The following is a 288,358-nucleotide window of genomic DNA, read 5'->3' as shown; positions in this document are numbered from 1 at the left end:
TGGTACCTGTTATTTGCTGAAAATAACAGTGTGCTGTCTGCACGGAGTCTGAACGGAGATCAGACATCGCACATGCAAAACACAGATGCAGCTCCCATCCCTATGTTTACAAACTGATGAGTTATGTCAAAACATTGAATAAAGGTTGCGCACTACTAAATCCCACATTCTCCAATCTACATGCCAGACCTCACCAATCTGCCGATCTGAGTTTGTACCAGGCCTGCGAGAGAGCGTGCACCAAGGTTCTCTGCTGATGCACTAGAGGCCTTGGTGCAAGAGATGGACAGAAGGAGGGGCATCCTATATCCTCGGGGTGGTGGGGTGGGGGGGGAGGGGCAAGAGACCCTCCAGACATATACCCAAAAGACAGTGGGAGGCAGCAGGGGACAAAGTCAATGCCAGGCGCACAGCATCATGAACATGGATGCAGTGCAGGAAGAAGTTCAATGCTTTGACACAAGTGGTCAAGGTGAGTGAGGTCAGCGGTCAAGTGACGTCTCCTACCAACTGCCCTACTAGCTGCATCCATTGCTTCACGCACTACACCCCCCATCACCCACATACCAACAAACTCTTTCCATCAGTACTCAACTCTTCCAATCAGATGCATCCTCTCATCCTTACACATTACCACTGTTGCAAGCCGCCCACCCACAACTCACAGGCCACACACACTGGCAGCTATTCAACCATGACAGGCACATCACCCAGACACACTTCCCGCTTTCTTGCAAGAGAAGGTGGCACGTATCAGGAGGCAGCAAGTGGCAGTGGCATTTAGCCCATCGAGTCTGTTCCACCATTCAATGAGATCATAGTGGATCTGTGACCTAACACCTTATATCCGCCTTAGCCCCATATCCCGTAATACCCTTGGTTCACAGAAATCTATCAATCTCAGATTTAGAATTTAAAATGGAGCTAGCATCAACTGCTGTTTGCAGAAGAGTGTTCCAAACTTCTACTGCCCTTTGCACGTAGCAGTGTTTCCTAACTTCACTCCTGCATGTCCTGGCTCTAAATGTTAGGCTATGCCTCCTAGTATTTAAATATAGGAGGCCTCCAAAAACAGTTACAAATGTCTCGACAGCCAGAAGCAATAATCCAGCCACTAACTTGTAAATTCTGCATGGTCCCTTTAAATCGTGCTGGTGGGGGTCCTCCAGGTACTCAGATGATCATGGTTAAGACTGTGTGTTGAGTTGAGCGTTATGTGCCAAAATGATGTCTATCACTTTGAATCAGCATTGCACACTGATTGTATCCATTTTCTCCTTACTTTACATGCTTCCGGAATTCAGTATTTGCGCATGCGCTAACTCCTATTCCGAGATGGCGTCCGGCGCACGTCACGCTGGAAACGTGCGTGTGCAGCCAAGACGCCATCTTGGATGTTGGAGAGGCCACGTAGCACCGAAACAATGGGTGCTACACGGCCCAATTTAGCGCCCATATTGTGTACTAGAGGCACTGGTGTCTTTATTAGTCATCCAAGTAACAGTCAAAATAAAAGATTGGTCGGTGTAAAATCTCAATTTTCCAGTAGGAAATTAAAGTATTTCCTCGACAACCATATTTCCTGTATAATAGTGTTTTTCTTAATATCTTCACTCTGATATCTGGCATTTAACTCTATAGCTAGGCAAAAAGCTTGAACTGAAAACATTCTGCTACTTTGTTATGCACCATAAATATCATGTGCCACATCTGATTTTCCTTCTTATTGACACTAGGACCTGGATTTTCTGCTCAGATGAAATCCCAAGCGGAAGTATGGCAGAGTGTGATTTGCCTCTGGTTGGGAGTTTGCATCTGAGAATCTATGTCTAGTGCGATGCTGCAGGATGTAAAGGCTTTCAGAAGCTTAATGGGGATAATGCATCCAAAATGTATTTGGCAAATCTAATGATTAACCAGCCAGCTTGGCTCACCAATGGAACCTGGAAGGATGGAATTCTTCCTGCTCAGCTCCAGATAACCCTGCAAGCCAACGTCCCAAAGGGTAAGGTGGTGTTTGCTGAACAAGCAGCAGGAAGCCGCTCTAGTAGATTGTATGATTTCAGCCGGTTAAACTCCAGCAGTACCCCTTGTGGACATTTGGGAGTTTCTAAGCTTTGGTTTTGCCAACCGCTGCTTAAGCTTTCTGGACTGCATCACTAGGGGAGAGAACATGCACTCATATTGGGGAAACAAAAACCCAACAGATATGGATTTTTCAGTAAATCAAAAACAAAATATTGCAGATGCTGAAAATCTGAAATAAAAACACAAAATGCTGGAAAAGCTCAGCAAGTGAGGCAGGATCTGTGGAGAAAGAAACAGAGTTAACAGGGGTGATTTTAAACCCCAAGAACGGGTGGGTTGGGGGTGGGTGGGAGTTGAAAATAGTTGTTTTTTGGGTTGTGACCGCAACCCGGCTTTATTTCCAGGTTTAACGTCGGCACGTAAAAGTACAGGCTTCCCACTGGGAATGTAAAGTCCGAAAATTTTGAGATTGCGACCCAAAAAAAACAATTATTTTCAACTCCCACCCGCCCCCAACTCACCCGTTCTTGGGGTTTAAAATCACCCCCAATGTTTCAGGTCGAAGACCTTTAGTTAGAATGTTCTGACGAAATGTCTCCAACCTGAAACGTTAACTCTGTTTCTTTCTCCACAGATGCTGCCTGACTTGCTGAGCTTCTCCAGCATTTTCTGTGTTTCTGGATTTTCCAGTAGTTGGATTAGAGACTCTTAAATGGGATGGTGGGTTTCCATGCATATCAGACACTCAATTTGATCAAAAAGAAAATACATGTTCCAGGGTGGTCTGCAATGCTGCAAAACCGTTCAGCATAATACTTCATTTGCAATTTATGGCTTCCTCCACCCAACCTGCCATGTGCAGCACACTGCCTGACACATTCCCCATGTCTGCATATACATTTGATGCTCTGCAAACATCCTTTTTTTAAAAAGCAGGACCTATGAAATCTCGATCCCCAGACTCTTCAGTCAAGGAGTGACATAAGCTGACCCTCCAGTAGCAACATCTTCCTCCTCATGTTTTACACCCAACTGCTCTTGCTCACTCATGCTCTGCACATTATCCAATGCACTCCGCTCTGTCTATGTTCTAATTGTGCCAGGTGGATGTCTCTGGGAGGGATCAAGTGAGTGATGGTACATGCTGTGAAGTGCTGGCAGGGCTGGATGCAGTGGGATCTGGTTCTTCTTCTTCAGGCACATGTAGAGGAAGAAAACAGGAAACAATGTTAGTAGGGACTGCTAAGGAGCAGATATCACTTTCAGCATATATCGTTTGCTGACAGATAATGCCCACTACAGTATCATGAGAAGGAAGAGAAGCAGAATGCCATCATGAACCTGCAGCTGGCACTTGCCCTCCTACCTCGCCATCTCTGACACTCTTTATGGCCTCCCTCCCCAGATTTGGGGGAGCTTCCTCTTTATAGGGGATGAGAGGGTTTTGGTTTGGAGTTTACCACCTATCACAATTCTCTGTCTCTCTGCTGTTTTGGACTGTCTTCTTTAAAAAAAATTCAAAAAGTGAGAATCACCTTTCAGCGCCACGAGATGCAGTAAAACCCAGGTGTCGGCATGCAGCTTATAATGAGGGTCATGAGAAGTCCATGCATGATTCAATTAGATTCTGCGTGAGACTTTTAGTAGTTTGATTGCATGTAAGGCTGTGAGTGATGGAATACTGCAAGGTGAAGACTGGTGGTATAAAGAGCATCATGATGCCTCCTCAGTTGATGGTACACAATTCAAACACTTTGAGGAGAGGTCATTGTAGGTGGCTGATATGTTTAGTGCAGTGCATTCTTGAAAGGTATGCCTGACTTCTCTTGCATCCTATAAATTTAGGCTCAGTTGAATCCAGGCAGGCTCCAGAGATGAAAGAAAGATAACCAATTGCTTTCCAAATCTGTTCACGGTCCTTGTCATAGAAGACCTATCAAATGGGACTCTGTTAAACTCTAATATTGCAGAAAAGAAATAAGATTTGAGAGTATGTAGGACTGTGTTTCCTTCTCCCCACCACCCCAGGGACTTACCTAGGGTCTGCTGCTGGTGAGGTAAGCGGCCCAAAATACATCCTTTAGAATTGATCGAGCTGCCTCAGGAAGCACAACAGGAACCAGCAACTCACCCAAATTATTGAAGAGGCCCGAGGCCTCATAAGCATCAGTGGGTGAAACTCCAGACATCTTGTCATGAATTCCCTGCAGCTCACCACATGAAATTTGGTGGCCTTAGTGATGATGTTCCTTGAAATGATTCACCGTTCACTCAATTTGTCCAGTAAACTGTAAATGTACAGTAGAAGTCTGCTGCCTTAACTGCTCCACAGGGAATGTCACTGAAGCTGCAAAATTCACTGTTCAGTGAACTATGCCATTTTAAATTTCAAATCCACTATCATACATTGCAAATCAAATAAATAATAGTTTCTATCCACTTAGGCCAGTTTACAAATAAAATCATCATTATATACATTACTTTGATGGCATTAAAATAGTTTTTAAACAATAACTGATGGAGGTGAAAATATTTGGCTGTTCAAGGAAGAGACAATTTGATTTTGTATGATTTTGCTTCCTTTGAAAATGGATATGGTGGCTTTAATGTATAAAGCAGAAAAAAGGAATGGTACATTGAGCTTTCACTTTAAAAACCAAAATTAAATACACATAGAATGGATAAGAATTTCAATACATTTGTGTTGGGATGGTTTGTAAATGAACCTGTCTGGTTTTCAAGTAGGCAAAAGTAACACTGTTCCATCCCATTTACTCCATCATGCAGAAATTTCATGCATTTAAAATGTGAGCACACCTGCCATTTCTAATGATTCTTTATTTGTGACATGATTTTTTAAATATAAAAATTTCAATTTCAAACTCAAATGCATATAACTAAATGATGCACAAGTTTAATTTCAGCTTTCCCTTTTATATGTATAAAAAATATATTGTATGATTGAATAAGTTGTTTTCAGATAAAAGTACAATGGGCAGCGTTAAAGAAGGTAAACAGACATTGTGAAGGCCCTTTACCTGGAATAGCACTTTACAGAGTTTTAGCCTATTTGATAAAACTACAAGCCCTGAGCCTTCGGGTGGATATTTATAGTACTGACTTTGAACTGATAGCTTCTGATTTTTGAGGTGATTGTAAAACAAAATTACATAGGAATTGTTACTAATATGACAACAAAAGTCTCTTAAATCCTACAGCAGGATATTACCAGTCCTATATATTGTTATATTGTGAATCCATATTCACAGGGATTCCATAATTTATCACAGTTCACAAGATACACCTAAATTGCTGCAGGCTGTCAACCAGTTCATCTCCAGATATTCCAGGCCTGGAGCTCCAATTGCTTTGCTTGTTTTCCTTAGTATTTCTCTACACAAACAGCACATTTCCTAAGATGCACTCTGGGAAACAAAAGATGACTATATCTTAGTGAGCTACACACGGATGAATTCACATTGAAAATCTAATATGGAAAATATTATGCAGAAACCGAAAGCACATTGTAATTAGTAGCTAGTCCTTTGATCTAGCTTTTATTTCCTTCAGAAAGCGTTATAGTTACAAAAAAGAATTAAACATTAAAGAACTGCACAAAGTGATGACAATATGAGTTTCAATTTATCAAAAGCATTACAAAAGCAAAAGCAAAATTTAAACAGATATAGCAAGCTTGGGCATTTAATATAATACATTTTATTCCAAAACAATGATATCTCTTTAAATATTGAATACAAAAATCCAAGATGATCGTATCAATCATTCACTAACGATATGCAATTTAGATGAGTACTGGGTTATTAAGTGACAGTCGGTGGAATCAGATACAACCTAAGGTAATAACGATGCTGATGAGCTTCTCTGCTTTGCTTAAGAAAAAGAGAATCCTATCTCTTTGTGCCTCATGGTAGATTTTCTTTATTCTGTTACTAAACTAGCTGTAAGATCTTAATCAAAAACTGTGGGTGACGTACTGCTGTGGAGATCAATTATTATTATGACACCCGATATTTTCTGGTTTTCTTCCCTTTTTTCCTGAAGCATCTACTAATGCTGCCCGCATTGACTTCAATGGATAGGAAAATTGGGTGTGATTATTGGGCAGCTGATCTGATCTTGCTCATTTTAGATTTCACCAAAGTTGAAAATTCTGGTTGTAGAGACCACAGAAAAACTTAAATCTGTGAAAGCCAAAATTTCTTCCAATTGAACTTCAGGCTACATTTTTGGCCCCCATCAAAAACTGATCACTTGGCACTGACTCTATCCCCTCCTTGGCTGCATGCTTCGGGTGAATCGAGCTTGGTATCCTGTTCTTTCCTGAACTAACTTTCAAACTCCATATGCTATCCATCACCAAGGTCTCTTATTTCCACTGTGATTGACCCATCTACCAAAATTGTTTATACATATTCAGGGGAAAGCCAATTGATACTCTATTTTCTACTAGAAACATTTCGCTGCTTAATTGCTCAAAATGATTGTCCATTTTTTTTCTGTTAAGATAATTCACTATCATTTGGCTGCCTTACACCACATACTATCCCAGTCAAGAAGGTGAGGGATCATTACCTGCTCCCAAACAACTGTCAATGCTACTTTGAAATCAGTAGCCAAAAGTTGTACAAGTGCAGGGTAGGGGAACTTTTCCTCTAGTTTTCACTCGCTCCCTATGGGGAAATACCTAGCTTGCTTTTCCGCACAGTGATTCAATGCGTATTGCAGCTTTAAAAATGCCATTGTGCCAACTGACGGATTTTATCTTTGTTGAGATAATATTTTCATTGGGGAAATTCCATTGATCTTAGCAGAGCACCACTGTAATGCCAACTAATGAGTGGTTTTATGTTGTGGGCTTTCGTCTACTCAGAACTATATTCAGATATTCAAACTAATTCTGGCCTTCACTGATGAGGGAGTGGATTGACTGCCCAAGCTCATTTCATTCAGGACCCTCATGGCCCACAGAGATAAAAGACTTTCATTCATCAGTCACAGTCAGATTGAAACCAGGTATCCTGGTTTCTACAGAGCCATTCAGTTACCAGTGAATTTACTGTTCAATTTCTCTGCTGATTTTCAAGAAATGGAGAGTACTACTTTATATATAATGGAGGATAACACATATGGGAGTATAATAACATCTTGGGGTTCAGATAACATTAATATACTGCTTGAATTTCACTCCAGCATTATCTGAGCTCCTTGATGTGTTAATCTTTGAAAACTATAATTACATGTTATTCTACATGTAATACATAGCTATGTGTTTTCCTGCATTTTGTTATAGTTTGCAAAAATTGCTCAGTCTGAGTTTATAAACTATGGGGAAAATTCAAAACAACTCATACAAATAATAGTCAACAGATTAATGTATGAATTTCATGTCTAGATTAAACAATTCTGAGAGGCCAGTGAAAGGTCAGAAGAATGTGGAGTTTAGCATCAGCAATGGGACATAGTATTGACATTTTCTTTTACATATTTTACTATATTTGAGTTTGAATTTATTTTAATTTTCTTTATTTTAGCTGTTTAATACTGGAGCTGTTTGAAGTTGTTTAATTGTGAACTAGTATAACTATGAGCTGGTTTGAGGGTGTACAACAATAAATACAACTTGCATTTATGTATCATTTTTAATGTAGTAAAATGTCCCAAGGCGCTTCACAAGATCAATTATCAAACATAATTTGACACCGAACCACATAAGAAGATATTAGGACAGGTGACCAAAAGCTTGGTCAAACAGGTAGGTTTTAAGAAGGGCCTTAAAAGAGGAGAGAGAGGTAGAGAGGGTTAGGGAGGGAATTCCAGAGCTTAGGGCCTATGCAGCTAAAGTCACAGGCGCCAATGGTGGAGCGATTAAAATCAGGGATGCGCAAAAAGCAAGAATTGAAGGAGTGCAGAGATCTCGGAGGGTTGTAGGGCTGGAGGAGGTTACAGAGATAGGGAGGGGCGAGGCCATGGAGGGATTTGAAAACAAGGATAAGAATTTTGAAGTTGAGGCTTCTCAGACTATGTAGGTCAGCGAGCACAGGGGTGATGGGAGAATGGGACGTTGCGAGTTAGGATACGGGCAGCAGAGTTTTGGATGAGCTCAAGTTTATGGAGGGTGGAAGATGGGAGGCCGGATAGGAGAGCATTGCAATAGTCAAGACTAGAGGTAACAAAGGCATGGATGAGGGTTTCAGCAGCAGATGAGCTGAGGCAGGGCGGAGACGGACGATCTTACGGGGGTGGAATTAGGCGGTCTGGGTGATGGAGCGGATATGTGATTGGGAGCTCATCTCAGGTCATTAAGACGCCAAGGTTGCGAACGGTCTGGTTCAGCCTCAGACAGTGGCCAGGTAGAGGGAATTCCAGAGCTAAGGGCCTATGCAGCTAAAGCCACAGGCGCCAATGGTGAAGTGATTAAAATCAGGGATGTGCAAAAGGCAAGAATTGAAGGAGCGCAGAGATCTCGGAGGGTTGTAGGAGGTTACAGAGATAAAGAGGGGCGAGGCAATGGAGGGATGGCTAGAGAATGGAGTTTGTGGCGGGGATTGAAGACAATGGCTCCGGTTTTCCCAATATTTAGTTGGAGGAAATTTTTGTTCATCCAGTACTGGATGTTGGATAAGCAGTGCGACAAATCAGAGACAGTGGAGGGATCGAGGGAGATAGAGGTGAGGTAGAGCTGGATGTCGTCAGTGTACATGTGGAACCTGACGTTTTGTTTTTGGATGATGTCACCGAGGAGCAGCATGTAGATCAGAAATATGGGGGGCCAAGGATAGATCCTTGGGGGACTCCAGAGGTGATGGTGCTGGAGCAGGTAGAGAGGCCATTGCAGGTAATTTTCTGGCTACGACTGGATAGATAAGGCTGGAACCAGGTGAGTGCAGTCCCACCCAGCTGGACGACGGAGGCGAGGCTTTGGAGGAGGATGGTGTGGTCAACCGTGTCAAAGGCTGCAGACAGGTCAAGAAGGATGAGGAAAGATAGTTTATCACAGTCACAGTCATATAGGATGGCACATGGCCAGATAATCAGCACTGCAACTTAAATTTAATGGTAAGAGAGGAGGAGGCCTGACCGGTGGAATTCCCGGTAGCTAATCTGAGGTAGTAGCTGCCAGCTCTCCACGGTAAGTGGCTCTTTTAGCATTCCGTGTGGGCCAGAAGGAGCAAGAGTGGTCCCCTCCAGACTCCTCAAGGAATCCTTCGGCCTCCCCAGCCCTGATCTCCAGCCTCATCTCCTAACCCTCCCGATCGCCAGCATCCCCCACCCCCCGAATCGGCAGCCTCCCTTTCCCTCCTGATCGTCAACCTCCCCCATCCCTCCCGATCGCCGAACCCCCCCCATCCCTCCCGATCGCCGAACCTCCCCCATCCCTCCCGATCGCCGAACCTCCCCCATCCCTCCCGATCGCCGAACCTCCCCCATCCCTCCCGATCGCCGAACCTCCCCCATCCCTCCCGATCGCCGAACCTCCCCCATCCCTCCCGATCGCCGAACCTTCCCCATCCCTCCCGATCGCCGAACCTCCCCCATCCCTCCCGATCGCCAAACTTCCCCATCCCTCCCGATCGCCGAACCTTCCCCATCCCTCCCGATCGCCGAACCTCCCCCATCCCTCCCGATCGCCGAACCTCCCCCATCCCTCCCGATCGCCGAACCTCCCCCATCCCTCCCGATCGCCGAACCTCCCCCATCCCTCCCGATCGCCAAACTTCCCCATCCCTCCCGATCGCCGAACCTCCCCCATCCCTCCCGATCGCCAAACTTCCCCATCCCTCCTGATCGTCAACCTCCCCCATCCCTCCCGATCACCGAACCTCCCCCATCCCTCCCGATCGCCGAACCTTCCCCATCCCTCCCGATCGCCGAACCTCCCCCATCCCTCCCGATCGCCGAACCTCCACCATCCCTCCCGATCGCCGAACCTTCCCCATCCCTCCCGATCGCCGAACCTCCCCCATCCCTCCCGATCGCCGAACCTCCCCCATCCCTCCCGATCGCCGAACCTCCCCCATCCCTCCCGATCGCCAGCCTCCCCCATCCCTCCCGATCGCCGAACCTCCCCCATCCCTCCCGATCGCCGAACCTTCCCCATCCCTCCCGATCGCCGAACCTCCCCCATCCCTCCCGATCGCCAAACTTCCCCCATCCCTCCCGATCGCCGAACCTCCACCATCCCTCCCGATCGCCGAACCTCCCCCATCCCTCCCGATCGCCAAACTTCCCCATCCCTCCCGATCGCCGAACCGTCCCCATCCCTCCCGATCGCCAAACTTCCCCATCCCTCCCGATCGCCGAACCTCCCCCATCCCTCCCGATCGCCAAACTTCCCCATCCCTCCCGATCGCCGAACCTCCCCCATCCCTCCCGATCGCCAAACTTCCCCATCCCTCCCGATCGCCGAACCTCCCCCATCCCTCCCGATCGCCAAACTTCCCCATCCCTCCCGATCGCCGAACCTCCCCCATCCCTCCCGATCGCCAGCCTCCCCCATCCCTCCCGATCGCCGAACCTCCCCCATCCCTCCCGATCGCCGAACCTTCCCCATCCCTCCCGATCGCCGAACCTCCCCCATCCCTCCCGATCGCCAAACTTCCCCCATCCCTCCCGATCGCCGAACCTCCCCCATCCCTCCCGATCGCCAAACTTCCCCATCCCTCCCGATCGCCGAACCTCCCCCATCCCTCCCGATCGCCAAACTTCCCCATCCCTCCCGATCGCCGAACCTCCCCCATCCCTCCCGATCGCCAAACTTCCCCATCCCTCCCGATCGCCAAACTTCCCCATCCCTCCCGATCGCCGAACCTCCCCCATCCCTCCCGATCGCCAAACTTCCCCATCCCTCCCGATCGCCGAACCTCCCCCATCCCTCCCGATCGCCAAACTTCCCCATCCCTCCCGATCGCCGAACCTCCCCCATCCCTCCCGATCGCCAAACTTCCCCATCCCTCCCGATCGCCGAACCTCCCCCATCCCTCCCGATCGCCGAACCTCCCCATCCCTCCCGATCGCCAAACTTCCCCATCCCTCCCGATCGCCGAACCTCCCCCATCCCTCCCGATCGCCGAACCTCCCCCATTCCTCCCGATCGCCAAACTTCCCCATCCCTCCCGATCGCCAAACTTCCCCATCCCTCCCGATCGCCAAACTTCCCCATCCCTCCCGATCGCCGAACCTCCCCCATCCCTCCCGATCGCCGAACCTCCCCCATCCCTCCCGATCGCCGAACCTCCCCCATCCCTCCCGATCGCCGAACCTCCCCCATCCCTCCCGATCGCCGAACCTCCCCCATCCCTCCCGATCGCCAAACTTCCCCATCCCTCCCGATCGCCGAACCCCCCCCATCTCTCCCGATCGCCAAACTTCCCCATCCCTCCCGATCGCCGAACCTCCCCCATCCCTCCCGATCGCCAAACTTCCCCATCCCTCCCGATCGCCAAACTTCCCCATCCCTCCCGATCGCCAAACTTCCCCATCCCTCCCGATCGCCGAACCTTCCCCATCCCTCCCGATCGCCAAACTTCCCCATCCCTCCCGATCGCCAAACTTCCCCATCCCTCCCGATCGCCAAACTTCCCCATCCCTCCCGATCGCCGAACCTCCCCCATCCCTCCCGATCGCCGAACCTTCCCCATCCCTCCCGATCGCCAAACTTCCCCATCCCTCCCGATCGCCAAACTTCCCCATCCCTCCCGATCGCCGAACCTCCCCCATCCCTCCCGATCGCCGAACCTCCCCCATCCCTCCCGATCGCCGAACCTCCCCCATCCCTCCCGATCGCCGAACCTCCCCCATCCCTCCCGATCGCCGAACCTCCCCCATCCCTCCCGATCGCCAAACTTCCCCATCCCTCCCGATCGCCGAACCTCCCCCATCCCTCCCGATCGCCAAACTTCCCCAGCCCTCCCGATCGCCGAACCTCCCCCATCCCTCCCGATCGCCAAACTTCCCCCATCCCTCCCGATCGCCGAACCTTCCCCATCCCTCCCGATCGCCGAACCTCCCCCATCCCTCCCGATCGCCGAACCTCCCCCATCCCTCCCGATCGCCAAACTTCCCCCATCCCTCCCGATCGCCGAACCTCCCCCATCCCTCCCGATCGCCGAACCTCCCCCATCCCTCCCGATCGCCGAACCTCCCCCATCCCTCCCGATCGCCAAACTTCCCCATCCCTCCCGATCGCCAAACTTCCCCATCCCTCCCAATCGCCAAACTTCCCCCATCCCTCCCGATCGCCGAACCTTCCCCATCCCTCCCGATCGCCAAACTTCCCCCAGCCCTCCTTATCCCCTGCTGATGCTCCCTTCCCAGTGCCAGGGACTGTCATCCACCCACCAACAAACACTGCCTTTCTGTATGCAATGCTGCATTTGGCATGCTGCATCTCACTGGCACATAATACCACACTTGCAGGCCACACAACCACCACTCACAGGTCATACAAACTGACAGCTATTCAAACATGACAGGCACATCACCCAGACACCTTGCAGGATACTCACTGATATGCTGCCCTCTGTCTTGCAAGAGAAGGTGCGAATAACAGCCGGCCGCAGGAGAGACCTGAGGGAGGACAGGCACGCCTCGTCCCCTTGGAGGAGACTGTGCTTTGGATCATTGGGCTGGCCTTCGCTGCACCCGTGACCACATGCTGTGCTTGAGGTCCCAATGAAGGGATCTTTGCATATCTAATGCTCCTTCTCATTTCCCACATCTCCCTCCTCCCAAAATCTTTTCTGATTCACGTGCTGCACATGCTGTCAGCACGCACCTCTTACTTGCTCCTCTCCCCACTCCACAACTCAACCTGTTTCCCTTTGTCATTGCAGATACCCAAGAACAGGTGGTGTCGTCTTCATAGTCGTTGTCATCATAGGAGGGGAAGGGGAAGGAGGAAGAGGAGGAGGACACTGAAGCCACACTGTCACTCAATATGACACTCACATCCACCAGCTCAGAGACTGACACTGTGCGTCCTTTAGAAGTTAGGTTAGAGGAGGGATCTGCACATGGTGAGACACCGAGCACAAGTGCGCAGGAGCTGGGGCGGGGTGAACAGATACCACAGGTGCCAGCTCACTGGAGGGCGAGGTTGCACACTGGTTCTGCTGCAGAGGGGATGTACCTCGTAGGAGTACTAGGAAAGGTAAAGGCACACGAATGAAGGCACTAAGGGAATAGACAAGGGTGAATAGTCCTGTTTTGTTTGCATAATTTCATTTGTTAATTGATAATTGTGACTTTGAATTTGCATTTGGTGGTGTTTTTTATTTGTGCGCTGAGTGGAAGGGGAAAGCAATGTGTAATCAGGTGGAGGGCGACTTGATGGTCATGCGGGAGTGGACAGGTGAGGAGTGTGGGACTGTTGGTGAGTTGGGGGATGTCGTTCACATTATTGATACTGGGCACGGATCAGGTGAGCACTCACACCCCTTGCAGACAAGGCGTGTGTTCCTTATTGCCCCCTTGTGTCTTCCTCCACTTCCTCCTCTGGCTCCTCCCCCTCCTCAGCCTCTTCCTCCTCCTCCTCCTCACCCTCTGGCTCAGGATCTTGTCCGATCATCAGTGGCGAGGGCTGGTCCCTCATGATGGTGAGGTTGTGCAGTATGCAGCATAATACCACAAATCTTCCCACCTGCTCAGCGGAGTACTGCAGGGCTCCTCCAGACTGGTCCAGGCAGCGGAAGCGTTGCTTCAGGAAGCCTATGGTGTGCTCCACGATGTTGCATGTGGCAGCATGGCTCTCATTATAGGCCTGCTCTGCACGTACGTGTGGGTTCCTGACCGGAGTCGGGAGCCACCGCATGAGGGGATAGCCTTTGTTGTCTTGTAGCCAGCTTTTGACTTGCCGAGTCGGGTGAAAGATAGCTGGCACATTGGACTGCCGCATAACGAAGGTGTCGTGACTGCTCCCAGGGTAACGTGCATCGACCTCCATGATTTGATGCGTGTGGTTGCACACCAGCTGCATGTTCAGGGAGTGGAAGCTCTTTCGGTTCAAGAAGATGGCTGAGTTGATATGCGGAGCACGCAGGCAATATGCGTGCAGTCAATGGCACCCTGCACCATGGGGAAGCCAGCAATGTGAGAAAAACTCTTGTGCTTGCTCGTTCTGCTTGTCTTTCTCAAGGGGGAACGTGATGAACCTGTTCCTCATCTGGTACAGTGCATCTGTGACCTCCCTTATGCAACAGTGCACTGCAAACTGCAAGATGTTGCACATATTGCCAGCAGAGACCTGAAATGATCCTGAGCCATAGAAGTTCAGCGCCACGGTTACCTTCACAGCCACAGACAATGCTGTCCTTGCTCTGCTCTGAGGCTGTAGTTGTGGCTAAAGCAGTTGACAGATCTCCATCACGACCTCCTTGGTGAACCTCAGTCATCAGATACAACGCTCCTTGTTCACGTTGAGGTAAGAGAATTGGTCCCTGAAGGCCCTCATTGGATATGGCCTCCTGCTCAGTGCCTTGCGCCTCCTCCTCTTCCCTCTCCTCACAGCTTGACCTGCTGTGTGTGGCCTCTCTGCATGGTTCCAGTCGTGCTCAATGCTCAGCGGGAGCCCTAGCAGACCACCCATGGTTGCCAGGAATCTTGTTCAACCATGGTTGTAACTTTCCGAATCGTAAGGCAATACGTGCCAAACCCACTCTCAAATGTACGTTAGCAATTCTCAGTAAGTATAGGGAGCTTCAAAAAACACTTCCAGCAGCCAGAAACAATATTCCATCAACTTACCTGCAACATCTGCATGATCCCTTTAAATAGCGCTGGTGGGAGGTCCTCCAGGCACTCTAAGACATGTTCAGGTGTGCGTGGTTAAGACGATGCTTTGAGTTGAGCGTTAGACACCATTTTGGAACTTATCAATTTAAATCAACGTTGCTCACTGATTGTGCACATTTTCTCCCTACTTTACATGCTGCCGGCGTTTGCCCTCTGCGCATGCGCTAATACCTATACCAAGATGGCGTCCGGCGCTCGTCATGCTAGAAATGCGCATGCGTATCCAAGACGCCATCTTGGCACTCTGGCAGGCTGCGTAGTGCTGAAACAACGGGCGATGGTGGCCCAATTCTTAGCTCTCTGTTTTTACTGTCCAGAATGTGGTCACCGAAGAAGCTGTTTGGTACACAGGGTTAGTGCAGAAAGGGAGAAGTGGGTGACCATCCACAAGTGCAGTAGAGGGAGACAGGACTAATAGGTTCAGGGAATGCCTGATTTACTAGAACTGTCCAGTAGATACTTAGTGTTGAACAAGTATGAGGTAGATAGCGACAGTGATACAGAGGAGGGTGATCCAGATGAACACTCGAGCACTGTGGAGCAAGGGATGACTCAGGAGGGTGAGAGATGGGTAGACCACAAGAATAGAAGAATTGTGGTAATGGGAGATTCGAAAGTCACAGGAATAGACTGCCTTTTTCGCAGATGTGACTAGGAGCCCTCAATGGTATGTTGCCTTCCTGATGCCAGGGTGAAGGGCATCACTGAACAGGTGGATAAACTTCTGGAAAGGCAAGGAGAGCAGCCAAAAGCTGTGGTCCACGCTAGAACCAATGACCTAGATGGAAGTATGTTTGAGGTTTTGCAGAGTTGGGCACTAGATTGAAAAACAAGACCTCAAGGGTGGTAATCTCCGGATTACTTCTTGAGCCATGCACTGGACAGATTAACGAGAGGAAGGTCAGGAAGGTCAATGTATGGTTGCAGGGCTAGTGCAGGAGGGAAGAGTTCGCACTCTTGGGGCATTGGGGTGAATTTTGGGAGACACAAAACCGAAGTGCTACAATGTCACCACTGAAGGGAGGGTGTAATTACAGAATGACAAGATTAAACAGGCAGTTTCTATTATAAATGTGGATGTAGAAATTTATAATGGGGAAGAGTTGTCACAAAAATGTGATATCTGGAAGTTAGGTCTTGCAGAGAGGAGGGGGGTTAAATTAGGCCGTGTAGCACCCGTTTTTTAATCACTACGCAGTCAACAAAGACTTAAAATGGGGTCTGAAATGTGCATGCACACTTCTAACACGAAGTGCGCAGGACGCCATCCTGGTAAAGGGGTTTGAGCGTGGGTATTTGAGGACTACTGGCAGCGTACAAAGTAGGGAGATGATGGCGTAAATCAGAGTGCAATGCTGATTTGAAGCCACTGCTGCCATTTTGCAACTACACACTCTATCCAACACCCTGGCTTAACCTCGTCCAGCTGAACACGATGTTAAATAGCATGAAGGACCCCCCCAACCGGCTCTATTTAAAGGGATCATGAAGTACTTCCAGGTTAGTTGCTGGATTATTTTTTTCTGGTTGCTGGTGCAATTGTACGTGTTTTTGGAAGTTTCCTGTACTTGGCTAACGTTTCAGTAAGTACTCTACTGGGAGTGGTCTTGCAGTACTTTTTGTTTCATTTAAAATATTGTGCTGAAAAAAGTTGCTTCCAAACATGGAGGGCCTGGTAAGGCTTCCTCTGGGAATTGAACATGGCTGGGGGAATGAAGAGAGGCCACACAGAGCAGGACAAGGTGCTACAAGAGGGAGGAGGAAGAGATGCAAGAGGAAGTGGAGGAAGAGGCAGAGGAAGGGAGGCTACAATATAGACAGGTCCTTTCTTTATGTGATTAGATTATTCATGAGCGATACCAGTAACCTTAACTACACCTCTCCATTCACCAACAATCCCACACTTCTTACCTTTCCGCTATTACTGACCATCACATCATCCTCTTTCTGACAACACATATTGGTTCCTCCCTCCAGCAATAAAAACCACCAGCAAAAACAAATGTGAATTCAAATCCAAATTTATCAATTCACTCATTAAATAATGCAGACAAAATGAAACTATTCACCCTTGTGCATTCCCTTAGTGCCTGTCTTTCGTGTGCCTTTACCTTTCCTAGTGCTCCAACGAAGTGCTTCCCCAATAGCTGCAGCATCGGTGGTGGAAGGCTGCTGACCTTCAATTGACCTGTTGAAGGTCAATTGAGGAGACTACAGATGGCCTTAGAGGACAACCTCGAACAGCTCTGGGCCTAGAGGGCCCGGATTCAGGCTGCACCATCTCGGCCTGGGCTGCAGCGGTCTGGGCCAGCTGGCTGACAGGCAACAGCAAGGGCACTGGCGGAGTGGCAGATGTGGGAGCAGGAATGCTGTCATCCTGAGAGAGAACAGCAGTTTCCTGTTCCATGGAGCCACTGCGACTCTCCCAGGGCGGTGCCTCAGCACTCCTGGTGATCTGTTGGAGAACAGATTGCTGGACTGCTGTGACGCCCTGGAAGCCCCTTTCAACAGTGGTACCCAGAGCCATGATGGCAGCAGTCTGAGCTCCAAACGCAGCAGTCGACCTTGGATGCCAGATGTTTGAGCTGCAATGGAACTTGTGATATCGGTCATCAGACATTGCATCAAGGTGGGTTCCACAGGTGCTCTGATGGAGGTCACCCCACGTTCCATGTTGGAAAGGATGGGCTCCAAGCTCTATGCAAAGCCATGTGCCATGTTGGAGCTGGACTCTTACATTCTCCCTGATATTGTGTGCAGGCTTTCTGGCAGGCTTTCCAGTGCATCAAGCATTTGGTTGTGTATGCCTAACGGCCTTCATCTGAACCTGGGCCATCGAAGTCCTCATCTGACGACTCTGCAACAGAACTAATGTGCGACCTCGCCTAACAGCGAGCTGGCACCTGTGGTATCCGTTCCTCCCATCCTGGCTCCTGCACACCTGTGCCCGGTGTCTCAAAATGCGCAGATCCCTCCTCTATAGTACACGCAGTGTCAGTCTCTGAGCTGGTGGCTGCGTGTGTAAGATTGAGTGATGGCATCTCTTCATCATCACTGTCTTCTTCCTCTTCGTTCTCTGACTGGGAAGGTTTCAGTTTTTGCGTATCTGAAATGAAAAAGGGACATGGGTTAAGTTGTGGTGAGGGGAGAGGAGAAAGTAAGAAGTGCGTGCTTACACCATCTGCAGCTTGTGAGTCAAAAAAGATTATGGGATGAGAGAGAAGGAGGATTATACAGAGACCCTCGTCATCGATCCCTCCAGCGCTGCCAATGGCCACGGTCTCAGCGATGTCCCTTCCCATGATAGCCAACACTGTCTCCCCCTCCAGTTGTTTGTTGCTGCCTTCTGTTATGTACTACCTTCTACTACAAGAAAGAGGGAAATGTGTCAGTGAGCATCCTACAACATTTTTTGTGATGTGGCTGTCATGGCTGAATAGCTGCTAGCGTGTGTGAGTTGTGAGTTGTGGGTGTGAGGCTTGCGACAGTGCTAGGTGTGTGAGGGTGAGGTAAACCATTTGAATTGAATGGTTGAATGCTGATTGATAGAGATTGTTGGTAGGTGGGTGATAGGGGTGTAGTGAATTGCACAGTGGGTGAGGCTAGTGGTGCAGTTGGTAAGATTATGCCATTTGAAGATTGAACTCGCTCACTTTGACAACTTGTGTCAGATCATTGAATTTCTTCCTCCACTGCATCCATGTTCTTGGAACTAAATTCTTGGCATTGACCTCCATCGCTATTTCCTCCCACTGCCTCCTGAGCATTTGTCTGGAGGGCCTCCTGCCACCCTGCGGATACAGGATGTCCCTCCTTCTCCCCACCTCTTGCATCTCTGAGGAGACAGGACCGAGGTTACCCGCCATTTTTCGTCCTTTACATTCTCTGCAGGTCCGATAAGTTTTTGGGTAGGAGCTGCAAACTCATTTTTATACGAAGCATGGTATGTTGTATATCATTCTACTCAGTTCAGCTCACCTAAAATTGTACATGCAAAATTAAATTGAAATTACTTAGCAAATGCGAAGTAAAACTGTAGAAGGGATCATATTGAACAAAATAATCTATGACCTGGCATAATTTATTGGAAATTGTGCCTGAAAAATGTGGTTAAATATTTCTTAACCAGCACTGACTATTGAATAGCACCTTTTTTGGTATTGATGTCACAGAGTATAATAGTAGGTACAGCACAGAAGGAGGCCATTTGGCCCATCGTGCCTGTGCCAGCTCTTTAAAAGAGCTATCCAATTAGCCCTACATCCCTGCTCTATTCCCCATAACCCTGTAATATTTTTCCCATCAAGTATTTATCCAATTCCCTTTTGAAAGTTACTATTGAATCTGCTTCCACCACCCTTTCAGGCAGTGCATTCCAGACCATTGCAACTCGCTGCGTAAAAAAATGTTTCTTCATGTCGCCTCTGGCTCTTTTGCCAATCACCTTAAATCTGTGTCCTCTGGTTACTGACCCTTCTGCCACTGAAAACAATTTCTCCTTATTTACACTGTCAAAATCGTTCATGATTTTGAACATCTCAATCAAATCTCTCCTTAACCTTCTCTGTCCTAAGGAGAACAACCCCAGCTTCTCCAATCTCTTCACATAACTGAAGTCCCTCATCCCTGGCACCATTCTAGTAAATCTCTTCTGCAGCCTCCCAAAGGCCTTGATATCCTTCCTAATGTGTAGTGCCCAGAATTGAACACAATACTCCAGCTGAGGCCTAACCAGTGTTTTATGAAGGTTTAGCATAAATTCCTTGCTTTTGTACTCTATGCCTCTATTAATAAAACCCATGATCCCTTATGCTTTTTTAACAGTTTTCTCAACTTGTCTTGCCACCTTCAAAGATCTGTTTACATACACCCCCAGGTCTCTCTGTTCCTGCACCTCTTTAAAATTGTACCATTTAGTTAATATTGCCTCTCCTCATTCTTCCTACCAAAATATATCACTTCACACTTCTCTGCTTTAAATTTCATCTGCCATGAGTCTTCCCATTTCACCAGTCCGTCTATGTCCTCCTGAAGTCTGTTACTATCCTCCACATTGTTTACTACATTTCCGAGTTTCATGTCATCTGCAAACTTTGAAATTATACCCAAGACCAGGTCATTAGTATAGAAGGAGGAAATAAAGGGAAGGGGGCAGATTATAGGGGAGTGGTGAGAGGGGAGGGTAGAGTGGGAGGGAAGAAGATAAGGGAGAAGGAGAAGGAACAGGAGAAAAGGGGGTGAGGAGAAGAATGGGGGAAAGGGGACTGAGGAGGAGACAGGGGATGGGAAGGGAGAGGGGAGACAGGAAGGGGGGGGGGAAGAAGAGGGAGATGGGAGTAACTGGCTGAAGTTCGAGCTTTGAGGCTCAAAACACACTTGGGGGAGGGTTGCAAATGTTGGGGATCTGATCGTGTGGAGGGGAAGGGAAGGCTGACTGAGGATCAGACCATGGGGCATGCAATCAGGCCCAGCGAAGGAGCAGCCTGCTGTGAATCGGGTGACCTGGCATGTTGCCTGATTTTGCAACCTGCACTTGCCCATAGCAAGGCTCTGCAATTCCAGCACAATCCTGTAAAATTGGAATTGTAAGTTAATTTACATCCTTGCACTCTTTACAGAGATCCATGGAATATATGGGTAGGGACTGGAATAGAAAACATTTACATCTTAGTTCAGTTTTCCACAGCCTTTGTAAAAATTATTTTTCAAGCTCAGGCTGTAACTAAAGAACCTGACACCGTTCCATGCACTCAGTTCTCTTGGCCATTCAGGAGGACAAAATTCACATCCTGCACGTAGGGACTGAAAATAAACTTACAGCAAGTCTTCTAACAGAATGTTCCATTAATCAATATATATTTTTTGCCAAAGCAATGAGAGCACATACCATACCATCCCAGTCTTTTACTGTGCTGACAACTTCTAGATCGTGTTCGGCAAAATTCCTTTACCAGTGGTCTGTCCTGCTATAAATTAAATCTTTTGCAATCTTTAACTACAGCAATATCATGCACAAATATTGAGCTTCCATCTACTTAAAGCTCATGTCTGTCAGTGGGAGCAAATCGTCCTTGGAAGACAAGTATAGGCACTTAAGTTAACATATTATTGGCATGGAATCATACTTTAGTCTGCTATGTCCCACATGAAAACATAGAGGTTGCACTAACTACATAAAATAATAGGAAACCAAATCCATTACATTAATACCACTGTGATTGCTCCCATTAATTATTATTACATAAAATAGTAAGCATTTTTGATTATAGAGCACAAGCATCAATCACTAAACTACGGACAATAGCTGGCATTAAGTATTATTATTCCAAATGTCCTCTTTATCTAACATAACACTTAATCATCATTTTTTGGGCAAAACATCTAATTTTTCCTAGAAAGTATTTCACTCTTCTTAATGACCTTAAGTGCTGGTACTTAACTTTTCAAAATCTTAATGTGATGCAGGGAGTGGAAGAGGCAGAAAGCACAACAACCCCCACCCGCTTTCATCAAGTATTATGCCTTCCATCCTCTCTAGCTGTCAGATACACACATGTTAAAATATCTTGAGTTATTAGCCCCCTGAAAGGGAGTCCTTTCTTCCTCACGTAGCAGCTTCTGGCTCCATCCCCACGTATTGCTTTGTAGGGTAAAGGGTACAGCAATTTTATCATAGGGCCGATTCCATGGTGATGCACTCAGGGAACAACCGCTCACCAGAAGCGCACGTGGCTCATGGAATTGGGTCATAGGCCTCAAAGCACTTAGCGTTGAACTGCTGATTCAGTGGGAGAAAATGTGTGTGTATGTGCTGCCCTCATTATATACTATGTAATTGAATGTGAATTGCTACTATTCTAGTTTTTCCTTGAAACTTTGCAGCTATTAGTTTGCTAAATGCTTGGATAAAACAAGTGCTTTTGACTTGACCAAATTACTTTTATATATCAGGGCTTTTGTTTTGTTTTGCCTTTTCTCAGTGGGAGGAACAAATGTGGTGTCATGCTCTTAATCCTCTGATTTGCTTGTGGCAAATGGTCTCTTTCTGCTGGATCATGAGGTGGCCCTGCCATTACTTCCAACATCTCGGCATCTACACTGGTTGCATACTCCTGTCCCTATCTATCTTTTCTGTAGGCCTCTGAGGGGGCTGGTTGGTTGGAGTGGATGGGTCCCCGTCCTGCGAGTGAAGTCCTCGTCCATCTCTCTTGTAGGCATACTCAGCTGCTGGCAATCCCTTGCGGATGACCAAGGATTTATGTGGGGACAGACTTTTGGATGGCACTAAAGAACATGAAGCCTGCCAATAACGTGCTCTCAATTTAATCCTCATGTCTCTGTAAACCAGAAGTAACAGCCTCCTGTAAATTGGAACCTCAATAGCAGCAGACATAGTGTTGGTGAGAAAAACTGATCCAGCGCTCGGGCCCCCCCATCCTTGGGGGCTCCCTGCAGGAGGCCCTCGAGTTGCTACTCACTCCATGGTACTCCGCAGGTTCCCTAAATCCTCTCCCATGCTTACACAGATCTCAGAGGAATGTTGCTGTGTGTTCTCCAACATTCCCTGCAGTGAGCTCTGAAGATTTTCAAAGGACTGCGTAAGAGCTTCTGCTGTTTTTTTTTCAAAAAATATACTTTATTCATAAAATTTGCAGCAATACATACAATACAGTTGTCATATCACATTCCAAACATACACAATACAGATTTTACAATTTGCAGGTTACATCAAGTACAGTTCAATGAACACATTGGACATAATTACAGTTCATGACACTGCTCTTTAATAAGTGCAGCACGGTATGCAGCCCCTGTAAGGTACAAATTTGTGGATTCTTCGGTAGCTGGTAGCCTGACCCTAACCCTGCCTTCCTTCTATTGCTGTATGTTTGCTGCCATCTCCACTTGTAATTGTGGAGTCTGGAATACTTGATGGATGCTCATGTGATTGGGCTACTTCCTGCTTCCTCCTCCCACTTGGTGTCAATTCCATCATCTTTTGACACCCCTACAAAAGGAAACATATTACCATAAGGTGAACAACCAATGACCGTGCATGCAGTAGCAAGGCAACTATGCCTGTAGAGGGCGCAGCAATATAAAAGTCATGCAAATGAACGTTACAGGGCTTTGCACTCAGATTTCCTCTAATAGCATCAGGTGCAATTCAAGGGCAAACTACCCCCATAAAAACTGGCTCTACTGATTCCTATTGTTTAGGCTTAAGGGGCTGGCTGGTATTGTCAAGATTGTTTTTTATTTTTGACTTTTTGACTAAAAAGTCATTTTGATGCTTCAGGACTTGTTGCAGAATGCTTTTAATATTTTATACTTAGTGACGGAGGCCATGTTCAGTATTGTTCCATCTCTCTTTTTTGCAGTGTAGCTTATTTGGAGGCAGACAAGGGGAGATAACTACAAGCCCCTTTGACAGCTGCTGAAGTAATTTCCCTGGGCCTCTCCTGAGCTACTGATAACAGTTTCCCGTACCACAGAGGAAAAAGCCCTCCATCCCCCTAATCATACAACTGCTGCATTCCATCTTGAACAAAAAGAGTAACCTCACAGTCAAACCAGTACCCTGCTCCTATTCCTACAGGATCATTCTTCATCATATTTGTTTTCCCTGTTTCTCCATTTTCCAAATGCACAGCTATCAGAATAAAAGACTATCAGCGGTGCTTCAAACAAATATGTCTGTATGTTTATCACATGTCACTTAGGTGCTTCCCTTTTGCCCTCTTCTTCCCAGGCTCACTGCAGGGATGCCAGTTTACAGTGCTGCAGCCATCCTAGCCTGGTGGAGCAGAAGAACACATTCAAAGGAGAAGGGACATTAAAATGTTTGAGAAAATAAAAGCTTCAGAAAGGCAGCAATGGGTTCTACCTGGCTCAAAGGTGCAGGAACACCTGCGCTATCTTTCCTGTTGGAAGAATTGTTTTTCAATGTTTAAGAACAGCTTCTCTCAATATTGATGGAACTACTAGAGACACATTTGATAAGGAAGTCTTCCTGTGCAATTATTGCATATTTAAGCCCACTACCTCAACTGTGAAAACAGTATTTATCAACCAATAGCTTCACCTTACTAACAAGCCACTGTTGAAAAACATTCAAATAGACTACAAGGCCACTTTAAAACATTACTTCACTCCTGCTCCTCCAAGCTCGCAACGAACCTTCAAATTTTTTAAAACAGCACTTACCTGGATCTGGATCCTTGCTGCCGCCAGTTTTGCTGGCATGCCGGAGACCATGCAGGCCTTGGTCAGGCCCACGGTTAAAATGGCGTGCACATCCTCATGACATCATCGGGATGCGACACTGTCATTTAAATTGGGTCCCCTGCTCCTCTGGGGTGTGCAGACTTTCCGTGCCTGAAGTCAGGCAAGTACAAATAGTGTTGGTGGGAACGCATCGGGTTCCAGTGCAAACCCTCCCCCCTCCCACCCTAATCTTACCCCACCCGCTCATACCGTTCCTGCCGGGCAGGGAAGGGTTAAAACTGGCCCTTAAATCTTTTTTATTTCACATTACTTTATTCCGTGCTAAAAAATCATTCATGGTATGTTATAACTTTAGAATTCAGGGCTTTGTAAAATGTTCTGGTTGGATGAACAACAATTTTGTAAGCTTGTGTAAAACTGTCAGACAGTTGAACCCAATGTGCTTGCACTTCTATGTGCCCTAGCAGTTCTGGGATGGTGGACGACCTTTCTAATGACTTAGACTTATGTTCCAGTCACTGGTAATGTGATTCAGAACCAGATTGTGAAGGTAAATATTTCAATGACTTTTATTGTCGTTGAGTTTCAAAAACTGCCAAAAACAAGATACAATAAAATACATTTTCCAATTTAAGAATTTATAAATGAAAGTTATGTTTTTCTGATTTATAAAACATTAACAATTTTCAGTCAGTGAATACACATATGAGGTTACTTACTACTAGTCTTGAATAAAATGCTACCTTCCACTCGTTATATTCATACAGTCCATTATGGAAGTTAACAGATCAAATTGAAATGCAAAACAGTGGTCAGAACATTGATTTTGAATAAGATTTTAATAAAGCCTTGTTCTGTGATTTATATTTAAGACGAAACAATGAATTAATTTAAATACTGGCAGATTTTCTCTCATTATGGTGTTGAAGACTAATCGAAATATATGTTTCTTCTATCTTTAGGCTTATGCATTGATACCTCTTATTACTGTGAAGGCTTTTTAAATATCATGAGTAATCCTCCACATAAAACTGAGTCTAACAATTAAACTTTGCAAGAGATCAATTGGTTATGTGGTGAAATTCCATGAATAACTTTAAAATTATCCTTGTGACGATCTTAGTGATGTATTTGTAAACTGCCGAGTTTTAATGGTTATTAATTCAATTTGTAAAATAAGTGTAATAATTTTTGAAGGTATATACAGCAGGAGCCATTCATATTGAAGGCCAAGCCCTCCAAGTTAAAGGTGTTTTTGAAATGTGGTACAGTAGGTTGATGACTTATATCCATGTGCTGCTGCTTAATGGAAGTTCTACTGTGTAAGTTCTCCTGAGCAGCAAACTGGGATGGTATTGGCTATAAGCTCCTGATACAGTTTCTCTTCGCTCAACCATCCGAATGTGTCACCAAACATGGCTGATTATAATTTATTTAAATTTTTAAATCTGATATTATTTAATCCCTAGAATGATTCATAGAATAAGAATATTCACACCATCAAGATGTCTGAATTGTGAAGGGAGAGAGAAGTGTCAACGACATTTGCTGCGGGAGTTTCCCAGTGTCAAGTTCTTTTGGAGCTGGAGTAATCAATGTTCCAGCTGACCTCTCGCGTTGTACATTCTCCAATCTGTTTCGGGTAATTTGATGTAAAATGTGTTAAAAGAAAGAAATAAAGACTTGCATTGATATAGCCTCTTTCACGACCCCAGGACGTTCCAAAGTTTTACAGCCAATGAAGTACTTTTGAAGTGTAGTCACTGTTGTAATCTAGAAAATGCAGCAGTCAATTTGCACACAGCAAAGTCCCACAAACAGAAATTTGATAATAACCAGATCATCTATTTTTAGGTACTGATTGAGGGATAAAAGTTGGTCAGGACACCGGGGAGAACTCCCCTGCTATTCGAAGAAGAGTGCGATGGGCTCTTTCACGTCCACCTGAGAGGGCAGATGGGGCCTCGGTTTAATGCCTCATCCGAAAGACGGCACTTCCGACAACGTTGAAGATCTCCTGATAGTTGGGAAACTATGCTTTGTTTCTGGAGGAATCTTGCTACTACCCACATGGAGATAGGGTTTAATGAAATGTGGCAGTTTTCACATTTGAGATTATTCTCAGGAGGATGAAAATAAAGGCATTGCATGTTAACGGCCCTACTTAACTAGTTAAAAGACCTTAATCTTGGGAACCAGGTGGTGCAGTGGTTTAGACCAATATCATTCACATCTGCCACTTGATGTCCAAAGCAGAAACATGTGGCATATTTAGCACTGATACCCCTCAGCTTGATGAGCACAAACACCACCAAAAATATGGATAATTTTATAAACTCAAGGAGAAGAAGGAATAATAATAAATATATAGTTGGGAGAAACATAGAAACATAGAAAATAGGAGCAAGAGTAGGCCAGTCGGCCCTGCTCCGCCATTCAAAATGATCATGGCTGATCGTCCAACTCAGTACCCTGTTCCCGCTTTCTCCCCCAATAGAAAAATAGTGCCGTGGGATCGTTTACGTCCACCTGAGAGGGCAGATGGGGCCTTGGTTTAATATCTCATCCAAAAGTCGGCACCTCATACAGTGCAACACTCCCTCAGTACTGCACTGGAGTATCAGCCTAGCTCAAGTCTCTGGATGCGGGAATTGAACCCAAAACCTGCTAACTCGGAGGTGAGAGTGCTACCACTGAGCCACGGCTGACATCTAGGAGAGGGTAGGTAATGTATCTGTGGGTAACTTTCAACTTTGGCAGGGGAGTAAAACAAGTGGTGGCAAATCAGCTGCCCATTATACACCTTGCCCGATATTCATTTGCATTGTTGGAAAGGAAAATTGGGCGGGGTGTACAATTCGTCCCCTCCAAAGTTAGAAGGTACTGCCTGGAGCCACCATTATAGTGTCTCAGATAAAAACCATACTGAGGTAATATTATTACACCTGGTTTATCTTTTATACCTACACTTGTGCATGCACTGTAACATATATTTTATGATATTTACCTCCTCTTTGGATTCAATTTCTTTTGAAATTGAAACAAAATCAATAAAAAAAAGCTAAAGAGAAAGAAAGCTTAGCTTTGAGGACTCAGGAAGATGAAGGGAACTTGGGTCAGCTCTCCTTTAAAATCCTCGTTCTCTACTGCCCACCCAAGTACCATGGTTTCCTCCCTCAGCCTATGCACCGAGTGACTTCTCATCCTTGGTGATTTCACCCTCCATCTTAACTCACCTTGCTCTCCTCTGAGTTCACTGCCCTTCTATCCTCCCTTAATCTCTCCCTCCATATAAACTCCCCTACCCATATTCACGGCTACCCCTCGACCTTGCCTTCTCACGTGGCCTCTCTATTCCCATCATATCAATCACGGATCAGGCCATCTCTGATCACTTCCTTGTATCCCTCTCCACCCACACCCCCCTTCCAACCCCACTTTCTTCTGTATTCGCCCCCGGAAAAAAACTCTTCCCCCAAGTCACTTACAATGACACTTTCAATTTGCCAACTGTCTAGTCTTTGATCTTCCATTTACCGTGACATGTCTGCAGCTACTGATTTGCTCAATCACACCCTCACCTCCACCTTTGATGTCCTTGTCCCAATTAAAACCATTACTCTCTCCCACCTTGGTCATACCCCCGGTACAGTCCTCATCTCTGCTCCCTTAAGTCCAAGGGACGCAGACTTAAATGTTCATGGCGGACAACTGCTTTAGCCATTCATTTCCAGACCTGCTGGACCACACTATTGGGTCCTGCTCTCCTCCGCCGAAACTGCTCACTATTCCAGGATCATCCTGGAACGCAAAGATAACCCCTGGCTTCTCTTCTCCACTACAAACTGTCTTCTTAAACCCCTCTCTCCTGCCCCCTCCACCCTCATCTCCAACAAGTGCGAGGAGCTCCTGGACTTCTTTGTCACTAAGATTGAGACCATCCGTTCAGCTGCCTCTGCTGCTTCCTTCCCTTCCTCTAACCTACCAAGCCAAACTTACACTAAGGTTCCCCCCTGCCATAGCCCTGAACTCACATTTTTCTCTAGTTTCTCTCCTATCTCTCCTCATGCCCCCTCTGAGCTCATATTGACCATGAGACCCTCCTTCTGTTCCCTCGACCCTATTCCCACCAAACTGCTGACCACTCAACTTCCCTCCCTGGTCCCCATTGTTAATGATTCCCTCTCCTCAGGTACTGTCCCCCTTCCCTTCAAATCTGTCATCATCACCCCCCCCTCAGAAAACCGACCCTTGACCTCTCTGACCTTGCAAACTAATGGCCCATCTCCAACCTCCCTTTCCTCTCCAAAGTCCTTGAACATGTTGTCGCCTCCCAAACCCGTGCCCATCTTTCCTGCAACTCCATGTTTAAATTCCTCCAATCAGGTTTCCTCCCCTGCCACAGTACTGAAACAGCCCTTATCAAGGTCACAAATAACATCCTATATGACTGTGAACGGGATAAACTATCCCTCCTCATCATTCATCTCAATCTGTCTGCAGCCGTTGACATGGTTGACCACACCATCCTTCTCCAATGTCTTTCCTTCATTGTCCAGCTGGGTGGGACTGCGCTCGCGTGGTTCCATACTTACCTATCCGCTTGTAGCCAGCGAATCACCTGCAGTGGCTACTCTTCCTGCTCCCACGTTGTTACCACTGGAGTCCCTCAAGGATTTATCCTTGGCCCCCTCCTATTTCTCATCTACATCTTGGCGACATCATCTGAAAACACGACGTCAGGTTCCACATGTACGCTAACGACACCCTGCTCTACGTCACTACCACCTCCCTCGACCCCTCCACTGTCTCTAATTTGTCACACTGCTTGACTGACATCCAGTACAGGATTAGCAAAAGTTTCCTCCAACTAAATATTTGGAAGACCGATGCCAATGTCTTCGGTCCCCATCACAAACTCCGTTCCCTAGCCACCAACTCCATCCCTCTCCCTGGCCAATGTCTGAGCCTGAACCAGATCGTTCGCAACCTTGGCGTCCTAATTGACCCTGAGATGAGGTTCTGACCACATATCCATTCCATCACCAAGACCGCCAACTCTCACCTTCGTAATATCACCCGTCTTGGGCCCCGCCTCAACTAATCTGCTGCTGAAACCCTTATCCATACCTTTATTATCTCTGGACTCGACTATTCCAATGCTCTCATGGCCAGCCTCCCATCTTCCACCCTCCGTAAACTTGAGTTCATCCAAAACTCTGCTGTCCATATCCTAACTTGTACCAAGTCCCAATCACCCACAACCCCTGTGCTCACTGACCAACATTGGCTCCCGGTCCGGGAATGCCTCGATTTTAAAATTCTCATCCTTGTTTTCAAATTCCTCCATGGCCTCACCCCTCCCTATCTCTGTAACCTCCTCCAGCCCTAGAACCCTCCGAGATCTCAGCATTCCTCCAATTCTTGCCTTTTGCGCATCCCTGATTTTAATCGCTCCACCATTGGCGGCCGTGTCTTCAACTGCTTAGGCTGGAATTCCCTCCCTAAACCTCTCCGCCTCTTTACCTCTCTCTCCTCCTTTAAGACGCTCCTTAAAACCTACCTCTTTGACCAAGCTTTTGGTCACTGGTCCTAATATCTCCCTACGTGGCTCGGTGTCAAATTTTATTTGATAACCGGTCCTGTGAAGTGCCTTGGGAGATTTTACTACGTTGTAGGTGCTATATAAGTTGTTGTTGTTGCAGGGTTACCACCAGCATCGAGCTTGAGTGGGATACCTTTATCTGAATCAGGCAGCCTGGGGTCTATTCTAATAGGCCAAAATCATTTGATCGATTCTGATACCAACTGCTGTAGACTACAGAAATGTATAATGTGATTGTTCTTCTAAATGACCTCTTGAAAATTTAATACATGATAAAAATGACATTACATTAAAAATACACTATATGAATAGATAGAAGATCAAGGAGCTTTACAGATTCATCCACGAATCTTGCTATTTCTCATCAGTAATGGAAGATCAGGTTCAGTTGATTGCCTGACAGTGGAGTGTCATTTTACATAATGGAAAAATAATTTGTGTTAAGGAGAGCGGAACAGTCTTGGAATTGCAGAAATGAGCAAAGTCTCATTTCTTTGCACCAACCGTAAGACCGAGTACACGTTCTGTAATATGAAAATGAATAATTTTTGTTCATTTTTATTGTGCGCATCAATGCCAGCCATTTCTGGAGAATGAAACTGTTTCCATTTTGTGAACAAATCTCACCCAAAGCATTTCCAGTCAGGCGTAATCATTGGCAATTTCCTTGGGACTTCTCTCGATTGGCTACCACAATTTCAATGGACGATGGGTAGCAAACCCAGATAAGCTGCACGGACAGGATTTCCGACGATCTTCTGCTGAAGTTATGGTGGCCGATCGGGAGAGCGCCTGAGGAAATTCCCAGAAAGTGCGTCCAGGTGCAGAATAACTGTTTAATGTACCTTAAACCCAACACAATCCCCACAAAATACTTAGGGCCGACTTTCACTTTTGGGTGGCCGACCAGAGCGCCAAGTAAGCGAGGAGGCCTGAGCCATTTTGAGCTTGGGCTTCAATTAAGTCTCACCAACTAGCTGCACGCCCCAAACAAGGTGTTGCACCACAGCTTCGGGTCAGTGAAATATCAGAAGGCTCAGGCACTATGCTGGCCCACAGTAAGTTTGGGGGGCAGGGAAGGAGCTGAACACAGTGGGTGGTGGGGAGGGAACCAGAATCAACAGCAACCGACAATGTTTTTGTGGAGCCATGAGGAGAAGCATTCCTGTTCCTCCTGGCTTCACAAAAATATTACAGAAACTTTTCTGGACCATTTCTGGAGTGGCCAACAACAGTCCCTTTAAAGGACCTCTGGTTAGGCCAGTCAATGCCTGGACACATGGGTGGAGTGTGTGCAGTGCTCACTCATCCACGTGTCACAGAATATTGCAATCGGGGTCCTAACTACGTTATAGGGCGCCAATTTGCTTAATCAACAGGGCTACTGCTTGAAACAGGTGAGTGCTCCAGCCTTCAAGGCAAGGCCACTTTAAAAATGGCAGCGGCTGGGGCGTCAGTGTTAACGGGCCAGTAAGTCTATCGACCCCATTCAGAGGTTTATTACCTTTTATGTTGATTTGGCTAGGTGAAAATCGGCCCTTCAATCTACTATTCCAGAAAATAAACCATTAAACATCTCATACAATGCAACAGCTATATAAACAAAACTTTAACCAATTGCTAGTGTCAGGCCAGGTTAGAATATTTTTTTCATTGGGCTTTGCAAAAATACACTTTTCTCCTTTTTTCTTGTTTTATGATAGCTTTCTGCCCCTCTTTTTCCTTTTATGCTTTTATATTTCTGCCATAAAGGTAGGGTACTGTGGTCCCCATAACTATTGGCAATGTTGTTTCATCTCTACTTACAGGGTGCAACTAATAGTGTACAAGAGCTGTTTCTGTCAATTTTTCCTCCCCCTGAGATAGAATGTGACACTCCTACAAACCATTCCACCTAATGTTAGGGAAAAGCTGTGAAGCTCACTGACACTTGATTATTGAATGTAATTAAGATTGAGGTTTGAATACAGACCCTCTGAATCAGAATTCAATTATCACTGCTCAAGGATGTGCACAGAACTTTAGGAAGGCCTTGCAAAAAAAAAAGTGTTACCCTCATCACCCATAACCAGTGATCATTGAAGGATACAGCACAGAAGGAGGCCACTCAGCCCATCATGCCTGTGCCAGCTCTTTGAAAGAGCGATCCAATTAGTCCCAATCCCCTGCTCTTTCTCCATAGCCCTGCAAATTTTCCCCTTCAAGTATTTATCCAATTCCCTTTTGAAAGTTATTATTGAATTTCAGGCAATGCATTCCTGATCATAACAACTCGCTGCATAAAAAGAATTCTCATCTCACTTCTGGTTCTTTTGCCAATTACCTTAAATCTGTATCCTCTGGTTACTGACCCTTCTGCCACTGGAAACAATTTCTCCTTATTTGCTCTATCAAAACCCTTCATTATTTTGAACACCACTATTAAATCTCCCCTTAACCTTCTTTGCTCTAAGGAGAACAATCCCAGCTTCTCCAGTCTTTCCACATAACTGAAGTCCCTCATCCCTGGCACCATTCTAGTAAATCTCTTCTGCACCATCTCTAAGGCCTTGACATCCTTCCTAAAGTGTGGTGCCCAGAACTGAACACAATACTCCAGCTGGGGCCTAACCAATGATTTACAAAGGTTTAGGATAACTTCCTTGCTTTTGAACTCTATGGGGTCAATTTTAGGATGGCCGAGCGGGTGCGTTCATGGTGGGGGGGGGGGTTCCTAAAATTGGGGAATCCCGGAGCGGGTCCGGAGCCCGGCTCCAACCCACCCACTTCCGGGTTCCACAATGACGCGAATGGGTGCGCGCGCAGCCCCCACATGCAGGACTCCCACCAGCAATTAAAGCCAGCGGGATGACAGTTTAGATAGTTAGGGAAATACTTGAGGTCATTGACAGACCTCATTGGGAAGAGATTTTAGCAGGGATGTGATTTTGGACTCTCCTCAGCGTGTTTCCCATGGGTGGGAAACACTCCCTGTTGTTGCAGACGTGTTTCAGTCAGCAGCCATTGGGAGATGCAGAGGATTCCTTGACAATTGTTGGGGGGCGGGGGGTATACCTCATTCATTGCAGCAGGGCACTCTCACCTCAGACAAAGTTTTGCCCACCACACCTTTGTCTCCACACTCCAAATTATTACATCACACCCTAAACTCTGCTGTCTAAACACATTTACCTACTTTGCAGACCCCCCTCACACTCACACCGTCAGGATGAGGGGTGGGGGGGGTTCCATAGCTGCATTCATCACTCCATTGGAGGACAAGCAACATCACCAGCCTCGCCAGGCATGCCGTTACCTCCGCCACGTGGAGCTACACAACACAGTGCTGCGCAACAGGCACCTGCACAAAGTAGTCGTGCAACTTCACATACACCCACTGTAGGGTGACCCAATGGGTGGCATCAAGGGTGTTCATCGAGAACCTCATGAAAGGGCATTATTGCACAAGCCAGTCAAGAATGGCCAAGACGTGGCAGTAGTGGTGACAATATAATATGTAATGTGAGTTGATCAGAAATCAAATAAGTAAAAACCATGACAAACCCTCAAACACCCTTTGTGCATCCGTTCATGCTCACGACACGTTTGCCTTACGCTTCCTATTACACATACGTGATGCATGCCCTGTGGCTGCAGAACAGGTAGTGGAAGGTTGAGTGAGGCTGACTGTGAAAGAGATGCATGAGAGGGTGAGTATGAGATAGAGCCATGAGATTGTATGAGGATTGGGTTGAGTGGTAGTGGTGGGATGAGTACTGGGGAGGTGAGGAAGTGCATGTAAGATGAGGATGAGGATAAGGGCTCAGTGGGTGTGAGGAGTAATGTGATAGTGTTGGCAGTGTAGAAGGAGATGTGGGGTGGGGTGGGGGCGGGGGCGGTGATGTGGCAGATGGAGTGTAGGGGAATGAGTAAGAGTACTCACTTCGGTTGACCTAGTTAGGTCACTGAAGCGCCTCCTGCACTGTATGCAGGTGCGTGATATGTTGGTGGTGCTGGTGACCTCCTCTGCCACCTCGAGCCAGGCCTTCATGGTGGCAGAGGCAGGCCATTTCCTCCCGTCTGCCAGGTGGAAGATCTTCTTCCTCCTCACCACCCCATCCAGTAAGACCTGGAGTGAGGCATCATTAAACCTGGGATCAGCCTTCCCCCTGGGCTGCTCCATGCTGTCATTTTGTCTATTTTCTGCAGCATCAGTCAGTGGAGGACTGCCCCTTTAAATAGGGCTCCTCCAGCTGACAGCCTATGATGCGGGTGCGCAGTCAGCCCGCTGCGGAGCTTTCCAGCACGAAACCCAGAAGCCAAGGTAAGTGGCTTCAATTTACTTATGATCGCGTGGGGAACCCACCGATTTTACTGGACAGGTTACCCATACGCCCAGTCGACCTCCCCGCTGCCAACCCGCCTCCCTCCTAATATTGGGCCCTATGCCTCTGTTTATAAAGCCATGGATCCCATATCCTATTTTAACAGCCTTCTTGCTACCTTCAAAGATTTGCGTACGTACAGCCCCAGGTCTTTGTTTCTGCACCTCTTTTAAAATGGTACCATTTAGTTTATATTGCCTCTCCTCATTCTTCATACCAAAATGTATCACTTCACACTTCTCTGCATTAAACTGCATCTGCCATGTGTCTGCCCATTTCACCAGTCTGTCTATGTCCTGAAGTCAGACTTCCCCAACCCTCACCGTAACGTTCAACGTGCCCCACCCCCCAGGATGTCCGACTTCCCCACCCACCCACCCACCCATACAAACCTTGAAGACTCCGATCTCTCCCCAGCTGCTTTTCCTGCCCGACAGGCAGCCTGTCAATCTGGCTGCCGGGCACGAAACATGTTGAAAAAACTTAAAGACACCCTAACATCAAAATTGTCACAACGTGAGGGAAATGGTAACTCCCCCCCTCCCTCTTCCCTCCCCCCCTCCCTTCCCTCCCCCCCTCCCTCTTCCTTCCCTCCCTCTTCCTTCCCTCCCCCCCTCCCTCTTCCTTCCCTCCCCCCCTCCCTCTTCCTTCCCTCCTCCCCTCCCTCTTCCTTCCCTCCCTCCCCCCCTCCCCTTTCCCCTTCAGAGACAACTGACTTTCCATCGATGACTGTTGATAGTCATTGTAATGTTTTGATATTTGTTCTTATTTGGCCTGGAAGGAATTTTGAGGTTGATTTATATTATGATGCTGCTATGAGGTTAAACTTGGTTCACAAGGGGTTACCTTCCAGGAACACACATTATCTCGGAGGTTGATTAGGCCTATTAGCTGGGGTATCAGATGAAGTCATTAGAGTATTCACAATTCTGTTATCAGTTTGAGACAATTGGGGTCATTAGCAGATTAGAGAGAAGTTCAAATCTATAATGTTGGAATAACTTCCATTCATTGCCTGTTTAGCTGAACTTCCTGCTGGTGCAATGTCATTGCTATGGTTCTTTCATCAAAGGCAGAAGGTTTTTGATTCAACAGGGTGGCTGAGTACGCCCATTGGTGACACAAAAAGCTAAGAGAGGGATCAGAGGTTAAGCTTTTGGTTTCCTCCCTCTCTGTGGCAGAAAGGCAGTGTGCAGCAGGTTTGAGGCTTACAGGAGTGACCAGTACTGCTGAACCCAAGAAAAACTCTAGTGCAGATGTGAAATTTGTAATAATTCTCTCAACTGAACACACTCACCACAAAAGTTTGCTTGCTCTGTCTGAAAATGCATTGTAGAAATCTCACTTAATGAAAATATCATGTCAGAGTCCAACCATCTCATAACCTTCATACAACAAACAATAGTTCTTGACTAATTTGTACTTCAAAATACTTCTTTTAATTCACTCCACACAAAGTCACTACAGGACCTTTAGCAACATCTAGTACACTTCCCCAGTCCAAGACTCCGTCAGCTGGCCACAGCTCATTAGTTTTTAAAAAAAAACACAGGTCTCAGAGCCCAGGTCAGCCCCAGCTGCCTGTTCAGGGATGGACTTTTACTTCTCTTGACCTCTCCCTTTTGTTCTTACCTGACTGGAGAAGGTCTCCACCCACTCCAGCTTTAATTACTTAAAAGGGCCATAACCTTACTCAGGGCTCAGGGCCCTCGGTTACTCTGCTACACATTCTTGTTTCTCTCTCTTTCTCCTCTCCTCTTTCCCTTCCCTTCCCTTCCCCCCCCCCAGCATAGAGCCATTGGCTCCAGCGGCCTGTGCTGTGAGGCAGTATGCTCTGGAGAGGGCATACATTATTCCCTGGAGCCGGGTCGGCTCCATGTCCAATAATTGCTCTCGCAGTCACTTCACCAAGTTCTTGCCGCCCATGTTCACATGCCCAATGGATAGTCCCTTCGGCTATTTCAAAAGGTCATTGACGCAGTATTCCCACCTTTTCTTTTTGTGTAGACTTCAGCATCGCCCTTTCACACGAGTCTTCAAGCCAGACTTTCCTCGTGGAAATTTCCCACTCATGTCCGTCGTCTTGCATTTCTGGCGTAACCACCTCTTTGCGAAAGGACACGTTTGCTTCACCTTTCCAGCCGCCTTCTCAGTAAAAGGACTCTTCATTCTGGCTCTCTCCAAGCTCATTTGGTCTCTTTTTCCAATGCACTTTCAAAAGACTGCTGGCAGCCTTATCCCCTCATGCTGCATAGTCCTCTCAGCAGGCTCATCCAATGAACCAAAGATAGGCCAGAGGACAGGAGTATCTAATTGAACTGCTTTGTGGTCTGGAGCAAACTTCTTTCCACTGCTTAACAACCTCTGTGGCTGTTATATCTTTGGATGTTTTCCTCAAATCCCTTCCCCATGTACTCCCTTCGACAGCGGGGTCTGTAGATGTGGAACTCCCCACTGTCCCCACCGGCACTCGATCCCATAAGAGTGAGAGCAAACCCTAGTGGTGGCCAAGGATCCCATTCCTTGGTTTCTCAGATTGGAACTTATTTCTTGGGGTTTCTCCTTAACCGCCACAGCTTCAACCATTAGTCCTCGGCCACACCTCATTGGATGACGAGCGACTGTCGCTTTTCCCGACTGAGTGGTTGGCTTGGTCCTCCATTTTGAAGCAACCATCCCTCACTCCACTTGATTCCTGCAGCTTTGCGCCCACCCGATTAATCCATCTGACTCTCCTGCAGATTTTCCCCCCCCTTGCACTTTGTTCCTCTTCCCTAAGAGGAATCCTTCATTCCCAGGTCCTTATTTGACCTCTGGAGTGGTGATTCTACTGGGCACCCTTCAATTGACGATTTAACAGAGGCCCAATCTCCAGGAGATTCCAACTTGATTACAGGGTTATTGGTCGCTCCATTAGCTACCTCCATTTCATCCACTTCTGGTGCCTTTTCAGTGTCTTTACACTGTTGAGGTACCGCCCTCTGTTTCTTGTCTGAGATCCGTTTGGGATGGCAAACTGGAAATCCCGCAGTCAGCACAGCTGGAAGGTACCCAAACGGTCCCAATTATTTCTGTTACCACCTTCTTTACCATTTCAGTTTCCATGGTTTGCACTCTTGGGTCAACTACTTCAACACTTATTCCCAAAAACAAATTTCTGTTCACCAATTTCTTTGGTTTTGCATTCAGCCAACCCACCTTCAAGCTGTTCCACTCTGACGCTGTTGCATATAAAGAGTAGAGCCGTTTTCATGGACTACACTAAGAGTGTCTGACAAGCAGTCAGCCGTTGCTTCTATTGCAGCCTCTAATGGCAGCTGTGGTTTCTATCACCAGTCCTTGTACAACCGCTGCATCAAGCTCAGCAGGTTGTAGAACCTGATCTACAGCACTCAACTCTGGAATCCGTCTCCAGAGGCTACAGTCTCTGCTATAACTTGCTCTTCCACAGCCACTGCAGTCACAAGGAACCCCAGTTCATGGGGCTCCGAACTCCCAACTTCAGAAATATCCACCAACTGTCCCATTTTATACGGCTTGAAATTTGTCAACAGAAGCTTAGTGTAATTTTACTTCATGGTCACCTTCCAAAGTTAGACCCTATGATTCAGGGGCTACTTCACTATGTACGACCGTAGTCACTCCCACAGCTGGAGTGATTCGATGGTCTCTCCGCATTGAGCAACCTCCTCCTTCAATTCATCGTTGGTCCTTTCCCTCTGAACCCCTTTGTTGAGCCTCTTCCGATCACTTCCTCTTGTTTCCCAGCCTTCCAATAGTCCTCTACCGGGAAAAGAGTGGCTCCTAGAGGGTCTCGTTATTCTGAGGACTCAGACCGGCCAACTTGTTCTTGTACTCTTCCAAGTTGCCTATAATCTTCTTGACCATCGTCAGTGCGTTGGAAAGATCACTTTGCCGTTTTGCAGATCTTTCCACCTGTTCATTGGATTGCCTCCTTTGACCTTCAGTCGCCTCTTGCTTCCTTTGAAGAACTACAACCGCCAACATGGGTTTCATAGGCAGACTGGAGGCTCTGGTTTTGAGAGGTCAGCTCTGCAACCTCGGTATCCAACTCTTGCGCCAGCTCGTTCCTGTCTCTCTATGTCTTAGAGGCCCATCCAATTACTTTCCAAAGCCTGAATCTGTTCAGCGAGCATCTCTAGTTCAGCTTTCTGCTCAACCTACAATGTCTCGTACTGCATGACAACAGAAGCCTTCTCACTGCACATCCTTCCCACCTCTTCCTTCAGCGCGGCCACTTGCTCTCTCTTTTGGCTTCCATCTTCCTCTCAAAGCTGAGCATCGCATCCTCTTTGGCCCTCAGGGTTTCCGAGAGTCTCCCACTTCCAGCGGAGATCGAGGACAACTTGCTGAACCGCCCTCTCTACATTGCGAGACTTCTGCCAGCTGGTGCCTTAGTTTCCTCTCTTCCTCCAGCTCCATGTCCTTTTGCATTAAGGAGTTGTGGTCTCTTAATGATCTCTATGTTCAACGCGTCGAGCTGTCCGGTCAGCCTGTCCCCCCAAACCCATGCAGCTTGCTCGAGCAGCTGCTTCTGATCAACCATCTCGTTGACTGACTGCTGGAGGCTGGCAATGGTCACCGTTAGCTGGCTTTTCTCTTCCTTGAGAAGTGCCTTCATGGCCTGTATGTTGGCCTCCAGGCAGAGCTTGGTGTCCTCGATGACCTGCCGCTCATCGGCCCGCCCTTCTCCAGCTTGTGAACGCTCTTGCCCACATAGTACTTGGAGCTCATCAGGTCCTCCATCTTGGCCCAATGCTGCTTGTTGAGACACTCACGCTTCTTGTGGACCTATCAACCAACGTCCGTCTCTTCTCGCTAGTCACCACCAGGGAAACCACCTGCCGTCCCAGATTCAGGCTCTTTTCCTTCTCTTCCTGGAGTAGCTTCTAGTGTTCTTTAGATGGGACTCCAAACTTGACTCCTTCTTGGCCAGTGTGATGGTTTTGGACTCGGTCTACCCCAGGGCTTCGGCGATGTCTTTCAGCTCAGCCTGCAATTTGAGGACCCAATCCATACCATTTTCCTCCTGACTGTTACCAAATAACCACATCACTGCTCTCTCCCTCATCCTGGGGAAGGCCTTCTACAGGACTGTTTTGATTACAAACAGACTTCCTAGAGCTTCCTCTGCAATCCTTTTTGGACTTCTGTACCTCCTCAGAATGGGCAGGTCTCCTGAAAAATTCCAGCAAGCTCCTTTCTCATCTCATTGTAAGCTGCCCATTGCTCCCTATCACTTTACCCCCAAATTCCTCTTGCCAGGCATCAAGGATCAGGGACCAAGCAGCCCTTTCTTCAGCTCAAATATTCCCTCAAGCATTTCCAGCATATTGGATTGATCTCTTTCTTTTCTCTCAGACATGATCCCGCTCCTGGCACCATATGTAACAGAGTCCTACCATCTCATAACCTTCTTCATACAACAAACGCTGCTTTGACCAATTCATACTTCAAAACACTTGTCTTTTAATTCACTCCACACAAAAGTACCTTCACCCTCACCCTCACCCTCATGCCCATGCCCATGCCCATGCCCATGCCCATGCGCTTTCATCAGGGGCAGACTTTTACTTCGCGCGACCTCTCCCTTTTATTCTCACCTGACTTGGGGAAGTCTCCACCCGCTCTAGCCTTAATTACTTCTTAAAGGTGAGGACTCTTATAGGGGCCCTAACCACCCACACCCCCCCTTAAAGGGGAGGTCTCCTTAAAAGGGCCATGCCCTTATTCGGAGATCAGGGCCCTCAGTTACTCTGTTACAGTTGTTTAGATGGGTGTCATGCTTGATGTTAAGAACACTTACTTTATCAGTATCTGGGCAATCTAATGTTACATATAAAAGAACTGATGTAGAGGCAGGGCTGCATCAAGTAACATCATAACCTGTTCTCTCCTGGTTTATGAATTATCTGAACTTTGAAATATGAGTGCAGTCTTTAATACACTCTTCCACATTTGTTATTTGATATGCTCCTAGCCATCATTATTTTATAAGCATGTAACACACTTGAAAGATTCAGATGATATGTGAGATCACAGAGCAAAGCTCAAGTAATTTGCGCTATCATCACAACCCAGCAACTAATTTTTAAATACCTTTCTAAGCTTCCATTGCTGTTTAGTTTCTCAATTTGTATGTTCGATCATACAATGAAAATTTTCCAGTTTGCATTTACCTTTTTTAATTTATGTGGGAGTGGTGGAAGTCTTATTGTCAGTGTTGTCGATAATAACAACCATTTGTGTCAATCAAGACTATGTCATTCCTTTGGTCTGAATGTACTTCATTCTGCCATTTTGTAGATGGAAAATTGAAAATTATATTTTTCCCATCCTATTTTGCAGCTCCACATTCAGTAAGGAACCACTCAAATGGCACGAGCTGTTGAATCTACCAGAACGAGTCTCCATAAGCAAAAGGGGTGATGGATGTACCTCCTAATCCTGGTATAATGTTTGGGAACAGTCTGTGCTGGGTAACCCCTGTACCAACTAAGTATCCAGCAATAGTCAGCTAATTTGGAGATTTCCTTACTTGGGTGTTTCCTCATCAGCATTCTTTTGGATTCCGTACAGACTAAGGAATTTCAGGAACAGGAAAAAGTCATTCGACCAACTATCCTGTCTCTTTTTTTCAGAGATTTAAACCAGTTATGCTCCTTCACACCAGAATCCTTTTCCCTCTAGATATGCATCCCATTGCCCTGAATCCATTTATACAGCTTACTTCAATAGCATTCCCTTTTAATTTATTCAACATCTTTTTTTAATAGTTACTTGTGTCCTTTTTTTTCATCAATTTTCTCCCATTAACTCCTCTCCTGAAGGTACTGAGATTGGATTAGTTTTGCTAACAACAAAGATGAGCTCCAACGGTCCCTTTCAGTCGTGTATATTCTTATGTCAATTCCCTTCATAGTCAATTAGATCACCTCGATGTTACCTCTTTTCCAAAGAAATCAAAATAATTTCCTTAAGCTTTCTCTTAACTTAAATTCCTGATATCTGGAATCATCTTTGTTGCTTACCTTTGTACATTCTCAAAAGCGATAATATCCTTTCTATAAGTAGGTGACCAGAACTACATGCAGTATTTGTGAGGCGTCTGATTATTACACCCCGCCCACTTCTCACTTGTTTTGGGCGAAAGTGCAAAATTGGCTCGAGTTTCTCACAAATGCATATGTTAATTTACAACTAATGGTAAATGAAGCCATCGGAGGCTAAATCATTTTAATTCCCACTTTATTGCCTGTAAATGAGCCACTTGGCTTTGCAAATCACTTAATGGTAAAGGGGCAGATGAAGAAGGGTTACCGTCAGTCACAACAAAACTATGGGCTATAAATTTGGCCACATAGCACCCATTTTGTAGGTACTACTTGGCCTCCTAAGGTCCCAAAATTGCATCCGGAATGCCCGTGCACTCTTCTAGCGTGACATGCGCCGGACGCCATTTTAGTAAAGGCGTTTGCGCACGGGCAGATAATGAATGCCAGTACCATGTGACGTAAGGAGAATATATATATGTGTGTAATGCTGATTTAAATGGATAGATACCATTTTGACACTCAACGCTCCAGCCAATGCACTGTCTTAACCACGACCAGCTGAACATGTCATAGACGGCTTGGAGGACCCCCCACCAGTGCTATTTAAAGGGACCATGCAGGATTTCCAGGTTAGTTGCTGGATTATTGCTTCTGGCTGCTGATGCATCTGTTTTTGGAGGTCTCCTATACTTGAATATTAGGACTAGGGGACATAGGCTAAAATTTAGAGCCAGGACTTGCAGGAGTGAAGTTAGGAAACGCTTCTACATGCAAAGAATGGTAAAATTTTGAAACCCTCTTCTGCAGATGGCAGTTGATGCTAGGTCAATTGTTAATTCTAAAACCGAGATTGATAGATTTTTGTTAACCAAGAGTATTAAGGGATATGGGGCTAAGGCGGATATATGGAGTTAGGTCACAGATCAAACATGATCTCATTAAATGGTGGAACAGGCTCGAGGGGCTAAATGCTTCCTGTTATGTGCCACCTTCTCCTGCAGTGTATTGGTGAGTGTCCTGCAGGATATTTGGGTGATGTGCCTGTCATGGTTGAATAGCTGCCAGTTTGTGTGACCTGTGAGTTGTGGGTGTGCGACTTGCAATACTGATGATGTGTGAGGGTAAAAGGAAGCATCTGATTGAAAGAGTTTGTTGGTAGGTGGGTGATGGGGGGTGTAGAGCGTGGAGCAGTGGATGCGGCTAGTGGTGTAGTTGGTGCGAGATGCCACTTGACACTTGACCTCACTCACCTTGACCATTCGTGTCAAAGCATTGAACTTCTTCCTGCGCTGCATCCATGTTCGTGGTGCTATGCGCCTGGCATTGACTTTGTCCCCTACTGCCTCCCACTGCCTCTTGAGCATGTGTCTGGAGGGCCTCTTGCCCCCCTGCGGATATAGGATGCCCCTCCTTCTGTCCACCTCTTGCACCAAGGCCTCTAGTGCATCAGCAGAGAACCTTGGTGCAGGCTCTCTCGCAGGCCTGGTACAGACTCAGATTGGCAGATTGGTGGGGTCTGGCGTGCAGATTGGAGGATGTGGGATTTAGTAGTGCGTAACCTTCATTCAATGTTTTAACATAACTCATCAGTTTGTACACATGGGGACAGGACCTGTGTTTTACATGTGCGATGTCTGATCTCCGTGTGGACCTGTATCTTTTATTTTGCACATAAGAGGTGCAGGCTGCCTTTAAGAGGTGCGAGGCACTCACGCAATATCGGGCCCCCCTGCTGGTGAGAAATCATTCACCATTGCAGTTAGGCCTGGCTGCTCGCGCCGGAATCAGGTAAATGACCAAGCAGCACGAATCTCACGTGCTGTCTGCATTGGAACAACCAGGCGCGGGTTAATGGCGCACCGCGACCCCTGCTCCCGGATTCGGGGGTTTTCGAATTTAACCCCCCAAATTTCCACAAGTGAGACCTATTCATTTCTAATGTTAATAATTTGAAAAACACAATTCAGGTTTTTAAAAACTGAGATGAACTATGAGCACAGACCTACAGGACATGACTCAAGTGTAACCTTTTATCAAGCAAGAGAGATTGGCAGATGTATTTTCCCGCATGGGAATAATCTGTGGAATAGATGCCCAGATAAACCAACTAATATTGGGGTAGGTTTTGTCTTTACTGCCTGGGCAGTAATCTAGTGGGGCAGACAGCAAGCCTCTTATAGAACCTGTTTGATTTTCATTCAATTGTTCTATAAAGGGCGTGTGATCCACCCTGCCAGATTACTGCCCAGGTGGTAAAGACGGAAAACTACCCCGTCATTTCTAATAACACATTTTAAAAAAATCTTGCTGAGAATGGGGTTGAGGTTAAAAGGATAAGTACAGATAGAGATAATTGAATGCTGTATGAACATAATGGCCGAGAAATTGGTTTAGGCGTATTTTCGGGCCCGGAATAGGCAACATGCTAGGAACATGCACCAGAAGCTGGAAGTCTGAAGCTGGTCTGAAATTGGCATATCGGCATATTTCAAACATCCAGTGGCAGCTCGATGGTTAGCAGAGGACCAATTTGAGTTGGCTGCCATGCCGCAGGGGCCCTCAGATAGGTCCTGGGTGGGGGGGGGGGGAGGGGAACAAGCGAGCATGGGATGGGAGCGGCCAGTTGTAGTGCTGTGGAGCCAGGAGGAGCACTGCTGCTCTTCCTGGCTCCTCATAAAGATAAGTTTAAAAGTTAATATACCTGCATGTAGGCAGCCTCCAGCAGTCCCTTTAAAGACCGCTGGTTAGGGGGCTGAAAAACCCAAAAACCTGAGTGGAGCATGCCCATGAAATATAGCTCTGCAAAATTGGACCTTTCCCCTCCATTTTGCACCAGAAAACTGGTGCAACAAGGTCCTATTTAAACACCCTATAGTTCTTGGGAACCCCACACAATGAAGGGGAAAAAAAAAATCTAAGTTTGGAAGATAATTACATTTTAAATGAATTATCTGTTAGTGGTTTTACAAAGGAGAATGTAAATTCTGTGGAAATAAAAGATCAGTTTAAACAATAGAATAAATACCTAATGGAAATGAAATGTGATCTCAGTTTGCATAATTGGCAAAGGCATTTCCACATATAGATTATCTGTTATTATAACTAGGTCATGTGCATTTGTCTGCTTGCTGCTTATTGACTAAAAGACAATATGATGGAAAATATACAACTGTGAACATTTCTGGTAATGTGTCTTATGAAGAATTTTATATCTCATTGGTAATTGTCAATTTTGACATATTGTAGTGTTTGACAGCACAACCAGTTCCAAAATAAAGACTTGCCCTCAAGAACCTGCTTAGCAAAGAAGAATAAAGTTATTGACGAGGAAAAGGATTTTGTTGATATTGATTAAGTATTTTAATTACAATATGTAGATTGAAAATATAAAGCACCTTTTAAAAATAAACTTCTGGAAGCCTTTATATTCGACATGCAGATAAAATTAATTATTTATATGTTTGACGTGGTCCTTAATCTACCACACGTAAACCATGAATACGAGCCTTCAGTTCTTGCTGTTGATCCTGGTCTGGCTTTACTAGGTCTTGTGTGTGGGCCTAAACCTACTGACTCGGTTTCTTGTAGACACATACCCCAATTATACTGACAAGTTGGAGCCAGAATGAATCCCGCACTAGCAGCCATTTGGCACTTACATATAAACAAAAGTGCAAACCCCGCTGAGCTACACAGGCAGCGACAGTAAATCTATTCTTCATTTTCACAAATGAACCCTTTTACTTTAAACTTCACCACCATTACTTGACTGAAAATCAACTGGTCAAAATAAAAACAAATATCATTTTCTGTGCACAAGTTATTCTGCTAATAGGTACAATAGTGGTAATGAACAGCATCTGAAACAGAAAGAATGATTAATGTTTTGGGCATGACCCTTCATCAATAGTCCACTTAAATAAAGCCAATTACATAGATTTGAGGGGCGAGTTGGCTAAGGTAGATTGGAAAATTAAATTAAAGGGTATGATGGTTGAAAAGCAATGGCAAACATTTAAAGAAATATTTCAATATTCTCAGCAAATATACATTTCATTGAGAAATAAAAACTCCATGGGAAAAGTGATCCACCCGTGGCTAAGTAAAGAAATTAAGGATAGTATTAGATTAAAAGAAGAGGCCTATAATGTTGCCAAGAATAGTAGTAAGCCTGAGGATTGGGCGAGCACAGGTAAGTGGCTCCAATTAGCCTGCGATTCCGTGTGGTGCACACTGATTTCACTGGGCGCGTTACCCACACGCCCAGTCGACTCCCCGACTGAGAACCTGCCACCCTGCTAATATCGAGCCCATGGAGTCTGTAAAGGGATAAAGACAGGTTAGGTGAGTTGCCAAGAAGGTGACAGATGGAGTATAATCTGGGGAAATGTGAGGTTATTCACTCTGGTAGGAAGAATAGAAAAACAGAATATTTTTTAAATGGTGAGAAACTATTAAATGTTGGTGTCCAGAAAGACTTGGGTGTCCTGGTACAAGAAACACAAAAAGTCAGCATGCAGGTACAGCCGGCAGTTAAGAAGGCAAATGGCATGTTGGCCTTTATTGCAAGGGGTTGGAGTACAAGAGTAAGGAAATCTTACTACAATTGTACAGGGCTTTGATGAGACCTCATCTGGAGTACTGCGTACAGTTTTGGTCTCCTTCTGTAACGAAGGATATACTTGCCTTAGAGGCAGTGCAACAAAAGTTCACTAGATTAATTCTTGGGATGAGAGGGTTTTCCTAGGAAGAGAGGTTGAGTAGAATGAGCCTATACTCTCTGGAGTTTAGAAGAATGAGTGGTGATCTTATTGAAACATATAAGATTCTGAAGGGGCTTGACAGGGTAGATGCTGAGAGGTTGTTTCCCCTGGCTGGAGAATCTAGAACTAGAGGGCATAGTCGCAGCATAAGGGGTCGGTCATTTAAGATTGAGATGAGGAGGAATTTCTTCAATCAGAGGGTTGGGAATCTTTGGAATTCCCTATCCCAGAGGGCTGTGGATTGTGTGTCGTTTAGTATATTCAAGGCTGAGATAGATAGATTTTTGGACTCTAGGGGATTCAAAGGATATGGGAATCGGGTGGGAAAGTAGAGTTGAGGTTGAAGATCAGCCATGATCTGATTGAATGGCGGAGCAGGATCGAGGGGCCGTATGGCCTACTCCTGCTCCTATTTCTTTTGTTCTAAGGGCAAAACAGTAAGTGGCACTTGACATTTGATTAATTTGTCAATTTTTCCTTAAATTCTATGATGCTATATTTCTAAAAACTAAAACCTACTTTTTTTTTTAAAAAAGGATTATTTCAGCTGCACTGCTTCAATTACATACTGCCCCACTTAGCATTTAAACAGATTTGGTGAAGCTCACAATCAAATCTGTCATGTATTTTTGGTTCAAAAATTACTCATTCAGCCTATTGGCAAATTTTGCAGCAGGCAGGGAGGGATTAAAATGCCAACTGCCTTCTCGATTGGCTCATTTGCACGATAGTTTATATTGTGGGACAATTTCAAAAGCAGGTAGAAAAAGTCAACAAAAGAAGGGACACGCGCTGTTGTTTCAGATCCTGATGCTGTATACAGAGCCATATGAAATTTGAATTTGTGTTTTGTTAAAGATAAAAAGTAAAACAAATACTGGAGATCTAAAATAAAACCTGTAAATGCACAACAGGTCAGAAATGTACAGCAGGTCGTTCAGTATCCAAAAGAAAAATTTAGATTAAAGTCAGAATGACGTAATGGTTAGGCTGGAAAATGCCCCTTTTATATGGCTGACAAAGACAAATCAGGACATATCGAGGAGGAAAGAAGAACAACAGGCTTATGTCAAGCATTCATGTACAGCTCCCCCACTGATCAAGAGCGATATTAGGCCATGCAGATGAGAAAGTCCTGAGTTTGATTCTCAGATTTGTGCTGCTAGGTGATCTCATCCAAGGGCAAATACCCTACCTAATATTCACAAATAAAGAATGGCCCATGGTTGAGGGTACCAAGCACCTGCTAGCACTCGTGGAGCTGTACCCCAGCAAGTGTTAGTATTTTTAGATGAGCGGAGGAGAGAACTGAAAAATAGTTCAAATATGCTTTCAAAACATATTAATACATTTTAAAATGCTGAAAAGAAATGTAAGTTGCTTAAACGCTGCAAAGTCCATATCAGTTGGGGATTCGATATGCGATATGTAGGAAAGATAATGGAATCTTTACTCAAAGGCGTACTAGAAAAATATCTAGAGAACGAAAATATAATAAAGAATAGTCAGCATGGATTTCAGAAGGGAATGTCATGCCTGACCAACTTTACTGAATTCTTTGAAGAAGTAACAGAAACAGTAGACAAGGGCAATGCAGTAGATGTAATATATTTGGATTTTCAAAAGGCCTTCAATAAGATACTGCATTGTGGACTCATGACTGAGGTCAGAGCATGTGGAGTTGGGGCAAGTTACAGAATCGATAGCAAGTTGGCTACAAAACAGAAAACAGAGAGTAAGGGTTAAGGGTAGCTACTCAGACTATCAGAAGGTGGAAAATGGTGTTCCACGGGGATCGGTGCTGGGACCACTGTTGTTTATAATTTACATAAGCGATTTGGATTTGGGAATCGGAAGTACAATTTCAAAATTTGCGGACGACACCAAATTGTGGGATATAGTTAATACAAAGGAAGAATGCATCAAAATGTAAGAGGACATCAATAAACTAGCAGAATGAGTGTGCAATTAGCAAATGAATTTCAATATAGATAAGTGTGAGGTGGTACATTCTGGCAGGAAGAATAAGGAGGCCACATACTGCTTCGATAATAAGGGTCTAAATGGGATAGAGGAGCAAAGGGATCTTGGGATACAGATACATAAATCACTAAAAGTAGTGACGCAGGTTAATAAGGCCATGAAAAAAAGCAAATCAAGCACTATGGTTCATTTCTAGAGGGATAGAATTGAAAAGCAGAGAAGTTATGTTAAACTTGTGTAAAACCATGGTTAGACCACACTTGGAGTACTGAGCACAGTTCTGGTCTCCATATTATAGAAAGGATATGGAGGCACTGGAGAGGATGCAAAAAAGATTCACAAGGATGATACCAGAACTGAGAGGATATATTTATCAGGAAAGGCTAAACACGCAGGGATTCTTTTCTCTAGAAAAGAGAAGGCTAAGGTGTTACCTGATAGAGGCCTTTAAGATAATAAAGGGTTTGATAGGGTAGACATAGAGAAAATGTTTCCACTTATGGGAGAGTCCAAAACTAGAGATCATAAATATAAAATAGTTGCTAATAAATCCAATAATGAATTCAGGAGAAAGTTCTTTACCCAAAGAGTAGTAAGAATGTGGAACATTCAACCACAAGGAGTAGTTGAGTCAAGTAACTTGGATGCATTTAAGGGGAAGCTAGATAAGCACATGAGAGAGAAAGGAATAGAAGGATATACTGATAGGGTTAGGTGAATTAGGGAGGGAGGAGGCTCGTGTGAAGCATAAACGCCGGCATAGACCAGTTGGGCCAAATGGCCTGTTTCTGTGCTGTAGTTTCGATGTACCTTCCCTATCCTCTCCAAAGTCCTTGAATGTGTTGTTGCCTCCCAATTCCGTGCTCAATTTCCCCGCAAATCCATGTTTGAACCTCTCCAATCAAGTTTTTGCCCTTGCCACAACACTAAAAAGGCCCTAATCAAAGTCACAAATGATATCGTCTGTAGCTGTGGCGCACTGTCCCTCCTCATGCTTCTTGATTGCTCTGCAGTCTTTGATACAATTGACCACACCATCCTCCTCCAACACCTTTCCTCTGTTGTCCAGGTGAGTACGACTGCCCTTACCTGGTTCCACTCTTACCTATTCAGTTGTAGCCAGGGAATCTTCTGCAATGGTTTCTCTTCCCTCTCCCATACTGTTACCTCTGGAGTCCCCCAAGGATCTATCCTTGGCCCACTCTTGTTTCTCATCTACATGCTGACCCTCAGCAATATCATCCAAAGAAATGACGTCAGGTTCCACATATACTCTGACGACACCTCTACCTCACTACCATTCTACCTCTGGCCTCTTACACATTCCCCATTCCCTTCGACCTAACACTGGCGGTCATGTCTTCAGCTGTCTAGCTGTCTAGAATTCCCTCCCTAAACCTCTCTGCATTGCCACCTCTCTCTGCTCCTTAAGATGTTCCTTAAAACCTACCTCTTTGACCAAGCTTTTAGTCACCCTTCCTTCTTTGGCTCAGTGCCAATTTTTGTTGATTGTGTTCCTGTGATTAACCTTGTTTTCCCATGTTAAAGGTGTTGTATTAATGCAAGTTGTTGTTGTTAATTTGTAGATGCTTAATTCAAATTATCTGTTAATTTGAATTTCTGGGGATTATCTTCCCACTTTTCTGTTGTTTATGTTGCTTAATTTAAATTACCGTATAAATCGAATTTTTTAACCCAAAAAATGACTTCAATAAACAGATGAGATCAGAAAAGAAAGGAACAGACTTTCATTCTAGGAATAGAATGGTAATTTCTGGACAAAACAATTAATTCTATCCATAAATTCATGGCAAAGACAATTTATTTTACAACACTATGGTTAATAAACATTATCTGATGGTAAGAGGCATTTCGTATTGATTAATGTGATCAAATTAAAGCCAGCCTGACTGCTGTGTTGGCAAAAAGCCCGGTACCATACTGTGGCCCAAGTTAAATATAGGTTTAGCAATCAAAATTTAACTAGCAGGGTTAAAGGTCTGATGATATTCAGCCTAACAAGATGGTTAAAGCTGCAGAGATGGAAAGGTCTCTAGGTTTTCTCATGCTGAAGTAGATTTACTCAGGTAGGAATGAAAGCAAGAGGAAACAAAGCTAGGGTTCCAAGGATCACTTTCCGGGTATCAGCTTACATTTTCATAGCTCTCTGCGTGTCTAGAAAGATGCCTGAGCATTTTAAAAGGTGGAGGAAAAAGTGAAGACAGAGCAGGAAAGGAGAAAGAAAGAACAGAAAGTTGGGGAAGCACCAAATGCATGGTTAAAATCCAAGGAATTTTAGGAGGATTATGAAAGCGGGGCCCTGGGGGGAGGTGAAAGGACTTAGGCGGGGCAGTTCCAAAGGCAGGATCCAGTGGTTGAAGAGGTGACGGCCGGTGGTGGAACAGTGGGAGCAGGAAACGACATGACGACATGAAAACCAGTAAAGCAAAGAATAAAATATTGTAGATGCAGGAAATCTGAAATAAAACAGAAAATGCTGGAAACATTCAGATTGAGTCTTCATCTATCTTATTTTTAGTTCTGATGAAGGGTCATGTCTGAAATGTTTTTTTTTCTTTACCGATGTCGCCTGGCTGAGTGTTTCCAGCTTATGATCCTCTTCTCACTTGAATTTCCAGGTGGTGGGGCAAGGTTGGGGGGGAGGCTCGCAGAACGGAATGGGAGGAGTCCAGAGTAGGGGAGGCCTAAACTCCTGCTCCTCCTGGCCCCACAAAGGAAAGTAAAAAACTTACCATGAATGGTCTCTTCTGCTTATGGTCCTCTTCTCACTTGACTTTATCTGGCTGGAAAGCTGCAGGTAGGAGTTAAAATCTCAGTCGGGGCCTAGTAATGTCATTGGACCCCAATCGGCATAGTTAAAGACGGACCCCACTAGCTTTAAGCGGGTGCCTTTGCCACCTGCTCAAAAGAGCAGGTTGAAATTGAAGATGTTGGGGTCCAAGTGGCACATCGGCAGGTAAGTCACCTGGTCGATTTTAGTTGCCTATCCGCCCGATTTCTGCTGAGCAGGTATGGTTAGAATCAACCACCTTGTCTAATGATTCATGTGTGAGTCTTAACACTGAGCACTGGTTGGTTACTTTATCATGGGGAGGGCCAAATCCAATCCTGTCCTCATCCAATGTCCACGCACATGCACTTCCAGCAGGGATCACAGGATAATGAGCAGCAGCCAGAACCCTGGTCAATTTTTCCCTCTCGAATCCAGGTTTACTGAGGGAAATTGTAGCACCATTCCCTTTGCCTGCCTGAGATCAGGAAGATTAAATTAGGGATTGAACCTAGGATTTTCCTGATCTATTTTATTCAGCTACTCACTGGATAATCTCACTGATGCACTTCTATGCTAAACTTAGACAATTGTGTTTGAGATGGTGAAGCATTGCTGCGCTTAACCATAACCAGTCAATCAGTAAATGGTGACGGGAGATAATTAATTAACTACTTAAAACACTTTTATTTTACCCTCACGATAGCATCAGGTTGAGGGAAAACTTTAGTAAAATGGGTTATCACTTGTCCTCTTGAGGGATCCATCGACAGATTTAAAGCTGCTGCGCACCCACTAGCATTGGAACGTGTAATACTTATACATAAGTAAGTCCATTTGACAGGTTTTGCCAGTTTGACTTAGTTCCACTAGTAATTGACAAAATATTTAACTTGGCAAAATCCAACATGGCAGGACTGTAGAAGTGAAATGCTATATACATTCTGGATGTGACACTCAATATATACTACAACAAAGCAGTCTAGATTTTTAATCAATAGAAGATTTAGAAGTCTGTTGTCTGCAAGTTTGTTGGTTTAATCAGACTGAGAATTGTGTGCAGTTTAGTTAACTTCAGTTGCTTAAACATCACTCTTGATGTTGCTTTGGCATCTCGATAGAACTGACAGCATCTTTCCATCTCCACCCAGTATGAGACTGAATTTTCCATGCCAGCCACAATCCAACAGCCCAATGATGTGATCCAGGAATAGGCTGTGTCTTCCCAACCATGCTGACTGGTCTGCAATTCTCACAACCTAATCATTGATTTAAATTAGCAATAAGACAGTAGAACTTAGTGGTTGTGTAAGAAACACATATTTCAATTAAAATATTCATTCTGAAATGCAAAATATTTGAAGAGCCCGGTACATAGACCCTAATAGCATCCTAGGACTCATAATGATTCACTCCACTAGGTTATCCCTCAGTCTTATAATTAATAATGTACAGGAATGAATAGTTTTTGTATTTAAACTAATTTCAACTGGGGAAGCATTAATTCACATCGGAAGTAATTAATTGACTGTAAAGCACTTTGGGACATCCTAAGGACATAAAAGGTGCAATATAAATGCAAGTTATTTTTTTCTAGAACTGAGGAAGACAGTGCAGTTGATGGTAGTAACAATTTAATGAATTTCAATTACTGCGGAGCATGGTAGTTTACACAGGGTAAAGCACATAAGGCATGCATGGAATTCCTTGAAATATCTTTATACTAATGCTGGAATTATTTAAAATGAAATGCTGGAATTACATGTTTTTTAAAAATTCATTCTCTAGATGTGGGCATCACTGGCAAGCTGGCATTTATTGCCCATCCCCAGTTGCCCTTGAGAAGGTGGAAATACAACTGAGTAACTTAGGTTGCTAGGCTACTTCAGTGGGAAGTTAAGAGTCAACCACGTTGGTGTAGATATAGGCCAGACCGGATTCCTTCCCATTAGTGAGCCAGTTGAGTTTTTCTGACAATCCGACTGCTTCATGGTCACTTTTACTGATGCCAGTTTTTTTTATTTATAGATACTTCCATAGAGAATTGAAATGTAATTGATATCCCTGAAACCTGGTTGAATAATAGTGATGGGTTGGAAGCACAATTAAAATATATGGGGGGTTAAATTGGATAACCCCCGAAAACGGGCTTTGGGATCGCGGTATGTAAAGAACTCGCGCCCGTTTGTTGCGATGCAGGCAGCACGTAACGTTCATGCTGCCTGCTGTTTTAAATGATTGCTGCTTGCATCACCTACCTACCAACAATCTCTTTCAATTAGCATTCAACCATTCAAGTTATATGCTTTATTTCACCCTCACACGTTACTACTTTTGCAAGCCACACACCCACAGCCATCTGCAGTCTCCTCAATTCAAGGTTAGCAGCCTTCCACCACCCATGCTCCAACCACTTGGGATGCACCTTGTAGGAGCACTAGGAAAGGTAAATGCACATGAACGACAGGCACTAAGGGAATGCACAAGGGTGAATAGTCTGATCTTGTTTGCAAAATTTCATGTATTCATTTATAAATGTGCATTTGAATTTGCATTTGGAGTTGGTTTTTATTTCTGCGATGAGCTGCTGGAGGAACCAATGTGTAATCATAAGGACAATTGGATGGTCAAATGGGAGAGGAAAGGTAAGGGGTGTGGGACTGTCGGTCAATGGGGAAGTGTCGTTGAGGTTACTGGTATCGCTCATTAATAATTTGATCACACAAAGCCCCGGCAGAAAAGGCCTGCTATGTTGTAGCCTCCCTGCCTCTCCTGCCACTTCCTCCGCATCTTCCTCCTCTTCCTCTGCCTCTTCCTCTTGCTCAGGTTCTCGCCTGATAGGCGGTGGCAAGGGCTATCCCCTCATAATGGTGAGGTTCTGCAGCATGCAGCATGCGACGACAAGTCAGGATACCTGCTCAGCTAAGGACTGCAGGACTCCTCCAGAGCAGTCCAGGCAGCGGAAGCATTGCTTGAGGAAGCCTATGGTGTACGCTATGATGTTCCGTGTGGCAGCATGGCTCTAGTTGTAGGTCTGCTGTGAACATGGGTTCCTGACCAGAGTCATGGGCCATTTCATAAGGGGATAACCCTTGTCACCCAATAGCCAACCGTTGACTTGCCGTGCGGGTTGAAATACAGGTGGAACAGAGGATTGCCGCAGGATGAAGGAATCATGACTGCTGTCAGGATAGCGGGCATTCACCTGCATGATGCGCTGCGTGTGGTCGAAGTCCAGCTGCACATTGAGGGAGTGAAATCCCTTTCTGTTCATGAATATGGCCCAGTTCAGATGTGGTGAATGGATAGCAATATACATGCAGTCATTGGCACCCTGCACCGTGGGGAAGCCTGTAATGCGAGCAAAACCTTGTGCTCGCTCCTAGGAACATAGGAACACAGGAGTAGGTCATTTAGCCCCTCGAGCCTGTTCCACCATTCAATGAGATCATGGTTGATCTGTGACCTAACTCTATATACCCGCCTTAGCCCCATATCCCTTAATACCTGTAAGATTCTCAAAATTCGCAGATCCCCCAAAACTCAGAGAAAAACCCTAAAGAAAAGGACTTTGGACTCTTTTCTAACCATTTCAGGGTGATGAAATATTGGGCCTAACAGAGAGTGATTCAAGGTCAAAAACCAAGATTTGGTATTTTAAAAAGGCATGTTTGGGCTTGTAAAGGAAAAAAAAGGCTGCAACAGGAGTTGGGATCAACCTCTGTAATAGATGGTTTGTGTATTGGAGTTAATCAAACTGTCTGGGGAACTGTGTGATCTCACTCAGCCCCTACCAGACATTTACATTCAGACAATAGACCCACGGAAGAGCAGTCCCCACCCAAATTACAGGACCCATCCAAAACATGCATAAAACAAATCCAATCAGCCCACTCCATAGATATCTAAGGCCCAGTCAGGAAACTCAAAACCTGAGCACAATGACTACAATCAAGCAAGAGCTCAACAATTCATGAAACCATCCTGAAACCACTTCACACATTTCAGAAACAAGTTACTCTTAACACGCCAGCCAAAATCTTACAATAAACCGGGTCAGATTTGGCGTGCAGATAAGGAGGCTTCAATTAGTATAATTGAAGGCCCATTTTCTCAAGAAGTTCAGTTCAGCCAGGAGTTCGACAGCTCGGGAGACAACAGTTCAACAAGGCAAGGGGGCAACAGAAAGAAGTTCAACAGAGAAGGTCAGCAGCTCTAGAAGCAGGCCGAAACACAAGAAGAAACCAGAGCAACAGCCCCAGTGACCATCGGACACCTCGCGGCAACAAGGGCCTTACGAAACAACCAACTGAATATTACCACCAACCAACCGGGTAATATTGGGCCACCGCGACCAAAGAAAACCAACTTGGGAGAAAACCGAAGATCCGCCAAGTTTTCACTCTACAATCTATTCCTGACTTAGCCCTGGGTGAGTTTTTCTACTCAAAAGACTCTAAATCCTATCACTTTATGAAGAAAAGTGGGTACTCATCCGATAGATCCAAGACGCATCCTACCATATCAGCGGACTCGCGAAGACTGACCAGCTACGTATTTGAAGTCGTCTGCCGCGTCCGGGGTACAGCAGACACCAACCAACACATACAGCGAACCCCGAAATCGCGAACCAGCTCAACTGTCAAGGATTCGTTTGGTGAGCATTATCTCTGGTCCTTTAGAGCCCAACTTAGCTAGTAAAGTGGGATTGGGAGGGGTGAGGTATCTTTCTACTGTAAAAAAAAATTACAATCATCTTGTCAGCCACAGGAAATGCTGTCCTTGCCCTGCTTTAAGGCTGCAGTTGTGGCTGCAGCAGTAGACACATTTCAGTCACGTCCTCTTTAGTGAACTGTAGATGTCTGATGCACCGGTCATCGCTGAATTTGAGGTAAGAGAATTGCTCCCTGAAGACCCAATGCGGATCTGGCCTCCTGCTGAGTGCCCTGCTCCTCCTCCCTCTTCTAGCAGCTTGTCCTGCGGTTGAGAAAGGCATGGATGTTAGGGAACTTGGGGAAATAAATAGTGATGTCTTGAGGAGTGTACATATTACAGAGAGGGAGGTGCTGGAAGTCTTAACGCGCATCAAGGTAGATAAATCTCCGGGACCTGATGAAATGTATCCCAGGACGTTATGGGAGGTTAGGGAGGAAATTGCGGGTCCCCTAGCAGAGATATTTGAATCATCCACCGCTACAGGTGAGGTGCCTGAAGATTGGAGGGTAGCAAATGTTGTGCCTTTGTTTAAGAAGGGCGGCAGGGAAAAGCCTGGGAACTACAGACCAGTGAGCCTGACATCTGTAGTGGGTAAGTTGTTAGAGGGTATTCTGAGGGACAGAATCTACAGGCATTTGGAGAGGCAGGGACTAATTAGGAACAGTCAGCATGGTTTTGTGAGAGGAAAATCATGTCTCACGAATTTGATTGAGTTTTTTGAAGGGGTAACCAAGAAGATAGATGAGGGCTGTGCAGTAGACGTGGTCTACATGGACTTCAGCAAAGCATTTGACAAGGTACCGCATGGTAGGTTGTTACATAAGGTTAAATCTCATGGGATCCAAGGTGAGGTAGCCAATTGGATACAAAATTGGCTTGACGACAGAAGACAGAGGGTGGTTGTCGAGGGTTGTTTTTCAAACTGGATGCCTGTGTCCAGCGGTGTGCCTCAGGGATCGGTGCTGGGTCCGCTGTTATTTGTTATTTATATTAATGATTTGGATGAGAATTTAGGAGGCATGGTTAGTAAGTTTGCAGATGACACCAAGATTGGTGGCATTGTGGACAGTGAAGAAGGTTATCTAGGATTGCAACGGGATCTTGATAAATTGGGCCAGTGGGCCGATGAATGGCAGATGGAGTTTAATTTAGATAAATGTGAGGTGATGCATTTTGGTAGATCGAATCGGGCCAGGACCTACTCCGTTAATGGTAGGGCGTTGGGGAGAGTTATAGAACAAAGAGATCTAGGAGTACAGATTCATAGCTCCTTGAAAGTGGAGTCACAGGTGGATAGGGTGGTGAAGAAGGCATTCAGCATGCTTGGTTTCATTGGTCAGAACATTGAATGCAGGAGTTGGGATGTCTTGTTGAAGTTGTACAGGGCATTGGTGAGGCCACACTTGGAGTACTGTGTACAGTTCTGGTCACCCTATTATAGAAAGGATATTATTAAACTAGAAAGAGTGCAGAAAAGATTTACTAGGATGCTACCGGGACTTGATGGTTTGACTTACAGGGAGAGGTTAGACAGACTGGGACTTTATTCCCTGGAGAGTAGGAGGTTAAGGGGTGATCTTATAGAAGTCTATAAAATAATGAGGGGCATAGATAAGGTCGATAGTCAAAATCTTTTCCCAAAGGTAGGGGAGTCTATAACGAGGGGGCACAGATTTAAGGTGAGAGGGGAGAGATACAAAAGGATCCAGAGGGGCAATTTTTTCACTCAAAGGGTGGTGAGTGTCTGGAACGAGCTGCCAGAGGCAGTAGTAGAGGCGGGTACAATTTTGTCTTTTAAAAAGCATTTGGACAGTTACATGGGGAAGATGGGTATCGAGGGATATGGGCCAAGTGCAGGCAATTGGGACTAGCTTAGTGGTATAAACTGGGCGACATGGACATGTTGGGCCGAAGGGCCTGTTTCCATGTTGTAACTTCTATGATTCTATTCTATGCATGGCCTATCTTCATTCTCCCAATCATGTTCAATTCCCAGAAGAAGCCTTACCAGGCTACCCATGTCTGGAAGCAATTTTTTTCAGCACTATATTTTAAATGCCACTAAAAGTACTGCAAGATCAGCCAGACCACTGTCTACAGAATATTGCAACTTTAGCCAAGTATAGGAAACTTTCAAAAACGCATACAATTGCACCAGCAGCCAGAAGAAATAATCCAGCAACTAACCTGTAACTCCTGCATGATCCCTTTAAAAAGCACTGATGGGGGGAGGGGTCCTTCATGCCGTTTAAGTCATGTTCAGCTGTGCGAGGTCAAGATGGGACATTGGCTGGAGTGTGGTGTTCAAAATTTCACCAGTTGCTTCAAATCAGCGTTGCACACTGATTCGCGTCATAATCTCCCGACTCTACATGCTGCTGGTGGTCGTTAGGCGTCCGCGCGCAAACCCCTTTACCAAGATGGCGTCCTGTACAATTCCCGCGCACCATTTTTGGGACTTACGTGTCTGAGTAGCGCCTACAAAACGGCCGCTAAATGGCCCAATGGTATTCAGTAAAGATAGTTTGGATCATCAAAGGAGGATGAGTAGCTTTATTTGTAAAAGAGAATATAGTTGCAATTGGGATAGAAGATATTTGTCAGCAGGTGGGAGCTGAACTGGTTTGGGTGAAGCTAGAGCATGGAGTTGGTCCAAATTTGAGCCTTGGCATGTGTTCTATGCCTTGGGGGCAACACGGAGAGCAGGACAGGGAGGAAATTAGAAGAGCAGCAGAACAGATCATGTTATCATGAGGAACTTTAATTATCCTTCCTTTAAGTGGCCTGATATGTGGAACCAAATGCAGAGGGAGGCAAGACTGATTTATTTGGTGATAACATTAATGGTTGTTTCTTTATTCTGCTTGTTAGGGATAGTACCAGAGAGAACAACTTATTAGATTTAGTACTTAGTAGCAATCCGGAGATGATATCTCATCTCTCTCTTTGTGTGGGAGCATCAGGGCAATAGTGATCATTGTATTGTTGGATTTCAGCTGCCAAGGCAACTTAATGTCGTTGATAACTTAATAATAGTACCTGGAAAGATTTAGGAAGGTACATTGTGATATGCTGTTAAAAAATTTAAATGTGCTATTTTTTAATCATTGTTGAAGGACAAGGAAGTCTTGTGTGTCCCTAAGGAAAACTCTGTCACTGTTTTATCTCCTCTGTTTAAGATAAAATAAAACCTAAATGGCTAAAAAGGAATGTCCATTGAGAAATTAACCTTAAAATGGTATTTCAATATGTCTAAATGGTTACCTTGTTGAGAAAATAGGGACAAGTATAAAAAGTCGCTAAGGATAACCAAAGTCAGTATGGCTTTAGAAATAAGACAGTGGGCATTGCAGAAGTGACAGCAAGCTCTCTTTCAGTTAAGTTAGGAGTGAGCGAACAATCGAGGGCCACATTGCTTTTTTTGAGGGCTTTGTCATGGCAGGTTATGTATGAAGGTAAAGACATGGCCATTGAGTTGCATCAGTTTAGGCTTCTGAGGACAATATCACATCCCCAGCATTATAGGAGAGGTATGTAACTAACATTGCTCCATTTAAAGGGACTAAAGAAATGGCCTTAGCTAAGATTAATGTAGTTAAGATTGATAGGATCAAATGCCATTTACCCTAGGTTGGTCAGGGAAATGGAGATTGTGATCTGTTAGCCACTGACTCATATTTGGTAGCTTTTGAAGTCCAGATTTATTTATCATGGTTTGAGCATAATTCTCATGATCCTGTTGTTTAAGAATGGGAAACAAATTGGACCATGGAAATTATAGGCCCATGAGTTTGACTTTGGTAGTAGCAAAGCTTAGAAGGAATATGATTGAATTTTCTAGAATGATGAAGGGATTGGATGCGATCCACTTAAATATATTATTTGAACTGGATAAGATGGTAGGACTAGAGCTCATGCCTATAAAATTTGTAAGCAAAGAGTTAGGCTCGATTCCAGGAAATATTTATTTTTGCAGAGAACCATGGCCTTTGGAACAAACTGTTGAGATGTATGTGGAGATGCTACAAGTGGGAATTTGATAAGTTCTGGAAAGAGTCTCAAAACCATGAAATCCTTATTTCCATCATTTCCATTTGTAGAGGGTTTGCAGAAGTCCTAGTTGTGATCACGACGATTCATCGGCAATTGCAGTTTCCTGGAGCTTGCTTGATTCCCTTATGGAGTTGGAAAAGAAAATTCAGGTTTCCCTGAATTGTCTTAAGTTTTTTTCTTTGTTTTTTTGCCTCTCCCAGGAGATAGCATTGTTAGGGGGTGGATGAATGATATGTGATGTTGCTCTACTGACTGGATGGGGTGGGTTTGGTGGGCCTTTTCTCACCCTTCTTTTCATATGTTCTTATGGTGGTCGCTTCTGAATGAGAGACTAAACAGGTGTACGATGTCAACAAGTAATTTAACTGTCAATTAATTAGTAAAATATTTCCATCTGGCTAAGATAAGTGTCTCAGTCACAGGAACTTCAAATCTGTCTGTTGGTTCTTCTACAATTCTTTCTGCGCTACCAGGGCTAAATTTGTGAATCATCTGTCCTTATTACAGCAGCCTCCAGCTATACCCTGTTATACCGCCTAATAAATATAGATGCAAAAACATATGGCAACCCATGTATATCTCCACCGTCTCTGTACTGATGGTTGCTGAACACAAGTCATAGTTTTGTTTGGACCAAATTATTTCAAATGTGAACAAAAAGCACGTGGAAATGACATGCACCTTAACAGAGCATAGGCTGCAGGAGAAAAGATTTGGCAAACACTGACATGATAATATTGATTTCGTTGAAACGTATGATTGCATTATTTGCATGTAACATTGTGATAACAAAGATGATACATAGCTCCTCTATCTCCCCAATGAAATAAGAATTGGCAAATATTCTTTTATGATGACAATGCACATTTGAGGTTGCAATTTTGAAAGAAAGGAAGAACTTGCATTTATATAGCACCTTTCATGACATCCCAAAGTGCTTCACAGCCAATTAGTTACTTTTGAAGTGTAGTCACTGTTGTAGAATCATAGAATGGTTACATCACAGAAGGAGGCCATTTGGCCCGTTGAGCCTGTGCTGGCTCTCTGCAAGAGCAATCCAGCTAGTCCCACACCCCCGTCCTTTCCCGGTAGCCCTGCAAATTTTTTTCGTTCAAATATCTACCCAATTCCCTTTTGAAAGCCATGATTAAGTTCGCCTCCACCATCCTTTCAGGCAGTGCATTCCAAATCATAATCACTGGCTGCGTAAAAAAAGTTTTTCCTCACGTCGCCTTTTTTTCTTTGGCCAATTACCTTAAATCTGTGTCCTCTGGTTCTCGACCCTTCTGCCAATGGGAACAGTTTCTCTCTATCTACTCTGTCTAGATCCCTCATGATTTTGAACACAGTGTAATATAGGAAACGTGGCAGCCAACCTCAGCAAGGTCTCACAAACAGTAATGAGATAAATTACCAATTAAATTGTTTTAGTGATGTTGGTTGAGGTATAAATGTTGGCCAAGACACCCAGAGAACTCCCCTGCTCTTCTTCGAATAGTGCCTTGGGATCTTTTATGTGCATCTGAGAGGGCAGACGGGGTTTCGATTTAACATCTCACCTGAAAGGTTAGGATTAGGTTTACGCATCCCTAACAAAAGGCAACAAAAATGGTTTCTTCAGGGACCTATTTCTTGAAAGTAATTGGAAATCAAAACACAGTCAACTCATACTTGGCGTTTATCTAATTAGTTGGATTTTAGAAAGAAGGGCATGGATTGTCAGGCCAAAAATAAATATTGTTATTTTGCTCAGCTTCTGCAGTCATTAGCAGTTACTTTCTGTTACACCCTACCAGTAATGAGTGCATTGCTGTCTGAAATACACTTGGAGCTAAGCTGCAATTATTTTATGCTAAATAAGTGACACTGGTTCAGGGGATGTGAGCCAAATTTGCACGGCACACATCTTGGTATTTATTGAGTGGCTAAAACTAGCAGGTAGAGACTGAGGCACACTCTTGAAACAGTCAATAAATCCCAGTGACTAATGTAAGCATCTCACAATAAACTGAAGACAGATAGAATGGATCCTGTAGCATTGATTATTGTTTATTCTTTTTCTAATTTTTCTTTGATTGTTAGTCATATCTAATGGTTCAAGTGGATGCAAGTGCTCCCCATTGAATTCTTATTTATGTGAGAGAGCCTATCCAGGGCAATCATCCCATCACCATCACAACATTAACATTGTTCTTTTATTGAGAAGACCTAGCTGGACACCACCAAGATTGAATAGAGGAAAGGACAAGAAGTAATAGCGAGGCAATGCCAAGTTTTGGTTTTAAAATGTAATAGATTGTAGGGTGACAAGAGGTCTGAAGGAAGGAAGGGGTTCCATAATTTTGAGACTTGAAAAGTAAGAGATGCCATGATGAGTTTTGAGTTCAACAAAGCAAGGATTCAAGGAAGAAGAATATATAGGACGGTTGTTACAAATTCAGGTCTGCTGTAGGTAGCTTCTCAGGTTCAGTGGTGTCATAGAATCATAGAAACATAGAATCATAGAAGTTACAACATGGAAACAGGCCCTTCGGCCCAACATGTCCATGTCGCCCAGTTTATACCACTAAGCTAGTCCCAATTTCCTGCACTTGGCCCATATCCCTCTATACCCATCTTACCCATGTAACTGTCCAAATCCTTTTTAAAAGACAAAATTGTACCCGCCTCTACTAATGCCTCTGGCAGCTCGTATCAGACACTCACCACCCTTTGAGTGAAAAAATTGCCCCTCTGGACCCTTTTGTATCTCTCCCCTATCACCTTAAATCTATGCCCCCTCGTTATAGACTCCCCTACCTTTGGGAAAAGATTTTGACTATCTACCTTATCTATGCCCCTCATTATTTTATAGACTTCTATAAGATCACCCCTTATCCTCCTACTCTCCAGGGAAAAAAGTCCCAGTCTGTCTAACCTCTCCCTATAAGTCAAACCATCAAGTCCCGGTAGCATCCTAGTAAATCGTTTCTGCACTCTTTCTAGTTTAATAATATCCTTTCTATAGTAGGGTGACCAGAACTGTACACAGTATTCCAAGTGTGGCCTCACCAATGCCCTGTACAACTTCAACAAGACATCCCAACTCCTGCATTCAATGTTCTGACCAATGAAACCAAGCATGCCGAATGCCTTCTTCACCACCCTATCCACCTGTGACTCCACTTTCAAGGAGCTATGAACCTGTACTCCTAGATCTCTTTGTTCTATAACTCTCCCCAACGCCCTACCATTAACGGAATAGGTCCTGGCCCGATTCGATCTACCAAAATGCATCACCTCACATTTATCTAAATTAAACTCCATCTGCCACTCATCGGCCCACTGGCCCAGTTTATCAAGATCCCGTTGCAATCCTAGATAACCTTCTTCACTGTCCACAATGCCACCAATCTTGGTGTCATCTGCAAACTTACTAACCATGCCTCCTAAATTCTCATCCAAATCATTAATATAAATAACAAATAACAGCGGACCTAGCACCGATCCCTGAGGCACACCGCTGGACACAGGCATCCAGTTTGAAAAACAACCCTCTACAACCAAGCCAATTTTGTCGTCAAGCCAATTTTGTATCCAATTGGCTAACTCACCTTGGATCCCATGAGATTTAACCTTATGTAACAACCTACCATGCGGTACCTTGTCAAAGGCTTTGCTGAAGTCCATGTAGACCACGTCTACTGCACAGCCCTCATCTATCTTCTTGGTTACCCCTTCAAAAAACTCAATCAAATTCGTGAGACATGATTTTCCTCTCACAAAACCATGCTGACTGTTCCTAATTAGTCCCTGCCTCTCCAAATGCCTGTAGATCCTGTCCCTCAGAATACCCTCTAACAACTTACCCACTACAGATGTCAGGCTCACCGGTCTGTAGTTCCCAGGCTTTTCCCTGCCGCCCTTCTTAAACAAAGGCACAACATTTGCTACCCTCCAATCTTCAGGCACCTCACCTGTAGCGGTGGATGATTCAAATATCTCTGCTAGGGGACCCGCAATTTCCTCCCTAACCTCCCATAACGTCCTGGGATATATTTCATCAGGTCCCGGAGATTTATCTACCTTGATGCGCGTTAAGACTTCCAGCACCTCCCTCTCTGTAATATGTACACTCCTCAAGACATCACTATTTATTTCCCCAAGTTCCCTAACATCCATGCCTTTCTCAACCGTAAATACCGATGTGAAATATTCATTCAGGATCTCACCCATCTCTTGTGGTTCCTCACATAGATGACCTTGTTGATCCTTAAGAGGCCCTACTCTCTCCCTAGTTACTCTTTTGCCCTTTATGTATTTGTAGAAGTCAGCGGTCTGTGTCCTACTTTCATTGTAATTGACTCATAGTATCCTATATCTATCTACTCATATAATAGCGTAGCCCAAGGCTACAACAGTGGTATTCCCTTGTGATCTGAACTGGATATTTGTGGCTTTCGCAGCAGTGCTTTTTGAATCTCTTCAAAGTTGGACCAAGCAAACCCTTGGTGGTACGAGGCTAGATATGAATTGATAACCTGCTTTATTTTACAGTGAAGTAAATATACAGAACAGCAGTCATGATTGGACTTACTTTAATTCATACAGTGCAATTTATCTTTGTGTGATAATACAAAACATAGAACACACCATGCTTACCCACATCAGTGAGTCTTCCTAATGTACTTAAACAAGATTATTTTTGATGATTCTCTCTTGCACTTTAACCATTTCATAGCCTTTGCTACCCTGACTATCTCTCAGCATTGTTTCAAAAACCTGCCTCAATCCCTAATATGCCTGTCGCTGTCCCATCTCGCTTTGTTCATAACCAATGGTGGCAAAGACTTTGTAACACAATGGGTGTGAAATATTTTTCAATTGCTGAAAAAGCCTAATCAATTGTTTATTATTTACGATCTATGGGGAAACATCATCAATGTTAGCTCATTAACATATTAGCTACCTATTGCCTCAGAGCCTTTATTAAACTTGTGTGAATACACTATGATTTTAAGAAACCAAATTAAAAGTAAGGGGGCAATTTTGATCCAACCCGCCTGGTGAATAGTTGACGGGTGAGCAGTTAAAATCTCCCAGGTTACTTACATGCCCTTGAGCCACTTGTATCCCGCTGACGACAATTTTTCCCAAGGCTTTTGGATAGGTGGCTAAGCTGTCTGCTCAAAGCTGGCAGGGTCCTTTAAATATGAAGATTGGGGACCGATAACATCATCAGGTGTTTTAACTCAGGCCTGAATGGGGAAGTCACTGTGGTTTTCCTGTCTGACTGAAGAGAGTTGGGATCTGCCGGGGAGAAGAGATGCAAACACACAAGATTTTTAATTTCCATTGTGGGGCGAGAAGGAAAATTTAGGCCTCCCCAGCCCTGGATTACCCCCCTTTCCTCCCGCGAGACCCTCCCGGAACCCTGGTAGCCACATTTACCTGAGTGCCGGTAGGTGGCCATGGAAGACTGATTTTCCGGAGGTTGACAACCAGTTCCCGCCCATTCTAGGTGGGAAATGGACAGGCAGCATGTTAATAAGATTTGGGAGTTAAAATAGTCCGTCCTGATTTATGGGACATGTATCACATTTGTGTGAGACCAATGTAACCAGCTTGTGACTTCAAAATAAAATGAAAATTCTAAAACTCCTGGGTGAGAAAAAAAACATTCAAAGTTTGATTGGAGCATCAATTGTTAATAACTGGAATCAGCAATTTTATGCGAAAGGTAACTGCAGTTAGATTTCAGAATCTCTAAAACTTTATGTACCTTAAATCTTTCTCAATTTCTTCAGTGACAGCTTTGCTGAGATGTGATTATAATGTTATCAATTGTCCTTTGTTCCAATTATTATCACATATGAGAGTATTTGCACCTTACACTTTGTTTCCATGGAGTTTGTCAGATCTCATTTGAATTCATGTCCTGAGAAATAAGTAGCAAAAATGAATAGTTTGAACATCATTATCTTCAGAGTCTTTAATGGATGAATTCATTTCCCATCTGATACATCACAATATATATTGACTGCGGTTGATGGCTGTAGCAATGAACTACGAACTCATGATTATGAAAGTGATGGAGAATCTGCTGTGCTTTATAAAAAGGAATGCGTTATTGCTCTCTTGAACTCACCCCTGTTACTGGAGGGGTAATAGTTATTCTTAAACATTAGTTTCATTAGTGGTGTACCATTGGAGTATGCTTACATTAAAAACAGGAAATATTTTCATTCCATGTAATATTGGGGTATCAATAACATCAGTGGCAACAGTGTCAGTTCCTTTGCCTCCTTACATTCCCCTCTAAAAACTGTTGGCAGCCAACATAAGAACATAAAAAAACAGAAACTAGCAAAAGCTATTCATCCTATTTGGATCACTCCTTTTTTGGTTCATGTTCAGGACCCAACAATATTTTTATTTCTCTCTGGGGAATCTTGTCTGAGAACCCTTATCTATCTCTCTGATGAATCAGGATTCTGTGCATTGCTCTTTTGAGTGCCTCGACCAAGTTCACATTTGCCCCACAGTTTATTCCATAAAGTAACACAAAAAAATTATAAAGGTAAATTGTTTAAATTAATAGGTGGAAAATTGTGGGGCCCCAAAATCATGTGCACTGACCTGTGCTCTGGTTGCTTGAAGCCCTGTGCCAGGAGTGCTAAATCATAAAATCTACCCCATAGTTTCCTTCTTTCACTAAATTTAGTAAAATGCAAATATGTAGTAACTGTTCCCAACTTCCTACTCATCTAATTTTTGCTAAAATTAATGAGTGGAGGGAAATATATTCCAAGATATGAAATAATTATTTATTTTGTTTATTATGTTTAAGTCATAGCTCTTTTTTTGGTGGGGCATAGAAGCACAGAAAGATTTGTAATGGAGTGCAAATAGACAGTGAAAGGGTTGATTCTCCTGCCTCTCATCCAACTGGGTGTTAGTCAGATGGAGTGCGCCCAAAGTACTAAAGTATTTGTTCTCTGGGTATGGCAACACTGGCAAGGCCACATTTATTACCCATCTCTAGTTCCCCTGAGAAGGTGGAAGTGGACCCTCTCCTCAAACCACTGCAGTCCTTGTGTGATGATGTTCAACAATGGTGCTATGTAGTGAATTCCAGAATATTGATCTATTGACGATGGACGATACATGTTCAAGTCAGGATGGTGTGTGACTTGGAGGTCCTCTTGTCCTTCTTGGTGGTAAAAGTCTCTGGGGAGAGAGGTGCTGTTGAAGTAACCTTGCTGAATTGCTGCAGTGCATCCTGTAGATTGTACATATTGCAGCCACAGCAAGTGGGTGATGAAGACAATGGACATTGAGTTCAGTGACAAGGACACCGATCAAGTGAACTGCTCTGTCCTGAATGGTGTTGAGCTTCTTGAGTGTTGTTGCCGCTGCACCCATCCAGGCGAGTGGTGAGTATTCCTTCACACTCCTATCTTGAGCTTTGTAGATGGTGGGAATGCTTTGAAGGCTCAAGAGATAAGCCACTCATCAGAGCACTGAGCTTCCATCCTACTCTTGTAGCCACGTTGTTGATATGGCTGGTCCAGTTCAGCTTCTGATGAATGGTGACGCTTTAGCTGTTGACAGTGGGGGATTCAGCAGTGCTGGTGCCATTGAAGGTTAAGAGTTTCTGACTGGCCTTCCTATGTTAAATGTTTCCATGTGAATTATATCAATTAGTGTTAATTGTATTCAGGTGGTGAGTATCAATTGGGGCTCTCTTGTATCCACATATAAGAGATCTTATCTAGGGCGTGGTGTGTGTAATGTGGAGCTCTGTAAATAAAGGCTTGGAAGCAACTGAAGACCAGGCTCTAGTATTTTATCCTTCATCACTGGGCTATCCAGTATATAACACTCAATTGCTTGAAATGGTCATTACCTGGCATTATGTGGCATAAATGTTACATGCCGCTTGTCAGTCCAATCCTGGATGTTATCTAAGGCCCTGCTGTAGACTGACATGGCCTGCTTCATTATCGGAGGAGTTCAAGCAGCCCATGTTCTCCTTCGGCAGGACCAGAATCCTCCTGTATTTCTGGGTTGTCATAGGCCAGGTACTCTCCTAGTGCAGGCCCACCTCTTGGCAGGGCCTTGCGCCTGGAAACAGGTGAGGAAAGTTAGCTTAAGGGGCCATCAGCAATGGTGCAAGCAGGTCTCTGTCCTTTTCTCCTGATGTTTGCCACTGGGGAAAGAGCATTCCATGGGGACAAAGGCCAGGAAAATGGGCTGATGTGTGTTCAATTTTATACTTGGGTCTGATTTTGTTGACAACTTTTTTGAGACTGTATTAGCTTTTATTATTGAAGTTGTTGTTCAGCTTTAACTAGTTTTCTAGGTTAGCATGTCTATTTTTGATTGGTTGACTATAAGCTCATGTCTGTTTCTGATAAGTTCAATGTTTCCACTGTGAAAAGATGCCAAGAATCAATTTTTAGCTCTCATTTTTGATTGGTATTTTTCACAGTAGAATTATTGAACGAATCAGGTGCTTATTGGTGAGTAAGTGCCGCTTGATAGCAATGTCGACGACACCTTCCATCACTTTGCTATTGATTGAGAGTAGACTGATAGGACGGTAATTGGCCGGATTGGATTTGTCCTGCTTTTTGTGGACACGACATACCTGGACAATTTTCCACATTGTCAGGTAGATAGCTGAACGGATGATCTCAATCTTAGTAACAAAGAAGTCCGTGAGCTCCTTGCGCTTGTTGTTGGAGGTAAGGATAGATGCGGCAGGGGAGATGGGTTTAACGATATGATTGGTATGGAGAAAAAAAGCCAGGAATTATCTTTGCTCTGCAGGATGATCCTGGAGTAGTGGATAGTTTTGACATACAAGAGTGAAGCCCGATTGAACTGATGTGGTCTGGTGATGAATGGCTAAACCAGATGTTCTCCAGATACACTCAAGTCTCCGCCTCTGGGGCCATTCGCAACTTTTATTCGTGAATCATAAAATTTGCCATCAGTGATGAAGTAATTATTGTTTGGACAATTCTTACAATTTCTAAGCTTTTTTTCATATCATTACATTGGGGAAAGAATCTCTCAGACAATATTTAATTTTTTTGTGATTTCTGTTTCCTTTAAGAAGTATCTCACTGGACAACACTGAGTGAGAAATAATATTGTACCTGTTTATCATTCATAAGTCCACACATCAAAATCAAATTGAGCAAGAGATACAGAACTGACATAGCAGCAGTAGCAGCAGAAGTTCCAATCTGAATGGCTATGAAGTAACTACACTGTCCTCTAATCACTATGCCAGAACATTACCAGATGAGCGATGTTGTCTCACCTTGTTGTCTAGACATGACCCAAGCAGTTTATGCTCTTGAACATCAATGTGACTATGCTTTTTCTAAGTATATAAGGTTAACATGCCCATTCTGAGGCAGAAGATTAGTTTTCTATGATCTCATCAGTGCATCATTGCAAAGTGGGCCTTAACTTGAACAGCATCGACTGCTCTTTGTCCAAGTGACTCACAAGCACAGATAGCCTTCTCTGTTAGGAAACAAAAGCCATCCTTTTGGCAAGATTAGGGCAGAGCACAAAGCAAGAAGAAATTAACACAGAATGGGAAATGATACTGTATCATAACAAAGGTGGTAAAGCAAGATGAAAAAGAAAAAGTAAAGTACATATACTAAGATGGTAAAATTTTCAGAAAGCTGAGAAAAAATAAATTGAGCCTGCGAGCATTTTCCAGTTGAAAACAAGTGTGTGCACAAGTTGGAAAAACCATTGTTTTACACATGCAAATATTACTAATGCTCCCATTCCTTCCAATGGAAATCCGATTACTGATGTAACCCTCCTCCAATTGGATAAAATTGTCTGTTATTCTTATAACACATCCTGTTTATTTTTTCTTCAAGATATGGAAACATTCTACTCTGTATCGAAAAAGTAAACAGGATGTGTTATAAATGTCCTGTAATTCATAAGACTTCAAAGGCACTTCTTAAATGAATTCTGGAAAGCCCCTCACTGCTCCTGGATATTATGCATTATTTCAGACGCATGAATTATAATTTTTAATTCCCAAATACTGCGGATGATGAAATTACAAGCCTGGCTGTAAAATAATTAACTTGTCAAACTATTAAGTCTGAAATGGAATGCACAATTCCTTTTAAAGAGCATTCAAAAGTGGTATAGTTTTAAGCTAACACCCTTTTAGTTAGCTGTTGAAATACAACTTACAATATATGCTTTGATATGTTTTTCTGAATTTTTTTTATTGCTACATGAACTATCATGTAGCATTGTGGATGATTATACCCAAGTTTAAACTTATTGTACAATGATGATTCTCTTTGCATTAAAATAAAAATATTTTCAAACATAGTGCTGTTCAGATGTTCTACTGTATCACTACCAATTTTCCTGTAAGAAAATACTTTTCATGTTACAGTACTATAACAGCTAGCATTTAACATAGAAAAAAACCTGACAAGGCACTTCACAGAGGTGCCAAGCTAAAGAAGATGTTCAGAGGGGCCACCAAAAGCTTGGTCAGAGAGGTGAGTTTTAAGGAGTCTCTTAAGGAAGAGACAGAGGTGGAGAGGCAAAGGAGCTAAGGGAGGGAATTTAAGAGCACGGGGCTTGGACAGCTGAAGGCATGGCTGCCAATGCTGGGGTGGAAGGACCTGTTTCCGAACCCTTTGTGAAACTAGTTTGCGATTGACTGCAACGTACGCTTTGTGCAGCAGCCACAGCAGGAGTGTTCCTCCTGGCTCCACATTAAAAACGCAGGCTACTGCTGGCCACCGCTCGTCCCCTGCAGGACTCTCCTGAGGTCCTCGGCTGGTGTCTGAGCTGGCCAATCCCTGCTCCCCCGTCCTCCCGTGACCGGTGAGCTGCCACTGGGGCTGTGACTGGTGCCCGCAGCTCGCTGGTACTATCCTGGTGAGACCGGATCCTTCGGCTGGCCTCGTTAATCGCATACAACATGTGCTGCACCAGGATCGTGCCCCGATTCAGGCGCAATCCAATTTCTAGGCAATCAAGTCCAGAGGTGACAAAGGCATGGATGAGGGTTTCAGCAGCAGTTGGGCTGTGGTAGGGTTGAAGGTGGGTGATGTTCCAGAGGTGGAAGTAGGCAGCCCTCCTAACATCAGTTAAAAATCAATGGTCCTGAAATTCCGCGGTGGCTCTCCATCTCCTGCTGTAGTTACAATGGGAGACTGGAAGACCCACCCCCACCCCCCCCAACCCGGAATTTCAGGCCCAATCATTACTTATTTTCATTTACATTTTTGTTAGATCAGAATTTTGTTTCATTGAAATGTTTAATTGAATACTAACAAATGGTATTTATGGCAAGTGTCTTTCACTTCTTCATCTGAATAACTGCTTTTTAAAGCATGTAAGTCCTGATCAATTCCCTCCCGAAAAATCCAATCCTGGTCCCACGCAAGTGTCACCTGACAGCTCAGGCCAGTGATTTAATGCAAACCTGATTGACATAGACAGTGGAGCTGACTTAAATCGCTCCCATTCTTCAACGTGGGAAGCACACATTACTGGGTGAGAAAGTCATTGTTTCCCAGAGGAAGCGAGCACAGCTGAAATACATTTTAGATTCTGCTGAGGTAATATTAACCACACTAATGAGGATGTGATTTAGCACAGGAAAAAACAGTCTCACTATGTGACATCTCACAGAATGCACCAGAATCAGTGTACAGAAAAAAAGCTGTTAACAGTCAGGTGCTGCAGAATTCATTTGGTTATGTTCTGCTTTATTTTTCTGAAGGTGTCAGTCTGGTTCAGTGGTCGTATACTCGAATCTGAGTTAGAAGTATATGGGTTCAAACCCCACTCTAGGGTTTGAGCACTTAATCTGAGACAATACTTCAGCGTTGTACTGTCGGAGGTGCTGTCTTTCAGCTGAGATGTTAACCAAATCCCTCTCCACCTATTCAGGCAGATATATGATCTACTTCCCTCCAGTCAACATATTTGAGTTGGATCATGGGAGGGAGAAAGCAAGTGACATGGGTTGACACCAAGGGGGTTGAGTCAGAGGAACATGAGGGTGTGTCTTGTTCCAGGAATTTTTGTGTGGTCTGGTCCTTATCATTCTCCTCCTCTTCATCATCATTGTCATAGTCCATCAGGATAATTTCTCCCCCCTTCCCTCTCATCATCATTTTCCTCCTTTTCATCATTTTCTGGCTCCTCTTCCTATGATGCAAGGGGTGATATCAATATGGTTGGGGTAGAGGAACTTGGAGCAGGATTTGCTCCAGGGACTTCTGCTTAGGCCTTTCCTCAACATCTTGTTCTTCTTCATCGTAATTGTCACTGTTATCATCTGCCCTGCTCCTGCTCCTCCTCCTCCTCCTCCTTATCATCATCATCTTTTTTTCTCCTTTTCATCCTCTATTCGCTGTTGCTGTGATGCAGCAAAGGAAGGCACAAGCTAAGAATGGATGAGCATAACCCCTTCGGATTCGGGAGACTGAAAAAGGGTTGGAAGCTTTTGGCTGTCTACTAACATAGGAAAATAAAATATAGGAACAGTAAACCATTCAGCCCCTCAGCCCGTTCTGCCATTCAATTAGATCATGCTGATCTTTACCTCAAATCCATTTAACCACCTTTGATCCATATCCCTTGATAGTCTTACCTAATAAAAGTCTCGAACTCTGTCTTGAAAATTTGAATTGACCCAGCATCCACAGCCTTTTGGGGGCAGGAATTCCAGATTACCACCACCTTTTGTGTGGAAAAAGTGCTTCCTGATTTCAATTCAAAATAGTCTAGTTCTAATTTTAAGATAGTGTCCCCTTGTTCTGGATACTTCACAGGCTGACTGTTTACCCACCTTCTCCCAGCAGAGTACTTCCCTAGTAGTTCTATGGCCTGCTCCTCATGTAGGATCCATTCTCTAATGTCCAGAATGCCTCCTCCAGTTCCTTGCTTTTCATGATGCTCAAGGAAGAAAAGGGAGAGTGGCCTGTGTGTTACCTTGCCTGCCCTCATCTAGTCATTGATTTCTTTACCTGGTAGTGGTCTGCAGTTCTGGGGGTGGCACACCATGCGAGATCCTTCTGAGGTTTCCTCCCATGAGCAGTGAGCAGTCTTTCTCAGGAGTGTCTGAAGGGTGACCTCATTAAAATTTTGGCCTTGTTTTCCCTGACTCCTTCCAATGCCCGGTTGCTTTCTTGGGTGCCTCTGCCTGCTCCTCCACTTGAAGACATTAAAGTGCTATAAAATCTCACATGTGCCATCTATAACAGCTACCTACCAATCAACTGAATCTTGCAAAAGGTTCACCACTTACCTGTTACTCCCCAGCCATTCCTGGCTATTTAAAGGGTGCACCTCAAATTTCCAACCCTCTCCCCCCCAACCCCCCCCCCCCTCAACTACCTCCCAGCACTGTTCATCCATGTGGTATGGTAGGGTCAGTGCTGAGTGGATTGGCAGGCAGAAGTCCCGTTCTTGCAGTACATCATCGGGGCAGATGACTCTGTGGAAATTTGGAGCCTATGGCCAGAACTTTCCACCCTCTCTCTGCCAATGTTTTGGTGGAATTGGAGTGGGTGGTGAGGGCAATGTGTTGAGGGCATACTCCACTTGCCCACTCATGTTTACATACCCGCATTTTCCTGCAGGCAGGAGCTGGTGGTGTACAATGAACCCACCTATTTATGGGCAGGCGTAATGTAAGCATCTGCAAATGATGGAAATACGTTATGCTGGTTGTAATGTTTAACCATCCGCCTCTGAGGACTGCTGTAGCTACCCTCTGCCCCCATTTCAGATGAACTTCCTAGCAGAGGCCCAAGAGATTGCAAAATTCTGCATATGACCGCGGCCATAAAATTGGTTAGAGCAGTGTTGCATATTTGTGGCAGGTGAAGGTCCCGCCACATTAGAGATGAACACCTCTAAGTGTTAGGTGATGCATTTTGGTAGGAAGAATAAGGAGGCCACATGCTGCTTGGATAGTAAGAGTCTAAATGGGGTAGAGGAGCAAAGGGATCTCAGGGTATACATACACAAATCACTAAAAGTAGCGACACAGGTTAATAAGGCCATAAAAAAGCAAACCAAGCACTGGGATTCATTTCTAGAGAGATAGAATTGAAAAGCAGAGAAGTTATGTTAAACTTGTATAGAGCCTTGGTTAGACCACACTTGGAGTACTGTGCACACTTTTGGTTTCCATATTAGAAAAAGGGATATAGAGGCATTGGAGAAGGTACAAAAAAAACTTCACGAGAATGATACCACAACTGAGAGGTTATACTTATCAGGAAAGGCTGAACAGCTGGAGCTCTTTCCTCTAGAAAAGAGAAGGCTGAGGGGTGACCTGATAGAGGTCTTTAAGGTAATGAAAAGGTTTGATGGGATAGATGTAGAGAAAATGTTTCCACTTGTGGGATAATCCAAAACTAGCGATCATAAATATAAAATAGTCGCTAATAAATCCAATGAGGAATTCAGGAGAAACTTCTTTACACAAAGAGAGTGGTAAGAATGTGCAATGCACTACCACAAGGAGTAGTTAAGGCAAATAGCGTAGCTACATTTAAGGGGAAGCTGGATAAGCACACAAGGGAGAAAGGAATTGAAGGATATCCTGATAGGGTTAGATGAAATAGGGAGGGAGGAGGCTCGTGTGGAGCATAAACACAGGCATAGAATAGTTGGGCCGAATGGCCTGTTTCTGTGCTGTAGACGCGATGTAATTTGATGATGATGTAACCAATTCTGGGCCAATGAATGAAAGAGAGAAAGACATCTATATGAGGAGAAAGATTGAACCTCTATGAGAAGCATACAGAAGAAAGGAGACAGAATCCAGGAGAGGAGGGGGAGTGAGAGCAGGAGTTGGAGATTAATCCAAACAGCATGTTTTTAAATACCCATGGTCTCTCTCTCAACCAGCCTAACATTGAAGTAGTTTTATTATTTATAACAACTGGATGTACTGTTGGCAAGTACTCGTTCACTGACACTGTTTAAAATTAGAGTTTGGTAATCAGAACATGTGCCGACTGTATGAGGAAGTGTCACCATAACCAGCTGTAAATTTCCTTCATTCTTAGGCAGGTTGAGAGAAGCAGGGCACTTGCACTGTAAAACTGCCTACTGATTAAAAATTAAAAGTTCCTGATACAATGCTTCTTTCATTATAAAACAGTGCATCCTCTGACTTAAGGTAAGCAATGTCACGGGAAATTAAAAAAATATTAATATAGTGTATGTTTTATTCACCACACATCAAGCTGCTTATATGCAAATTTATTTCTGTGTCAAACTTATAATTGTTTGGTTCAAATTTCATATTGATAAAATAGCAACATATCACAAATGGCCAGGTACCAATCAGCAAGTAGCAAATAGAAATGAAACCATCAATCGTGAAGTTTCAAAAACTTTTAGTGGCGAACGGGAAGTCCGAAACAGTTACCAATCAGAAAAGGAAAAGGTAAGCCCATCAAATTGCTCAAATTGTTTTTTTGAAAATCCTTTCAACCCCCTATCTTGGACTCCCCACTAAGCCGGGCCCTCACTGCTGGAAATAAAAGTTGGGATTTTCCGATTTTCCGCTTTAGCAGAAACATGGCGTGAAGTTGGTGTGGCAGGCTTTCCACCTGCCCAACTTGGCCACTGCTGACCCCAGCCAATTTTCCAGTGTCAACCTAATTGGAAGAATTTTCGCTGGGCTACTGACAGGATTTCTGTCTGCTCAGGGGAGCCCACCTCAGGCGCAGCTAAAGGTTGCTGCAGACCAATTTAAAAAAAATTAAAAACACAGGTTCGTGAAATACAATTGATCACCCCATTGGGTGGACATATTCAACCGCCACTGTCACTTCTGGTGGTAAATCCTAGAAGTGATGGTGATCATAAGAGAGATGGAAGAATAGAACCATTCCCTCTCCAGATCCACCTGAAATTGGGTGGAAACTCAGCAGAATATCAAGGCTAACATTTATAACAAAATGAACACGTGAAAAAATGGCATTTACAAGAAAATGATCACAAATATTTATACAGTGGCATTTTCTTTTTGCGAAATGCCTGTGACAGTATTTTGCATCAGAGACTTTTGCTTCTGTGAGAAGCTTAAGTGTAGAGTATCCATTACTGTCGGCTAAAGCATGCCATAAACAGATGGACAGTAAAGAGCTGTTCCACCATCTTACACGCAGATGTCATCTATGTAACTGTGAGACTGATTTATTTATCTTTCTGCAGTGAAAAGGGAAACACTTCATTTTCCAAGAACCAATCAAAAAACACTTAGTTAACTATCTGAGAAGATCTCTTACAAACTTCTTTTCGAACTCTTTCACTGCAGATGTACACCTCTGCTCCACTTGCATACCTGCAACAGCACAACCTCTGACTTGCCGAGAGCAATGCCACTGGAGATCTGCTGGTATTTATATAAATTTCATTGATATTTTCATGGCTAAGTAGCATAGAAAAGTGTTCTTTTTATGATTCTATGATTATAGATTTGAGATACAGCTCAGGTTTATGACAATGGAAGATGTTGTGAATATTTGTTTTTTGTTCATTTTCTTCCAAGCTGCTTGTAAATCTGACAGGACTTTGGCTCATCCATAAACACTCACCTTATGTATATACATCTATTCTAATTAATAATTCATAGGGCAACATAAGCATCAACACCCAGGAGGAGTCTGCATTTTCACAAGAAGAAGAATTAAGAGTCAAAGAAAAATACTTATACTAATGATTGCTGTTGCAGTTACTTATTACAGCATCTTTTGCTCTAAATTTTGAAATAATGGTAAATGTTACTGTCACAAAAAAGCAAACAGTGACGGAACCCACGAGGGAGACGGCAACATTGGATTTGCTGCGAACTAATGAGGAGGCAGAAATAAGCCAAATTGAAAAACAGGAACAATTTGGGTCCAGTGATCATAAAGTTCTTAATTTTAAAGTTCAACAAAGCACAATGTAGGAACAGTGAGTTGCCAAATGGTGCTTTGAGGTTCTTGAGGGAAATGCCATAAAATGCGTGTTAAATTTTAGCGATAAAGCTGACCAGACAAAATAGAGTTCAGCTGAACTGAATGCTGGGAAAAGGCTTTCAGCTAACATAAGTTAGTTCAAAGGCTAAAGGCCATAAACTAATTAAAGTCAGAAAACCACAAGTCCAATTACACCAGGAAGATGTGTGTTCATTCTACAGGCATCCCTTACTAGCATGAGAGCCATTATCCCAAATTGAAACCACTTGGGTTTCATCTAATGGAATATAAAGATGTAACCTTTTCCCATTTGTGTGAAAAAAACTATTTAAGAACTGCAAGATCAGTACGGGGATCGTAAAAATTTTAGACACAAAGCCTATCTTGCCGGGGAAAAGGCTTTGCTCCAGCAACTCAATGACAGCCACAGGACTCCACATTTATCAGGTTTGATTGGCAGAGCGGGCCGAGACCTTCTGGCACCAGTGTCATCCTTATTGGTTAAGCGAATGTTGGGAGACCGCCCTTTAAAATTAAGATATGAAAGTAGATGGTTCTGCCCCCCTCAGGTTGATCAGTAGTACACAGGCTGTAGTAATCTTTTTCTGGAGAGAGCAAGCTATCTCTCTTTGTCTTTGTAGGAGTAGCAGCCTCTGTTAGTTCACTTAGGTTCTCTATGTTCTGTAAGAACCTTTACCTCGCAGATGCAGAAAGGTGCCTTTACAAGTACAGTGTATTAGGACAAAGAGTAAAACACCAAGTTAACTAGTAAGGCTGTACCAGCCTATTGCAGGCAAAGAAAAGTGTCACTTAACTTTATAAATGCCTGAGGTCAGAGAGAGGTGAGAGTGAAGCCAGTTCAAATATTGCTGCTTGTGGAATGCAGAGTTCTCAGAGGGTTGTAGAGCTGGTAAACGTTTTAGAGATAGGGACAGGCAAAACCATGAAAGGATTTAAACATGAGGATGAGAACTTTAAATTTGAGATGTTGGGCGACTGGGAGCCAACGTAGGTCAGTGAGCACAGGAGTGATGGATCAGTGGGACTTGGTGTGAATTAGGATATGGGCGGTAGAGTTTTGGATAAGCTGGTTTATGGAGGGTGGAGAATGGGAGGCCAGCCAGGAGAGCATTGGAATAGTCGATTCTGGATTTTGTAAAGACATGGATGAAGGCTTCAGATGGGCTGGGGCAGGGGCGGAGACAGATGATGTTATGGAGACGGAAGTAGGCAGTCTTAGTGATGGTGCGGAAATGGAGGTTAGAAGTTCAACCTTGGGTTAAAGAGGATGGTGAGATTGTAAACAGTCTGGCTCAACCTGCGACAGTAGCCAGGGAGGGAGGTGGAGTTTGCAGCGGGGGTTAAAGCCGATAGCTTCGGTCTTCTGAATTTTTAACTGTTTCAATATGAAATTCTTCTTTCCTTACATTTCCATGCATTCCTGTCTCTTCCCCCTAGTAACATTATTCTGAGCTTAAACCTTTGTTAATACAACAAATAAATTACTGATGTTATTGGATTTTTAGTATTTGACCTCAGGAGGTAAGTAAATAATATTCAGTGTGAACCCCTTTGAAAGTTGATAAATCGCCAGGCCCGGATGAAATATATCCCAAGCTGTTAAAAGAAGCAAGGGAGGAAATAGCAGAGGCTCTGACCATCATTTTCCAATCCTCCCTGGCTACAGGCATGGTGCCAGAGGATTGGAGGACTGCTAACATTGTACCATTGTTTAAAAAGGGAGATAAAGATAGACCGAGTAATTATAGGCCAGTCAGTCTAACCTCAGTGGTGAGCAAATTATTGGAATTAATTCTGAGGGACAGCATAAATCATCATTTAGAAAGGCATGGGTTAATCAAGGACAGTCAGCATGGATTTGTTAAGGGAAGGTTGTGTCTGACTAACTTGATTGAATTTTTTGAGGATGTAACAAGGAGGGTCGATGAGGGTAACGTATTTGATGTACTGTACATGGATTTTAGCAAGGCTTTTGACAAGGTCCCACAGGGCAGACTGTTCAAAAAAGTAAAAGCTCATGGGATCCAAGGGAAAGTGGCAAGTTGGATCCAAAATTGGCTCAGTGGCAGGAAACAAAGGGTAATGGTTGACAGGTGTTTATGCGACTGGAGGGCTGTTTCCAGTAGGGATCTGCAAGGCTCAGTATTGGGTCACTTGCTTTTTGTGGTATTTATTAATGATTTGGACTTGAATGTGGGGAGCTTGATCAAGAGGTTTGCAGATGGTACAAAAATTGGCCGTGTGGTTGATAGTGAGGAGGAAAGCTGTAGACTGCAGGAAGATATCAGGACTGATCATATGGGCAGAAAAGTGGAAAATGGAATTCAATCCAGAGAAGTGTGAGGTAATGCACTTGGGGAGGGCAAACAAGGCAAGGGAGTACACGATAAATGGGAGGAAAGCTGTAGACTGCAGGAAAATATCAATGGACTGGTCAGGTGGGCAGAAAAGTAGCAAATGAAATTCAATCCAGAGAAGTGTGAGGTAATGCATTTGGGGACGGCAAACAAGGCAAGGGAGTATACAATAAATGGAAGGATATTGAGAGGTGTAGAGGAACAAAGGGACCTTGGAGTGCATGACTACAGATCCCTGAAGGTAGCAGGGCAGGTAGATAAGGTGGTTAAAAAGGCATACGGGATACTTTCCTTTATTAGCTGAGGCATAAAATATAAGAGCAGGGAGGTTATGCTAGAACTGTATAAAACACTAGTTAGGCGATAGCTAGAGTACTGCATACAGTTCTGGTCACCACATTACAGTAAAGATGTGATTACACTAGAGAGGGTACAGAGGAGATTTACCAGGATGTTGCCAGGGCTGGAGAATTTTAGCTATGAGAAAAGATTGGATAGGGTGCAGTTGTTTTCTTTGGAACAAAGGAGGCTGAGGGGAGATCTAACTGAGGTATATAAAATTATGACGGGACTAGATAGAGTGGATAGGAAGAAGCTATTTCCCTTAGCAGAGGGGTCAGTGACCAGAGGGCATTGATTTAACGTAATTGGTAAAAGGATTATGGGGAGCTGAGGAGAATTTTTTTCACCCAGATGGTGGTGGGGTCTGGCACTCACTGCCTGAAAAGGTGGTAGAGGCAGAAACCCTCAACTCATTTGAAAAGTACTTGGATATGCACTTGAAGTGCCGTAACCTACAGGGCTATGGACCAAGTGCTGGAAAGTGGGATTTAGCTGGATAGCTCTTTTTCGGCCAGCACAGACACAATGGGCCGAATGGCCTCCTTCTGTGACATAACTTTCCATGGTTCTATGGAGATCTGTTGGGAAGCTTGGTAAAAGCTCAGTTAATTTTACAACTGTAGGTGCTCATGGTAGAATTCTTTCCTAATAAAATGATTGCTGTTTGAATGTCTGAAGGTGATAAAAAGTCATTAAAGGTGACAACCTAAACCTGACATTAGTGAAGTGATTCACTGCCTGCTACCACTTTCTTTCACTTTTCCCCATCTGTTATTACTATGGTAAAAGTCATTGCATTTTTACTACGGTAATTTATTTGCTGGTAAACAGAGCTTTAGAAGAATTATTTCAACTGGAGAGTATGTGATACTCCCGTGTGCAGATCAACTAGTCCAGAACACAGATTTCCCATTTGGAATAACTCTGTGGATTCATGCACATTGGAACAAAGCAACAACTGTAGCAACTCATTTTTATTTCTGACCTTTAACAGTTTTCAGTCAGATATTGTTTGTCGTTGTGTTTCTTGGCCTGGATTTGAACCTGGGCTGGGTACCCGGACTAATGAAATCGTAGCTATCTAAGGATCATGTTCCCATTTATGACCTCGTTTCAAATGTCATGTATGCACGCCAGACAACCTGAATTACTGAGAGAGAGGATTGAGTTAGAAAGACTTGCGAGCTAGCAATAGAAGAAGAAAGACTCGCATTTATATAGTGCTTTAATAATGACCTTAGGACATCCCAAAACACTTTACAGGCAATGAAGTACTTTTGAAGTGTAGTCACTTTTGTAATGTAGGAAACTGGCTGACCGCCAGACAGACAAGGTGAACCAGGCAGGTAGTGCAGGAGTCCCCTGAGTGCATTTCACTCTCTAACCAGTATTCAATTCCGAATACTGGCGGGGAGAGGGTTCCTCTGGGGAGTGCAGCCAGAGCCAAGACCATAGCACAATGGTTGGCTCAGCTGTACAGTGGGGGAGGAGAAAGGTCAGCAGAGCAATAGTGATAGGGATTCTGTAGTTAGGCGTTTCTGCAGCCGCAGACGTGACTCCAGGATGGTATGTTGCCTCCCTGGTGCCAGGGTCAAGGATGTCACTGAGTGGCTGTAGAACATTCTGGAGGGAGGGGGGTGAACAGCCAGAGGTCGTGGTCCATATCAGTACCAACGATATAGGTAGAAAGAGGGCTGAGGTCCTGCAGGCAGATTTTAAAGAGTTAGGAAAGAGATTAAGAAGCAGGACCTCAAAGGTAGTAATCTCCGGATTACTCCCGGTGCCACGCGCTAACAAGCATAGAAATAGGACGATAGAGCAGATGAATGCCTGGCTGGAGATATGGTGCAGGAGAGAAGGCTTTAGATTCCTGGGGCATTGGGACCAGTTCCGAGGGAGGTGGGACCTTTACAGGCCGGACGGGTTGCAACCTCAGCGGAGCTGGGACCAATGTCCTCGCGGGGAGGTTCGCTAGTACTGTGGGGATAGGGGTTTCGACTAATTTGGCAGCGAGATGGGTACCAGGATGAAGCATTGGAAAGGAGAAACAAGGTGCACAAAGGATTGGGAGAGAAAGATAGCACTGGAGTAAGAAATAGTACGGTATTAGATGGATCCAGACTAAGAGAGAGTACAAGAAAATCTAAGATAGGTTTACAGTACATGTGTGTAAACACACAAAGCATGGTAAACAAGGTTGGAGAGTTGCAGGTGCAATTAGCCACATGGGAATACGATGTGCCGATAACGGAGACCTGGCTCAAAAAAGAGCAGGATTGGGTACTTAATATTCCTGGATACAAGGTGTTCAGGAAAGAAAGGAGGTGGGGTGGCAGTATCGATTAAGGAGAATATTGCAGTGCTGGAGAGAGAGGATGTCCTGGAGGGGTCAAGGACAGGATCCATTTGGTTAGAGTTAAGAAAAAAATAGAGGTGCTATTACACACTAAGTGTATCCTATAGGCCACCAACTAGTGGGAAGGAGATAGAGAAGCAAATTTGTAGGGAAATTACAGAGGGGTGCAAAAGCCATAGAGTTGTGATAATGGGGAACTGCAAATATCCTAATATAGACTGAGATAGTAATAATATATGGGGCAAAGAGGGGGAGGAATTTCTGAAGTGTGTTCAGGAGAACTTTCTTGATCAGTATGTTTCTGGCCCAACGAGGAAGGAGGCATTGCTAGATTTGGTTCTGGGGAATGAGGCAGGCCAAGTGGAGAAGTGTCAGTGGGGGAACATTTAGGGAACAACGATCATAGTATCATAAGGTTTAGAATAGCTATGGAAAGGACATGGACCACTCTAAAGTAAAAATACTTAATTGGAAGAGGGCCAATTTCAGTGGGATGACAACAGACCTGGCCTGGGTAAATTGAAATCAAAGATTGGCAGGCAAAACTGTAATTGAACAATGGGTGGCCTTTAAGGAGGAAATGGTTCAGGTACAGTCTAGGTATATTCCCACGAGGGAGAAAGGTAGGGCAATTAAAGCCAGAGCTCCCGGGATGACAAAAGAGATAGAGAGTAAGATGAAACAGAGAAAAAGGGCGTATGACAGATGTCAGGTTGATAACACAAGTGAGAACCAGGATGAATATAGAAAGCTCAGAGGAGAAGTGAAAAATAAATAAGAGAGGCAAAGAGAGAGTATGAGAATAGACTGGTGGCTAACATAAAAGGGAATCCAAAAGTCTTCTCTAGGCATGTAAGCAGTAAATGGGTAGTAAGAGGAGGGGTGAGGCTGATCAGGGACTAAAAAGGAGATCTACTCATGGAGGCAGAGGGCATGGACGAGGTACTAAATGAGTATTTTGCATCTGTCTTTACCAAGGAAGAAGATACTGCCAGAGTCTCAGTAATGGAAGATGTAGCTGAGATACTGGATGGGCCAAAATTGATGCAGAGAAGGCACTAGAAAGGCTAGCTGTACTTAAAGTAGATAAGTCACCTGGTCTGGTTGAGATGCATCCTGGGTTGCTGAGGGAAGTAAGGTGGAAATTGCGGAAGTACTGGCCACAATCTTCCAAACATCCATAGAGACGGGGGTGGTGCCAGGGGACTGGAGAATTGCAAATGTTACACCCTTGTTCAAAAAAGGCTGTAAAGATAAACACAACAACTATAGGCCAGTCAGTTTAACTTTGGTGGCGGGGAAACTTTTAGAAACGATAATCCGGGAAAGCATTAGCGGTCACTTGGACAAGTGTGGATTGATTAGGGAAAGCCAGCACAGATTTGTTACATGCAAATCATCAAATCATGTTTAACTAACTTGATAGAGTTTTTTGATGAGGTAACAGAGAGGGTAGATGAGGACAATGCGGTTGATGTGGTGTATATGGACGTTCAAAAGGCATTTGATATAGTGCCGCACGGTAGGCTTAATATCAAGATTGCGGCCCACGGAATAAAGGGGGCAATAGCAGCATGGATACAAGATTGGCTAAGTAACTGGAAACAGAGAGTAATGGTGAGCATTTTTTTTCAGACTGGAGGGAGGTGTATACTGGTGTTCCCCAGTTGGTACTAGGACCACTGCTTTTCTTGATATATTAATGACTTGAACTTGGATGTACAGAGCACAACTTCCAAATTTGCAGATGATACAAAACTTGGAAGTGTAGTGAACAGCGAGGAGGATAGTGATAAACTTCAAGAGGATAAAGACAGGCTGGTGAAACGGGCAGACACGTGACAGATGAAATTTAACTCAGAAAAATGCGAAGTGATACATTTCGGTAGGAATAACGAGGAGAGGCAATATAAACTAGAGGGCACAATTCTAAAAGGGGTACAGGAACAGAGAGATCTGGGGGTATACGTGCACAAATCGTTGAAGGTGGCAGGGTAGGTTGAGAAAGTGGTTAAAAAAGCATACGGGATCTTGGGCTTTATAAATAGAGGCTTAAAATACTAAAGCAAGGAAGTCATGATGAGCCTTTATAAAACACTGGTTCGACCACAACTGGAGTATTGTGTCCAGTTCTGGGCCCCGCACTTTAGGAAAGATGTGAAGGCCTGAGAGAGGGTGCAGAAAAGATTTACTAGAATGATTCCAGGGATGAGGGACTTTAGTTACGTGGATAAACTGGAGAAGCTGGGGTTGTTCTCCTTGGAACAGAGAAGGTTGAGAGGAGATTTAATAGAGGTATTTAAAATCATGAAGGGTTTAGACGGAGTAGATAGAGAGAAACTGTTCCCATTGGCAGAAGGGTAAAGAATCAGAGGACATAGATTTAAGGTGATTGGCAAAAGAACCAAAGGTGACATGAGGAAAAACTTTTTTATAGCGAGTGGTTATGATCTGGAATGTGCTGCCAGGGAGGGTGGTGGAAGTAATTTCAATTTTGGCTTTCAAAAGGGAACTGGATAAGTACTTGAAAGGAAAAAATTTGCAGGGCTACGGGGATAGGGCCTAGCTGGATTGCTCTTGCATAGAGCCAGCACGGACTCGATGGACCGAATGGCCTCCTTCCGTGCTGTAACTTTTCTATGATTCTATGTAACATCCAATTTGCACACAGCAAGGTCCCACAAACAGCAATGTGATAATGACCAGATAATCTATTTTAGTAATATTGATTGAGGGATAAATATTGACCAGGACACCAGGGAGAACTCCCCTGCTGTTCGAAATATTCCCATGGTATCTTTTTATCATCTGCTTTAATGTCTCATCTGAAAGACAGCACCTCTGACAGTGCAGCACTCCCCCAGTACTACTCTGGAGTGTCAGCCTAGATTTTCTGCTCAAGTCTCTGGAGTGCGGTTTGAATCCACAAACTTCTGACTCAGAGGCAAGAATGCTACCATCTGAACCATGGCTGACACCTATACTGTTCCTTTTTCCTCTTTAAAGCATGAAACATTAGATGAAATACTAAAGTACACATTGTGTCCAATGTATTTGTACTGATGTTTCCATACATAAGCACACCAGACTACAAAAGTTGTGAAATGGATAATTCATAGGTTGTGAAAGTGATAATATAAATGAGGACAGCAATTTCTCAGCATTATTTCAACTCTGATTGTGCCCTTTACATTAAAGAGCCAGTTCAAGTAGAAGCGGTTCTGTAATATGTTGGGCCTGTTTGTTAAATATTTGATTTAAATCAATTAGTGTGAACTGTATTCAGGTGGTGGGTATCAATTGAGAACTCTCTTGTATCTTTTCTAAAGGAGAGCTTAGCTAGGGTGTGGTGTGTGCGTAAGAGGAATCTCTGTGAATAAAGGCTTGGAAGCAACTAAAGACCAGGCTCTAGTATTCTATCCTTCACCACATGGCTATCCAATTATAACACTGTTACTGGAATCTGCCTCATTTACATTGGGATGATTCATAGCACGGCCGATAACAAAAAAATAACTGCACGTAATTACAACTATCCTTTATAGTAACAACTGACCTGCTGTGTGTATCCAGCAATATTTTTCCAAATTTTCATCATTTACATTTCCTTTTGACTTGATCTATGAAACTCTAGGGCCTGGATTTTAACGAGCCGGGAAGAGAGCAGGAGGGAAGTTTATCGGACGTGAAACTTGGAAGGTTGGCGGGTTGGAATTTGTGAACTCTATTTAATTGACGGAAATAGATTTTACTTCCAGGTTTTGCTGGCTGCCTGTTGGGCGGGAAAGCACTCGGGGAGAGATCAGAGTCTTTGGAGTTTGTATGGGGGATGTCGGGGAGAGATTGGGATCTTTGGGGGTTAGCTGAGGGTGGGGGGGTCAGGGGAAGATTTGGATCTTTGGGGGTTGGGTGGGGGATTGGGGAGAGATTGGGATCTTTGGGGGTTGGATGGGGACTGGGGAGAGATTGGGAACTTTGGGGGTTGGATGGGGAGGTCGGGGAGAGATTGGGATCTTGGAGGTTGGATGGGGAGGGGAGTCGATCATGGGGGAAGGAGGTGAGAAGTCAGAGATCGTTGGGGAGGTGAGCAGTTGGCCATCAGTGGGAGGTGAGAAATCGGTCATCGCTGGGGTGGGGGGGGGGTCTTGGATATCGGGCGGCCGGCCGATCGCAGGGGTCTGATCACAGCAGTTAAGCTTGTTAGGCCTGGAGGAAACACTCCTGCTCCTCCTGGCCCACAAGCAGTGCATTAAAGGCCCTTACCTCATGATCTTCTCGCTTCCTTTTCACTCATGAGATTCACAAGCCCCGGGAAACCCATGCTCGAGGCGTTAAATTTAAAGGTCGGTAAAATTCAATTTAACAACTCCTAACTAACGTTTCATATGGACGTTAATCGCTGCGATAACTACCTGCCCACCTGAACTAATTAAGGTCCCGACTGCAGCGAGTTGGCCTGGGTTAAATTTGGAAGTGGGCACGTTGGAGCTGGCTTGCGATTGCACTCCAAAAATCAAATCAAATATTTTAATTACTCACCCCCCTCCCCACAACCCACCCATTCTTGGGGTTAAAATTACACCCTAGTTGTTTTATTTTAGGCCTGAGTCTTTCCTGCTTACCTATAGGAAAGGACAGATCAAAACCCTTTATCTATGCATCTCCACAATAAAGACCACTGATGTTCTGTGATGGCCCAGCTATCAACATCATTGTCCACATTAAAGAGTGGTTCTAATCATACCTGGTCTCTGTTTATATAATCCTTATCTGATTTCACTGTTGGACAGTGTATTAGTCATGAAATAATAGGAGCTTGTAACAAAGGTAACACAGTAATCATGGGGGACATTAAGCTTCATATAGACTGGGCAAATCAAATTGGCAAAGGTAGTTTGGAGGATGAGTTCATGGAATGCATTCGAGACAGTTTCCGAGAGCAATACATCATGGAACCAACCAGGGAACAGGTTATTTTAGATCTTGTATTGTGTAATGAGACTGGGTTAATTAGTAATCTCACAGTAAAGAATCCTCTAGGGAAGAGTGATCATAATATGATAGAATTTCACATTGAGTTTGAAAGTAACGTACTTAAGTCTAAAACTATAGTCTTAAACTTAAATAAAGCCATTACATAGATATGAGGGACGAGTTGGCTAAGGTAGATTGGAAATTAAATTAAAGATTGTGATGGTTGAAAAGCAATGGCAAACATTTAAAGAAATATTTCAATATTCTCAACAAATATACATTAAATTGAGAAATAAAAACTCCACTGGAAAAGTGATCCACCCGTGGCTAACTAAAGAAGTTAAGGATAGTATTAGATTAAAAGAAGAGGGCTATAATGTTGCAAAGAAGAGCAGTAAGCCTAAGGATTGGGAGAGTTTTAGAAACCAACAAAGGACGACCAAAAAATTTATAAAAAGGAAGAAAATAGAATATGAAAGTAAACTAGCAAGAAATATAAAAATGGATTGTAAGAGCTTCTACAAGTATGTAAAGAGGAAGAGAGTAGCAAAAGTAAACGTTGGTCCCCTACAGGCTGAGACAGGAGAAATTACAGTGGGGAATAAGGAAATGGCAAACGCATTAAACAAATATTTTGAATCTGTCTTCACAGCAGAAGACACAAAAAGCATATCAGAAATAGAGGGGAACCAAGGGGCTAATGATAGTGAGGAACTTAAAGTAATTAATATCAGTAGAGAAAAAGTACTTGATAAACTAAACAAAAGCCCATAAATCCCCTGGACCTGATGGCTTACATCCGAGAGTTTTAAAAGAGGTGGCTGCGGAGATGGTTATGATCTTCTAAAATTCCCTAGATTTGGAACGGTCCCAGTGAATAGGAAGGTAGCAAATGTAACCCTGCTATTCAAGAAAGGAGGGATAGAGAAAATAGGGAACTACAGGCCAGTTAGCCTGACAACAATCGTCGGGAAAATGCTGGAATCCATTATTAAGGAAGTGGTAACAGGGCACTTAGAACATCATAATATGATTAGGCAGAGTCAACATGTTTTATGAAAGGGAAATCTTGTTTGACAAATTTATTAGAGTTTTCTGAGGATGTAACTAGCAGGGTAGATAAAGGGGAACCAGTGGATGTAGTATATTTGGATTTTCAAAAGGCATTTGATAAGGTGCCACATAAAAGGTTGTTACGCAAGATAAGGGCTCATGGAGTTGGGGGTAACATATTGGCATGGATAGAGAATTGGTTAACGGACAGAAAACAGAGAGTAGGAATAAACGGGTCATTTTCAGGTTGGCAGGCTGTAACTAGTGGGGTACCCCAAGGATCGGTGCTTGGGCCTCAGCTATTTACAATCTATATTAATGACTTGGATGAAGGGACCGAGTGTAATGTATCCAAGTTTGCTGACCATACAAAGGTGGGAAAGTAAGCTGTGAGGAGGACACAAAGAGTCTGTAAAGGGATATATACAGGTTAAGTGAGTAGGCAAGAAGGTGGCAGATGGAGTATAATGTGTGGAAATGTGAGGTTATTCACTTTGGTAGGAAGAATAGAAAAACAGGATATTTTTTAAATGGTGAGAAACTATTAAATGTTGGTGTCCAGAGAGACTTGGGTGTCCTGGTAGAAGAAACACAAAAAGTTAGCATGCAGGTGCAGGAAATCAAATGGCATATTGGCCTTTATTGCAAGGGGGTTGGAATACAAGAGTAAGTAAGTCTTACTACAATTGTACAAGGCTTTGGTCAGACCTCACCTGGAGTACTGCATACAGTTTTGGTCTCCTTATCTAAGAAAGAATATGCTTGCCTTAGAGGCGGTACAACTAAGGTTCATTAGATTAATGCCTGGGATGAGAGGGTTGTCCTATGAGGAGAGGTTGAGTAGAATGGGCCTATACTCTCTGGAGTTCAGAAGAATGAGAGGTGATCTCATTGAAACATATAAGATTCTGAGGGGACTTGACAGGGTCGATGCTGAGAGGTTGTTTCCCCTGGCTGGAAAGTCTAGAACCAGAGGGCATAGTCGCAGGATAAGGGGTCGGCCATTTTAGACTGCGATGAGGAGGAATTTCTACATTTCGAGGATTGGAGTTCTCCATCCCAGAGAGCTGTGGATGCTGAGTCATTGAGTATATTCAAGGTTGAGATAGGTGGATTTTTGGACTCTAGGGGAATCAAGGGATGCGGGGATCGGCCAGGAAGGTGAAGTTGAGGTTGAAGATCAGCCATGATCTGATTGAATGGTGGAGCAGGCTTGAGGGGCTTTATGGCCTATTCCTGCTCCTATTTCTTATGTTCTTACTCTGACCCTCTGCAACAGTCTTATACAGGAATTTTACTCCGCTCAGCTAGATTCTCTTTAGTTCAAAGCATGCTTTATAAATGGAGCAGTAGACCCCAAATTAAATTTATTGACCATGGTGGTCTAGTCCAGTAGAGACCAGATCGCTTATTCTCCTCATATTTGCATTTTTAATCAGGCTGACAGCTTTCTTGTGGTAAAAAAGCAATTGCTTTTGCGGTTACTCTACTAGTTTAGCCTAGCAGCAATCTCCACCATCATTATTCTTGCTGACCAACCGTAGTTTTTGTTGCATTGATTTGCCAGAATGAGTTTCGGTTTACAGATGGCTCTTAAACATTATAGTTTGTTGTGAGATTGCCTGGCCATTTGATCCTTTGTTATTGAGCAACTTTGGTGACAAGCCAAAGACCATAACATAGGTCACCTCTAACAGTGAGGGAGAAATTATCAAGAAGTTATGACATCAAGCTTAGGGATGAAAGACTTGCAAATATTAGGAAGAGGAAAGGCTGAAGTGTTCCACAATTTTGAGGTCCTAGAAAAAATGTGTTAGAATATGAGACTGTGACAACTCTGGATTTCAATACAATGGAACGTACGGAAGGCAGATCAAGTACTTGGAACAGAGGAGGAACAAAAGAAGAAAGCTTGGAGGAGGACCTTGAGTTTTCTAATTTGCATGTGGTGCATTTCAACTGAATTATGATCACATTTGAAATGTCAAAGTTCAGCACCATTTACACAGTGTCCTATAGCTTGGGTGACTTGTAAAATTAGATATAAATGACAAGCACTAGCACCCTTGACTTCTCCACCTCTCCATTTCAGCTCTCATCAAAACCCAATCTTTGACCAAGCTTTTGATGACCCCTGCTAATATCTCCTTCTTGGGCTCAGCATCCATTAATTTCCTTACACTTCTGTGAAGCACCTTGGGATGATTTTCTACATTAAACGCACTGTATATATGCAAGTTGATGTTGTAAATGCTTCCTTTGGATCAATCAATCATATATTAATTTTATTGTATATGTATAATCAATATAACAGAAGCAGAAAAATATTCCTTGTGCATTTAATGGGTTAAATCATTGGTGCATTGGATGGAGCTTTTACGATGACTGCAGCATAGTTATATGAATGCATTAAATATTAATATTATCCTTTTATGGATAGTCTGCCAAAAAATGATTTGCTGTCATTTCAAATCACACAGCCAGAGAATAAGTGCATAGAGGATCCATAAAAGATTAGATTGTTTTGCTGGCAGACTGAACAAAGTGAAACAGGAAAATAGGTTTGTTCCCAGCATTAGTACAATACAATGTGCATTCTTCCTTCAAAATTTTCAGTACATGCTAAGGCTCTGTACAATTTGCAGTAAGTAGTTACAAAAGCACTTGCTACCTGAGTGCTAGGTGCATAGAATGCCAATTTTGTATGGTATTGAGGTAGAATTTCCAAAAAGTTCTCCCGTCTTGACTTAGGCGAAAACCTCAGAGAAATTGTGTAATCCATGTTTCACCAGGGTTAGGAACATAGGAACAGGAGTAGGCCATTCAGCCCCTCGTGCCTGCTCCGCCATTTGATAAGATCATGGCTGATCTGTGATCTAACTCCATATACCTGCCTTTGGCCCATATCCCTTAATACCTTTGGTTGCCAAAAAGCTATCTATCTCAGATTTAAATTTAGCAATTGAGCTAGTATCAATTGCCATTTGCGGAAGAGAGTTCCAAACTTCTACCACCCTTTGTGTGTAGAAATGTTTTCTAACCTCGCTCCCGAAAGGTCTGGCTCTAATTTTTAGACTGTGCCCCCTACTCCTAAAATCCCCAACCAGCGGAAATAGTTTCTCTCTATCCACCCTATCTGTTCCCCTTAATATCTTGTAAACTTCGATCAGTTCACCCCTTAACCTTCGAAACTCCAGAGAATACAACCCCAATTTGTGTAATCTCTCCTCGTAACCTAACCCTTGAAGTCCGGGTATCATTCTGGTAAACCTACGCTGCACTCCCTCCAAGGCCAATATGTCCTTCCGAAGGTGTGGTGCCCAGAACTGCTCACAGTACTCCAGGTGCGGTCTAACCAGGGTTTTGTATAGCTGCAGCATAACTTCTGCCCCCTTGTACTCTAGTCCTCTGGATATAAAGGCCAGCATTCCATTAGCCTTATTGATTATTTTCTGCATCTGTTCATGACACTTCAATGATCTATGTACCTGAACCCCTAAGTCCCTTTGGACATCCACTGTTTTTAACTTTTTGCCATTCAGAAAGTACCCTGTTCTATCCATTTTTGATTCAAAGTGGATGACCTCGCATTTGTCTACATTGAATTCCATTTGCCACAGTTTTGCCCATTCACCTAATCTATCAATATTGCTTTGTAATTTTATGTTTTCATCTACACTGCTTACAATGCCACCAATCGTTGTGTCATCGGCAAACTTAGATATGAGACTCTCTATGCCTTCATCTAAGTCGTTAATAAATATTGTGAATAATTGAGGCCCCAAGACAGATCCCTGCGGGACTCCACTAGTCACATCCTGCCAATGTGAGTACCTTCCCATTATCCCTACTCTCTGTCGCCTTTCGCTCAGCCAACTTCCTAACCAAGTCCGTACTTTTCCCTCGATTCCATGGGCTTCTATCTTAGCTAACAGTCTCTTATGTGGGACTTTATCAAATGCCTTCTGGGTGTCCATATAAATAACATCCATTGACATTCCCCTGTCCACTACTTTAGTCACCTCTCCAAAAAATTCAATCAGGTTTGTCAGGCACGACCTACCTTTCACAAATCCATGCTGGCTCTCTCTGATTAACTGAAAATTCTCATGGTGTTCAGTCACCCTATCCTTAATTATAGATTCCAGCATTTTCCCCACAACAGATGTTAGGCTAACTGGTCTATAATTCCCTGGTTTCCCTCTCTCTCCTTTCTTAAAAAGCGGAGTGATATGTGCAATTTTCCAATCCAGAGGGACAGTTCCTGAATCTAGAGAACTTTGAAAGATTATAGTTAGGGCATCCGCAATGTGCTCACCTACTTCCTGTAAAACCCTGGGATGGAAACCATCTGGTCCTGGGGATTTGTCACTCTTCAGTGCTATTATTTTCTTTATTACTGTTGCTTTACTTATGCTAATTTTGTCACGTCCCTGTCCCCGATTCAATATTAGTTTTCTTGGTGTTTTCACTGATCCTCCACTGAAGTAACAGCAGAAGATCGGGAGAGCCCCAGTGGAAATTCTACCCCATAGTTCTGTAGCTGGTTCAAATACATAACAATCTAATATCCTTAATTATAAAGCTCTTGTAAGTCAAAGTAAAATACTGTTTTCTGTCAATTTCTAAAATGTGTAGAAAAGCTGTCAAAAAATTCTACAGTTCTGAACATCAATTCATAGTGGGATAATGACATGCACTTAAGATGCCTGGTCCAATTGCTGGAGATTTATCCTTGGATGGAATTTGCTGACTAATATTACAATGGGCCTGAATATTCTGGAATGGTGTGTTTGGCAGCGCACGCCGTTATTTGGACTTTTCAGCTTCCCGTTCATATTGATCTGTGTTTACACTGTAATTTGATGGAACGCCGATCCATCTACAGCGTGGTGAGGTCAATGGTGAATCAGGGACCTGCTGCATGGCACAGCCAATGGCTTACATCACAGACCAACCACATGGCACGATAAAAAGCTGAGAACAGATTCCAGAAATCAGATTATGGTGTGGCACTGGGAGGTAAGTGAGCTGCAACTGCTGAAATTAGCCTAAATCAACTTTAAAAAGTTAATTACAGTTAAAAAACAACTTTGAAAAGGCTGTTAAAAGTAATCGGCACATCCCCGTTGTGAATACTTCTCCGATGCTGTGAGTTGGGCATCGCGGGTAATTAGCACATTTAGCGAGTGGTAACCCATCCTGTTGATAAAAGTGACAGGTTCCTCAAGTGGAGCTTTTAGTGGCACATGGCTCCCATCGGTAGCCCCCTGCACCCTGAGAAGGCAGCAATCCTGTCGAGGTTGTTGGACCTTTCTCTTTGCCGGACAGGGGACATGTCGAATTTAATGAAGTCTGATGCCTTGTGGAAGATAGCATCTGTCACCTGTTGAATGCAGGTTCTCACAGCTCCTTGGCTGATGTTACAGAGGTTTCCAGTGCCTGACTGGAAGGAACCGGATCCGTAGAAATTGAGGGCTGTCGTTACATTCATTGCCACTGACAAGGCCCTGTGGGACGTCTTCATAGAGCATCTCACAGAGGGACAATTGCTTCCTTGCTGAAGCACAATTTGCACGCAGAGCTCCTCTGACAGTGCTTCAAATGACATCTGTTCCATATACACTCTCTGAAGGTGGGGAGGTAGTAGTGAGATCGGTTCAGTCTCCGGTCATGGTGCCTCAAGCGACGCACTTGATCCCTCTGCACTTCCTCCAGGTCCTCTGTAATAATCAGGAACAGGGGAATGCCTGGCGGATAAGCCATTGCAATGCTTTCCCCTTCTTTACACATAGAAATAGGTGGGAGTGTTGAAAGTAATTTCCTTCAGGCACTAACAGCACTCTGGCTAGCAAAGCTGACAAGAATAAACCACCAATAATGAGTGATTTAGGAATAAAATACTCTTAGAACAATTTCCAGACTGCTGGGGTGAGGCTCCACAGCTTCAATGGCCCCTTTGTTGGCCTCCCAGTCTGACAGCAGTGTGTTGGCCATAAGTCATGTAGTTACCAGGTCACCTACGCCATTATTTTTCAGTCTAACTGCGTAAATCCAGAAATTAGCGATCGGCATTGACTACAAAGGAGGACGGAGTGGCGAGAACGGACTTCTATCAGCGTTAGGGCTAACGGCAGAGCGGCACAAATGTGCCAGCAAACTTTGGTGCAACGCAACTCATGGCATAACTCATTTACTCCATTATTTCCTGATACTTTTACGTATTAACAATGGCACACGCCATTAACATGTCATTACTATGGCGCAAGTTTGCAGCAAATTCAGGCCCAATATAAATAACTTCCACATCTTGTTAAACTTGAATTATCTTCCTAAATCCCAAAAGATAGGGCGGTCTGAATTTTTCATAGTTGCGCCTGTTTTTTCAGGCATGAAATGGGTGCAACAATGACGAATTCAGCAGTGTAACGGCCCGTGCCCTCTTCACGCAAGCTTCGAGGCCACTGCTAAATTGGTTCTGAGAATTTTTTGGGCGGCTTCCAGGGCTTCCTCTAAGCAGTCTGCTACCTGAATAAGGACCTGTTTGCTAAATTTTAGCGTGGAAGTGCCTGATTCACTGGGACTTAATCTCGACCAGGAAGCCATTGCCTTAACAGTTGGGAAACATGCTGCAGAAGCGCTAGTTAAAGAGATACATACCTCCACTAAGGTAAGTCTCTGTTTGGACTTGATAGGCTACAGGACAGAGTTTTGCTGATTTTTGATGATATTTTTGGCTACTATTTCACTGAACTGAAATTGGAGAGCGATGTTTGGGAGATCCTGCACTCTGTCAAAGGATTACCGTACCAATATTGTTGGAACATGAGTATCCTGTTTAGTCTGCTTTTAGGGCTGTGACATGAGGGGCGGGGTGGGGGGGGGGGGGTGGCAGTAACAGCAGCAAGGAAGGCAGCAGAGGGCTGCACAGGCTGATGGAAGAGGGCAAAGGACGGATGGGCAGAGGAGGCCTTACACCATGGGGGTGTACAGGAACTGGATTTCCCACCTTAACTTTACAGAGCAGCAGTACATCAGGTGGTTCTGGTTCTCCAAGGAACTCGAAAACCAATGCACAGTGTGCATACAATGAGAGTCAGGGCTCTCATAGAGCGGAGCACTGGGCTCCTCAAGCAAAGGTTCCGATGCCTCAACATGATGTGGTGGTGTATTTTAATATAGCCCAGAGCGAGTGTCAAGATTTCTCATTATGTCCTGCACAGCTTCACCTTGGCAAGGCAGCAAGTGTTGGAGGTACAAGAGGAGGAAGAAGTTGAGGAGGAACAGGTAGAAGGGGATCAGGAAGCTGAGGCTGTAAAGGAAGAGCAAGGCCCAACACTTCTACTAATTGCCAGAGCTCTCAGCCATCAACTCATTGGTAAGAAATTCACATGAATGTTAGCCTGGTGAGATGTTTTGAGGATGTGCATGTCAGGGTAGAATAGTATTGCTGGTCTTTGAAAGATGGCACAGGTGTGAGGAGATGAAGGAAGTGATAATGTAGAGAGTAGCAGGTGCAGAGTATGGTAGTAGCAGCAGAAGGAGGTGACGTGAACTGTGCAGCAATGATTCAAGAAGAGTGGTGCGAAGGTTTGTGAATGTTGAGGCTACAGGTAAAACAGGGCTACACAGAGAGTAATGAGAGATATGAGTTAGGAATCTTACCTTAGTTGCCCTTGACAGGTCATTGAACTTTTTTCTGCATTGCAGCCAGGCCCTTGGTGCAATGAGTCTAGTGCTGACCTGCTCTGTCCACTGTTGCCACGAAACTAGTTGGAATACCTTCTTGCCACCTCCACCACCATCTTCAAAGCTGCATCTCTAAAGTGGGGAGCCTTTATAGTATCTCTTCTGCCAGCCATTTCAGAATGGAGCTGATTGCAGCCACAGTGCACCTCCTTAAAAGCTGCTGGCTGCCTTTAACTGACACCAGTGACGTCCAATTTCCTGACCCCCCCCCCCCCAATTAGGCGAGCTGTCAATGAAGAGCACGAGACATGTTTATAGCTCCCTTATTGCATCCTAAGCGGGCATGGGGTCCAATTTAGCGCAGCTTCCAAGCCACATAGGAGCATGCCGACCATTTCACTAATGTCTTTGGCCAATTACGAATTTAGGCCCCAGGCTTTCAAGATTCAGACCTGCTCACTGTTCAGTTCCATTTCTCCACCATTGGCTTTCTCTCCTAGTTAACTCTAATCAGTGAGTCAATAACCAGAGGGCAGAAATTTAAGTTCAACACCAGAAGAATGAAGGGAGAGGTTAGGAGAAATATTTTTATATGGAGAGTTGTTTGGACATGTAATGACCTACCAGAAGCAGTGATGGAAGCAGAATCCATAAAATCTTTTAAAAGGGTACAGGAAAGGATGGGGCAATGGGACTAAGCGAATAGTTCTTTCAATGAGCTGGCACAGACATGATGGGCTGAATGACCTCATTCTGCGCTGTAAAATTCTATCAATCTAGGACTAAAGAATAGTGTGTCTGGTTTTTAATCAACAAAGGCTAACTAGTCACAATAGAACTATACAGATGTAACAAACCCCTAGGGAAGGAAAATCTAGGGCAGTATGCAATCTGAACATTAGTGATGAGCTCCATTTGATACCCACTTTACAAAATTCCCAAATGAGTGGTAGGGCCCTGACATAAACTCCATATCCCTTTATCCAATTACTTTTCTCACTGTTTCTGACAAACTTGTAGAAAGATGGTGCTCAGTTATTACAAATTTCTACATTGATGTGCAGAATTTTTGTTCATAAAAAAAGGTTTTATCTGACAGTTCCCTCACAAAGTACTTGAAGAAATGTTATACTGAGTATGAGTTTAATCTGTGGCAATATCACGGAATCATAGAATCATAGAATGGTTACAGCACAGAAGGAAGCCATTTGGCCCATCGAGCCCATGCTGGCTCTTTGTAAGAGCAATCCAGTTAGTCCCATTCCCGTGTTCTTCCCCCGTATTCCTGCAATTTTTTTCCTTTCAAGTATTTATCCAATTCCTTTTTGAAAGCCACGATTGAATTTGCTTCCGCCATCCTTTCAGGCAGCACATTCCAGATCATAACTTCTTGCTGTGTAAAAAAAAGTTTTTCCTCATGTCATCTTTGGCTCTTTTGCCAATCACCTTAAATCTGTGTCCTCTGGTTCTCGACCCTTCCGGCAATGGGAACAGTTTCTCTTTATTTACTTTATCTAAATCCTTCATGATTTTGAACCCTTCTATCAAATCTCCTCGTAACCTTCTCTGCTCTAAAGAGAACAACCCCAACTTTTCCAGTCTATCCACATAACTGAAGTCCTTCATCCCTGGAACCATTCTAGTACATTTTTTCTGCACCCTCTCTAAGACCTTCACATCCTTCCTAAAGTGCAGCACCCAGAATTGGACACAATTCTCCAGCTGTTGCTGAACCAGTGTTTTATAAAGGTTCAACATAACTTCCTTGCTTTTGTACTCTATGCCTTTATTTATAAGTACAGGAACTTGTGTGCTTTTTTGACTGCTTTCTCAACCTGTCCTGCCACCTTCAAAGATTTGTGCACATATACCCCCAGGTCTCTCTGTTCCTGCACCCCCTTTAAAATTGTACCATTTAGTTTATTTTGCCTCTCCTCTTTTTTCCTACCAAAATGTATCACTTCGCACTTCTCTGCATTAAATTTCATCTGCCATGTCTCCGCCCATTCCACCAGCCTGTCTATATCCCCTTGAAGTCTATTACTATCCTCCTCACATCCAAGTTTTGTGTCATCTGCAAATTTTGAAATTGTGCCCTGTACACCCAAGTCTAAGTCATTAATATATATCAAAAAAAGCTGTGGTCCTAGTACTGACCCCTGGGGAACCATTGTATGCCTTCCTCCAGTCCGAGAAACAACAGTTCACCACTACTCTCTGCTTCCTGTCACTTTGCCACTTTCGTATCCATGCTGCCACTGTCCCTTTTATTCCATGGGCTTCAATTTTATTGACAAGTCTATTATGTGGCACTTTATCAAACGCCTTTTGAAAGTCCATATACACATCAACTGCATTGCCCTCATCAACCCTCTCTGTTACCTCATTAAAAAGCTCAATCAAGTTAGTCAAACACGATTTGCCTTTAATAAATCCGTGATGGCTTCCTTTATTAATCCACACCTGAGGTGTGACCAGTGGCGGCATGTATGCTGATGAGGTGTGAGGGCCAATTTCCATTGATCCTTGGGCCTCTCGGTTTGGGCGCATGCTGGTCGCGTAAACAAGCCCAGACCAAAATCCATCCCTTAAACTCCTAGAATGAGCAAACATTTCGGTCTGTCTTGATCAGTTTTCTGTCCCTGCCACAGCACCGAAATGACCTAACCAATGTCACAAATGACATTCTATGTTATTGTGACTATGGTGTGCTATCCCTCCTCGTCCTCACTGCAACTTTTGACACAAAGGACCACACTATCCTCCATCAATGCCTTTCATCTGTTATCCAACTCAGTAGGACTGCCCTAACTTGGTTCCTCATTTACCTATCCAATCGTAGCCAGAGCATCTCCACCAATGGCTTCTCTTCCCGCCAGAACACCATTACCTCTGGAGTCCCCTAAGTATATATGGTTGGCCATCTCCTCTTCCTCATCTACATCCCCTTGGTGACATCATCTGCGGACGTGGATCAGCTTCCATATGTACGCTGATAATACCCTGGTCTACCTCTCCATCAGCTCCATCGACTCCTCCACTGTGCCTGTGTTGTCAGACTGCTTGTGCGGCACCCAGCCTTGGATGAGCCACAATTTCCTCCAATTAAACACTGGGAAGACCAAAGCTGCAGTCTTTGGCCCATGCCACAAACTCTGTACTCTTTTTCTGATTATATTCCCCTCACTAGCCACCATCTCTGGCTGAACCAGTCTCTTCATTGTGACTTTTTTGGCTTTGAGCTGAGTTTCCAACACCATATCCTCTCCATCACAAAGACCACCCCTAGTTCCATCACTAACATTGCCCATCTCTGCTCCTGCCTTGGCTCATTTGCTGCTGGAACCCTCATCTATGCCTTTGTCACGTCCAGTCTTGACAATTCCAATGCTCTCCTGGCCGGCCTTCCATCTTCCACCCTCCATAAATATCAACTGATCCAAAATTCTGCTGCTCAGTTCCTATCCTGCACCAAGTCCCTCTCACTTATCATTGCTATCCTTGCTGATCTACATTGTCTCCCAGTCCCTGAACACCTCAAATTTATAATTCTCATCCTCGTGTTTAAACCCTTTCATGGCCTCACCCCTCATTATCCCTGTAACCTCCTCTAGCTCTACATCCCCTCTCGCTTTGCCCACATTGGCTGCAGTACCTTTAGTCGCCTAGGACCTACGATCTGGAATTCCGTGCCTAAACTCTGCTGCCTCCTCACTTGCCTCTTTTAAGAACCTCCTTAAAACCCATCTCTTTGATCAAGCTTTACTCACTCCTCCTAAAATCTCCCTTTGGCTTGGCCTCCATTTATTTCTGACTATGCTCTGTGAAGTGCCGTGAACATTTTTTCTACGCTAATAGAGTTATATAAATGCAAACTGTTGTTGTTGATAGCCTGACTGGGGAGCAAAATACTGAGGACTTACTTTGCAACTATGCTCCTTGTGTTGCTCTGACCCAAACAGTAATTCCCTCTTCTCTCTCAGATGCAATTCAACAGCTTCATCACAAAATCACGGGGCTCACTGGAGATCTTGCATATCACACAGACAATCTTTAACTGCACAAGTTCTTAATCTGCAGCCTGAACAATTTTGGGGTTAAAAATTGGTATGCGTTGCGCCCGTTTTTTTCAGGTGTAAAATGGACGAAAGCGTACCGATTTTGCAGTGGGATGGCCTGTGAATAATCTGCACAGGCATTGGTCCCACTTCTACATTCGAGGCGTCCTTTTTTAGGCGGTGTTGAATGGAGCAGCTGTCAGGCCTACCCTGCTCGGGATTCCTGAGTCAACCCCCCGTGGCTGCGAACGAAAGGTAAGTTAAACAAACCATCCTGCGGAGTTGCGGTTGCCCCCAATCCCCCCACCCCCCCATCTCCCTTCCGGGACTTACCTGAGTGCCACTGCCATTGAGGCAGGTGGCTTGACAATGATGCCTTTGCTCAGGCAAGCTGCTTGTGGAGGCACGACCAGCACCAGCAGCTCATGCTGCGTATGTTGTTAAAGCCTGAGGACTAATTTCCATCGATCTTTGGGCGAAAATGAGCCCAAACGAATTGCTAATCCGTGGTGTCTCCTTTAAGCTGCTGCAGGCCTTAAATTCCTGCTGCAGCACACTGCCCCCTCCTCAAATGGTAAACCCTCAATTAGAGCCAACCTGATTACAAGCTGACTGAATAAAGATACACATAAAGTATTAGGTCTATGAAGAATGGTCTGTTCTTGTCCTGGTGTGAAATGCAGGTTTTAACATGGTTGATCATTCCAGATAAAAAGTTGTATTATCCAGACTAATTAGAAGAGATTAAAGCCCAACCCTCCCCTTTGAGCTATTTTAAGACGAACTGTAACAAAGAAGTATTTTCAGCAAAAATGTATGTCTTCAGAACTGATTAATCTGATTATGGAGTGCAGGTCATCAAGGCAATGTGATTTAAAAATGTTTTGACTGATGAGAATTGGGATAAAATAGTCTTCATTTTCAGCTGTCAGAAAGGAAACTTTAATAAATGGGGTTTATCTAGTTCAAGTATGATTCTACTTACATATGCTGGAAATGAAATGAACAATGGCTGCCCCTTTTCTAGGATATTCTGGGACTGTGTAAAGAAAGTATTAAGATCTGTTGTCCATTTGTAGGAATTTGTGTACTAATGATTTTGCCTATTCTTGTTAATACTTCAGTTACTGATGCAGTCAAACCTGAGAACTCAGTAACACTGGGCTGGAATGCTGATAGTCAAAGAGAAAGACACAGAAACCCTGAAATTCAGTGGGGGTTCTCCCAATCTCCCTATGTAACTTCAGAGGAACTCTCATACAAATGGTATAAATGGTCATTTTCAGCTGTGTATGTCTTTTCTGCAGGGATTCCCCCAATCTCCCACCGAAGTCACAGAAGGAGATCAGGATAAACCCCGCAGAATCTCCAGTCCAGAGTGTAGAGCCCCTTGGCAGGGATGATGTCTGTAATGAAAATCTGATATATTCAGTTACAGTAGAAAAGGAGAATTTAATAAAGTACAGTACCCTACAAATAGATGTACATATAAAATAATAATCACTCCTCAGTGAAAGGAAGCCACAGTCAGATGCAACTACTGCTTCTCAGGGTTATATATTGAATTATGTTATTGATATTGTAAGACTGTTTCTCAAAATCATTTGTTTATGATAATTTGTTTTGTATGTACTTTACTTCAAAGCAAAACTGATAAAGATTTACATTTGACAAGTTGTAGATAGAAACCTTTCAGCTTCTTCTAGTCTCCTAAGATCCACCATACACAGATTCCAACTCATCCAAAATTCTGTCACCCACATCCTGGCCTGCTCATCTATCATTCCTTCATTGAATTTCATTGGCTCCCTGCCCCCATCAAAGTTAAAATCTTTATCCTCATTTACAAATCCCTACACAGCCTCTCCTGCCTCACATTAGCAATTTTGGGCGAAAGATGGGCGCTGCAGGACCCAATATGGGGTGTGACATGTGTGTGCTCAGTCCACAACAGAAGTCCACTGCACGCCATATTGGTTAGGGTGCCCTGCAGTTGTCGAGGAGCCTAATGCCCGTTTCAGGCCCCTTTGTAAAATTCGATGGTGACTGACCGCAGCGTGCACTGATCAAGCTGCGGTTATTTTTCTCAGGTGCACAGTAGTCAAACCAGCGTTCCTGGAGGCTGCTACCCAAAAGGTAAGTTTAAAGTTTTTTACTTACCTGAATGTGGAGCCAAGAGGAGCAGGATTGTTTCTGCCAGCTCCACAATAAAACTGCGGGCTACTGACAGTCACTGCTAACCGCCCCCCCCGCCCCGCCCAACCTGGACTCACCTGAGAATCTTGGCCATCGTCTCAGCTGGCTGAATTCATTCCTGGTGCCCGCAGCTTACAGGTACTATCCTAATGAGGCCTACAGACCAATTTTCTGTGGTCCTGCCGTCGGCCTCATTAGGCACGTGCAGGTCAACTGCACTGGGATTGTGCCCCGATTCAGCTGAGATCCAATTTCTAGGCCAAAGTGCTTTATCTCAGGAAGGTAGAAACCTTCAAGTACCAGCCTTGTTTCATGGAGAGCAAATCCTGTGTGCTGATCACAAAGCAGTGCACGGCCTAGTATATCCTGCACTGCTAGTTGTGGGAAGCAGTGCAGTGACAGGAAACAAGAATGAAGCTTAAAGAGGGCAAAGCAGACAGGAAAAGAAAGTTCCTTCTAAAAATGCATGTCATATGCAAACCGTTTATTTATCCTGATTTAACTGTTCTCCAAGTACTCTGCTAATTATGGTCATTTTGTGAATTGGCCAGGAAGCAACAGAGCGAATAAAGTTGAGAATTTTAGTTTATTTTATAACAAAAAATAATCCTCTACAATTCCCTTTCTCAAGCAATCTTTACATTCCATCAAAACAAAGAGCATATAATAATTCTAATCATAATAATACATACATAAAACAAAAGAAGCTGTTTGAAATGCTATATATATATTTAAAATAAGTTGTGTTAAAATACAAGAATTGCACTTTAGGAAATTGTGTTCTTATTACACAAGAACAAAAACAGCATCCCCAGGACCCTGCAGAATTGTTCTAAGGGCCATTAACCCTTGCGGTACTGAAAGTGTACTAATAATATAGCACAGCGTATTACTATGCAACATTTAGGACACCGAAAAATGTATATTCTTAAGATAAAACAAAACACTTTCCTAAGAAAATCACCTTTTGTGGATATTGCTTATTTAGTAACTTGTAAGTGTGATGGATGACACTGAAGAAACTTAAAATGCAAAAAAAGTGCTCTGGGATATGAATTTGAAAGATAATATTATTGTATTGATTTATAAGGTACAAAGAGCTTTACATGTACATGATCCTAAGCTTGCAGCACTATTGTAAGGTGCATGTGAACCTCCTCATGTGAAATCCATTCTATTAACCAATTGATTTGTATTTACATCATTCAAAATTCAACAAAAATCTTTACCATTAATTCTAAAAGATTATGAAATTGCCTTTTGTGATTCTAAAAGGGTCAGTAAAAATTCATAGGCTTTAAAGTTTGTTACATTGGAGTTATTCCAAAATCTTAGAATCATCTAGGATTTTCAAAAATGATAGTCTATGGAAGACTTTAATAAAGTCATTACTAAAATGTATTACTCTTTTCTACTTTGCTTAGTTTCTCCAGAAAGTACTCAAAGGTAATTGGCATTGACGATGGCAAGTGACCTTTGTTGTGAGCATAATTGCTCTCCATTGTACACCGTATCCATTAAAATGGATATAAGCACTGGCCATATACTTATAAAGTGGCTAAAGTAATGGTTCTTGTACTCAGATTAAGATTTGGACTGAACAGGTGAGGTATAACAGGCCTGGTGCCTTTAATGGACAATCATATTGATTTGGATATATATTACCTGAAGACAGGTGCAATTATAAATAAGAGTATAAAATATTAGGCCAATTATATGTTCACTTACAACAGAATGAAGTTGAATGATTTCAATTTAAAATACTTTGCTTTGAGCATTACTCCATGCAGTTATTAGCCACATCAGAGTCTGTTTCATTGACGTAGGAGGCATTCACTCTTTCTACTGATGGATATCTTTCATATTTTAAAAATGTGGTAGACCAGATCAAAGCAGAATTTATGACCAGATCTGATCGAACCAAGGCACCTTGCTAGTCCTTTAGTTCAATCATTGTTCATTTAAAAAAACAGGTTCTGCCTTTTAAGAGGAGGATTGTGGAGGTTAATCATTATATGTTGCACCAGGTATTATAAAATAAAACAAAAAATGTAACAAAGACAGAAACAAAGAATCAACTTCCTCAGCCAACGATAGTTAAAAACTTGCATTATATTTCAGTAGACTTGGAATGGAGTGGAAGAAAAGCATTTAAATATCATTTACATATTCAGTGATAAAAGTATTTGAAAGAAATCCAAGCATTAACAAAACATTGCCTGAGAAACACTTTAACCCCAAATAGTCTCACAAAAGCACTTTGCATAAAGCAGTTTCCCATTTTCTCCGGCTTAAACGTCGTTACAATGTGAAACTTTCAAGGTGCTTCTGATAATGGGAAAGCCATATCTGTGGATTAACTTCCTGCTTCAACATTCAATAATTACTCTCTCCTTAAACATTGCCTCAAAATTGACAAGGTCTCAGACTTAAACCCAGTAAACTGATTGAGATGATATTCTGAACATTAGAAAAAAAAGCTAAAGATTGTCCTGCATGAAAGCTGGTCGCATTAATAAAACTCGGTCTTATAATGTTCTGACTACAATAAGCAAGGCATTATTATGAACGTTTGTCTGCCACAATGCTAGTTAAAGAATATATTCAAGCACAGCAGTTAATAACTTTCTGTAATGTTGGAAAACGTTAGCTCTGGTGCCAGCAATCATCTGTACACAAATGCAATCCTGTTAAGAATAAGGTCCTTAAAAGCCTCTATCAGCAATCCAATTCTTCATTTATCGGGGTGGCCTGGAACTGCAGATACAGTCACACCGATCATGATGCTCCAGCTGGATGTCAACAAGGGCCATGTTCTTGTTTCTGTTCCTCCTGCGTGGCTGACCTGGTTCAGGTATAAATCTCAACACCTGAAATGAAACCATGTGTATCTTCAGAAAATAGGATTGTTTCATTGCCTTAATGTCCTTATTTCAAGTTTTGATCCTTGCACTCAAAGATCACAAAGATAAGCACAATTAAGGAAAGCCATTCAGTTAATACATAGAAGTTACAACATGGAAACAGGCCATTCAGCCTAACCATTCTGTGTCGGTGTTTACTTTTCAAGCAAGCAGATAGTCCTAATCACATTTTGATTTATCTCATCTTTCCACAGAATCCCCTGTCACAGCACCTAACTATCTTTTAAGTGACTCAAGAGCTTTTGCCTCCATTACTGTACTTAGTAAATCGTTCTAAGTATTAATTAGTTTTTGTGTGAGGAAGTGCTTCCTAATATCAGTCCTGAAGTTGCCCTTTACCAGCCTGTGCCTATGTCCTCTTGTCCTGAAGTCATGGTTTAACTTGAAATAATGTTCAGGATTAATATTTCTAGTTCATGTAGTATTTTATATTCCTCTATATGATCCCCTTTTAAACAAAAATGAGGAGTCCTAAGTTTTTCTAAGCTTTATAACTAAATCCTCTAACATTAGCCATCAATTTTGTTGCCCTTCTCTGCCTCACTTCCAGGAATTGAATATTTCCCTTCCACTTTAGTGAATAGAATGGAATATGGTATTCAAGATGCATCCAGACTAGAACATTGAACAACTTTAATATAATGGCCTCAGACATAAACTCTATTTACTTGTTAATATAGCTCAGTATTCTGTTTGCTTTGTTAATTGCTGTTCTGCAATGACTGCATTTGGTCAGAGTTGGGCCTGCTACATCACCCTGAGGCCTAGCTAATATGACGCTACTCATTAAGTAAGCATGTCCTCTATTTTTCTTTCAATGTTCAAGACATTGTATTGAATTTCATCTGTCATAATTCTTCTCGGTTACAAATATTGTCTAGATCCTTTCTAATTCTTCTGTTTGCTTTGCTAGACTCTACTGCTTCAATAGATTAGTATAATTTGCAAATCTGACCAACTTACATTGTGTTTCAGAAACCAGGTCATTGTAGATCGAAAATAGTAAAGGCCCCAGCATCAATCCTTGGGGCACTCTATTCAACACATCTCCACAGCCCGACATCACTCCTCTAACTAGTATTGGCTCCTCCCTCTCAATTCTTTAAGCATCTCCAGTTTCTAACTAGAATACCCATTGCCTTAAGATTGTGTAACAGCCTTTCATATAGAACTTTATCAAATGATTTCTGGAGGTTTAGATATATAATTGGGACGATTCTATGCTCCTGTGCTCCCAGTGGAGAGAATTGCTTATGAGGAATGCGACTCTGAGAATTGGGGCTACAATGTTGTAGCCTGTCTCCAAACCACACTCCTCAGTGATAGTGCGGGATCATGGAATCATCCATGATATCATGGAGTTTCCAATGCCACTTTGGATATCACTTCCTCAAATTTGTTTGGTCAGGCAGGATCTGCCCCTTCTGAAGCCACATTGTCTACAACTTACAGAGTTTCTTTCATATATAATCAATTCCATTATTTTCACAATACCTCAAAATATTATGGATGAGGAAGGCCATTCAGTCCATCTTAATTCATCCATCCAGAAGTGCCCCACTGCAGCAACTAATTGTTTCTTAAATGTTTTCAACTTCACTATTTTATGTGGGAGTCCCTTCCGTGTGTTAGTCTTTTTTAGTCTTTATGTGAAAAAGAATTTGCTAATATCAGTCCAAAATTTGTATTTTAGTAGTTTGAACCTGTGTCATAGAATCATAGGTTACAGCAAGGAAGGAGGCCATTCAGCCCATCAAGTCCATGCTGACTCTATGCAAGAGCGATCAAGCTAGTCCCACTGCCCCGCCCTATCCCCATAGCCCTGCACATTTTTTCATTTCAAGTACTTATCCAGTTCCCTTTTGAAGGTCATGATTAAATCTGCCTCCACCACTCCCTCGGCAGTGCATTCCAGATCCTAACCACTCGCTGTGTAAAAAAGTTTTTCCTCATATCACTTTAAGTCCTTTGACTAAATCACACAATTTAAGCAATATTCCAGATTTACCTTTTTCATACTCATAACTATCTTGTATACCTCTATTAGATCAGCAGACCAGAAACAGACTTGGATCCTCTGAAATAACATTTCCAGATGTAACTGCCTATCATCTTCTTGTGAGCAGGATATATGTATATACATTACAGGGCCACAAAGAAGCATCTAATTAAACTCCAGTGCCTGTAATTTTCATAGGGTTCTCCTGCTGTAAGTTTGGGGAAAGTGGCAGAAACCCCAGAGAAATAGAGTTAATGGCCATTTACACCATATCTCCAGGGTTTCCACTAATCTTCTGCCAAAATTAGAGTAGGAGATTGGGGAACCCCTGTGGAAATTCTACCTTTAGGTCTAATAGATGGTGTAAAGCTTATTAGGCCTGAGAGCGAAATGTCAGTACAAGTGCAACAAACTGCGCATGAACAAACTTGTGCAAAGAGGTCTTGGCTTTTAAGTAGAAGTTAAGGTTCTCTGGGAAAAGATGGTATTTATACCCACTGCTTCTTATTCTGAAATGTAGTATTCACGTCTTAAAGAAACCTAGAGGGAAGCTCAGTCACAAAAACTTTGTGTCATGAACTATATTTCATTGTGAGAGAACACATGAATAATAAAGAAATACAATGGACAAGCATTGATCCTAACCATCTAGGTAGTGTTGGCTCAATTCCAAATCATCTCAATAAATTTGTATCTGTTCCCTAACTACTAAAATGACCCTTTTGGGAGATTATGATATTGTAGCTGAAGCTAAATTCTCATATAACTATTTGTGAAGATTCAATAATCTTGTAAATGAAGTCACAATTAAGGAATGATCACTTAAAGACATCACTCTCCTGAAACTATCATTAACCACAGACATACTGGGTTTCTGCAGTTTGACAGGTCATTTTATGGCATACAAGATATGGAGTACAATGCACCAGTCATAGTTCACGGTTATCCACTGTCCTACATAACACCTTTGACTGTCATTTTGTATGTGTTGAATGTGATTGTACTCCTTTATGAATTGTGTATTTTTAAAATGATGCTGCTTTATTTATTTAATATAAAACTTTAAAGCAATTTTTAATATATATTTGTAAAGTGCTTGATTAGACAAGGAGAGCTACAAAATATTGCTGATGAAATAAACTTAATGAACAAAACTTGAATAACAATATGATTCATGCAGTTTGGGAAATATTCAAATCAGAACATTAAATGCTTATAAATACTGCATTCATTTATCCAGCTGGACAATTTGGAAAACATTCCACATTGAAGACAGTTACAGAAACATTTTAGGAGCTTCAAACACATGTGAGCAGATGATTTTGTGGATACAAGTTGAGTTATAGCCAATATAAGTCAACAAACATGTTTACCAAATCTTATTGATGCTTCAAGATTTATGACAGCTTGGGGACTTTCCCAAAGTGTTATTTCCCAGACATTTTTGTGGGTTGCTGACAACCACAGAAATTCACATTGGCGGACACATTATCAGACAAAACAGTTCACCGATGGAAAAAATATGCTCGGTGACTTTGTATGGCAATCAAATGGCATGTAGCAAGTGAGTTTATATCTAGTTTATACAAATTGAGTATTTCACAGATACTTCTATTGCTATTGAATATGTACTGACATGCACCTGTAACTTACTAGGAAACCAAGTGCATGTGAGTAATGTTAGGAAGGTAATTCTTTTTCAACAATCTTTCAAAACACTAAACAGTTTGCTTTAACATAGATTTTAACAACTGTAACCCTGTATTTGAAAGTCTTTTTTTAATTAAAAGAAATTGCTTTGATTGGAACTTTGCCCCTCTAGCTGTTTCAGAACAAGGAAGCAATGCATGGCCCAACTATTACAATGCAATACTGGTGGGGGGTGAATTGTTAGGTTCAGAAGTGCTGGCTACTAAAACGGCCAGAAGTTACACTGGGGGAAGATTTCATCTTTGTGCTGTGCATAAAAAATTGTAAACCTGTTAGACCACATTTGGAATACTGTGAACAGTTCTGGTCTCCATATTATAAAAAGGATATAGAGGCACTAAAGAAGGTGCAATTAAGATTTACTAGAATGATTCCAGAACTGAGAGGTTATACCTATCAAGACTGAGAGGTGACCTGATAGAGGCTTTTAAGATTATGAATGGGTTTGATAGGGCAGAAATAGAGAAGATATTTCCACTTGTGGGGGAGACCAGAACTAGGGGCCATAAATATAAGATAGTCACTAATAAATCCAATAGAGAATTCAAGAGAAACTTCTTTACCCAGAGAGTGGTTAGAATGTGGAACTCGCTACCACAAGGAGTACTTGAGGTGATTAGCATAGATGCTTTTAAGGGGAAGCTTGATCAACACATGAGGAAGAAAGGCATAGAAGGGTATGCTGATAGGATTAGATGAAGTAGGGAGGGAGGAGGCTCGTGTGGAGCATAAACACCAGCATGAACCTGTTGGGCTGAATGGCCTACTTCTGTGCTGTACATTCTATGTAATTCTACCAATTACAGGTTTATGATTTTTTTTTTAAGACAGTCGCACGTAGGAAATCTTTTGTACTGCTTAAAATAGTAGGCTATTCTGCTCCATAATAATTTTGCAGCTTCACAGAAACTATGCAGTGTTTATATAGACATAAATAATTTGATACACATTATCAGGTCCAACAAACCATTTGCCTAAATGGGGTAGAAGTTTTCAAGCTAAGTTAGCTTGCTGTTTCCGGCATTCTAAACTTTAATATACCAACAAATCATTGATCCTGTAACTGCACGCACTGCAATGCATTGCTGTGGGTATAACTCTGTATTTTCAGAAAGTTCTTGTTGTTTTCATATTTGGAGAATAGTGTGAAGTAGTGGATGGATTCAGTAGCTGATTAACAGTCTGGCAGGCCACATAGTGCCTTTCACGACCTCAGAACGTCCCAAAGTGTTTTGCAGCCAATTAAATCACTGTATAGGAAGCACAGTAGCCAATTTGCACACAGCAAGGTCCCACAAACACCATTGAGATAATGACCAGATAATCTGTTGTAGTGATGTTGGTTGAGGGATAAATATTGGTCAGGAGACTGAGGAGAACTCCCCTTCTCTTTTTTGAATAGTGCTGTGGGATCTTTTATGTCCTCCTGAGAGGGCAGACGGGCCTTCAGTTTAACATCTCATCCAAAAGATGGCATCTTTGACAATGCAGCACTCCCTCCATATTGCACTGAAGTGTTAGCCTCTATTAAGTGCACAACTCTCTGGAGTGGGATTATGAATCCATAACCTTCTGAACTCAGAGGCAAGAGTGCTACCACTGAGCTACAGCTTTATGAACAACAACAACAACTTGCATTTATATACCACCTATAATGTAGTAAAATGTCCCAAGGCGCTTCACAGGAGCGATTATCGATCAAAATTTGACATCAAGCCACATAAGGAGATATTAGGACAGGGTGACCAAAAGCTTGGTCAAAGAGGTAGGTTTTAAGGAGCATCTTAAAGGAGGAGAGAGAGGTAGAGAGGCAGAGAGGTTTATGGAGGGAATTCCAGAGCTTAGCGCCTAGGCAGCTGAAGGCACGGTCGCCAATGTTGAAGCAATTAAAATCGGTGATGCGCAAGAGGCAAGAATTGGAGGAGTGCAGAGATCTCGGAGGGTTGTAGGGCTGGAGGAGGATACAGAGATCGGGAGGGGTGAGGCCATGGAGGGATTTGAAAACAAGGATGGGAATTTTTAAAATCGAGGCGTTCTCGGACCGGGAGCCAATATAGGTCAGCGAGCACAGGAGTGATGGGTAAGTGAGACTTGGGGTACGGCAACAGAGTTTTGGAAGAGTTCAAATTTATGGAGGGTAAAAGATTAATTAAAGACTAGAGCTTTGGAAGGAATTGTGCTGTAACTGCTGGGTAAGCTAGGACAATGAAGGCAGGTAGCTTTCTTCATTAGTCCTGTCCTCATCCAAACTACTCTTCTTTGGATTTCTGATTTGGTGAAACTTGTTCCTTTCAATACGTTGTATTTAGGCTCTTGCTATTCTGGTATGTAATTACCATCTGTGTTTTGGTCTTCTGTTAGATTTTTCTGGACAGCTAGTTTACCTTCTACTTGTATGATTCAGCAGTTCTAGGTAACTGTTTCTTGGGTGTGAGATTCATTATTGCAATATTATCAACAAATATCTACCAGATACTAAAAATTTGATTTCGGGTATTAGTGCTAAATGACATATTTGTTTTCTTCTTCCAAATGACCCATAACTCATTGTTGGAAAGCAAAGCTGGATGAGGTTCACTTCTAAGCATATATTTGATGAGTGAAAACTGAGCAATTAAGGGAGTCAAGGGTTTATGTTGCTAAACAGGTCATTAAGCTGAACCTATAGACAATTACAGCATAAGGAGGTCTGATGTCACTAAGCAGTTGAATACTTTCAATATCACGACCTGATTGTTGTTAATTTGTAATCAGTTCAGTATTGACTACAAAGTTGGCAAGTGATTGTACTTTAGTCTTGCCCCCAATAGTGACTAATCCAAAAAGTGTCTATTCTTCTTTCACAATACTAAATACAGTAGATGACTGCTGACATTGCTGTCAATGTAATTCAGGTCAATTAATCTTTGTTTACCAAAGGCAATCTTTAGCAATATTTGAATTATCACCCAAAGGATTACTTTTATAGAAAAGGTTTGAGCAAGTGGGTATCTGCATGACACATCTTTCAAGAAGGTTGAAGCAGTTGATGTGAACCTCATTGTGAAGGAGATCTTAGATCTAGTTGATGTGCCTGCTCGTATACCCAGAACACAAAGTAATTTCCACACTGCCTATCAGGAATATCAAAAAAAGCTTTCAACTGAATCCCTTCCAAATTCATTATGCATAAAAAGCTTTCAGCTTAAACGGGACAAAAAGGGCTTTGATTGATCAGGACTGTGACTGAAGCAATGACTGCTGCCTGACTAGATATTAAAACTAATTTTCCCTGTCTGAGCTGCTTCACAATTCAAGAATAATTGGCCTCATGAGTGACCTTATCCCTTCAGATGTTAAAAGTCAGGCTTTAAAAACTACAGCTGGACTTCCATGTGAAGTGAAGCACAAAAGGCAAGCAGGCTCGAGTTTGAATTTTTACTCTTCAACTTTACATTAGTTCATGAATATAAATCAGTTTAGAGGCTTGCTGTAGTGCTGATATGCTTAAATCTGTGAGAACTATTTACGGCCAATATTTGAAGGTTCAGCATAATTATTCAAGGATTTTGCCAGTTAATGGGATGGTAAGATATAGCACAGCCATTTAAGAAATAGAATTCTCATGTCAAAGCTTCTATCTAGCAAGTGTTGTAATGCAGTGTTCCCATAATTTTTGACTTCTGTCTGCAAGGCAAGTGATGGACAGAACACTATCCATTTGGAAATGTCTGTATGAGTTTCAGTATCAAAGATTGAACTGTAGCAGTGGAAGCATTCAAAGTTATGCCCTGAATGCCCCAGTTTTGGATGCTCCTTCTAGTAAACTCTTGGGATAGAAATTGCCAAAGGAAAACCCACTTTTGGATTTTTCCAACTATGACAACACTGCAGTTAACTGTGGTTATGAGATCATATCCAGCATGTGTACTCTCACATGTGCTATGATTCCTCAGTCTCAGCCCAGGTTGCACCATGCTCAGACCATTTGAGTCTGTTAAGATGTTGATGTTGAGTTTATTGTGTTTGCCTAGTCTCACTGCTGACTGAGAACATGAATGAGGTTAGTGCTGTATTACTGGGGGCAATTTTAACCCTCAAGAACGGGTGGGGTGGGGGTGGGTGGGCAGTAAAAATAGTTGATTTCTTCAGCAGAACTGCATCCTGGCTCCAATGTGCCCACTTCCGGGTTTAACCCAGGCGTGTTAGGGTGCACACATGCACTAGAAACCCGGAAGTCTCGTCCCCAGAGAGGGGACCAACGGAGAGGCCGAAGTTGCAGGAGGAACATCCCACGTGAGAGGGTCTACAGGCAGAGGCTGAGCTTCCCGGACCTCTCTAAGGAGCAGTGCCTACACAGGCTCAGATTGAGTCAGCAGGTGGTCGCAGACATCTGCAGCCTCCTTCAGGAAGAGCTACTCCCGGCTGGACCTAGTGGCCACGCATTGCCCGTTGCAGTTAAAGTCACCACTGCCCTCAATTTCTTCACCTCTGGATCCTTCAATGGCACCACCGGTGACACCTCCAGGGTGTGTCAGCCGTCTGCACATATGTGTATATGACAGGTGACGGATGGCTTGTTTGCTAGGGCATCCGACTACATGAACTTCCCCCGTGATGACGTCAGCCAGAATGAGAGGGCAGTGGATTTCAACTCTGGATGGCTTCCCATGGGTGCAGGGTGCAATTGATTGCACGCATGTAGCAATCCAAGAGCCTCCACATGAGCCAAGAGTGTTCATAAACCGAAAGGGCTATCACTCCATTAATGCACAGCTGGTGCGCGACCACCGGAAGAGATTTCTGCAGGTGTGTGCCAGATTCCTTGGCAGCTGTCATGATTCATTCATTTTGCGCATCCATGATGAAGCAAATGAAAGGGCACTTTCACAGACGGGACGTAATAATGGCCAAGATGCGGTAGTGGTGATAATGATTAAATTTAATGTGGCATAACGAGAGGTAAGCTGCCTACAGAGACCTTATGGGTTGAATTGAGAAATAGGAAGGGATCTAAGACTATAGTGGGAGATGTGTATAGGACCACTGGCAGCAGCTATGAAGTGCTAGATTCTATAAATGCAGAGATTAGACAAGCGTGCAACAAAGGCATAGTGGTCTTAATGGGGGACTTTAACCTTCACATAGATTGGGAAAAGCAGACTAGCAACTGTCAGAAAGGTAGTAAATTTCTTGAATGTGTCCAGGATAGTTTTCTACAGCAGTATGTCCTAGGGGCAACAAGGGGGCACGCCATACTAGATTTAGTAATGAGTAATGAACCAGATTTAGTTAACAGCTTAACTGTGCGTGAACATCTATCCAATAGTGATCATAACATGATCGAGTTCAATGTGGTGTTTGAAAGGGAAAAAAGTGAATCAGCTGCTAAGATTCTAGACTTCAATGGGATGAGACAGAGACTGTCCACAGTAAACTGGGCAAATCTGTTAATGGGTAAAATGACTGATGATCAGTGGGAAATGATTAAAGAAACATTTAACGTGATACAGAATCGGTTTATATCCCTGAGGGGCAAGAACTCTACTTGCCAAAAAAAAACAGCCATGGACAACTAAAGAGGTAAGAGACAGTATAAGACATAAGGAAAGGGCATACAAAAAGGCAAAAAATGGCACAGATCCTGACGAATGGGAAAGATACAAAGATCAACAAAGGGTCACAAAACAGATAGTAAGGGCTACAAAAAGAGAGCATGAAAAGAAACTTGCAAGGGATATCAAAACCAATATGAAGAACTTTAATAGATATATTAGGAAAAAGAGGGTGGTCAGGAGCAGTGTTGGCCCCTTAAAAACTGAAAGTGGGCATATTGTCATTGACAATGGGGAAATGGCGGATATGTTGAATAATTACTTTGCGTCAGTATTTACAGTAGAAAAAGAGGATAGCATGCCGGAAATCCCAAGAAAACGAATACTGAATCGGGGACAGGGACTCAATAAAATTAACATAAGTAAAACAACAGTAATGAAGAAAATAATAGCACTAAAGAGTGACAAATCCCCAGGACCAGATGGTTTCCATCCCAGGGTTTTAAAGGAAGTAGGTGAGCACATTGCAGATGCCCTAACTATAATTTTTCAAAGTTCTCTAGATTCAGGAACTGTCCCTCTAGATTGGAAAATTGCACATGTCACTCCACTTTTTAAGAAAGGAGAAAGAGGGAAACCAGGGAATTATAGACCAGTTAGCCTAACATCTGTTGTGGGGAAAATGCTGGAGTCTATAATTAAGGATAGGATGACGGAGCACCTCGAAAATTTTCAGTTAATCAGAGAGAGCCAGCATGGATTTGTGAAAGGTAGGTCGTGCCTGACAAACCTGATTGAATTTTTTGAAAAGGTGACTAAAGTAGTGGACAGGGGAATGTCAATGGATGTTATTTATATGGACTTCCAGAAGGCATTTGATAAGGTCCCACATAAGAGACTGTTAGCTAAGATAGAAGCCCATGGAATCGAGGGAAAAGTACGGACTTGGTTAGGAAGTTGGCTGAGCGAAAGGCGACAGAGAGTAGGGATAATGGGAAGGTACTCACATTGGCAGGATGTGACTAGTAGAGTCCCGCAGGGATCTGTCTTGGGGCCTCAATTATTCACAATATTTATTAACGACTTAGATGAAGGCAGAGAAAGTCTCATATCTAAGTTTGCCGATGACACAAAGATTGGTGGCATTGTAAGCAGTGTAGATGAAAACATAAAATTACAAAGGGATATTGATAGATTAGGTGAATGGGCAAAACTGTGGCAAATGGAATTCAATGTAGGCAAATGTGAGGTCATCCACTTTGGATCAAAAAAGGATAGAAAAGGGTACTTTCTAAATGGTAAAAGTTAAAAACAGTAGATGTCCAAAGGGACTTAGGGGTTCAGGTACATAGATCATTGAAATGTCATGAACAGGTGCAGAAAATAATCAATAAGGCTAATGGAATGCTGGCCTTTATATCTAGAGGACTAGAGTACAAGGGGGCAGAAGTTATGCTGCAGCCACATAAAACCCTGGTTAGACCGCACCTGGAGTACTGTGAGCAGTTCTGGGCACCGCACCTTCGGAAGGACATACTGGCCCTGGAGGGAGTGCAGCATAGGTTTACTAGAATGATACCCGGACTTCAAGGGTTAAGTTACGAGGAGAGATTACACAAATTGGGGTTGTATTCTCTGGAGTTTAGAAGGTTAAGGGGTGATCTGATCGAAGTTTATAAGATATTAAGGGGAACAAATAGGGTGAATAGAGAGAAACTATTTCCGCTGGTTGGGGATTCTAGGAGTAGGGGGCACAGTCTAAAAATTAGAGCCAGACCATTCAGGAGTGAGATTTGAAAACACTTCTACACACAAAGGGTGGTAGAAGTTTGGAACTTTCTTCCGCAAACGGCAATTGATGCTAGCTCAATTGCTAAATTTAAATCTGAGATAGATAGCTTTTTGGCAACCAAAGGTATTAAGGAATATGGGCCAAAGCCAGGTATTTGGAGTTAGATCACAGATCAGCCATGATCTTATCAAATGGCGGAGTGGGCTCGAGGGGCTGAATGGCCTACTCCTGTTCCTATGTTCCTATGTTGTATAACAAAAAAATATATAAATGAACAACATAACATTTCATCATACAGCCTTGTGCTTACCCTTGGTGAACTATAATTGCTTAATCTTTCGCTTCCTACCACTTCTACATGGTGCATCCCCTATGGCTTCAACAGAGGTAGTGGAAGATTTCTCAGAAAATTGCTATGACTGCTGAGATGCTCTTGGCCTACACCTTCTGGGTTTGGAGCCCTTGAAGGCCCCGCCAAAGTCTGCTCCACCTGCACCTGTGCAGGGACAGACTCGGCCATCTGGAGGGGTTGCAGAATTGCGGATACTGGTTGAGGTGGGCTAATGGGTGAGTCATGGGAACGCTTTGAGATGAGTCCCCACTTCCATATCCCCTTTCGCCATCATCCCTCTCCCAAGCCAGCGCAACTGGAATGGAACCAGAGTCCTAGCAGAAAGGATAAATAGAGCAGTGCATATGGCTTTAAACTAGCAAGATGGGGGGAGAGATCTGGTAGCAATAACAAAAGCTTAAAGATAAAAGAAACAGGCGATGAGTGTAAAGGTCAGACCAGGGTAAGGAATAAAGATAACATAAACGATCAAGGAACAAATACAGTTATAAAACAGAAGTATAAGTGGACTGTTAAAAATGAAGTAGAAGGAACAACTATTAAAGATGAATTAAACTGCCTGTACAGCAATGTACACAGCGTCCAAAATAAAATGGGAGAACTAGAGACAATAATCAGTAGCAAAGAACCAGATGTAGTGGGAATAACTGAAACATGGCTACATACAGAACAGGACTGGCAACTAAATATTGCAGGTTATAACATAATCAGAAAAGATAGGAAAGGAAGAAGTGAGGGGGGTGGAGTAGCTGTGCTAATTAGAGATAACATAATGGCAGTAGAAAAAAGGGACATAACTAACAGAAGTCTAGAAACAGAATCCATATGGATGGAAATAAAAGATAAGAAGGGATCCATAGCACTAATAGGGGTAGACTATAGACCACCTGATAGTGGAAAGGAGGTGGAGGAAGAAATATGTAAGCAAATATGCAAAGTGAGTAAAGGACACAGAATCATGGGAGACTTTAACTATCCCCAAATAAACTGGCAAGAAGAGCTAGCTAAAGGGGTAGAGGGAATTGAGTTTTTGCAATGTGAGCTGGATTTCTTTCTTACTCAGTATATAAAAAGCCCAACAAGAGAGGAAGCACTGCTGAATCTAGTAATGGGAAATGAACCAGAACAGGTAAGAGAAGTAAGTGTAGGGAAACATCTAGGCAATAGCAATCATAATATAATAAGCTTTACAATAAAGAGGGTTGAGAAGGACACAAGTAAGACAAAGACCAAAGTAAAAAATTGGAAAAAAGTTGATTTTCAGGGGATGAGAATGGAACTAAGGAAAATAAACTGGAAAAATGTATTGATAAACAAAGAAATAGAACAGCAGTGGGAAACATTTAAAACAGTGATCAATAGAGTCCAGGAGAAATATATCTCACTGAAAAGCAAGAACAAACTAATCAGTTATGACACACCATGGATAAACAAAGAAATAAGGGCAAAATTGAAACTAATGAAAAAGGCAAACTCCAAGTACATAGACAACAAAGGAGCGGATGACAAAAGGGAATATGAAAAGGTTAGGAAAGAAATCAAAAAACAATTAGGAAGGCAAAGAGAAACTACAAAATTAAATTGTGAAAGAATATAAAAAGAAATACAGACACATAAACAACAAAAGAAAAATCAAGGAATGGACAAGATAAACTCACATGTAATGACTGCGAAATGGCAGAAATAAATAATTACTTTGCCTCAGTATTTACCAGGGAGACTAATATGGTGGGCATGACATTAGAAGAAGAGATCAAAAATGATATAAAGATATTTAAGATAGAAAGTGGGGAGATAATTGATAAACTAATCAAACTTAGAGAGGATAAAATCCCTGGTCCAGATGGATTGCATCCACGAACATTAAAATAAGTTAGGGAAGAGATAGCAGAGGCACTATTACATATGTATAAAAATTCATTAGAAAAGGGAATAGTGCCAGAGGACTGGCAGACAGCTAATGTGGTTCCTATATTTAAAAAGAGACATGGAAGAAGTCCAGGGATCTATAGACCAATTAGCTTAACGCGGTGGTAGGAAAGGTAATAGAATCCTTACTCAAAGATGTAATAGGAAAACATCTAGATACCAAAAATATAATAAAGAATAGTCAGCACGGTTTTCAAAAAGGAAGATCATGCTTGATCAACCTCATTGAATTCTTTGAAGAAGTAACAGAAAGGGTAGACAAGGGTAATATATTTGGATTTTCAAAAGGCCTTCAGTATGGTACCACATAGCAGACTCATGCCTAAGATCAGAACATGTGGATTCAGGGGACAAGTAGCAGAATGGATAGCAAACTGGTTACAAAACAGAAAACAGAGAGTAGGTATATCTCAGACTGGCAAAAGGTGGGAAGTGATGTTCCATAAAGATTGGCGCTGGGACCACTGTTGTTCACCATTTATATAAATGATTTGGATTCGGGCATTGGAAGTACAATTTCAAAATTTGTGGACGACACCAAATTGGGGGGGTTTAGTTAATACTGAGGAGAACTGCGACAAAATACAGGAAGGCATTAATAAGCTTGCAAAATGGGCGTGTAATTAGCAAATGAATTTCAATGTAGATAGTGTGAGGTGGTACATTTTGGTAGGAAGAACAAAGAGGCCACATACTCCTTGTAAAATAAAGAGTCTAAGGCCATAAAAAAAGCAAACGAAGCAGTGGGGTTCATTTCTAGAGGGATAGAATTAAAAAGCAGAGAAGTTATGTTAAACTTGTATGGAACCATGGTTAGACCACACTTGGAGTTCTGGTCTCCATATTATAAAAAAAGATATAGAGGCACTGGGGAAAGTACAAAAAAGATTTACCAGGATGATACCAGAACTGAAAGGTTATATGTATCAGGAAAGATTGAACAGGCTGAGGCTCTTTTCTCAAGAAAAGAGAAGACTGAGGGGTGACCTGATAGAGGTCTTTAAGATTACTAAAGGGTTTGATAGGGTAGATGTAGAGAAGATGTTTCCACTTGTGGGGGAGACCAGAACTAGGGGGCCATAAATATAAGATAGTCACTAATAAACCCAACAGGGAATTCAGGAGAAACTTCTTCACCCAAAGAGTGGTTAGAATGTGGAACTCGCTACCACAAGGAGTAGTTGAGGCGACTAGCATAGATGCATTTCAGAGAAAGCTAGATAAACACATGAGGGAGAAAGGAATAGAAGGATATCCTGATAGGGTTAGATGGTGTAGGGAGGGAGGAGGCTCGTGTGGAACATAATCACTGGCATGGACCTGTTTGGGTCAAATGGTCTGTTTCTGTGCTGTACTTTCTATGTAATTCTATGTAACATCACTGCCACCACTCTGCTTGACAGGGGATTGGTGAACAGACATGCCGTGTTGTAAGGCCACGGATAAGGTTTTTGTCATCCTGTTTAAGGTGGCAGATATGTTGGCATCCAGAGTCTGCACGGCCGTGGTCATGGTCTGCACAGACTCATTTGAGAGCCATGCATGGAGCTCAATGGAGGTTGCCACTCTCTCCATTGCAGACATTCTCGCGTTTACCTGCGTCAACAATGGAATAGCAATGGAGGTGGACCCCTCCATCCTCTCCACTATTGTGGAGAGTGTGCGCGGCACGTTTTCCAGTACCTCACAAAGGTGCAGCTGTACCTCAATCATTCTCCTTTTCAACGATGGCCCCCGTGGTTCAGCATCTGGGTGCAGCTGAGCAGAGCTTGGAGAGGAGTGTGCCCCACGATGTGGACTCTCCACAGCAGCCCCTTCCACAAGTGTCTGCTCACGTACACTTGTGAGTGATGGATCACCAGTTGACAACACAACTATCTGTCAAACAGGACCCACCGCAGTGCGAGTATCTGCGCTGGTGCATTGCTCTATGTCCTGTGACGGTGCACCCTCAGAAGCATTGAGGTCCTCTGAGGAATCGATGTCTTCCATTCCCCCTGATTGTTCTTGAAATCGTGAAGGCCCTGGAAGACAACAGAAAGCCATATGAATTATTCATCGGAAAAGTGACAATCTTTCCTATGACCATACTGAGGTCTAGCACAGTTCACTCATTGATAAAATCAATTCATCATGTGCGTGAAAGATGTTAAAGTTCTCTCACCAGCTATCTGCAGGTTCCCACTCTCTCCATCTCCGATGGAGAGGCATGCAACTGTCCCACTTATTTCCATGGCCTCCTCCTCCAAATCTGTCAGCTCCACTATATGTGGTGCATCACCTCCAGTTCCGGTCCTCTCCCTTGCATTTTGAGCTGTCTTCTCCTACAAGTGGAGAAAGAACAGACCTGTGAGTGACTGAAGGTGATGTTTTCACCCTATGAATGCATTGTTTTGGGTGAGGCTGACAATGAAACAGATGCATAAAAGGGTGACTATCAGACAGATGCATCACATTGCATCAGGACTGGGGTGAGTGGCAGTGGTGGTGCATGAATGGAGAGTTGAGGAAGTGCATAGAAAGTGAAGGATGGTTGATGCTGAAACTTAACTGGGTGTGAGGAGTTATGTGATGGAGTCGGCGTGCCAACACAGAGTGAAGAGGTGGGTGCTGTTGCACAACACAGGATGTGGGGGAATCAGCAAATGTACTCACTTTTCCTGACCTGGTTAGGTCATTAAAATGCTTCCTGCACTGCAGCCAAGACTTGGGCACAGTGCTGCTGCTGCTGACCTCTTCATGCCTTCCTGGTGGCAGAAGCAGGTTTCTTCCTCCTATCACCTGGGTATAACACCTCCCTCGTGCTTCTCACAGCAGCAAGTAGTATCTCAAGGGAGGTGTCCGTGAACCTGGGTGCTGCCTTTGCTCTGTGTCCTTCCATTTCCCTTTTTCCTCTTTTCTCTTTCAAAATCCATTTTTACATTGGTTCTTTAAATAGTGGAGTTCAGATCACGTCATGCAGGTGCGTAGTACACCCGCTGCGCAGCTTGGAGACACGGAACCAGGAAGTAATATTAAGTGCTTTCAATTGAGTTGTGATCGCACAATCCAACGTGCTCAAATTACTTCCGGGTTTTCCATGGGATTATTTACCCACCCGCTGATTTCCCGCCTCCATGCTAAAATCATGCCCATTGTGTCAAATGAATGTGTTTGTAAGACATAATAACATAAGACATATGAAATAGGAGCAGGAGTAGGCCATACAACCCCTTGAGCCTGCTCCACCATTCATTAAGATCATGGTTGATCTTCTACCTCAACTCCACTTTCCTGCCCTATCCCAGTATCCCTTGATTCCCTTAGTGTTCAAAAATCTATCGATCTCAATCTTGAATATACTCAACGATTCAGCCCCTCTGGGGTAGAGAATTCCAAAGATTCACAAGTCTCTGAGTGAAGACATTTTTCCTATCTTGGTCCTAAATGGCCGACCCCTTATCTTGAGACTATAACCCCTAGTTGTAGACTATCCAGCCAGGGGAAACAGCCTCTTAGCCTTAGCCTCTACCCTGTCAAGCCCTCTAAGAATTTTATACGTTTCAATGTGATCACCTCTCATTCTTCTAAACTCCAGAGAATATAGGCCCATTTTACTCAATCTTTCCTCATTGGACAACCCTCTCATCCCATGAAACAATCTAGTGAACCTTCGTTGCACCTCCTCTAAGGCAAGTATATCCTTCCTTAGGTAAGGAGACCAAAACTGTATACAGTATTTCAGGTGTGGTCTCACCAGAGCCCAACATAATCGCAGTAAGACCTCCTTACTCTTATACTCCAACCCCCATGCAATAAAGGCTAACATACCATTTGCCTTTCTAATTGGTTCTTGTACCTGCATGTTAACTTTCTGTGATTCTTGTAAAGAACACTTAAATCCCTCTGAACACCAACATTTCTGAGTCTCTCACCTTTTAAAAAATATTCTGCTTTTCTATTCTTCCTACTAAAGACGTCTTGGTCTATGCTTCCACTTACAAATAAGGAGTCCTGATTTCAATTTGAGGAAAACTATAGCGTCCGCCCTTATTCTTGATCTTTAACACTACTGTATTTAACAAACACATTTATTTTACATTCTGTACATTAAATTTTGTACAAAAAAATCTTTGTGTAAAAATGAGCTTGACGTGTTTAAAAAAAATTACAGCACAGAAAGGTATTTTGTCATTTAGGCCAAGGTCTTAAACTTATGTTGTAGCCTCTGTTCTTAAATATTGTGCAGAGTAGTAATCTGTGAATAATGGAGTCTCTGACCTCTTATGATAACCGATTGGTATTATAACGTAACGATTGCTGTTGGTGTAAAGTGATAGTGGCCAGTTTTACTGGAAGTGCAGTACAGTATACTGATGCTAAAAAAATTGTTTATTGGAGATTTTGAAGTGCAAACGCAAATGCACTCAATCTGTGTGTTTAGGCAATTAATCCAGTAGATTGGGCACTTAAGAGGAAAGATTTACATTGTAGCATTGATACATTGCTAGTTTGATGCATCCATCTCATAAATAGAAACGGTATAAACGGAAGGCTACTGTTTCTTCATTTAAAGATGAGTTAGTTCAATTGTTTTCCATTTTCTAGATTTTTGTGCACCATGCATTCAGTGGACTAGATAGAGAAGGATCAGCATGGGCAGGAAATGTTGCCCATAATGTGACAAGCATGCATGAAGTACAGTCAAGTCCCACCCCTCTGCTACACAGCAGGTTCCTGTACCAGGTACAGGTAATAAAAGTAGAGATTTGCTCCTCTGGAAGTTTTCATATTTGCCTTCATTTTAAGCCAAACACCTATGTCAGACTTATTTGAAAGGAAATGAAGAGTGGAAGGATGGCTTCAAAGAGAATAAGGCTACCTATTCAGCCAGAGCTAATGACATGCTTGTGCCGACTGTGTACAAAAGTGTAGTGCAAGAGCAATGATGCTCATACTACAACTAGAATGATTGCCAAACATATTATTGGTATCTTGATTGGGGGAGCCTTACAGTACACCCCCATCTCCAATCCAATCCCCCAAGGTTTCAGAATAATTATTGACTGCTATGTGCTTCGTAACTTTACCCTGTGTTTAAAATGTGTGACACCTAGCCTATCACTCTTTCTGAGCAATTACCTAATAGAAGGAGGTGGTGTGTTGGTTGGCTGCAGGGTTCCACTGACATCCTGGTGGTTCTCGACCTCCTTCAATTGTGCATTGCGAGGGCCGTGCATGCAAATCAGCAATATGTAGGACTGTGGTAGCTGACTCATGCTGCTTGCTTCCAACAGTCTCCTCCTATGCCAATATATACATAAAGATGTACCAGGCACTTTTTCATGCATATAATTGTGTGCCATCCTCTCCCTAGGTCATTGCAGTTGGTCATGCAGTGTCTGGTCTGTAAAACTGCCATTGCTTACTCTGTAATGGCCAATTTTACAGTAATTTTGCTGAGTAAACATCTAACTTTGCCTTCCCAGTGCTTAACTGCCTCCTAATTGCGGTTTGCAGTTGTTTAAGATGATCAGTACTTCTCCCCATTCATTAACTGGCCTATTGTATGTAGTCTACATTTTAGCCCATGCGCTGAAAGCAGCAAAATCCTGAATAAACTAACAGGAGTACATTCTCCCAAATACTTTTATTGATCCTCAGGTAACCTGTGAATATCACACAAACACTAATTTTTAGGTTTGTGTTCTCTGATGCCAGAATTTGCATGAGTATTCTCTTATACTTTTACATCTCTCATACACCCATTGGAATGGTTTACAAATAATTTGTTCATCTGGGTATTCTAATCTTCTGAAATGATAGCAGTTCTTTTATTAAGAAGGAATTGCAGGAACAAGACATTGTAAACATAAAGATTAATAGTTAATTGGCGGTGCAGTTAGTAACGTAAGATGCATGATGTTCTTCACTGGTTTTAACATTGCAAGTGTAGGAAAAGTGCCCCAAACTAACACATACAGAAACTTTTTGAAGGCTTCCCCAACCAGCCTGGTTTATGAACCAGTGTATGGACCAACATTACACTTATGACTGGGGAAATTAGAGGGTTGCTAAAAAGTATGTAAGGGATGTTGCACATTGCTAGTGCTGATGTATCTCTGAAGAGATGGAGTAAGAGTTTTCTGGAACAATCAAATTATATCACAGTGTCAGTTAAGTATAATATAATTACAAATACCTCGTGATATTTCATAACGGTTTTGGCTGGCATGCAGTTGCAGGATCGCCAGTGTTCAGTACCACAGGCACAGTTTCCCCCACAACGTTGAACAAGGAGGCAGCGAGGGAAGAAGACTGCATTCGTCTGCTTCAGCTCTTCTCGAAGGTTAACTGAGTAGTTTCGTGGAGTACAGCTGTAGCGCTTAACGTCATTATTCATTCTGTTCAAGTCAGCTATAAAAGAATATTTGAAAAAAATGAGTTCTTCTTTGGTATTAAAAGTATCATCAATGCTTGTTTTCTGTAATTGGGTTCAGAAAGTGCTCATTGGTAACATTTGCAGACTTTTCAGATGGGTAAAAGGAAAGAATTTCTTCTGACAAAACACAACACAATTTGATTCCACCACCTGCAGCCATTAGGCTAAGAGTTTTTATTATGCTATTTAATTTCTGATATTTTCTTTTTATGAAACTGTGCATAATCATTTAAACATTATGGGCCATATACTCTATACTAAATTTGAAAGCTATTATCAGATCCAGCGAACGTCCTATTAGTTTCACTGTTCTGCTGTAGGTAGTTATTCTGCTAATGACACAAGATGCCAAGTACCTGATACAAACTACCACAAGCCCCATCTTAATGTTTTCCACTTAGAACTCTCATTATATGTCGAATGCAAGTTTAAAAAGAAGTGTGCAACGTTTATAAAGTATGTACTGTTGGGCTTAAATTGTGAGGTTCTATAACTGATGCAGAGCCTCACAAGACATGACCACAGCTTGGAGATATGGCCATAACACTGTAGCTCCAATTCTCTGACCCGCCCTTGCTGCTAATATGGCAATGCACCAGCCGCAGAATTTTGCAATTTAGTTCCTTGTATTTGTTTTAAAAATTCCCTTGTTTTGCATTTGTTTGTGTAAAAAATTATGTCACTGAACATACTGAAGTGGATTTCACCAAATAACATAAAGATTTCAACTACTAAATATGCAGCAAGTTGCATGCAGATGTAGGGTCCAATGTTAGCATTTTACTACTGTTGTGACGAAGAGTGTTATTTTATTGTTGTGTTTGGCAGTAAACTGAGGTTTAACTAGTAAGAACATGAGAACGCATGGGATAAGTAAAGACTATTCATGCAGTGGTGTAGGAAATACATCCCATTATAGGATTGGGGCCATTTTGTGATATATCTTCAATGATTTAATGATTATGAAATGCTAGTGCTGTGAATGGTCATTACGTACCTATGCTATGGTCACAATTTATCTCGCCACTGTGTTGAAAATAGTAGAGTGGAGCTGGAAGCAAAATTATTAAAATGTGCATGGTTCCACAGAGCAAAACAGCTCAAACAAATATAAAATATGCAAACTGTGCCATAACACAAAGCCTACTACCAGCATTGTGCTCGTTCACTACATTTCAGATTAACAGACCTCAGAGTTTGGGACATTCCAGTGTAACAGGCACCATTTGTGCCACAGCGACCAAGTTTTTCAACCATGTGTAAATTCTAAAGTAATGTTCAGTACTGTATTTTATTGCTGGCTTCAGTGCACTGTATTTTGTTTCATTGATAAAACTGGATATTTATGTATATCAAGCATTTTTAGATAAATAAAATTGGTTTAAATTGTGTGTATAAATACTGAATTAATGAAATACAGACACTTAAGGCTTTTGTCCATTTCAGCGTTATAAATGTAAATGTAAAAGGCAGGTAACAGATGGGCTGTTTGCCAGGGCGTCGATTTATGTCGACTTCCCCCGCGACGACAATAGCCAGAATGAGAGGGCAGTAGGGTTCGTGTCTCTGGCTGGCTTCCCACAGGTACAGGGTGCCATCGATTGCACATAAGTGGCATTCCGAGCACCACCCGATCAACCAGGAGCTTTTATCAACCGCAAAGGGTTTCACTTCATCAATGTTCAGCTGGTGTGCAACCACAAGAAGAGGTTCATGCAGGTGTGTGTCAGATTCCCTGGGAGCTGTCCTGATGCTTTTATACTGTGGCAGTCCAATATTCAAATCTCTTCCTACAAGGAAACAGACTTAAGGTCTGGCTTATTGGAGACAAGGAATACTCCCTTCAAACTTGGCTCATTACACCTGTGAGGAAACCCACCAATGAGGCGCAAAAGAACTACAACCAGAGCTACATGATCACCAGGTGTGTCATCAAGCAAGCCATCGGCATGTTGAAGATGTGCTTTAGGTGCCTATAAAGGTCTGGGGGTGGAGATGCCCTTCAGTACGTGCCAGCGAGGGCGTCCAGAACCATAGTGGTGTGCACAACATTGCATAACGGAGAGGATTAGAGGTGGAGGACGACTAAAGCGCTCATCAATCATCTTCTGATGACGAGAACATTGAAGAGGAGGAGGAGGACGAGGAGCAATATTAAGATGGACACCAATTACCAGACTAGCCGCATACATTGCTGCCAGGGATGCCCTAATAGCTCCCGCCACCACCCCCGTGCCCCCTTTTGCACAAAACAGTCCTTCAATCACGCACACACCCATTGCACATCCCCCATGGGTCCCGTCATCTATTCACATTCATCATGAAGCAACTGAAAGGGCGAGTTGGCACTCAGGACTGGATAATGGGCAAGGCAGGGAAATGGTGCAAATCATTAAATTTTATGTGCTGTTATAAAAAAGGAAACTTAACAACATAACACTTTGTCAAACACCCATGTGCATACCCTTGGTGAATTACAATAGCTTTTCCTTACACTTCGTACCGCTTCGACGCGTGCATCTCCTGTGGCTTCAGCAGAGGTAGAGGACGGCTGCTCAGATCCCTGCTCTGACTGCTGAGATGCTCTTGGCCTACAACCTCTGGGCTTTGGAGCCCATGAGGGACCCGCCAAAGACTGCTCCACCTGCACCTGTGCAAGGGCAGACTCGGACATTGGGAGAGGAGGCAGTATGTCGGGTACTGGTTGGGGGGGGGGTGGGGAGGGCAACGGGTGAGACGTGGGAGCGCTTTGAGTGGAGTTCCCACCTCCATGTCCCCTTTTGCCATCATCCCTCTCCTGGGCCAGCGTCACATCACAGCTACCTCTCTTCTGGGGAGCAGCTTGGTGCAGATCAGTGACGCATTGTAAGGCCTCCGATAAGGTAGCTTCATCCTGTTTAAGGCAGCAGACATCTCTTGCACGGCCGTGGTTAGGGCCTGCATAGACTCATTTGAGAGCCATGCTTGAAGCTCCATGGCGGCGGCGCAAAGTTGGTGCTGTACCTCTATCATTCTGCTTCTCAGCAATGGCACCCGTGGTTCAGCATCTGTGCCCAGTTGAGCAGAGCTTGGAGAGGAGTGTGCCCCCCCCCCCACCACCTACGTGGACTCTACACACCTGCCCCTGCAACCGGTGTCTGCTTGTGCTTACTTGTGAATTGTGAATCACCAGGTGAAAACCCAACTAACTGTCTAACAGGACCCACTGAAGTGCTAGTATTTGTAATGGTGCATGGCTGTACGTCCTGTGACGGTCCACCCTCAGAAGGAATAAGGTCCTCTGAGGAATCGGCATCAAACATGTCCACAGACACTTCTATGCGTGAAGGTCCTGGAAGACAAAGAAAATGGATATGAATTAGTCCTGGCAAAGTAACAATCTTGACAATCATCATACTCAGGCTTCTCATAGTTCAGTCATTGATGAAATAAAGTCAGCATATGTGTCAGAGATATTTTTAATTCTGTCACCAGGCATCTATCTGCGAGGTCCCAGTCTTTCCATCTCGGATTGATAGGAACGCAGATGTGCCACTTATCTCCATGGCGTCCTCCTGGGCATTAGTGAGCTGCACTATTTGTGGCTGGCTATCTCCAGTCCTCTCCCTCTCCTTTGCGTTTTACGCTCTCTTCTCCTACAAGGGGCGAAAGAACAGACCTGTGAGTGACTGAAGGTCACATATTCACCCGATGGATGTAGTTCATTCGGTGAGGGTGACAATCAGACAGATGCATCACATTGCATTAGGACTGGGGTGAGTGGCATTGGTGGATGGATACATGGGGTGGTGAGGAAGTGCCTAGAAAGTGAAGGATGGGTGCTGTTGAAACTTAAATGGGTGTGAGGAGAGATGTGATAGAGAACGCTTGTCAAGACAGGTTGTAAAAGGATAGCCATGTGGTGAAGGATAGAATACTAGAGCCTGGTCTTTAGTTGTTTCCAAGTCTTTATTCATAGAGATTCCCCTTAAACACACACTACACCCTAGATAAGCTCTCCTATATAAAGGATACAGGAGAGTCCCCAATTGATACCCACCATCTGAATACAATTAACACTCATTGATATAAATCATACAATTAACAAAACAGAGTGAGAGGGGGGTGTTGCACACCACAGGATGTAGGTGAATCAGCAACTGTACTCACTTTTCCTGACCTGGTCAGGTCATTAAGCTTCCTGCACTGCTTCCAAGACCGGGACACAATGCTCCTGCTGCTCATCTCCTCAGTCACCTCCAGCCACGCCATCTTGGTGAGAGCAGTAGGTTTCTTCCTCCCATTGCTCGGGAAGATTATATGCCTCCTGCTCCTGCCTGCACCCAGCAATAAGTCAAGGGAAGCATCATTAAATATGGGTTTTGGCTCTCTGATCTGTTAACTAACTCTCACCGTCTCCTTCCAAAACCTCCTAGCTCCTCCAAATTCCAATTTTGCATTGGCCCTTTAAATAGTCGATTTGAGATTGCGTCATGTGGGTGCGCATCAAGCCCACTGTCGCAGCTTGGAGGCTCAAAAGCCGGAAGGAAAAATTTAATTAGCCAATCAAGTTAAAATCGGACATTCCGACCAGCTGAATTTTCTTTCCGGTTTCGTGCACACAATTCCCCCGCCCCTTGCTCAGAGCCTGCCTATTGCATTAATATCAGGACCCATGTATCCTACTGACTATAAATCTGTCCATTTACTTATATGGTGCTTTTATTTTGGGTGAAACTGACGCTAGTGCCTCTGGGTTCTTGAACAGCGGGCTGCATGGAGGGAATGGGTCAAGATGAACCTAGAGGTCTCCCTGAAATGGGGGACTAGTATCATCCTTTTTTAGTGGTTTTTTTACCCTCATTCTTTCACTCACACAGAAACTCTACCATGACAAACACTCTAGTTATGTAAACACTATTGGAAGGGGACACCTGTAGCCAGCATTCTGACATATCTTCCTCTTTTGCTTCTATCGGTGCCAGCAAGAACCAGCCTAACCTCCCCCAAATATCCAGCAATGCAGCACTTCACAGCACTCTTGATCAAGCACACGGCCCGTAGCAAGCATCAGCATTGATACATCCACCCCGGGGGATTTAGAGTGTCACTTTCAGGAGGGTGTACCAAGTGAATCAGAAAGAATGAATGATGCAGGGACATGTGATAGCAGAACAGGAACAGAAACCTCCTGTTAGGAGGGCAGGCTCATGTTCTTTCTCAGTTGCAGAGCCCTAGGATTCGGACCTCCAAAAGTCTGCTTTTAAAAGAAGAATGTTATCCCAGCATCAATATTTTCAGATGTCTTAAAAGAGTGTGCCAGGCAGAATGCAGGGTGCGCTGTCAACTGTGAGAAGTCCATTACCCAGATCTGTTTGGTTGTGCATGAAATGCAGTCCACCATGGAGCATGTGACAACTTCAGGGGCAACTTCATTTGGAACCAGTGGAAGGACACAATGCGTGGAGATATGGTGAGAGCAATTTCCAAAAGATTTCCTGACCCTTCGTTGCCCATTCTACTCTTAGCAATGGGAAAATTGACACTATATATAGACATATTATTGAAGATGTGCTAAACAGAAATGTTTCCTTACATGCTGTGAGGGTTATAGAGCAGCATTAGCAAAGTCCTGGGAGCAGGATTGACTGCCCATCTTCTTGGTCAAGGAATAATGCATGGTAGCAGGACACCCGCAAAAGAGGGAAAAGTAACTTTCAAAAGTGGAGTTTGCAATAAATAAAGATTAAAAAGAGGTCTTGCATTAATTTATATTTTATATTTTTTCATTTTTCTGATCCACTCTTTTTACTGTCCCTGACTGTTGACTCCAAGAACTGTGTTTCATCCTTCATTAGAGAGGAAAGAATTATCTGATTGTAACTATCACTAACTCTTCATGATTGTGTGACTTGACTTTACAGAAGTCTGTAAAGATCCATTTTTACTCAAAGAGGTTCACATGCTCAGAATTAATAATATGACATTATTTATGTATAAAGATTATAAACAATTATTGTGCCGCCTCAAAGCCATATTAAAAATGGCAGCGCAACATCGCAGCATATTTCATTATCACAGAACTGTGCTCCGTCCTGTGATATTGCAGTTTGTAGAAGTGCTAAACACATTTGAGTGGTTGCAATTGTGGCTTTGTACTTGTGAAAAAACACAGAAACATTAATACTATGAATAGTGCTGAGGTACGAACGTGATGGTATGTTGGCGAAAGTCAGGATACATGAGTAAGGTATTAGCAGAGCACTGGATTGGCATCTATTGCAGTTGAAGCATTCAGACCAAAATGTTATTTGGTGCCGCAAAATGGGGCCGATTTTAGCAGGCCTGCGGGTTCCCAGCGGGTGGTCCTTCGGGAGCGTGGAAAACGCGGACGGCTAAATGAGTGCGCCCCCCGCGCGATCGCGCGATAATTGATCCCATTAAGCCGTGGTTACGGGTTCTCCGCTCCCCAGCTGCGCGCCGGCGGGCTACGCATGCGCATTAACGTTATCGCGATGGAGGAGCTCCACTTAAAGGGGCAGTCCCCCAAAGCCCCTCCTGCTTCAAGCAAGAGGCATCACAGCATGGCGCACCCCAGGGGCAAGGCTGCGCCACGGTTCTCCGACTTCGCGCTGCAGCTGCTTCTGGACGGTGTGAGGAGGAGGAGGGACACGCTGTTCCCGACGGACGGACGCAAGTGCCCTGGCTCCGTCACCAGGAAGGCATGGGCAGAGGTGGCGGCGGAGGTCAGCAGCAGGGCCAACACCACCAGGACCTGGGAGCAGTGCCGAAAGCGATTCAATGACCTCACTAGGTCTGGCAAAGTGAGTACACTAACGCACCTCCCACAACCCGTCTCCAACATCACACCAAACACCTCACAACCCCTTCTGCACAGCCACCACAGCGCTCCCGCAGCAATCCTCACAGCCACTCACTCACCATCCTCGCCGTGCCCACAAGTACCCACCGTCCCTGTCCCCACTCGAACACTACCACACACCCCAATCCCCATGCAATGGGATGGGCATGTGGCACACGCATCCTCCCATCCATCTGCCCCAGGCTCAACCCACCCACACCGATGCTTGAGGCGTCTCACTATGCAATACGCACCCACTCACGCATCTGTGTTTTGCCTTGACAGGAGAAGAGATGCAAGAGCGACCGAGAAAGGGCCCGCACCGGAGGGGGCCCGCCGCACGTGCTGGAACTCACGGATGCAGAGGTGGAGGCGCTCGACATCAGCGGAACGCCACATTGCCTCTCCGTGGCGGATGGCGAGTCTGGCGCTGCAGAAACGGCCAGTAAGGGAAAGATGACACTCAACACTCATGATCGCGAATGACCGTATCATCACCTGGCATCAGGCGCACCACAACGTTTGTGCACATGCCTCATAGTGCCCTCTGTTCTCTTGTAGGGCCATCTGCGAGCGCTGTGTGTGAGGAGGGCGATTCCTCAGAGGACATGCCGGTCTCTGAGGGTGCATCGTCACATATGAGCCAACCATCCACCAGCGCAGAGACAGGCACCTCGGTGGGTCCCCCTCACCAACTAGTTGGGGTTGCACATGGTGATTCACCGCGCACGTGTGAGCATGAGCAGACCCTGGTGGCAGGGGCAGCCGCGAAGGGTCCGCGTCGGTGGGAGCACTCATCTACAGGCTCTGCTCAGCCGGACCCAGATGCTGAACCCAGGGGGCCACCAGTCAAAAGGAGAGTCGTCGAGGGGCACCAGCACATTGCCGAGGTACTGGGAGAGGTGCCACGCGCATTGTCCACAATCGCGCAGGTGATGGAGGAGTCCAACTCCTGCATGCGGGCATTGGTGGCGCAGGTACAGGAGGGTATCAGCGACATAGTGTCGCGGGTAGGTGCGGGAACGTCTGCGGTGGAGGACAGGCTAGCCTCCCTCGAGCGTCACGTACAGCTGAACATCGAGTCCATGCAGTCCCTGACAACGGCTGTACGGATTCAGGCTGAGCAACATTCCGCCGCCATAAACAGGCTGATGGATGCACTAGGGGTGGCCTTGCAAGGCCTCACACATTTCATCCAAACTGTCGTCCAGCAGGGTGGAAGGGATGATGTGGGCCGAGGCCACGAGAGGGATGATGGTGAACGGGGACATGGAAGTGGGGACGCTACTCAAGGTGCCCCCACGTCCCACCCGTTGCCCCCCTCTCAACCAGTACCCGCAATGGTGCCTCGTCTCCAGGTGGCCGAGTCTGCCCCTGCACAGGTGCAGGAGAAGCAGTCTGTGGAGGTGCCCTCACGGGCACCGAAACCCAGGGGCCGTCGGCCCAAAGCATCTACCCGGTCAGGGCAAGAACAGGAGCAACCTGCCACTACCTCTGCTGGAGCCACAGGAGTAGCACCACGTAGGGGTTCCCGTAAACGAAAGCCAAGGGTGTTATAAGCACAAAGGGAATGCACCAGGGTGTCTGTTCATTTATACACTTTTTGTTTATAGTCGTTCACCATGTACATATTAAACACAATCGTTCTCACCACTCCTGCCACCTCTCGTCCATTCTTCTGCGGCCTGTGCAATAGGTGCGTTCCGTGCGGCCCATCATGACGACGAACACCTGCTGCCGCCCATTGGGCACACTACTGTGGGTGCAGGAGTACTGGCGACACTCTTCTGTGGAGGGGGCTGGTATGGCCCCTCGTATGTGCAGGTGATGAGATGTGAACGCCTCAGATTGTCTGACTCTAGGAGAACTGTTGACGTATGAGTGCCTCACTGGCCTGCCGAGCATCCCGGTGAACCGGTGTTCGGCGCATGGGTCGTACATCATCCTCTCGTACGGCCTCCTCCTCCTCCCCCTCCTCCTCCACCTCCTCCTCCACCTCCACCTTCTCCTCCTCATCGTCGTTCTCAATGTGGGTGGCGGGTGTGGATGGGGCCTCCTCCAGCGGCACCCCTCTCTGTTGGGCCATGTTGTGCAGGGCACAGCAGACAACTATGATTCGTCCCACTCTGAATGGCGTGTATTGGAGCGCTCCCCAAGAACGATCTAGACACCTGAAGCGCATCTTGAGCAGCCCTATGGTCTGCTCAATTGTAGACCTGGTAGCAATGTGGCTGTCATTGTATCGACGCTGCGGCTCGGTGATGGGGTTCCTCAGAGGTGTCATGAGCCACGTGTGCAGGGAATACCCCTTGTCGCCGAGGAGCCAGCCGTTGCCGGCATTGGGTGCGTGGAAGAGGGGCGGGATGGTGGACTCCCTGAGGACGAAGGCATCGTGGCAGCTGCCGGGGTATCTGGCGCACACGTGTAGGAATCTCTGGCGGTGGTCACAGATGAGCTGGGCGTTCATGGAGTGATACCCCTTCCTGTTGATTAACAGCCCTGGCTCATGCGGAGGTGCCCGTATTGCTATGTGGGTGCAGTCGATTACACCCTGCACCCGTGGGAAGCCAGCCATGGCATGGAATCCAACCGCCCTCTCCATCTGGCTGCGCTCGTCCATGGCGAAGTTGATGTAGTGCGAGGCCCTGTGGAACAAACCATCGGTGACCTGCCTTATGCACTTGTGTGCAGAGGACTGGCAGACCCCGGTGATGTCCCCGGTGGCACCCTGGAAGGATCCGGATGCGAAGAAGTTGAGGGCAGTGGTGACTTTGACGGCGACGGGTAGGAAGATGCTGCTTGGTCCATCCGGGAGCAGCTCGTCATTAAGGAGGCTGCCTGGTGAGTGACTCTGAGCCTCCGTATACACTGCTCCTCGGAGAGGTCCATGAAGCTGAGCCTCGGTCTGTAGACCCTGTGCGGAGGGTAGTGCCTCCTGCGACGCAGCTCTCTCTGCGGTTGCCCTCCCTCCTGCTGTGCAGGTGGGTATGCCGCAGCACCGTGTTGGGGGGCTCCACATCAATGAGGCGGACGGCGTGGACTGCGAGGCTGCTGGGGCTGGTGATGCTGTTCATCCTCCGAGGATGTTGAAGCGGCCCCCATCTGGCAGGTGTTGGTCTGAGGGGTTGTGCACGGTCGGTAGGTGTTTCCTCGCACTGGGGCTGCGGTTCCACGTCGGTGTTTCTTCTGGCTTGGAGGGGGGGTGTTGGAGGGCAGGCGTTGCCCTATGTGACGGAGTGGCCTCCTGCGTTGGTGATGGGTCTCCCCCCCCCCCCCCCCACCCTGTGTAGTGCACCTTGGCAGCTGCCACAGGCTGCTGGCTGCAACACGTCCGTTTGGAGTGAGACTCTTTCCCCCAGTATGTGAAACAGTCTCAGTTGAAGGTAAAATCCCACACTTCCTAATAAGACAGCTGAATCAGGTCATTTAATGACCTGAACAAGCAAAGTAAATACACTCAAGTGGCATCCCGCTGGCTTTAATTGCCTGCCGGATTCCCACCAGCGGGGGCTGCGCACGCACCCCCGCACGTCAGCGCGGAACCCGGAAGTGGCCGGGATCGCGGCGCGATCCGGTCACGCACCTGGAGATCGGGATTTCGAGGCCCCCCCGCCGAGAACGCACCCGAAACCCGGTGCTAAAATCGGGCCCAATGTTTTCCTTTTCCCTGACAATGGTTTGACTGGCATAACCTTAATACAGATCTACAAATAACTTACTAAAAAAAAATCAAGGGCGTTGTTGGTCCAACATCATCACATCACAAATTTAAAAAAACAAAAAATGGCAAGGATAACGGTAATTATGGGAAGTATGATCTTTATTCTTCGGATGCTCAATGCAACCATTCCTCCCCCATCTCCCTGGTGTACAATCAAAAATGGCGGACCAAAAGTCACAGGGCATGATGCCAGCAATAGCAATAAAACAACAAATTGACGCTGATACTTAATTCACTCAGGTTATGTTTTTCAACTCCTCTGATTATCTTAAGGACAGGAATCATAATCCCAAACCTGAGGAGGCTATCACTAGGACTGTGGAACTACGGGCGTGTCTGCAGTATGTGCCATACAGATGCAGCAACTGATGTAAAAATTGCTACAGGTAAAGCTACATCCAAGAAACAATCAGTTTTCAACATGTTTTGGTGGGCAGTACAAATTTTGAGCCACTGGATGGGTAAAAAGAAAGATTCATACTATGGATTGCATTGTAATACAAATTACAGCACATTAGCAAATGTTTTATCGTCAAAGTTTATTGCAAATGAATAACTCTTGTTACATAATGTCACTCAACACTAATTTACTAATCAGTTAGTTCTATACTGTTAACTTTTCAGTTTTATAACTCACTAGTTGCTAAGTGGTACACCACATGTTAATTGTTTACTCCAATATTATGGAAGTGTTGCAAAATAACTGCTCATTTTTCCTTTTGGAATATTGCCGCTTAGCTGAACAGTCTGAACCTGGAATCGCTCTTAGATTGAAAAATAGGAGAACGTCTATTTTCTCCATAATTATCGATCTTCTAATGAGATCACAGGAACACACAGCTTTGAAATGGCATTCCGAAAATGCAATTGTGTTAGCAACTCATTCATTTTTGAGAAAAACAGGTATTTTTCATGAAAAGAGGGATTTTACCCCTTAATTAGGTTGACTTTCTAGTGAACATGTTAATTAAAGTACTACTTAAGGCAGGCAAGGATAAAGGTAGGAGGAAACGAAGGTTAATTTTGAAATAAACATTAAAAAACACGGATAGATTTTAACTTGGGCCATTCATTGTAAGCGGGGTGGTGACGGTATTAAAATAGCTGCAGCATTTACTGACCTGTTTATGCTGGCACTCCGGCCACTACCATCCTGAAAGGGGACTACCGCTGGGCTATTTCAAGCAGTACGCCCTTTTAATATGCAAATTTAATAGCCATTTTGGGAGACAACTGGGTGCCGTGCACACACTGCCCAGTTTTACCTAGCGCCACAGCCGAAGAGAACCAAAACGGTAAGTTGAAATTTATTTTTGCGGAGCCGGAGATAGAGGAGTGCTCTTCCGGACTCCAAGACAATAATATGGGGTGCTGCTGCCCTGGGCTTTCCCCATCCCCACCGATCATGAGCCTCCTCCTCAGGACTTGTCGTGGTACTGCCCAGGCGGCCTCCGGGCCATCTGATATTATGCTGGCCTGAATCCAGTGAGCTTTATCAGGATGCCCGTTTGTGGTGGGCAGCTCGCCGGTTCTATTTAAATGAGGCTCTGGCCTGTTTGCTCCTGGTACAGGTGGGCAGCCGGTGTGCACCACTGGTTTGCCGCCCAAAAGTTAAAATTGACCCACAGAATTATAGCCTAGAAATTACTTGGAATATTATCATATTATCAACGCACAAATTTCAAATTCCTCTAATCACTATTTTAACCGAAACATTAACCTGCTAAAAAAATAAATGCTCCTTAAAACAGCAGACAGAGAAATTTGATGTTAATATGTTTGTACAATAATGTGCAATAATTTCTTGGCTTATGTGTTTAAATCTTTGGTGCTGAATAAACTGCTTGTGTTAAATATTGTTTCAAAAGAGCTGCCTCTATCTGAATTCTTGCTTAACTTTATGATCATTAATTTCCAGTGCTCAGGAATGGGATATACTTTCCATTATTTGTACCCATTACCAGCACCACATGCTCCCAGGTCAAGTACAACTTGGACCAAATGTAGACTGAAGCTCTCACTGTGCCTACTATAATATGCGCTCACCTCACCCTCAGAAGAACATCCTTTTCATACCAGTGTGATATTTCCATTTCTCTCAATCTTAGGCAATCTGAATGGTGTTTTCCATTTAGTGTCAAATTATAGACACAACTACAAATGGATTGACGCTGTCTGAACTTATTTCACCGAGGACTCTCGCAGGGGTTAGAGTGAAGACTTTTATCGCATAGATCTGGGATAGTTTCATGTTCAGACCTCATAAAAAGAGCAGCGTTCAAATCATTGCATCGCTCATTGCCCTGAAGAACACACATATTTTAGAATTAATTTTTCTTTAAAATATATATTAGATTACAACCTCAATAAATCAACCACCTTTCTTGTCTCAATGGCTCCACCTTGAAAAGAATTAGGAAAAATGTGAAAAAAGATAAGCTTATTATCAAAAGTAGCTGTCAGACAATGACACCGATATGTTAATTATCAAGATTACCCAAGGGTCTTGCAGATTCATCTGATTGTCAGTTAAATGCTCCATAACAGAGACCTCAGGAATATGTAAAACTAGCTCATTATTTTTGTTAATTAAAAAAATTTCTTCCTCTCCTGAAAGCATTGACTCTTGCTGACATATGATTCCATAAGCTCTGTCTGTCCTCTAGCCTCCCAACTGTGAGCCTAGACAGTCATTTCTAGATTTTTTGCTCAGATGAAAACCCAAGAGAAAAATAGCAGAGCTTGCCTTCCCACCTCCGATGAAGAGGAAGCATTGGTATTCCTGAGGATAAAGGAGTTGGGGAAGTAGGACGGCAGCTCCCAGCTGCAGGTTCGTCAGGACATTCTGCTTCTCTTTCTCATTCTATTTTATTCCACATTGCCTGTCACCAAACTAGGCTAGGTTTCTTCTATTGAAGGTGACATATGAACTTTGCTCCTCAGCAACCCATTCTAATCTCTACCTCTTTCCCTCCTGTAGATTTGCCCAACAAAGAGGAAAAACCAGGCCCCTCTGCATCGAGACTGTCAGCAGCACATCGTGACTCTCACTCTTTCCCTCTCAAGAACCAACCCAGAAACGCCCACCCTCTGGGATTAAAAAGTTAGGCAGAAGGGAGCACACTGGGTAAAACATAGAGTAGGAGCAGCTGGGGTGTGGAGCATGAGGAAGAAGACTTTGCTCACCAGAGGGGCAGGGTACGTTGCCTCTTAGCTGAAGAGCCTGGGGCTCCAGATTTTACATAACCTGTTTTTGAAAGAAAGATGCTTGTAGACCATCTGATGTACGTGTAGGCATTAGGACGGTCTTCAACACTGTACAACAGGTGGTGGGTCATTTGGAGGAGCTCACTACGCCAATATTACTCAAATGGATAGCTTCTCAGCACTGCAGTCCATCAGATCTTGAAACATTTACCTGAGGAAGGAGAAAATCTCCGAAAGCTTGTGAATTTAAAATAAAATTGCTGGACTATAACTTGGTGTTGTAAAATTGATTACAATTGTCAACCCCAGTCCATCACCGGCATCTCCACATCATCCTGGAACAGGTAGCGACTCCAGGTAGATCTGCAGTGAAGGCCTGTATGACAGGGCTCTAAGGAGATTGTTGTCTCTTCTAGCCTCCAAGGGACTGGGGGTAGGATAGAAACAAGTATTTTGCATGGCTTCCCTGATTTTATTGGTACCATTAGGTCTATTTTCCTAAAGATCAATGGCCATACAGAGCCAGTGCCCGGTACTAGTGCTTTGGCAGAATTGTGCTCACATGATTTGCTGTACTTCAGGAGAGCAGTACATGTGTGTCTGCCAGCCCTTCCAATCTCTGCATATGTGGAAGAAAGGAGGCAAAGACAGGCTGCCCATGGAGCAGCACAAGAAGTGCAGCCTGCAACAGGTCCATGTAAGGTCGTAGCTGTCAGGAGATGAGGGCCACCTCAGTCCTAAGGGGACTGTGTGTTCATATTGACACACAGCAGCCAGTAAACTCATACACTCCTGCAAATATTGGCACCTAGGGGAATCATGGTGGTAAGAAGCACTAGGCACATGCACATACTATGGGCATGATTTTCCAAGTATGTGCTAGAGGTAAGGAGCCTTGCTGGTTGCCAGTGCATATCAGAAAATTGTAGGTGTATTGATTTCAATGGATAGAAAATAGTTTGCAGTGCACCCATTATTTTCCTGTACGTGCTAGTAATGGTTGCAGACTTAGAAAATTTAGGCTTATGGATTTTAATTAAAATTCTGGTTGGAGAAGAAATTGGACCTTGTTGCACCTATTTCACATGCATAACATGGGCGCATTGAGGGCCAGTTTCGGGAACCAACGTCCTGTGCCTCAAGGACGCCTGAAAGATGCCCAACCCGATATTGGGTCAAGCCATTTTTCAGGCATCCCTGGCGGCTGCCTAAAACAGGCGTTAGGCCCCTTACATATGCAAATATGGGGCCTAATGCCTGCTTTAGGCCCCCTTGCAGAAACTGGATAGCGATGAGAGGAGCAGGAGCCCCCTCACTGACTCCATGGTATTCGTGATTGGCTCCTCCTCCATTGCCTCTTCACTCCCCTCTCTGGGCCCGACATTCATCCATTTAAAATAGGCAAGCTCTCTGTGAAGGCGTGACAGGTATGGGCAGATCGCTCAAATAATGTAAATGTGGCCCGAGCCCAATTTCAGGCCGGACTCAGGGCTCCCGGTTTGGTTGCACACCGCTGGCTATGTGCTCAAAAATGGGCCATAACCAATTTTTACCCCGTTTCATGAGCAGACACTGTTCGTCACAAGGTTTGGAATGGCTTTAATCAATGGTATGAACGTGGATGTTGATGTGCACAATGGAAGGTTGATGGCATTTTAGTGGTGGAGTGGCTCGATGTGGTAATCAAAGGGTGGCATGAATGTGCTGTGTAACCAGGAAAAAGTTGTCCTTCGCAATTTCTTCAGGCTGCTGCTGTTGCTCTTGCTCTTGCTCCTGGGACAAATGCAGGTAGGAGCACCTCTGCCTGAAATCTAAGGTGTGGGGGTTTCAGTGTGTGGGTGGCTTACATCTCCAGTACAGCCTTACCACCCTGGCTTCCATCCGTTCCTCCTCCTCCTCTTCTTCCAGGAATCAAAAGTAGAAGGAAATCTTCAATTGAAAACCCATTTTATGCCCGTGTCTGAAAGTTATTCTTAGCAGATTGATAAATTTGATACATATTTTATTTCATATTTCACTGATAAATACCTCAAGAGATAAGAAATATTTTCAAATGTAGTTTATTGTTAAAAACATTTTTGAGTTAAAAATAAACTTCTTCCTGCCTCTCAACTGTACTGTCGTTCACAAGTACCATCAGCATTTCCTTTTTCTCTCTATCATCACAGTCTTCTTCTTCAAAAAGCAAACAAACAAAAAATATCACCATACCCCCTACTGCTTAGGCATTTCCTCACAGATCTTTATCCCGTCGCTTTCTAAATCAGACACTTCCTCTTTTCAACCCTCATTTACTGTTTGTCTGCCTCGGTGCACAGTCCACAGCTACTCCCATCGTCCTGTGACATGTTACCATTATTGCTGTTATCAGTGGAGACAAAAACAATCAAATTCTATCCTACAATGAGTAAAAAGAAAGGTAACGGTGGGGATACTAAAAGCTCACAGTGGAACTAATACTGGATGCTTTGCATTCATGCACAGACTATCTTAAAAGTTAAAGCACAAAGTATAAACAGGCTGACAGGGCAATGAGCATTATGGGATTTCAGTACAGAAGCACTTTAGCAGAAAATGAATAAATGTGAAATCCCATTATTCTGTCATTTTTGCTTGTATTTATGAAGAGAGCCATATTACTGTATCCTGATAGTTTATAATGCAGTTTTGCAAAACATTAGCAGTCCAAATAAGTAAATATTGTTCATTTTGACTCCTGCACAGACCCTTGCCGCTCTCCAGCATCTCTTCAAGTGGTCATTCTTTATGTGTGACCTTGAACAGTGAGTGTCGGCAAGTTATTAAAACATAGATGGGGTGCAGTAATCCCAGCCACACCTGATCCTGTCATTACCTGACATCTAGACATGATCACTTCCAGCAGAAATCACTGGATTGTGATCAGGAGTGGGAAACTGGCTGATTTTCCCCTTTCTAGCCTGGAGTCACTGAGCCCAATTATTCTGCCTCACTGCAGGGGGAAGGGGAGGAAGGAGCAGTGGAAAGGGGATAGAGTGGGGAGAGGAAAGGTGGGAGGGGAGAAAGGGGAGAAGAGAAGGATGGTGAAAGGTTGACAGGAAGGGGGAAAGGGTTAGAGTGAAGGGGAGAGGAGAGGAAGGATAAGAGTGGAGCAGGTGGATGGAGAAAGGGTGGGATGGAAGACTAGGGAGGGAGATGGTTAGAAGGGATGATGGAGATGGGTGGAGGGAGGGAGTGGAAAGGGGTGTTGCTAGGATACTCTCTCAGCAGGCAGTGGGGGGCGGCAAAGCCAACAAGCTCTCTCAGCGGGCAGTGGGGGGCCATGGGTTGCAAATTCCAAATTCTCTCAGCACGGGCCTGGCAGCGGGGGGTGGGGTGGGGGGTTCCCAAAGCCCACAAACTCTAACAGAGAGTGTTCCTCCATGGGGGAGACATTGATTGAGGCTTTGCACACCTTTGGTAAATGGGAGGTCAAGGGGGAAAAAGTGATTCAGCTGGGAGGCCATGGAATGCGAAAGTTATTTGATAAGGCTCTCACAGTGTCCCTCAGCAGGGGGGGTGGGGGGGGGGTGGTTTACATTGTCCTCATAGTGCCTTTCAGTGGGGGGTGGCGGGGGGGCAGTTGTGCCCAGGACTGAAAATTCTCCGGCAAAGCGATTGCATTATGGAAAGAATGCGGGCGGCAGACATCCAATGGCCAAATGGAGTGTGCAGGAGCTGGTGCTTTCCAGTGAGCAGTGGGAGGAGTGAGGGAGGTAATATTGCTTGGAACAGGTATGAAGGGATAGCAAAGATTCACATAGGGTGGGGGAAGATATTGTATGGTCGGGAGGGGAAGGTACGGCAAATGCTAGGGATAGGTATGGCAGATGCTCGGAGTGGGAAGGAAGGTACAACAAAGGCTGGGGCGGGTAACAAAGGTTCGAGCAGAGAGGGTGGGAAGTGTCAATGATCCAATGTCCCCCTGGGTTCTGTGATGCCAGGACTTGGGATGTGTAGTGCAAAATTTTATCAGTAAGCTTATGTTAGGGTTCATGGTTCCGTAAGGACATGTGATCATTGGGGTTCATAGCTAGAACAACAATGCCACATGGATTACCTAGCAGTACGTTGGGAAGGCAGATTTTCAACTAATTCTTGTGCCGCATTCAGTGAGAATGGAGAGTTTGTTGCAGAGCCATTGGGTGGCCAAGATTGCACAAAGATGCGTGACAACCAGAATACAGTATCTGGTCCTGTTGTTACATCTAATGTCACATGACATACCTAACACTGAAACTACCTATCACAATGCCACCTACAGATGTAACAGAAACTACAGGTGAATGTTGACACTTTTAAAATGGATTTTGTCATTGACAGATCCTGACGTAGGAAATTTCAATGCATTTTGAAATAGAAACTTGCAATCTACTCATTGATTTTAATATATAATAGATGTTTAATGATTATCATTTAATAATTAATTAACTTCCTACCTTTGGTCTTTCGTTCATGATGAAATGTTCTGCCACGAAACTGGGGTGTTTCTTGAAAAATATTGTTCAGATCTTCTTCCCAAAACTCTGGATCTAGATGCTTCAGAAGCTCTTCTATTGTATCAAATCCAGCGATGGCTTCATCCAAAGACTCCGCAGTCAGTGGTGAAGCAGTAGCTGCTGAGGAATGCCATAACGGCCCCTGTATAGAACAGCATAACCACATTATATTAAATAACGGCATTATATAATCAAAAAAAACAATTGTATCTATATAGTGCTCTATTGTGTCAAAATGTCTCAAAGTGTTTCACACAATGAATAACTTTGAATTTCAGTGATTGTTATGTAGGCAAGCTGTACCTCCACCACTTGAAATTTTCTAACAGCCCACACACCATATACACAGGGCAACAACAACATTTCTGTGTTCTAATTAGTACCAATAAATGTTTATTGGTCGACTGATCATCAGCGTATGGGCCATTCCTCAGTAATGAGCCAGCACTGTTATTAAAATTCATTTAAAAAAAATCATACAGTGCATAAACACTTAAGTTTGCACTCAAGTAAGGTACGTTAAAAAATAAGATGCCAGGAAAACTGTTCCAATATTTTGAGGAGAAATTGTTTCTGCTTGTATTGTCATTGATTTAATATGGTGCCTCTGACTTGGTCAGTGAATTTAATAGCAGATGGAAAGTGTACACGATTAATTTGCAGGGTTTTTTGGGAGTTGGTGGGATTTTTTTTCCAGTAGAGTGGTGTGCCTGTAGAAAAAAACAAATGAATATATAGTATCAGTGACTGAAGCGGCTGAATTCAACTGTCAATTGTTTTTTTCTCTGTAAAAATCAATCAGTAGTGCAGCCTTATAACGAAGCCAGGGCTTGCTGGCTGCATAATGATGTCACCAGTGTCCTGCATCTTTTTTTGGGAGGGGTAGGGGAGGGTGTTCCAACCAAAGCAGCAATCTGAATCCTGTAACTATTTATATAAGAACGCTGAGGGAGTATGTGTACATTACCTCGAAGTAAGATTATTAATTCACAACAGCCTCCTGGTGTGAGAGATTCCCAGACATTTTGGACAGCTTCCCCACTTGACCTCACTCAATACTGGAATGATTTCAGAATGATAGATGTTCGAAATGGCCTGCAATCTATTTCTATTTTGCACACGTGTTGAACTGATAATGCTTCAGTGAATCATGTAGTAAAACTGTCTTGTAAAAATCTACTCTACAATGAGGATGAGATGAACAGCACTGACTTTGCCACACATGTCGCAGTAGTTCAGTGCATGAATGGTGAAGTACAGAGTTAAGATCAATAGCCTCTTTGCAGCTATATATAGATTATAGTCACCAGGTGGTACGCGGTCTTGGATTTATATCTTAACCTTTTCTAAAAGGCCTATGCATTGATATTATAACTGAGTTAAAGGCCAGCCAAATTTAAATTAAATCGTTAACTAAGCTGTAGGAAAGTATTCATTCAAATCAATGCAAGTTATCTACCTTCTTAAACAGGAAACACCATCCATAACTAGAACAGCTTAACCTTTAATTATTTTTCTAAATATCAGTTAAAGATTTAAAAAAATGTGAATTTAAAAACGCACAGGTTATTCAAAGTGTTCTGAATTACAATGTATTGTAGAATAATCCTGCCTAGCTTTTTTGTTACGTTTGGTGCAATGTCATTCTTCTGATACATTCTGGGGAATATGTCATCACTATGCTGGATGGTGCTCCATAAATACCACAGGGCTGAAATTCTGCTGGGGGCCTGGATGCATCCACCTGCGATCTCCATCATGGACCCAATCAAATTTTGCGGAGTCAGAGCGTGGACTCTTGTCTTGCATGGAAATGACGGCCGCTCACACCACTAGGATCGCATCTTGAGCGCCCGCTTGCCCCAGAAGGCTAGGAATTCCGCTAGAGCTTAACCTCTTTAGGAATCTGGGCTGTGCCCCAAGTGAAGGTCCCCATGCAACATTTCGTGGCTGATCCTATGCCAGGTCCCTCTGAGGGATGGGCATGTGGGAACTCTCAGTTGTGAAGGTCCCCGCCCCACTTTCTCTTAACACCGTTGACCTTGCAAGAGGTGAGCAGATGCTCTGCCCCTTACAAGGCCTGTGTAAATCTCTACTTAAAGCCCGGACCCAACGTATCCTGATCCCAGCTTAATTTCTGGCCCATCCGGCATACTCCTGCTGAAATTGTGATGGAGGTGTGCTGAAAGGGATGCAAATTTTTGCTCCCAACATATTTTATAAATACAACAGAACTAAAATGCTGTAGATAGTTTTTTAGCACGGTTACAAAAACAAGCCGACAACAGCAAAAACTTGCTTTTACATAGCGTTTTTAACATAAAAGGTCCAAGGGGGGTATAAATCTGTCTTGAGCAGTAGTGTAAAACGGGCGAAAGCGAATTGGCAGCTTGTTTTGCACTCCGTCTCATTTTCTTTCTCATTGACTTCAAAAAAAGTTCTTTTTTGTGGATCAATATTAATTTTTATCTGATTTTGCCAATTTCTACCTGAAGTCACTTGTTCACAGTTTTCATTTGGATGTTGTTTATTATCAGCTCCCTGTCACAATTCACATGCAAATAATCAAAACTTATGCTGTGCCCACTGGAAGTAATATTATTGCAGAGGAAGTAATGATCCCATATGCAGTCAGAGTTTCTGCAAAAAAGAACTTGCATTACAGATAATTTTTATTACAGGTTTATTAATCTCAATGTTTCTCCAGGAAATTCTAAAAGTCACCATAATGGAGAGAATCAGCATTCACTCATCACTTCACAATTACTGTCTCTGCCACTAAATTGAAAGTGCAAATAATTGGATCTGCTGTATGGTATAGATTACTGAATGCCTTTATTTGATACTTTTCACAAAATTATATTGGCACCTAAACCAAAAATCTAACTAAATAGTCTAACATGTTTAAGAATTCTGCAACATGTTAAATAGAGGAGATTTGAATTTTATTAGCAGTATTTAAGGTGCTGTTATTAGGCTTATTTGGCAATATTATTCCAGTTTAGCCAAACTGCTGACTCGCATAACCAGAGCATTACCTTGTATGTCACTGACACTATCACTGGTACATAGGACATATTTAATTTCCATTATTTATAAAGCAAGTGGATCTAACTGGCTAATCTGGTGGTGTAACACATTGGTGAGTGATGTATTGACATGCCCCACCATAGAATGGCAAGATTTTTCTTGATGCTGACTCTTAACATGGCGAGTTGCCAATCACATGACTGCAGTCTGCAGGTGGTAAAAGCAAAGACACTTCTATGGAGGGGACAGGGGGAAATCACAAGATAAATTAAGCTTGGCCTCTCTTGTACTCCATACCGGAAGAGAGAGCAGGTCATCTGCCTATATTTTCAGACTGGAAATAATGCTGGATATAGGGAAGAAGAGAAAGATAATATTTTAATAAGCAGGGAGCATGAAGCAAAAAAGTAAAATAAGTTTAAACACCTTGAATCTTGTTAACCTATTGTGAATAATGTGTATATATATATGTATATCTAACTGGGGTGCTGGCCCCTTAAATGATTTTATGGGTATCTCTAGATTATTAATTTGTTAAATTCTTTGTCACGGAACAGGGCTAAAAATTACTTACCGAGACAGAACTTGTGACTGCTTCCCAATTCGATTCTGAGGGTAGCGGCTGTAAATCGTCCTGAAACAGAATGAAATAAATGTCCAGACTATTGATGACCTTCCTTGTTGATGTTGTTAATATATCCAGTATCCTTGCAATGAAAAGTGTTCAATGCCATCTTCCTGATGGGAGGCTAACTCATAGTACTGAATGCTAGCACTAAATTCATTTTTTGATATAATGTCCCTTTAATGCAGTGATTTTGCTATAGTAGTTGTGGCTTTCTGAAGTATAAAAGAAAATTGCATGATATTACTGAAGCTTGCAATGAGATCAATTTATAAAGAAAGGACATCTTTCTTCAACATATTTTGAAACGTTTTATGAAATGTGATGCTTTCAATTTTCTGGTTGACAGTTGATTTTCTGCTTCTGCTGTGGGGCTCAATACATACATCATGTCAAAACTCTCCATACTAGCAGAGTTTTAAAGGCCTTTTTTTAAGTGAGCTTTGAAAGGACTCATTGCAACAATGTCATCGTCTGTATGCGTGCGGATCATTGTGTCTAATTGAGACTGATAACAAATATAAAGTCTCGGTTCATAGAAAGGTTGAAGTGTTAGACTGCCACAAGTATTCATTTGTACTGAATATGACGTTGGTTAAATTTCGGGTGAAGAAATGGAATCACATGTGGGTCTAGAATCCAGATTGACTGAATACTGTCACCTCAGAACGATTGAAGTCTCTCACACAACTTCCCCCCCACTGCTGGTCCTTTAATATACAAACATTTCAAGGTTTATTTTTCCTTGCTCCACACCTGCACCTAAATTAACTTGCAGTGTATATATCTTTGCCATGTTCAGACTCTTATTCATAAGTGCAATTCTTGTATAACTAGATTTTTTTCTCGGAACATGCCAATGATTACACCAAGAAATGGCACATTACGCTGGAAGAAGCCATAGCAAATGGGTTTGTGTCATTGATCATCTATGTGCTGAATTCTTCATCTCAGCTGCACCCAGTCACTCTGGGCTGCTCTTGCACATCACCTAGTGGCTGGTTTTGAGTACCAATGGAAAACGCCTAGCAGTAATTTGCTGGAAATAGTGTGTGATGACGAAGACCCAATTGGTGAAATGTGGAGAAAATAACTTAAAAGTCAGTATTACCATTACAGAATTGGAAAAGTGTTAACAAACATGAGTGAATGGGACTATTGGATCTCTACTTAGGAATAGCTGCCCATTATTGCCTAGTTTACAGACAGCCTTAGTAGTGAACAATCAAAGTGTTTAAAGTGATAAACATTTTAACAGGGTTTTGATAGGGTAGATACAGAGAAAATGTATCCTCTGGTGGGGAAGTAGTGAGGGCATAATCTTAAAATTAGAGCTAGCCATTTAGGAGTGAAATCAAGAAGCAAGTTTTTCACACAGGTGGTAGTGGAAATCTGGAATTCATTCTCCCAAAAGGCTGTGGCTGCTAGGTCAATTGAGATTTGTAAGACTGAGATCAGTAGATTTTTATTAGGTTAGGAGATCAAGGGATATGGAACTAAGGCAGGTAAATGGAGTTGAGGTACAGATCAGCCATAATCTAATTAAATGGGGAACAGGCTCAAGGGGCTGAATGGCCTACTCTTGTTCCTATGTTCCTGCTCTCTCCTGTCCTCGCAGAAGCTCAGCCCTCCCTCCCCAGTACTCCCACATCATCATTGTCCTTTCAATGGTTCCAGATCTCAACTTCCCAGTAGTCCCATATCTCACAATCTCCCTTCCATTTCTCTCAAATGCCGAGACACTCACTCCTATATCTCATGACCCCTGCCTAATATTTCCTAACCCACAACTGCCCATTGCTGCCAGATCTTGCGATGCCCATCCCAGTGGTCCTAGACTTGTCCAGTTCTACCACACCCCAGGAATCCCTCCTAGAATTCACAGATCTCTCTACCACCCTCCCACCACTGTCACACTCCAGTGGCCTCCTTCCACTACTACCACATCCCCATTATACTACTTCCAGTGCTCCGACAGCCATATTTGCCTCTCACCAGTCCCACACCCAGAAACCCTCCCTCCTTCCCGATATGTCCCTTATCCCAATGCTCATACACACTAAGGCCACCCTACCACCACTTTCTGACTTCTCACACACCATTCCCAGCAGTCATGGGGCCAAGAACACTCCTCCCAGTACTCCCAAACTCAAGGACCACCCCACTCCAACTCTCCCAGAACCCAATACCCCTCCACTCCTCACACCCCATTACTTTCCTCCCAGTGCATCTACATCCCAGAATTGCCCCCCCCAATACTACCGAACCACACAACCCATCATCTCAGCCCAGTATGACCATTTACCTGACACCTGGAACATCTTCCTATGTATCCTGGGCTTTAAAATTGGTTAACAGATAAAATTAACTACACACATATTATAATAATCAAGGAAACTGATTTACAATTTATACACAAATATCAACATAATCATGTAATTTGATAATGAAAATACCACTCACACTCCCCAAATATTTTTTAATAAGTTAAATTGCATGTAAGTCTTTGGCCCGGATAGTAATGTTACATGGCATAAAACAATATATTTTTCAAACGACCTTGAGTAATGCCAAAAGGAGAGCCGCTAGTGTTTCCTATGAAATGGTACGACGTGTTCTCCCATGTGATTTCTCACATGATGAGCACCAGTCCAAGCTGGACCATCTGGAGCTGATGCCAAGATTTCCCACAGGATGAAGGGAAAAACCAGAGGGTAAGGTCAATCTCATGACTGACTCCGTGCAGTAATGACATAAGCCTGAGAACAGATCATCTGCCTACTCTCTCAGCCATGGGAATGGTGAGTCATGTGGGATGGAATGTAAACAGGGGAAGAAATATCAGTTACAAGGTGGGGTGAGGGGGGATAGAATGCATTTGCTCTGATGTTAAACTGATTTGTATTTAACCTGATATTAAAGGTTATCCATAGGTCTGGTTATGTATATACAGGGTGAATTTTGAAAGTTTGCTGGTATAGAGCCTCACTTGATGGGAGCACAGTTTGAAGAATCAGGTGTGGAGGTCTGTGTACCCTATTCATGGCAATCCCAATTTCCCAGTGATTACTTATTATTAATGACTTGAAAATAGGTAGCACTGCGAAATGGCTGTGCTGACCTCCATGCCCAATTCTCTGAACCACACTTGCATTGAATAAGGCTCCATTTTAGGAGCACAGCCATACAAAATTTATCTTGTGGTCTTTCTGTGTCTGGCATCTGGCCTTTTCCCATATTATTTGCATAGGGTATCATTGAAAATGTTTTCTCTTTCTGCAGATAATATATTGTGACCTCTATGTGACAGTGTTTTCCATATACAAGTATGAGCAATATTTAATTAAATTGGTCATGAAAAGATTTACATCATCCACTATAATAACATGGCACCGATGTTGGGTTTCTTAATGGGTAGGACAGCTAACTAGGGATGAATGCCAATACAGGATTAACTGTGTCGTTAGCAAATTGCAACAAGACCAGAAAATAATGCATATAAGAATCTACATGAGGCTATTGCAGAGTGCTGAATACAGGTTTGTCTCTGCATTTTTATATGAATTGATAAAAAACAGGGAACTCAACATATGTACAAGTGAAAACTGTAATAATTCATTTCATCCGCAGTGAAGAATTTCTATTATTTCAGAATTAGCATTTTCTTCCCAAAACAAAACATTAACTGCTTATGCCAATTGTCAGGATCAGATGAGAAAACATAAACAAGCTGACAGCAGTTAATACTAATTGTAAATACTCTTGCTGTATAAGTCACTGCTTTAGCTCAGCCAAGGCATGCAGCATTACAAACGTTTATCTTTCTAAGTAATTATTTTGGGGAAAATAGATTGTGTATTTTTCATGTTTTTTAATCAAATGCATTCCTCACTCATAAAGAATAACATTTTGTAATTTGCCAAAAGACTACAGATACATCTGGAAAGTGGCTTTTATGGCTAAAATTTATGATGCTACTCTTCCTCAATGCACTTGCTTTTTACACAAGAAATCCTAAGAGAAACCTCGATACTTTTCCTTTTGAGAAATAACAAATCTTTCCCTGAAGTGTTTGGCATCAGTAGTCCCATGGAGTGCTCATTTGTGAGGCTGTCAACTCACTTTACTTGTCCTCTCATCGACACACAACGGAGAACATCAATGCAGACCTGTCTGGCATCGTATTCAGACACGTCCACATAGATGTCTGTAACATTCAATAAATGGCTTCTGTGCCTTCTTCTCTTGCCAGTATTCTCTCTCAATTTAGCCTGCGGGAAGGAGGGGAGTAAACAGATACATTTTTCTCTCTGTTCATACATGATGGAAAATATTTCTCTTCCTTATTCCAGTTAGACTTTTTTTGGTACTGCTAATATCAATGGACTGAACAGAAAATTTTCATTAAACTGGAAATAAAATTGACAGCCAATTTGCAGATCGTTGTATCACCAGTCATTTAACCTTTAAACTGCTGAATGAATCATTGAAGAGACTGTTCAGTTTTGTAAGTTTACAATTCATGCACTTTGACACTTGTAAAACATCAGGAATAGTTTTGTTATTGTAAATGCTAAATGCACAGTTTATATAAAACAAAAAAGTCTATGCTTTACTCAAGCTTGCCCTGATGTACATTTTTTTCCTCTTCTTTCTTATTCCCTATTTTCTCTCTTCACTATTCGCTCCTTATCTTTTTCAGTCTTGAAGAAAGAACTTGTATTTATATAGCACCTTCCATGTCCTTATGATCACAGCCAATTTTTGAGTTGTTTTTATATAATGTGGCAATCAATTTGCATACAGCAAGGTCCCACATTGGTAATGTTGCTTGAGAGATAAATGTTAGCTAGGACACCTCCAGTGCTCTTCTTTGAATAGTGCTATGGGATCCTTTATGTCTTGGTTTAATGTCTCATTCAAAAGAGAGCAGCTCCAAATAATGCAGTACTCTCTCAATGCTGCACTGAAGTGTCAACCTTGCACACTTCTTGTTAAAGAGAAGACTGAGGGGGATATGATTGCTCTATTCAAACTAATATGGTTTAGAGATGTAAAGGATCAGTCTGAGTTATTTGATTTCATACAGGATAGCAGAATAAGGGGACATGAGTATAAGTTGAAAAGGGATTGATTCAGGCATGACGTAAGAAAGCAACTTTCACTGAGATCATGGTCAGTTTTGGGAATAGCTTACCAAAGAAGGTTGTGAGCCTTAAATGTCTTCAAGATCAAATTGGACAAGTATCTTGAAGAGAAACACATCATCAGTTGGCAGGAAGACAGACTATGGTCTTTTCCAGCATTGAGATTTTCTATATTTCATACTTCCATCCCCCTCAGAATACTTCCAGTCTTCCTCAGACAAAGTTCTTCTACCCCCACCTCCTGAGACATTCGCCCTTCCTCAAATAGAGTGCTTTCACCTTCCTTGGATAGAATACTTCTATCCTCAGACAGATCCACCCTCCCAATCAGAATAGTTCTAGCCTTCTGAGACAAACTACCTCCACCCCCTCAAATAAATACTTACACCCTTTTAAATAGAATATTTCCAACCTCCTTTCAGACAAAATACTTCCAACCCCAACCCTAGACAAAATGCTTCTCTGCAATTGAAAGCACATATTGTGATTTGTGCATATTGCCAGACTGCTTTTAGAATGAATTAGGAGAGAATGTATAAAGGCTCTACAGTATTGGAGAACAGCTGGAGTGTTCTAACTGTTGTCATTTTCTGTTTTTTCTCTGGAGGCTACAGGATATTTTTGGACATGATACAATCACACATGACATATTTCACATCACAATGGAATGTAATAACCTCACTGACAGTGGCTCCATATAATTATATAAACTGAATTATGCAACCAAAGTGTGAATTGAAAAGCCCACTGGTAGAAATATGAATCAGAACTGTGATTTCTAGTTACAAATTTACTGGATATTACTTACCACTTCCACTGGAGAGTAATAAATACGAAATCCAGGCTTGGCCACAAAATATTCATCTGATTTAAAGGTTATCCTTAACCTATTGCTTTTCGATATTAGTCTTGGGGGAACTTCCTTGTTTCCACACCATCTTCCACGAATAACTCGATTTGTGTCAGAAATGTCTTCCACCTCTACAAAGTCATACCTAAAAGGTAGAGAGTGCAAAGACTTACGGTTACTTCTCTAATTAATGCACTTTCTTTCAAAATAAAACCTGTGTGCCCCCAGAGATTTGCTGGGTAAATAAAGCATCTGGTGCAGCACTGAATTTTACAGCCCAAGAAGGTCCCACCATTGATCTCAGGTCTGCATTCAGTTACCTGATCTTAGCTGGGATAGCAGTGCTACAGTTGGCCTCAGTAGTCAGCGTTCTCACTCCTGATCACTATCCATTGACACCTGCTGGTAAACCTTGGGTGAGGATAGAGTTGGACTGGATTGTGGTTCTCCCCCACCCCCCCCACAATGGGGACATTCACTGTCTAACTCACATATGTAGCTCACATATGAAGAATAGCAACCTGGATGAGGAAACAGTGCTGCATCAATACTCCATCATAGGCTGTCACTTTTAGGAGAGGGGGGAGAAAACTAACAAAGAATAAAGGCAAGCATATCTTCTGTCCCACCGCATCTCTGAAAATAATATTGCATACTAACATTACCCTGCATATGTACATGAATGGAGACAAGCTAAACAATGTAAGGAACATGAGTATTTGAAAATGTCAGCGCAAATCTGTTACTTTCTAAAATGGGACAGGCGTATTACTACGAGATTTTAAGGAGTGACATTTCATGGAATTATTGTGGGAGTTTAAACAATAATTCTTTGTGTCCTTCTGCTTTTCTTAAACTAAATTTCACTTCAATTACATACATTTAAATATGTTACTTTTTTAAATAGTGGAATCTCATTCTCAGACTCTCCATTTTGAGTATGATTAAAATTGTGGCTGTTGAAAAGATTTAGAATAAGATAACTGGTTCCTTAGGCTAAATGCTCACCAAAAACTAAGAATTTTTTTCAATATTACTCTATATTTCTTTGAAGAGGATGGAGGAGGGCTACAATGCAGAACATTTGCAATTTGCAGTCTTGAAGCTTATGCAGAATTTTACACTGCTGCCTTAGATGTATGCAAAAACAAGTTCATAATCACCTAGTAACATTCACATGCAAATTTATTCATCAATAGTATCAGTGTCCTTCAGAGCAGCCAGTGAGAATTACCTGTCCTTGAAATTAAAGTACATTTCAAACAGCTTTTTTTATTTTAATTTTCAGCAGAATGACATCAAAATGTTTAAGGAAAGGTACATTGAAAGGGATAGGGATCAATCAATTGACAGTTAGAGTGAATCATATCTAAATGTAATCTCAAAGTCAAAGTTGACTATGAGTATGTACATGGTTTTCCAATATGTTAAGGTGGGCAGGAATCCACAAATGGTTGTAATTTATGTAAGGTCATTTTTTCTGTGTTGCTGTGCGTGAAGACATTGTCATGGTGAGCTGACCACACAGGTCAAGAAGCCATCAGCAATGAAGAACAATGTGCTTGTAAAGTCAAATCTGTCACGGCACAGTTGCTGTCTGACATCTGGTGAAAAATGACAAGAAGCTTGCATGCATGTTCTCATAGAAAAACATAAGCATTATTAGAACTATTTTTCTTTGTCGAAAAAAGTCAGAATAAGTACCTAGCATGTATAATAAGGCTACTGTCACTTTCACTTTACATTGCACTGAAAAAATATAAAAGTAGCCACCAGAGGCATAAATTATCAAAGTGCATGAACATTTTGCATTACTAAAGTCTGGACAGAAGCAGAACATCTTCTTATATAAGGGGTCAAGGATGTCCCTTTTAATTATTATTAGAAATATTTTCTGGGAAATCAAAGAACTGAAGGATTAGAGTGGAGTTGAGGAGGATTTTTTTCACCCAGAGGGTGGTGGGGGTCTGGAACTCACTGCCTGAAAGGGCAATAGAGGCAGAAACCCTCATTGCATTTAAAAAGTACTTGGATATGCACTTGAAATGCCGCAACCTACAAGGCTACGGACCAAGAGCTGGAAAGTGGGATTAGGCTGGCTGGCTCTTTTTCGGCCAGCACGGACAAGATGGGCCGAATGGCCTCCTCCTGTGCCGTAAATTTCCAAGATTCTGTGATTCTATGAAAGAACTTAACTGCTGAGAATATGATCTGTGTTGTTCCCAAGAGTCCTACTTTTACGACAAGGTCACACATAGCAATCAGTATAACATCAAAGGATTAGGTAGAGGGTAATTGAATGTTCCTGTATTTTCTCCCTCTATAATCATACATTTAATTTAAAAAATATGTATATGATGATAAAATGTTATGCTAAGGACCTACAGTATTCTAAGATTGTGTGCATTTTCCTTTGCTATAGTCATTTCCAGGCACATTCTTAGGATGCCAAAGCACCTGATTTTCTCCAGTTCTTTTCTTGTATTGCTTTCTGGCAGGCATCAATAGCAGGAAGTTATATTTATTACCAATTGTAGACAATTTAATGAATAGCAAAGGGCAGCCAGGTTGATTCTCATTCTTTGGTCAAACAGGCAAATGAGGCCTATTGAAATCAGCCAAAATTCCATTTGAGAAAAGATGAAACATTGGTAATTATTTTTCTAACTTATCATTACACTTTCAAGTGTTCACCTTAGATAATGTTAAAAGTAGATTTTTGTGCCTGCTTAAAGAGCCAACTCTTGAACTAATAAATTAAAAAACAAACAATATGATACAATTTTCCCAGTGTTTTTTTAGATAAACTTTTGTATTATAGGTTTTAGGAAAAACATAGGAAGATTGGAACAGGACGAGGCCATTCAGCCCTGCGAGCCTGTTATGAAATTTAATTAGATCATGGCTGATGTGTACCTCAACTCCATTTACCTGCCTTTGCTTCATACCTTTTGATACCCCAACCTAACAAAAATCCGTCGATCTCGGTCTTAAAAATTTCAATTGATCCAGCATCCACAGCCTTTTGGGGGAGTGAATTCTAAATTTCCACTACGCTTTGTGAGAAAAAGTGCTCCCTGATTTCATTCCTAAATAGCCTAGCTCTAATTTTAACATTCTCCCCCCCCCTCCCTTATTCTGGATCCCCCCACCAGAAGAAATAGTTTCTCTATATCTACTCTATCAAATCCTTTAATTATTTTAAATACCTCGATTAGATCACTCCTCAACCTTCTAAACTCAAGGGAATACAAAGCAGACAGTCTCACTGTAAGGGTGGCATTTTGTTTTTTTCAAATTTCTGTCAAAATACTGACAGTATGGATGAAAGCAACAAAATTTGCATCTCATCACTGTAACATTAAAACAAGTGTTAGAAAGTAGCAGTGGTTATGAGGCAGCATCATGAAATGACCTCTCCACACTCAGTGCTTTTGCATTTGAAGGATCTAGTTAACAAAAGCTGATGCAATAATATCTACGATGATAATTAGGATAATTTGTTTCACATTTACAACTACTCAAAATTGCACTTCATAAGCAATTTAGTCAATTATTCCCCCTTTAGGTAATGTCAATTAGACTGACTATTGAAAGGCTGAGTAGCATGCACACCTGCTATAGTAGTTACAAGATGTGCACTGTTTAGTAATTTTCATTTTAAATATCTAATTTGTCCATGTTTACTGAGAATGAATTGATAAGTATGCTGCATATATATATATATATATATATGAGCAAAAAAAACACTTCAGTGGTCCGTTCAACTAAAGATGGAATCATTTAAAATTATATTGCCAGACCATTTTGTTTAAAACATGCAGCGTAGACATTACTTCTGCAATGTTATTGTACAAACATTTTACGCATATTTACCCAATTTTTCTCTCTATTTTAGTGCTATTTTAGTGGAAGCAATAACATATCAGGTTAACACATCTGTTAAACTAATGGAGAAAATAATTTAATATGAGAGCATTAAGCATTCAAATAGTAATATCATTGACAATAATTTCGACCCTGCCATTTTTAATTGGCCTCCATTATTTTTTACTGCACAGCCAATTAATAATTGAATCTCTCTCAAAAAAAATTACCAAATACCAGCCACTGTAAGATTGTTCAAATTTTCTTTAATTACCCTTTTCAAAAAGTAGAATTAATGAGGCCTGATTCTCACCTCTGTTACACTCTTGGGAACATACATGGAGACATACATGAACCATGAACACATACATGGAGAAGCTTTGAAAAACTGCCTTATGTACTTTTCAACATGCTAATGATCTGATAGTTACAGTTGTCACCATTAATATTACATATGTTCAACAATGATCATTTAAAAAGGCACTGTTCATGAAATGGGCTTTGTTTATTTTCAAATATATGGTACAATGACATAAATTGTGTCTGAATGCATTATTGTACAAAATATCATCATGATGAAAATGACACATTGCTCTTCTCTCTCCAAACAACTAAAGCTTTTTTTTTGTGTGCTCATCAATGTGAGGAATATTAGTGCTGAGAAATAGAATTTGACTCTGAGCTCAGTTTCTGACCTCATATCCTCTCCATCTCAAAGATCGCCAGATCCACCTGCATACCATCACCTGCCTCGCTCTTACCACAGCCCATCTGCTGCTGAAACCCTCAACCATGCTTTTCTCACCTCCACACTCGACTATTCCAACTCTCTCTTGACTGGCCTCCCATCTTATACCCTCCATAAACTTTAGCTCATCCAAAACTTTGCTGTCCGTATCCTATCCCATGCTAAGTCCCACTCACCCATCACCCTCCCCTTACTGACCTACACTGGCTCCCGGTCCTCAAAGCCTCCATTTTAAAATTCTTATTTGTGTGTTTAAATCACTTTATAGCCTCATCCTTCACTTTCTCTGTAAGCCTCCAGCCCTACAACTTTCCCCAATCTCTCCATTCCTCTGGCTTGTGAAATCCCTCCTCCTTTCGTCCCACCATTGGTAGCCATGTCTTAAGCTGCCCAAGCTCTGGAATTCCCTCCCTAAACCACTCCACTCTCCATCTCCCTCTCCTCTTTTAAGCTTTAAGATCCTCTTAAAACCCACTTCATTGACTAAGCTTTTGGTTATCCCTTCTAATATCTCCTTCCTTGGCTCAGTGTCCATTTTTTTGATTATATCTCCAAAGCACCTTGGGATGTTTTTGTACATTAAAGGTGCTATATAAATCATAGAATCATACAGCACAGAAGGAGGCCATTCAGCCCACCGTGGCTGTGCTGGCTCTTTGAAAGAGCTACTTAATTTGTCCCACTTTCTTGCTCTTTCCCCATGGCCCTGCAAATCTTTCCTTTTTAGGTATATATGCAATTACCTTTTGAAATTTACTAGTGAATCTGCTTCCACCACCCTTTCAGGCAGTGCATTCCAGATCATAACAACTCACGGCATAAAAAATTTCTCCTCATCGCCCCTATTTTTGCTAATTATCTTAAGTCTTTGTTCTCTGGTTACCCACCCTCCTGTCAGTGGAAGTTGTTGGAAGTTCCTTGCAGTACTTGCAAGTTGTTGTTTTCTTCCAATATAAGGCACCCCATGTCAGCATTCCATGTCTTGTGTAGCACAGCCAAATGCACAGTAAAGTTCATTGTGCCCCAAATACACCTCAGTCCCAACCTTAGAAGGCTTGTCCCCATTGTACTAGTACGGTATTTTTTTCATTTTCTACACCAACCATCTTGTGGCCTCTCAAGATGAGAAACCTATTAATGCCAAATTTGGGACAGTTTTGTGCTGTAGGTCCTTGCCCCCTCGGAGTTACAGTGAGACTGAGATTGAAACTAATTTCACGTAGGTCACTTGTGGCCAGAGACAGAAGAGGCTTTCTTCCCATCAGTCTGAGCTGGATTTGAACCCAGGAAACAAAGGTGAAAGGCAAACACCTAAGCCACTTCACCACCCAGTTCCCCCATCCAAAATATTTTCAGAACATAGGAAAAGTCAAGGGTGAGAAGAGGCCATTCAGCGCATTACCCCTCCCATCATAGAATCAAATTCTATTTTGAATAAGCCCAATATTTTTGTCTCTAGCTTGATAGGTTATTGCAAACTCTTTGAGTAAAGTTCCTTAAAATCCAAGCCTTCCAGCATGCTCCTGCTATAACTTCAGCATGTGTCCACTGGAAATGCTGGAAGGCCCCAGATACACCAGTTTTAGCCTTGTGCCCAAATATGTTGTATGGCCTGTTAGGGATAGAGACTCCGCCCGCACCAAATATGGCCATCATCGTAAGGAGGGGTAGAGCTGAAGTTGGGGATTCCCTGGTTAAGAGTGTCCTGCACCCTGGGCCTTCAGAAGGACCTGTCAAATGAGGCATACTTCTCTGACCATTGGTGGAAGTGAAGCCTACCTGGGAGTGACTATGTTAAACATATTTGGTGCTGAATTTCCTCAAGGGTTCTGTCAACTCCCGATGTAACTCTGGTGGGAGTCCAGAGGAACCCACTGGAAAATGGCAGGCGTGCAGTCACATTGATTCCATACCAATTCTGTAATTTGTTGGTCAGTCTTATAAGGAACAGAACCTCTGTCTATCCCTTACAGGACCTATGATGCCAAGGGGGCAAAGCTGGGAGTTCCCATTTCCCCAGCTCAGTAGCGACCCGAAGTATTATTGGAGGCCGGTACTCCAAGAGAGATGAGGCACAAGTGGGCCCCACTGGAGGGGGGGCAGACCAGGGTAATGGTCTGGACCTCTGAAGAAAGGTGATTTTTTTTATTGAATCAGTCCCCTTTTGTAGGGAGCTAAGGGGGGAACTTGAGGGGGTGGGGAATGTGCCCTGGGAACTCCCTCCCCCACCCTCCCCCCACTGAATGGCAGGCAGATGCTGGAATTTCTGGCTGCACGGGGCAGGTGGGCACCGGAGTTCTTCCTGCTGCCCCCATGCAAGTTAGGTAGCCTCCAGCTGACTCTGCAAACTCCAGTGGGGTCAGTGCTGAAGGGCACTGGTGAACGTAATCCTGGCGTAACTGTTGGAATCGCAGCCCACGGATATTGGGAGCCATTGACGTTCAGAACCCTGTAATCCTATAATTTTACAGCACAGAAGGAGGCCACTCAGTCCATCGTGCCTGCGCCAGCTCTCTGAAGGAGCAATCCACCTTGTCCCATTACCTGCTCTTTCCACATATCCGTTTAATTTTTCAAATATTTATCCACTTTCCTTTTAAAAGCTATTATGGATTTTGCTTCCAACACTGTTTCTAGTTGGATATTCTTTAACTAGTATGTCCTTCCTGTAGGCTGAGCTAAAGGGGGATATATAGAGGTGATTGATTATGATGGGCTGGAGAAAAAGCTGAAACTGAAGCTATTTGAAAAGGACTAAACAAATTACAATCATATCAGTTCTATATCTACAATTCCAACGTATGTGCTGGTTAGCAAAAATTGTTCTCCACATATACCTCTTGAGCTGAGCAAAATTCAGGATGGAGGTGATTATGAGACTGTCAGCCAATGGGATTTTGCTTTGACCAGTAAATATTAACTGTCACAGGTAACAATATTGAAAGAAAAAAAGAAAAACCAAATGTACAGATCAATTTTGAGACTATGACATTGTATTTTGTATGTTTTGACATCCGAACATGACTATTGTTATTCTATAATTTTTTACCTTTGATAACATATGTCCACTGTTTTTCTTTGACAACTGCCTGCACAGTTGTATCGGCAACTCATTCTGATGTGATACTAGCCGTAATTTAAGGGAGAAATCAAATAAACATAAAATAAATCAATATTAACACAATTAATAGCTGAGATGCATATAGGGAGGGGGTCTTGCTGGGAGTGAAATTTAATGCTAATCCAGGAAACAATGGTGCTGGGAATGGACTGTTGTGCCTCTTTGCACTCAGTGCATTAGGTATAACATGGAAAAGATACAGTTCAGACCTTCCTTTTCCTATCAACAGCTGCAATAAAGTACATCAATGCCAGGCATCCTGTGCTATGCCAGTTTGGCATTTCTGCTTCTTATTCTAAAGCCCTTCACCATCTGCTGTTATTTCACACTAAATACTTTTGCAGCTGCACTATTCATGTACATACCGTGATGTGGAGATGCCGGTGATGGACTGGGGTTGACAATTGTAAACAATTTTACAACACCAAGTTATAGTCCAGCAATTTTATTTTAAATTCACAAGCTTTCGGAGGCTTCCTCCTTCCTCAGGTGAACGATTTTCACATCGTTCACCTGACGAAGGAGGTAGCCTCTGAAAGCTTGTGAATTTAAAATAAAATTGCTGGACTATAACTTGGTGTTGTAAAATTGTTTACACATGTACATACCGACCTCGTCAATTTGACCCATAAACAGCAGCACTTTTCACGTGATAATCGAAGATCATTCAAGGTTATAATTTTTATGCCAAACACAGCACAAACATTGCAAAAGGCAATTTAAGCATTAATAGGAATAAAGTTTCTCATAACTTACCCGTTTTGCTGCTTACCTGCAAATTTCATTTTCTGGTTCCTCCAGTCCAAATCGAGTATCGAACATCAGCTGTATCCTTGTGTTTTCAGGAGACAGCAACCTCCACGTCAATAATATGCTCCTTGGATAGTTGAGAGGAAATCGTGGACTCTGTACAAATCCATTATTCACGACATTGATTGTATCTTCTTGCCGATAAATTGCTGTGAGGTGATTGCTCTCTGTTAGTAGTCACAACTTGTACAAATTAGTTGGCTGTTTAATTATTGAAGAACAATGCAAAAAAAGCACTAAGCATAACAGTGAATGATAATTCTTCAAACTTTTAACACTTTTTGCAGTTAAAGATGGTGCATGCAAAAAACGCTTTAGCAAACAAGACTATTAACTTTTAACAGTGTCTTTTACAATGTCTTTTAACATCATGTACAATGTCCTCAGCTGCTGCTCTCAGAAGTCTGGTTTAGGTTACAAACATTGTGGGCCTGTGGAGAAAGGGTTAAGTGCTGGTTATATTTAAGATAAAAAGAATCATGGATAAATACAGCATAATAGTAACTACTGCATACCCAACAGGCCAGGAGCAGGCTACTGTGAAAATGTAGCTGAAGTTCTGCCACGCTAGATACCTGGAACAATTTGTGGCATAGCAAATACTGTACCTACTACAGCAATAACCTTTGCAATGTATCTTTCCAGTTATATTGATGTTTTAGTAAACTTTGAAAACTTGCAGTGGCACAGATTATAATATCATTTAAAGGGGAATTGCATAAGTATTTGTAAAGCAAAAGGCAGGGAAATGACAACTTTAGTTGAACAGCTAGAATTGGCACAGGCATGATGAGGCAAATGGCTTCCTTCTGAACTGCAGTTTCTAATGATTCTGTATATAATTGGTGAGGCAATTACATTGCCATCACATCACTCCTCCATTTACAAACTGATTTACAAAGCTGATGAAATGCAATTGCAAAACACTTTACCAGGTTCAATATGCTTTTAACATCTGCATTTATTATGCTTCAGCTGAGGTAGAAATAGGACAGCAGACCAATGTATAAATAATTGACATAATCTCAGCAAATGGAAACAATTTACAATTTATATATCAGATCACTGTAACCGTACGATCGCAGGGTTCTGCTTCAAATAGAACCTATCCAGACCGAGCCTGAACTACATTTGTTTTCATCAGCAGACACTGTTCGCCTGTTTTTGTTTCTGTCACAGCAAAGGTTTGTTTCCACTAGTAAGAGAATCCAAACTAAAGCCAGAATGACTGTCTGTTTGGATGATAAAGTGCAGATTGAATATCTGGGTTTTATTTGAGCCTTGCTAGAAAATGTCAGTGGTTTGAGTGTGAGCTAGCAACAGTGCAAATTCCACTAACACTTTGCTGCTCTGTTGACTATTGAGTTCAAGCCCAGAGTTCAGGAATGTGCATAATCAACCTTGTGGGAACTGTGATAATGTTTTTTTGTGCTGTATTATACTGACAAAGTTATTTTTTTTTCAAAGAGGCAGCAGAAGAGACCATTTTGTAAAAACTTCATTCTTGTTTTCCAAAATGTTGTGGTTTTCTTTTTCTACTTTCATTTTATTTTTTTACTGATCAAAGTGAGTGATGTTAGTACTGGAAAGTGGAACACTTTTCATTTCAGGCACCCAGTGTTTGCATCAAGTAACCTCAGGTCAGGTACAACAACAATAACTGGCGTTTATCTGACGTTTCTCATGTTGGAAAGAGGTTTCAGAATACTTTATAGTGTGGAAAAGAAGAAAGGACACTGAGCAGGAAGGAAAAACAAGTAGACAGGATTAGGTAATGGGGCCAAAAGAGTGGTTGAAAAGAAACATTTAGAGGGGACTTTTGAAAGGTGGGGGAAAGGTGGAGGAAGTTAGGAGAGTGTTCCAGAGGGCATGTCATGGCGGCTGAAAAAGCAGCTGTTACATTTTTGGTATTTTCACTTTTTTTAACCTAGGTTTTCTTTTTGGGTTCAGTGCAGCAGATCACTCCCTTAGTTAAGCTTTTGCTCCTTATGTCCCAAAGAGTACTTTTACTGGCTAAGAAATCTAGATAATTTGGGATTGAACATAGAACCCTCTCCACTTTATTTCAGCTTACTACGTGGCCTCACATAATCTTCCTTGACTTTGGAAAGTGGCAAAATAAACACTTGACTAGACTGTGATTTAATCTTTAACTGCAAACAAGTTTATTAAATAGGAAAAGAATAAATGAACAGCAGTGGGGCATGCTGTAGAGTTTACAATTCATTTTAAGCATACAATTCCATGAAGATTAGTGGCAGGTCAGAAGATTGGACAGAATATAAAAAACAGCAAAGAATGACTAAAAGAATAATAAGGAGGGAAAAATTAGAGTACAAGAGAAAGCTAGCTAGAAATATAAAAACAGATAGTAAGAGTTTCTACTGGTATTTAAAAATGATGTGGAGATGCCGGTGATGGACTGCGGTGGACAAATATAAGGAGTCTTACAACACCAGGTTATAGTCCAACAGCTTTATTTAAAATCACAAGCTTTCGGAGTCTTCCTCCTTCGTCAGCCATGATCTTATCAAATGGCAGAGCAGGCTCGAGGGGCCGAATGGCCTACTCCTGCTTTAATTCGTATGTTTGTATGTTAAGCATTACCATTTTTTCAAGTAAGTAGAAATAACAAATAGTTGTAGCTAATGCGTTAAACTATAATTTACATAATATTCTTACGTGATGGTTCTTTATTTTTCTTACCATCCACAGAAACTCTCTGCCCTGACTATCATTACAACTGTAAAAGTTTACAACACAGAAGGAGTCCATTCAGCCCATTGTGCCTGTGCCTTGTATTTTTCTCTGGTTCAAATATTTATCTCATTTTCCCTTAAAAGATGCAATGGTCACTGCCTAAAAGACTCTCTGTGGCAAAGCATTCCATACTCCAACAACCCTCTGTTTAAAGATGTTTCTCTCTTCCTACTCTTCTAGTGATAATTTCAAATTGATGACTCCATAATTAGAGGAAATCATCATTCCCTATTCACTCTATCAAAACTATGCCCTTTTCCAGTCCAGTACCCGTATCTTTGATTATCTTTATTAGCACTTCTTTAATTTTTACATTGAACCTAATTATGTTGTGATCACTATTTCCCAATTGTTTCCCAACTCTCACATTAGTTATTTGTACCACTTCATTTCCCAGAATAGTGATAGCCTGAACTCCCAATTGCACAAAAAGCCTCATGAGAAATAAACTCCTCTAACAACCCTGTAGAAAACTGACCCTTACTGCTTCAGAGAGGCATTAGGAGGAAAAATGGATGTTAAACCAAAGAAGGAATTATTAAGCGGGGTGGTCAAAGAGCTGGGTTTTAAGGAGGCTTAAAGGAGGAGAGAGAGCTGGAGCTGTTTAGGAAGGGAATTCCATAGTGTGGGGCCTAGGCCACTGAAGACACAGCTACCAATGCTGGGGTGATGGGAAGGAACAAGAGAACAGAATCAGAGGAATGGAGAGTTGGGGAAGGTGGATTAAACTACAAAGCTAAGAAGCGATGGGGCATGGAAGTATTTAAACACAAGAATGAGAATGTTAAACTTGAGGCACTGGGGGAATGGAAACCAAGATAGGTCAGTGAGGACAGGGGTGATGGGCGTGCGAGACTTGGTGTGAGATAGGATATGGGCAACAGAGTTTTGGATGATCTGTAGTTTATGGAAGGTGGAATATAGGAAGGCAGCCAGGAGAATATTGGGATTTTAGAAATTTGGTGGTGACAAAGGCATGGATGAGTGTTTCAGTGTCTAATTTCCCAATCTACCTTAGCCAACTCGCCCCTCATACCTATGTAATTGGCTTTATTTAAGTTTAAGATTCTAGTTTCAGACTTAAGTACGTCACTCTCGAAATTAATGTGAAATTCTATCATATTATGATCACTCTTTCCCAGAGGATCCTTCACTATGAGATTACAAATTACCCTGTCTCATTACATAATGCAAGATCTAAAATAGCCGGTTCCCTGATTGGTTTTATACTGTGCTAATGTGATATTTCCATATTTCACATTAGCTTCTGTGGCTTTCCTGATTACTGTTTTTTTCTGTCAATCATTGCTACATTGAACCGTAGTTTTATGTGTTATCTGATCACAGTGGAACAATGCAAAAAGGAGAATATCAAATTTTAGAGCCTGCAACTATTTTTGCTGTTGTATAGTTTTCAATTATTTTGTCACTGAATTTTAATTGAAATGCCCATAATTTGGTTAGCTTTTCTAAAAAAATGATCATTATCTTGGTATAAGAATAGAATGTGGGAAAAAGTACTGAGCTACCCCCAACAGCAAGGATCCAGAAACAGCATTATCATTTGGGCAAGAAATGTGCTATTGAGAAGGGAGTTGTCTTAAACAATTATAGTGTTGAGATTGTGCAGTTACAGTAATGCAGAAACCAACAACAGTATAAGCACATAGAGATCTTCCAAATAAATGAACTGAAAGCATTCCTAAAATACAACTGACCTATTAAAAAAAAACAAGCATGTCTGGCTCCCGCAGGAGAAACTCTATTTCATTCTACCACTTAACACCTCAGCAAAATGATCATAAAACAAACAAGTGCATCAACTATAACTTATTCAGAATCTCATAATAGTGACTATAAAATAAAATTGGACTGTAACCAACAAAGCGCAACTCATAAAATATAACACAACCTAAAACCATCCATGTAATTGTACTTATAACCTACAAAAAATTGATTGAGTAACATTTTATTTTAAATTGTATTAATAATGTAATTAGAAAGCAGCAATTTTGTAATTAAATCGCAGTTATATCTTTATTAAGAATGATTTATTGTAGTTCTATAACTAAGTCAATTACAGTGACATCTTACTGACTATATTGTACATAAAAATATAGCAATAGTCTTAGTACCAATTATTACATTGTAATTCCACGACTAACAAACAAACTAACTAACAAACCTATATGTTTTCAATCATGTTCAACCACCCATCTCTCCTTTTAAAATGAGTCTATTTATACCACGTACAAAGAGGATAGGCAAGTGACCTGTTTCTAACCCTCTGCCAAGACTTCTTGAGTGCCAGCACTAGGTGATCCATTAGCTTGCCTCACCCTATGATTTTAACCCTCCCTGTTGGCATGGAATCTCTGTTCAACATCTCCAAGAGATGGTTTGGCTGAGATAGGAAACTCACTGGGGTGGATCTTGAATTTGTGCGATAGCGTAAAACAGGTGATAACAAGTTGATAGCCCATTTTACATCTTTACTGATTATTATTTCCATTTTACACTATTGCGCAAAATCAAGATCTTCCCCACAGTGTAGGGAATCACAGTGACTAAACTGTGAAAGTAAACACTAAAGTTCAAAGGGCTGGAGCACCAAAACAATCACATTTTACTTCATGGAACCTAAGGGTTAATTTTGCGATCTTGCACTCCCATCAGGGAAGCTGTGCTTGAAAGAATTGTTGATTTGAGATAGGGTTGCAGCATGGCTCCCTGTTCGGAGCACAGAATCATGGAATTAGCTGTTTAAAGATTTAACATGAGTGAAATTGGTCTACGACAGTAGCGAGAAACAGGCTCGTGGCGAATTGGCAGCCTATTTTACATACTGCCCGACTTCAATGAGAAAGAAAATGGGGCTCGGTGTAAACGGCCCGCTGATTCAATCTGAGCCTGTTTCGCTCTACTGGCATAGACCAATTTAACCCCCAACATATGTTAATGGTCTGATCTGCTTCATACATTACAGGGTAGAAATTCCTCCTGCATGGTAGTGCAAAATGGGTGATAGTGAATCGGCACTATCATCGTTTAGTGCAATTGCCCAAGAAAAAATTCACCCCTACCAGTCTTAAGTTACTAGAAGAGCAATCATAGTAGCCAGCTTCAAGTTTGGTGTATAGCTCAAGTGATAAGCAAATGAAACACAATAGGGAGCAGTGAAATACAGAACCTATTCCCTGAATGAGGAAAATCCAATCTTTCCAAGGGTTAAATCAGTATCTTTCATAAGTGGAGTAATTTCTGCATTCTATATTTCCCCATTAAGTATTCTGTTTATACGACGTGCATTTTATGTAATAGAATATTAAAGTGAATAGTTGAATAAATTATGCAAATAAGATGTACATGATAAAACATTAAATTGAACTGTTGAATATGAACAGCGTTGACACATTCTAAAAACATTGGGGTTGAAATTGGTCTTCACTAATAGCGCGAAATGGGTTCATAGTCAATCGGCAGCTCGTTCTACATTGTGCTTGATTTTCTTTTCCATTTAAGTCAGGTGCGGTGTAAAATGGGCTGCGATCGCAATGACCCCATTTCACGCCATTGGTGCAGTCCAAGGTCACCCCCATTGTCACTTCTTACATTGCTGTTGCATAATAATCCCCTTTGAACATTTTTACTTGGTGTAAATAATATAACCTTGTCATAAGAACATGAAGACTATGAATAAGAGGAATTAGTCTGCAGAAGCACATACAAAAGGGAAACTGATCATGAAAAGTAAAGTTACTTTTATCAATAGTTTATCATACGTTTCAAACTTAGCCATGGCATTGTGGATTGGGTCACAAGTCTCTTAAATTCACAGACACCTATTTCATATTAACATGTAACTCCACTTCTGGAAAGAAACATACAACGCTAGTCTGTATAAGTGATGCAGAACGACATAACATCACATGAATAAACAATCACATTTATGTCCATATATAATTCAGCAATTTGAATGGAATTTAAACAGCGGAATTATTTAAAAGGTCCACCCGCTCCCCCAAATTGATCTATTTCTAGCAGTTTCCTCTTTCTCTCTGCACGCTGATATCATCTAAAATTAGCTTCAATCATATTGTCAAGATAATCACCTAACACTATTCTAATCATACTTGGAAGGGGTCCAGCAGATTCCATTTACTTACAATAATAATAACAACTTTACAGAGAAGAAAAAATAGTTTTGATTTTTTCAATGGACCCCATGAGGTGAATTATTCTTTAGTGTCAAAACCATTTCAGCTTTGCATCCTTATGCCACATTATAGTGTTTCAGGCCTCTATATCCGTAAAGAAGACTTTTAACATTGTACAGACACTGATGTGGTTTAAGCACTAGAAGAGCCTTTTGGTTTCCATTGAAAACACACTTGTAGCTCTCCTGATGGATAAGCAGTTTATCCAGTAACTAAGCCATACAGACCAGGAAGGCCCCAGGTTCTGCCTGTGCTGAGTTGCTGACCTCAGTGATGGTAGAGGCATTACATTTGGCCTCAGTGTCCCTGGGTCAAGAAGGGGAAAATCAGCCACGTTTCTCACTCTTGCAAGTGTACATGGGTGTATGCCAGTTATGAAACACCACACGGCTGAATAGTCTTCCAACACTCACTTAATGACCATTTGAGTGAAGGCTGACCAGCACCAGTGGAACCATACTCCAGCAAGCAGTCAATGTCATTGAAGAAAGGAGAGGAAGATTGGCAAAAAGAAATGCATTTATGTTTGCTATTATGAGAAAACACTATTAGAAAAGTCTATGCTGTGACCTGCGCTCCTGACCTCCAAGATCTGGGCCTTCTGCCTCTAAACATGGTTTCCTGGAAAATATTTTGCACTTGCTTGGGTTGTCTTCTGGTGTCTGGGGGCAGGCCAAAGCACCAGGTTTCACTGTGCACACTGCAACGAGGTGCTTAGCAAGCGGATCCTGTGGAGAGTAAGATGGGAAGCCAGGAACACCACCTCCTGCCAAGGTGTCAGCCTTGGCTCAGTGGTAGCACTCTAGCCTCTGAGTCAGAAGGTTGTGGGTTCAAGTCCCACTCTGGAGACTTAAACACATAATCCAGGCTGACACTTCAGCGCAGGACTAAGGGAGTGCTGCACTATCAGGTGCTGTCTTTCAGAGGTCCTGTCTTCCCTCTCACTTGGGTGTAAATGATCCCATGGCATTATTCGAAGAAGAGCAGGGGAGTTCTCCCTGATGTCCTGGCCAATATTTATCCCTGAACCAACATCACTAAAGCAGTTGATCTGGTCATTATCTCATCGCTGTTTGTGAGACCCTCCTGTGAGTTTCCTACATTATAAAAGTGACTGCACTTCAAAAGCACTTCATTGTCTGTAAAGTGCCTTGGGACGTCCTGAGGTTGCAGAAGGCTCTATATTCTTTCTTTCTATTAGACTGGTTATGCTGGGCCTATGCCTGATGGAGGTGCAGGCTCACGTCACATCCAGTGGGGAAACCCCAGGAAATACCATGGGGCATTATGGAGGTAATTTTAACCCCCAAGAATGGGTGGGTTGGGGGTAGGTGAGCAGTAAAAATTGTGGATTTTTGGAGCCGGACCATATCCCGACTTAACGCGCCCACTTCTGGGTTTGACCGAGGTGCATTTGGATGCGTGCCGCAACGGACAACCAGAAGTCCCGCCCCCACTTAAAGCCAGCGGACCGATACTTAAAGGGCCAATGTACCTCACTGCAATAGCTGAGGTACTTAATTTTTTGTGTATTACAAAAGTAAACCAACTTTAACCTTACATGTCCGGGTTTCCCATCACTTTCAATTCACGTCAGGTGAAAGCAGGCGGGAAGAGCCCGATCCAGGCCCAACAAGCTCACCTGGTCAACAGGAACCCCGCAAATGTTCGATACCACCCTCCCCCCACCCCCACCGATGCTGGACCCCCACTGATGTTGGACACCCCCACCCCAATGCTTGACACTCCCTCCTCCTAAGGTCCACCCAATGTCTTATCCAAGGCCCATCCAATGTCATCCACATCCCCCCACCTCTCCCCACCCCTCTGATTTCTTCCAGGGGCCCACAATCTCTCTCTCCCTCCTGCCCCCCTCTCCGATTCAAGCCTCCTTTCTCTCCTGTCAGGCAAATATCTGAAGATGGGCTGGCTTCCCGGCTCCCAGCTAAAATCATGCCCTATGCCTTTTGCTCTGCTCTGTACCCAGAGAATGCCGATTCTCCAGGTGCATGGCAGTGGAAATCTACCCTAGTGTCTTTTTCCTGTGTGCTCTGCAGCCCTCTGACCTGAACACTGACTTAACTAACTTCAGACTTTAGCTACATCCTCCATTTTCTTTTAAGCACAGTACGTTGGTGATGTGGATGGGTCAATTGATGTCTGCGGAATGGAAGGCTGCTTGATGTTGGGCCTGGACACCCCTCATCAGAACACAGCACTGGCCGGATGATCTGTGCCCTTGGCATTGGCCTATTTTTTTCTTCTTTTTGGGATTGGCGGACTCACTGGGGGTGATTTTTGTTTGTTTACCGCCCTGTTCACGCTGAAAAACAGGGCGCTAGGCAGATGACATTTTTTTTAAAAGACCTACAGCTCACTGGCCGCCAAAAACCTGCCTGACTTGATTTTTGAGCGGCACTCAAAATGGACGGCCAGCACTGAAATAGTCGGGAGCCTTATTAAAATATTTAACTCGATATCCCACACCATTCCCACCCTGATGCAGAGTTCCTCCTGGATTTCTGATTGGTCCAATTGGGGCTGAAAATCCTTCACCTTATTGCACCAGGGTGAGTGCTGGTGACTGCCATTCCTAACCCTGCTCGAATATTCAGGGTCAGGGAGGGGTCATTTAATTTGGATACTGCCGACAGGCACCCGTGGCAATATGGGTGCATCTTGGGTGTCTGCTACAGGAGGGCTGGCAGGAAAAGTGTTGGTAAGCCGCTTATTGGCCATCTTCTGAAAAATTATTATGCCAGCACCTTTATTAAGAGCGCCAATTCTGCCACTGAAGTGACCTGTATGCCAGGTTCACCCCGCTGTCAAGATCGCTGGGCGGTAGAGAGGGTGGGGCCAAGGAAATGACAGAGTAGGAATCCGTTGCCCTCAACCCCAACCCCTGTGGCATTAGAGTCATGTTTGGGGCAAATGGAATTTCTGCCTGCTCCAGGGCCACGCAAGGCTGCAATCCTTGGAGAAGAGACCAGGTATTTCCAGGTTTCCCCAGTGTTTATTTTCAGGACATTCCTGCTCCTCCTGACCCCACAAAATAAAAGTTTTTATAAATCTTTTCTAATGACCCTTTCAGGACCACTCTTTAAGTTGCTCAAAGCCGGTACAAACAAGCAGAGTTTGCGCAGTGGACGGTTCGTGCATTTGTACCTCAAAATTGCAATTGGGGTCCAATGTGCATCTTAGGGACCCTGATTTGCATATTGCAAGTGGCCTCCTGCCTGGAACAGGTGGGTGTTCCAGTTGCCCATCTCAGGACCCTACCCAAGATGGCGGCAGCCGGAGTGCCAGCGTATACAGGGCGGTAATTAATCCGATACCATTTTCGGGTTGCTTCTGTACCATTTATGCCAGGCCGGGGCACTTAGAATTGGTCCCACAGATTCTTATGTTTGTTAGTCAGGCTGTTCGTGTGAACACTGTGGTATAAGTAGGTAGGATAAACCATTCATCTCAGTTCCTAAGCATGACATCTGCATTATGTAACAGTCAGTTGAACTGTGTGACTATTATCTTTAAGAGAAGAAACAGTGACGTAAATACATCACAGAGGCTGTGTCCAGATAAGAATGTGGCCATTTTTCAATCTTGGGAACCATCCGTTGTAACAATGGATGACACATGAATTCCCACTCCTGGGCAACAGGCTCATTGTTGCCTGAAAGTGACTAGAATATTTTAGGATTCAAAATCCATTATACACACATTCCAGAGTTCATTATTGCCACAGAATTATTACAGAATTTAATCACCACTTTTAAAGAAAAGAACTCTACTTTTCAGTCAGTGAATGAAATCACATATCTGATAACACTAACACGCTCCTGTTTTGAATCAGCCTGATGCTTCAGCAAGTTATATAAAGGGACAATCTTTGAATAGTTTAACCAATTTACAGAATCATGCCTTGTTTTTCATTTGCACTTCTTAGAAAAGCACAGTAGTGAAATATCAACACATTGCTATAAAAAGTCTGAATGAGTTTAGGATTTTTATTTGGTGCAAGAAGCTATTCAGAGTAAAGAACACTGACGGGTCCCAGAGATAACATTGTGGTTTGTTTATTTTAAATTAAAACTATATGACAAAGGATCTATCCCAGAGCTGAGTCTCCATGCGTACATGTGGCTCTTGATACTCAGCTAGAGTTTTCATCCCATGCGTTAGCTGATCTAATGACCTACTTCTCAGTTTGAGTAGTCAGCTATGACCAATTTTTGATCCAAATAAATAAGGGGTTACTCTACAGACAGTGCATTAAATGATAGCTAAATGTTTTGCCCATTTATTAGCTCACAGGAATGTACAGGTGAACTTTCTAGACAGTCAGGTACATTAAGGTACGCTAAAAATAATCTATATCTGAATAGTCAATCAGGATGCATCTGAAGGAATGCTGCTGAACTAGCTGAAAAGCCACTTATCCAGCAAAACATTACACTGTGGCCCAATTCAATTGTGGAGTGCATATTTTCTGTGAGAAATAGAGGGAGAGCACAGAAGGTGTAAACCGAGATTTATATATCAAGATTAGCAGATCATGGTATACAGCATGGCGGCAGGACAAAGTGCTCTCTAAGGAGTGGAGGTCAATGCCCAGACGATGAAACACATATGAGAGGCCATCAGACAGCTCAGCAAGGGTCCATGTATTAGGAGACAACAGAAACATATTCACAAGAATGGGTCAGACTTCAAGAAAAGTGTTAAGTGAACCCTCTCAACAACAAGTTTCACTGCATCATTCAACATCATCAACTCTCGCAGCACTCAGCCATTCAGAGGTACACACTCTGGAGGGTTTTAAAAGGTAGCATTCAATGAATGAATATTTTAAAAGGGAGCACAAGCTGAGTCACTTCTCATAGGAACGGGACAGAGTTGGTGGCTGAAGAAGGGCTGGTAGTTGCTACTGCTGACCGGAGGCATAGCATCAACACAGGTTCCTGTTAAGTTGTTTTACAATTCTCACTACATATAACCAGCTATGGAATGTAGTGTACTTAATGATGCACCGGTCATTTTCCTCCCTGAAGACCATACTGCAAACTTGGTTCATTACAGTTGCAGATTCTACTAACCAATTGAGCAGCATGTAGCATTAGTGGCAACAGCAAGGTAGATTTCAGGCATGAAGGAGGGAGCGTCCCTCAGGAATGCTTCCAATTAATGATGTTGAGGTCTACACTCCGTGACACGATAATGTCCCAGCACACAGGAGGAACTGTCATACGTTGAGGTTCTGGCCAGCTGAATCACAAGTAAACCCAGGAAAGACTTGTCAGAAAGCCTCTCTACTCCTTCCAGTAGTACATCATGTAGGAGTAGTGGAGTAGAAATACAACAGCAGACTAGTTTGACCACCAGTAGGGTAGGGTAGACACAGCAGTGAATCATATTAAACACCTTCACTATTATTTTCAGAAAGACATAACACATTACCTTAAATTTTAGTCATTGTTTACTTTTGAAATGAATGGTTTCCCCATAAATACTAACACTAAGGAATGACTTATACAAAAAGAGGTCCAATGAAACATAAAGTCAGGCATCAAGGAAAGAACTGCTCAGTCAGAGCCTGGCAAACTCATATTGTCTCCTCCACAATGCACGCCCTTATGATGTATGCATTATGTGCAATTATTGCCACCCAGTATCCTGGGAATGTTACATTGTTCAAAAAACTCTGGGAGTAATTTTAACTTAACCCACCTGGCGGGAAACTGACAGGATCGGATCAGCTGTTTGTTTTACACCTCGCACGATTTTACTTTCTACTTACCTCAAATTTAAGCAGGGTGTAAAACGGGTGCCCGATCCAAACCCATCAGTTTCCCGACGGGCAGGATAAGTTAAAATTACTCCCCCACCCCGACCCATCTCTCCTGCTGCTACTGCATACAGGAGCTATTTTTAATGTATTCGCCAACAGGGTGAAATAGGGCAGCTGTTACCAAGGAAATGCAATTGTAAACTGGAAACTGGCTGATCGTTGTCAAGTTCCCTGCAGTGCTCAGAAGGAGCTTGTTGCAAAATAACTGGGTGCTGCTGTCCTTTTTAATGCTGCTGGCAATGTGGTGCTAATGTTGCTCTTGGTTGTAAGTCTGGTTTCGAGAGTTGGCACAATTCATTATGGCATCCTTGATAAAGCATAGCATCCTCACACATTTCTCCTCAGTGAGGCTCTTTAGCTTTGTCACTGGTGGTAAGGAAAGAATTAACTTTTACGGAGTATATCATATCCTCAGGATGTCCCAAAGCCTTTCACACCCCATCAATTACTTTTTAAATGAAGTCACTATTGTCACATAGGTAACAGAGTAAACAATTTGCACAAACAATAAATGAGATTAATGGCCACTTAATCTGTGTTTTTTTGGTGGCGTTTGAGGGAGAAATGTTTCCCAGGATATCAGGAGAACCCTCTGCTCTTCTTTAAATAGTGCCATGGAACCTTTCACATTTACTTGAACAGGCAAATGAGGCCTCGGTTTAAGATCTCATCCAAAAGCTGGGGCCTCCTACAATGCAGCAGTCCTTCAGCCTAGATTATGTGCTCCTATTGTAAGGCCTGAATCTACAACCTTATGACTCAGAGGTGAGAGTGTTACCAACTGAGCCAAGCTAAAACTGGTAGGTACACTGCTTGCAGTTATAGTGGTGGGGTTCTTTTCCTTCAGCCTGGGACCTTCATGTCCCTCCTCTGTTTTGTCGTCCTTCTCCTCCAATTTTTCCAACATGTCCAGCAAAAAAGCACTACTGGTGCACCCATGCTGCTGTGTGGACTGAAACATGTGACTTGCTTTTTACAATATTTCCTTCTCTGCTTCATACTGAAGCTCTGCCAACACTTTTTGGTCCCTTAACACAACTTTATAGTAGCATCATTGAAAGGATATGTACTGGAACATAGGAACATAGGACAAGAGTAGGCCATTTAGCCCCTCAAGCCTGTTCCGCCATTCAATGAGATAATGTCTGATCTGTGACCTAACTCCATTTACCCGCCTTAGCCCCATTTCTCTTAATACCGTTGGTTAACAAAAATCTATCAATCTCAGATTTAAAATTAACTATTCAGCTAGCATCAACTGCCATTTGTGGACGAGGGTTCCAACTTCTACCTTTGCATGTAGAAGTCTTTCCTAACTTCACTTCTGAAAGTCCTGGCTCTAATTTTTAGGCTACGTCCCCTAGTCCTAGACTCCCCAACCAGTGGAAATAGTTTCTCTCTATCTACCCTATCAATTCCCCTTAATATCTTGAAAACTTTGATCAAATCACCCCTTAATCTTCTAAATTCCAGGGAATACAACCCTGGTTTGTGCAATCTCACCTCATAATTAAACACTTGGAGTCCAGGTATCATTCTAGTAAGTCTAGGTTGCACTCGCTCCAAGGCCAATATATCTTTCCTAAGGTGCGGTACCCAGGACTGAACACAGTATTCCAGGTGTGGTCTAACTCGGGCTTTGTATAGCTGTAGCATAACTTCTACCCCCTTGTATTCTAGTCCTCTGGATGTAAAGGCCAGCATTCCATTAGCCTTTTTGCTTATTTTCTGTACCTGTCCATGACATTTTAATGATCTGTGTATATGGATGCGTAAGTCTCTTTGGACCTCAACTGTTTCGAGCATTTCACAATTAGAAAGTACTCTGATCTATCCTTTTTAGGTCCAAAGTGGATGACCTCACACTTGCCTACATTGAAATCCATTTGCCACAGTTTTGCCCATTCACTTAATCTATTAATATCTATTTGCAATTTTATTCTTCTATCTGCACTGCTTACAATGCTGCCTATCTTTGTGTCATTGGCAAACTTGGATATGTGGTTCTTTATCCCATCATCTAAGCCATTAATAAATACAGTGGAATAGTTGAGGCCTCAATGCAGATCCCTGCGGGACACCACTAGTCACATCCTGCAATCCAGGACATTGCTGCAGGAGTTCCTTAGGCCCAACCACCTTCAGCTGCTTCATCAATGACCTTCCCTCCATCATAAGGTCAGAAATGGGGATGTTCGCTGATGATTGCGCAGTGTTCAGTTCCATTCGCAACCCCTCAGATAATGAAACAGTCCGTGCCCGCATGCAGCAAGATCTAGACAACATCCAGGCTTGAGCTGATAAGTGGCAAGTAACATTCGCGCCAGACAAGTGTCAGGCAATGACCACCTCCCCTTGACATTCAACGGCATTACCATCGCCGAATCCCCCACCATCAACATCCTGGGGGTCACCATTGACCAGAAACTTAACTTGACCAGCCATATAAATACTGTGGCTACAAGAGCAGGTCAGAGGCTGGGTATTCTGCGGCGAGTGACTCACCTTCTGACTCTCCAAAGCCTTTCCACCATCTACAAGGCACAAGTCAGGAGTGTGATGGAATACTCTCCACTTGCCTGGATGAGTGAAGCTCCAACAACACTCAAGAAGCTCGACACCATCCAGGACAAAGCAGCCCACTTGATTGGCACCCCATCCACCACCCTAAACATTCACTCCCTTCACCACCGGCACACTGTGGCTGCAGTGTGTACCATCCACAGGATGCACTGCAGCAACTCGCCAAAGCTTCTTCGACAGCACCTCTCAAACCCGCGACCTCTACCACCTAGAAGGAAAAGAGCAGCAGGCACATGGGAACAACACCACCTGCATGTTCCCCTCCAAGTCACACACCATCCCGACATGGAAATATATCGTCGTTCCTTCATCGTCGATGGGTCAAAATCCTGGAACTCCCTACCTAACAGCACTGTGGGAGAACCTTCACCACACGGACTGCAGCGGTTCAAGAAGACGGCTCACCTCCACCTTCTCAAGGACAATTAGAGGTGGGCAATAAATGCTGGCCTCGCCAGTGACGCCCACATCCCATGAACGAATATTAAAAAAAAATTTGAGTACCTGCCCATTATCCCCACTCTCTGTCTCCTGCCGATCAGCCAATTTCCTAACCAGGTCAATAATTTGTCCTCAATTCAATGAGCTTCAACTTTAGCTAACAGTCTCTTATGAGGGACTTTATCAAATAGCTTCTGGAAGTCCATAAAAACAACATCCATAGACATTCCCCTGTCCATTACTTTAGTCACCTCTTTAAAAAATTCAATCAGGTTCGTCAGGCATGACATACCCTTTGCAAATCCATGCTGGCTCTCTCTGATCAGCTGAAAATTGTCAAGGTGCTCAGTCACTCTATCCTTAATTATAGACTCTAGTAATTTCCTGACAAGAGATGTTAGGCTAACTGGTCTACAATTCTTTGGTTTCCCTCTCTCACCTTTCTTATATAGCAGAGTGACATGTGCAATTTTCCAATCTAAAGGAACGTTTCCTGAATCAAGAGAACTTTGGAAAATTATAGTTCGGGTTTCTGCAATGTTCTCAACTACTTCCTTTAAACCCTGGGATGGAAACCATCTGGTCCTGGGGATTTATCACTCTCTAGTGCCATTATTTTCTTCATTACTGTTAATTTGCTTACATTAATTATGGTGAGTCCCCATCCCTGATTCAAAATTAGTTTCCTTGTGGTATCTGGCATTCTATCCACTTCCTCTACTGTAAATACTGACACAAAAGTAATTATCTAACATGTCCGCCATTTCCTTATTTTTATTTACAATATCACCATTATCAGTTTTTAAGGGGTCCACATTGCTCTTGACCACCCTCTTTTTCCTAATATAAATGTAAAAATTTGAAGGTGAGTATGTGCAATTTTGCATGTTTACCTTTAACAAACCATAAACATTATTGTGAGTCTGTGCACTGACATGTGCTAAATTGCTTCAGCTCTGGCAGGAGTTTTTAGAACATGGGAAAAAATCTGCTAATGTGCTTTGAATGATAATGCACCAAATTACTACACATTAATGCACATGCTTAATCATGGAATTAACAGGTCCTTGGAAACCAGACAACGTGTGAACACTTGCTAATCAGAATCTATGCACTGACTTCAGAGGCTTTGGACTGATTAAATACTGGGGAATTCTCCATATGCTTTAGTTCTGGCTGGAGATTCGAACTCCAGGGATGGGCAGGAAATTTCCATCAACATCACATTGCGAAGGTCTATGAAAGACTTTCATTCAAATCAAATAGTGTAAGAAATACATTCTAAAAAGGGTATTTTAGCCCTTGTGGACTAAGTCTATTTTTATTATATTCTCAGTATCTTGCTATGTCTCATTGTTTCAATGCGTTATTCAAACTGTAAATCGTTCTGTAACTTTTAACTTTTCAAATTAGTCTGACAGCATGGCATTTTCCATTTTTCAAAAGATTCTTGAGAATGTGGTGGGCATCCTATCTGATCTCCAGTGTTCAGTATAACAGTTAGGGGGTAATTGTTAATCCTGGGCGTGCTATATCAAACACAGCATGTATAAGGGCATCGGAAAGTCCGTCTGCTTCTTGGAAACTATCTTTTTATAGTAAACATGGGAGAAATGTTGGGAAAAAGCTTCTAACATGCGGGCCTGGTGGAGCTGGCAGAAACCCTAAAATAAACTTGCTGGATTTGCTAAGGCTGACTGCCAGGAAGACTTGGTTTAAAAAAAAGTCTTCAGGTGGCTGGCCTTAACGAAACTACCAAGCTTCTCTTTGGGGTTGCTGTTGGCTGTGTGAGACCAGCATGTTAGGACCTCACGTCCTCTCCCTCATCAAGCTGAAGGTCCTCATTCAAAATAACACACAGCAAACCACAATCATACAGGACTCTGTTTGTGGGCTGTATTGCAAACAACCATCAGATCTATCCAGGCAGAGGAATTAATTGTTGCTTGAGGACTTCAATGGTCTGTTTGATGAGGGCCCTAGTTGAGCCATGAATCTTATTGCAGTGCAGTTTGACCACCGAGCAAGCGTTTCTGAGAGGAGTCATGAGCCAAGTGTACAGGAGATACTCTTTGTCCCCAAGCAGCCAGCCTCTCACTTGCTGTGCTGGGGCAAAGAGTGAGGAGATGAAGGACTGCAATAATATAAATGCATCATGGCAGCTGTGGGGAAAACAGGCAAAGACCTCCATGATGCGCTGCTGGTAATCACATACCAGTTGCACATTAATGGAGTGGAAGCCCTTGCAATTCATGAAAGCAGTGGGTTCGTCTGAAGAGGCCCACAGAGCGATGTGGATGCAGTCAATGATGCCCTGAACTTGGGGACAGCCTGCAATTTGTGCACACCCAAGAGTCCTATTCTGCTGCTTCAGAATGTCCACTGGGGAAATGATGAAAGTGCTTGCTCTAGCAAACAGTCGCCTGCTTATTGTAAGCATGAACTGCAGACTGACTGACGTTACTGATATCCCCTGTGGCAGCCTAACTTGGGAAGTCTTTATTTCCAGCCTAGGTCATTTTATTGATTATTGACAGCATCTAAACGTATTAATAATCTCACAGTTAAAATACTTGGTGGTTGTAATATTATTTAGCACTGCAGGGTTTGGAATCGCAAGTTATCCGTCACTGTGATGTTGGAACTTGGCCATATTTAGTCAGTGTTTTACTCAGGACTGACGTGTACTTACACACATGATTTTACTGAACTTCTCTGTCAGAATTATGCATTTTAGCAGCATTTTGAAATGCATCTGCCAAATGTATTTCTGTCTCATTCAGCAAGATTGATTGCACTGTAATATTCTCATGGATTCAGAGGTCAGTGTCGATCTGTGTTGAAACAAGACTAGCCCTACAATTACTGGGGTGAGCAATAATCTGATATTTAACTGCTAAATGAAATACAGCAGAAGTTCTTCTTAACTCTCTCTTAGAATCATAGAATGGTTACAGCACAGAAAGAGGCCATTTGGCCCATCGAGCCCATGCCGGCTTTTTGTAAGAGGAATCCAATTAGTCCATTTCCCCCGCTCTATCCCTGTAGCCCTGCAAATTTTTTTCCTTCAAGTATTTATCCAATTCCATTTTTGAAAGCCACAGTTGATAGAGTCATAAATAGCATGTTATACTATACCCACCAGTGTATTGCGGAGAGAATACTTTATATGATTGCTCTATCAGTGAAGGATAAATAACGCATGTTGTATCAGAGATGTGGCATATTACACTGTTATAGTAAGAGGCCCTTAAAAATATGAATTGTCCCATCCAAATAATTGAAAACATGACATCTGTTTGCTGTCCATCCTCTGTTCTTGTCCTTATTTCAGAGAGCTGATCGGTTCCTGGAAATAATGTGAGCTTAGTAGCAACAAAGCAGATGTGAGATTGAATTTCTGTTGCTCATTATCCTGTCTACTCCCACTCCGTTCTCAGCTGCCTGACACCCACTGCGTTGCAGCACCAGCTTCAGGTCTAGCCACTTGCTCTCTGCCACCCCTTGCTTCTGGCCCCAACTATCCGGCCCCCTCCCTTAGATCCATAAACTGGTTACTCAGTTCCTCTCCTTGACCTGGCTGTCTATCACCTTCTCTCCCAGCCAGCTCCAGGCCTGGTATTTTGTTCCTTCCTTTCAGTCCTAGCCATCCAACTGCTTCCTTTCTGGCCCCATTTTCTGAATGCAGGCCCAGACTTCCACTTGCATCGTTGGGAGACCTCCTGAGTCATAGACCACACTCCCCCTCCTTTCCCGAATCACTCTTTCTCCTGCTCACCTTTAACCTTAACCTCAGCCTGTGGTTTCTTCCTTGGAACCATCATCCCACAGCCACCATCCCTGTTTGTCCTAAAACCATATTTTCAAACACCTTAATCCAGCTGCACCTTCATCTTTAGCTTCAGCCCCAACCTGCAGCCTCCGCCAGCATCTGCCTCCCTAATATTTGGTTCTGCCAGACTCACAGCTCTCCGTCTGCACCCTGAGAGCAAAGCTGTTCCTCACAGTGACATCTTGTTTCTATCGTATGCTTTAAAATTACTAGCTAAAAGTAGCTTGGGAACAAACATTCTGTATATAATTGCCTTTGATGTGACATTGTGAAGTTCTACTCCAGTGGCATTATGAATAGGTTGTGAGCAAATAAAAGTAACTTTTTGGATTCATTTGACAATATAATTAAATGATTGTAACATCGAAAGGTGAATACTAAATGAACACGGATGACAATTAAACAGTGTAGAATGTATTCAACTAAGGTAAGGTCAGGTGATTTATGGCAGCTGGGATATCCTAATTAATCTAAACTTCTTCAGTTTTCGAACGAGAAACTTTATTTACTGACCGAAATTAGCATTAATGGGTCGGTAGCAGCCTTAAAACGTGGTCAGCAGACTTACTGACCTTTAACACCGACGTTTCAGCTGCTGCCATTTTGAAAGGGGCCTTCCCTTGGGTGGCCGAAGCATTTGCCTGTTTAGGCAGTAGGCCGCTTGATTATGTAAATTGGACTCCTATGACATAAGTAGCAATCCTGAAAGGGTCTAGAAAGGTCGGAGTGGTACGCAATTAAATGAAAAACAATGATGGTATCTATCTGGTGGTCACACGGGGAGGAACATGTAACATAACAGGGGCAGTAAAATGGACAGTATCGTTTTGGCCGCTCGTTATACATCCCACCTGATTTTCCATTCCATTAACTGCAGCTGAAGTGGCATCAGCTTAGCATTTGGTGTCAGGATGAAACCACCTCCAGGAGGCGGTCTCACACTACATTGACTTTGCATTAAATGTAACATAATAGTCAATGCAAAACCAGCTTAAATGCACATGTACAGATTTCTGCTTTCCCTGACGTGATGTGAGTGATGTGAATGGGCAGTATAACTTGGTGCTGACAGCTCAGATCACCTTAAAACTAAGTACTAGTGTCAAACCTGCAGCACATAATTATCTTTTTAAAAGCATATACATTTGTTTGAAGGTCTGAAAAGACATGTGTAAATGGAAAGTATCTATTTTAAAAATCAAATGTGCTTATACTATAACTATTTTGAAATACATAAAAGTAAATATAATTGCAGATTAAGACATTGATTGAAACAAGAACATTGCTTGAGACACTGTAGAATAAAAGAAAAGCTGAGTCCTCTGTGTTCGGCACTAAGCAGATTTCACAATGCAATGGAAACAAATTCCAGAAACCTTTTGACTGATCTCGTGGCAGCATGAATTTTTTTCTCAATACATTGAGTCATCTGTTAGTCATAAAATGAAACATCAACTTTCTTTTGTTTTTGTAAAGATTATTGCATCTCCTCGCAGCATATGAATCCTGATTCAAATCTTACTTCCAGGTGTGTAAAACAGCAGATATGTTTCACTGAACTGTCAGTAAAATCCAAAGGCAGATCATGGAATATCTGCTCCATTTTCAGCCCTGGTATTATCAATAATGGATATTTTGAGCATATGTTATTACAACACTCTGTGGTTTACACCAAACAGCAAATTTGAGATAAGAAACAGAAATGAACACTCAGCTTTTTTTTAAAAGTCGCCTCTCATTTATCATTTGTTCCTTGTACTAAAATAAATTTCAGACAATGTAAGAGTTGTTTTTAAAATATTTGGGAAAATAATTGGCAACTGTTTGAATTCCATTTGTTAGAACACATTGAACTGCCCACACTTGTTTTTAAACCCTCCTTACAAAAACAGTGTGTAATAACTGCACATATTTGGCCAGAATTGGTCTTAGCTGGTCTGTTCTTCATGAAGAATGCAGCCTGTGGCACCTTAACACACCCTCCCACTGTCTAGCAGGATGTATAGAACCTTGTTTCAATGTTTCATCCAAGGGATTGAAATCACCTCCGTACAGTATTCTTGGCACATAGGATATTGTTCCTGCAGAGGTAGAGATCCCACTGTACCAGACGTGGTTTCCGGGACCACGACTTAAATCCCATGGGACAACAAAACAACAGGATACTTTCTGTGAGTGTCCCAAGAGCAATTCATCAATTGTGAAGTACACCACTTGGTGCAATACTGAGCTTTACAAAGCTGGAAGATCCAGGTTTGATCCCTAGTTAGCTGACCTCAGCTAGACTGGCACGAGGGACATTATAACAGGTTCCTGGGCAGGAAGAGTAAAAATCAAGACCCAGCTGTGATGTCCTTCCACAGTTGGGTAGTCTGCCAACATTCACTGTCTAGACTCACACTTGAAGAATGACCATTTAGTAGAGGTGCCAAAGGGTAGCAGGCACTTTGGAACCATTCCCCAGCATGAATCAGCATCTTCAGGAGAGATGGGGAAAAACACATAGGGGGCGATTTTAAACCCCAAGAGCGGGTGAATTGGGGGTGGGTGGGAGTTGAAAATAGTTGTTTTTTTGGGTCGCAACCGCAGACTTTGCATTCCCAGTGGGAAGCCTGTACTTTTACGTGCTGCCGTTAAACCCGGAAATAAAGCTGGGTTGCGGTCGCGACCCAAAAAACAAGTATTTTCAACTCCCACCCACCCCCAACCCACTCGTTCTTGGGGTTTAAAATCACCCCCATATATCCAGGATGAGGGATAGCCTGATTTCCTGCTTTGTCCTCACGCTGACATTTTTTTACTAAAATCATTTACTGGAGAAATTTCACCCTATTGATATTTTTCTTCTAAAAAGGGATATAAAATAAACTTTAGTCCTGGCTAAAATAAACCAGAAAATGCTGCAAAAAGAGAGCATTGATTGCATCATCTCTGTTACAGTTCCCAGGGTTGAGTGAAGAATAGTGCCTTAAGAGGTTAAGGTTTAGCAAAAAAGCAGTGGAATTAAAATCGGGCAGGTTCTATAAAGGGCGAGTGAACAATTCCACCAGATTACCGCTCAGGCAGCGAAGACGAAAATCTACCCCTATGGGTCTTTTACCCCGTTTATATTCTGTTTCAAGATTTGTGCTACATTTTACACTAGAGTTTCCTCTGAACAGAACCAGCATGATTATTTATGCAATTTCCTGCAGATTAAATATTAACCAACTGGTTCCAAGGCTTGTCCCTCCATCTGTCACCTAATATCAACCAACAGATGAACAGAGGAATAGCAATCTGTCCAAATCAATCTTTAGTAAAAGTCCCATAATTTGATACATTAGATATCAACTGATATTTAACCTCAATGATTCTGCTATTAGTAACTTTGCCAATCTTGAGATTAGAATTGAAGATTTCTTGATTTCAGGTTACAACTCAGGAATTCAAGATAGTTCCTTGTCATTTCAAAGTATTGAACCTTGCCTTGGACTGTGGTACAACAAAGTAAGGACCTAGTGTTCCTCTTTTCCCCAAAGGATAATTCCTAATGAATTGTGGGTCTGAAGCTTTGAAACATGCAATTTCTGAGAACGAGGTTTCATTAGCAACAACGAAGAAGTAGAAGCGAATCATGATGATCTGCGATAATTATGCCTTAATGCCTCTTGAACAGCTAACAAGCCACTAAACCTATACATTTCAAAAAGTTCATTACTCCCAACTCTAACATGGAGTGCACAATTCCCAGTGAAAAAGACTAAATGATAACTGTTGTTAGCAACTTTGAAGTAAATGTGTTGTCTTTAGCGCTCCCAGCATATGGCTTCTCATGCCAAGGACTCATATCGGGAATTCAGGCACATATCCAGAGTGCATATCTGTCATCTTTCATTGTGCAGAAAATAAAAGTCAGGAAGGATAGGGAAACTGGTAGAGGGGGAGGAGTAGCCTTAGCGGTAAAGGATGAAATTACTTTAATGATAAGACAGGATATAATGAGAGGTAAGCAGGCAGTGGGGACTTTATGGGTAAAATTAAGGAATAGAAAAGGATTTAAGACTGTTGTGGGAGTTGTGCATAGGGTCCCTGGTAGCAGCTGTGAAGTGGCAGAATGTATAAATGCAGTGATTAGGCAAGCATATGGCATAGGCAGAGTGGTTTTAATGGGGGATTTTAACTTCCATATTGATTGGGATAAGCAGATCAGCTCATGTCGGAAAGATAGCGAATTTCTTGAGTGTGTTCAGGACAGCTTTCTGCAACAATGTGTCCTAGAACCAACAAGGGGGCAGGCCATATTAGATTTAATAATGAGTAAAGAGACAGATTTAGTTAATAGCCTAACGGTGCATGAACATTTATATAATAGCGATCATAATATGATTGAGTTCAACATTGTGTTTGAAAGGGAGAAACCTGTATCAGCTACTAAGATTCTAAATTCCGACTTCAACGGAATGAGACAGAGACTGTCCACAGTAAACTGGGCAAATCTGTTAATGGGTAAAACGACAAAGGATCAGTGGGAGGGGTTCAAAAAAGAATTTAACGTGATACAGAACCAGTTTATACCCCTAAGGGGCGAGAGCTCTACTTGCCAAAAAAATAGCCATGGATGAATAAAGAGGTAAGGGACAATATTAAACTAAAATAAAAAGCATACAAAAATTCCAAAAATCCTGGCAACAAAGAACGGCAAAGGGTGACAAAACATATAGTAAGAACTACAAAAAAGCGAGTATAAAAAGAAACTTGCAAAGGATATCAGAATCAACACGCAAAATTTTTACAATTATATTCGGAAAAAGAGGGTGGTCAAGAGCAATGTAAGCCACTTAAATACGGATAATGGTGATATTGTAAATGAAAATAAGGAAATGATGGACATGTTAAATAATTATTTTGCATCAGTATTTACAGTAGTGGAAGAGGATAGCAAGGAAACTAATTTTGAATCGGGACGGGGACTCACCATAATTAACTTAAGCAAATTAACAGTAATGAAGAAAATAATGCCACTAAAGAGTGACAAATCCCCAGACCTAGACAGTTTCCATCCCAGGGTTTTAAAGGAAGTAGGTGAGAACCTTGCAGAAGCCCTAACTATAATCTTCCAAAGTTCTCTCAATTTAGGAACCATTCCTTTAGATTGGAAAATTACATATGTCACTCCGTTATTTAAGAAAGGTGAGAGAGGGAAGCCAGGGAATTATAGAACAATTAGACTAAAATCTGTTGTTGGGAAATTACTAGAGTCTATAATTAAGGATAGAGTGACTGAACACCTTGAAAATTTTCAGCTGATCAGAGAGAGCCAGCATGGATTTGTAAAGGGTGGGTCATGCCTGATGAACCTAACTGAATGTTTTGAAGAGGTGACTAAAGTAATGGACAGGGGAATGTCTATGGATGTTGTTTACATGGACTTCCAGAAAGCATTCAATAAAGTCCATCATAAGAGACTGTTGGCTAAAGTTGAAGCTCATGGAATTGGGGGCAAATTATTGACCTGGTTGGGGAATTGGCTGAGCGGCAGGAGATAGAGAGTAGGGATAATGGGCAGGTACTCAAATTGGCATATGTGACTGGTGGGTGTCCCACCAGTGTTGGGGCTTCAACTATTCACTGTATTTATTAACGACTTAGAACATGGGATAGAGAGCCAAATATCCAAGTTTGCCGGTGACACAAAGATAGGCAGCATTGTAAGCAGTGTAGATGGAAGCATAAAATTACAGAGTAATATTAATAGATTAAGTGAATGGGCAAAACTGTGGCAAATGGATTTCATTGTAGGCAAGTGTGAGATCATCCACTTTGGACCTAAAAAGGATACATCAGAGTACTTTCTAATTGTGAAATGCTCAAAATAGTTGAGGTCCAAAGAGACTTAGGGGTCCATGCACATAGATCATTAAAATGTCATGGACAGGTACAGAAAATAATCAAAAAGACTAATGGAATGCTGGCCTTTATATTTAGAGGACTAGAATACAAGGGGGTAGAAGTTATGCCACAGGTATACAAAGCTCTGGTTAGACCAAACCTGGAATACTGTGTTCAGTTCTGGGCACCGCACCTTAGGAAGGATATACTGGCCTTGGAGGGAGTGCAGCATAGATTTACTAGAATGATACCTGGACTCCAAGGGTTAAGTTACGAGGACAGATTACACAAACTAGGCCTGTCTTCCCTGGAATTTAGAAGATTAAGGGGTGATTTGATCGAAGTTTTCAATATATTAAGAGGAACTAATAGGGTAGAGAGAGAGAAACTTTTTCTGCTAGTTGGGGAGTCTAGGACTGGGAGACATAGCCTAAAAATTAGAGCCAGGACTTTCAGAAGTAAAGTTAGGAAACACTTCTACACGCAAAGGGCGGTAGGAGTTTGGAACTCTGTTCCGCAAACGGCAGTTGATGCTAACTCAGCTGTTAATTTTAAATCTGAGATTGATAGATTTTTGTTGAGAACATAAGAACATAAGAAATAGGAGCAGTAGTAGGCCATATGGCCCCTCGAGCCTATTTAATAAAATCATGGCTGATCTTCGATCACAACTCCACTTTCCTACCTGATCCCCATATCCCTTGATTCCCTTAGAGTCCAATAACCAAAGGTATTAAGGGATATGGGGCTAAGGTGGGTATATGGAGTTAGGTCACAGATCAGCCATGATCTCCTTGAATGGCAGAACATGCTCAAGGGGCTAAGTGGCCTGCTCCTGTTCCTATGTTCCTACGTTAACCAGCCCCCCACTCCCCACCTGGCAGGAATGGTAGTCATGGGGTTAAGATGGCGGGGGGGAGGGGGTTCACACAGTGTTCCCGTGCATTCCCGCCTATACCATCTTAACTTATGATCAGGCACAGGATGCCAGCCCACTCCAGAGAAGAGGGGACCTAATTTAAATGGCAAAATTGTGGTTTGAAGTCATCATTCGGACGCACCCGCCATTTTAACTGCGAGCCGTCTAAGGGCCAGACGTTCTCAAACCTGCCAGCAAATGGTGGTGGCAGGCAGCACTGTGGCCACAGGAGGCGCAGGTAAATTTATTCTTTTTACTTTTTAAAAGTTCCTTGTGGGAAGTGTTCCTTCTGACCCCAACAAGGATACCTTTCCCCTTCCCTGGCCTGGGTTTTACTCCTTCCCTCGATTGCAATCTTTGCCGATTCACGTCTCATGCACGTTGCTGGAGACCGTTTCTGTTGGTCGCCGGTGACACCCTGACTCCCCCTCCCACCCTCGTGGCTTTCTACTCTCTCCCACCAGTTTCGAGCAGGAGTCAGTGTTGGGGCATACAAATGAGGTCTTGGGCTCTGGAGGGCCAGATGGGTCACCACCAAGTTTGGTTTCCTCACTCGATTCCCGCCCAGAGTCAAAATCGACCCTAATGTATCAGCTGTTAAAAAGCCAAACAAAATATCTGACTCCTGAGATGTCCCTTGTGGGTGCTGAAAGGACCCAGTGTCATAAAAGTTAAGACCAATTTTGGTAGTTTATTGCAGATGGTTGACTTTTCCCGGCAGGTCATCATGAATCAGGGTGAGCCTGAGCCTCCTGGTGCACTGTTCCTCTATCAAGCCTAGATAACTAACCTTTTTGGAATAAACCCACTCCTTGGGGCATTACCTGCTGCAAGTCATGTACATACTATTGCCTCCACACTCTCTCCTGGTATACATTCGATTAGCTGTTACGTTCATGCATTCAGGCAGAATGCTCCTCTGTACCAGTCACATCTCTCACTTCTGTGGTAATATCGGCTCTTCAAAATCTTTTCCCTTTGTAAGCTTGCCAACTTCAGATCTAATCTGAACAAAATTGTTACTTTCATTTTTTTCTGCAGCTGTAAAATGTTACACAAATTCATTGCTTTTCACATTGCCTTGCAAAGTAAAAAATTCTCACATATCAACAGCTATTTTTTCTCCTTTTTGGGGGATGCACTTGCTTAGAGCAGTACCAAACACATGCATTAATGCTTTTTCCTGACATTTATTTTGCAAACATGAGCCCTAGGTTGTTAATTCTGTCAATCTGACTGAAATACAACAGCTGCAAAATTGTGATGTTGTCCATTTTGGGATCACACACCCGTCGTGTGGGGAAAAACTGTGCCAGCAGCAGGAAGGGTTGAGCTCACCAAAAATTGCGAGGCTAAGCCTTCCCACTAATTCTATTAGGCTGATGGGACCTGGAAATCAAGTGCTGGGAACAAGGACCAGCATTGGTAAAGGCATTAAGAAAATATGCAAAAATGGCAACCTGGGTGCTGCCTTGTACCGCAGGCTTTCCTGCCCGGCAGCTGGCCAGCCTTTCAACCTGGCCGGTTGCCGGGCAGGAAAAGGAGTAAAAAAAATTCTAATGAGGTCCTGCCATTAAATTTGGCAAGACCTCCGCCTTCCCAGTATTTCCGGGTTCCCCGGACGCTGCCACGTGCCCCACTCCATCCCCACCTCCCCGTAAATATCGGGGCCAGATGTTGGCTGGCAGCATAGCCGCCCTTTGATCAACTATTTTTCCTGCTGCAAATTGCAGCACACAGCAACTCGGGCATGTGCCTAAAATCTCGATCCACGATCACTCACATTATACACAGTATAACCCTCACATTATATGTGTGTAGTATTTTTCTATATGCACAGTAGCTTTTCTTCATTTGAAGTATTTTGCTATCAATACAATTTTATGATGCCACATATACTCAGTTATCGCAATCATTATTATTCTTTCACTAATGTCATGTTGCTTCTACCACACTCAATGTGGCCAAAATATGAAGCAGGAGTTTGAGAAAAAGATTCAGTTTATAAAAACATATAAATGTGGACCCTGAGGAATAATAGATGGTCAGCAGTTGAACGCAGTACTAATGTACTCAAACTTCACCCTTGCGGTTCATGTCATCCAAACTGCTTGTTTGAATTACTGCTTTGTAACTGCCTTATCTGTTATCATATAGGCATCATTTTTGTGCTATGAAATTATTTTTATTCTTATACAGAATCATGCATGACTGGAGGTTTCATGGTTCAATAACCCTTGATAGAGTATTTCCAACTACTGTATTTTATCTGCAATCTGTATTTTTTTTATCTACTTTACTCACTTTAATAGATTATTGGCAGGTCTGTACTAATAATCAGTGAATATCTCTAACATTATCAGTTATAACAATTAATATGTTCCAAATGTCTTACCTTTATTATAGTTTAATTAATGAAAACTTGCCCTCATGATCGGTCCTCATTTATCAGCCAAGTTTTGCTGCAAATCCCTTTCTCAAATAAATCTCCTTGTACTCTCCAGATTTTATAAACGAAAGGCTGGTTATAAAATCTGGAGAGTACAAGGAGATTTACATGAGAAAAACATTCCACAGATTCTTCCACACTGAGTAAACGTCATTGATTATCATTATATGGGTTTTTTGGAGACCCTTCATCTGAATTCTGAGCGTTGCAGCCCTTGTAGTTTGATTTGTTGCTACATAGGGCATTGTGGAAAATAATTATGCTACGTGTTAAGAAACTTGACATGCATTAGTGTATGGTGTTAGCCTCCTGAGTGAGAAACCCACAAAGGACATTTCTTCCTAAATGTGTTTTCACATGTTGAGTTCAGTCATTAGAAATATCCAGGTCATTTTCTTGTAGTAACCAGACAAATAATAGCATTAAGGTCTACTGGAAAAGGTGGTAAAATATTTGCACAATAATATAACAACAAATGAGTTATAAAAGTATGACTATTGTTATGTTAATCATATGTTATGATTTTTAAGGTTAATGTCGCACCTGCGCCATGTCTTTCTTATGTCCAACTGGAATTTTTATTTAATGACTTTATACTTCTTTCCAAGTGTTAATTTCCATAGCCGTGAATTTCCTTGGCGCTGTTTCCACTCCTTCACTGTAACTTCATGGAAGTGTGGCGGAAACCCAGTTTACACATGTGCACCTCCAGTGAACTGATGGTAGTGGAGTGGGAACAGCTCCGAGGAAATTCCAGACCCATGTGTTTGTTACCCTGCGTGCTGCCCCAAACCTGAACTGAGTGAACATACTGTCACAAATTTTGCTTAAGCTTAATAAAACAACTTGCATTTATGTAGTGCCTTTAACATAGAAAAATGTCCCAAGGTGCTTCACAAAGGCAGAAGGAAAAAAATGGATGCCAAACCAAAGGAGAAGCTAGCAGAATGGGGCTACCAAAGAGGTGGATTTTAAGAAGGGTCTTAAATGAGGAGAGCAAGGCGGAGAGGCAGAAGAATGTAAGGAGGGAATTCCACAGCGTGGGCCCTAGTCAATTGAAGGCACGGCCACCAATGATTGAGGAAAGGGTGGCGGGATGAACAGTTGGAGTTTGAAGCAGGGTTTGTAGGGCTGGAGAGGTTAGAGAGGTTAGAGAGATAGGGATGGATAAGGCTATGGAGGAATTTAAATACAATGAGCTCGATTTTCCAGTGAAGTAGTGGGTGCGTTGGGGGTGGGGGGGGACTCCGAAAATCGGGGAAACCCCGTTCGGGTTCGGAGCCCAGCTCCAACCCACAAACTTCCAGGTTCCCCATTGAAGCATCTGGGTGCGTGCACCTCCCGAATGCGGAAGTCCCACCGGCAATTAAAGCAGGCGGGATGATCATTTACATAATTGTTGAGGTTGTTTAACTGTTTGAAGTGCTTAGTTTTCTTCACATTTCGGCAGGAGTGCGATTTTGAAGCATCCTCAGTGTGTTTCCCGTGTTGTGGGAAACACTCCAAGTTGCAACAGAGGTGTTTCAGCCAGCAACCAGTGAGACATTCAAATGCTTATTTGACAGATGGAAGAAAAGGTCACTTATTGTAGCAGGGCACTCAGTTATTTCAGACAAAGTTTTGGCTGCAAGATCTTTGTGTTTGCACTGACAATTCTTACTTTCCACTCAAAATTCTGCTGTTCAAACATATTTAACTACTTTGTGGACCCCCTCAAATTCACACCATCAGGATGGGGGGGTGTGCCATGGCTGCATTCATCACTACATCTGAGGATGAGCAACATCACCAGCCTCGCCAGGCACGGCGTCCACCTCCGCCACTTGCAGCTCCACAACGCAGTGCTGCGCCACAGGCACCTGCACAAGATCACAGAGGGCAACATCAGAGAGAGCGATGTCGCAGGAGGCACTACCCTCGCCATAGGGTCTACAGACCGAGGCTCAGCTTCCTGGATCTCTCTGAGGAGCAGTGCATACGGAGGCTCAGAGTCAGTCGCCAGGTAGTCGCAGACATCTGCAGCCTCCTTCATGCAGAGCTGCTCCCGGCTGGGCCGAGCAGCATCTCCTTACCTGTCGTTGTCAAAGTCACCACTGCCCTCAACTTCTTCGCCTCCAGATCATTCCAGAGTGCCACCGGGGACATCGCCGGGGTCTCTCAGTCGTCTGCACACAAGTGCATGAGGCAGGTCACCGACGGCTTGTTTCGCAGGGCCTCGCAGTACGTCAAATTCCCCATGAACAACCTCAGCCAGACGGAGGCGACATTGGGATTCCACTCTGTGGCTGGCTTCCCACGGGTGCAGGGTGCAATCGATTGCACCCATATAGCAATACGAGCACCTCCACACAAGCCAGGACTGTTCATCAACAGGAAGGACTATCACTCCATCAACACTCAGCTCGTTTGTGACCACCACAAAGGATTCCTTCACGTGTGCGCCAGATTCCCTGGCAGCTGCCACGATTCCTTCATCCTCCAGGAATCCAACATCCCGCCCCTCTTCCACGCACCGAACACCCTGCACAACATGGCACAACAGAAAGGGGTGCCACTTGAGGAGGCCCCATCCACATCTGCCACCCACATTGAGGAGGAGGAGGCGGAGGAGGAGAAGGAGGAGCAGGAGCAGCCCATGTGCAGAGCAGCGGATCACCTGGCTGCTCGTGAGACCAGGGAATCACTGATATGTAAACAGTTCTCCTAACATCAGACAGTGTGAAGGATCCAATCCTCACACCACCTGGATAGACCAGAGCCCACACCAACTCCCCCCACCCCTCCCTGCACAAAACAGGCCTGCAACTACACATACACCCATTGTGGAGTGATCCAATGGGTGGCATCAAGTGTCACCGTTCATGGTGAACCTCACGAAAAGTTCGTATCTCTCAGAGGGTCGTGAGTCTGTGGAACTCCCTTCCCCAGAGAGCGGTGGAGGCAGGGTCATTGAATATTTTTAAGGCTGAGTTCGATAGATTCCTGATTAACAAGGGAGTCAAAGGTTATAGTAGGTAGACGGGAAAGTACAGTTGAGGTCACAATCAGATCAGCCATGATCTTACCAAATGGCAAGCAGGCTCAAGGGGCCGAATGGCCTACTCCTGCTCTTAATTCGTATGGCCGTATGTTCGTAAAGGTCCCAATTACAGAAGCCGGTCAAGAATGGCCAAGACGTGGCAGTAGTGGTGACAATAATAATATTTAAAGTGAGTTTAACAAAAAGCTAATATAAATAAAAATCAAGACCAACCGTCAAATGCCCTTGTGCATCCCTTTCGTGCTTACAATACCTTTGTCTTTCTCTTCCGACTACTTCTAAGTGGTGCATTCCCTGTGGCTGCAGCAGAGGTCGTGGCAGGTTGCTCTTGTTCATGCCCTGACTGATTAGATGCTTTGAACCTATGCCCTTTGGGTTTTGATGCCTGTGAGGGCCTCTCGAAAAACTGCTCCACCTGCACCTGTGCAAACTTGGTCACCTGGAGCCGAGGCAGCATTACAGGTACTGGTTGAGAGGGGGGCAACGGGTGAGATGTGGGGACGCTTTGAGTGGCATCCCCGCTTCCATGTCCCTTGCACCAACATACCTCCCCTGGACCAGGCCCACATCACGCCTCCTAGTCTGCTGGTTGACAGTTTGGAGGACATGTGTGAAGCCTTATAAGGCCAGTGCTAGTGTATCTGTCTGCCTGTTTAAGGTGGCAGAATGTTGTTCACTGTGAGTCTGAACGGCCGTTGCCAGGGCCTGAATGGACTCATTTGTGAGCCGTGCTTGAAGCTCAATGGAGGCTAGCCTTCTCTCCATTGCAGACATTCCCGCACTTACCCGTGACAGTATCTCAGGGAGTTGCTCACGTCCCTGTAACACTATCTCAGAGTTGCCCTCACGTCCCTGTGACAGTATCTCAGGGAGTTGCTTACGTCCCTGTGACACTATCTCAGAGTAGCCCTCACGTCCCTGTGACACTATCTCAGAGTAGCCCTCACGTCCCTGTGACAGTATCTCAGGGAGTTGCTTACGTCCCTGTGACACTATCTCAGAGTTGCCCTCACGTCCCTGTGACACTATTTCAGAAAGTTGCTCCCGTCCCTGTGACAGTATCTCAGAGATTCCCTCCTGTACCTGTGCCACCATTCCACTCATGCAGGAGTTGGACTCCACCATCCTCTGCGCTATTGTGGAGAGTGCGCGTGGCACCTGTTCCAGCACCTCGCAAATGTGCTGCTGTCCCTCGATCATTCTCCTTAAAAAGGATGGCCCCCAACGTTCAGCATCTGTGTCCAGCAGAGCCTGGAGAGGAGCGCGCCCACCGTGTGGACTCTCCGCAGCTGGTTCTGCCACCAGTGTCTGCTCATGCTCACATGTGTGTGGTAACTCACCAGGTGCCACCCCAACTAACTGAGGACTAGGACCCACCAAAGTGTGAGTATCTGAGCTGGTGGATGGCTCGTTCAGATGTGACAGTGTACCCTCAGAGGCCGGCAGGTCCTCTGAGGAATCACACTCTGCCATCACAGCAGTCGCTGAAGGCCCTGTAAGAGAACAGAAGACAATATTGAGCATGATCACAGATGTGTCATGTTGTGATGAGCATACTGAGATGCTGAAGATGGCAAGGCATGTTAACATCAATTCATATTGTGTGTGCTGAATGTTAAAGTTATGTCACCAGACGTTTGTCGGGTGCCAGCCTTGGCGTCCCCGACGGACAGGCACTCGAAGGTTTGGCTGAGCTCCAGCGCCTCCTGCTCCGCGTCTGTGAGGACGACAATTTGTTGCGGCCCCCCCTCCGGTCCTCGCCCTCTCCCGTGCATTCTGAGCTCTCTTCTCCTATAAGGGGAGAAAGTACAGACGCATGAGTGAGTGATGGTAATGTGGCCAACCGATGAATGCATTGGTTTGGTTGCAGCTGACCGTGAAAGAGATGCATCAGAGGATTGGGTTGAGTGGTAGTGGTGGGGTGACTAATGGGGAGGTGAGGAAGTGCTGAGGAAGTGCAGGTAAGTTGAGGATGAGTCTTAAGTGGGTGTGGGGAGTGATGTGATAGAGTAGTGTTGGCAGTGCAGAATGAGTTGGGGGGTGGGCGCCGTGATGTGGAAGACGGAATGTAGGAGAATCAGTAAGTGTACTCACTTTGGCTGACCTAGTTAGGTCATTGAAGCACTTCCTGCACTGGACCCAGATGCGGGAGATGTTGCTGCTGCTGGTGACCTCCTCTGCCACCTCGAGCCAGGCCTTCTTAATGGCAGAGGCAGGCCACTTCCTCCTGTCCGCCGGGTAGAACAAATCCCTCCTCCACCTCACCCCATCCAGTAGTACCTGGAGTGAGACATCATTGAATCTTGGAGCAGCCTTGTGCCTGTGCTGCTCCATTGTAGTGTGTGGGTGTTTGCTTTAGGAGCAGCTATTGGAGGATTGCCTCTTTAAATAGAGCTCCTCCAGCTGACAGCCTGTGATGCGGGTGCGCAGTCCGCCCGCTGCGCAGCTTTCCGACGGCAAGCCTGGAAGCCACGTTAAGTGGCTCCAATTGACACGTGATCGTGTGCGAAGTGGACATTTTTTGTTGGGCAGGTTACCCACCCGCCCAATTACCGCCCCCCCCCCCCCCACCACTGCCATCCCGCCTACACGCTAATATCGGGGCCAATGATGAAAATTTTAAATTTGAGGTATTGGAGTACTGGGAGTCAATAGGGGTCAGTGAGGACAGGGGCGATGGGTGAGCAGGACTTGGTGTAGGATAGGAGACAGGTAGCAGATTTTTGATTGAGCTGAACTTTACAGAGGGTGGAGGATGGGAGGCCATCCAAGAGAGCATTGGAGTAATCAAGTCTAGAAATGACAAAGGCATGGATGAGGGTTTTAGCAGCAGATGGCTTGTGGTAGGGCTGGATGTGGGGAATGTTATGGAGCTGGAAATAGGCAGTGTTTGTGATGGAAAGGAAGTGCAAACATCCCACTTGATTTCTGGGGAAAGTACAGATTAATGAGTTAAATGGCATGCAAGGGCAGTCTTTATCACTCAAATTGAAACATTTGAAAATGTCATGAAAGTTGTGTAAGCATCAGCTTGCCGACACACTGAAATGAAAATAATTCCCTTGGCTTGCACTTGGCCACAGGACCGCAGAGTTTCTCCCTTGTTTTTCTTTTTCAAATTCCTTTCATTTATCAAATCCAACTTAAAAGCAATCTTGCCCTGTGATCTTGTATTGAAACATTGCCTGGGAAACATTCCAGAAAATGAACCACAGTGAACGGACTTAATTTCTTTTTGCAGGGGGGCAAGCTATCTTGTAAATATTTTTGTTTCCTGCCTCTCCTTCCAATGCCACACACCACACCTTTCTGGGAAAATGACCAGTTTAAAGAGGCGGCTTTCCTTCCAATTGTCCCTCCCTCCCTTTCTGTGGGCAAGGACTTGCCCTCTGCTTGGCATTTTGCCATAATGGCACAGGCAAGAATAACAGCTCACCTCATGGGCTGTATCACACTGCACCATTGTGCTAATCTCCTCACAGAGATTAACTCCAAAAAAATTCTGGCAATTCTGCAACTTGCCATGGCTTAACATTATTAAATTGTTATATACCCTGGATGCCCAGATGTCGTTGATGGCACTGAGAATGTTTGAGGCATTTCTTTAACTGATATTTTTCCTCTTTCACCGACTCACTGTATTGCCAAAACCCCTCCCTGAGCAGACACTGTGCCTTCCCCCCCAACCCCCACCATCACCATATATTATGTTTTCAAGTCCAATTTAAGAGCAATCTTGCACTCTGATCTTCTATCAATTGTTCTATAATCTCCTCTAGTACACCTAAGAGCTGAAGCGAAATATTTATTTAATAATCTGCCATGCCTTTGTCTTCCAAAGTTAGACTTCCTTTTTCATCCACTAGTGATCCCACCTTCTCTTTAAATATTCTTTTACTTTTTATATCTTATAAAAACCCTTATAGCTCCATTTATATCATCTGATGACCTTTTTTGAAATTCCTTTTTAGCTCTTTTAATCTCGCTTTTCAACTCCTTACTACACTTTTTATATTTGTCATGATTATCTTTAGTATTGGAATGGGACTTTGGCTTAGTAGCAGCATTCCTGCCTCTGAGTCCAGAAGGTACCAGGTTACAAACCCCACCCCTGATAGTTCTGGTGAGTGGGGACCTGAATTCTGGTTTAAAATCCAGTGAGGTACTTGAGACTGGTGGATGCCCCCCCACCCTTCAATGTATGGGTTGTGGGAGCCCATAAAACCCTTCCGTTGTGTTGGACTAACCGCACTATCAGCTGGGATAAAGATGAAAGGAGTGTTCACATCATGGCCTGTCAGACTGGATATCAGTCTGTGAGCTGCATTTCACTATTCTCCAAGGGGAAGAGTGTGAAGATATGAGATGATATTTTTAACCCCAACTTTATCAAATGCTTGCCCTTTAAGTTTCAGTTTAATTTTAATCCCTCTACTTATCCATAAAACGCTATACTTTGATGTACCCTATATTCATTTTGTACTCCCTGTTCATTTGGGCCAGATTCCCTTTTATCTCGCTGAACTTTGCCTTTCTCCAATTCAGAACTCTTACTTTTGACTCTTCATTATTCATTTCTATTTTTACATTGAACCTAACAATGTTGTGGTCACTATTTCCCAATTATTCTCCTACTCTCACATCAGTTATTTCCCTCACTTCATTTTCCCAAAACTAAATTAAGCAATGCTTCTTTCCTTGTTGGACTCTAAACATACTGATCTAGGAAGCAATCCTGGATGTATCCCCACTTTGACCATGTGCTTTTATTCCAATTGATGGTTAAAATCAACCAATATTATTGCCATGTTTTTCTTACAGATCTCTATAAATTGTCTGCAGATCTCCACCTCCACTACTTGGTGACCAGGAATTGGACTGTTTCCCTTACATAGAAACAGAGAAAATAGGAGCAAGAGTAGGCCACTCGGCCCTTCGGGCCTGCTCCGCCATTCAAAATGATCATGGCTGATCATCTAACTCTAATATCCCTTGATCCAGCATTAAGAAATATATCTATCTCCTTCTTGAATACATCTAATGACTTGGCCTCCACTGCCTTCTGTGGTAGAGAATTCCACAGGTTCACCACCCCATGAGTGAAGAAATTTCTCCTCATCTTGGTTCTAAATGGCATACCCCATTTCCTCAAACTGTGACCCCTGGTTCTGGACTCCCCAGCCATCGGGAACGTCCTCCCTGAATCTAGTCTGTCTAGTCCTGTTAGAATTTTATATGTTTTGATGAGATTACCTCTCATTCTTCTAAACTCTAGTGAATATAGGCCTAGTCGACCCAATCTCTCCTCATACGTCAGTCCTGCCATCCCAGGAATCAGTCTGGTAAACCTTCGTTGCACTCCTTCCATGGCAAGGACATCCTTCCACAGATAAGGAGACCAAAACTGCACTCAATACTCCAGATGTGGTCTCACCAAGGCCCTGTATAACTGCAGTAAGACATTCCTGCTCCTGTACTCAAATCCTCTTGCAATGAAGGCCAACATACCATTCGCCTTCCTAACTGCTTGCTGTATCTGAATGCTCGCTTTCAGCGACTGGTGTGCAAGGACACCCAGGTCTCGTTGCACCTCCCCTTTTCCCAATCTATCACCATTCAGATAATAATCTGCCTTTCTGTTTTTACAACTGAACTCCACGTTTTTTTCTCCCTCCTTTTTTAAATAGTGGGGTTACATTTGCCACCTTCCAATCTGTAAGAACTGTTCCACATTTATCCACGTTATACTGCAAATGCCATGTTCTTGCCCACTCAACCAACTTGTCTAAATCATATTGGAGCCTTTGTATCCTCCTCACAGCTCACATTCCACCCCAGCTTTGTGTTGTCTGCAAACTTGGAAATGTTACATTTAGTTCCCTCATCCAAATCATTGATATATATTGTGAATAGCTGGGGCCCAAGCACTGATCCCTGCTGTACCCCACTAGTCACTGCCTATCACCCGGAAAAAGACCCGTTTATTCCTAATCTCTGTTTCCTGTCTGTCAACAATTCTCAATCCATGCCAGTATATTCCCCCCAATCCCATGTGCTTTAATTTTGCACACTAACCTCTTGTGTGGGACCTTATCAAAAGCCTTCTGAAAATCCAAATACACTACATCCACTGGTTCTCCCCTATCTATTCTACTAGTTACGGCCTCAAAAAACTCCAGTAGATTTGTTAAGCATGATTTCCCTTTCATAAACCCATGCTGACTTTGTCCAATCCGGTTAATGCCCTCCAAATGTTCTGTCATCACATCTTTTATAATGAACTCTAGCATTTTCCCCACTACTGATATTAGGCTAACTGGTCTGTAATTCCCTGCTTTTTCTCTCCCTCCTTTTTTAAATAGTGGGGTTACATTTGCCACCCTCCAATCTGTAGGAACTGTTCCAGAGTCTATAGAATTTTGGAAGATGATCACCAATGCATCCACTATTTCCAGGGCCACTTCCTTTAATACTCTGGGATGTAGATTATCAGGGCCTGGAGATTTGTCAGCCTTTAGCCCCATTAATTTCCTTGGCACTTTTTTTTAACTAATACTGGTTTCTTTCAGTTCCTCCCTCTCACTAGACCCTTGGTTCCCTATTATTTCTGGCAGGTTATTTGTGTCCTCCTTTGTGAAGACAGAACCAATGTACGTGTTTAATTGTTCTGCCATTTCTTTGTTCCCCATTACAATTTCCCCCATTTCTGACTGTAAGGGACCTACATTTGTCTTCACTAATCTTTTTCTCTTGACATATTTATAGAAACTTTTACAGTCAGTTTTTATGTTCCCTGCTAGTTTACTCTCATACTCTATTTTTTCCCTCTTAATCAATCTCTTTGTCCTCCTTTGCTGAATTCGAAACTGCTCCCAATCCTCAGGCTTGCCGCTTTTTCTGGCAATTTTATATGTCTCCTCTTTGGATCTAATACTATCCCTAATTTCTTTTGTAAGCCACGGATGAGCCACCTTTCCTGTTTGATTTTTGCGCCAGACAGGAATGAATAATTGTTGTCATTCCTGCACACGTTCTTTAAATATTAGCAATTACCTATCCACCGTCATCCCTTTTAGTAAAGTTCCCCAATCTATCATAGCCAACTTGCACCTCATACTTTCATAATTTCCTTTATTTAGATTCAGGACCCTAATTTCGGATTCAACTACTTCACTCTCCATCTTAATGAGGAATTCTATCATGTTATGGTCGCTCTTCCCTAAGGGACCCCGCACAACAAGATTGTTAATTAATCCTTTCTCATTGCACAATGCCCAGTCTAAGATCGCCTGTTCTCTCATTGGTTCCTCAACGTATTGGTCTAGAACTATTACTATTTCTTAACTCTGTCAATATGGATCCTGTCTAAATACAGTCCCTTGGTATATTCTTATATTTTAGCACTGATAGAATCCTTCACCAACTATGCTGCCCCACTCTCCTTTTTCTCCTCTCTATCGCTCCCAAAAATGTTATATCTGACAGATAGCACAGTAAGAAAGGAAGACTTGCATTTACTTAGCGTCTTACTGACGCGGGCGCGTGTGCTACGTGTCTGTGGTGAATCCCATGCTGCCAATATTTTAACTCCTCGCCCCCTACACACCCTGTTCTCGTTTGTGATAAAATTGGGATTTAAATCGTAATCCAAGTCATAAATGTCAAAATGTTCCTTCCATTTATCCATGGCACCTAGTATAGATGAAAGTGTTCTATTATGTTTAGCATGGGTAATAATTACCACCCCCCATCTAGATTAATGTATCTATCCCCAACATAAGACCAAGTATGCCTTTTTCCACTAGACTGCTAGGTGTTGAATAGAAAAACCCCTCCATAAGATTGCATACTACTTTCCCCACTAAATTATTAGGGATTATTTGTGTTCCTCCAGACCCCACGAAGAATGCTTGGGTCTCCCCTGCCCTGAGCTTCCCGCAATCGCATTGGACCCACTCCCTTCACTTATCTTGCTGGGGACCATTCCCGTGATCCCCGGCTGCAGCCTCCTACTGTGCTCACCCGATCCTCACCATGAGGCCACACCTTCCTCCCTAGCAAACTAATAGGATTGGATAAAAAGTGTGACATTTGTTTACATATCTTGCCCCAAAATTTGAGTGCTAACCCCAAGAGAAAAAATAACTACCAATAGCTCTATCAATATAAACCACACACTGAACTTAAACCAATTCTTTCTGCATAAAAGTGTTGCTATATTTAGGTCAATAGGGTAATACAAAGGATTGGAATTATGTGCAGGAAATTGGACCACCCTCTCATCAGACTAGCAGGAATGGGAAGCCTCCTTCCTCCACTAGTCTAGCAAATACGAATTAAGATTGAAAAAAAATGTAGAAACATTCTCTTAAAACAAAGTTTTGTCGTGATGTCTCTAACTATATCAGGGTGCCAGTCACCCACTGGTCAGGACAATGGGGAAACTTTCTTCAGGATAAAGAAAACAGAAGTGCACATATGTGATAAGCATTTTATTTTTCTGCTCAGGGATGTTGCCAGTTTGTTTTGTAAAAGGGAGAGGCCAAATCTGAGTTATCCAAATTGAGCCAAGTTTGGTTATTCAGTGCAATAACTTACACTGACCCCCATTCAGGTTGTTCATTTTGGACAGAGTGTGATTTGGCTCTCAATCCTACAATATAGCTTTTCTTATTTTTTCACGAATTACATTTATTTTGCACACATGCAAAGCTACATACACAACTCTTTCTTCGTCTGAAATATAACCTCAAGGTGTTGTATGTGTATTTATAAAATGTACCTACTGGTAGTCCATTGGCCAAAGAATGGTTGCACTAAGGCATAGTAGAAATGCATTTTGTTCCTGGAAAGCTGAGTTTTATAAACACAGTCATGTTGTTATTGTTTGTAATAGCGAAACTCCTTCCTACGCTATTTCTCCTTACAGATAACATTTTGGTTACCTTTAAACATGGAATGTGTTAATCTTATATACAAAATGCAACAACTGAAAACAACAAATAAACAGAAATAAAAACCGAAAACGCTGGAAACACTCAGCAGGTCAGGCAGCATCTGTGGAGTGAGAAACAGAATAAACACTTTAAGTCAATGAACTTTCCTCAGAACTCAGATGTTAGAGATGAACAGCTTATAAGCAATTACAGAGCCAGGGAAAAGGAGGCAGGGAAAGAGCAAAGAGGAAAGGACTGTGCTAGGGTGGAAGGCAGGAATGATTAAATGACAAAAGGGGGGGATAATGGAACAAGTAAAGTAACAAAAAATGGGTCCAGAGGAGGTGTAAATTATTGCAGCAGAATAGGAGAAGGGAAGCATGGAAAATCTGGCAAAGCGGACGGGCTTGCCATAGCCAGGTAATGTGGCGGAAGAAAGGCAGGTAGATCCCGGGGATGTGGCCCTGTAAACAGGATGTGTTTTGAGACCATGGACTATTCATTGAAGGACCTACAGTCTACAAAACATGAAGCAGCACATTGTTATTTAAAGCAAAAAAAAAAATTTGTTCACAACCTTAGGACGTCAGTCAATTATGTACTTTTGAAATGTAGTTACTGTTGTAATGTAGGAAACATAGCAGCCAATTTGCGCACAGCAAGCTCCCACGAACAGAAATGAAATAAATGACCAGATAATCTGTTTTTTTAGTGACATTGGTTGAGGAATAAATGTTGTTCAAGGCACCAAGAGAATTGCCCTGCTCGTCTTTGAATAGTGCTGTGGGATCTTTAATGTCTCATCAGAAAGATGTTCTGCACTTCAGTAGTACTTCAGTACTGCACTGAAGTATACTCTGCTTCAGATGGAAATCTAATTGTACCTGGTCCTAAGGCCCATACAGTGTAAAAATCTATAGTGCAGAGCTGTTTCAGGGCTGGTAAAAAGAAAACCAAAGTAAAAATAGAAAATACTGGAAATGCACAACAGGTCAACAAGTTCTGAAAGAGAAAGGTAGGTTAACTTCTTAGGTGTACAGGTTCTGATGAAGGGTCATATCTGAACCACTGACCAATTTTTCTCATTCACCCACTCAACCACCTACTGATATTTCTAGCATTTTCCATTTTGGTTCCGAGTTGGACTGAGATGCATTGTCTGACAAATATTAAACACTGGATTTGACCCAAGCATATAAGTGGTAAAATGTTCCATTTTGTGGTGTTATCATCTCCCACATTAATGAGCATCAAGAAACTACATTTATACAGAGTGGAAAGCTCCAAAACTGTCAGCATTATGTACTTGGGTCATGGTAACTCTACCATCTTCCTGGCACTATTACTTCACTGTAAGGGCCAACTATTCACAATTAAATGTTTCAGCAAGCTGACTTTTAAGAGCAAGCCTATAAATTTCCATTAACAACATCTGTCTAGCATTTCTCATTTAAAATGTCAAAAATTTTAATGTGTTAACAGTACTCTGGTAGAATTTACAATGAGTTTAACGCTGATTCTAAAAATTTAAGAGATGGTCTTGAGATTTTAAAATGTGTTTTTATTGAGTTACCTGCACAAATCAACATTAATTTAAATAAAAGCTGCATGGTAAACATTAAAGCCATAGCAAAAGTAAGAGTGTGGTACTGAGCCATAAAAACCAAGAAGGTGCCACGCTCATTCCCTGGTCTTTCATGATTTAGTTAATCTCAGCCAGGACAGCAGTGGGACTTTCCACTCTTGATCATTAGTCACTGATCCCTGCTGAAAAGTAAGCATATGTGGATATTGGGCTCAGCTATAGGATCAATGATTAAATAGCCCATCAAGACTCACTGTCCAGACCCACGCATGAGAAATGGTCATTTGGGTGGGGTACTAGAAGGCTGCCTGTGCCTATGGAATTGTACCCCAGCATGACTTATCACCTTCAAGAGAAGGGGGAGAAATGGGAGGTGAATTGGACAGGGGCGGAAGGGTGTAACAGGATTGTGGCTGCTACAGTTTTGTCTCATGTTGTATCTGAGCAGAAGCTATAGATTTTGTTAGCTCTAAGTTGATGAACACAGACACAAACATACTTGAAGTCGTGTGTGAGTAAACACTGCAGAAGGTTGTGGGCAACTAAAATTCTTAAGTTCACTGATTGCAAATCTGCTCATGTATGAGTTCAGGCAGTAGACAAGAATTATTAAAAATATGCTGAAATACCCTTCTTACATCACTGACTATTCTGATTCCAGGCACTCTTACTCATTTCATCCATTTCCAGTGTTGCCAGAAAATGTTCCCTGTTTGTTATACATGCCTTGCTAGAAAGCCCTGTGTTGTTTTTGATTTTGTCTGAAAAAGGTATGGTCGACATCAACCCAAAAGGGATTGGCTTGTTGAACCAAGTGACCCTTTCCTGTTTCTAAGATTTCCTGTCTTCCTATACAAACTTCAATGGAGAAAAAAAACAGCAAACTATACAGATTACATCATTTAAAAAAAATGGCATGTGTTCTGAGAGTATAGAAAACATTGAATGGTCAGAAACATCTACCTCACATCTATGTGAAAAGAGTTTGGATAATGTCAATCCCATTCCCAGTGGGCACAATCCACAAAATTGCCCCTAATTAGCACTAAATTGGTAATGAATTGGAAATCTCACTCAGAGGGTTTGGGGACTGCTGATATGGGAAATGTAAAACATTCATACTGATGGAACGGGGTGCTCTTCTAAGCATGTGGCTGGTGTACATTGTTGGAAAAGAGTTGAGAGACTTTAGGCTAGTTTTCCGATTGGTGTTATTTTAACACACAGTGGAGCATAAAAATTGGAAGGCTGGTGCACACCTCTTAATGATCAGTTAAGAGCAACATTGTCAAAGTCTTGGTAATAGGCCACCTGTTCAACTTCTTGACTGCAATGGGCACGTGTCCCATCAAGATCACAGCAAAGGTAGGGTAGAAGGGAGTACATCTAATAAAATAGAAGAGTACTACTCTCAAAAGATTGGACCACACTTCGACCCAGATTAGAACATGATACTTTAAGATCTGGTTTCAAGCTACCAAACAAAGTTGTGGGAATTGCTCCAGAAACAAATCAGATCATCTTATCTGATGCAGAGAAACAACCAGCGAATGCTGCCAGTCATAGATAGTGGAACATTGTGGATGTAATTAGCACTATTATTTAACTGTCAAAATAATTTAGTAAGATGGATAAGACTAGTATCTGATCTAAAGTTAGAGTTGTGAGAGGAATAAAACTTTTATTTTTCTCCAATGGTTCCTCCCAAAAAATAAAAAAAATGATTTAGTACCAATATATGTTCCTTCTTGTAAGAACATTAAACTTTTTAAAGAAGAACAATAGAGTGACTGCTAATAATTGTAAGTAATCTTAGTCTAAAGCAGGGAATTATTGTTTTAAATTAAAACTCCAGTGCAGACTTGAATGGCCAGTTTCTGTGCTGTAACATTCTATGATTCTAAGACTATACATAAGAGTCTCTAAACCAGGTTACTGAAAAATCCACATGGTTACAATTCAAGCTCACTCTCGGTATTTTTCTTGTGGCCTACGCAAAGGTTTGCTTCCATTGGTAAGCTCTCTCTGACTACGAACTGAAACAGGACTTTGTGCACAAAGTAATCTGGGTCAGCAGGCTGCAGAGTAAATAATTAATCCTTTGTAACATTAAGGCATGCATTGGAAATGGTATGGGATCTCACCATACACTCCTGATCTCTCCAATTGATGGACAAATATCATTCTAACAGATCAGGGGCCGGACTTTTACCTATCCCTCCATATTCGTCCCAGTCCTGACCCATTTTCCTGGGTCGAGGTTCATTAAATAAGCATGGTGGGTTCCCAGTGGGATTTCCGCCATCTAGACACATTCCTACGAAGGGGAAAGGAAGGGCATCCAAAGCTAGAGCTCTGTGGATGACTAAAGAAATAGAGATTAAAATGAAACAGAAAAAGGAACCTTGTGATATATATCAGATTCATAATTCAGTAGAGAATCAAGCAGAGTACAGAAAGTGCAGTGGAGAACTGTAAAAGGAAATCCGAGGGGCATAGCGAGTGTGTGCAAAAAGATTAGCGGGTAACATAAAAGGGAACAACTAAAGTCTTTTATAAACATATAAATTAAAAGGATAGTTAAAGGAAGGGTGGGACCGATTAGAGACCAAAAAGATCTTCTTGTGGAGGCAGAAGGCTTGGCTGAGGTACTAAATGAATACATGAATACTTTGCATCTGACTTCACAAAACAAGAGGATACTGCCAATGTAAAGGAGGAGGTAGTGGAGAAATTGGATTAGGATAAAAATAGATAAAGATAAGGTACTTAAAGTAGAAAAGTCACCCGGTCCGGATGGGATGCATCCTAAGTTACTGAGGGAAGTAAGGGTGGAAATAATGGAGGCTCTAGCCACAATCTTTCAATCCTCCTTGGATATGGGAGTGGTGTCAGAGGACTGGAGGGTTGCAAATGTTACAGCCCTGTTCAAAAAAGTGGAGAGGGATAGACCCGGTAACTACAGGCCAGTCAGCCTAACATCAGTGGTGGGGAAACTGTTAGAGACAATAGTCCGGGACAAAATTAATTGTCACTTGGAAAGACATGGGTTGATAAATGACAGCCAGCATGGATTTGTTAAAGACAAATTGTGTCTGACAAATTTGATTAAGTTCTTGATGAAGTAACAGAGAGGGTTGATGAGGGTAGTGCAGTTGATGTTTTGTATCTGGACTTTAAAAGACGTTTGATAAAGTACCACATATTAGGCGTGTTAGCAAAATTGAAACCCATGGGATTAAAGGGGCAATGGCAACGTGGATACAAAATTGGCTAAGGGACAGAAAGCAGAATAGTGGTGAACATTTGTTTTTCAGACTGAAGGGAAGTGGTGTGCCCCATGGGTCAGTATTAGAACCACTGCTCTTTTTGATATATATCTATGACATGGATGGCATAATTTCAAAGTTTGCAGATGACACAAAACTTGGAAATGTAGTAAATAGTGAGGAGGATAGTAGTAGACTTCAGGAGAACATAGGCAGACTGGTTAAATGGGCAGATACATGGCAGATTAAATTTAATGCAGAGAAGTGAGAAGTGATTAATTTTGAAGAAAGCATGGGGAGAGGCAATATAAATGAAATGGTACAATTTTCAAGGGGGTGTAGGAACAGAGAGACCTGGGAGTTTATGTACACAAATCTTTGAAGGTGGCAGGACAAGTTGAGAAGGCTGTTAAAAAAGCATGTGGGATCCTTGGCTTTATAAATAGAGGCATAGAGTACAAAAGCAAGGAAGTTATGCTAAACCTTTATAAAACAGTGGTTAGGCCTCAGCAGGAGTATCCAATTCTGGGCACCACACTTTAGGAAGGATGTCAAGGCCTTTGAGAGGGTGCAGAGAAGATTTCCTAGAATGGTACCAGGGATGAAGAACTTCTGTTATATGGAGAGATTAGAGAAGCTGAGAAAGTTAAGGACATATTGGCCTTGGAGGGAGTGCAGCGTAGGTTTACTAGAATGATACCCAGACTTCAAGGGTTAAGTTACAAGGACAGATTACAAAAATTGGAGTTGTATTCTCTAGTGTTTCGAAGGTTATGGGGTGATCTGATCGAAGTTTATAAGATATTAAGGGGAACAGATAGGGTAAATAGAGAGAAACTATTTCCGCTGGTTGGGGATTTTAGGAGTAGGGGGCACAGTCTAAAAATTAGAGCCAGACCTTTCAGGAGCGAGGTTAGAAAACATTTCTACACACAAAGGGTGGTAGAAGTTTGGAACTCTCTTCCGCAAACGGCAATTGATACTAGCTCAATTGCTAAATTTAAATCTGAGATAGATAGTGTTTTGGCAACCAAAGGTATTAAGGGATATGGGCCAAAGGCAGGTATATGGAGTTAGATCACAGATCAGCCATGATCTTATCAAATGGTGGAGCAGGCATGAGGGGCTGAATGGCCTACTCCTGTTCCTTTGTTCCTATGTGTTCAAAATTTTGAGGAGTTTTAAGAGTACATAGGAAGAAATTGTTTCCACTGGCAGGAGGGTCGGTAACCAGAGGACACAGATTTAAGGTAATTGGCAGAAGAACCAGAGGGGAGATGAGAAGATTTTTTTACACGAGTTATTATGATCTGGAATGCACTGCCTGAAAGGTTGGTGGCAACAGATTTAATAGTAACTTTCAAAAGGGAATTGGATAAATACTTGAAAAGGAAAAATTTGCAGGTCTATGGAGAAAGAGCAGGGGAGTGGGACTAATTGGATAGCTCTTTCAAAGAGCCGGCACAGGCACGATGGGCCGAATGGCCTCCTTCTGTGCTGTGTGATTCTATGATTCCCAGAGGGAGCCAGACAGTGCAAAGGTGGAGAATTCTAGCAGTGCTGTTGCAGGGACACCACTGCAGCATCAGAAGATCCAGTGAGAGACCTTAAAAGGGCAGGAGTGCCCCAAAGCTCTGAAATCAATACCCCACTGAAGGCTATGGTGGAAACCGCGACCTTCAACATATAAGACATTGGAGATAGAATGGAAGAAAATGAGGCTACCAGAAAGTCCTCGCATTCCATGGGGGCACCTCAGGGCAGTTACTGTTGCTTCCGGGGCCCATGCCACCTTCCTCACGGTGGCCCAGGGAAGAGGCGGTAACATGGATGGAAAGAAGGGAAATCCATTGGGATCCAGGCCCCACCTCAACCCTCACCATCATTTGCATGCAGTAGGTGGCACAACTCACCATAAAGTGTTTGAGTGCATTACCACCTTCCTTCTGGTCATAGCATGAACACACACCATACCCCACTGAATGGCATTGCCGTCAGTTGAAAGTGTGAAGCTTGCTTCTCACCAATATTGACCCTGACAATCACCAAACACTTAATATGTGAACATGTGGTCTCAATCTACCCTCCTTCCATCAACCAAAGAGTGCCTACCATGAGCTCAATCCCCCTTCAGGGTGCTGAGTGACAGGTCTGAGGATATAAACTAACTTGACAGGCAATGAATTAGTTGCTCTCACAGCACAGATCTGGTGATCTAATCAGCTGGTAGAGAACTTCCCAAGCTGTTAAATTGAAAGCATGATGTCTAGGTGAACTGTAAGTCACAGCTTTTAAGTTTCACATTGATGTGTAAATTATAAACATTTATAAATGAATATTTCACTTCAGAAATTATTTACTGAATGCACATTTATAACATAAGAAAAATGCACAGATTTATCAATTGAAAAATACCTACATCTACAAAATTCCAAAATGTATTAATTTCAAAACTATCAATTATCTTTTAGGATTCATTAATTGAGATGGGGTTAAACAATTCATTTCATTTGCTATTAAAGGCAGCTTCTGAACAAGTGATTTTTGGAAATTAAATTACTTCATGTCAATACACATCAGGCAGCACATCCATATGCTTGTAAGGGAACTTACTATTCAGGGATTAACAACAGAGCATTCATTGTTTTGGTGCCTGCGAAGACGTAAGTCAAAGCAAAGTGACTGATCTCAATTTTCCTAGCACCGGAGAGAGTATGCAATATCAAAATGCCTGCCTGCAGAATGTTGGAGTAAAATTAACACTGTGAATATCAGACCTGCCACAACTGACCATCTTTACCTCTGTGAGGGTAGCTCACTGATACACCTTTGACAACACAACGCCCAATGAATTGATTTATTGAGGCTCTGCTTTGTACACACAATATATATTTTGACCAGGTATTTTCTAGACCTCACAAAGTTGTACCACCTGTACAATTTGGTACAATTCCAACAATGTTGGCATATATTATATTTATTGCGTTGGACTTGAATTCATTGACGCACAGTACTTTCTGAACAGATGTACGTTTTATTATAATCTGGATACCCAATGGTAAAGCATTTAATAATACTCTTAATTCTGGAATTGTAGAAATCTTAACCATAGTGGTTAGAATTTCATTGTGAGCATTCCATTTACTGCCAAACCTTGCAATAGCGCTATCAGTAACACTTTTTTCAAAACCGCCATCATAACCTCCCACCTCAAAAAACCCAGCCTCGACCTCTCTGTCCTTGCAAACGACTGCTCTATCTCCAATCTCCGCTTCCTCACCAAAACCCTTGAACGTGTTGTCACCTCCCAAATCCGTGTTTATCTTTCCTGCAACTCCATTTCAATTTTGCCCCTACCACAGCATCAAAATGGCCTTAATCATAGAATCATAGAAAGGTTACAGCAAGGAAGGAGGCCATTTGGCCCATCGAGTCCACGTCGGCTCTATGTAAGAGCAATCCAGCTAGTCCCACTCCCCTGCCCTATCCCCGTAGCCCTGCACGTTTTTTTGTTTCAAGTACTTATCCAGTTCCCTTTTAAAGGTCATGATTGAATCTGCTTTCACCACTCCCTCAGGCAGTGCTTTCCATATCCTAACCATTCGCTGTGTAAAAAAGTTTTTCCTCATGTCACCTTTAGTTCTTTTGCCATTCACCTTAAATCTATGCCCTCTGGTTTTTGACTCTTCCGCCAATGGGAACAGTTTCTCTTTATCTACTCTTTCAAGACAATTCGTGATTTAGAATTCCTCTATCAAATCTCCTCGCAACCTTCTCTGTTCCAAGGAGAACAACCCCAGCTTCTCCAGTCTGTCCACATAACTAAAGTCCCTCATCCCTGGAATCATTTCAGTAAATCTCTTCTGCACCCTCTCTAAGGCCTTCACATCTTTCCTAAAGTGCGGTGCCCAGAACTGGACACAATACTCCAGTTGTGGCCGAACCAGCGTTTTATAAAGGTTCATCATGATGTCTTTACTTTTGTACTCTATGGGGGTGATTTTAAACCCCAAGAACAAGTGGGTTGGGACGGGTGGGAGTTGAAAATAGTTGTTTTTATGGGTCGCAACTGCAAAATTTTCAGGCTTTGCATTCCCAGTGGGAAGCCTGTACTTTTACGCGCCGACGTTAAACCCGGAAATAAAGCCGGGTTGCGGTCGCGACCCAAAAAACAACTATTTTCAACTCCCACCCGCCCCCAACCCACCCGTTTTTGGGGTTTAAAATCACCCCCTATGCCTCTATTTATAAAGCCCAGGATACTGTATGCATTTTTAACCGCTTTCTCAACCTTCCCTGCCACCTTTAACGATTTGTGCACATGTACCCCCAGGTCTCTCTGTTCCTTTGCCCCTTTTAAAAATGTATCCTTTAATTTATATTGCCTCTCCTCATTTTTCCTATCGAAATGCATCACCTCACATTTTTCTGCATTAAATTTCATCTGCCGCGTGTCCACCCGTGCCATCAGCCTGTCTCTATCCTCTTGAAGACTATTACTATTCTCCTCTTCCAAGTTTTGTGTCATCTGCACTGTGGGAGAACCTTCACCATACGGACTGCAGTGGTTCAAGAAGGCGGCTCACCACCACCTTCTCAAGAGCAATTAGGGGTGGGGAATAAATGTCGGCCTCGCCAGCCACGCCCACATCCCATGAACGAATAAAAAAAAAAGCACTGATTCCTGGGGAATACCATGGTACACCTCCCTCCAGTCCGAAAAACAACCGTTCACCACTACTCTCTGTTTCCTGTCACTTAGCCAATTCTGTATCCATGTTGCTACTGCCCCCTTTATTCCATGGGCCGCAATCTTGATCACAAGCCTACCACACAGCACTTTATCAAATGCCTTTTGAAAGTCCATCAACTGCATTGCCCTCATCTACCCTCTCTGTTATCTCATCAAAAAACTCTATCCGGTCTCCTTGGAACAGAGACGGTTGCGAGGAGATTTGATCGAGGTATTCAAAATCATGAAGGGTCTGGACAAAGTAGATAGAGAGAAACTGTTCCCATTGGTAGAAGGGTCAAGAATCAGAGGAGATAGATTTAAGGTGATTGGCAAAAGAACCAAAGGTGGCATGAGGGAAAACTTTTTTACACAGCGAGTGGTGAGGATCTGGAATGCATTGCCCGAGGGGGTGGTGGAGGCAGATTCAATCATGGCCTTCAAAAGGAAACTAGATAAGTACTTGAAATGAAAAAATTTGCAGGGCTACGGGGAAAGGGCAGGGGAGTGGGACTATCTGGATTGCTCATGCATAGAGCCGGCATGGACTCGATGGGTCAAATGGCCTCCTTCCGTGCTGTGATTCTAGGTTAATTAAACACAGTTTGCCTTTAACGAATCCATGTTGGCTTTCCCTAATCAATCCACACTCATCCAAGTGACTGTTAATTCTGTCCCAGATTATCATTTCTAGAAGTTTCTCGAGGTTAAATTGACTGGCCTACAGTTGCTGGGTTAAATTTGCAATTCTTTAGTCCTCTGGCACCACCCCCATATCTAAGGATGATTGGAAGATTGTGACCAGTAACATCGTAATTTCCACCCTTACTGCCCTCAGCAACTTAGGATGCATCCCATCTGGACCTGGTGACTTATCTACTTTAAGGACAGCTAGCCTTTCTAGTGCTATGGTATCAAAGTCAGAAATGACATCATATGTGATTGTGCCCATGGTGCACTATCCCTCCTCAAACTCTCTACAGCCTTTGACACAGTTGACCACACCATCTTCGTCCAACACCTCTCCTCTGCTGTTCAGTTTAGTGGGACTACCCTCGCCTGGTTCCACTCTTACCTATTCGACTGTAGCTGAAGCATCTCCAGCAATGATTCTCTTCCTGCCCCTGCACTGTTACCTCCAAATTCCCCAAGAAGCTATCATTCACCCCCTCCTCTTCCTCAATCACCTGTTGCCCCTTGATAACATCATCCCTAGACATGGAGTCAGCTTTCATGTGTAATCAATAAGGCTAATGGAATGCTGGCCTTTATATCTAGAGAACTAGAGTACAAGGGGGCAGAAGTTATGCTGCAGCTATACAAAACCTTGGTCAGACCGCACCTGGAGTACTGTGAGCAGTTCTGGGCACCGCACCTTCGGAAGGACATATTGGCTTTGGAGGGAGTGCAGCGTAGGTTTACTAGAATGATGCCCGGACTTCAAGGGTTAAGTTACGAGGCGAGATTACACAAATTGGGGTTGTATTCTCTGGAGTTTCGAAGGTTAAGGGGTGATCTGATCGAAGTTTATAAGATATTAAGGGGAACAGATAGGGTGAATAGAGAGAAACTATTTCCGCTTGTTGGGGATTCTAGGAGTAGGGGGCACAGTCTAAAAATTAGAGCCAGACCTTTCAGGAGTGAGATTAGAAAACATTTCTACACACAAAGGGTGGTAGAAGTTTGGAACTCTCTTCTGCAAACGGCAATTGATACTAGCTCAATTGCTAAATTTAAATCTGAGATAGATAGCTTTATGGCAACCAAAGGTATTAAGGGATATGGGCCAAAGGCAGGTATATGGAGTTAGATCACAGATCAGCCATGATCTTATCAAATGGCGGAGCAGGCACGAGGGGCTGAATGGCCTACTCCTGTTCCTATGTTCCTATGTATGCTAATGACACCCAGCTCTACCTCTCCACCATTTCTATTGATTCCTTCACTGCCTCTCTATTATCAAGTTGCTTGTTCGACAACCAGTCTTATTCTCCAGTTAAACATTGGTAAGACCGAAGACTTTAACGTTGGTCCGTCACAAACTCTGTACATTTGCCACTGATTCCATCCCCCTCTCCGCCACTTTCAGGTTGAAACAGAAAGTTTGCAACCTAGGCATGCCATTCGATCTCAAGCAGAGATTCCAACCTCATATCCTTTCCATCACAAACATCATCTACTCCCACCTCCATAACATCGCCAGCCTCTGCCGCTATCTCAGCCCATCTGCTGCTGAAACCCTCATCTATGCCTTTATCACCTCCAACCTCGACTATTCCAATGGTCCCCTGGCTGGCCTTCCATAATCCACCCTCCATAAACTTCAGCTTATGGTGTCAGCTATGGATCAGTGGTAGCACTCTCGCCTCTGAGTCAGAAGGTTGTTGGTTCACGCCGCACTCCAGAAACCTGATCTCATAATCTAGGCTGAACCACAGTATACTTCAGTGCAGTACTGAAGGAGTGCTGCACAATCAGATGAGACATTAAACTGATGCCCTATTTGCCCTCTCAGGTGGATGTAAAAGATCCCATGGCACTATTTGAAGAAGAGCGGGGGAATTCTATATAAAAGGCATTATATAAATGTAAATTATTATTGTTCTTTGTAAATGTGTCTGGAATAGAGCACCCAAGGACATAGTAGCAGAATTACTACCCCAGATCACATTTACTGTCTTTATTTTTTTAATCAGTGGTAATAACTGAAATTGGGAGCAGCTAGTTACAAAGCTGACTGTGCATTCTTTGTGCAGAATTTAGAAGAGTAGTCTCAAGGGGGTAGTTTCATACTGTTTTGGGCTTCATACTTGCTGCAATGTGACTCAGTGTGAAGGGAACTTTTAAATTTAAATTTGGAAGTTTCAAATGTTCCCAGATGGTCCACGGCATTGCCTTCACATTTTTCAGTCGTCTCTTCGTTTAAGTGAAAAATTTCACTGACATTCAGGTGCCAGTTAATCATACATTCTACATGTGTTAATTATCCATATACAGTAATTTGCTATACCTTAATTTTACAGCATCACGAAACCAACTCTACTGCTGGCTCATATTGCTCTGAAGCACGTATCAATCTCAAACTGATAGTTGCAGTTTAACAATAGTCTAATAGTTTGCTGCAGTGTTCAGGCGCAAACTACTGAAGAGCAGCTTGTGAGATCTGTATGTCTTGCTGAGACAGTTCATCAACAATTGGATGCAACTGATTTTCTCATCAACACGAGCACATGTATTCAACAATCTATAATGCTCCACCCATGGAATGGTTATTTGATATGCTGCAAGCTGGATACTGTGGAACATAACTTGCGTATCTGAATTTGCTGAAGCACATCCTGCAGTGGTTTGGCAGGCGCTTCCAACACATGGCAACAATCTGTAACCTCAAAAGGAATCGGAGCTCTGCCAAAGTAGGCACGTGTCTGATGTCAATGCAACGTGGTGAGGGTAAGTGATCCATTTTGCAACAGTAGGTTGTTTGTGTTTCTAATTTCCTGATTCATGGTGTTGTCATGGTTTATTTTTCAATATGTTTTTGAACACCAGCTAGAACTATAATGAAGGTGATACTGATTGTATTTATACGGCATGTGTTCAAGGTAGTGACATTTCATACAGCTTCATTGACTGATGTAGACAAAGCAAATATTTCTTGAGGGAATTAGCATTTGTAGAGAATACTTGCCAGCTATTGCCACTAGTTTGATCTTAGTGAAATGTGCATGATTATTTAAACATTTGAAGTTCTCTTGTGCCGGTGGAAGTATCTGTCCACCCATGTCCATATGTCCACTGTTGACCCTGACCTAATTTCTGGGGTCAACTCATTTAAATAAAAAGGGATGGACACCTGCTGAAGATCCACCAAGTGTTAGACTGGAATGGTGGGGGAGGGGGTGAATTCTTGTGCTGCTGCAGGATTTAAATCTCTGCAGTGGCTTTAACCAGAAATCTGAATAGGAGCAGGAGTAAGATAGTGAAAATGTCTGCCAGGGAAAAGGAGGACATTATTGTACAAACTTTGGACATATGGGGGGTGATTTTAATCCCAAGAACGGGTGGGTCGGGGGCGGGTGGGGGTTGAAAATAGTTGTTTTTTGGGTCGCGACTGCAACTCGGCTTTATTTCCGGGTTTAATGTCGGCGCGTAAAAGTACAGGCTTCCCACTGGGAATGCAAACTCTGAAAACTTTGCAGTTGCGACCCAAAAAAACAACTATTTTCAACTCCCACCCGCTCCCAATCCGACCCTTCTTGGGGTTTAAAATCACCCAATGGAGTTAGAGGTTTTGCTCCAGAAGGTTCGAAGGAGGAGGGAGAGCTTTAAAAGAAATCTCATGTTTGAAGCAGTAGTAGGAAATTTCAATTCTGTTTAAATATTCCTTTGGAAATTTTTGAGGTCAAAAATGTTTCCGTCCTGTGCCAATGGGTTTAGTGAGTCTTTCAGTTAAGATTCTCACTTGGGCTCCTGTTAGGAAAGTTGAGATTCACAAGATCCTTTGAGTGGGAGAGAGAGGTGGAAAGAGAAGCAAAAGCTGTTCAAACATACCAAAAGAATCAGACAGAAACAGTTTAATAAACCCTTTATAACCAGCAGCATTAGGACCGCAGCCATATTTACTTTTGCTTATAATGCACATATGTATTTGCTGACAGAATAACAATAATTACACTTCAAAAGTAATCAATTGGTTGTGACGCATTGCAGGATGTCCTGAGGACACTTGAAAGGCACTAAATTAATGTAAGCCTGTTCCTTCTTTTTTTTTCTATGTAATTTCATCAAACAAGAGCAAAACAGAAATATGGATATCAGGTGTGTGAATGGAGTCAATTACTAAGCCTGAATATTTCTTGTGTTCACTGTTTCTTTTTCCACCTCTTTTCTTATAATCCAAGCAGGTGAAAGAACCAAAATGCCCTTTAACTGCTTTTCCTCCAAGTCACTGAAGCTGCATCCTGTCAATAGTCTGACTAATTATATACTGAGCCAACTCATTCATCTAACTTTGAATCAATTTGACCACATTGTTATCTTTGCCGTAATAGACCAGGGATAATCAAAGCAAAGAGGTGAAAGCTTCAGTAAAGTTTGCTTAAACTATTAAAGTGGAATTAAAATAACTCAGATGAACCATTAATCCAAAATATTAACCTATTTTTCTCTTTTAGTTGCTGGACAATCTGTTGTTCATTGCCAAATTTCACAGCTTTCCTTTTACCGCAATTAAAATATCCTATGGGATACTAACCCACAGGCTTCTAAAATCCTGTGCCCTCCAGCACTGGGTGTGTGAGTCAGATTTTCCAGGTAGGCACTTGTTCTGAAAAATTAACAGACAAAACAGCTTTTGCTGCAGCATGCTGGAATAAAAGAGTGTAATAGCAATATTTAGATTTTCTTAAACGTGCCTTGGAATTATGGCAAGTAAGAGGGTGTTGTCTGCATGGAAGCTATCACGAACTGTCACAGTTGTATCCCTGTATATCAGGGGCTCGAATTTTCTCAACTTTCCACAAGTGGTGTTCCTCGGGAATCGGTGTTGGGACCACTGCTGTTCACAATTTAGATTAATGATTTGGACTCGGGAATCAGAAGTACAATTCCAAAATTTGTGGACGACACGAAATTGGGGAGGTGTAGTTAATACAAAGGAGAATGCGTTAAAATGCAAGAAGACATTAATAAACTTGCAGAATGGGTGTGTAATTGGAAAATGAATTTCAATATAGATCAGTGTGAGGTGGTGCATTTTGGTAGGAAGAACAAAAAGGCCACATACTGCTTGGATAATAAGAGTCTAAACGGGATAGAAGAACAAAGGTGTCTCAGGATACAGATACACAAATGACTAAAAGTAGCAACGCAGGTTAATAAAGCCATAAAAAAGGCATACCAAGCACTGGGGTTTATTTCTAGAAGGATAGAATTGAAAAGGAGAAGAAATTATGTTAAAATTGTATAGAACCTTGGTTAGACACACTTGGAGTACTGTCTGGTCTCCATATTATAAAAAGAATATAGAGGCACTGGAGAAGGTGCAAAAAAGGTTCAAAAGGATGATACCAGAACTGAGAGGTTATACTTATCAGGAAAGGCTAAACAAGCTGGGGCTCTTTTCTCTAGAAAAGAGAAGGCTGAGGGATGACCTGATCGAGGTCTTTAAGATAATAAAGGGTTTGATAGGGTAGACGTAGAGAAAATGTTACCATGTGTGGGGGAGTCTAAAACTAGAGGTCATCAATATAAGATAGTCACTAATAAATCCAATCGGGAATTCAGGAGAAACTTCTTAACCCAAAGAGTGGTAAGAATGAGGAACACACTACCACAAGGAGTAGTTGAGGCAAATAGCATAGATGCATTTAAGGGGAAGCTAGATAAGCACATGATGGAGAAAGGAATAGAAGGGTATGCTGATAGGAGTAGATGAAGTAGAGAGGAGGCTCGTGTGAAGCATAAACGCCGGCATAGACCAGTTGGGCTGAATGGCCTGTTTCTGACCTGTAGACTCAATGGGGGTGATTTTAAACCCCAAGAACGGGTGGGTTGGGGGCGGGTGGGTGTAAAAATAGTTGTTTTTTTGGGTCACAATCTCAAAATTTTCGGACTTTGCATTCCCAGTGGGAAGCCTGTACTTTTACGTGCCGACGTTAAACCCGGAAATAAAGCCGGGTTGCAGTTGCGACCCAAAAAACAACTATTTTCAACTCCCACCCGCCCCCAACCCACCCATTCTTGGGGTTTAAAATCACCCCCAATGTAACTCAATCGAACTATCCCACTTCAAATTCGGTAGGATAGTGACGGTAACAGCGGGTAAATTCAGGTGGAAAGGCTGGCCGCTGCTTTGCTGCCTCAACTTTAAGTTATCTCCCCAAATATACCCACCAGGTCCACTGCTGGCCCTGCCTTGCCCCCATCACATGCAAATGCTGCTGGAGAGGCAGGACCTGGGCTCCCGGCCCATTTTCTTGTCAGCCCCTCTTGCCACTGCTCCCTGTTTAAGGGAGCATTGCCCACAATCGCATCAATAACAAAGAATCTGTTAACAGACAGCCTGAACCGAGAGTTTTTATGATATTACTGGTCGATCTCCCGTGGCATTGTACATAGAGGAGGTAGATTTTCAATTTGCAGTCTGAACATAAAACTGATGTTGCAGATCAGCTGCTCATTGCATGAACCACCCATTGGAGTCAATGGAATTGAAACTTTTATAATGCACGGCCAATTTGCAAAGCCAGTTTTACGCCCAGGCAGAAAGGTGAAAATCTACCCCTGTAGTCTTCAGGCTAAGCGAGGTTAGAAAGTGAAAAGGAACTGGACCAGGGTACGTCGACATAATTCAGTCCCCATTTTAAAGTCACCCAATATGTCCTTATTTTTATATACTTTCATTTTATATTGTTTCTAATTAAAAAGCAAAATTTACAGCAATTTGGTTAGCAGAGAAGTAGAGTTCATTGGAACATTGGAGTTTCTCTGTAGTGCTGCCTGAGGATTGGAAAGTGAAAATGAGGCTATATAGTGCCACACTGGTGAGAGGATGTGATTAGGAGTATGACAAGTTTATGTAGGCAATTCCCATTATAAATGTGGATTTAGGAATTTATAGAATCATAGATTGGTTACAGCACAGAAGGAGGCCATTTGGCCCATCAAGCCCTTGCCGGCTCTTTGTAAGAGCAATCCAGTTAGTCCCATTCCCTGCACTTTCCCCGTAGCCCTGCAAATTTTTTCCCTTCGAGTATTTATCCAATTCCTTTTTGAAAGCCACAATCGAATCTGCTTCCACCACCCTTTCAGGCAGCGCATTCCAGATCATAACTACTCGCTGCGTAAAAAAGTTTTCCCCATGTCGCCTTTGGTTCTTTTGCCAATCACCTTAAATCTGTGTCCTCTGGTTCTCGACCATTCCGCCAATGGGAACAGTTTCTCTTTATTTATTTTATCTAAATTCTTCATGATTTTGAACATTTCTATCAAATCTCCTCTTAACCTTCTCTGCTCTAAGGAGAACAACCCCAGCTTCTTCAGTCTATCCGCGTAACTGAAGTCGCTCATCCCTGAAACCATTCTAGTAAATCTCTTCTGCACCCTCTCTAAGGCTTTCACATCCATCCTAAAGTGCGGTGCCCAGAATTGGGCACAATATTCCAGCAGTGGCCGAACCAGTGTTCTGGAAAGGTTTAACGTAACTTCCTTGCTTTTGTAATCTATGCCTCTATTTATAAAGCCCAGGATCCCGTATGCTTTTTTAACCACTTTCTCAACCTGTCTTGCCACCTTCAAAGATTTGTGCATAAATACCCATTTAGTTTATATTGTCTTTATAATAGAAGAAAGGTGACAGAAAAATGTGGCATAAACATGACAAAAGGAATTAAGGTTCTCTACATAGGAAGTGCATTCAGATGTAAGGTTTTCAATATATTATAGATAAAATGTTGACTGAAACTTGCAAATTAGTGAATACACTATTTTATTCAAAAGGTAAAAAGTCATAATTCCAGCATTTTGTCAGTTAATAATGTAATGTGAATACATTAGAAAAACCTCAGCCTATTTATTTTATTGATAATGAAAAAAAATCTTTAAAAGAATAACAAAATACAACAGAGATAACTATAACTACCCAATTGAGATTTTTTTGAATGAAGGACTTTTTTTGCAACTACTAAATCACTTAGCCTGAGAGAAATAGCTCCATCAATTGCAAAGGAAAATAACATCTGCCACAATTGTTCAAACCTCCATCAGGCCAGCATTACAAAGGACAACAGGGCAACTTATTAGTAACCATACAACTTAAATTTATTTTTCCTGTCAGAAGGGGTTCTTTATTTCCCCTAAGACTGAATTGTTAAGACTCTGAAAGTCATTAATCTATCTAGCATGGGACAGCAATATAAGTTTTAGCAGACAGTACAGGAGCACGATGTGCAATGGTAATGGACAAGAGATTACGGGGCAAATGCAAACATTCTGCACAGTGGTGCTGGAGTGATATCAGCTGTACTCTCTGCCGCTTGCTTTGGGAGAGCAGAAGCTACCAGATGTTCAGTAGAATCTTCCACCAACTACCTCCAAAGCGGTGCAGGAAATAATCGCCAGCTGGCTTACTCAGCTTCAAGTAGCTCTGAGTCACATCAGCTCAACTCTTTTTTAGTCGAGGTAAAGGATCCTCCACTCTGGTGAAAATCAGCTGTTTAGCAAGTTAGTAATTGGGTATCTCTGCTGTTGGTCAAGGTAATCTCTGAACATATGTCCCAATTAAAGGAACACTTCCACCCTTTGGCTAGCATTTACCCCAAATGGAAGGACTGACTCCCTAAGTGACATTTTTAATCAATAACGCCAGTCACCACAGCAGTGCCTTTATCCTCCTCAGTGTGAGCTGTATATCATTGAATTGAACCATGCATACACACTCACACATATATATATATATATATGTATGTGTGTGTGTATGTACAAAATATATTATACATGACTAGTCATGGACATCCAAAAGCAAGATGGAACCATTTATCATTAATGGACTTCTGTATTATGTTTTTTCTAATCATACATGTACATATTTCTCATGGAGAAAATCTATTTATGGTTTACTATTTTAGATTAGAATTTCAAATGTATTGTCCATACATTGAAAGTACTACAATTCAGTACTGAAACTTTGATACAATACTTTATAATAATGTCACATCACAGGCTTACAGAAATTTAAGGATTTATAGTAAAGCCATCACAGCTGATTGTAGTATTCCAGGGAGTGTTTATCTGGCTTGCAAATTAAATAATTGATTTATGTTGGAGCACGATCATACGTACAGGGGTCAAGGGAATGCTCCGTGCTATATGGCATCAGAGGAATCAGCAATAAAGTAATTTATGAGGCGTGTTATTAAAATTAACATTTGAGGTGTCAGGTTTCAAAGTTTCCACTGCAATGAGTGCATCAATAGAATGACATTGGATGTTTTCCATGCTCAATATATTTACTTTATTCTGTAACAAATGGTTCTCATGCTCCAATTAGAAACCAGTAGGTGCTGAGCAGAAAGCACAGCCATCAACACCAAAGTTGTGCTACAGACTGCGAATCAAGCTCCAACTGCCATGAGAGAGTTACAAGGATGGATACTTATCAGAGATACTTACAGATCTCTGACCCTTGGAAATTAAATTATTAATTTTTGAAGATCCTGTGTGGAAACTTCTATTCTCTACCACAATAAAAATACTCTGCTTAAGTTTATAAAGTGCCCAATAGGTCTGAGCACGTTTCAAATCAGGTTTGACGCCACACTGGTGTTATACACTGGAAATTGCTTTGCAGTGACGATAGGGTGGCCCTTGAGCATCACTTTATCTGGTCCAGTAGTACCACACGAATTGTATGCTGAATGGTTCTATAGCTAGGAGTGCCAATCTTTATCCTGTAAAAATAAAAGTGATGCAGGGCTTCGTGAAGAACTTTGGCGACTGCCACTGGCTGTTATACTTTCTGATGACTGGAAAAATGAGATGTTGTGCATCAAAATACTACTAGATTTTAAAAAAGACCTGCATGGAAAAGTATGCTAATAAGCGAATGTCAGCATGGGTTTGTTAAGGGAAAATCGTGTTTGAGTAACTTGATTGAGTTTTTGGATGAACTAACGGAAAGCGTTGATGAGGGTAGTGCAGTTGATGTTGTGTATATGGACATTCAAAAGGCACTTGATAAAGTACCACATAATAGGCTTGTCAGCAAAATTAAAGCCCATGGGAATAAAGGGTCAGTGGCAGCATGGATACAAAATTGGCTAGGGGACAGAAGGCAGAATGTAGTGGTGAATGGTTGTTTTTCAGCCTGGAGGGAAGAATACAGTGGTGTTCCCCAGGGGTCAGTATTAGGACAACTGCTCTTTTTGATATATGTTAACGATCTGGACTTGGGTATAGAGGGTATAATTTCGAATGACACAAAACTCGAAAATGTAGTAAACAATGTGAAGGATAGTAACAGACTTCAGGTGGACACAGACGGACTGGTGAAATGGGTAGACGCATGGCAGATGAAATTTAATGCAGAGAAATGTGAAGTGATGCATTTTGGTAGGAAGAATGAGGAGAAGCAATATAAACTAAATGGTACAATTTTAAAGGGGGTGCAGGAATGGAGAGACCGTGGGGGTGTATGTACACAAATCTTTGAAGGTGGCAGGACAAGTTGAGAAGTCTGTTAAAAAAGCATATGGGATCCTGGGCTTTATTAATAGAGGCATAGAGTACAAAAGCAAGGAAGTTATGCTAAATCTTTATAAAACACTGGTTAGGCCTCAGCTGGAGTATTGTGTTCAATTCTGGACACTACACTTTAGGAAGAATGTCAAGGCCTTAGAGATGGTGCAGAAGAGATTTACTAGAATTGTACCAGGGATGATGGACTTCAGTTATGTGGAGAGACTGGAGAAGCTGGGGTTGTTCTCCTTAGATCAGAGAAGGTTAAGGGGAGATTTGATAGAGATGTTCAAAATCATGAACGATTTTGAGTCACTAAATAAGGAGAAACTGTTTCCAGTGGAGAAGGGTCAGTAACCAAAGGACACAGATTTAAACCGATCGGCAAACGAGCCGGAGGCAACATGAGGAAACCTTTGTTTATGCAGCGAGTTGTAATGATCTAGAATGCACTGCCTGAAAGGGTGGTGGAAGCAGATTCAATAGTAACTTTCAATAGGGAATAGGATAAATACTTGAAGGGAAAAAATGTACAGGGCTATAGGGAAAGTGCAGGGGAATGGGACTAACTGGATAGCTCTTTCAAAGAGCCGGCACAGCACGATGGACTGAATGGCCTCCACCTGAGCTGTACCTACTATGATACTATGATCTATATGAATTACTCCAGTGTAATTCAAAAAGCTAAAGACTTCTTACTAAATTATCAGGTGGGAGAGTAAGCTATGAGGAGGACACAAAGAGTCTGCAAAGGGATATAAACAGGTTAAGTGAGTGGGCAAAAAGGTGGCAGATGGAGTATAATGTGGGGAAATGTGAGGTTATTTACTTTGGTAGGAAGAATAAAAAAACAGAATATTTTTTAAATGGTGTCCAGAGTGACTTGGGTGTCCTGGTACAAGAAACTCAAGAAGTTAGCATGCAGTACAGCAAGCAATTCGGAAGACAAATGGCATGTTGGCCTTTATTGCAAGGGCGTTGGAGTACAAGAGTAAGGAAGTCTTACTAAAATTGTACAGGGCTTTGGTGAGACCACACCTGGAGTACTGCATTCAGTTTTGGTCTCCTTATCTAAGGAAGGATATACTTGCCTTCGAGGTGGTGTAATGAAAGTTCACTAGTTTAATTCCTGGGATGAGAGGGTTGTCCTATGAAGAGAGGTTGAGTAGAATGGGCCTATACTCTCTGGAGTTTAGAAGAATGAGAAGTGATCGTATTGAAACATATAAGATTCTGAGGAGGCTTGACAGGGTAGAGGCCAAGAGGTTGTTTCCCCTGGCTGGAGAGTCTAGAACTAGAGGGCATAGTCGCAGGATAAGGGATCAGCCATTTAAGACTGAGATGAGGAGGCATTTCTTCACTCAGAGGGTTGTGAATCTTTGGAATTCTCTACCCCAGAGGGATGTGGATGCTGAGTCGTTGAGTATATACAAGGCTGAGATAGATAAATTTTTGGACTCTAGGGGAATCAAGGGATATGGGGATCGGGCGGGAAAGTGGAGTTGAGGTCGAAGATCAGCCATGATCTGATTGAATGGCAGACCAGGCTCAAGGGGCCGTATGGCCTACTCCTGCTCCCATTTCTTATTTTCTTATGTTCTTATCTGATCTACAAATGAACATACATAGCAAGAACATTCACTGATTTTCAGTTGTAACTATTCAGGGTTCCCAAATGCAATGTAGTGTCATGCACAGGTAGGGATTCAAATCAGTAGAAATACAGGATTATAATCCAATTTTTTCTTTGCTCATTTTAAAAAATGTTCCTTGCTGTGAGATAGAGAAATTCCCAGACACATTCCTGATACATTGAAGGTACAATTTCTCACACACAAGTGTATGGGTGATTGGTTGGGAGGTAAGTAAGAGAGTAGGGATGAAGGGAATGTACCCTGATTGCTGGGATGTGACAAGTGGTGTTCCCCTGGGATCTGTACTGGGGCATCAGTTTTTCACCATCTGTATCAATAACTTGGATGAAGAAATGGAGAGTTGCATATCCAAATTTGCATATGACATTGACTTAGGAGATATCATAAGTAGATGGGAGCAGGAAGTTATAAAGGGACATAGATTAATTAAGTGAGTGGACAAAACTGTGGCAGTTCGTGTTCAATGTGGGGAAGTGTGAAGTCATCCACTTTGGATCCAAGAAAGCCAAATCGGAATATTTTCTTAATGGTGAGAGACTAGAAACTGTGGAGGACCAAAGGGATTTGGGTGTCCAGGTACACAATTCACTAAAAGCTAGTGCACAGGTGCAAAAGTAATCAGCCTATTACAATGTTGCTCTTTACCTCAAGGGGGCTGGAATATAAAAGTGAGGAAGTGATGCTTCAGTTGTACAGAGCCTTGGTCAGACCCCATCTGGAGAGCTGCGTTCAGTTTTGGGGACTGCACCTCAGGAAGGATGCAACCTTGGAGGGGGTGCAGCGCAGATTCACCAGAATGGTACCAAGGCTTAAAGGGTTAAATTATGAGGACAGGTTGCATAAACTTGGCTTGTATTCCTTTTCATTTAGAAGACTGATCTAATTGAGGTGTTTCAAATGATAAATTGATTCAATAGGATACAGAGAAGCTATTGCCTCTGGTGGGGGAATCCAGAACAAGGGGGCACAATCTTAAACTGAGAGTGAGGCTATTCAGGAAATCGTGAAGCATTTTTCACACAACTGTTAGTGGAAATCTGGGATTCTCTTCCCCAAAAGGCTTTGGATGCTGGGTCAATTGAAATTTTCAAGACTGAGATTGATAGATTTTTTATTAGTTAAGTGTATCAAGGGATAAGGATCAAAGGTAGGTAAATGGAGTTGACACAGATACAAATCAGCCATGATCTAATTGAATGGCAGAACAGGCTGAAGTGGCTGAATGGCCTACTTCTGTTCCTGAGTATGTACCTTTAACAGGCGAGATAAAAGGTATACTTGATAATACTTGCATTTCTATAGCATCTTATCATATCATTAAAATCTATCAAAGCAATGACATTCATACAATGGCATTTTCTGGAGTGCAATGGCTGTCAGTGCAAGCAAGTGCATTAAGATTTCACTAAAAGATAGGTGTTTTGTGAAAATGCCAAAAATCATACAGACTTTTTCAGAATCTTAGCACAAGATTCTTTTATTAATAATGTGCACAATGCATTGTGCTCTAACAGATGAGACTCAAGATTGCAAAACTCCGTTCTAGTATGGAGTTGAGCCTCGCTCAGTGGGAGTGCAGATCAGAAGTCAATATCTACCCGACAACGTGGAAAATTGCCCAGGTATGTCCTGTCCACAAAAAGCAGGACAAATCCAATCCGGCCAATTATCGCCCCATCAGTCTACTCTCAATCATCAGCAAAGTGATGGAAGGTGTCGTCGACAGTGCTATCAAGCGGCACTTACTCACCAATAACCTGCTCACCGATGCTCAGTTTGGGTTCCGCCAGGACACTCGGCTCCAGACCTCATTACAGCCTTGGTCCAAACATGGACAAAAGAGTTGAATTCCAGAGGTGAGGCGAGAGTGACTGCCCTTGACATCAAGGCAGCATTTGAGTGAGTGTGGCACCAAGGAGACCTAGTAAAAATGGGAATCAGGGGGAAAACTCTCCAGTGGCTGGAGTCATACCTAGCACAAAGGAAGATGGCAGTGGTTGTTGGAGGCCAATCATCTCAGCCCCAGGACATTGCTGCAGGAGTTCCTCAGGGCAGTGTCCTAGGCCCAACCATCTTCAGCTGCTTCATCAATGACCTTCCCTCCATCATAAGGTCAGAAATGGGGATGTTCACTGATGATTGCACAGTGTTCAGTTCCATTCGCAACCCCTCAAATAATGAAGCAGTCTGAGCCCGCATGCAGCAAGACCTGGACAACATCCAGGCTTGGGCTCATAAGTGGCAAGTAACATTCGCGCCAGATAAGTGCCAGGCAATGACCATCTCCAACAAGAGAGAGTCTAACCACCTCCCCTTGACATTCAACGGCATTACCATTGCCGAATCCCCCAACATCCTGGGGGTCACCATTGACCAGAAACTTAACTGGACCAGCCATATAAATACTGTGGCTACGAGAGCAGGTCAGAGGCTGGGTATACTGCGGCAAGTGACTCACCTCCTGACTCCCCAAAGCCTTTCCACCATCTACAAGGCACAAGTCAGGAGTGTGATGGAATACTCTCCACTTGCTTGGATGAGTGCAGCTCCAACAACACTCAAGAAGCTCGACACCATCCAAGATAAAGCAGCCTGCTTGATTGGCACCCCATCCACCACCCTAAACATTCACTCCCTTCACCACCGGCGCACAGTGGCTGCAGTGTGTACCATCCACATGATGCACTGCAGCAACTCACCAAGGCTTCTTCGACAGCACCTCCCAAACCCGCGACCTCTACCACCTAGAAGGACAAGAGCAGCAGGCACATGGGAACAAAAGCACCTGCACATTCCCCTCCAAGTCACACACCATCCCAACTTGGAAATATATTGTCGTTCCTTCATCATCGCTGGGTCAAAATCCTGGAACTCCCTTCCTAACAGCACTGTGGGAGAACCGTCACCACACAGACTGCAGCGGTTCAAGAAGGCGGCTCACCACCACCTTCTCAAGGGCAATTAGGGATGGGCAATAAATGCCGGCCTCGCCAGCGACACCCACATCCCATGAACGAATGAATAAAAAAAAATACCTGATTTAAGCCACTCCTGATTTTCCAGACTGGTAATTTTGAGGCAATGCTGCTTTGGCAGTCAGAAAGCACAGGTTCAATCTTTCAAGCTACTGAGTTCCCAATCTCAACTGTGGAGCAGTGCCCAGCAGAGGTAATGGGAAGGTGATAAGGAAAATGAAATGTAATGTGTAGTCTTCAATGAGCTGCTCTCATACTTCTACTAGCAGCTGCCCAACAGCAGCATTGGTAAATGGTTTGGCAATAGAGTTCCAGTGTCAGGAGGTGTGTGGCTGAGGAAGGAAATTAGTAAAGAAACAATCTGTATAATTGCCTGGACCTTTTCCCTTTCATCTACATTTAGTTACGTTTTACCACCATTTTTCCCTGAAGGCTTTCTCCCACTACATTGAAAAAAATGCCCAGCCTCTGAAATTTATTGATATGGAGACCCAGAATTCAAAACTTGTAATAATGGTGAAGCCATCAGCAACCTAATCACCTCTCACTGAACTGAGAAATTACATTTTTAAGCCAAAATAACTAGAGCATGATTTTTTTCTAGTAACTCCTAATTATGTAACAAAAAAATTCACAATTTAAATGAAGGCAAGCCACTGATTTAAATTAAAAGTTAAATTGATAGCAAGTGGTAAAATTTAAGCTATGCTATTCAAAGGAAATGAAAAGTACAACTCAATTTTTAATTAATTCATAGATTAATAAAGAATGTTTTTTAATTTTGGAATTAAATTGACATGTAGTTTAATAAACAAGTTGCAAATGAATTTCAAATTGGTGAATACATCTGTGAATTAACTCAAAATGGTAATTTTGAAATAAATATCCTTTTTAGTTAATTATAACATTTATGACTTGATAAATTAAATTATTTTTGACTTTAGAAGCAATTAACAAATTGCTTTAATAATGACACTAAAAACGTTATGTACTGTAACTAACATAATGACAATTAAATCAAAGATGTCTAATTATCAAAGTAGCTCCTCATTGTAACTCTCAAAATATTGCAATAACGTGGATACCATGAAGATTATGTGGTCTAGCCTTCCCTTCCATTCCATATTTGACGATTGCCAATTAAAGGAATACAGCAGGATTTTGGCACAAGGCCTACATACATATGTGACTACTTTAGACATTAGTGGTTTAACTCATGTCTAGTTAATTTCTGCAGCAGAAAGGCCTTCCTTATTTTGAAGCACAACTAATTTTCTCTTTACCCAATCTCCCTTCCCATCATCCTCTTTCAACACATACTGTAGTCAGTGGGGTTATGAAAGAAATTTCCTGCACCATGAATTCATATTTATGTGAACATTTTTTTAAACTAGAACTGCAAGCTGCTTTTTTCAAAAGAAGCGCGTTTAGGATAAGCCTCAAGGCGAATGCACCAAGTCGAAGGCAGCATCAGGGGCGAGTGCAGACCCGGGCAATGCTGACGTCACAATCTGTTTGTTACCATTGACGTCTCAATGCGTTCGAGTTACCTCTGACGTCACAATCTGTTTGTTACCATTGACGTCTCAATGCGTTCGAGTTACCTCTGACGTCATAATCGGTTGGCGTTACCGCCGACGTCAGGTGGCAGCAGCGCCCCCTCCCCTAAGGTTCCCAGTTTTAAGGCAGATGGGCGAAGCTCATCGGCCCATTACGTTTCCTGGTGACAAATTATCAATCTGCGAATGAGATCCTGGGCTTTAAGGAGCCACATCCTCTCACGGCAGTTTGTACAATGGCACTGATGGTGATGATGAGGTCATGCTGAGCTCCTTCCAGATCTCAGTGCCGAGTAACGGCTCCTCCCTCAGGGTAATAGATCCTGCTGCCTTCCATAAAACTGACACATTCTTCCAGCTGCTGGAATGCAGTACCCACATGCTCTGAAACCAGAGCCCCTGCACAATGGACACGCATCTGTCAGCATTAACACAACAGGCACCGCAGAAAACCGCCCTCAGCTATAACAACCCGGCCGCTCTTATAGTTTGCTTCACCACTGAAACTTCATGATCCAAACCACAATAATTCACGGCGGGAGTGGGGGGAACAATTTTAGTAACCATGAAGGTTAATGTCTCCTTTGTCCAGACAGGCTCCTCCGACGTTACAAAACTGTAATAAAGTTTAAAATATGTAAATTACAGATAGTCTGGCTTGACACCCGTTGTCTCCGATCCTCTGTAAAGCTGATTTTAAAAAGTACACTCGTGAGAACATTCAATTACATCTTTAAAAAATCCATTTATTTGTACCAATTGTTTCGATTTAATTTTTCTGATCATATATACATAATAGTTACTTACTCTCGTACATATCGAGTTGCATGGTAAATATCGGTTAAAGTCCTTTAAAGAGACACAAATGTATGCTGAAAAAAAAAGCTGTCTTTGCTCTAACCTGTAATAAAGGGTAAGATCCAAATAAAATGACAAAAATCATGAACACACGATCGCCTCATTAAAATACAACTTTTTTTTTTAAATGGAAAGGAATTGGAACATTTCGTGGAGACAAACTAAATCTTCTGCCAAGATCTTGAAATATTGCTGTATATACTTCGGGGAAATAGAAAAAAAAGTTTTGTAGTTTTTTTGTATTTTCTTCACTACATTCAGCCCAACAGGAGTCGCTAACCAGCATCCATCAGCTTACTTTATTAACTTAAAGCAATGACATTCTAACAACTTTTAATACTTATATTACATTAAAAAAACATAAAACTGTAACTTACCATCTCTCTGTATAGCAGAGGATCGCAAAGCTTTAATAGATCCACCTTGAGCTTTGGTGCCATGAAGGCGAAAGTCTGCAAACACTGTAACCAATATGAATAGCAATAACATTGGGATTTTTATTACCAGGCTCCACTGCTTAATTAATATCAAATCCACTTAGGCGACGTGTATTCTTTAAATCTTCAAAGTGTTCTGTAAAGTTTAAAGTTTTTCTTTTAACAAACTTTCTGCATCATTAATATGGCGACAGACAGCGATTTGTGAGTCTAAGACCTGCAGAAAATAAACCCCAAGACTCCAAAGATGTAACAGGTTGATTCTTCGAGTCCCCGATCAGGAATAAACCGAGTCCGAATTTCACCCAAAGACTGTGTCCCGGGGAGATCGCATCTTCAAAGAGTGGGATCGCATCATCAAAGCTTTCAAAACGCAATAAAAACCGAATCCCTGTAAGTATCTTCTGACAGCCCTAAAATATGTGTGGTTTAAAAATGCAGAGGCAGTGATCGGTGCAGATCGCGCGTGTGCTCCCTCAGTCCTGGTGAGGAAATACGCCGGGTAAAGCATAAGGAAATAGCACTTTGCAGTGTAAACAAAAGGAAAAGCATTGCAAGCTACAGCTGAAGCTTTCACGTTAAAAGGAAAAAGTCTACACGTAGCAGTTTCTGTTTGACGCTGGGAATGTCATCTATAGTGCACAGTCCTTATATGACTCAGACTTGGCAACGCGCTAGAGTTTTTTCTTTACACTTTATAGGATAATGAAGCCAGTCTTGGGATGCAGCTCGAACGTTGCACCAACAATTCGTGAAGCATTTAGTACAGATCAGTTGCTGTGCGCTGCCCAGTGTTGCAAACCACCATATTAATTCTACCCTGAAACCAGTCCACGTGGTCACCTACACTCAGCATCCTTACCCAGACAGTTTTTTCTTTCTCAGAATGAACACCTGGGACACCTTGCTGGATTAAGCGGGAATTCTCTGCATCAACAACTCTTTTAACAATTCACCACCTGGAAATAATTAATATTATCTGTAACATTTTTTCTATTTGCAATCTTTTCTGCTGCCTTAGTAGTAGTGCTTTTAGAGCCCTGTTGGATACCATACAGTCCACTCACATGTTTGGGGGTGGGAGAGGGACTTGATATCTACTTTGCAGTATACTTTATCCTATACACTGAAATTAGAAGTGATGGTTATCTCTTGTTTCTCTGGGTTGTTTTAATTGATTTCTTATACTGGATGTGTCTACAGCTGGAGTTATACTAGCACTTTTGTATTCCTACAAAGCAGTTTTCACTTCACAATGATGCAATAAAAAGTTGCAGTATAACTTAAGAGTTGGGCCAAGACCTGAATCTGGATGTGAGACCCCCCCAGAGCAAGGTTTGACTTTGTATGGAGAATAATTCCAGTGCAGTGTCAAACATAGTTGAAGAAGTGCTCTGGCTGACCTGGGTATTTTATAAACTTCCTCAGAGTCTATTTAAATGCATTTAAAATGTACTGTCTGGAAAGGAAGCTGTGTGCATGTGTGTAAGCACAGCCATGCAGAGCTCTGTCCTGGCCAGGAGAGCGAGATTCACAGTATAAACAAGGTGCTGCCAGCTCTGAGCGGATACTGTGATTGGCCATTATAGTATCAATGCAACCTAAGTGTGCAAATCACACTGCTGGGTTAACACTGCTGATGGCAGGCCACACTTCAGCAGCAGTGTTGCAAAGTAAATGAGGTGGTGGTGTTGCCATTTGAGGCACTGAGAGCCACAGTGCCTCAGGAGGCAGCAATGCTTTTGGTGGCAAATATAAACCTGCTGCTGGTAGCACTTGCTAGTAATTTTTCTGACTGTGGACAGGATTAGTGCTCAACTTAACTCGCAGAGGCCAGAATGCAGATTATGCCCAACCAACGAGAAAGCTGCAGGAGCCAGAAATGGGATTGGAAATTGTGACTTTAAAACAACTGTGCAGTGCAACTTTACTTGTCGGTTGCCACTGGTGCTGTGAAATCCATTCAATAATACGAATGGAATTGATTTCACAGCACCTGATGCTCCAGTATATTACAGAGCTACTTCTACTTGAAGTAGTCCTGCATATAAATAGGGGATGCAATGCATTTAACATAGATCTAACTTTCTCAGCTTAGTTTCACTGTGCTGCGGACTAGGATTTCTCTGCTTGCTTGTTTGAATGTATGGTCAACACCATGATACTGCCGTCTATGCATATACACAGATAATATAAATATGCATGTGTAGCCATAAGCATGTGCTGCATGGTGTACTGGGGGCAAAATATCAGCTGCAGCTATTTTTCAGCCATTGTGTAGTGTCAAATTTTGTTTGATGACGCTCCTGTCAAGCGCCTTGGGCTGTTTTTACTATGTTAAAGGCGTTATATAAATGCAAATTGTTGTTGTTGGTAAAAAGCCTCTCCCAGTGTCTCACTGCCAGTCTCATTTTGCACTTCAAGAGAAAATCAGCAATATTACACTGCATGACGATTGGTGCTGACTGCAGTATCAATTGGGGGTTGCGGGTTCCTGGCTGGGAAGAGATAGTGATCCCCACAATGTGAGGGAGGGGATTTAACATCAGCACAGATACAGTCAATTAACCTGGCAGCTTCAGCAATCTTCTCAATAATTGTGCAAATTAATTAATCTCGTCATACAACTGGGCTCTGTAACTCCTAATTACTGTTCTTTCCATGATTTGTGTTTAAGCAAATGTATTTGAAATATGTCAGTTTTAAATTCAAACCTAATCAGTTGTAACTGTTTATTATTTAAAAGACACATTGACAGTGTCTTTTCTGCTTTAAGCAATCACCTGGTGATATTATTGCATTTTTTTGGGGAGAGGGTGAGATGCTGAGGCCATTGCTCCTCCTTCTCCAGTATCAACCTATTTTTCAAAGGATATTCTTTCACTGCTTGTTCAGCAATAGTGAGGCTACAAGAGCAGGTCAGAGGCTGGGTATTCTGCGGCGAGTGACTCACCTCCTGACTCCCCAAAGCCCTTCCACCATCTACAAGGCACAAGTCAGGAGTGTGATGGAATACTCTCCACTTGCCTGGATGAATGAAGCTCCAACAACACTCAAGAAACTCGACACCATCCAAGACAAAGTAGCCCGCTTGATTGGCACCCCATCCACCACCCTAAACATTCACTCCCTTCACCACCAGCACACCGTGGCTGCAGTGTGTACCATCTACAGCATGCACTGCAGCAACTCGCCAAGGCTTCTTCGACAGCACCTCCAAAATCCGCAACCTCTACCACCTGGAAGGACAAGGGCAGCAGGCACATGGGAACAACACCACCTGCACGTTCCCCTCCAAGTCACACACCATCCCGACTTGGAAATATATCGCCATTCCTTCATCGTCACTGGGTCAAAATCCTGGAACTCCCTACCTAACAGCACCGTGGGAGAACCTTCATCACACGGACTGCAGCGGTTCAAGAAGGCGGCTCACTACCACCTTCTCAAGGGCAATTAGGGATGGGCGATAAATGCTGGCCTTGCCAGCGACACCCACATCCCATGAACGAATAGAAAAAAAGGACATAAACCCCAGAGATCCTGAGGCTCATCTGTATGCTGTATACTTGCTAAATCATCTGGTAGGAAAGGAACCGATTTTAAAAGCTGCAGAAGATAAGAGCATAAAGAGTTAAATCTCTTCACGAGAATAAGTGCTTAGCAATGAAAGGTTTGTGATAATTCCCATAAAACTATTCTCAACCGCAAATAAGGTGACTTCCTTCTGAGCAGGTGAAGTGCAACGATACATCTATTGATGCGATAATTCAGAAAAGGCATGGTTGTTGACTTCAGCATTTCTCTGTGTGAGATACAATTACTTACTAGAAATACTTAAGTTAGCTCCTTACCAATTCCTGAAAGTTGGACTAAAATTAGACAAAGCAATGCCATTAAGTTACTATCTTCTGAAAGTCAGTCTGGTAGAAAGCCATCTGGTAGTTTCACAAGCAATTTATAGGAAAGGGAAGTTAATTTTTTTCACAATAGATTTTTGGAACACAAAATATCATGTATCATTATGTCCCTGAAAAATTGGGATTGCTACACATTTTTGAAATGATATTTGATAGTGATCTGATATGCCACTAGAGCCTGATTCTGTGTGAAGTCTGTACTCTCCTATAAGTCACTTACAGTTACATTTTAAAACTGCCAATGGCCTAGCCTCCATTCGCCACAATACTTCAGCTGTTGATCTGCTCAACTACTCTCTCTCCTCCAACTTTGATGGCCTTGCCCCCAGTAAAGCCTTTACTCTCTCCCATCCTGCTTGTTCCCTTGGGATGGCCCCCATCTTTGCTCCCCCTAGTCCAAGGGGTGTAGACTTGAGCATATCTCGTGCACAACTAATATAGCCATCCATCATCAGATCTGTCTGGACCACTTCAAGCACAATCAAGCCTCACTCTACTCTGCTAAAACAGATGGTAGAGCAGTAGAGCTGGGTATTGTTCAGCATGTGGAAGCTGACCCCATAGTATTCGAATAATGTCGCCAAGGTAGATGAGGAAGAGGAGGGGCACAGTGGTAACAGTGCAGTGGTGGGAAGAGATGCCTTTGCTGGAGATGCTTTGGCTATGATTGAATAAGTAAAGTTGGAACAAAGCGAGGGAAGTCCCACTGAGCTGGACAATAGAGGAGAGGCACTGAAGGTGAATGGTTTGATCAACTATGTCAAAGGCAGCAGAGAGGTCAAGAAGGAGAAGGAGGTAAAATGTACCATGGTCTCAGTCACAGATGATGCCTTTTGTGACTTTGAATGGGCTGTTTCAGTGCTTTGGCAGTTGCAGGAAAGATGAGCACAAATTTGAGAGGGGAAAATATATGCAAGGACTTTGGAGAGGAAAGAGATGTTGGAGATGGGTTGGTAGTTTGTAAGGATCAAAGGTGTTTTTTTTGAAGAGGTGGTAATAATGGGAGTTTTGAAAGGGTGGGGGACAGTACCTTTGAAGAGGGAACCAATTACAATGTCAGCTTTTTTTCATTCGTTCATGGGATGTGGGCGTCGCTGCAAGGCCAGCATTTATTGCCCATCCCTAATTGCCCTTGAGAAGGTGGTGGTGAGCCGCCTTCTTGAACCACTGCAGTCTGTGTGGTGAAAGTTCTCCCACAGTTCTATTAGTTAGGGAGTTCCAGGATTTTGACTCAGCGACGATGAAGGAACGGCGATATATTTCCAAGTCGGGATGGTGTGTGACTTGGAGGGGAACGTGCAGGTGGTGTTGTTCCCATGTACCTGCTGCCCTTGTCTTTCTTGGTGGTAGAGGTCCCGGGTTTGGGAGGTGCTGTCAAAGAAGCCTTGGCGTGTTGCTGCATCCTGTAGATGGTACACACTACACGGTGCGCCGGTGGTGGATAGGGTGCCAATCAAGTGGGCTGCTTTGTCCTGGATGGTGTCGAGCTTCTTGAGTGTTGTTGGAGCTGCACTCATCCAGGCAAGTGGAGAGTATTCCATCACACTCCTGACTTGTGCCTTGTAGATGGTGGAAAGGCTTTGGGGAGTCAGGAGGTGAGTCACTCGCCACAGAATACCCAGCCTCTGACCTGCTCTTGTAGCCACTGTATTTATGTGGCTGGTCCAGTTATGTTTCTGGTCAATGGTGACCCCTCAGGATGTTGATGGTGGGGGATTCGGCGATGGTAATGCCGTTGAATGTCATGGGGAGGTGGTTAGATGCTCTCTTGTTGGAGATGGTCATTGCCTGGCACTTGTCTGGCACGAATTTTACTTGCCACTTATCAGCCCAAGCCTGGATGTTGTCCAGGTCTTGCTGCACGCGGGCACAGATTGCTTCATTATCTGAGGGGTTGCGAATTGTGCAATCATCAGCGAACATCCCCATTTCTGACCCTAAGATGGAGGGAAGGTCATTGATGAAGCAGCTGAAGATGGTTTGGCCTAGGACACTGCCCTGAGGAACTCCTGCAGCAATGTCCTGGGGCTGAGATGATTGGCCTCCAACAACCATTACCATCTTCCTTTATGGTAGGATTGACTCCAGCCACAGTTTTCCCACTGATTCCCATTGACTTCAATTTTACTAGGGTTCCTTGGTGCCACACTCGGTCAAATGCTGCCTTGATGCCAAGGGCAGTCACTCTCACCTCACCTCTGGAATTCAACTCTTTTGTCCATGTTTGAGATTGGAAAATTGCACGTCACTCCGCTTTTTAAGAAAGGAGAGAGAGGGAAACCAGGGAATTATAGACCAGCCTAACATCTGTTGTGGGGAAAATGCTGGAGTCTATAATTAAGGATAGGGTGACTGAACACCTCGAGAATTTTCAGTTAATCAGAGAGAGCCAGCATGGATTTGTGAAAAGTAGGTTGTGCTGACAAACCCGATTGAATTTTTTGAAGAGGTGACTAAAGTAGTGGACAGGGAATGTCAATGGATGTTATTTATATGGACTTCCAGAAGGCATTTGATAAAGTCACACATAAGAGACTGTTAGCTAAGATAGAAGCCCATGGAATCGAGGGAAAAGTATGGACTTGGTTAGGAAGTTGGCTGAATGAAAGGCGACAGAGAGTAGGGATAATGGGAAGGTACTCACATTGGCAGGATGTGACTAGTGGAGTCCCGCAGGGATCTGTCTTGGGGCCTCAATTATTCACAATATTTATTAACAACTTAGATGAAGGCATAGAAAGTCTCATATCTAAGTTTGCCGATGACACAAAGATTGATGACATTGTAAGCAGTGTAGATGAAAACATAAAATTACAAAGCGATATTGATAGATTAGGTGAATGGGCAAAACTGTGGCAAATGGAATTCAATGTAGACAAATGTGAGGTCATCCACTTTGGATCAAAAAAGGATAGAACAAGGTACTTTCTAAATGGTAAAAAGTTAAAAACAGTGGATGTCCAAAGGGACTTAGGGGTTCAGGTACATCGATCATTGAAGTGTCATGAACAGGTGCAGAAAATAATCAATAAGGCTAATGGAATGCTGGCCATTATATCCAGAGGACTAGAGTACAAGGGGGCAGAAGTTTTGCTTCAGCTATACAAAACCCTGGTTAGACCGCACCTGGAGTACTGTGAGCAATTCTGGGCACTGCACCTTCGGAAGGACATATTGGCCTTGGAGGGAGTGCAGAGTAGGTTTACTAGAATGATACCCAGACTTCAAGGATTAAATTACGAGGAGAGATTACATAAATTGGGGTTGTATTCTCTGGAGTTTCGAAGGTTAAGGGGTGATCTGATCGAAGTTTATAAGATATTAAGGGGAACAGATAGGGTGGATAGAGAGAAACTATTTCCGCTGGTTGGGGATTTTAGGAGTAGGGGGCACAGTCTAAAAATTAGAGCCAGACCTTTCAAGAGGGAGATTAGAAAACATTTCTACACACAAAGGGTGGTAGAAGTTTGGAACTCCCCTCCGCAAACGGCAATTGATGCTTGCTCAATTGCTAAATTTAAATCTGAGATAGATAGCTTTTTGGCAACCAAAGGTATTAAGGGATATGGGCCAAAAGCAGGTATATGGAGTTAGATCACAGATCAGTCATGATCTTATCAAATGGCGGAGCAAGCACGAGGGGCTGAATGGCCTACTCATGTTCCTATGTTCCTATGTTTGGACCAAGGCTGTAATGAGGCCTGGAGCCGAGAGGTCCTGGCGCAACCCAAACTGAGCATCGGTGAGCAGGTTATTGGTGAGTAAGTGCCGCTTGATAGCACTGTCGACGACACCTTTCATCACTTTGCTGATGGTTGAGAGTAGACTGATGGGGCAGTAATTGGCCGGATTGGATTTGTCCTGCTTTTTGTGGACAGGACATACCTGGGCAATTTTCCACATTGTCGGGTAGATGCCAGTGTTGTAGCTGTACTGGAATAGCTTGGCTAGAGGCACGGCTAGTACTGGAGCACAAGTCTTCAGCACTACAGCCAGGATATTGTCGGGGCCCATAGCCTTTGCTGTATCCAGTGCAGTCAGCCGTTTCTTAATATCATGTGGAGTGAATTGAATTGGCTGAAGACTGGCTTCTGTGATGGTGGGGATATCGGGAGGAGGCCGAGATGGATCATCCACTTGGCACTTCTGGCTGAAGATGGTTGCAAACGCTTCAGCCTTGTCTTTTGCACTAACATGCTGGACTCTGCCATCATTGTGGATGGGGATGTTCATGGAGCCTCCTCTTCCCGTTAATTGTTTAATTGTCCACCACCATTCATGACCGGATGTGGCAGGACTGCAGAGCTTTGATCTGATCTGTTGCTTGTGGAATCGCTCAGCTCTGTATATAGCATGTTGCTTCTGCTGTTTAGCATGCATGTAGTCCTGTGTTGTAGCTTCACCAGGTTGGCACCTCATTTTGAGGTACGCCTGGTGCTGCTCCTGGCATGCTCTTCTACACTCCTCATCGAACCAGGGTTGATCCCCTTGCTTGTTGGTAATGGTAGAGTGAGGAATATGCCGGGCCATGAGGTTACAGATTGTGCTGTATACAATTCTGCTGCTGCTGATGGCCCACAGTGCCTCATGGATGCCCAGTTTTGAGCTGATGGATCTGTTCTGAATCTATCCCATTTAGCACGGTGGTAGTGCCACACAGCACATTGGATGGTGTCCCCAGTATGAAGACGGGACTTTGGGGGAAAAATTGGATAAGGGTCCATTTCGGATGGGGGTAACGCGATGCGCTAGTGCCCCGCACACGATGGACCCTACGCAGGCAGGACACAAGTTTGTACCCACCTGAGAATTTACCTGCAATCAGCGTTCCTTTCCAGGCCTTGCACATGGAATCAATGCAATTTGCACTTTCCACCACCAGAGGGAGCTCAATCTCTTAAAGGGAGGATTTTTCTTCAAAATCTCTTAAAGGTAGCTGGTACCTGTTATTTGCTGAAAATAACAGTCTACTGTCTGAACGTAGATCAGACATCGCACACGTAAAACACAGATGCAGGTCCGATCCCTATGTTTACACACTGATGAGTTATGTTAAAACATTGAATAAAGGTTGTGCACTACTAAATCCCAAATCCTCCAATCTGCACGCCAGACCTCACCAATTTGCCGATCTGAGTTGGTACCAGGCCTGCAAGAGTGCATGCACCAAGGTTCTCTGCTGATGCACTAAAGACCTTGGTTGCAAGAGGAGGACAGAAGGAGGGACATCCTATATCCGCAGTGGGGTGGTGAGGTTGGGGGGTGGGGGGGCAAGAGGTCCTCCAGACATATACCCAAAAGGCAGTGGGAGGCAGTGGGGGACGAAGTCAATGCCAGGCGCACAGCATCATGAACATGGATGCAGTGCAGGAACAAGTTCAACGCTTTGACATGAGTGGTCAAGGTGAGTGAGGTCAACTGTCAAGTGGCCTCTCCTACCAACTGCACCCCACACTACACCCCCCCATCTCCCACATACCAATAAACTCTTTCCATCAGTACTCAACTCTTCAAATCAGATGCTTCCTCTCACCCTTACACATTACCACTGTTCAAAGCCACCCACCCACAACTCACAGGCCACACATGCTGACTATTCAACCATGACAGGCATATCACCCAGACACACGTTTCGTTTTCTTGCAGGAGAAGGTGGCACATATCAAGAGGCAGCAAGGGGCAGTGGCATTTAGCCCATCGAGCCTGTTCCACCATTCAATGAGATCATGGTGGACCTGTGACTAACTCCTTATACCCGCCTTAGCCCCATATCCCTTAATACCCTTGGTTCACAGAAATCTATCAATCTCAGATTTAACATTCACAATTGAGCTAGCATCAACTGCCGTCTGCAGAAGAGCGTTCCAAACATCTCCCACCCTTTACGTGTAGAAGCATTTCCTAACTTCACTCCTGCACGTCCTGGCTCTAAATGTTAGGCTATATCCCCACGTCCTAATATTCAAGTCTAGGAGACCTCCAAAAACAGTTGCAAATGTCTTGGCAGCCAGAAGCAATAATCCAGTCACTAACCTGTAAATCCTGCATGGTCCCTTTAAATAGTGCTGGTGGGAGTCCTCCAGGCACTCTAAGACATGTTCAGATGGTTGGGGTTAAGACTGTGCATTGAGTCGAGCGTTAAGTTCCAAAATAGTGTCTATCACTTTAAATCAGCGTTGCACACTGATTGAAGCCATTTCCTCCCTACTTTACATGATGCCAGTGTTCATTATCTGCGCCTGCGCTAACTACTATACCAAGATGGCATCTGGCAGGAAACGTGCATGCGCAGCCAAGACGCCATCTTGGATGTCGGAGAGGCTGTGTAGCGCTGAAACAATGGGCGCTACACGACCCAATTTAGCGCCCTTTATCTCCAGAAGGACTGTGCAGTGGTCACTCCTACCAATACTGTCGTGGACAAATGCATCTGCGACAGGCAGATTGGTGAGGACAAGGATAAAGTAGGTTTTTCCCTGGTGTTGGTTCGCTCACTGCCTGTTGCAGGCCCAGTCTGGCTATATTGAATTTTAGAGCAACAAACAGCACACATTATATTGACACCACCACTGCCATGTCTCCGCGAATCCTGTCCGTTGTGTCCAATAATGCCCGCTCCTGGGTATCACTATGAGGACCCATCACTGATGCCACCCATCGTGTTACTGCAGAGTAGGTGCAGGTGTATTTGCAGGGCTCTTCCGCGCAGACGACTGAGAGACATCGGCGGTGTAGCCGGCTGCACCCTGGAAGGATGCGGAGGAGAAGTTGTAGAGGGCAGTGGTGACTTTGACAGCGACAGGTAAGCAGTTGGTGCTGGGGCCAGCCAGGAGCAGCTTGGCATGAAAGAGCCTGCAGATCTCCACGACTACATGTCGAGCGAATCTGCGCCTCCCTGTGCACTGCTGCTCGGAGAGGTCCGGGGAGCTGCGCCTCGGTCTGTGGACCCTGTGGCGAGGGTAGTGCCCTCTGCGATGCGTCTCTCCCTGCAGTAGCCCTCCCTCCTGCTGTGCAGGTGGGCGTGCAACAACACCGTGTTGGGGGGCTCCACGTCTCTGCGGCGGACGGCGTGGACTGCGAGGCTGCTGGGGCTGGTCATGCTGTTCGTCCTCCGAGGGTGTCCACGCACCACCCATCTGGCAGGTGTTGGTCTGAGGGGTTGTGCAGGGTAGGTGGGTGGTTCCTCGGACTGGGGCTGCGGTTTCGTGTCAGTCTGTCCTCTGGCTTGGCGGGGGGTGGTGGAGGGCAGGGGTTGCCCTATGTGACGTGGTGGCCTCCTGCGTGGGTGAGGGCTCTCCCCCGTGGAGTGCACCTTGGCACCTGCCACAGGCTGCTGGCTGCAACACGCCTGGTTGGAGAGAGACTGTTTCCCCCAGTGTGTGAAACTCACTGCCTTGAACCTAAAATCCCACACTTCCTCTTTTGACAGCTGCTTCAGCTCATTAAATGACCTCAACAAGCAAGGTAAGTACACTCAAGTGGAACCCCGCTGGCTTTAATTACCTGCGGGATTCCCACCAGCGGGGCTTGCGCGCGCAGCCCCGCACGTCAGCGCGGTACCCGGAAGTGGCCGGGATTTCGGCGCGATCCGGTCACGTGACCGGATATCGGGATTTTCGGGGCCCCCCCGCTGGAAACCCACAGGTAACCCGACGCGAAAATCGAGCCCGTGGATTATTAGTCCAGGCCTTCTAGATTACTAGTCCAGTAACATAACCATTATGCTACTGTACCCAGCAACTAGGAAGGGAAGTTGGGTGGTCAACAGTTTAGTTGGAATGGGTCATGGGAGCAGGAGATTGGTTTCATGGACAAGATGAGCTTGGAGTTAGGAGAGAAACTAGAGAAAGATGTGGGTTTAGATTTAGGGTAGCGAGACCATGGGGGGAGGTTTGGTTTGGTAGGCAAGGGGAAGGGGAGAAGCAGCGGAGGTAACATGGTCCCAATCTTAGTTACAAAAAAGTCCATGAGTTCCCCGGACTTGTTATTAGAGGTGAGGATGGAGTGAGCAGAGGAGAGGGGTTTAAGGAGACGTTTCATTGTGGAGAAAAGAAGCCAGGGATTAATTTTGCTCTCTAGGGTATTCCTGGAATAATGAACAGTTTTGCCAGAGGAGAATGAGGCCCAATAGTGCTTGAAGTGGTCCAGACAGATCTGATGATGGATGGCTAAACCAGTTGTGTGCCAAATACACTCAAGTCTGCACCCCTTGGACTTGAGGTTATCGAAGGTGGGGGTGATACCATGAGAAACAACAGGATGGAGGAGAGCAATGGGGACAAGGAAATTAAAGGTGGAGGTGACAGAGTGATTGAGCAGATCAACAGCTGCAGACGTTTTGTGATGAAGGGTAGGCAGTTGGCAGTTTGAAAGTGCAATTATTAATGACTTGGGGGAGAGTTTTTTCTAGTTGCGGATGCAACAGGAAGTGGGGTTGGAAGGGAGGGGGAAGCGGGTGCGTGAGAGACAAGAGAAAGTGGTCAGAAATGGCCTATTCTGCGATCAAGACCATGGGATTAGTGAGATCATATGAGATGGCAAGGTCAAGGGGATGGTTGTGAATACGGATACAAGAATTTATATGGAGGGAAAGATTTAGGGAGCACAATAGGTCAGTGCAATAAGAGGAAAGAGAGCGGAGCTGGAGATTGAAATCACAAAGGATGAGGAGTTGTTCAGTGCAAAGGCTGAGGGAGGATATCTCAGTAAGAAACTTATGGTGAATGGGGCTTGAGGAATGGTAGGCAACGTGGATTATAAAAGAGTGGCGAGAGGGTTGGAACTAAATAAGGTGCTCAAAGGAGGAGAAGGTACCAGAAGAATAGGGGAGAGACCAAGGTATGATTTTATAAGGGCCACACCACCGCCATGGCAGTTTGGCCAAGGCAGGTGGTGGAAAGTATAGTCATGTGAGGAGGCTTCAGTAAGGGTCAAGGTGTTGCCACCCGTGAGCCAAGTTTCAATCAAAGTCAGGATATCAATGCAATCATTCACAATAAGGTCTGGAATGGCAAGGATCATCAAGCATACTTCAGGAATTGATAGTTATTTTTAATTTTGAAACACATTTTCTCATACCTTTACATCTTTTAAACAGCAAACAAAACAATTATTAAATTTATAGGGGTCGAGTTTCCGCCAGTAATATCACCACAATCCGGGGCAGAATCAGCAAACCAGCGCAAAAGATCGAGGAATGTTAAATGTAAGTCAGTTACACCCAAAACCAACCTACGTTCGTGTTTTCCGCGATCTTTTACGTTAGTTTAAGATTCAATTCGCCCAGATCAGGCCCTGCCCACAAAACTGGCCACACCCCCAGGTTGACATTGTGAGATTCCACTGATTGTGCTGGTCAGGGAAGACTCTTCAAATTAAGTTCATTTTCTTAGGTGCACAGGCACTAGTAGGCATGTTTTAAAAGTTTTCTCATATCAAAAATATTTAATTTATTAAGAAACTGACCAGTGTACACCAATGAAACTATTAAATGGTTCAGTATAGTTTTTTAAAGTCATTTTCAATTATTTTAAATCCGGTTACTCACAGGTAGAGGACTGGACACCTCTATTAAAAATGCTTATTTTTGGTGATAAATGCATTTTCAACTGCATTAATTAAACTGCACCAGGTTACCACTCTTAAATACATCAAGGAATACTTTATAATGGAAAGAAAAAAAAAGAAACAATCATGTTCTATTACACTGCCCAATTGTACCAGTTCATGGAAACTTGAACTGTAACCTGTCCAGCGCAATTTTGGGTGCAATTTCCCGATTGCGCCTAAAGGGGAAACTCTACCCCATAATCTTTTACTTTATATTAATTTTTAAAACGTAAATCATACAGGCCAGTATGGTTCCTTAGGCTGTATTGAGGTAACTGATCTCAGCCTGGATGGTAGTGGGGCTTCCATAATTGGCTTCTACATTCTGGTCCTAGGGAGGTGGAGGATCAGCTAGGTTCCACTACTGACTGCTATCCAGTGACCACTGTTTGAAGTCCTTATATGTGGATATCAAGTAAGAACAGGCCAGGATTCAACTAGGGACCTAGTGGTGGAATGGGTTGGACACTGGTCTTTCATTTCTGGAAAAGGATTTAAAATCCAGCCCAGGCTGATGGGTTCCAAGCCTTCATCTATTTGCCTGCCGAGTGGATCTTATGCGACATGAGTTTTGGCATTCTCAATCTAGATTCTGCAGTACAAACTGCGTCTACTGTCATACTAATCAGTACTAATTGAGAGAGGCCACAGAATGGCTGGTGTGTAAAATGGAAACATGTCCCACTGATGCAACGGGGGTGCTTTTCTGAGCTTGGGATTGTGGCAAGTTGTTGGGATAGAGTAGAGGAAGCATTACTCTGCTTCAAACTGTGCTATAACTGAACTGAGAGGGCTTGACTTTGAGAGTGGGTGTCCAAGATGAAAGGTGTTCAATTCCCTAGCATTTTCATTGCTCACCTTGATGAGAATAAAATTCATAGAATAGATTGGACTAAGATGTGGAAGCTTCCATGGTCAAATCAAAACACATTGTACAGGTTCACATATGAAGAGTGACCACTTGGGCAAAGTACTGGATGGCTGCTGGCTCCAGTAGAACCATACCCCAGTTGTCACCTTTAGGGAAAAAGAGGTAACGGTAGAAAAAATATATACCTGTAAATTGGTTCATCTCTTGCGGCATTGCTCCCAGAATAAGTATAAAGCTTGGATAATTGTGGCGGATGCTGAAGTCTGGGAACAAGTAAGAGGGTTGAGCCGAGGCAGAGCAGGGAGTGAGCAGCAGGTTCAGGGCTGAGCCCATTGGAGAATGCGAGACATGGTGAGGGGGTTGTAGGAAAGGCTGAGGCTTTTAGTGGGAGGCCTGGAGAGAGAGTGACAGGTGACCAACAGGCAGTTAAGACTTGCCTCTTTGGCTCTGTAGCATTGATCGGCTCATTATGGAGAATGAAGGGTACTAGCTTGGCAACTGCATCACAGAGAAATTTGTTCTCAACCAATCAGAAACAGTAGAAACAATGAACCATTGAGAAAATTCATTGACTCAATCAGTAAACTCAGACAGGAGTTTACAGACAAACAGAATGTTTCAACACAAACATTATTATAATATTGATATTTGTTTATCTAAATGGTGATTTATGGGAGTTACTGGCTGGGAGGAGTTATTGAATTCAGTAATGACTTGATTTCTGAACAACCAGAGATAAGATAGCAGAGGCTCAGGCCACATTTTCTCAATCCTCCTTAGATATACAAATTGTACCAGGGGACTGGAAAATGGGCAATATAACACCTCTGTTCAAAAAAGGAGAGAAGGATAAACTGGGTAATCATAGACACCTTAGGCTAACATCAGTTGTGGATAAACTGTTAGAATCCATAATTCAAGATCAAATTAGTGTGAGGGTAAAATTCACCTTTGGCGGGAGCACAAATCGGGTGATAGCAGATCGGCCGCCCATTATACACCCCCGACAGATTTTCCTTTTGAGTTCCATGGCCAAAGTTGAATTTTAACCCCTAAGTGTTTGGAAATCCATTGGGTAATCAAGGATAGCCAGCATGGATTTGTTAAAGGCAAGTCATGTTTGACAAACTTAATTAAGTTTTTTGAAGAAATTTCCAATTGGATAGACGTTGAAGCAAATTTAGTGCATTTGGATTTTTAGAAGGCCTCAATTAGGTGTCTCACAGTAAGCTAGTTAAAAAGTCCAGGTGTATGGTATAAGAGAAAGTGTAGCAGCATGGATAGAAAGTTGGATGTTATACAGGACAATGGGTTTGCAAGTTTTCTTGTTTTTCTGTAAAATCTACCATTATACATGTTTCAAAATAATGTTATTTGAGGTCTCTAACACTGTTGGGTTCAGTAGCTGTCCCTGCCAGTTCCTACAGTCAAGACACAAACTCTTATCAAACCATTATACTGAGGGTGTCCTTAATGCATGCACACCCCACCTCAGTTTCTGAGTCCACACTTGGCAGAGGACTATCAAATGAAACCTGATTCTATAAAAAACGTGTTGTCTGAAAGAATAAGTGATTTTAACTAATGGTTTATCCATACAATAACCTAAGAACAATTGGAGAGCAGAGGAGGCTCACCTGATTTCCAGTTCAATAGATTTTCATGTCCTAAAAGCCAGACACTTACCATCCATCAGCTGAACTACTTGTCTGTAAGGAAGAGAATTTGTAGAAAGGTCAAGGATGAGGACAGCAGAGTCTCAATTTATTTTATTATGAGTACTTTTATGTATATAGTGGGTACTACTGTTCTTCAAAAGTTGGCAAGGGATAGCATAAACAAATGTATACATAAAAAGCCTTCACTGAAATCCCAGTTGGCAGTTTGGGAATATGTTTGCAGCATTTTTGAGTAAAAAATTACTCGAATCTCTTTTGACAATTTTTCAACAAATAAAAACTATTTTTTTAAAGGAGAACACTTTCAAGGGGCAAACACTTTCAATTTAAGACATTCAATCCATAAGAATAGTCAAAATATATTGTTTACAAAGACACATTTCCAGTGCCAGCAAGCAGCCAACTGGGGAACAGCCAAGTTCAAACTCCCAGTTAGAGAAGAGCTACTTGGATGATGTATGTATAATGAAGCCTTGGCCAGTACTGAACTTTAACACTGCACTGGAGGAGCAGAACTGGGATCAAAGGCAAGGAAGATTACAGATCCTTGCTCAACATTAAAAAGAATCACTCAATGATGGACACACCACGAACTCCACTCAGTTGGCTGTATTCGTGCTATGGGTCCCTAACTGGCAGACCTCCAGCAAGCTGCTTTCTGCCTGTGAAACTTTGGAATTTATCTTTTCATGTTAGAGAAATTACAAACAGCCTTTTACAGTGAGATGAACTTATTTTGTATACAAAGGCCTGGAATTTCCTCCGGACGCAAACCAATTGCATGGCTTAAAAGATCACGGGATTTTGGGTATAAGTGAGTTATGTGCATAATTATATTGCGCCCAAGTCTCCATCTTCTTTTACATCTGCCCATCGAACCCTTTGTCTGAATGAATGTCCGCCCACAAAACTGGCCACGCCCCCAATTCTCAAATGTGAGAATCCTCCAATTGTGCTTGTTTGGGGGGGTCTCAACTTTACGGCCAGATTTTTAGGGAATTGAAACTTCCATCATCTCCTGGTGCTGCAGAAAGACATTTTCTAGCAGATTTTTAAAAAATAAAATAGAAAAGTGGCTCATTTTATGGCTCTCCCTCTGCTTTACGTTATATTGGAGGAGGAGGAGGAAGCAAACCAGAGACAGGAGACCCAAAGAGTAAAGCACTACAGGAGTATACTGCGCACCATTCGCAGATACCTGGTCCAGAGAGCATACAGGCCTTGACTGACATTCCAGGAGATGTCTGAGGAGCAGACTATGTGCTGGCTGCCCTTCACAGAGGATGTCATCGTCTGACTGCAACTTGTTCCAAGATGACCTGGAGCCTCGGTCCACATGCTGCAGAGCCCTAATAGTGGAAATGAAGGTGACCACGGCACCCAACTAATGTGGGTTTGGATCCTGTCAGGCATCCAAGGGGGACGTGTGCCAGATCAGTCAAGGGGCAGTGAAGGACAGCATTGAACAGGTGACTCATGTTAATTGTGTATAAAGGAATTACATCAATTGATGAATGATTAAGCTCAGGTGCATGGGCAATTGGGAACTCTGGCTCCCATATATTAGGGAGTAGGCTTGGGAAGAGGTGGTGGCATGGGCATCCCAGCAAATAAAGTGTATAAGCAACTGAAAGTATTCAGTCCTTCACTGTCGGGCTGTCCATTTGTAGCAACTCACACCCTGTTCCATGGGGCTGGGGTGTTCATTACATTTGGAATGTCTGTGGTGGAGCTAAGGCAGACGGCACTAAGCGTCTACAGAATTGCTGCCTTCCCCAGAGTGCTCAGAGTGATTGACAGAATGCACGAGGCGCTGAAGGCTCCCATTCAGAACCCGCACAGAAAGGGCTTCCGCTCCCTCAATGTGCACATAATCTGCAACGCCTGGCTGCACATCCTGCAAGTGAACACGCAGCACACTGGTGCCTGTCACAATGTTTTCATTGTGCACAACTCAGTAATAGCACACGCACTCGGAGATGGGGGCCTGGTGGACGGATGGATAATTGGTGACAAGGCTTACACACTGCTGCCGTGGCTGATGATTACAGACTGACATGGAGGAGAGGCGCAACCAACTGGGCGCGTTTAACCATGGAGAGAACCTGAAGAGCTGCTTCAGGTGCTTGAACAGGTCTGGGGGTAAACTTCAATACTCCCCAGAGAGAACAGCGAGGATTGTCATAGTGTGGTGCTCCCTGCACAACTTCGCCATGACTAAAGATCTGGACCTGGACCTGGACCTGGGAGAGGAGCCCATTCAAACAGAAGATCCTGTGCTGTGGGAGCCGGAGCAAAGGGATTTGGCGCATTAGCAGGAGCCATGCATTTGAGGGGGCAGGGCTGTCAGACCACGGCTTGTGGCGCAGGCTTTTATCCAATGAGCACCCCCTGCAGAGGTCGCAACCAGAATGAGATGTGGACACTGATCTCTTCAAATTCAAATAAAGTTTTATTGCAAAAATGTTAAAGTGCATATTATTAACGACAAATACAAAAGTTGGATGAACTGGTTAAACTTCTGTTAGAATTCTCAAAAAATCTTCCATTATTATACCATGAGAAACATATTTAAATAACAAAAGCGTTTTATATAAAAGTGAAACGCTGTTTAGATATTTGAAAAAACATTAAGAAAGATATAATTTTAAACAACAAGATGGCAAGGGCAACCATTCTAATGCTCTGTTTTCTGTCCCGCACGTTAGAACGTAAAAACATAAGAAATAGGAGCAAGAGCCTGAAAGCCCTGACCCATCATGCCCTCCACTCTGTTGCCTAAAACCTGGAGAGCTGGGGGGTGATTTTAAACCCCAAGAACGGGTGGGTTGGGAGTGGGTGGGAGTTGAAAATAGTTGTTTTTTTGGGTCGGAACCGCAAAAATTTCAGACTTTGCATTCCCAGTGGGAAGCCTGTATTTTTACGTGCCAACATTAAACCCATAAATAAAGCCGGGTTGGCTCGCAATCCAAAAACCAACTATTTTCAACTCCCACCCGTCTCCAACCCACCCTTTCTTGGGGTTTAAAATCACCCCCCCTGAAGTTTGAAACTCCATCAAGGTGGGGGCTCCCGGCTGCTCCCTCATCGTTCCCTGACGGGGGACCTGCCGGATATCCCAATGGAGCAGTCGACTGCTGGGTTGGCTCTTGTAGCTGTCGTATTGCCTGTACAATGCTGCTACTGAGCAGCACTGCAGACTTGAAGGCTGGACCCGCAAGGTTCACCATATTGCCATTGATGGAACCCTTTTGATGCTCCACCAGCAGGCGCCTCTTCAAGCCTGCAGCCTTCGAGTCAGACTCCATTGACTCACCAGTCCGTGGCCACCATCTGGCCAGTCTCTCTAGAGAGTTAGCAGCATTCTCCACTTCCCTCCCCGAAACTGGATTCAGATGCCAGGGAGCTCAGCTGGCATTGAAGCACTCGCTTGACCCAGTGTAATGTCTTCGTGCTGGTACATGGTTGAGGAGAGCTGATTGATTCTGTCTTCTCTTGGGAGTGGCTTGAAGGTGGAGTGAGGGCTACACTCCCAGGAAGGAGCGGAGGTGTGGAGGTCTGGCTTTCCATCGCCCCCTCCTCTGGCAGCTCAATGAGCCCGAGCTACATGACAAAGCCAGAGTCCTCTTCCTCCATCTCCTCCTGAAGCTGCTCTGCCTCCCTTTCCCACACCTTCACCCACTCCTCCACCATCTCTTTCTCCTCTTCCTCGTCCCCCTCCACAGCAACTGCCTTTCTACATCTCTTCTACAAATCGAGGTGGGAAAGTAAGCTGTGAGAAGGACGCAAAGATGCTGCAAAGGGATATAGACAGGTTAAGTGAGTGAGCAAGAAGGTGGCAGATGGAGTATAGTATATAGGAGCAATAGAAAAACAGATATTTTTTAAATGGTGAGAAACTATTAAATGTTGGTGTTCAGAGAGACTTCGGTGTCCTCGTCCAAGAAACACAAAAAGTCATTATGCAGGTACAGCAGGCAATTAGGAAAGCAAATGGCCTGTTGGCCTTTATTGCAAGGGGGTTGGAGTACAAGAGTAAGGAAGTCTTACTACAGTTGTACAGGACTTTGGTGAGACCTCATCTGGAGTATTGTGTTCAGTTTTGGTCTCCTTATCTAAAGAAGGATATACTTGCCTTAGATGTGGTGCAATGAAGGTTCACTAGATTAATTCCTGGGATGAGAGGGTTGTCCTATGAAGAGAGGTTGAGTAGAATGGGCCTATACTCTCTGGAATTTAGAAGAATGAGAGGTGATCTCATTGAAATATATAAGATTATGAGGGGGCTTGACAGGGTAGATGCTGAGAGGCTGTTTTCCACGGCTGGAGAGTCTAGAACTAGGGGACATAGTCGCAGGATAAGGGGTCGGCCATTTAAGACTGAGATGAGGAGGAATTTCTTCACTTGGATGGTTGTGAATCTTTGGAATTCTCTACCCCAAAGGGCCGTGGATGCTGAGTCATTGAATATATTCAAGACTGAGATAGATAGATTTTTGAACTCTAGGGGAATCAAGGGAAATGGGGATCGGGCAGGAAAGTGGAGTTGAGGTCGAAGATCAGTCATGATCTTATTGAATGGCGTAGCAAGCTCAAGGGGCCGTATGGCCTACTCCTGCTCCTATTTCTTATGTTCTAACCTGCAGGAGGAAAAACAGAGCACTAGAATGGTTGCCCTTGCCATAACTGAGATGCCCTATGGTGGGATGGTAGAGTGAGGGTGGAAAACCTATCCTGTCCTAGAGCATTACTTCCATAGTGGTGTGGCAGCCCAGCAGCTCTACTATCTTCTGCTCATGTGGTGTCAGAGAGCAGAGGTTTGAGACCTCCCCACCCCCACCCCCGCCACACACACAGACTTTTTGCCCTCTCTTGGGCATTGGGAGCCATTCTTGCCCTGCAAAGACAAAAGTGGAAAATATTAGGCTTGCATTGCTTTAAGTGTGTGGAGCAATTGAAGGAGCTAATGGTCTGCATCATTTCAGGTGAGGTTTTGCCGACTGTTCACTTGTTCCGCCTGAGTGTGGCGGCCACAGTGGGCGGGGAAGAAAGTTATAGTACTGTGAGTTTCTTACCTTCCCTGCTCTGGTCAGGTCATTGAATTTTTGCGGTACTGCTCTGCTGTCCTGGGTCCACCGACATGTTATCTCAGTCCACGCCTGCCTCCTGACTGTACTACCACATGGAATGGTGGAGGCAAATAGCATCGATGCATTTAAGGGGACATTAGATATGTACACGAGGGAGAAAGGAATAGAAAGATATGTTAGATGAGTGAGATGAAGTAAGGTGGGAGGAGGCTTGAGTGGAGCATAAATACCAGCATAGACCTATTGGGCCGAATGGCCTGTTTCTGTGCTGTAAAATTCTATGTAATTCTATGTACGGTGAGGGCTGGGATGTGGGGGAGCTGGTGAGCTGCTCGTACCTTCCGTCTATCTCACCCATGAGGGCCTTCCTCATCTGCGAAATTAAATGTCCTCTTCCTGGCTTTCTCTTGGCCTTGCCAGTGACGCCCACATCCCATAAATTAATTTTTTTTTAAAATCAGTCATCTGTGAGAGGGGAGAAATTTGAGGCAGTTTAGACCTCTCAAGACAGCAATTTCAGTGAATTAATTTCAAAATCTACAGGAGAGTGAGTTGAGTACCACTTAACTTGCACTCCCCAGTCTCACTCTGAAGGAAGACTTTTTTTTCTTCAACTTTTATAGCCCCCACCCTAGCATCTGAATACCCCATTGGCTCTGTTCCAATTAGGTTTCAACCACGCTGGAATGATGTGGATTTAAGCCTATTTTTAAGTTCTGGCGTATTCAAATTAAATTGCGAGGATATTTGGGCGTAGCTTGACATCGGCAAATTGGGCGCAGCGCGGGCACAATTGCGGGTCTAACTTCCGGGTTGCGCCCACAGAGGAAATTCCAGGCCATGGAGACCAGAACTGTGTTCAGCCTGCCAATGTTAAAAATGCTAACCTTGGTAGTGTAGCAGAAGCACTGTTACACTGTAAACAAGATATTTTAGAACCAGTTGGAATGTTTTAAAATATCTTGAAATTGACAGATTTTTGGGGGTACGAAGGCATTTTAGTAATCCATCTGCTAACAAGTACTAATGAAGGGATACCGTTCCTTTAAATCTGAAACTAATGTTGGCTGATGTTAAACATCCCTAGAATGTTACAGACAATTTGCCAACAGCCAGGTCACCGTGGGGTGAGCTATTAAGAAGTGTTCGACAAAGACACGCTTAAAAATCCTTAAGTCAGTGCACTATGTAAAAAAAATAATGTTTTGACAGCTCTAATACTTTTCTCTTTTCAGTTGGTTATGGGCCTACTGTGTATTTCCAGCATTTTCTGTTCTTATTTTAATGTTCTGACAGGTCCCTTAAGACAGCGAGTTAAAGAAAAATATGCTGACTACTAACCTTATAAGTACTGAACTGTGTAAAAAGTTGGGTAAGTAATTTGATTGGCAAAGGTGCTATTTGCTTAAGTGCATAATACAAAGAAACTCAGCCCCAAGAACATTCAATGAAAATATACAGTTAATCAACTTTAAAGGCCTGACTTTCAACTCAGTCTAAAGATGGATGATCAAAATCATAGGGTACATTTTAATCTTTTGGTAAGAAATAGTTTTCAATGTTATTGTAAAAAAAATTATTGGATGCCAATCAAAATGGTGCTCATTGCAATTTGCCTATAGTTAGTTTTGCGGAACAGAAATTTGATTATGGAAGTGGGAAACCAGCCAAATATGATGCACCAATAGTAATGCTCTTCTCACACTTCTAAATCATTTAAATTGGCACTTAACTGGTATGAATACTGAACATTCGCTCTGGACATTCACTATGGAATACACAACAGTGAGCAAAGGTTTGTAGTAATGGCTGGCTGTCCAATGTGTAAAGCCAAATTTACTGTCTGTAACATGGAAGTAATAGATAGTGTGCTTGAAAAAAGAAATTATATGAACGTAAGAACACAAGAAATAGGAGCAGGAGTAGGCCATATGGCCCCTTGAACCTGCTCTGCCATTCATTCAGATTATGACTGATCTTCGACCTCAACTCCACTTTCCCGGCCGATCCCCATATCCCTTGATTCCCCTAGAGTCCAAAAATCTATCCATCTCAGCCTTGAATATATTCAATGACTCAGAATCCACAGCCCTCTAGGGTAGAGAATTCCAAAGATTCACAACCCTCTGCATGAAAAAATTCCTCCTCATCTCAGCCTTGAATGGCTGATCCCTTATCCTGCAACTGTGCCCCCTCGTTCTAGACTCTATAGCCAGGGGAAACAGTCTCTCAGCATTTACCCTGTCAAGCCCCTAATAATCTTATATGTTTCAATGAGATCACCTCTCATTCTTCTAAACTCCAGAGAGAATAGGCCCATTCTACTCAACCTCTCCTCATAGGACAACCCTCTCATCCCAGGAATTAATGTAGTGAACCATCATTGTACTGCCTCTAAGGCAAGTATATCCTTCCTTAGATAAGGAAACCAAAACTGTACACAGTATTCCAGGTGAGGTCTCACTAAAGCCCTGTACAACTGTAGTAAGTCTTCCTTACTCTTGTACTCCAACCCCCTTGCAATAAAGGCCAACAGGCCATTTGCTTTCCTAATTGCCTGCTGTGCCTGCATACTAACTTTTTGTGTTTCTTGGACGAGGACACCCAAGTCTCTCTGAACACCAACATTTAAAATTTTCTCACCATTTAAAAAATATTGTGTTTTTCTATTCTTCCTACCAAAGTGAACAACCTCACATTTCCCCACATTATACTCCATCTCCCACCTTCTTGCCCACTCACTTAATCTATCTATATCACTTTGCAGACTCTTTGTGTCCGCCTCACAGCTTACTTTCCAACCTAGCTTTGTATCGTCAGCAAACCTGGATACATTACACTCAGTTCCTTCATCTAAGTCATTAATGTAGATTGTAAATAGCTGAGCTGGTACTGCAGATTAGTGAACTATGATACAATAAAGACAATGATCAGGCAACAGCAAACAGATCAAGTGAACTTGGGGTCCTGTAGAGTGAGACCTGGAACAAGGTCCAGAAGGAGTTTCACAACAAGAACATAATCACCATGGTAAGGCTACAATTTTACTGGTTAATCAACATAGGATGCATTTGTATATGATGAAGGTATATATATATAAGATAGTAAAAATCAAGGGGGTGAAATTGGCCTGGGCAGCAGCGCAAAACATGCGATTGCGAATCGATAGCCCATTTTACGCCTCACCTGATTTTCTTTTCCATTGACTTTAGGTGGAGCGTAAAATGGGCTTCTGATTCGCTATTGCCCGTTTTGCACTATCATCCAAGACCAATTTCACCACCTTTATGTCTATGCTCACTTACTGTGGTCACATTTTTGTCACTTTTTTGCACACCTTTGCCCATTATAAATTTATATGTCCATATTTTAATTCTGTATATATTATTTCATTAACAGTAGCTGCTTTAATTAAAAGAAGAAACTAGTTTTCTTTTGGTTTTTCCCTTTGCAAAGGATTGTCTTCAGGTCACTGGCAAAGCCCATTATTAAGCAGTTTAATCTCATGGCTGAAGCCAATAATTAGTGCTGAATTGCCTCAATCACACAGCATAATCTTCCTGGGAATATGCATCACATATGAAGGACTTTCTGAAGATATGGTGCAACCCAAAGTAAAAATGGGTAATTTTCAGTATGTCCAAAAAGAGGTGATAACTTTGTCCTGTCTGCATTCTCAGCAAATATTGGACTGGTGCCCTGATGTAGAATACACCTTATTAAAAATTTACTGCTGGCTTAATCTCAGGTGTGCTTTGAGTGATGCTGATGCAGACATGACACTAATTATAGTGGGATGTAACTATCTCGCAAATGTTCTCATATCGGAATGGCAGATTGGGGTTTACGGTGGCAGATTTCTCTTTGTTGACAAATCCGTAAAAAGTTAAAAAAACACTCACTAAAAATCCCATGCCATACTACTGTCATACACATGACAAGTAATGTTTACGGGTCTGTGCTTTAAAAAGTGCACAGGGTATTAAAACTATTACTATCGTTCACTATTAGTTAGTTATGATAAAGCTGCTGTGAAGGTAAACAGAGTCAGGGACATACTGGATGACGGCAGAGCGGGCTGGATGTCACCAGAGGCATTGACTGCCCGGATGTCCTGGTGCTATGTCCGGCCTGCGACCAAAGCCATCCAAGCGCTGAAAGTCGCACTTGGTCCAACTCCTCTAGGTGTCTTGAGGAAGCTCAAGCACATGGAGTGATTCCATCCAATCTCATCCCCATTCAGACCGAGTTTCTCATCGACGTGAGACCCTAAAATCTCCTTCAGGAACCTTCACCTCACAACTTGAGCCTTCTCTCGAAAATGCCCTCCATGCCATTCAACTCTGCATGGAAGTATTTCCTTTGTAGGTTGCTCCTGCACACTCTCCACTTCCTTGCTCTTGTCTTCCATCCGGACACCCCTTGATGTACCATCTTAGCTTCCGGCGGAGGCAGGGCCTTCAATGGAAGGCGCTGTATTGGGGAACTTCCCCTATACCATTGGGGACTTGGGCTGGAGAGTGCTACATGGAGCAGTGACGTCAAACGTTGGTTTGAGCCACTTTGTGGATCCTCAGGCCTCGTGCAATTTTTGCAGCCTGGAGGAAGCTGTGTACCATATATATCTGGAGTGTAAAAGATTGCAGCCCCTATTCTTTTCAGTTCCACTCTAGCCCAATGCTTCTGATCTTTGGCCACCCGCCGGGGGCGGGCAAGTCGCATGACCTATTGGTGGGTCTGCTCCTGAGCCTGATCAGAACAGCTATCCACAGGCCCAGGATGCGTTGGATCCATGGGCTGCTCTGACTGCTTGCCTCTCTTTCGTGGTCTTGTTTGCGTCCGGGTGGCCTTGGAGAGGGATCACGCGGCGTCCACCTGTACGCTTGAGGACTTCTGCGACTTTCAGGCACCTCTGGAAGTTCGTTGTATAATTGATAAGGTAAACCAGATCATGATTTAATTTCATTTTATTTCGTTACTATGTCCGTTTGTACAGACAATGTGAGAATATTGACTTAGTGGTGTTCTCTGCCTAAAGATGTGGTACTTGCAGTGGTAATTTTGATTGTCTGAGGCCATGCCACTGTATTGTTCTATATCAAAATAGCCTTGTCCATTTATTTCCTTGCACACCATTGTCTGAAGCCCATATGAGACAGTATTGGTTCCAATCTAGTGTACTGTATTTGTTGCTCATGATCTGTCAGCTTTATTATAGGGAGATCAAATGTGGATTGGGTGACTGCTTTGCCAAACATCTCCATGCTGTCTGCAATAATGCTCCTGACCTCCCTCTGCCTCACTATTTCAAATTCCCATCCCATTCCCACATTGACTTTCCATATTTGGACTTCTCCACTCGTGAAGCCAAGCTTAACATAAACTTCAGGAATATTATCTTGTTTTCTTCCGATGTACTGTCTAGTCAGTTGGCCTGAACGTTGACTTTAGCAACTTCAGGCCTTAGTTGTCTCCCCCATTTCACATTCTACTTTGTTTCCTGGCTGACTGAGATGACTTTGTAAATTTTCCAGCAGTTTTCAGCTTTCCAGATTTTTAAGAGAATCTGTTCACAGACTATTTGACCCATTATCTGCTGCTTTTTGGCACGTGAGTTGATCTTTACCTCTTGTTCCTCCCTCCCATCTTTGTTTTGGTCATTTTTGTAAAGGGGCTCTCCTGCCTTCCTTTTCTCATTTTTAACAAAGGCCTAGAAATTCGATAGTGCCTCACCTGTTTTTTAGGTGCTAAATGGACACCTGAAGCCCACACTCATTTTGAGCCGGAAGTGATCACCTGCCATATTGGATCCGGCTTCCTCAAGAGGCGTCAAGAGTACATGCTAGAACTATTTAAAGTAATGAACAACGTATTTAAATTAGAGTTATGTGTTTCTTAGAAGAGCCTTTTCCGATTTTGGTATGCACTCACTACGTGCTAAACTTGCCCAGCACGTGGCGTTAACAGGCAAGAAGGGCCCTTCATCAACGCTATTTAAAAGTATCATGCAGTACTTACAGGCTAGTCTTGTGAGGTGTTTAGGGAATGTGTCTATCGTGGTAGAATAGCTGGTATCCAGTGTGTAAAATGTGAGGTATGGGGAAGTGAGGGTTGCATTAGTGGTGAGTGAGGAGAAGGAGGTATAATGAAGTGTGGTGCAGTGGTTGTAGGAGTATGAAGGGAAGTGGGGGAAAGGGAGTATTAATATAGTGGGTAGTGAGGCTGGAGGTGGTGAAGGTGTGAGCAAGGAGTAAGAGAGTGGTATTCTTACCTTGACAACTCTGGTGAGGTCATTGAACTTCTTTCGACATTGCAGCCATGTGCTTGGAGCTGAGCTCCTGGCATTGGCCTCCTCATCAACGTCTTCCCACTGGCGATGGAATAGTTGCCTGAAGGCCATTCTGCCCCTTGGGGGAAGAAGATTTCCCTCCTCCTGTCCACTGCCTGCACCAGGGCCTCTAAGGCAGCATCAGAGAACCTTAGTGCCCTTTTAGTGCTCGGTGCAACCATTTCTGTATTGAGAAGGCTTTCCCCGGCTTAAGAGAGAGAAAAAAGGGACAGAAAGGAAAAGTAAGAAAAAAAAATTAAATTTAAAATTTGACATATTTAAAATCTCCTAAAACAATTCACAACCCAAAGGAATGAGACTCCACAATTATAATTGTTCACTTTCTGGGCAAGAGAGGTTGATTGGCAGTCATTAACAATTATCACATCGTTAAAAGGGTATTTATGCTGTTAATTACTAGACTTAACTTTCTGTCGTGAGCTTAATGGGCAATTAATGTTCAAATGCAGCAACTTCATGAAAATCACGGGGAGGTTAAGCGAGAGGTGCCGTTTTTGTGAAGCTAATGACAGAGCGGCACAAATCATCCAGCAATTTGTGGCGATTCGCAATTCATGGGGTATTTCTTCCTCACTACAAGTTGCTAGCCAATTTGCGCATTAATAATGGCGTGCATCGTTCAGACGCCATTTTTTCAGCAAAATCTGGCCCATGGTAATTAGCAGGTAGCACAAATATTATGTGCTGCCTGGGACAACACTAACAGCCATGTGAAAGTGTGTTCCCTGCTCTCTGCATGCCTGTTTTTGGGCACAATCGAATTTCTAGACCAAAGTGTCTCCACTTGAAATATTAACTAATTTTTGATCTTTTGAGAGACTAATGGATGCACCTTATGTGTATTTTCAGTATGTTGTGATTTTATTTCAGATTTTTCAGCATTCAAAGCTTTTTTTTTCTCTCTGAGTATTTCTGTTGTGCCTTATCTTTAAAAGGGACTTACTGTCTAATATTTTGGTAGTTTGTTTGTTTGCTACCACTTATTTTCACTGGGATGATGCTGTGTGGCCATCATGACAAATGTCCCATATAATGATGATGTGATGGTGGTCAATATTTAGTATATTTGCCAACGATTGTGTGGAGTTGGGAGTAACCAGACAGAGTGTGACAAAGACGTCATGTGGCCAGCAGCATTCCAACATGTGTGAGACTATTCAGCTGTAATTTTCCATCTAGTGTTCTCATATAACCACAGAACGTTCATTTAAAACAATGATTATCACATCGACACACACCCAGTCCTCATTTCCGATAACCTCATTACTTGTTTTTTTAAACTCCTTCCTCCTAGAAATAAAATAACATTAAAAAATAAAACTTTCATTCAAGTTTAGAACCATTTCCTCAGAGTTTGGCAAAAAAGTATGATTTTTTTTTCCATCTGCCAGAATCATGTGGAAATGTGACATTTAGCTTTAGGCAGAAATTTTTGTAACTTGATTTTTTTTAACATGTCATGTAACATCTTCAAAACCACAATAACAGAGCCAGCCAACGAGCATCTTGCAAGCCGTATGTAGTTCTTCTATTGCTGGGGTACAACTCTTTGTACCTGCCTATGGGCTCAGATATGATGCGGCCTTTCAGTAGTGGATCTATCTGGAGTTGGCAGAGGACTAGGCAGGATAAACATTGCCACTGTCACAGTCATGGGCCTTCATTGCAGTGCCTGCCTCTGTGCTACGAACGAGGCCGGAGGCCCTTGTTGGGTTGTGGCATTGAGTAGAGGCACTGTTGCAGATCCGCAGAACATGAAGGTGAGAAAGAGTAGGAGGGCAGGGAGGGATTTTGAAGAGAGGGGGAATGAGAGAAAGGGGTGGGAGAGAAAGATATGGATGAGCAGTCCAGGTTTCAAGAGGTAGTTGGTAATGAAGCATGTCAGTGTTCACATATGGGGCTCGATATTAGCACCCTCGATCGGGTGCATTCCTGGCGGGGTGGGGGGGGGGCTCCAAAAATCGGGGAATCCCGGAGCGGGTTGGCAGCCCGGCTCCAACCCACCCACTTCCGGGTTCCCCACAGACGCGCTGACATGCGCGCGCAGCCCCCGCATGTGGGACTCCCGCAGGCAATTAAAGTCGGCGGGGTGCCACTTAAAAGTATTTATACTGGTATTTCAGGTCGTTAACAGACCTGATTAAGGAGATATTTTACATTGGGTGGGATTTTACAAACAACTGGGACTGTTTCCCATACTGGGGGAAACACTCCCAGTTGAAATGGACGTGTTGCAGCTGTCAGCCTGTGGCAGCTGCAAAGGTCCATTTGACAGGTGGGGGGGAGACCCTCACTCATTGCAGGAGGCCACTCTGTCACTTGGGTCAAAGTTTGGCCTCCACCACCCTCCTCTTAACAATCAAATTCACCAACTTGTACACTTACCACCTACCTTGTGGACCCCCTCAGATGTACATCTTCCGGATGGGGGCCGCCGTAGCTGCAGTCATGACCTCCTCGGAGGGCGAACAGCATCACCAGCCTCGCCGGCCTCGCCATCCACGCCATCCACCTCTGACATGCGGAGCTCCACAACACAGTGCTGTGACACATCCACCTGCACAGCAGGAGGGAGGGCAAAGGCAGAGAGAGATGCGTCGCAGAGGGCACTACCCTCGCCACAGGGTCCACAGACCGAGGCTCAGCTTCCTGGACCTCTCTGAGCAGCAGTGCACACGGACGCTCAGAGTCACTCGACATGTAGTCGTGGAGATCTGCAGCCTCCTTCATGCCAAGCTGCTCCCGACTGGACCGAGCACCATCTTCTTACCTGTCACTGTGAAAGTCACCACTGCCCTCAACAACTTCTCCTTCGCATCCTTCCAGGGTGCTACCGGGGACATCGCCGACGTCTCTCAGTCGTCTGCACAAAAAGAGCCCTGCAAATACACCTACACCCACTCTGCAGTGACACAATGGGTGGCATCAGGTGTGGGTCTTCATTGTGATCCTCAGGAAAGGGCATTATTGCACAAACCAGACAAGATTTGCAAAGACGTGGCAGTAGTGGTGCCAATATAATATGTGATGTGAGTTGGTCAGAAATTAAATATAAGTAAAAACCATGACAAGCCCTCAAACACCCTTGTGCATCCCCTTCATGCTCACAACACGTTTGCCTTATGCTGCCTACTGCACATATGTGATGCATGCCCTGTGGCTGCAGCACAGGTAGTGGCAGGTTGAGTGAGGCTGACCGTGAAAGAGATGCATGAGAGGGTGAGTATGAGATAGAGCCATGAGATTGTATGAGGATTGGGTTGAGTGGTAGTGGCGGGATGAGTACTGGCGAGGTGAGTAAGTGCAGGTAAGATGAGGATGAGGTTTGAGTGGGTGTGAGGGGTGATGTGACAGAGTAGTGTTGGCAGTGCAGAAGGAGATGTGGGGTGGGGGCGGTGATGTGGCAGACGGAGTGTAGGGGAATGAGTAAGTGTACCCATTTTGGCTGACGTCCTTAGGCCATTGCAGCGCCTCCTGCACTGTATGCAGGTGCGCGATATATTGGTGGTGCAGGTGACCTCTGCCACCTTGAGCCAGGCCTTCCTGGTGGCAGAGGCAGGCCGCTTCCTCCCGCCCGCCGGGGGGAAGATCTCTGTCCTCCCCCTCCTCCTCACCCCATCTAATGATACCTGGAGTGAGGCATCATTAAACTGGGAGCAGCCTTCCCCCTGGGCTGCTCCATGCTGTAATTTTTCCTATTTCTTGCAGCGTCAGTCAGTGGAGGACTGCCCCTTTAAATAGAGCTCCTCCAGCTGACAGACCTTACTGTGCATGCGCAGTCCGCCTGACGCGCAGATCAGCAGCGGGGAACCCGCAAGACCAGGTAAGTGAATCCAATTAGCCTGCGATTGCGCGCGAGGCAGACTGATTTCACCAGGCGCGTTACCCACACGCCCAATCGCACCCCCCCCGCTGCGAACCCGCCGCCCTCCTAATATCGAGCCCATGGTGCGTTGTTGGGTTTTAGGGTTTCTTGCACAGTGTCCTTGTGCTCGGTATGGTTGTATTGGAAATGTCAGTGAGTATGCTAACGTCTTATAATGGAAACTAATGGTATACAGTTTCTTTTTCTAGCTTTTGAAGAGAAATTCTCTGTTCTTCTTTGAATAGCACCATGGGATCTTTTACATCCACCTGAGAGGACAGGAGAGCCTTGCTTTTACGTCTCACCTGAAAGACGGCACCTCAGACAGTGCAGCACTCCCTCAGTACTGCTCTGAGGTGTCAGTGGAGATTTTGTGCTCAAGTTCTGGAGTGGAGCTTGAACCCACAACTTTCTGACTCAGCGGCGAGTGTTACCACAGAGTCGCTGCTGAAATCTAGATGCTCTGGCTATGATCAGATACATAAGAATGGAACCAAGTGAGAGCAATGCCACTGAGCAAGATAACAGAGAAGAGGTAATGGAGAAGGCTGGTGTAGCCGACCATGTCAAAGGCTGCAAAGAGGTCAAGGAGGATGAGGATGGATAATGCACCATGCCCACAGTCACTAAGATTACCATTTCTAACTTTGATAGTGGCTGTTTTGCAGCTGTGGCAGAGGTGGAAACCTGATTGGAGGAATTGAAACAGGGATTTGTGAAGAGATGGGCACAGAGCTAAGAGGCAACAACATGTTCAAAGACCTTAGGTGGGAAAGAGAAGTTGGAGATATTGGAGCAGTTAGTGAGGGCAGAAGGGTCGAGGGTGGGTTTCTAAAGTTGGGGTTGATGATAGTGCCTGAGGAGGGGGAACCATTTAAAATATTAGCTAAAATTGACCCCAGGAAGGGAAGTTGGGTGATTACGAGTTTTAAAGGATCAAAATCGCAGGAGCAGGAGTTGGGTCTCATGGACAAAATGAGCTTGGAGAGGGCATGGGCGAGATGGGAGAGAAATTAGACAGAGATGGTGGTTCAGGGCTCGGGTAAAGGGAACTTATAGAGAGGTTTGGCTTAGTAGGCAAGGGAAAGGGACGAAGTAGCAGAGGCAGCTGAATAGATGCTGTCTATGGATGGCTAAGCCAGTTGAGTGCGAAATATGCACAATATTCTATCGCTTTGAATTGAGGGAACAAAGATGAGGGCCGTACCAGGGGAATGACAGGGTTGGAATGCGGTGGGAGATTTTGCTGGGCACAAGAACATTGAAGGTGGCAGTGGGAGAGGTTAAGCAAATTAAGAGCAGCAAAAGTATCACAATGGATGGAGAGACTAGCCAGTTGGGAATTTGAGAGTGTGGTTGTAAATGACCTGGGGACAGTTTTTTCTAGGGGTAGATGCAGAAAAAAGTGGGGTCGAAGGAAAATAGGGAGTTAAGAATGGTGAGGAATACAAATAAGTGGTCAGAGGTAGCTTTGTTAGTGATCGAGACCACACGAGTAGAGAGGACAGTGGAGATGATGAGCTTGAGAGGATGCCTGTGAGTATGGAGGGAGATGATTGGAGAGTACAGGAGGGTGGTGAATTTGGAGGAGCTGAGGAAAACTGAGATGGAGATTGAAATTACCGACAATGAGAAGTTATTCAATGCAAAGGCTGAGGGAAGAAAGAAGGGAAGATATCTCAGTGGTAAATTTGGGTTGGGGCTATGGGGAATGGTAGATGACGAGGATTTTAAAGAAAAGGTGGTCAAGTTGTCAGTGAAATCCTGCAGCCAGCGAACACACTTATTCTTTCTACAAGGGAATCACCTTGAAGGAGTGGTAAGTTAGATATCACAGATCTGAAACAAAGCACAAGTACCAAAGGGCAACATCATGCTGTCGACATTCACACACTACACAATAAAGGAAAAAAATGTCCTGCACTTGATTTGAACATTGTTCTGATTGTTAATTTGTCATTAGTTACAATTTAGCAGGAGCCCAGCATAAAATGGCAATAGATGGCATTGCCATTTTAAAGGGGTACAGTAGCATCGTGGTTATGTTACTTGGCCAATAAGGGCCTCAATGAATAATCCAATGAAAGTGAGTTCAAATCCCACCATAGCATCAAGAGAATTTACATTCTGTTTTTAAAAAAATCTTCAAATAAAAAGCTGGTATCAGTAAAAGTGATCATGAAGCTGTCAGGTTGTCGTAAAAACCCAACTGGTTCACGAATGTCCTTTAGGGATGAAAACCTGGTCCTTACCTGGTCTGGGTTATATGTGACTCCAGTCCACACCAACGTGGGTGACTCTTAACTGCCCTCTGAAGTGGTCCAGTAAGCCACTCAGTTGTATCAAACTGCTAGAAAGAAAAGCAAGAATAAAAGCGGATGGACCACTCAGCTACGAACTAGGCATTGAATCACGACACGACAAAGGCACACTCAGCCCTGTCGACCATGCAAAATCCTCCTAACATCTGGGGACTTATGCCAAAAGTGGGAGAGCTGTCCCACAGACTAGTCAAGCAATAGCCTGACATAGTCATACTCACAGAATTATACCCATCAGCCAATGTCCCAGACTCCTCCATCACCATCCCCAGATATGTCTTGTCCCACTGACAGGACTGGCTCACTAGAGGTGGGGACACAGTGGTATACATTCGGGGGGGGGGGGGGCGGGGAGTGGCCCTGGGAGTTCTCAACATTGAATCCGGACCCCATGAAGTCTCATGGCTTCAGGTCAAACATAGGCAAGGAAACCTCCTGCTGATTACCACTGGCGCCCACCTGAAATGAATGCAGGCCTCATTTCACTTGCCTAGATGGGTGCAGCTGCAATGGCCCTCAGGAAGCTTAACACCATCAAGGACAAAGCAGTCTGCTTGATTGGCATCTCATTCACAAGCTTAAACAATCACTTCCTCCACCAATGGTGTACCGTGGCTGCAGTGTGTCCTATCCATAGGATGCACTACAGCAAATCACCAAGGCTTCTTCGATGGTACTTCCAAAACCTCCACCATCTGGCAACCCATGATCTCCACAATCTGGTACAATGGCAGCAGGTGCATGGAACACCATCACCTTCAAGTTCCCCTCCAAGTCACACACCATCATGACTTGGACATATATCACCATTTTTTATCGTCACTGTGTCAAAATGTTGGAATTCACTACCTAAAAGCATTGTGGGAGTCCCTTCACCACACGGACAGCAGCGGTTCAAGAAGAAGGCCCATCACCACCTAATCAAGGGCAACTAGGGTTGGGCAATAAATGTCGGCCTTGCCAGTGAGACCCACATCCCGTCATTGAATTTTTAAAAAGGGCCATAATTTGCTGTCAAAATAACGGTGAGGCTAATGGCATTTGCCGTTATTTATGCGTAAATGGTGCAGCGACTTTAGGCAGGGGACAGATACGAGGTTAAACTCAAAAATCCAAAAGTTGCTGTCCGAGTTGCGCTGCTCCGCCATTAGGTTCAGGGAAACGGCAGCTCGCTGTCTATCTCACCATTGAGATGCATTGAATGGCGTGAAGTTGCTGTATTTGGGCGATAGATACAAACTAAACTCGCCATTTCAGTCTAAGTACCCTTTTAACGATGTGGTAAGTGTTCATAACTGACAGTCATCCTTTCTGGCACGGAAAATTAACTATTACAAATATGGAGTCTCATACCTTCAGGTTTTAATTGTTGTTGGAGATTTTAAAAATGTTAAATTTTAAATTTAATTTTTGTTTCAACTTTTCCTTTCTGTCTCTTTTCTCTCTCTCTTAGTCCAATCTTTCTTTCTCTATCTTTCTTTCTCTTTCTGCACTTGATTTGACATTGAATTCACCCAACTCTAATTTACACCATCTCCTCAGTCCCCTTTTCAGTCCTTGCGCTGTTAATTTCACAATCCTTCAATCTAGTTGGTCGGTTGCAGGGCATTCACTCGGGTCCCAGATGCCCTGTTTCCCTCGCTGCGACATTATCAGCTCACACTTTCAGCAATTGACCATGCAAAAAATTTAACAACACTCAAGAAGCTTGACACCATCCAGGACAAAGCAGCTCGCTTGATTGGCACCCAGTCCACCACCCTAAACATTCACTCCCTTCACCACCGGTGCACCATGGCTGCAGTGTGCACCATCTACAGCAACTCACCAAGGCTCCTTCAACAGCACCTCCCGAACCCGCGACCTCTACCACCTAGTAGGACAAGGGCAGCAGGCACATGGGAACAACACCACCTGCACGTTCCCTTCCAAGTCACACACATCCCGACTTGGAAATATATCGCCGTTCCTTCATCGTCGCTGGAGCAAAATCCTAAAACTCCCTACTTAACAGCACTGTGGGAGAACCTTCACCACATGGACTGCAGCGGTTCAAGAAGACGGTTCACCACCATCTTATAGAAGTTACAACATGGAAACAGGCCCTTCGGCCCAACATGTCCATGTCGCCCAGTTTATACCACTAAGCTAGTCCCAATTGCCTGCACTTGGCAAGGGCAATTAGGAATGGGCAATAAATGCTGGCCTTGCCAGCGATGCCCACATCCCATGAACGAATAAAAAAAAAGTCTAATTAATGGCAGATGCCGTTAGATGCTCTGTTACAGCAAATTATGGCCCAATGTTTTTACTTGAAGGCTTCAGCTTCTTCCAAAAGCCCTTACCAACATTTGATATTTTTGACTTTAAGCAAAATATATATTTTTTTAAATTACATATTTCACAATAACTGCATTAAAGAAACCCATTTAATTGTTTTCTGTGTTTTAATACCTTAATTAAAGTTTTTACTTGAAGGTCCCAGCCTCACCCAAAAGCCTGGGCTTGGACTTGATGGGGGCGATCTTTGAATTCCGCCTAAAACCCATTTGTGCCAGTAATGATGCTGGGCACAAAAAACTTAAAAATTGGTACAAAGGCTAATGACAACCTGATTGGCAGCAGAAATAAAACCACAAAAAAAGTCAAGGAATATCTAAAATGTATTTACCATAATATTACTGTGTCCTGTATCTGAGCTCCCATCTGCTTACCACTACTTGGAACTCTGGACACCCAGTTCACATGGATGTGATTAAGAATAGACATCCTGCACACAACAATATTGAGATATAGCATGCAATGCTTCACTTTCCCAAACTTAATATTTAAATGGAACTGCATCTCTTTCAGGTGGATACTTCCTGTGTACATTTTCCCTAACCCAGAAATGCGTGTGAAGAGAAAGGTGGGCAGAGACCCAGTGTACGTGATCCTCACTCACTCTTCCAATTGGAAAGTCTAAGCAAACAAAATATTACTTTGCCTATATTTTATAATTGTAAACAACTGTATAGAAAACACTTAATGGCTTACATTTATCTCATGAGCAAAGTCGTGTACCCACTGATTTTTTTTGCGTTAGATAAATGTAAAACATGGACGAATTTTGCGTACTCTTTTCCATATTAAATCCAACTACAGTGTTGAGAACATAACTAAAGTGGATGTTGTATACCATTGAAAATATAAAGCTTAATCTGCAGACTAGAAAAGGTGGTAGAAACCTATTCACACTGTGAAAAAGGGTATCGTTACTTAAATCAAAAGGAATACAAAAGCTCTCCAAACTGGTCATACTAACTCACTCATTTTCTAATGGTTGTCATTAGTGTTTTGATTAATGCCTCATGTCTTGACCTCCAGTGTGTCTGACAGGATAAATTATAGGCTTATGGCCAGTTTAGTACCATTCCTCACTTAAGCATCTCAGGCGACTATTTCCTTATCTCTGTTATTATATAGGCCCATGTGGAGCTGATGCAGCCACAAATTGATTATATGCTGTTAGATAAACTGGCATCACCACTTTTATCAATGACCTAATTGTGTAATAGGGATCATCATTCACCGTCACTTAAATATACGACGCATGTTTGTTGGAAATGCTGTTCCTTATCATTAACTGTTTATAACCTGCAGGATAGTCAACCAGAACCTGTAGGATAGTCAACCAGTGCTTGCCAGTAATCAGACAGGTACAGTTTTGGTATGTTTCTTGTTGATGCTTGAATAACTAAAATTGTTTTTTCCATAATATAAGAATTCATTTGCCTCCAGTTTAATGACTGCTTAGTTGTTATGTTTGGACTTTTATGATAATGTTCACCTCTTTTCATGGGGATTGTGATTAATTGGAATACAATAATGTAACAAGATGAAAATCTATAGCTGACCAGAAATCTCTTGACTCCACTAATGCAACCAATACTGCATACCCGTAATATGTATATCTTTCTTGTTTTAACATACACAGAATGTTATGTTCCATTTCAAAGTCACTTTCACAAATTTATTATTGATAAATTAAACATTAATATTAGTTGATTAATATTTACATGAAAGTTGTAAATAATAGAACTTTGTCCACCACATTTGATGGCCAAGAATTTCCTGGAGACTTGTATCTAATGGCGCATCTAGGGGGATGGGTTTGTTTCCCAGTGCTAAAGTCTCAGGAAATTATGACTACTATTCACACTGCGCAATAATTTCCTGGGACTTTTGCGTCTCTTTGCCAATACCCTCACTGAAACCCTGCATTAAGTAGCACAGTCAGTTAGTAGCCCTCAGTCCATGGTGTTTTCCAAAGTCCTCTTAAATGCATCTTAAAAATCCATAACGTGGGTACTTCAAGCTCCATCTCACCGCAGTGACTTCAACATATGGTACAGAAAAGTGAACAAAGAACCGGCCAACTACTTGTGCATTTTTCACAATCTAAGAGACTTCCAAGCACAGAGCTGCCAATCAAACCGGGTTCAAAGACATAATAGGGCATCTTGAATATGATGTCATTTGAAGCACAGCAGTTCATCCAGGCCGCTCATAATCCATGAACTGCTAAATGTCGGAGATATTACATCACCTGCCTCTTATATGATTAATTATTAGATCCAACAATCTGGTCTGCGTTCTTGCAGACAGCCTGACTCCATTCTAAAGTCTCCTGTCTTGTGAGGAAATAATTCTTCCAGCTTAAACCTAATTACATGTATCTCTATAAGTAAAGAAAAAAATACAATATCATAATTTTATAATTTGCAGTGGGATGGAGCTTAGCTTCTGTCACTATTGACCATTGCTTAAACTCACAATGCAACACTACCTAAAATCTAAAGATAAAAAAGGGGAAAAAAACTGGAAATACTGGAAATCTGAAATAAAAACAGAGCAGGCCCTCCACCATTTAAGAAAAAATAATTTTTTGGGTAGAGACCTTTCATTTTGATGAAGAATTGATGGAACGGCTCTGATTTTTCAACAGTTTCTGTTTTACTAAAGAAAGCGTTTCTGTGTTGGTTTTTGCTATGGGATCTTTGAAATGCAGAGCCATTATCCTGAACAGCAAGTAGCAAAAACAGCTGCTATGAGTGAAAGTCCACCTCCAATAAATCAAAACTAGAAAATGCAACAGCTGCAACTATGTATGAACACTTGAAAGCACAATCAAAACATGTTTCTGCTTCACATTTTCAGCAAATATTTTTAAAATCTTGTCCAAATGCTTCTCACTCAGACTCCCACTATTCCTAGTCATGCATTACAAGGGTCTAATCCTCATTGACACATCAAGAAATCTCTTACATTCCAGACGCTATTAACACAACTTACCTTATACCATATAGGTCTATATATTTAGCACAAAAGGGTAGATGTGAGTAGAAATTTTATATTTTCTTTATTCACTAAGTTTAGAGAAAAAGCAGACATGACTATAAAGTTGCTTTACACTCACATCTACTCTGTTGCTAAAAATAGTGAACAGTGGAAAATGTATCTCATATTGTGCACTTGGACTCCACCTACTCTTCCACAGTCTCATACAGTACTTTTCCAAACTCCCGTGTTCTAAAAATGAACAGTTCCAGCTTTTGAATCCCTTAATAATCATCTTATTCTTTAAATTACTGACACAATCAGTTCCTAATCTCACATGCCTGCTGCATGGGAGTTGAAGTGATCAATCTGAGCTACAACTGATATAGCCCAGACCCCAAGTCCCTGATGAAGCCAGTTACAGTTTATTTAATGGTTATTTCTAGTTCTCCTGAGCCTTGGCAACAGAGCCATGGGTGTGCTGTCTACTAACTTGTTTGTGATGAGCTTTAAATATAATGGTACATTGGTGTATGATACTATTGATATGATCATAAGCAAACAGATACACAAGATTCTGATGAAGGGTCATCGACCTGAAACGTTAACTTTTTTTTTCTCCACAGATGCTGCCTGACTTGCCGAGTATTTCCAGCATTTTGTGTTTTTATTACTCAAGATTCTCACCACTTTAAGAGAAATCATGCGGTAGTAAGCGTATGTACATTGCCTATTCCAATACACAACACCAAAGTTAATACAACAAAACAGACGCTACAGGAAATGATTCAAATTTGATACCTAACTGAACAGGAATAAAGTACTTGACCTACGTCAATGAATGTGCTACTTTTTGCTGGCAGTGGTAGAGAGCATAAGATGACAATCTAATTGAAAGAGTAAAGATGACCATGTTGTTCTGAAACGGAACTTTCTATAATTGTGAAACAATTTCAAGTACAAGGACACTCTGTTCTGCATAAAAACTGGATTAATAATTTTTACAATTAATCTATCCAATTGTGCTTAGTTTGAAAGCACTGCTTGTAATGTCTTCCAGAATCAGTTTGTTAATCAGCTTGCAAAGCCATGAAATGAAATGAAGTCCTGGGTCCACATTGTTCTTCTGCACTTGACCCGAATAAAATGTTGTGCTACTTTGGCACCAGCGACAGTCTTTTCACATTTCCAGCGCATGTTCAGCATCAGGTTTTTAATAATTTTAATCCTTCATGTTTTCACTGATGACTCCTCTTCACCAAGTCTGCTGAATCCAACCCAAGACAATGATTTGTTACTTTTATATTGCTTTATGGCTGCCGCCTCCTGTAGAGTGGATTCACCAGCAGCCACATCAACATAAACCTGCTGAATTTTTTTAGATTGGTGGCAGGGAAGATCAATTTTTCACTGGATGCTGCCAATCCTATTAGATCTAGTAAATACTGTGATGCAGACCACATATTTCTGTAGCAACATCATGACATTACAATGCATGAACTTTCCCCATTGCTTTTGTCATGATCTTTTGATGCAATATTATGACTGCTACGGCTAGCTCTGTGTATGCACAGAATGTTGGGACCCCCAGAGTTCAGCTAGTTTACAGGAAGACCAAGCGCATATTACAAAATAAATACAGGAAAGTGTCTCAGTTAGCTTATTCTATATAATAGCAGCTTTATTTCAGAGCACAATAAGGGTGCACAAGAGGATGTTAAATCCACTAGAGAGGAGGACCTGACAGCCACCAAAGGCATCCCCTCAAGGACCAGGTTCTACAGTAAACAGCTGAACAACAGGAAGAACCTCTTGCTTTATCCACCAGAGGAACTTTGCTGGTTCATGCCATACAATTCAGAATATCTGCAATTACAGTCAAAGAACAAATGCTGGCCATTCAATAGCCCCAACACCTTTTCAGAACTTGCTGTGGGAAGTACTTGCCTGCTTCACAAATGTATTCATAATGTCCATGAAGACTTGGATATTCTTAGATACACAGTGACATGTTTACTTTTGGACAATATTATGAAGTTGTGCTGGCTATATCTCTGTTTTGGTGCAACAGGTTAGCTCTCTAGTATTAATGGAAATCCAGCAACCTTCCTTCCCTCCCCCCAAATTTTACTATTCAGAACTTCCTTGAGTTCTCTGAATCGTGAGTTGTCCTTGGTTTCTGCCTCCAGTATCTAATTCTCCTATAGCAGAGGTGCTTCCTAATTCACTATACCACCGTGTGGATGATCTTTCAAGTTATGGGTTCTCACAAATCTTGTAGGTAGCACTCTGTAAACCTGAATAAAACAGTTACATATTTTCAGTGTGCAGATTATGCTAAAAAAAATCACACATTCATGAATCAGTTGGTATCTTGTTTATCATTTTACTGAAGTGAAATTGTGCTGTGATATTAGCATATGGAAGAATTACCACATTTATTTTAAATGGTTTGATGCCAATTTTTAAAAATAATGGAGACAGAAGCTGATAATGTATTCATATGCTAATCACCGTGCATTTTGCCCTGTATGACGGCTGCACATTTTATAGAATTAGTAAGGAGAACTACTGTGATATTCTAAATAGAGTAGAAAAACACTTTTTAAAAATATTTTCTTATGAATACTATACATGGTTGCAGTGAAGGTGGCTATATTTATATACAAGGTTTACACTCAAACAAATATTTACATACAGTGTTTCTTTTGTTCTTATAAAGTAAAAGATATATTTAATTTTCACACTTTTCCCTCCAGTATCATCATTTTCCTCTCCATACCACTTTTCAATCCAATTTTTGAACTCTTCAAATATATAATTTCCTTTATCCTGTGGGTCCTGCTAGTATTTAACAGGAAGGTGGCTTTGTTGCATTGAATTGGAAACTTGCTTGGCCATGTGCACGAGAAGATGTTCGTAAATGGACAAAGCTATGACTGGGGACAGTAACTAATGGGGCAGTCCACAATGTATATTCTTGGTTTGCTATTGTCCATGTGACCCATAAATGATAAGGAAGAGAATATTTCTAGCAATAATATCATAAAATTTATTTATGACATCCAGTTATGTGGTCAGATGGCTACTGTGAAGGAGCATGATTACATTGAAAAATATGTAAAACAATTAAAAGCATGAACAAAGGGATGGAAATGAATTTTAAGGTAGGGATATAAAGATTTATCTTCTTGAGGTTTTACTTATGGTTGGCTGCCTCCACCAGGAGATTGAATGGGTTGAGTAGAGACTAAGATAGGGTAAATTGTATGTTGTTTGGTGTTTCATATCAATGCTACAAAGTGCTGTAAAGCTCCATGCACTATTCTGAATAGACACATTGGAGACTCAAGCAAGTGCGAAATTTAAAATTCAAGTTGCTTTTTCTTTTTACACACGTGCTATGCTTAACCATCATTTAAAGACTTGTCTGATCAGTTTCACATTTAACAAGTTAGATGTTTTCTGCAGACACAAGAGATCCAACATGCTGCAGCTACTGTTGGTTTCTGAGACAATTTAATAGCAATGCTAAGTCTACTAATTCTACTTTTAGATAAGTGGAAATACTTAGACTTTCCTGTCTGAAAACACATCCAGGATGTGGTCATTCATTGGAATAGTTTTTCATGAATGTGTGGGAGGCTGAAGGAAGTAAAGGAGACCTGTATATTTATTTCTGGGGCCAAGTAGTGCCAGAAGTTGGAGCAATAGGGCACAACAATTTTGACAAGCAGTGGTTCCTAATGTTAGTGAGCCATTGTGGCCTTCATTGTGGAAAATTATACAGTTTTACACAGATAAAAACTTTTATGTCATAATGATCATTGACTCACAGTCGAGTTATGAATCACTTTGCTGTTTTGTACAAACAAATTAATGTACTCAACTACTATATTTGTGTAATATTTTGTACTTTTCCTTCCACATGGTTCCGATGCAGGCAGCACGTGAGATTCGTGGGGCCTCCTCACTTACCTGATTGAAGTGCAGCACTCAGGCCGAGCTGCAATGTTCTCACCAGATTCGCACTTCTCACCAGTCGGGGGGCCCAGATATCGTATGAGTTGGTTAAAGGCAGCCTACACCTCTTATGTGCAAAATACAAGATACGGGTCCGCACGGAGTTTGAACGGAGATCAGTCATTGCACACATAAAACACAGATGCAGGTCCTGTCCCTATGTTTACAAACTATTGAGTTATGTTAAAACATTGAATAAAGATTGTGCACTACTAAATCCCGCATCCTCCAATCTGCACGCCAGACCTCACCAATCTACCGATCTGAGTTTGTATTGGGCAGTGGGAGGCAGTAAGGGATGAAGTCAATGCCAGGCGCATAGCTCCACGAACATGGATGCAGTGCAGGAAGAAGTTCATTGCTTTGACACGAATGGTCAAGGTGAGTCAACTGTCAAGTGGCATCTCCTACCAACTACACCACTAGCCGCTACCACTGCTCCATGCACTACACCCCCCCCATCACCCACCTACCAACAAACTCTTTCAATCAGTACTCAACTCTTCCAGTCAGATGCTTCCTCTCACCTTCACACATTACCACTGTTGCAAGCTGCACACCCACAACTCACAGGTCACAGACTGGCAGCTATTCAACCATGACAGGAACATCACCCAGACATCCTGCAGGACACTCACCAACACATTTCTCGCTTTCTTGCAGGAAAAGGTGGCGCATAACAGGAGGCAGCAAGTGGCAGTGGCATTCAGCCCCCCGAACCTGTTCCACCATTCAATCATAAATTGTAAACAATTTTACAACACCAAGTTATAGTCCAACGATTTTATTTTTAATCCCACAAGCTTTCGGGGGCTTTCCCCTTCCTCAGCCTGAGGAAGGGGAAAGCCCCCGAAAGCTTGTGGGATTAAAAATAAAATCGTTGGACTATAACTTGGTGTTGTAAAATTGTTTACAATTGTTAACCCCAGTCCATCACCGGCATCTCCACACCATTCAATCAGATCATGGTTGATCTGTGACCTAACTCCATATACCAGCCTTAGCCTTGGTTAACAGAAATCTATCAATCTCAGATTTAAAATTAACAATTGAGCTAGCATCAACTGCCATTAGCAGAAGAGTGTTCCAAACTTCTACCACTTTTACATGTAGAAGCGTTTCCTAATTTCACTCCTACAATTCCTGGCTCTAAATGTTAGGCTATGTCCTAGTATTCAAGTATAGGAGACCTCCAAAAACAGGTACAAATGCATCAGCAGCCAGAAGCAATAATCCAGCCACTAACCTGTAAATCCTGCATGATCCCTTTAAATAGCACTGGTGGTGGGGTCCTCCTGGCCATCTAAGACATGTTCAGCTGTTCATGGTTAAGACAGTGCGTTGGCTGGAGCATTGAGTGCCAAAATGGCATCTATCCCTTTAAATCAGAGTTGCATACTGATTTAACTCATATTCTCCCTACTTTACATGCTCCGTCATCTGTTATCTGAGTGTGCGCGAACCCCTTTACCAAGATGGCGTCCAGTACACGTCATCCTAGAAGCGTGTGCGTGCATTCCTGAGGCCATTTTGGGACCTCAGGTGGCCGCATAGCGCCTGAAAGACGGGCGCTACACGGCTGAATTTCTAGCCCTACATCATATAAACTGCAGTACATAGCTCTTGACATGGATAGGAATTTTTGATAAAAGTTCTTTTAGTTAATTATCAGTTTTAAGGCTTCATATTTGATGCACTTCATACAACTTTAGAAAGTTTTGAGTGATGGACTCTGTGGGGCTTAGAGATTCTTTAAGGAAGCCAGAAAGGGAATTGTTAGGAATGTCTTCCTAACATTTCACTGTTTCTTCAGTTTAATTTGTGCTTGCCAAGTTACTGTAGAGGTTTAACTGATCTGAGGTTATGGTGGTTAGCTGAGGTTGTAATTATGATGGACCAATAGTGCAATATGCTGCACCACAGGTTCTTCTCAGTGAAGGACACACAATGAGTTTCTAATTTCAGCTTGACCATTTTGTTTATAGCTCAGAGATGAACTGGGTTATATATTTTAGAATGCCTGAGTATGATTTTGATCTTTCACATTACAATGCCCGACTTGCTGTTTGACAGTCACTTGATATTTCTTTCTTAATTCTTAGGGTCTTTGAAGAAAATTCACGATAATCATCATTAAACTTTATTTCACTTTTGCGATCCTTTCAGTTAGCATTTTAACACTCACATTAAAGAGCTCGCCTAGCTTTGTTTAATGTATTGCATTCACAGTTAACCTCCTACGGGCTGTCATTTCTCTCGTTTTTTCTTCTTGTCACTCCTTTGAGCTAATGTTATCATTCCCCTGTACAGGGAGGCCCATACTTCATCCCATTTTAATTTATAATGACCTTCATGCTTCAGTGTTAAGCTGTTTAATGATTATTTCCATGGTGAGAAACCACTACCTGCATCAGCGTAAACTAAGTTCAACATTTCTTGGCATATATTAATAAAATGACTAAGTGCCATTTTCCTCAATTCTTTCAGTTGCTATCATGTTCCTTTCCAAGCTGCGAATGTTCGAGGTCACTAAGCTGAACAATAACATTCTTATATTCACACTAGAAAATATATAACTAGACAGATTCATATTTGCTTGAGAAAAGATTATGAATTAAAAAAAATAATCTATTTAGTGTATAAATATGTTTCATATTTTAATTATAACAATGGCCCTGGGAGTCCTCAACACTGACTGCAGACCCCATGAAGTCAAACTTGGGCAAGGAAAGCTCCTGCTGATTACCACCTACTGTCATTCCTCAACTGATGAACACCATTAGGAGGTAGCATTGAGGGTAGCAAGGGCACAGACTGTACTCTGGGTGGGGGACTTCCATGTCCATCGCCATGAGTGGCTTGGTAGTGCCGCCACTGACTGAACTGGCCGAGTCCTGAAGGACGTAGCTGCCAGACTGGGCTTGCAGCAGATGGTCAGAGAACCAGCACGAGGGAATAACCTACTTGACCTCATCCTCACCAATATACCTGTCACAGATTCATCTGTCCATGACAGAATTGGTAGGAGTAATCAAGTCCTGTCTTCATACTGAGGACACTCTCCATCGTGTCATGTGGCACTATCACTGTGCTAAGTGGGATAGATTCAGAACAGATCTAGCAGCTCAAAACTGGGCATCCATGAGGCGCTGTGGGCCATCAACAGCAGCAGAATTGTATTCCACCACAATCTGTAATCTCATGGCCCAGCAAAACCCTCACTCCTCATCACCATCAACCCAGATGACCAACCCTGGTTCAATGAGGAGTGCAGAAGAGCATGCCAGGAGCAGCAACAGGCATATCTGAAAATGAGGTGCCAACCTGGTGAAGTAACAACACAGAACTACATGCATGCTAAATAGCGGAAGCAGCATCCATAGACAGAGTTAAGCGGTCCTACAACCAATGGACCAGGTCAAAGTTCTGCAGTCCTGCCACATCCAGTCATGAACAGTGGTGGACAATCAAGCAACTAATGGGAGGAGGAGGCTCCATGAACACCCCCATCCTCAATGATGGCGGAGCCCAGCATGTAAGTGTAAAAGACAAGGCTGAAATGTTCGCAACCATCTTCAGCCAGAAGTGCCGAGTGGATGATCCTTCTTGCCCTCCTCCTGAGGTTCCCACCATTACAGATGCAGTCTTCAGCCAATTCAATTCACTCTATGTGATATCAAGAAATGGTTGAATGCACTGAATACAGAAAAGACTACGGGCCCCAACAACATCGCGGCTATAGTACTGAAAAACAGCTGCGTCCTTAGCTAAGCTGTTTCAGTACAGTTACAACACGGGAATTTACCCAACAATGTGGAAACTTTTCCAGGTATGCCCCGTCCACAAAAAGCAGGACAAATCCAACCCGCCCCATCAGTCTACTCACAATCATCAGCAAACAGTAATATCATGCACCACTTACTCATCAATAACCTATTCACTGATACTCAGTTTGGATTCCGCCAGAGCCATTTGGCTCCAGTCCTCTTTACAGCCTTGGTCCAAACATGGACAAGAGAGCTAAATTCCTCAGATGAGGTGAGAATGATTGCTACTGCTCTTGACATCAAGACAACATTTGAACGAGTGTGGCACCAAGGAGTCCTAGCAAAACTGAAGTCAATGGGGATCAGGGGGAAAACTCTCCGGTAGCACATGGAAGCCGGTTGTGGGCATTGGAGGCCAATCTTCTCATCCCTAGGACATTGCTGCAGGAGTTCCCTAGGGCAGCATCCTAGGCCCAGCCAGCTCCAGCTTCTTCATTCATGACCTCCTTCCTTCATAAGGTCAGAAGTGGGCCTGTTTGCTGATGATTGCACAGCCAGGCTTGAGCTGATGTGGCAATTAACATTTGCACCACACAAGTGTCAGGCAATGACCATCTCCAACAAGTGAGATCATAACCACCTCCCCTTGACATTCATTGGCATTACCATCCCCCACCACCAACATCCTGGGGTCACCATTGACCAGAAACTGAACTGAGCCAGACATATAAATGCCATGGCTGCTTGAGCAGGTCAGAGGCTGGGTATTCTGTGGCGAGTAACTCACCTCCTGACTCACCAAAGCCTCTCTACCACCTACAAGGTACAAGTCAGGACTGGGATGAAATACTCTCCACTTGCCTGGATGGGTACAGCTCCAACAACACTCAAGAAACTTGACACTATCCAGGACAAAGCAGTCTGCTTGATTGGGACCCCACCTACTGGCTTAAATAGCCACTCCCTCAGCTTACCGTGGCTGCAGTGTGTACTATCTACAAGATGCACTGCAGCAACTTGCCAAGGCTTTTTCCGCAGCACTTACCAAACCCACGATCTCCACCACCTAGAAGGACAAGAACAACAGGTGCATGGGAGCTCCATCAGCTCCAAGTTCCCCTCCAAGTCACACACCATCCCAATTTGGACATATATACACATTCCTTCAGCGTCATTGGGTCAAAATCCTGGAGCTCCTTATCTAACAGTATTGTGGGAGCACCTTCATCACATGGACTGCAGTTTGGTTCAAGAAGAAGGCCCACTGCCACTTTCTCAAGGACAACTAGGGTCGGGCAATAAATGCTGGCCTTGCCAGTGACACCCACATCCCAAGAATGAATTAAAAAAAGTATGTGTGATCTGTGAGTTGATCTAAACCAATTTAGGTCACTCTTTATTCAGAATTCAATTTGGTGCTCCAAGTAAGTGCATTTACTAAGGTTACAATGGTAAGCATATATTAAGTATTCCTACAGGGCAAATCATTTAGAATTTATAAATTCCATTAAAAAATTAAATGGAAGGTATGAACAGATGTCTCTCAGAATATAAAGCCAAACTATACAGCAGAAATGGAATGAAAGTTATAAGTTATTAAAAGGTATTATTCACTGAAATTCAAAACTAGGGAAGGTGCTGATGGAATTGGTAACGTTTATTATTAGATACAAGTTTTTAAAATAAATTTGTTGTCATAACTTAGATGATAATGGAAAGCAATTGGGATTTTAAATTTTGCTTGTGATGAACTGAATGCTTTTTCTGACAAATGTTTTTATGAGTAGATTTACTATAATACAGCAGTGTGTTTTGCTGGAAGACCTAGTTAGCTCTAAGGAATACTGGAAATTACATAGAACTGACCCAGAGCATATTGAAATGTTACTTGGAACAATGGCTTGATAGATGTACAATTAATATGCTCTTTTGATAATGGAAATAATTTTTAAAGGGACCATTTGCTCCGAGAATAATTCTTTCCATGTTCTAGAGGAAATAAACACTAGTTTTTAAGTTAAAATTGAGGTTGCTGCTCTTAGGCGTTATTCTTAATTAGCTTTTCAACTGATTCATTACTAGATTTCTATTTGTGTGAGAATAATCAATGCTGTTACACAATGGTCACAATGCACGTGTACAAATTGAGGAATTTTCTGGAAGGTCGTTCAAAACAGTATTGCTTAACTAATTAATTTTACATCAAAAGTAACAAAAACAAATCTCAGACAAATGTACTGTAAATTTACGCCCCTAAATATCCTGAAAATTAAGCATGGCAATAACAGACAGATGCTAACATGTATTTACATTTGATTCCTAAAATTTGCAGCCCAAGGAGGAGTGAGGCTGCACATTGTTCATCTGGATGTATTATACTCAAAAATTAAATGTATAATTTCCTAAATTGATATAATTCTGAATAACCCTGGGTTTAGTATTTAGATTCAGCTTTTCAACAGAACATGTGCCTCATAGTCTTGTTCAGTATTCACAAGATGTTCATTCACAAGATACAAATGAGAAAGGCATTGCAGAAATTCTCCCACATTTTGTTTAACTCTGTCTTCCTTCAATTCTACTCCTGGTTTAGTGCCCTCTGCAAATTTGACTGGTTTGCATTGGGTTTATGAATCTAAATCATTGATGTAAATTAGAAACAATAGTCGTCCCAGCACTGAAACCTGGGGCATCCAACTTGTTACTTCCACCCACTTTGACATTATTCCTCTAACTGGGGTACTGTTGTTTTCTTCCTTTCAGTCAATTTTAATGACACTTTATTTGGTGCAGCTTCTTATCCATTCCCAAATTTTACCCATAATCCTTATAGTTTTGAGTTATGCTTGTAGCCGGTCGTGTGAAAGTTTATCAAATGCCTTTTGGAAGTCTACGTACACAACATGATAGGGTTTACCACAGTTCACTTTGGTTGTCACATCCTCAAAGAAGTCGAGGAGGTTGGTCTGGCAGAATCTTTCCCATCTAAAGCATTTTCTAGGTGATTGTTGTACACATAATCCTCAAATTTACTCCAGATAATCGATTCCATTATTTTAGATGGAAATGAGGTGAGACTAATTGGTCTGTAGTTGCCTGTGTCTGTTCTGCCACCCTTTTTGAATATGGCCATCACATTAGCCTATTTCCAAACCTTAAAACCCTTGTAGAATGGAGTCTTTCATATGGTTTTCTTTCAAATCTGCTAATCATTATACATTATATGGGTTCATTTAAACACCAAAGAATCTGTTATCAGTTTGCAGGCCTTACGTCCTTATCTCTGCAACTGTCAGAATTGCTTCTTCTTATCAGTTACTCAGGTTTTATAGCTTACGAAGGCTCCATTTAGTCTTGCTAACACATAATTTTCTCTCTCCAAGCATCCTGGACAATAAGCAAAGACCATCATGCATCCTGATTTTGGTCAAGCTGACAGTTCTGTCCAAAATCCTTCACAACCCACATCTGCAACACAATGAAGAGATATTTCACGGTGTGTGGAACATCCAAGTGAATGCGACAGTCATGGAGGTTTCTGCAGCAACCAAATGTCAGCAGCAGGTTCTAAAGGAGATTGTTGCTGTCATGGCAGCTTCCCGAGATTCCCGCAGGGCTTACAGGACTTAATTGGGACTATTTGTTCTGTTCTCACGCAAACCATTAGCCCAACTGACCCAGCGCAAGTGGGCTGCGAGGAGTGATTGCAGATGTTGCCGTTACACATGGTAGTGTCAATGCTGCTGCAAGAATCTAGCCCTCTACAAAGCCAATACAGGAGGGCTGGTAGTCATTGAACACACAAGCAACATGATACTGAAAGCAGGTCCTGCAAGGACATTAGGATTACTGAGACGAGTATTATCTCAGTCCATAAAGGCTCCATCAGTACTGTCCCAGACAGAAATCTCACAATCTCTTGACACAGGTAGCATCACGTCGGAGTCAGAGGTTAGGTTCATGTGTGGTACAAAGGATAGTCATGATGATATGAACCAGTAATATAGCATTTCATGAAGGGACAATCAGTAAATATGAAATTCTTTGGCAGATTGATGTGCTTGTGTATTATTTTTATGTAGGTTTTCAATTCTCTTTTTATTTGTTCATGAACTTTTGTAAGTGTACTTTTAATGAAAGGTGATGAGTTGTATTGCAACTTTGAGTTCTGGTTATTTGTGAGAATCGCAAACATTCATTAATGACATTTTGGTCTCTGGAGATAGACTACATTTGTTCCACTGGAAAACGTTGTTGATAATTTGCTGCTGAGTCTCATGTGCCGCTGTCAAGAGGTTGTCATGTGCAATCTACTCTCCTCCTGGGTCCCTCCGTCATGATGAGGGGAATGATGGCCTCTGCCTTCTTCCTTTTCATCTTCTGCAGATAGAAAGTCCAACCTCTTCCTAACTGCAAAATTTTGCAACATTCCACAATAATTCATAATAGCCTTGCTGAGCTGCAATGGTGGACTCCCCCTGACCTATCCAAGCAATGGAAGAAGGACTTCAGTATACAATGGTCTGTCCAACAATGATGCATGTAGCATTCAAGGCTTCATCGAATCTGTTGTCTTTCTCAGCCCCCATCACTCGATGGATGCAGCGGTGTCATCAGCCATGGGTGAAGTGATTAATCCTCCTCTTGAAGCTATGGCTGAACAATGTAGGTTTCTTTCATCTTGGGTTATGGCAGCACTGAATAGCAGTTGCAAGCTGGGAACATCAGGAAAGGAGGGGTTAATGGGTGTGTGGAGTACTGGAAGGGAAATTGCAGGGTGCTGCTGGTGAAAGCACAGTGATATAGGTTTTCTTGAATCGTCAACAGTGATGACAGAGGCATAACTGTTCACTCTGGAGAGATGGGAGTGCAAGAGCTAGTGGGAGGGAGTGGGGAAAATCCAGCCCTGTGCTGGGGCGGGAGGGGAATTTCTTATGAGGGTAACTGGGCAGCCCTGTACTATTTATAATAGATACCGCTGAATATTTATTTTAAATATAGATTTCCTCAAATTACTGGTACGAGACCTTGGTGAGCAATGCCTCCCCCCACTACAACAATATCTCCCACCCCACTGTAACTGGACCCCAACCTGATCTCGAGGTCAGGTATCAGGGCTCAGGATCTGACCATGAGGGGGAGGTGGGCATTAAAGTTCAGAAAATCTTGGGGGACCCACTGATCTGCTCGCCCAAATTCTCATTATGCACTCCTAGTCCAAAGTCTTATTTAAAGAGACATCATCTTCATTGGAACCTTTTTGGTTTGATCCTGACCACGCAGCATGCCTGTTAATCCTCAGAGCTATTGTTAAAAATATTGTTCCTATTAAAAAGGATAAGTCAAAAGTCTTTTATATGACAGTCAAATTTGAACAGCCCTTACTGATGTCTCCTACTGCAAAGAAACTGCTAATTCTTAAGATAAAAATTACTATACTACTTTGCAATAATCTGCAAATGAGACAGATGCAACATGAATAACAGCTTAATCGGAATAAGCAGAATGAAGATCATAGTTGTATTGACTTTTGTATGATGAGTGAATCATTTTTGATTTCCAAATATTTTTATGGCACAATGGAACACAGTCAGAAAACCATACCTTTCCACAAAAATTCTCTACTGTACTCATCTCCTTCTCCCACTTTAATCACTGTTGCTGTTAAATAAATATAAATGGTAGGAAATTTGTGTTATTTGATCTTTTTATAGTCGGTATAATTTTAAATTAATATTGATCAGTTATTCTCTTATTTTAAAAAAGTTTTTAAAATGATTATGTGACTACCCTGCAGCTAACCAATTACCAATCTGTTTAGTTCTTCTGCTGATGTAGTCAAAATTAATTTTAAAGCAAATATGCACCTTTAAAGGTACAATATTGGACTACCATTCAGAGGTTCTAGTCTTGTGTTTGACAAACATTCAGAATCCGTTATTTCCATGGGTAAATTTTGCTGCTTCTTGGTTAAACCACTAGATAGAGTACATTGTGACAGCAGTGCTGCTAGAGGAACAAATCAACAAGGTCACCCATCCTTCTACACAAAATACTCTCCTGGCTGTTTATTAGTAATATAAAGTAGCATTTATAGATGATCATGGCCCACATTATCCCAGATGAGAAAAAGGAAAGCAGTGAATAACAGAGTTGAAAGTTGATATAGAAATTACAATGGACTATCACTCCCACCACTTCGACATTAGTTCCTGCACAGTGTATTCCCTGAACTTAATCACGTGCTTTTAATTCAATTCTAGCAAGTCACGTGATATTTATTCATGGATGGCTAGGGATGGAACGTATTTTTACATCATGTTGAAAGACAGCATTAAGCACCTCAAATTGTATCACAGCGATACCGATCAACTGACACTGGGGAGCTATAATAAAAATGTAATTATAATGCTGCACAAATTCATTCCTCATAAATTCCTATTGTTAGTAAACATACTACTGATATTCCATTAACAGTAGAAATATTGATGGTTGATGATATTTATTTTGACAGCTGTGGTGTAGATAGTGGACAATTCTTACTGCGGTAAGGTAGTGTTTGATAAGCACATCATGTGGAATTCTTCCTTGATTGCTGACATTTATAATCTTCCTCTCACCAAGTGCTTCATTGTTACACTGTCAGAACCATGCAGTTGATCGCTGAGTGTGTTGAATGGTTGCTACCCTCATTATTCACACTCTTGACTGAAATAATAGAAAAGGTTCTTAAATCAACTGATATCTTGAGTTCGACTCTCGGTGCAAATATAATAATTTTCATTTTCACAATCCGTCATTTGCACCAGGAATATCATCGGAGATTCTCCCAATGAGCCACTGAAACTTTGGTGGAAACTCAGTTTACGCATCTATCTAGGGTTTCCACCGATCTTCCGCCAAGGTTATGACGGCTGATCAGGAGAACCCCTGAGGAAATTTATGGCAATATATAGCACAATAGCACTGTGTAATGATTGTTTTCTACTAAACATCCTTTGCACCGTCATTATAATTAATCCTGAATCCTTGGAAATAAGAATTTAAACACAGAAAGTCATTTTTAATAAGGATGGGTTCTTGGGGATGAAATTCCTTGGGACCTAATCCTGGTGGATACACCTGCATTAACACAGTGCGGAGAGGAAATTGGTACAGGCATATTAAGCGCTCACATGAGAACATCACCGACTGGAAAGTCTTTCATCAATGCAATGCAAAGTGTTTTATTCCAGATGGGCTGTGGGTACAGTCACAACATCTGTTTCATACTAGCCTGCTGGGATTGGGTAGTGTTAAATGAGAGGACAGGGGCGGGCAGAGATGGAATTCTCTTTGTTCATCATGATATTGCGAGGGAAAATCAACGCAAATGTGTTAATTAGTGCGCTAAAATAGTACACACAGGAATATCAAACCTGTCTTGGAGCCTCAGGAGTTAGATTTATTGCTTGTCTTCTTGACGGGTGCATGGAATTGGAAGATGTTTAAGAGATAAAAGAAAATTGGGGCTAAATAAATGGATCAACAATTGCAGAGATACTCACCACACCAGAGTGAATTGAAAGCATAGCATGCACTACGATTATTCCAGCAAACAGTTTACCACAATTTGCTTGAATTGTTATACTGCTGGATCACAACATCATCGCAAAAGGAGATCATGTGAAATGTACTGTTTATGGGGTACAGGTTTCACTATAGGAAGTGCTGTGAAACTGTTAGAAGAAAAACAGCACTTGAAAATCCTGAATTGTAACAATAATATTTACACCTTTCTGTTTTTTTTCCCATTCAGGCTGGTACCTTCTGTAGCCAACTTCACATTTTTCAGTTTACACAGCTTGACAGCATCGTATGACAGGAAGAAAAAGTGAGATAGTTGTTTTTTTCAACATTACAAGAATATTCACTACTTTATATATATCCTGACAAAAAATTGCATCAATGCAACAAGAAATATAAATTTCTGGAGGAACTACAACAAAACTACAATTGTTGACCCATGACATACTAATGACTGCCAGAAACATTCTTTGAAGCTGCTTGGTACATTGTGACACAAACACTCCCACTCAGCTGAACTCTGCCCAGTACAAAAGATGGTGTCGTACTAATGATTGCTACTGGATAAACTTATTGCCATTTTATCTTGATATTCTGGCTGCCTGAAAGGTAAATGTTCATCCTTGGCGTGTTAGCTCTTCTAGCTGTGCCTCTAGAAACTAGACCAGATTACTCATTGTATTTATTCAATATTCTGAAACTCAAGGCCCCAAAAATCTAGCAGAATCCACCAGAAAACAGCAGGGAGCTGGCTGTGCTTGGTCTTCTCTGGATGGTCAGCCATCCTCTGCAACCCCTTACAAAGCCAATGACCTCGGGGGTGGGAGTTGGGGCAGCCCAAGAGGTGATTTTGGTTCCCACTTCTTCCCCTAGCTCAGTCAGGTCCTGGCATTGGATGGGACACCTGGGGACCGATTTTTGGATGGCGGAGCGGGTGCGTGGGGGGCTCGTAAAATGGCGGAATCACGGAGCAGGTTCGGAGCCCGGCTCCAACCCGCTGACTTCCGGGTTCCCCAGTGACACGTTCTGGTGTGTGCGCAGCTCCCGATTGCGGGACTTCCACCAGCAATTAAAGCAGGCGGGATGCTGCTTTACATAGTTAGGCGGATAGTTGAATAACTTGAGAGACTCATGGAGTGGAGATTTTGGCAGGGGTGCAATTTTGAAGGATCCTCAGCGTGTTTCTCATGCTGTGGGAAACATTCCCTGTTGGAGCAGACGTGTTTCAGCCAGCAGTCAGCGGGAGATGCAAAGGATTATTTGACAGATGGGGGGAAAACCTCATTTATTGCAGCAGGGCAGTCTGTCACTTCAGACAAAGTTTTGGCTGCAAGACCTTTGTGTTTCCACTCAAAATTCTTAATTTATACCCAAAATTCTGGTGTGCAAACACATTTACCTACTTTGCGGACCCCCTCAAACTCACACCGTCAGGATCGGGGGGTGCCATAGCTGCATTCATCACTTCACCTGAGGACGAGCATCATCACCAGCCTCGCCAGGCACGGTGTCCACCTCCGCCATGTGGAGCTCCACAACACAGTGCGGCGCCACAGGCACCTGCACAACAGCACGGAGGGCAACAACAGAGAGAGCGACGTCGCAGGAGTCACTATCCTCGCCACAGGGTCTAAAGACCAAGGCTCAGCTTCCTGGACCTCTCTGAGGAGCAGTGCATACGGAGACTCAGAGTCAGTAACCAGGTAGTCACAGACACCTGCAGCCTCCTTCATGCCGAGCTGCTCCTGGCTGGGCCGAGCAGCATCTCCTTACCTGTCGCTGTCAAAGTCACTACTGCCCTCAACTTCTTCACCTCCGGATCGTTCCAGGGTGCCACCGGGGACATCGCCGGGGTCTCTCAGTCATCTGCACACAAGTGCATGAGGCAGGTCACCGACGGCTTGTTTTGAGGGCCTCACACTACGTCAACCTCCCCATGGATGACTTCAGCCAGACGGAGAGGGCAGTGGGATTCCACGCTGTGGCTGGCTTCCAACGGGTGCAGGGTGTCATCGATTGCACCCACTGCCCTCTCCTTGAACGGTTCTCCTAATATCAGACAGTGTGAAGAGTCCGGTCCTCACCACCTGGACAAAACAGCGGCCACACCAGCGCCCCCCACCCCTCCGCTCCCTGAACAAAACAGTCCTGCAACTACACATACACCCACTGTCGAGTGACCCAATGGGTGGCATCAAGTGTAGGTGTTCATGGTGAACCTTATGAAAGGGCTTTATTACACAAGCCAGTCAAGAATGGCCAAGACGTGGCAGTAGTGGTGACAATAATAATATTTAATATGCGATTAACAAAAAGCAAATAAAAATAAAAAACTTGACAAACTGTTGAACACTCTTGCGCACCCCATTTGTGCTCACAAAACCTTTGCCTTTTGCTTACGAGTACTCCTACATGGTGCATCCCCTGTGGCTGCAGCAGAGGTAGTGGCAGGTTGTTCTTGTTCATGCCCTGATTAGATGCTTTTGGCCTATGCCCTTTGGGTTTCGTGCCTGTGAGGGCCCCTCCAAAGATCGGTCCACCTGCAGGGGCAGACGCGGCCATCTGGAGAGGAGGCAGCATTGCGGGTACTGGTAGAGAGGGAGCAATGCATGAGACGTGGGGGCGCTTTCAGTGGCGTCCCCACTTCCATGTCCTCTTTCGCCATCTTCCCTCACCTGGGCCAGGCGCATATCACTCCTTCCACTCTGCTGCAGTTTGGAGGACATGTGTGAAGCCTTGTAAGGTCAGTGCCAGAGTATCTGCCTGCTTGTTTAAGGAAGCAGAATGTTGTTCAACCTGAGGACCGTTGTCTGGGCCTCAATGGACTCATTGGTGAGCCGTGCTTGAAGCTCCATGGAGGCTAGCCTACTCTCCATCGCAGACATTCCCGCACTTACCCGCGACACTGTCTCAGAGATGCTCTCACGTCCCTATGACAGTATCTCAGAGATTCCCTCCCTTACCTGTGCCACCATTCCACTCATGCAGGAGTTGGACTCCTCCATCCTCTGGGCTATTGTGGAGAGTGCGCGTGGCACCTGTTCCAGCACCTCGCAAATGTGCTGCTGCCCCTCGATCATTCTCCTTTTCATGGATGGCCTCCAGGGTTCAGCGTCTGTGTCCAGCTGAGCAGAGCCTGGAGAAGAGTGCTCCCACCGACGCGGACTCTCCACAGCTGCCCCTGCCACGAGTGTCTGCTCGAGCTGAGTGAGGACGGGGACCCACTGAGGTGTGTGTATCTGCGCTGGTGGATGGCTCGCTCAGATGTGACGGTGCCCCCTCAGAGGCCGGCAGGTCCTCTGAGGAATCGCTCGCCGCCGTCGCAGCGGTCGCTGAAGGCCCTGTAAGAGAACAGAAGGCAATATTAAGCATGATGACAGATGTTGAGGTGCTGAAGATGGCAAGGCATGTTAACATCAATTGATATTGTGAGTGCTGAATGTTAAAGTTCTGTCACCAGACGTTTGTCGGGTGCCAGTCTCGGCGTCTCCGACGGACAGGCACTCGAGGTTGCGGCTTAGTTCCAGCGCCTCCTGCTCCACGTCCGTGTGGACGACTAGATGTTGCAGCCCCCCTCCGGTCCTCGCCCTCTCCCATGCATTCTGGGCTCTCTTCTTCTATAAGGGGAGAAAGTAGAGAGGCGTGTGTGAGGGATGGTGATGTGGCCAACTGCTGAATGCATTGGTTTGGGTGAGGCTGACCGTGAAAGAGATGCATCAGAAGGTGAGACAGAGCCATGACAATTGTATGAGGATTGGGTTGAGTGGTAGTGGTGGGGTGAGTACTGGGGAGGTGAGGAAGTGGTGAGGGAGTGCAGGTAAGTTGAGGATGAGCTTTGAATGGGTGTGAGGAGTGATGTGATAGCGTAGTGTTGGCAGTGCAGAATGAGTTGTGGGGTGGGGCAGTGATGTGGAAGACGGAGTGTAGGAGAATGAGTAAGTGTACTCACTTTGGCTGACCTAGTTAGGTCATTGAAGCGCTTCCTGCATTGTATCCAGGTGCAGGAGATATTGCTGCTGCTGGTGACCTCCTCTGCCACCTCGATCCAGGCCTTCTTGGTGGCAGAGGCAGGCCACTTCCTCCCGTCCGCCGGATAGAATATATCCCTCCTCCTCCTCACCCCATCCAGTAGCACCTGGAGTGAGGCATCAGTAAATCTGGGAGCAGCCTTTCCCCTGG

At 43.2% G+C, this 288,358-nt stretch overlaps 1 protein-coding gene and 1 long non-coding RNA gene across 4 annotated transcripts; one reads left to right on the top strand and one right to left on the bottom strand.

Moving 5' to 3' along the window:
- Window positions 1–102,021: 102,021 nt before the first annotated feature.
- On the bottom strand, window positions 102,022–230,544 carry pdgfd (platelet derived growth factor d). Of its 2 annotated transcripts, none has more exons than XM_067986145.1 (7): window positions 229,741–230,544; window positions 160,562–160,748; window positions 152,012–152,198; window positions 146,006–146,065; window positions 142,342–142,543; window positions 123,876–124,090; window positions 102,022–104,324 (listed from the first exon to the last, which is right to left on the bottom strand). In XM_067986145.1, exons 1-7 carry the CDS (start codon window positions 229,850–229,852, stop codon window positions 104,193–104,195), a joined length of 1,095 nt encoding a protein of 364 aa, XP_067842246.1. In that variant the 5' UTR covers window positions 229,853–230,544; the 3' UTR covers window positions 102,022–104,192. The 2 variants fall into 2 exon arrangements, with proteins under 2 accessions (XP_067842246.1, XP_067842245.1); XM_067986144.1 differs by having other exon boundaries at window positions 160,562–160,766; window positions 229,741–230,543.
- LOC137322921 (uncharacterized) lies at window positions 229,790–273,133 on the top strand. Of its 2 annotated transcripts, none has more exons than XR_010963254.1 (4): window positions 229,790–230,193; window positions 267,147–267,202; window positions 269,450–269,540; window positions 272,767–273,133. It is a non-coding gene; the product is annotated as an uncharacterized lncRNA (long non-coding RNA). The 2 variants fall into 2 exon arrangements; XR_010963255.1 differs by having other exon boundaries at window positions 267,147–267,213.
- The last annotated feature ends 15,225 nt before the right edge of the window (window positions 273,134–288,358 follow it).

The sequence above is a fragment of the Heptranchias perlo genome, chromosome 6 (assembly GCF_035084215.1).
Source record: "Heptranchias perlo isolate sHepPer1 chromosome 6, sHepPer1.hap1, whole genome shotgun sequence".
In the NCBI taxonomy this organism is placed as follows: domain Eukaryota; kingdom Metazoa; phylum Chordata; class Chondrichthyes; order Hexanchiformes; family Hexanchidae; genus Heptranchias; species Heptranchias perlo.
This window is presented reverse-complemented; position numbering and strand designations above follow the sequence as displayed.

What these genes read in the sequence shown, in the direction of transcription:
- pdgfd (XM_067986144.1), bottom strand. Translation starts at nt 229,852, where the DNA reads ATGTTATTGCTATTCATATTGGTTACAGTGTTTGCAGACTTTCGCCTT. An exon ending in ATTACTCTCCAGTGGAAGTG is followed by an intron (nt 146,066 to 152,011) that starts GTAAGTAATATC and finishes ATTCTGTTTCAG; the next exon opens with GACGATTTACAGCCGCTACC. An exon ending in TCATGAACGAAAGACCAAAG is followed by an intron (nt 124,091 to 142,341) that starts GTAGGAAGTTAA and finishes ATTCTTTTATAG; the next exon opens with CTGACTTGAACAGAATGAAT.